Source organism: Strongylocentrotus purpuratus, unplaced genomic scaffold, assembly GCF_000002235.5.
Source record: "Strongylocentrotus purpuratus isolate Spur 01 unplaced genomic scaffold, Spur_5.0 spur5_scaffold_21, whole genome shotgun sequence".
Classification (NCBI taxonomy): Eukaryota; Metazoa; Echinodermata; class Echinoidea; order Camarodonta; family Strongylocentrotidae; genus Strongylocentrotus; species Strongylocentrotus purpuratus.
Genome location: NW_022145607.1, coordinates 9,188,843 through 9,435,104, shown reverse-complemented (window position 1 = coordinate 9,435,104; position 246,262 = coordinate 9,188,843). Strand labels below are relative to the sequence as shown.

The window sequence follows — 246,262 nt, the reverse complement described above, 5'->3', positions numbered from 1 at the left end:
CATCAGTGACAATTGACAGTCTTTGTTATAAGCTACTGAAATCCTTGCTTCTGATTGGTTATCAGCAGATTTGTCACTGAATCTTGTCATTTGTCATTGAAAAAAGGCTTTGAGAAACGAGGCCAGGGCTCTACGATTCTTAATGGCTCTCTGGTGCAATCAGCCATATTTTGAAGCATTTTCAAACCAAGTTTATGAATAATATTTCAGAAATAGTTTAGGTTGAGAATGAAACTTAAAGAGAAGGATTGAGTTCGGGGAAGAGGTGAAAAATAATTTGTGAGCGTTATCATTCGTATTATGCAAGTGTGGAAGAACATCAGATAACACATGTTCCCTGAAAAGCATGGCTCTTCAAATGCCTTCATATTCTAAATATGTCATGTAACATATAAAAATCTGGGGTAGGATTTTTACGCCACGTGTTCATGTAGTCCCATATGCATCTTTCTGTGTACAGTGTTTGTAACTTTTCCAAGACTTGGCCAAATTTCTTATCATTTTGATGATTCAAGAACCTTGCAATACACAAAAATTCTTATATGCTAGATGATCAACCTTTTCTGGCCGATTCCACACTTTCACAATGCAATCGCATGACCAGAACTCAACTTCATCTTTAAACTGAATTTCAAAACTGCAATTTCTCAATTCAAACCTGTCGATGTTGCACGTTAATACCCCTTTGTGTACCACTTAACCATCTTTCTGAAATGTATTTATTGACATGTAATATAAATAATGATATAACATCTTGTGTATGAGTAAAGTAATGCAAATTTATAACAAATATGTAATAAAGACAATGACAACATATTTTTGGTGGCATGGTTTATTTCTTTTAATGCATAAATGTTGTAATTCATGCTCGTTCATAACCATGTACATAAAGTTTATCTAGAAAAAATGTCACATTCTTTCTGTATAAAAAGTATTTTAAAAACAAAAAACATATGCCATATCATCACTTGTTGTTATTCTTAAAATATTGTTCCACTTGGTGACTTTGAGAAATGAAACACAGTCATCAAAATGAGGTCAAATAATCAGATTTTAATATCTGTTCAACTACCAGTACACAAAAAAGAAAGCAATCATTTTGGCAGTCCATAATGGTTTTTTTAAAGACATATTTACAAGTCAAATGAAAAAAATTCCTTTTAGTCTTCTACACATTCTCTATTAAACAACCAATCTATCTTAAAGAGAAGGTCGAGTTCTGACGAATGGTGAAAAATAATTTGTGAGTGTTTTCATTGGTTTTATGCAAGTGTGGAAGAACATCATCGAACAAATGTTCCCGGAAAAGCATGGCTCTTTAAATGCCTTCAAATTCTAAATATGACATGTAGCAGCTTAAATATACATATATATATATATATATATATATATATATACTGTGTACAGTGCTTGTTACTTTCACCAAGACTGGGCCAAATTTCTTATCATTTTGATGATTCCAGATCCTTGCAGTACACACCAATACTTATATGCTACATGATCAACTTTTTCTGATCGATTCCACAATGTTTCTTTCTCAATGCAATCGCATGAACAGAACTCAACTTTATCTTTAAGCTCCTTCAGTAATATTTAGAAAGTGATACACTAAAAATGAGTCAATATTGACTTTCAGTGCAAGCTAAAACTCAGTTTCGATTGTTTGAACCCTCACAAGATATCAGATCCCTTAATTAAACTTCTTATCACATGATACAACATACAGCTTGCCATTGTGGAGAAGAAATAAAATGTGACCACTTGTGATACACATACCTTATACCCTTTACCTTTAGAATCTTTTCTCTTGACAGTCTTGTATAAACTGATTTAAATAAATATAAAAACAAGAATATTCCTGCAGCCACCTCAAAATGTCGAAACAGAAGGTCCACTTGCCCCCCCCCCCCCCCCCCCCCCCCCCCCCCCTCCTGTAGGGAACTACTGGTCAACACTACACAAGTTTTTGAAAACTGTTAATTAAAACAAACTTACGTATTGATATTATTATTTTTTCTACAGAATGTTTTCTTGAAAAGGCAAGGCAAAACACTTGCAATTCATGTACCTTTAATAACCTTGACAAAAGTCCAAAGAGAAAAAAAAACGTAAGTATGAAACAGTACGAGAAATAAGAACTGAGTGGAGAATATGATCAGATCAGAATTTATATCAACATATTAACAGAAAGAAATGGAAGGCAACATGGAACATTACGTTTTGGGGGTTTTAAGTACATGATTTGCGTATGTATACTGGTAGCTATATTTTCCTTCTTCTTCAAATCCAGAGGTAGATTGATGAGAATGAATTTACTAATCATATCATTTGCACTTAAAATGAATATGCCATTGTTCACAGTGTGGCTTACAAACTGAAGGTCAAAGCTGAATAGCTCCCATTCAAACTTTCATCCAAACCTATGCTGAGCACTCTTGTGCCACTTTCAAGTCCATTTTAGACTTGACCAGGACAGCTTAGATTTGTACATGCCTGCTAGAGCTGCACCTATAGGAATTCTACAGAGAGAGAACAAGGCAAGCACACAGATACTCTGCAGAGCAGCCATCTGTACAGGCAATCTATGAATATCAATTCCCTCCAAAGCGATCCAATGACGTGTCCCATACAAAATATTCATCCATCTTTTACATTATCCTTATAATCCACAAGTGCATAATCGGTGGCATTACAGTGGACTGATGATTTTCTCTGGTATCACTGCATAATGAATCACTGCATAATAATATTGCATAAGGATCACTCAATAGTTTTGTATCAATCTTGTGTACCGGTATCAGGCAAGAAATGTCTTTTAAGTACGACACAGGCAGAATCGCCCTATAGCGTGTGTTCCGGTCATCAATGTGGTAGAAGTCCCATCTTCTGTAGGGCCACCGTTGCTGCCATGGCTTTGGCATCTTTAATAGCGTGTGTTCCAGTCATCAGTGTGGTAAAAGTCCCATCTTCTGTAGGGCAACCGTTGCTGCCATGGCTTTAGCATCTTAGCTGTGTTCCAGTCATCAATGTGGTAGAAGTCCCATCTTCTGTAGGGCAACCGTTGCTGCCATGGCTTTGGCATCTTTCTTGTTCCCTGAACAAACCGTCGGAATGTACTCATCATTACGTATACACACCTAGAACAAGGAAGAAGAAAAAAGGGCAATTATGAAAAGTATTGCTAAATTTCCATCAATCTTAACAAATCCATACACTTCAGACTTAAATGACTTTCAAAGAGTATTTTCATTAGTATACATTGAGAAGTTTAAGAAGACATACATGTAACATGAAAATAAAATAGATATCCATGCTCTGTATCAAATTTTCACAGTAACCTGAGTGAAAATGTTCAGCATTTTTTATCTTTTTTTACCGATCACTTTGCACAATATAAATGATACAAACGTGGATGTATGGTTTTATCATGTGCCCGACAGAAAGGCATGAATGCTTTCATAATTGGCAGATATACATTTCTCAAAACATAATATGTGGATTGCTAACAGTGATAGGTTATATCTCTTCAATATTACTCCTTCATTCTTTCATTACAAAATATTTTCAAAAAATGAAAAATTTGATGAAATTGTTTTCGTTTCAGCCTTTCGTCGAACCGCCTTCTTTGGAGTAGTTCAAGGTGGCTCTTGAAACAATTTAGTTCCCTTTTCAGGAACTGTACCGCATAGAGCTGTATATAACAACTCTATGTTTTACCCTCATCTAGATGCTGAACAGGCGTTGATGAGTATTACCTTAGAAGTAGAAGTAGAAGTAGAAGTTCAGGTTATTATCTATAATTGTACCTTGAAAACAAAGTTCTTCTTGTGCGGAGGACCATCCTCTCTCACAACCTCAAAGTTAGGTTTGCCCCATCTTCTCTTATTACAGAGTTCATTCAGTGCCATCACAGGGTGCTTGCCGGACAGGTCCTTCCGGATGACCTTTGACACATCCCCTTTCTTCTTAGGCTTCTCCTCTGCAGCTACCAGACCTGGAGGGTGATGCGAGTAGTAGAAGAAAAGAAATGAGCTACAGTAACAAATCAATCCTGACCTATATGTGGAATTGCTAAATATGACTTGAGGAATTCAATTACAGAAATGAAAAATCTTGACATAGGTGAAAGGGATAAATATGACTACCGCAGGGCTCGACTTTATCGGGAGCCCGGTGGCCATTGGCTCCCTGAAACCCCTGCGGGCTCCCTGAAAAAGTGCTTGAGGAGCCCGGCTGGCTCCCTAAGTTTTTCTAGTATCAGCCACGAAAAATGCTGTTTCTTACCAGCACTTTAATCTATGTTTTAATCCATCTAAAAACCCAAATTCCGCAGTCAAAATCATGAAATATGCGCTAGGCATTCCAAGGCACACTTGGCTCAACTCCAGCGCGAATAATGAGTTGCAAAAGAAAACACATCGAGATCAGTGCAGGAATGCCATGCATGATAACGTTATATCTCCGCACTCGTAACGAGTGCGCAATACATGCTGCATTGTATGTCGGTGCACTCAGAGAATGTACACACTAAGACAAACGCACGTGGTCGCTGCGTTGCCAGAGCTGAGTGTATGTTTACGTTGACTCGTGTTTGTGATACATGTGCGTTTGTGATCGTGAGTGCTTATTCTTCAGCGTGCGTACCTGGATGGACTTGATTATTGTTTGAACATAATTTTACGAACTACAAACTTCAAAGGCGTGTGTAAAAAGGGGTTGATTGTTGTTTTGTGAACATATGTACGAATTAGGGAGATTCGTGGCTAATCGTTAAAACGGCATGTATAAACGGTCAAAGGGACTGAAAAGAATAAAATATGGAATAAAAAAGTTTGACTTGAATGTCGTTGGACTAACTTAACGGCAATCAATAAATGAATTTATTATTTCTTTCACTGAACATATTGAAACAGACGGAGCGAGGAAGAGTGACTATATCTCATTCTGATAAAACCTAAAGTCCAATGTTAGACTGTTACTGTAGCCAAAGGGCTTCATAATAGTTGTAAGATTAATTCTTCAGTACAGTCAGTTAATCCTCATGGTCACATTTACACTTAATAATACACCCCTCCCTGGTCCCGGCGCTGATGATTATAAAAAAAGGTATCGTGACGGTGTGTTTTAATTTTTAATAGTTAATGACCATTATTATGACCACAAAAAAAACGTGATAAACTTGGGCTCCCTGAAAAAGTGCTTGAGGAGCCCGGCTGGCTCCCTAAAAAAAAAGTAAAGGTCAGGCCCTGTACCGGTATAGGAATCCAATTAAAAGGGCTCATTAGCTATGCGATATCATGAGGAAATTACTGTATCTAGCAAATGACTCTCAAAATACAATGGGGCTTAGGACAATATTGCCTCCTGGAACTTCAAAACTTTCTAACCATTATACAGTAGGCTTGCGGATGCAACATGTGAGAGAGAGGGAGGATTGAGGAGTCCTGAAAAGGACTCTCAGTAATCTTTCTTGAGGGTGTGTAGTCCTGAAAAGGACTGTTGGTGTAGTCTTGAAAAAGACTGTTGGTTATCTAAAAAAATACAAACTGAACTTACATGATAGCAGAGATGAAGAATTTTTTTTTTTTTTCTTTGCCTTCCCATAACTTAAGTCTTCCTGTTATATTAAACAAACCCCCCCCCCCCCAAAAAAAAAAGTAAACAAAATTCAAACTTTTTACCTTGCCGATCTGTCTTGATCTCCAACAACAATGGATTGAGGGCTCCCTCTTTGTTCTTGCCTAGTCCTTCTCCTTGCTTCCAGCCCATCTTATGCATGAGTGACCGTCCAATGTCCGTGTTGACCGGTGCAGCTGTCAGGAACATGTCCTGTGGAGGGGTCAGTCAGATCCAAGCACCAACGTTGACCCAAGATGAGCCAAGGTGACCCACGGTGAAATGGCCCACGAGCAGGACGAGAGAAGGCAACATCCCCCAAAATGTCAATATTTTGAGGGTATGATGATGAGGAGGGTATTTTTTTTAAGGATATGATTGGAAATGTGATGGTGGGAGATAAGTAAAAAATAAATAAGGAATAACATTAGAACCCTAGTTATGATTGTAAGTGGGCATTATCTTAAATATCATTCTGAAGTAATAGAGATGGATGATTTTCCTCAAATATTAGAACATTAGACATGGTAAATACTACTGCTCATATCAGGAATAGGAAGAGACTAAAGCTTCCAATTAAACTTCCTACTTTCCTTACAATTTTAAAACTTCAATTAGAAATGATTGATATCAAAGGACTATTTTGTTTCATAAATACATTTTGTAATGCTTACTACAACTGGAAAGAGCTGATATCACAGCCTACAATGTACATAGAGTACCGAAGATCCACACCATTACGGTACTTAGCATAAAATTGCTTTGAACCAGCGACCTTGACAACTTGGCTAATAAGACTTCACACTTCGTATGAGATGTACAATTTGTCTCAATATCCCAGGATGTGTATACTTACAACACCAGCCAGTTCTTTGGTACAGGGCAATGATATATAAACATAACAAAGAGCAAAAAGACACCACATGAAAATCCCTCATGACTTGAAAGGAGTGTTTGATTTAAGCACAAGGAATGGGCCCACACACATCAGTTTCTTCTTCTTCTTCAGTAGCAGTACAGGCCACCGTCAGGTGTATTGTCGTACTGTTGAGGTGCAGTGCAGTTTCTAAAGAATGAAGTTTGCTTTCATAAAATAACACTCCGAGTCCTCTGTTAAGGAATAGAAAGCTATGATCTACATATCTTTGATATTTTATCATGCTATGAACCGGCGCAGCTGAGTGTATTTTATATAAAAGCTGCGCTATATAAATTTATTATTATCATTATTATTATGCTATGGTAAGCCACTCAAAGTCATTTTGCCATTGTCTTTTAAAATAAATGATATAAACTAGTATATCTTAAATATATTTGTTCTTCAACTTTAGACATCATAAAACATCCTCAAGCTCAGAATCAAATAGATAGAAGTTATTTTCAGTTTGACACACACTTTAATGTCTTGCGATCATGTTTTTATTTAAAAAAATAGCATTTGGTCATCACAAATAAAAATACAAATGCAGAATCTGTGGGCCCATTTTCCTGCATTAGAGTGCTAAAATGAAACGCTCCTTACCCACCAACTCTACATCACGATGTCCGTTTCTTATTCAAGTTTCATCTGCAGCTCCACATTCTTCTCCTCGTGGCTATTACTGCGCCGTCGTATTGGTTTATAACCTGTAACAAGTTTCCAGTCTAGTCAGAGAAATGTATGCTGCCACCCCCATCTCTCCAATGGGACATGCCATGGCCAAAGAGGAGGCCATGTTGTCCCACTGGAGAGATGACAGAGAGTGGAAGACAACATTTCAACAAAAGGGGTGTGTAGCCATTTTTAAATGGCATGTTGAATACTAGTACTACCAGTATTAAACAGACATTTACATAAAAGTGGTCCTTACATTGTTGTCAGTATTGAAGAATTTATATCAATATTGGTGAAAAAGCAGATGTTGGGGTTTTATGAGCTCATAATACTCCACCTCCACTATCTCTTTCTCCAGAGCTTTTTGTTTCACTACCCTTACTTGTTAGGGTACAAACCCTGTTCCCAGATGAGTCTAAAGCTACTAAGGCAAAGCATTAATTTCTGTGGATTTTTGTGTGGAAATTTACACACCTGTTCTTACAGGCCACAGAAACATACACCCACATTTTCTAAAATGTGGGTGTCAACTTAACATGAATGTAGACTACCACTGGAAACATGTTACAGGTGACAAGGATATATGAGATCAATTGAGATATATCACCAAACTTCCGCGTGAGTGATGTCTCAAGATTCAAGAAAGTCTTGCTTCTTTTTCAATATGCAGAAGTTTGGTAATGCAACTCAATTACAACATTTAATAATAGTCAGATTTTCCTTTTAATTGTTTTACTACTTTAGATTTATGACAATGATGGTCTTATTCCTTGTATTACCTAGATTCCTGATTTCTACATGTAGTTTCTTGTAACAACTAATAATTGGGATCAGGAGGGGTAAGAGAATTTTGAAGTTAAGAGGAAAGTAAAACAGAAAAGAAAGATACAAGATAAGAGAAATCTTACACAAAGCCCATTCAATCTCTCACAGAAATGACCAGTCAATGCAAAATAGATGTGACTAGGTAAAAGAATTATTCAAGAAGTAAACACTGCCTATTGTTGATTCATTCCTAGCATGGTCAAATAGTCCCTAGATCAGTTTGAAGGTTTAAAACCTGGTTTCTTGGTGAATACGAACCTTCCTAATCCAAGCCTGGTTTTTGCGATTGGGATTACCAAGCTCTTCAGGTCGTAGGAAGGTAGCGTCTGTGCTACCCGTGAACAAACCAGGTTTCTTGCTGCTGTGTGCCCAGGTCTGAATCTAACAAACAGAAAACAACAAATGGTTAAAGATTATGTTATCTGTTTGCATTTCAAAAAACTCAATTTTTCACAATTTATATATTGTATTGTTGCATTAGATACAAGTTTAAGTGACAAAATTCAAGTTACTACTTTCCCACTTTTTACAATTGTAAAGTTTGGGTGATATACGGAACACCATCACCAATAATTACAAAACACATTTCTTAAGGCAAAAACGGAAGAAGTCATAGTTATACTTTAAAACCCTTCTTTGTGCACGATATGAGAGACTGTTTGAGCATAATTTCTTTTCTCTGTAATAATGCATAAACATCTATCAAGAACAAAATAAATAAATAGGGTTCTCAATCATTCCTCAGGGGATAAGTATGTCAGAACACCCTTCAAATTTGTCCCTACTCCACCTGTTTAACAGTAGCTTGAATTGAATGTTACTAAGTAGAAAGATTCTTTTCAACTGACCTGTTTTTGTGAGTGATGTAGAACAGTGAGTGCCTCCACGTTATTAGGATTGGACTGCAGAGCCCTAGCAGCCTTCAATCTAGCAGACACAATCTGGCCGATGTCGTAGGACTGCAGGGAAAAATGACAAAAGAAATAAACACATGTATTTCTAAATGAAATAGCCACAAAAACAAAAAATGCAAAAAATAGATGAAAGTGTGATAGGCAGAATGATAACCAATACAAAGACCTTTTCCCCCCAATTGATATTTGTAAAAAATAAATAGAAGTTATATAGATAGTGGTGGTTATTGTACCTGACAGCTGAGAAAGCAATAAATGCTTGTTTTAATAGTAAGCAACCAGAAGATCAACGGCTTTAGGTCCTCTCCGAGGGACCTGGTAATGAGGATTAATGCCTTACCAAAAGGCACTAGCGCATCAACTAGGTTTTGAACCCGGGTCACCGGATTACGAGACCACTACTCTACCGACTGAGGTATTGCGCCTCCTTCTCCATACAATACTTTCCACACATCGAGGCTGTCAAGATTTTTCAAGTGCATTTACTTTTGTTTTGGGTATAATCATGCTGTACGCAGTATAATCAAAAGATGTTGGTTATCAGGCAACAAGCCATTATTGCAATGTATTCTTCTGGTATGAATGATAAATTGATCTATCAGCCCTATGAAATAAAAGTATGTGTTTACTGGTAAGTTTGACTAACCTTGACAACCTACTTGCATGTTAAAGGGCAGTGTTTGTTTGCAATATAAGCATAAAATCTAACACTTAACACTCATAACTGTTGCATACATGTACACGTATGTTGCTGTATTATTATTGCGTAAGAAGACAGTTTTGAGACAATGTTTATTCTGTTTGTATGATTCACACTTGAAGAGCCTACATGTGAGATTACAATGGAAACTAAGAGCACTGCAGAATAAGAAGTACTCACGAATCCTGGTGAATCTTCAAAGACTTTATCTTTCTCTGGTACTGGCTGTGGTGGTTGGCTGTTGGTCAGCCCCGGAATGTGAGGGCCAGCTACCACAGGAGCAACAGTGGCAGCAACGGCAGGAGCCATGGCTGTTGCTGCTGGGGTGGTCTGAGTTGCTGGTGTGGCTGCTGGTGTTGCTGCTGCTGTGGTTGCTGGTGTTGCTGGTGTTGCTGGTGGTTGGGGAGTACTAGCTTTTGTGGTTGGTGCTGCCGCTGGTTTAGGCGTGGGTTTCTCCACAGTCTGTTAATCAAAATCATTAAGTCAAGCTAAGTAGTACAAAACTTAATCTAATTTCCTCACATTCATCAAAAGAATGTAAGTTCTACATCATAATGAAAATACTTTATCAGAGAAATACACAAGCACTTGACTTACATGTACAAGCAAATAAAGTCTGATTATTGCTTATTAAGCTTGAAATTCAATTCAATTCAATTCGTTTTATTCATTTCCATTTTCAATAAAAACAATACAAAGATATAAACAATGATAAGCATTTGCAATATATAAGAAAATGAAAATAGGGAACTAAAAAATCAAGCCAAATAGCCTTGTGGAGGCATAGTTCCCCGACCAGTTGAAAGTTGAACTTGAACTTGACCAAATAGAATTTGAAATTGAATTTAATTATGTCCACCCTCACATCATTCCAAAACACTACATGTACTTCAATATCACCTACAATTAGAAATAGTTGTCAGGGGGTGGCAGGAGGGTTTAAATAATGTATGTGGGTAATAGCTAGGGGTCATCAATGGATGAATGTATCTTCAAGCGAACCCACCACGCAGCAATCATACTCACTTTCCATTGGCCATAGGGATCGTTTGCATTGCCAATCACAATCTCCACTTCTTTCTTACGATGTTGAGAGCCACACGACACTGGGAACTGTACTCTCAGCTTGTCCTTACTGGCCACAGGAATCTGGATTGCATTCTGAAATTATAATAAGTGTTAGAAATCGTTAAAGCACACTATGAATCGGCTTGGAGGAAAGTGGGGTTTAGGAGATATTAGAAACATCTGCTCCTCATATTTCACTCTTTTCTTGTGACCTTTCCAACCTTCTCAACCCATTTACATTTACAACCCATTTATCATCTAAAGAAATGTTATGTGCTACGTGATATTCAAAGGACTTGTTATCCTCCCAACTATATTATTATAACTCAATTAAATTTTCAATGAAAGTAAATTGTCACAAAGCAATGTATCGACTATATTTACCATTCCAAACATTTAAGTGTTGAAATAGTTTTCAAAGCCGGTTTGATGTCTTCTTTTCATGGAAAAAAATTGTTCGGGGAGAATTTACTGTTAGAGGGTGTCGTACAGTGACGCCTTCAAAGAAAACCATAAATATCATTGTGGTTTGAGGTTTTTTTTCAGGATTTTTTTGCTAGAGGGTTAGTACAGTAGAAGGAATATAATAAGTAACATTTCATAGTAAAATTATGCAGTTTTTTCATCGACAATGTTACCGGTTCACTTGTAGATTTAACAGCATTTGTTATAAATGTAAGAGCAGTATGGAAAGGATCGAATGGTTTAATATTCATTTACCCTGATGTTCATCACGATGGGAGCAGCCTCTTTGACCTTGAAAGGATGTCTCACAAACGGTTTCTGAGCCTCGTTCCCATCTTCATCTTCGTCATCTGAGCCCACTGGTCTGTTGACCGGTGAGTCATCGTCAGAACTGCCTCCTTGAAGATTAGCCAATGCCTTGCATCGGTCAGTGAACTTCTGGATGGATTCGTTGACTTCAACTGTTTGATCAATGATAACAATTACAGGAGCATTAGCATCAATGCAAGTGATGGCTACAATAGCAGTTTAAAAATGGTTGCAATGAAAGTTTTGATACTTGAACAGCTCACAGAAAGATTGGGAAGATTTGCGTTAATTACTTGCACTGCCTCACATGTACCCCATTGTTGTTTCATCAACATTTTCAAGTTTATTTCATTAAATTGACTGGATTGTAATCTGAAAATGCTCACAAGAATGAGAAATAATCATTAGATCTGTGCAAGTCAATTAATAAATGTTTGCATCAGATCTTTGGCAAAATGTTGAACATTCTTTACAGGTACATGTATATTACAAATAATGGAAGACACAAGTATACATTGGTGAATCTGAACAAAAATTTTACTAGTACTTCAAAATATCTTACAACTTATTTGTTGCATTAATTTGAATACAAGTGTATGTTTTCAGGTCATAAATTGATATATATATATATATATATGAATAGAAGTCAACTTACATGAGTCGGCTGCTTTCTTCATGGATTCAGTAATAGGCAAGTTAGATGGCAGGTCTCCTGCTCTCATTCTCATTAAAGCGTTAGCCTTGGCAATCTCCAACAGTTTCTTCTTGTCAATATGAAACTTGGGGATCTTGACCTTGAACGCGACCTAGAATGTGACCTCGAATATGAACGTCCCCTTCTACGACTGTATCCATAGCGCGGATTCCTATCATCATGTCGGTCGTTGTAACGACCTCTACCACGACTGCTGCTCCCGCCACCAAGTCTGTCAAACACGCTTCTTCTGTCATGAGCAGGATGACGGATGTAGGTGTCTCCAATGTCATATGGTTCGTTTCCATCGCCAACTTCAGGAGATGGACTATCGTCTTCTTTAGGGACCATCCGAGTTACCCAGCAGCCTCGTGATTCACTGAAATAACTCTTTTCCACCATTTTTGTTGCTCCAATGCTTATATCGCTATCACCATCATCATCAGAACGTGATTTTGAGCGTGATCCTTTGTGTTTTTTGTGAGAACGGGAGTGAGAACGCGACTCTGAACGCGAATCAGAATGCCTCCTCTTGTGTTTATCTCTGGGATCACTTCTGTCTCGACCACTTTTGTCTCTCTCCGTTCGGTCTTTCTTATCCCTCTCACTTCTATCTTTCTTCTTATCCTTCTTCTTGCTTTTCTTGTGCTTTTTAGTAATTTCACCTTCTTCAATTTCACTGTCGATTGCTCCTTCCTCTTTGTCATCTGATTTGTCTTTTTTCCTCTTCTTTGAAGTTTTGTCACTTTCTTTCAGTACATCCTTGTTCTCCACTGCCTTTTCAATAGATTCTGCATTCTTGTTGGGTTTTTCTGTGGATGAAGTTGTACTAACAGCACCATCTTCTTTCTGCTCACAGATGGAGGAGTCTTCTGTGCCCTCCTTGTGTCCGGCACTTTCTGAACTTTTTGAGAGTTTAGCTTCTGTATTATCAATGACTTCTGAGTCCTCAACATCACCACTAGTCTCTATTCCCATCTTCGAAACAGTCTCCACTTTGGTGGCAGAACTCTCAAGCTGTTTAGCAGGTGTTGGCGAGTCCTTCACACTAATGAACTCTATCTGCCTAGAAGAAGCTGTGGTGGCACTATCTTTGACAGCAGTATCACTGGGGCATGACCGTTCATCTCGAGTCACTTCAGATTTTTCTGCACAAGATGAGTTCATTGAGGATTCACTCTCATTAGTTGCATTAGTTCCAGAGGTGACATCTGCTTGCTTTTCAGTATTATCTGCGGACCTATTTTCTTCTTCTAACTTCTCCTTTCCTTTGACAGAACTTTCTGCATGGGCATCATCCGATGGTGGCACAACCACTTTAATAGGATTGGCAAGAGCTGCCTGGATTTCAGAGGATTGGGTGTCATCTAAAGTTGACACCTCACTTTTCATATCATCCTTCTTTCCAGACTGGACCTTATCACCTGGATCCTCAGCATATTCTTCTGCAGATGGAAAGTCATGTTCAAGATGGTCTATCTTAACTTTGGTCGATACCTGATGCTTCTTGGAGTGGACCTGCTTTTTATCTTCCCTGTCTTTCTCTTTCCTTTTCTCCTTGTGTCTCTTTTCTCCTTTCCTACTTTCCTCATGTCGACTCTTCTCTTTTGTAGCATCCTTTTTCTCCTCCTCTCTTCTAAAGCTTTTCCTCATGTCTTCTTTTTGTATCTCCTCTTCCTTCATTTTTCTCTCATCATGATTATTCTTTTCACTTTTGTGACTTGAATCACTTTTGCTGCTTATGCGAGTCTTGACACTATCATCATTGGAAAACATTATTGTGAAACTTCCTCCTGCATGTGTAGGGTCTGTACTTTCTCTTATGGTCTTGCTTTCTTCCTTTGAATCAATCTTAAAAGGTTTTGCCTTCTCATCACTTCCCATAACACTTTTACTTTCTTCCTTTTGGTGTTCAGCTTGCTTTTCTTTCGTCCCACTAGTACTTCCTTCTAATTGTTTTGATAAAGGCACACATTTATCATCCTCTTCAAGTTTCTCAGGTTTTTCACAACTTTCATCATGGGACAGCTTCTCAATGCTCCTTGACCTTCTTTCATGCTTGTCATCGGTTTTCTTTTCTTCTTTATCCTTAACTTGATCCTTTCTTCTCTTATCGTCTTCTCTCGCATCCTTTGTATGACTCTTTTCTTTGCTGCAACTTCTACTTTCACTATGACTTCTAGATTTTTCCTTTCTTTCTTCATTTCTAGTCTTTTTGTCCTTCTTCACATCTTCTTTCAAGGGGTCCTCATCCCTTAGTCCCCTTGCTTCCCTCTCTTCACTAGTTTTTCTACTGGAACTTGAACTACTCTGCCTTTTTCTCTCTTCCAATTTTTCATCTTTTTGTCGCGATTCCTTCTGCTTTTCATCTTTGCTCCTTCTCCTGCTAGAGCTTGTTTTATCTCCTTCATGTTTAATGTCAATTATTTCATTTCCTGATGCTTTTGAATCATTCTCTTCTCTTGTCCCTTGTTCGGAAGTAGTCCCTCCTTCATTCTTCAAATCAGAAGCACTATCCTTTCGCTTTTTGTCTTTGTGCTTGTGCTTACTCTTTTTCTTTTTGCTTTTCTTATGTTTGTGCTTCTTGTGTTTGCTCTTGTGCTTGTGTTTGGAAGACTTTTTCTTATCTTCCCCCGTCTTTTCTAAGACTTCTTTCTCCTCTTCTATAGCCTTCTCCTCATTCCCACCTGTCTCCTTTACATCTCCTTCTTGCTTCTCCTCCTCTTCATGTGATGATTCGCTTAGCTCTCCATCTTCTAGAATGGTCCTCCATGGCAGCCCAGCAGCAACCTGATCATCATCACTATCATTACCATCATCATCACTACTGCTGTCAGAGTCAGAGTCCAAGCCATCTTTTGCCACCTTCTCTGGTTCTTGTTGCAGCTCTAACAATTTAGTTTGGATGTTTATCTTGATCATTTTCTTTTCACCTGACATTGGTACACTCTTCTTCTCTGCACCCACTTCAACATCAGACTCTTCTTTTTTGCCCAACTGTAAGCTCTTAAATTGAAGCTGATCCTTTGAGGACTCTTCTTTCATGAACTTTGTCGATCCAGAAAGTTTCTTGTTCTCTGTCCCATCCTGTTTTTTTATAAATGCTTCATTATTCGCAAGAAAATCTGTTCTCTTGGGTACAGATGGTACAGGTGGTGACTTGACAGATCCACTGCCTCCTTTCCCAGCTGCAGACGTCACTGCGATGGATGCATCTTCCTCATACAGCCTCATGAGTTTCTGTACTTTACTACTGTCTCCTGAAGTGGATTCATCAAGATGTCGCTTGGTGTTTTTTGTGGAATCCGACTTGACTGCCTGTGAATCTTCAGCTTTCTTTGATGATCCTGATATCATCTTGGAGGTAACCCTGTTGATTTTGATCTTCGTTGACTTCGGACTTTTACCATCACTATCGTCATCTTTTTTGCTCCTGAAAAAGAAAAGAGAAAAATACAGCTTATGAAGTTATGAAGAATATGCAGCACACAGGAATGCAGTACTTTCCAAAACAATACCCCAAGTTCCTCTTTAGTCTTGCACTTTGGATGGTGACTTTAAATGTTTTAAAAAGTTTGCAAGGTGTGTTATGTGCAGGAATGGGGGCTTACATCCAAATTGGAGGCTGTTCACACCGGCAGAGATAGCGCGCGCCAGACCGCGCTATCTTCGCGGTTTAGAAGGTACAACGTCGTTTCGGTCCGCCCAACAGCGAGCCACGGCGAGCCAACACTGGAGCACCTCTTGGGGGTGGTCCACGAGAGATAGCGCGGGCTAGCGCGCGCTAGAAAAAAAGGGGTGCTACGATAGACCGCGCTATCTTATTGCGGTGTGAACAGCCTCTTTGAGGTTTTGTTTACATGGATCTCCACAAAGCAGTGTGTCACAGGCGCAGGCCAATAGCATGCATGCCAATTAAACCAAAAGGCTTGGTGCTATCATCATTCAATTTCAGTTTTCATGCATCACCAAGCCTAACTTTACTTCGGCCTTACATGTGTGTATATTAATAAAGCCTTAAAGCATAATAAACCTAGACCAGAAGGAACGCGAGGGCTGGTCAGAGATTAAGTATCGTCTGCGTAAACGAGAGTCGTCTAAAGTTGTAAACGCGGACAGATGCATCCACAACTATAAGAATCGTCCGCATTTTCGCTGACAATTCTGATTTCTGATCCGCGCGTTGGCGTCCTCTTTTTTTGCATCGCCAACTTGGCAATGCAAAAAAAGAATTCCACGATGCATTTCACATTAAACTTTGTACAGAGACATTCAGGCTATGAGCGATAAATCCCCGGGAAGATGGACAACCCATAAAAGTAAGACGGTGAACTGGGGGGAACCCAAAACCTGCAGAGCAAACAAAAAAAAACATCAGCGAAAATACGGACAATCCATATATTTTAGGACGCTTTTCTGTTTTTGTCCGCGTTTACGAGGATATCCTCGTTTATGCGAACGATCCTCATTGTCAGACCAGCGCCCCTTCTGTAGACATTATCATGAAACAGAAAACCACCATTCGCTCCGCACAGTAGTGCTTCATTGCTTCACACTATCATCATTTGTCTCCTTTTTCCCACCCCATTAAAAAGGCATAGACCCTCTAGTATTCACAGTTTATCACACACAAGTAAGTGTGGGCGCAGACGAGAAAGTAGTTTCCAAAACCATTTCCTCACCTAACTTCCATAGCTCAGTCACAACACCAACATACAGATATCACATAGGACTTACAACAAGCTGGAGCGGATGCCCTGCGCAGCCACGCCAACACTAGAAGACCCGGCATAACTTGAGCCCTAGGGCTAGGCCCGTGTGCGTTATTTTTTTATGCGGCACAGATTGGGGCTTTTTTTTTAAAGGGGTCTTTATTTACAGACTAATAGTGTTCGTGTGCGTACCGTGTGCGTACTAGTAGTAGAGGTCTGTTTTTAATAGTGTGACATGTAATCCACTACCGTATGGAAAATCATTACATCAACAATTAAAATGAAATTGTAAATCTGAAGAGGAGGCAGTACGTCAATAAGGAGAACATCACAATAATTAGTCAATAAAACATAACTAACTTAAACGAAGAGAAATGTTATCTAAGCACATAGTTCGCGATGGATAAACAAACTTCTTCGCAGCGCTAATGCGCTAGCGAACATGACTAGTCTCACGTACGTGCAGACACTATTCAGAAGGGAAAGAACGTACTTCCCATAGGTTTAACACGCGCCATGCCCCAATCTGTGCCGCATAAAAAAATAACGCTGGCCGCTCAACGCGGGCCGCCAGCGCGCAGCGCTACAGTACAAACACAGCTACACAGCGACGAACAAAATATTTCGATAATAAAATGACGTTTAACCATTAGATCTTTAGTATGCATTGACAATCATTTAACACATCAAAAACTCATAGACTGCATGAATAGAGTAATATGGTAATGTTACTTTTGAGCTCTCTCCGTTTCAAGATCACGCATCTTTTGGAGGGCGAAATCGCGTAGAGCATCTCGCAGGTTCTCCGCCATCTTTATTTTTTTCCTTTTTTGTTTGTTTCCTTTTTCAATTTTGTGTGTTTTCTTTTTGCTCTCGACGCGACAGGGCAATTAATAATTGCAAAAGAAGAGACAAAAATAATACCCCAGCAACTACCCCGGGAGAAGTCAATTACCCCAAGAGCAATTTAAACCCAGGCCATTTACCCTAAGAACAATTTTAACGGGACAGGGGGCAGAGTGGCGCCACTTTTTCAAGTAGGGCCTACCCCCCCCCCCCGCCCCCACGAAATATCCTTATTTGTTTATGAAGAGTCTTTTTTTTTTATCTTTTTTTTAGATAACTGATAAGTGCCCCTTTTAGCTACGTTTCCATCGTCATTCCTATCTCAAAAGAAAGATAGCCTTGTTGTAGGCATAATGATAGATTCCGCTACAATAACTCAATAACTAAAGAAATGATAAAAATCCTTTGAACGAGCAGCAACCCTAATTCAAAGAAACTGAGGGTAATTTGTACTCAAATTTGTCCAAAGCTCGCTCGCTTATTTTGATGATATATAATTTATTTTAAATATCTCATAAAAATAATTATCGTAAGCTTCTATTGAGAAAAAGATTACCATCCATTTTTGTTTAGTTTCTTGAATAACATCTAATTGGTTGCAATTTTGTTTGCAATTTTTTTGTTTTTTTTAAATTATGCAGTATGAGGAAATGATAAGAAAGCTGCCAGCGGGATAGGTGTGTAGTAGGGGTGTAGGTGTGTTGGGGGGGGGGGGGGACACGTCCCCCTCGATTTTTTTTTAGGGGGGATCGTCCCCCCCCCCCCTCCCCCGGAAAATTTGAAAAAGTGAGAAAAAGTATGTATAGCAAATACTGACTAAAGACTGCAACAAACTTTAAGGCTCTGGAGGGCCCAAGAGTGCAGCGTTTAGACAAATAAAAATGCAAAAATCTTCTCGCTCGGTACCTATATGCTCCCTCGCCAAGTGTTCAAGTAAAAAATGGTAAATATTGTTTAAAAAAAAGGAAATTGCTGGTTTTTATAGTATAGTTTTGCTAAGGAAGTATTTTAATACAACAAAACTTCATAAACCAGTGAGAGGGTAGTCACTTACGTCACCTTTACCTCTCTCGTTTTCTATGCTCCCTCGCACTGGCGTAATGATTGGGGGGGGGCTTGAGACAGTTGCCCCCTAATAAATTCAAACGTAGTTTATTTCTAATACGGTACCAGTGATTTACAAATGTTGCTGAAATGGCATGTTTTAAAAAGTTTTAAGAATGTTTTAAAAGCCCTAAGGCGGGCCCCTAGTTGCTCATCTGACCGTAACTAAATGCCTACAAATCCTGAGGTTCCGGGGGATCCGCACCCGGGACCCCACCAGGACCTTAAGGCAGGCCCTAGATGCTCATCTGACCGTAATGAAATGCCTAAACCTGATTTTCCGGGGCTCTGCCCACTGGACCCCACCAAGGGTTCTAAAGCAGCCCCCGGATGCTCATCTGATCGTAATTTAATGTCTAAAACCTCTTACGTCCCCTTTACCCCACTCCAATTAGTGACCTGCATGCAAGTGCCATAAATAAGGTATCAAAATATGCTCATCCGACGTAATTAAATGCCTAAAACCACTGAGCTTCCGGGGGCGCCGCCCCCTTAACCGTACTAGATAGGACCCTAAGCCGGCCCCCTCGATGCTCATCTGATCGTAATTAAATGCCTAAAATCCCTGAGCTTCATTGGGCTATGCCCCTGGACCCCACGCCAATTTACGCTCCACTTGATTCGCGCTTTGCTCTGACCTGATCGTAAATACTTAGCCGCCCCCCCCCCCCACCCACTTTGAAAAATGTTCCGCGGGGCCTACAAGTAAAACATGTAAGAGTGGAGGTGATGCGGATTTTTTTTTCTGCCCTCCCCCCTCAAAAAAAAAAAAAAGTGACAATGAAAACAAACAAAAACGCCACTGCTCCCTGGTCCCTCGCATTTCGTCCCCCAGTCATGAAAAGAAATCGCCACCCCTGGTAATAAGGATAAATTATATAAAACCGCCCTAAAATGCATTTTCGGTATCATAATTTTTCGCTGAATATGATGCAAAACCCGTGACCATCATCATTAAAAGAAGAACAAAATATTCAGATCATTATACGCACAACTGCAAAGTAGTTGGTATATCGAACCATTATAATAGAAACTATAATGAAAACGATTATCCGTATTTGCTCATAAGTTTAATTTAATTCCCCTCTCCGGCCTCTTGGGCTGGTATCAGTAACTTCCTTATCATTTTAATGATGTGTCAAGATACAATTTACAAAATACAAGTTACAAAATATACGATTACGAAGAGACCACCTCACTGTCTGTAACTGCGATGGTGGCATGATCGAGTATAGTCATTTCAGAATTATCGGGGGATATGGGGCTTCAGACCCCCCCCCCCCTACGCCTCTGATACTCCTTGACAACTACTTCCGGAAATCCCGCCCCTTCCCTTCTTACTTTGACACAAAGAACTTCGTCTGGAAATGTTGGCATTGTGTATATAGTTCGAGGAGAGGCAACCTTATGCTCGTGCAGTTTGCTTTCAGAGCTCGTCTAATGATGAAATGTTGAAAATGCATCGTTTTTATTAATTACATAACAAATAATTCAATTTGCAATTCGACCGTCACGGTTTTAGAAATATATAGTATATACTGTGGTAAATAAAACAGCTGGATTGAAGATGTTTAGAGTTTCAACTTACTCTCACTGGTTTAATGTAAATTTCGTTAAATATTGAATTAAAAAATGCAAACAGAAAATATACAATATATTCATATTATATGCTATTATCTTTTTATCATTTTGAACCATTATGATATGATATTATTTTGAATTAGTCTTTGATTTTGAGTCATGCTGCAGTACTTGACCGAAAAGTATATACAAGGCAGTATACAGTGAATAAAATTAATAGCGAATGCTGGGGACATGTCTTCTGGTAAAATTAGAACACTGTGCTAATTGAACTTCTCCGTCACCAACAAATAATCAATTCCACTAACTCCTGTGTATAACGACTGGGTGTTACAAGGAGAAGGAGAATCGAGAGCCAGCAAACTAATAATGAACACGAGTGTGGGTATCTAAGGAAGATTATTGAAGAGAGGGAAACAGGCAGACAGAAACAGAGAGAGAGAGAGAGAAGGAAGAGGGGAAGGGGGAGGGGGAATAGAGGAGCGGGAGAGGGGCGGGAGAGGAGGAGACAATGAGAAAGATATAGTGAGATATAGAGGGAGAGAGAGAGAGAGAGAAGAGGGAAAACTAGTAGACAGAGAGAGAAAGAGATAGAAAGAGAGAGGGAGAGAGAGAGAGAGGGAGGAGAGAAGGGGGAGAAGGAGTGTAAAAGAGAGTTGGAGAAAGAAAAGGATAAAGACAGAAAGAAATTCAAAAGAGGCAGAGAGGGAAGAATATTTATTTTGTAATGGTAGATGTAGATTAAATGTGTTGCCAGTTAGAAAGAAATTAAACTAATGAGAAGGACAGTTAAGACACAATGTTTATTCAATATCTTATTCGAGCTAAAAGAAGAGTGACATCTTTTCTAACCTTTTAACACTCGATAATGGTTGTATATATTATAGTACATGATGATGTTACTGCTGATTACAAATACAGAATGTCGTGATATGCAAATCTATGCAGCCACTGTAATCACAGAGGGAAAACTTTATTGATTGTATTCCATTTCACAAACTAGATAGCTTGGCATCGTCCCATACAAATAGGACTAATTTGCGAGTTTGGTCTATTGGCATGTATACTGATTTCCATTATTGATCTGTGTAAAACCAGTACAGAGGTTTTGTTTATAATGCTGTCATCGTATTTATAGTATTTAGGCCTACACGTCACGGTGCAGCTTTGCATCTCTCTCCCTCGGGGTCACACGAACATTCGGGGACACCCTGACTTGAACTTCTGCTCAATAATCCAGGTTTTTTGGTATAGGAGGGAAACCTCGTCTCAAGTTTCTGCATTTCCCATCTTCTTCGCTCGACCTTTTCTTCCAAATACCATTAGAGACCAACCTGCAGACATTACATCAAGTTCGTGCCTCCGGTTAAGGCATTATTAATGCTCCCACGCAAGGCTGTGCAGGGCGCGAAAGGGGGATAGAGTACTTTTCAAGATTTCCAATATTTTTCTGGAGGAGGAGGAATTCGCTCGGAATACGGAATCGGGAATAACATTATGAGGGGAAGAAGTTGCTTAGATTAATACTATCTAATTAACAGGACTTCCTTTGGCGAGTCCCGTGCGAAACCATATAATGGGAGAGGAAGCCATATAATCATCGTCTGTCGATGACTCCACGACGGAAACCATTAATGTTACTGGATCCTGCACTTTGGACATTGGAGCCGTTCTTTGGAGCTACATAGTGGAGTATAATAATAGTATACGTCGTTGGTATATGAGGATATTCGGGTTACGATTGGTGAATAAAGGATTTCTAATATCTGGTGACTTGCAATAATATTTATAACGAGACTCAGCAAAGAGATTTTTCACGGATTTCATTGATAGTGCTTACAATAATTATCATCTTCAATACCACTGGACCACAAAGAAATTCCCATGCAGCTCTATAATAATGTTTTGGGGAAAGCGTTCGAGTGAGTTCTGCGACGTCATAATGTCTTCAAGACGGGTAATACCAGTTTGTTAATATATACCAGACATAATTTTATAAATAGAATTTCATCATTGAAAAGTTGTCACATTTCAGAACGTGCTATGCATGCAGGTCCACTTTGGAAGGCGAATACAGCATAGAGTCAATCCGCAAGAAGTGAGTTAATATCTCACCTAGATGACAGTGTGCAGGGTCCGTATAGATGCAGCTGGCGTCCAAACTTGAAACCAAGACTCGTCTAAAATAATACACGGAGATACTGTGACGTAAACGTGCTCAAATGAGGTATATTGGATTTCCTTGGTCTCTGTATATTGTTGGGATTTAGTGGTACACCGCTTGCAGTAATGGTGAAAACGCATTATGCAGTGCAATGGTGTGAGGAGTATTTCTGAATACCGAATAATGTAGGAGAGGATAACAAGATTAATCCTTTCAGGATATACCCTGACAAAAGATTGAAAGATTTTTTTTTTTAAAGGAATAAATGAATAGGGGTAACATTTTAATCAAAATTTGGCAATATAACAAAATAATTGCCTCCAAAGCAAACTACATCAGTGATTGTATCAATATTATAGAACACATGAGGCTGATCCAGCAGGGTGGGGGGGGGGGGGGCACAAGTTCGAAGAATCTCTGACATTAAAGGGCACATTTAGTTCTTAGGAATGCCAGAATGAATTTTAGCGGGACAGAGCCTGACCCCCTACCCCTACCTGGATCCTCCACTGATAATGGTCCAGTGATGCAAGAATATTATCGAATCGGACATTTTTTATCATCTGAAAACTCTATTTCCCTAATGATAGTTGAACATCCTTTCATAAAATTCGATGCTGTAATTAATACAATAGTTATTCATATTTCGCTTTTTCAATGTATATTCAGATATTGCGTAATAATTAACATTATTTTCTATGTATCTTTAATAACGAAAGTAATTCAGCCGGATGGTTGCTATATGTTCCATGCGTTTAATAACCATTCTGCCGATCGATCAATCAATAATTGTTTAGCACGTGAACGGAATATTCGTAATGGGTGTCAATTGTGTATAAAGTGCATACTATTCTATGAAATATGCAATATTGAACCGGGCTATTTTGACATTTCATCGGCATTATCTCTAATTTCTAGCACATTGGCATGTGTTCCCCTGAAAAAGGGGTATGCTAATTCATAATAATGGCTTGCAGGAGTTGGCACGTCATAACAGTCAATAAAAAGTGCACATTTTGTTGAACTGTTCTTCTGTATGCCTTTCAGAGGTAGATCGATGAGGGGGGGGGGGGGAGGCCCGACACGAATCGCTTTGTTTTTGTTGTTGGTTTTGTTTTGATCTGTTTTGTCAGATTTTTAAAAAACTTTCGTTTTTTTTCTTTTTCCTTTTGCTTTGTTTTTTTCTTCAATTTTATTATCCTTTCTTTCTCTTCCTTTCTTTTCTTGTTTTTGGGGTCTTTTGTATTGCTATGTTATGTCATTATAGATATCTTTTTGGTTTGGTTCGTTTTTTGTATACTTCCCCAGAATAGGCGTATATAAAAGGATGTGCGTGTACCACCCCCCCCCCCCCCCCCGCCTTATACACGGAAATCCTGGACCCGTCCGCTTCTTCACGGTCAAAAGGCGTGCAAAAATATTAAATGCGTAAGGCATTATATTTCCAAAGGTGCGACTTATGCATACTTTTTTAATGTGTTATCGCATGCTCATCCAAAGCGGCGAATCAACTCCATGCAGTCATTTTTTTCGGAGGGGGGGGGGGGGGGGTTGGTGAAACACCCCCACAAACGATTATACCCCGGTCGCTCCTTCAAGAAACATATTCAATTTGAGCGCAGTGGAAATTTATATCCCTGTAGTGATGCGGTTCAGTGGTCAAGTCTCCGGACTGTGAGCCATAATGGTTTGAATCCCTGCCTCCCACTAACGGTACTTTGACAAAGCCTTAATCTACATTGCTCGCCCCTGGTTTAGTAAATACTTGGTAGGATTTATTCCATGAATGTTATGAGCATTATAAATAGGTTACCGTAACTATACTGGGGGTAATGATGTAAAAAGGTTCATGGTAAAATTTCTTTATCAACTTTTGAGTATTTGCCATAATATTATTATAATTTATAGTTTATCATCCCTGTATATATTTCTTCATTATAATCATCATCATCATTATCATCAACAGCAGCAACATCGTCACCATCATCATCATCATCATCATCAACATCATCATCATTATCCATATGCTTTCAATTATTTGTCCATTCTGCTTAGAAGACAATGTTCATATATTTCATAAGATTTGTTTTGAGCTGTCATATTTTCAAGCAATTTACTTACAATGGCAGTCTTTCTTACGCAAAATAATATTGTTAACCACTTTATTATGATAATTTGAAAATTTATCTTCTTCTTCTTTTCCATAATAGTTGTCAGGCGCGGATCCAGGATTTCTTAGGGGGGGGGGGCCCAAATTTGAAATTATGCGAGCCAAAAATTGAAACGTAATGGTGACCAGCAGTGACGTAATGCGGGGGGGGGGGGTGGGTGCAGGGAGGGGCGAGTTTCCCCCTCCCTCCTCCTCGAAACGCGATAGCTTTGACGTTTCATTAAATTATTAGAGAAAGAAGACGATTCATAGTACCGTTCTCGTAAATAATCCTCTTCTGAATTCAGGTTCACCCCTCCCGCGCGAAGCGCGGAAACTTTTACGTTTCATTAAATAATTAGAGAAACAAGACGATTCGTTGTACAGTTCTCGACTCTTAATCCTCGTCTGAATACAGGTTCCCCTCTCCCGCGCGAAGCGCGGAAGCTTTTATGTTTCATTAAATCATTAGAGAAACAAGACGATTCGTTGTACATTTCTCGACTCTTAATCCTCGTCTGAATTCAGTTTTCCCCCTCCCGCGCGAAGCGCGGAAGGTTTTACGATTCATTAAATCATTAGAGAAACAAGACGATTCGTTGTACATTTCTCGACTCTTAATCCTCGTCTGAATTCAGTTTTCCCCCTCCCGCGCGAAGCGCGGAAGGTTTTACGATTCATTAAATCATTAGAGAAACAAGACGATTCGTTGTACATTTCTCGACTCTTAATCCTCGTCTGAATTCAGTTTTCCCCCTCCCGCGCGAAGCGCGAAATCTTTTACGATTCATTAAATCATTAGAGAAAGAAGACAATTCGTTGTACCGTTCTCGACTCTTAATCCTCGTCTGAATTCAGTCCCACCCCCCCCTCCTGCGCGAAGCGCGGAAGCTTTTACATTTCTTTAAATCTTTAGAGAAAGAAGACGATGCGTTGTACCGTTCTCTACACTAATCTTTGTCTGAATTTTAAAGATGTTCTTTGTCTGCTCCTTTTTCTTTCTACGTCCTCTTTCTTTTCTCTCCTCTTTTTTTTTAGGGGGGGGGGGCGGTTATTGTTTGGGTACCGCCCCCACCGCCCCCACCGCCCCCCTGGCTACGCGCCTGCGGTCAGATTAACACATTTTGATACCTTGTCCGACCCTGGAAGCTCAGACGTTTAAGGCAATAAATTACGGTCAGACAAGCATTCAGGGGCCCGCCTTAGGGCCCCTGGTGGGGTCGAGGCGGTGGAGCCCCCGGAAGCTCGGGGTTTTTAGGCGTTTAATTACGGTCAGATGAGCATTTTTTATAATCCTTATTATTTTGTCACACTGGCAGGACACTTAGGCGTGGGGTCAAGGGGACAAAGCCCCCCAAAATCAGGGGTTTTAGGCATTAAATTACCGTCAACTGAGCATCGAAGGGCCCGTCTTAGGGCCCAAGGTGGAATCCTGGGGGCAGAGCCCCGGAAGCTCAGGGGTTTTAGGCGTTTATTTACGGTCAGATGAGCATTTTGTTATAATCCTTATTATTTTGTGTCACTGGCAGGACACTATTTGGCGTGGGATCCAGGGGGCGGAGCCCCCCACAATCAGGGGTTTTAGGCATTAAATAACCGTCAGATGAGCATCGAAGGGCCCACCTTAGGGCCCTAGGTGGAATCCAGGGGGTAGATCCCCCGGAAGCTTAGGGGTTTTAGGCATTTAATCACGGTCAGATGATCATATTTTGATGCCTCTTTATTTGTTAACACTGGCAGTTAACTATTCTTTCTTTCTTGCTCTCTTTCTTTTTTTTTTTAATTTCTCTTTAATATACTTTTTTTGTTAAAGTGTGGGGGGGGGCTCGAGGCTCCCGATTCCCGCCGTTCCTCGGGCCCTGACATGTAGGAATCTCAAGAATCATATTTCTTGCCTGGCTGTAAATTTATCATTTGTCATTTTGTCATTTTCCAACAAACGCATAAAAAAGTATAATTTACTAAAAAGTGAGGAAAAATCTCGGAAATTATGTCATTTCAGCATTATTTGTAATCCACAATTATGGAATTAGAAATAAAACACGTTTGAATTTGATTTCCCCCAAGCCCCCCCCCCCCCTCTCTATCAGTACGCCAGTATCTCCTATTTTCCTTTTTTCTTTCCCTTTCCTTCCTTCTCTATTATTTTTTTGATTGGGGGGGGGGGGGCAACAGCCTGGAAGGCAAGGCCCTTTCGCCCCCCCCCCCGATCTCCTTCTTCTCCCTTTTCTTTTCTTCTTCCTCTTCTTTCTTTCCCTTTCTCTCCTCTTTCCCTTTCCCTTCTTTTCCTTTCTTCTCTCTTTTTTTTTTTTTTTTTTTTTTTTGCCGGGGGGGGGGGGGGGCCAAGGCCCGCTCGGCCCCCCCCCCCTGGATCCGCGCCTGATAGTTGTTATGTATATATCGATTAATTTATGAATAATTTTGAAAAAGTACTTCTTAGTATTTTATGTTTGTGTGATACCGAAATTTTTTTATATTAATTTTTAAATGGAAAGCAGAAGAAAATAATTAAAATAAAATCAATTCAAATAGAAAAATCCTTTGGAAGCGGATATAGACGTTATTTCTTAATGTGTTATCAATATGCAATATCGGCATATTTTAAAAACCTTTTTATGCATTTTGACTGATGTTATATGTCACAGAGCCGGGTGATAAGGGAATAAATCAAGAGCACGAGAAGATTTGAAGATGGATAAATCGAAGCAGGCTATGCAGTACACAGTGGAGGCTATGCAGTATCTCGTTGGAGGCAGAGCACGTCATCCAATCAGGTAATGGTCTACATATAAAATTGGATAAGTTAATCCCGTCCATCCGCCCCCAGGATCAGTGGCGCATCCAGACCTTGGCCGTATTAGGCATGAAACACTAAGATCTTAGTCTTTGTGAAACACCACCCCGTGTTTGGACTTAACTGACAGGCCTTTCATGCCACTGTTTACTCTCACCATTTACTGGCATTGGTATCTCAACGGACGTACAAATCATGGGCACAAATCTAGAGAATTTCGATTTTGTTGTTGTTGTTGTTGCTGATAATTCATTATTGAAGGAAAAAATACTATCTTAAGATCACATTATTGAGAGAATTGAAACACGTGGCATGAACAGCCTGCCATAGTTAAGTCATAGTTAAGTCCAACTTAAAGTCAATATTAGTCTTGTGAAACACTCCTGTGAATTTGAATGCATACTGTTCAGAACGGGGGTACCCCCCCCCCCCCCAAAAAAAAAACATAATAAAACGAATTCAAAATAGTACTCATTTACTACCGAGCAGTAGGTTTCTTTGTGTGAAAAATGTGTATAATAATCAAACTTACCAATGATTTGGGCCACCCGCCCCCCCCCCCCCCACCCCCTACCCCCTCCCCGGGATCGCCGCCCCGGAAAGGCATACACATCCCTACCAGTCGCTGATGTAATATGACAATTCAGTTTGGGGTGTATAAGTGGGGCAAACTACTTTAAAGTGTAAGTACACAAATTAATGGTTTTCTAATAAAAAGAACATAAACAATTCTTCAAAATTTTAGATTGGATGACTATCCTGCTGAAAAAAATATATTATGGAAATACTTGGAAGTTCATTTTTCTAGTAAAACCAGCGGTGGAAAGAAAAAGAGAGAAAGAGAAAGGAAGGGGGAAAACATTAAAAAATAAGACACCCAAGCCAACTGTACCGCATCCCATCACCCACGATTATACTCTCATTATAGACTGGAGTGCAGCCCCCCCCCCCCTTCATCGTCAAGTGCCCCTTAGAGTATAGACCGTATAGACCCACGCTACGCCACTGCTTATGTTTAAAAAAGGATAAACGAGTCTCATATATTATTTTATAAGACCTGAGTGCTTATATTCAGAAATTCCTGTATATTTCACACATATTTTTTGATCATTTTGAGGATTGTACATAAGTATACTGTAGTCAACTTGGAAATTTTCACTTCCTCTTTTCGCACATACGCGCGCAAGTCAATTCTGCGAATGCACGCCCTCTCATTGAAATTGAACGTTCATGGATATTGCGTACGTACGTGCGCGCGTACGTGTGCAATTACAAATTACACGTACAGTATATACTACATATTCTCTGATCTATGACAGGTGCCGTTTTCCCCGCTAGCATCGGCAAGACCAACCCACCTTTTCTGAGGACATTTTTGGATATAATTACTCTACACTACACACATCTAAACTCCAAGAGTGTTCTTGATTTGTTTTCACCTAGGACCTAATATTTAACTTGTTCTCTTCCAGCATGTCTGGACGACAAAGCGTTGTGGATCGCATGCAGGCGGCCCGTCATACGATATCGGGATCAGACCTGGCGAAGTCGGTATGCAAAGCCACGACCGAGGAGATGATGGGACCGAAGAAAAAACACTTGGATTGTGAGTATCTAGCATGTCTATTTGAAGCATAATTTAACCAATCAATTTCATTATGAATATGAGAGTAGCTACGTTGTAAAGTAGGTATCCAGTCGTTAATTTGTATGCAAGGATTGCTGAGACAAATGATTAATTAAAGTGCAGAGTCGAGTGACTGGGACTCAGTGAGTGGGAGTGAGAATGAGATGGTTTGCAAATTGCATCATTGTCATTGATTTCACTGATTGTGATTATGCTGTTAATTAATCACATTTATTAAACTAAAGTGTGGCAAACTTACAGAGAGCACACATCTGTTAATGTTGTAGTAGGAGTCAAATGAGTTTAAAAAAAAAAGAGTTTAAAACATTTAAAATTATTTTTCAAGCCATGGCATGGCATTGGCATTTGCTTTACATTTGTGTACAAATATATTTGCACATTGCATTGCTAGTCGACTTATTTTGTTTGTTTCCACAGAAGACCTGAAAACAGTGAAAAGTAACACAATCTTGACCCAGAATATAATTCACTGGAACTTTATATTGGCATGTTTTCTGCAGAAATGTATTATTTGAACATGGACTTACAACATGTGGCTGTATTACGAAATCTTATGTATAAGTTCATCCAGAGAGTGGATGTGTCTGAGAATGGTATTTTAAAGATGTTAGTGAACCCCTCATATAGTTGTCTTAGGTACACATCGGGCCTCTGGAGATTTTGGCTGAATAGCCTGCTGACACATGGCAATTGACCATTATGTTTCTGTTACCAAGGATTCCAGTATCCTTGTTGTTTTTTTAATTTTTATAATAGTTATTTATTATAAGTTTATCGTTCTGGTTAGTGAACAGAGACAGATTGTTACAAGATACAACTTCAATAGATTGTTATTGATTGTTATACATGTACTTATTTTAATCTTACAGTTACAGGTACAGCTTAGAGTTAGTTTATTATGTTTTTTTTTTTATTAACCTTGCAGGTTACATGTTACTTTTAGAGTTTAGATTGTTTGTACGTACTGTAGACCTAGTAGTTTAGTTATACTTTTTGTATAGTTTTGTTGTTATTATACTCATCATGTTTATACTCCCTATATATCTATGTAACATATGTTTTATGGACCTCTGCCTTGTGTAGTTGAGTCTGAAATAAAGTTCTGAATTGAAATTGAAAACATGTACATGTACTGTACATGTACACAGGTCGTAAACAATTGGTTACCATTAGATTCTAAATAATGGTAGATCTAACCGCAAATTATATTTATGACTTGTGTAAGTAGTAATCACAAATTAAATTGAGTATAATGACTTATGAAGTCTATGTTCTCCAGACATCTAATTTACAGTGTACTACAGTACATGAGATGTCTTGAAAAGGGGCATTGAGTGGGTGTGGCAGGGGGGGGGGGGCATTGAAAGAAACATTATCCATGTAGTCCTGGAAGCAGTGGAAAGCAGTGAGTGGAACAAAAAAATAAACAATATTTTGAAATCTTGTGGAAAGTGGAAACAGGTGGTGTTGTGAAATATGGATGGATTACGCTATGTACATCTATTCATCTTAATCATACATGTATATCTTTAATTGTGAATATTCAGGGGGCGTTGAATGAATGTGGGTACATGTAGATCCTATCCTCTTCCCATGCTGTGATGCTGAGTGATGTATCTGATGTAAAAAAAAAGTTTATTCATCTTTTCAAAACATGGGATTTTGTAAAATGTTTAAACATACAAACATACACCTTCTCCCTGATATTTACATTACACCTTACAACAACAATATAAATATGCGATGGGGGATTCCCCTTACCGGTACATGTATCATTTGCAATCTTGACATTCAAAATTAACTTTCTTATTTTCCTTATCCATTGACATTGTTTTTTCTTCACTTACCGGTATCCATTTTTTTTCTTTCTGCTCTTATCTAAGCCAATTGAATAGGAAGGTTTAATAGTTATGTGCTATTCTGATCATGCCTGTAACATGTGCAAGCAGCAGGGGGTGACTGTCATTGTTATAATTAATGACTGTTCAGGTCAGGGGTCGTACTTATCAGGATATCATGATTCTCATCCTGCAGAGAGAAGTAAATTGCTACTCTGCAGTATTCCAAGTATTCCCAGGATATTCACTCTTATAATTCACCTGATCTAGATTTCAAACGATATCCCGGAAGACAGAAGTTCAACTACAATCTACAAATGAACATGTACTCCCTTGACATCTGTGGTCTAGACATGGGTTCTTGATGGACACAACAAGAAGATCTTTTTTCATTCTACAACATACATGTATCTGAGTTCTTTGAAATGTGTCTGGGGTGTACATTTACACTATTTATTTGGAATTACATAAATTACATGTCCATATCTACATGTACATGTTGTACAATGTAAGTTAGTATGGATTCATTTGAGTGGTACTGATCAATCACGATGAGGGCACAGGTCAGTACCGCGTTTGTGGGAGGGGGTGGGGGTCTTCATCTTTCTTTTAAAGTGTGAGTTTTTTTTAATTTGCTTTTACCAGAGCTGTAAATTGATCTTTTCACTGCTAAATTCTCTCTGCTCCATGTAAGAGCATGTATGGATGTACAGTATATGTACAGTACATACCCAAGTAATGTACATGTACATACTGTACAAATCCACAGTAGTAATTCTTTATAATAATAGTGCTCAGTAAACTTTATTAATGGTGAGTCATTTTTAAATATTATTTTATGAATGATGACTTACATGTGGGTAGATGATTGAATCATTCCATTGGACTGCTATCGCTGACTGGAAGGATTTTGTTTATTCAACCGTCTTCATCCATTCAGAATTGAGTGCATTGAGCTGTAACATTCAGCATGTGTTCATGTGTGTGATTCATTTGTGAGTACAACAAGTGAATGGGAATTTAATGTGCACCAGAGTGGAGGTCAAAGCTTCTGTATTGGGCCACTTCAAACTCATCAAGTACCAGTGGCGGTATGTGAATCTTCCTAAATCCCATGTACATGTAATCAGTAAAAGATTCCAGCAAAAGGAGCATTGAGTGATTTGGTCCTAGAAAGTTCAAACAGAGCCACATGTACATGTACCTGTATGGAAAATGAATATCGATGAACTTGTACATTGTACATTGTACAATACCTTGGGTTTTTTTCTTTTCAAGAATTCAAGAAGAGGGTTGCTTGTCCTACATGTACGTGTACACTGTACAGTAAACATGTACATGTACATACATGTACATGTACATGTATTAAACCCACTGTTACATTTTAGCTACATGTACATACATGTAACACATGTACATGTACATGTTTCAAGTTACTGTTACTGTGTGTATTTCTAAAAAGTCAGAATACATGTATGAATTAGCAGTTCAGGGAAAAAAATACTCGGGGGGCTACTTTCAAGTTTGCTTGCATGAAAATAACACTCTTTATTTAGCAGTTGCTCTGTTTGACAAGCTTTTGGTCATAATAGTGTACTTGTAAAGTAATGGAAGAACTTTGGTGAGGAAAAGACCAATTAGTCGACAACCATTCACTCTTTTCAGCTGTCGCGTATATCAGAAGATACAATGTACATTATATACAGTACTTTATATTTTTAGGGTATAATTCTTTCCTTCGCCGATTTCCTTAAACTGAAAAGCGGGGAATGAAATTATTTTTGAATAGATGCACAAATTTTTACTGCATTTTTATGTACATTGTACATGTGCATTGACAATGTACTGTAGATATAGTCGATGTACAGTAGATATAGTCGATGTACAGTAGATATAGTTGATGTAGATATAGTAATTGTATATTGAGGTCTTGATTTCCATAGTAGTTAATTCACGCACCGCAATGTGACGTGCTTCCTATAGTGCTTACCCTATCATGTGACTCACCTGACTCTCGGAGTGACATCATCACACCCCCTTCCTCGAGACAGACGTCATGTCAGCAGCCGTGAGAGGAACTTGATCTTTAAGGGATTATCTGAGAAGACACCGTGTAATAACAGTAAACACAGGAAGCACCCATGCTCAAAACTGAACTGCACCCACACAAAAAACGAACAGCACTTAGTACATGTAAAAGTCCATGTACATGTACTGTACTGTACATGGACTACAGTATATGAACAATACTTTTGTTGGGCCTACGTACATGTACATGTATAGCGTGTACAGGCTTTGTTTCATTTAAAAAACACAAAAATAAACTAAACCAATCAAATTTCCCAATGCCAATCAATTGACATAAATAGAAATCATTGAAGATACATCCAGTGATCCAGGTTTCTAATACTTTTACTTGTTTGATTTCTTTCCCAATCACCTTGAAAGTGTTTTGGGGGTGATTTCAACCTTCACCTTGACCGTGAACGGACAAGGTGATTCGTGTGCTGTGTCTTCAAGAAGGCTTATGACCAAGGTTGGGTACCGGGTATTCTGTTTTCAACGGACTGACTTCTCTGCTGACTCAGTTGCTTTAAACCTGTCGAAGACAAACTACATGTACATGTACAGTTTGTACATAGTACATTTACTTAATAGTGAGAACTGACAGTGAATTAGCTACAGTGAATGTTGTCTGTAAAAATATTCTAATGTGCGTACAGTACTGTACACACAAGTTATTCAAAACCCAGGTACATTATGAACGATACACTGTACGTGAATATTGTAGTCATAGAGATGTGAGTTCTCCTTGTTAAATACAGTCGTGAATAATACATCCTTTTTATGCACACATTGAAAGCAGACAAACGAACATTGACTGCCCTCCATGTAATTTCCTCTTAGTCCCAGGTTTCCCCTGTCGCTATGACTCACTACTCCTGGCTGTGGGACTGTCAAACCCATTCCTACTTTTGGCACACATACTCAAGGATAGCATTCTATAGAAGGAGATAATGGGAGGATGAAGTCATCTCGTGATCACAGTAATCTAAAAACAGTGATCTCCTTTTTTCTTTTTTTGGTGATCGGTGAAAAAGAACATGGCAGGGTCACCGATAGACCTGATTGATTTAGCTCTCAAAAGCTCCGAAGTGCTCTGGTAAATTGAAAAAATGCTCCAGTAAAAAACAATCAAAAACTTAAATACCAGTGTGACATACTTATAATCGCACTTACATACTGTACACCAAATCCTAAGAGAGCCCAGGGTGCGAACAGAAAAGTCTTTTTTTTTTTACAATGACATACTGTACACTGTACACGGCAGGATGAGCGATAGGCCTGAGTGATTCAGCTCTCAAAAACTTAAATACCAGTGTGACATACTTATAATCGCACTTACATACTGTACACCAAATCCTAAGAGAGTCAGGTTTTTTTACACTGACATACATACACTGTACACGGCAGGATGAGCGTTAGGCCTGAGCGATTCAGCTCTCAAAAGCTCCAAAAGTGCTCTGGTAAGAAAACAATAAAAAAACTTAAATATCAGTGTGATGTACTTAAAATCGCACTTTACTGTATATTTATAATGTACACTGACATACATATTGTATTCATGTACTGTACATGCAGCATTGCAGCACAGTGCATGCATACTGCAGTACTTTTCAAACGACTGCCACTGCAAGCTCGATCATCCTGGCTAACCTGCATGATTCATACATTAAATCATTAAAAAAATGATGCCAAGAGGAAAGGAAACTTCCATCTGAGCACTTCAATACAGTGCAGAAGCTCGTCTGCTGTGGAAAAATTTGAATGAAATAACCAGCTGTCTGTGTGTCACAGCACGCACCCCCTCAAAGGTCACAATAGGGTCGATATTCGGAGCAAGGTGACCCCCATGGAAAGCTCATGAGTGGGTGTGTTTGGGGGTTCAAATCACCGCTGAACACGCCATGTGGCAGTTGCATTTTTGTCGGTAAAAATACCTTTCAGTAATAAAATTTTACCTAGAAATGGAACAAAAATGGAACATGAACAGTACCTGTGCATGTCAACAAAATGCACGCTGGAGATATCCACAAAATAATGCTCAATGTACATGTATCGGAGTAGGATTCCATTAAATGTGGTAGGCCCTCTATAATGTTATGATGTTATGTACAGTCATAACCAACCATGAATGCTTTGACATTTCAGTGTTTCCAAAAATACATTTATTGTCATGCTTTATGTACACAAGCCTTCATGTCTGTAGACATTTATCGCTGAAACTCTTGAATCATTGAATCTCAAATTTTCTGAAGTTATTTTCTGCAATACAGTGTACAAGGTTTTTTTTTTTTTTTTGGGGGGGGGGGCCTTCAAATTTACATACATGTACATACGTTAGGCCTACATGTACAGTAATTTAGGCCTGATTAAGTAGTGCACTAATTCCAGAAATTTAGGATTTTTATTGATTTTTAAAAACAAGCAAATGAATGGTCATCAATCACTCTTGCAATTTGTATATTTCTGGTTACTGGTGGCCTTTGGTATTAGGCATTATTCCTCATTGCTATTAGTCCCTCATTAAGTCTGAGTCATTACCAAGTCCCTCCCAGAGGACTTAAAGCTGCCGGTCCCCTGGTTGTTTTGTTTACAAGCTTTCTTATCAGTCTGGTAAAACAATAATGAACCAACCAACCAAATTTATTTCGACTTTCGTGCACCACACTTACATTGTACATGTACATGTAGACTGACACTCTACAGTTAGTGTCCCACGCACGTTTACATTTCAGATTTGAAGGAGACTTGTGGTGGCTAAACTGTACCTTTTATACGCTTTGTCTGTCTGTGTACTCATTGTCCACTACAGTGAAGGACATATTGAGAGTCAGTGACAGAAACAGGCATTTCCCTAAGGGGCGTGTGGTGGTATTTTGAAGCACTAATAGGCTCTACTGTGAGTTCAGTATTGTCTCTCTACATACTGTAGGCACATACTGTATATTATTTACATGCATTCCTTTAAAAATAAATATTTGTATGAATGCTAAAAACAATATAAAACCATATTTATTTTGTACTTAAGTACACATGTCGTACTATGAACACCAAGACAAAGACATGTTATGCCCATTGCCCAAACTGATGTTCATGATAATATAAAGGTAAACAACAGAAATACCAAGTCCTGTATTAACACAAAGAAGTTCGTTTTTATTGCTATTTTGCATGGGTCTCTAATCGCTATTATGACCAGTCAATCAAACATACAATCAACTGCTATGAAGCGTTGAGTTGTGGGCCCCAGGTTTTGCTAACCAGGTATTTACATGTATTCAAACATGAAAATTTACGCACATACGTGTACACTGTACTGTACTGTACATGTACATAATTTTTTATTACAGTTCACATGTTCCACTTCTTCGGGAGTATACATGAAGTTGTACATGTACTCACTTGGCTGTGTTGACAACAATTTAGCCAGGATTTGAAATACATGTAGAAGAATTTTGATTGTGATAATTCTTTATTCATACAGTTGTAATTAAAGTTAAATGTATTCAGTTCAACTCACTTTGAGATGGATCAGAATGACTATGGTATTAAACTCCCTGCTGCTGTTGCTTTGGAAGCTATTAATAAACCTGTTCACATTAAGGGATATTAACCGGTAGGCAACTTTCAGACTAGAACAAAAAAAAATCTTATCATACTGCATACGTTGTAACTACTGTACATGTACATGTACATGTACATGTATACAGATTTTTAGTAGTCTGAACTACATGTAGATGTTTAGTCAAAGAAGGATGTTTCTCATTGATAGTGAGATAGTGTAAACACCTTCTCAAACATGTGTTAATGCATCATCCTACAATGTAGCTACAAAGATCTGCATGCATAAAAGACAGGATGCCTAGCCAGGATATCCTCCCATAAATTATCACATACATGTACATTTACAATCCAGGCAATTCATCAAAAAGTAAACTTAAGTGAGACTGAGAAGTAGCAATATTGTAATCACATGATTTGAGGGGGCGTGTTAGAGTTGGTTGTGCAGGGACTGGGAATACGTACAGTACTTGTACAAAGCACAGTAGTAGGATTACTGTACAAGCTCTGATACAAGTAATATACATGTATTTACATGTACAGTTTAGGTACGTTAGTATCATTCAGTAAATTATGGAATCTGAGCAAATTTAGAGAGCACATTATAAAAAAATGACATCAATTGGTTGCATGGATTTTTTTCTACTTCAAATCAAGCAAACTCTCCAAAAGCTCCGGTTCACAAATTACCTCCTTTTTTTTATTGCACTTAATACACTAAAACATGTAGACATATTTTGTACTCGTGTACTGTAATGTACATGTACCTGTATAGTTGTAAGAATAATTGACACCCCTCACACATTCTAACTTTTAATGACAAGTACTCCATCTATCCATTTAAAAAAAAAAATGTTGGTATGAATGTTCAGTCTAATTTACACCATGTACAGGGTAGTGTAAGACTTACAAATGATCCAGCCTTTATCCAACCTGCATTATCTCATCACATTAAAAACAAAGAATAACCTTGTTCATGTTCTGCAGATGCGTGATAGTGAATTCCTACCTTGAAACATCCATACATCAATGTCAAGCATGCACTCTGATGCCATCGTTTATCAGCATCAAATGTGCCAGCCAGATGCTCATTACAGTCTACATGTGTTCTTACCATTATCATTATGGGAAGTTTTCTTTTATTTGGTGTACATTTTATCTGCGAAAAAGATTCTTACTAAAAAAAAAATTATATCTGATTTTAGCACTTCTAAATAAAGGATATTTATCATAAAAAGGAAGGCATCTTGTGCATTCGCTAAGTTTTGTATGATACTGTAGGTAAAGTCCAAAGTCCAAAACAGGAGTGGTCCTCATGTAGGGTAAAAATTTGGCCAAACGAAAGCCAAGACCTGTCAGTCCTCTGTTTGAAAAGATGCTTGTTGAATGAGATCAGACTAGCACCTGCTGGTTTTCACAGAAAGTGTCCCCAAATGACTGAATTTCCACTTATGAAAAGTTTCAATATCATTGATTGACCACCCAATGAACCCTATTGTGTGGACTGAGCCTGACCAGAGACATGTCCCCTGGTCCAACCTTCACAGGTTGAAGTAGTTTTCTTTTCTTTTTTTCTACAGGAAAATGCACAGCTTGCTATACAAGTACCGGTATTCTTTATTTTAAAAATAAAAGTATATAAAAAGGGTCAAAGCAACTACCACCATCCGTTTCTGATTTCCCTACAAATGTCACATCCTCAGTTCTGTGCTTTTAAATCTAACCTTGAAATAGTCAAGGGTGTTCAGAGAATGACAATTTTAGAATGTTCCAGCAATGATGAGTAAGTATAAGTATGATAAGTAGAAAAAGAAAAAAGAAGAGAAATAAAAACAATAAAAAAAATAGAAATTGCTGTGTATGGACCCCACATTTTTGTAGAAAATTCAAACAGAGCTTTTAATGTAAAGGATTATTTTTTCACTACTTTGAGGTCTGGTAATGTTTGTTCCCCCCCCCCCCCCCCTAGATATTTCACGAAATGTACATGAACAATGTATCGAAAGTCAGACGTCATGTGTCAGCATGATTCATAGGTTAGTCATAAAAATAGTTATTATTTGTAGGAGAATCCAAGAACGTGGGACATGAAAGGTCGAGGGAGAGTCTCACAGGTGTGCTATAGACTTGGTCTGGTGTTCCAGACTGTAAATGTATATATTGACAAGATGTTTTACAGGGATTGTTTTAACAAAAAACTGAGTCAATAAAAAATTAATAAATAAAATGAATAAAATAACTAATAACTCACCAGGGGATAATATGAAATTTTGCTGTTTTATTATTTTTTTCAAAGCTTTACTTGTACAGTGCACACTGGCATTTAAATTATAAGAAGGCCTATAGATATAATATCATTTTAACATTCATATTGCTGTTCCCTACTTGAACAAGATACCTACATGTACACTGTAGGAAGAAGCATGCATGAACCTTGATGCATTACGAAAATGTGCAATGAAATTCTTTGGAAAAAAGAACAAGATGTTTTAAGTTACATGTATTACACACAGAGTACATGTACAGGTAGAACTACAAATGTACTTCATGATAATGGTTTTGATGTACAGTACATTTACGGTATTAAAGTCTGCTGGTGAGACAAATTACTTGACCTCCAGCGAACTTTGGAAAAAGATGTGGGTAGAATGTGGAATACACAGACATTTTTGTATATATACTGTACATGAATAAAGATATGGAGACAAGAGAGAGATGGAGAAAGAAAAGAGGAGAGATGCATATAATATGAGGAAAAGAGATTTAAAAAAAAGTTTAACAGTAGACAGGTAATTGATGACCTCAATACATTGCACCAGTTTGGTTGAGTGTACAATGTATGAGGATTGTCAACAATTTAAAGTCTTGTTGAAAATCCAGGTTGTTAATGATTGTACATGTACATGATAATATTTTTAAACAGTTACAGCGAACATGTTCCTTTGTTCACATTAAACTTTTGTTACTTTACCGGTATGTTTGATTTTGCTCATTTTAAAATAAATGTACAGTATTTATTGCGAAAATATAAGGAATGACTAATCTTTAATACAGCAAAAGAGCTGCAAATTGAAAGATGTGAAAGTGAATTTGTAGTTTGGAACTACAAGTTCATCTCTAGATCCTAAAAAATTGTAAGGGATATAAATTTATCAGTATAAATAATAAAAGTGTCTGAAAGTGTAATTGTATAAAAAAAAAAAGCTAATCAGCTTTCCCATAATACCATCATCGCATTGTTTACAGCTTTAATAAATAGGACTCAAAGTCTGAACGTCACAATTCAAAAGTATGCACTGTTACACATGTACGCGTTAGTGCCACACCGTACTAATGCAATGTCATTACATCCAGCCACTGCATGCACAAGCTATCCCACCCTCATGCAGTGCTCTATCCGGGATCATTAACATATCGTCTGCAGTAGCCATGGCACTCGCTATTTACCGAAAATGTATTGCACCGGCAGCACCGCAGCTAGAAATGGATAGATGCGGGGTGTATCGGAGGGCCACATGTATGATGAGTGAATGCAAGTCCCTCAGAGAACAAACAGCAGTAATTGAAAAACGGAATTGTTACTTTCCCATTGATATTGTTCAAATATATATTCGTGCTGGTAATATTATTGGGTTGGGAAATGTAATAATGGATGGATGCCAAGTTATTGCTTGGTTTATTTCTCGTGTAATCAATCAATTACCTCACAAAAGTCAGCCTTGCCTTTTGTTGTAGTGTTGATTATGAAAAGTTAATGATTATGAGGTGGATGGTGGCAAGAAATTTCCATTAGTAAATTTCCAGCCTTTGAAATCCTGTGCTGGAAATTGATGTGTTTGTTGTACAAATGGAGCATCAGTGTTTAATGTGAATATGAAAACTATCAAATTGGCATTGTGTGTGTAGTCCATTGCAAAAAACTGAAAAAAAGAGTTTAATTTTGATGTATTTCCTGCAATATCTGGTGTAATTTCATTTTTTTTGTTGCATAATATATTTATACAAAAACATAACGGTTATTAAAAGAAAGAGACCTATACACGTACATGTATGTTCATGTAAGTTTTCTCAATTCAAAGAACGAACAAAAACAAACAAAAATATTCTAAAAATCCTTTCAGAAGTCTTGTCATCCTTGAGAAGGAAAATCCATGCAGTTCATTACATTTCATGTGAATGTACATTGTACATGTACATGTACATGTATTATAAGAAATTGTCACTCTCCTGAAGACGATCCAAGCTTTCTGATCGAAATGCCAAAAAGCAATTCTTATTCCTTTGACAAAATTATGCGGTGTATTAACCCAGAAAGCTTTATTTCAAACTAATAATGCTTAATGTTTTAATTTTCAATTTTTATTTCTTGTCTTATAGATCTACTGCAGTGCACTGCTGCAGAACATATCAGCATTCCAGACCTAGCAGACCAGATTGTACATAGATCAACCAATGGCAACTGGGTCGTCGTTTTCAAAACGTTAATAACAACACACCAACTCATGGTCTATGGCAATGATGTAAGTATGATCAATTGTTATGCTACTCCACAGATTGCTTAAACTGATAGGTGAAGTCTATCCTAATATTAATTTGGTTTTAAAAGATCAACTAGATCAAACTGGGGGAACTGGGACATCGTTTTCAAAACGTTAATAACAACACACCAACTCATGGTCTATGGCAATGATGTAAGTATGATCAATTGTTATGCTACTCCACAGATTGCTTAAACTGATAGGTGAAGTCTATCCTAATATTAATTTGGTTTTAAAAGATCAACTAGATCTAACTGGGGGAACTGGGACATCGTTTTCAAAACGTCAATAACAACACACCAACTCATGGTCTATGGCAATGATGTAAGTATGATCAATTGTTATGCTACTCCACATATTGCTTAAACTTATATAGGGGAAGTCTAATATTCAGTTGGTTTTAAAAGATCAACCAATGTGAACTGGGTCATCATTTTTAAAATGTTAATAACCACACACCTACTCATGGTGCATGGCAATGATGTACATGTAAGCATGGTCATTATCGATGCTACTCCATAGACTGCTCAGTGGTAGAGCAGTGGTCTCGTAACCGGGAGGTCCCTGGTTCAAAACCAAGTCAATGCCCTAGTGCCCTTTGGTAAGGCATTAATCCTCATTACCAAGTCTCTCAGAGGGGTCTTAAAGTCGTTGGGCCCCCTAGTTGCAATACTTACAAGCATACACACGCTTTTTTAGCAGTCAGGTTTGATAAACAGACAAAACAACCAAAATAAAAAAATAAAACAACAAAACAATAACAATAACAAATGCATTTAATTTAAACCTTCATTGTGAAATAGTCAGTGCATTACTTGTTGCGAAGGCATCATCTTTTGAGAGCTAAAAAGGATTAACTCACATCATATTTCATAGAGCAAACGCCCTTCTGCCTTTCAGCAGGCAACTTTATTGTCCTTGCCTTCAATTTGAGAGGCATTTTGTAAGGGTTGACAACAGGATCTCTGCCACTTGGACATTTGTTTATTTATTTATTTATACAATGTACATGGATTGCTTCTGATGGGTATTGGGGCTCTAGAACAGGACAAGGAAACCTGTGAGGCATTTGACATTTTGAAAGACATCTGTACTTTCTTCTTGTCCCTATCTTCCCATTTTTCCTTGAGACTCCCTCTCATCTCAGCCAATCGACCTGACCTTTGCTTTGTTTACAGGCCCAGAATCTGGTGGTTGCAATTAAGATTTTCCCCAACTCAAATACATACATTGTACATGAACTCCTTCACTACAGGAACTGAGAATATAAACAATGTTTTGTCTTTACTATAGACCGGTCACATGTACATTGCAGATGATTATTATGATAAATGGGTGGTCACATGTAGATGAGTATTATGATAAATGGGTAAACACTGTACAAAAAATGTTTTTATGATGATTTTGCTGATTCTTCTGACATAATTTATCATCCTTACCAAATGTTTGCTTCCTGTCATTTCTGCCCCATTTCTATGAGAATATACCCTGTACAAGTAGGAGAACTATATGTAGAACATTAAAGTACGTGTAGATAAATGCCTCGGTTCATAAATTTATCTTAAAATACTATAAGAATGTGACTGAAGGATTTAAAGAAAACAATCAGCGTTAAATGAGGGGAAATTGATCCTTGTCATAATATAGTTTAAACAAAATTGAGATCATGAGAGAAACAACTCCAAATTTGTAGATATCATCGCAACTAACTGAACAATGTGAAAGAAATTCCTTACCATTGTTCCTACTCAATAATCCTGCCTCACATATCCTTTTACTGAGACTGAATTTTCTTTGATTGAAGCGGTCTTCATATTGAGATTGTCGTTGTATTCTTTATGCTGGATTTTCCCTCTTTGTTATTCCTCTACAATAGATATTAATATTTAAAAAATTCAAATCAAATTTTTTTTCCCCTTCAATTTGAATTAAATTCGAAATTTGAAATTGAAATTGAAATTGAAATTGATATTAATATATTTTTGAATAAAGATAATCTTGAAATAAACCATCTTGTGTTTTATTGCTTGTGTTCTTGCAGCGCTTCATGTGGAATCTAGCAACGAGAGCCAGTGTTTTCAGTTTGGATGATTTCACAGACAAAACAAATGTGCAAGGTCAGTTCAACTTTTTTCCTTTTGTTTGATTTCTACAGAATTATACATCAAATATGATCTATTTACAAATAATTATCTTAATGATGATGATCATCATCATCATCAACTTCAGGTGGCGCTTTAAACCGCTGCTGTGGTCTTCACGAGAGCACGCTTTGCAACTCTTTCACCTGCCATTTGTGTTGCACCTTTCATTCTTTGTCCAGACACTTTCTTGATATCATCAACCTGTACATTTAAGGCTCCTAGCTTAAAAAAAAAGAATCCTTCCATGAAAGTTTGGAAGAATAAACCATAAATCAAGTCTTCTAGCATACACTGTACATATCTAAACTATCTTCTTTTTTCTCCTTTTTTTAATTACTTATTTCCAAATACATCATTGTCCGACAATTGGTCTGATTTTGGTCAATCTTCAAACAATATTCCCATTTGAGAATATCATACTTCTAATACTTGGGTACCAGTAAGCTAGGAGCCTTACATGTACATGTACATGTTGAAGAAAAGTTAGCTTTAGATAATAATAATAAATGTACACTGTAAATTACACTGTACATGTATATAGTGCCAAATCCACCCTGTGGAGTGCTCAAGGCGCATATCATGTTGTTACATCCTGGAATTATGGCAACCAGCAGGTTTTTCATCAAGGAAAACAAAAACATAGCTGTAATCAATATCTTGATGAATTTTTAAAAGAAGTTATCCCTGTCATGTTGTACATCCAGAAGATCTTGTTTGTGATCACATCTAATAGCAATGCATTTGAAAGGCGACATTGAACATTGGAAATTAGAGATTTATTTCCAAAAAAAAGAGGAAGATAAAGAAAAGCTCAATCATACTGTCATTCATCATGAAATCTATTTGTTGGTTGTTATTTAAATTTCTTTTAGAATTAAAGGGTAGTTTACAAATGAAAAGGGGTCTTTGGGCAGTTTGATTCATTTACATGTATTTATTCAGGTTTTGTCTGTTAATGCCATTTCCAATCATTTTGGGCATGGCTTTACATTCAGACTTACAGTACAGTGAAGTCTTCATGCTGGATTAGAGAAACTTACCTGTAAATCAGTAGCACCTTAATCTATCGTAATTAACGGTGTATTAACCCCACTTTTTTGCCGCCGAAGAAAATTCAAAGTCGGGGGTGCGTCTTATACTGTACATGGTACACCAAAAGAAAAAATGCCTGGCAATGTCTCCCAGCTCAGTAATCGGTGTGTTGACTCACCACTCGGAAACTAGAACAACACTCAAATTTGTCTGTCATCTTGGTTTGAAAGTAATCTTTCTGATAGATCTCATTACATTGTATGTAGTTTATAATAATAATTCCTCCAATTTTTCTTCTATTACATGGCATACCACAAGGTTCTATCCTACAGGGTGTAGGTCCTCTACTGTTTTTAAATTTACATTAATGATCTTACACATTTAACTGCACCTCGCAGTTAAATGAAAGGCCTTCCCGCGTGGGTTTTTTAACACGGACCTGGCTTGCAAAAAAAAAATATATATACATTTTTTTTTAAGGGTGAAAAAGAGGGGTGCGGTTAATACACGAGGGCGGTTTATACACTGTTAATTACGGTATGTTCATATAATGTGATATAAATTCCAATTCCTTCTAAAGGACAATCCAATTCTTGGTAGTAAGTTGTATTTAAGGAGGGCAAAAAATTGAACAGATTGGTGAACCTTAAAATGGAATCAGAAGGGTTAAAGTCTGTTATCAAACCCATATCATTTTAATTTTTGTTGTACATTGCATATATTTTGTATCTTTAAAAAAAAAAGAATGCTTTTGAAAGCGAGTAAATAAGTGAAATGTTTGAAATAAGAATCAAAAACTGAATCGCATTGTAAGAAGTTTCACCTCTGGACAAGTGAATGTTATGTCTGCAGTGTAAAGGAACTCATGCGATTGTATTAGCACACATGTACAGTACATGTAATTATTTACTGTCTGCATTATTATTGTACATACATGTATGATCCAGGCCTACTGAAAGACCTTGATCGGCTGATAACAGAATGCAGCAAAGTAGATTAACAAATAAGAATATGACCAACATTTATAAAAACTTCAGTGTCAATTGAGGGGAGTGCATGGGCGTACACACGTGTAGGTCTCTATGAAGCTGAAAGTACCGGTACTGAACTGTGCAAGTACTGTATTCAAAAGGTTAAAGCCTTCCCTGATATTAGAAGCAGTAGAATGAAAAGGAACAGGTCAGTGAAAGCTTGAGCAAAAGCCGACTAAAAATGAGAAAGGAATGAAGTTTTGAAGTTGTGATCAATCAAACACAAATTGCCAACACTTTGACGTATCTTGCAAGCTCCTCTCCAATTTGCACTGTACATAAAATTTCATAAACTTTCATCACCTTTGTTTTTGATGACAGAACAGATTTTTTTTTTCCATACTGGAGGTGTGAAGAAACGTATTTTGAAAAATTATAGTTAAGATGCATGAATGATTGAATTTTTTTAAAGGGAATAACAACTACTGATATTTTTAGTACAGAGCAAATGGGAGGGGACCTCGCTAGATACGTCACAGATTTGCATTTTGAATGATCTCTACTTCAAAAATTCATAACTTTCTTATTTTGAACAGGAATTTGCTCAATCTCTCACTGACCACCTCTTCCTCTCATACTTTGTGCTTCTATGAAAAACCAACTTAATACCAGGGACCAATGTGGACTACCCCTTTAATATCTGGTAGATTCTGCAAGAAGGAACAAATGATAGGAATCAAACCATTCACCCATATCAGTGAACGATGTGACCTTTTGATAGGTGAAATTGTATTCAAAATTAAATTCCTGCATATCTCCATTGATCACTCCTAGTACAATGGAAGTGGACTTTGGTTTGTGGGAGGTGACTTGCTGTAGAAATAGATAACTCAGCTTTTGTACTCTTTTGCAAGTTATTAACAAACTTTGAAATATATACCTAGATATTCATACTGGGCAAATTTGAGGCACTGCCCTAGACACATGTTAGTGCTACTGTATAATATTTATTTGGTACACTATTAAACCTATTCGACAAATAAAAACATAAGCAGAGTAATAAATGGGGGCGTGGAGGATGGAAGTTCTTAGTTTTATGAACAGGCTAAACAATAAGCATGATACATGTACAGTTGTAGATGTACTTGTGAATAACCTTACCATTTATTAGGAACTTTTAGTCCTACATTTTTTTGGAGACAAAATATATTGAAATATGAAAGAAATTTTGAAGATACTTGTAGGCCTACATGTTTCAAAGTGTGAATCTAATTTGATTTTTAAAAATATTAGCTTTACAGTTTATAAGGTCTTTTCATCTTGTAAGCCTGTATATTTCTCCATTTCAAGTCGAGATGTACGTGTAGTATTTGTCTAATACATATACACGTACATGTATACGGACAAGCAGACATCTGTTGTAATCATTACCACTACAGGTTTCATTGATCATTCTTTACATGTATGTGCGGAAGGAATCTTGCTTCCACCCAGGAATGGATACGCGTCCGGAATTAGAATCTTACCTGGGATATGGAACAGGAAGGGAGAAAGGGTCACTTGCGTGCTACATAGGCCTGTCCTCATCAGCTCAAGTTTGCCAAACAACCTGCTATTATCAGACTCGGGATATTATCCCGAAGCTCGAAATCGCGTCCTCACCAGACCGATACGCTCATCACAAACTACAGTAGCTGTAGCTCAGACTGACTCAAATTAGCCAGCTATTTCCCAAATAGCTAGATATTTTGGAAACAAGACCAAGATATTTTCTCGAACAAATATCGCGATAATTGCAACTGTGGGCTGATGAGGATGCAACTGAACTGGTTAATTTGTGATCGGTATAGTTGAAATAACAAGTTACTCGGCAATCTTGAGCTGATGAGGACAGTCATATTGTAACTCCAATGATGCATAGAACATCCGCACAAAACCTTCCCAAAAATGTCTTTTATACCTGCATCCTCTGTGGTTGGAGTGGTCACTGTAAAGGCTCGTCGTGGTAAACCACCACGAAAAACATTTAACGTTCATTTCATCAGGGAAGTTTACAACATGATTGCTTTTGAGAAGCCCCCGCCCCGCCCCCATTTGTAAATTTAGGGTGCGTTTAATCGACACTTTTTCACCCTAGAATCACGGTTTCTAAAGACGTTTAGTTTAAAACGCAATGCGTTCAAGCGATTTTTTCGTCGGTCGTAAAAATAAACGTGTTTGAAAACACAAACATGAAACGCTGAAAAAGATGCGTTTTGTATCATGATTCTGCAGAATCACGGTCGCTAAAATTCGATTGAACGGACGGAGTTTTCAATCATGATTGTATGACGGAGCCTGTTCTGGTTTGGACAAAAACCGCGCGCCTGCATTTCATGCAATTTGCGTTTACCATACCATGCTCTTTATCGTGGCCTGTTCCGTTATGTTATACCTTGTTTTCCTCTTTTTCTCTTTCTGTCTTTCCTTATGTTATTCTTTGTTTCTTCCTTCTATTCTTATGTTATTCTTTGTTTTTTCCTTCTATCACCTTCTCTTATGTTATTCTTTATTTTTATAATTCTATCACTTTCTCTTTTGTTATTCTTTGTTTCTTCCTTCTATTCTTATGTTAATCTTTGTTCTTTTCCTTCTATCAGCTTTTCTTATGTAATTCTTTGTTTTTTCCCTTCACTCACATTCTCTTATGTTCTTCTTTGTTTTAATCATTCTATCACTTTTTCTTTCTGTCTTTCCTTATGTTATTCTTTGTTTCTCCCTTTTATCACCTTCTCTTATGTTATCTTTGTTTTTATAATTCTATCACTTTCTCTTTTGTTATTCTTTGTTTTTCCTTCTATCACCTTCTCTTATGTTATTCTTTGTTTTTATAATTCTATCACTTTCTCTTTTGTTATTCTTTGTTTCTTCCTTCTATTCTTATGTTAATCTTTGTTTTTTTCCTTCTATCAGCTTTGTGTATGTAATTCTTTGTTTTAAGCATTCTATCACTTTCTCTTTCTGCCTTTCCTTATGTCATTCTTTGTTTCTTCCTTATATCACCTTCTCTTACGTTATTCTTTGTTTTAATAACTCTATCACTTTCTCTTTTTGTCTTTCCTTATATTATTTTTTGTTTCTTCCTTCCATCACCTTCTCATTCTTTGTTTTATTATTGCGATCTATGCTCAAAACAGCAGTCGACAGTCGGCCGTAAACAATTCCAAAAAGCGCGCGCCGAAGTTGACCTATACTTCATGGGTCAAACTGCGAGGGTGATGCGCAGTGGCTGGGCTCGAAATGAGCTAGAATCAGTGTTGATGAAAAATCGCTTGAACGCTAACCGCAATGACCTTGTTTTTTGTAACAGCGTTTTGATTTGTGATTCATGTTTGTGATTCTAGCTTCGAAAATTCGATTGAACGCACCCATAGACACATGATACATCGTTGCTCATTCAAAATGTTATATTTAGTAATACTCTGCCTTTGTCTTTCCCCGTGACCAATAATGGTGTGGGTCAAAGCCCACAGCTTCCTGTACTAGAGGGATATTGACTTTTACTAGGACTGATGAAACCTATATGAACGACTGAACGCTATTTAAGTATCTGCCACTTTGCTGCATGAATTCATTTTATTTTGATGAAAAAGACCTTCAATTTGTAGTGATGCGCAAAATTGGTCTTTCTGGTAGTGCAGTCAAATGTTTATATGGAAAGATTCATGCACACTTGTACATTTATGCACTGTCATAAAATCTAGGCTACGTGCATACACTGTACTAACTTAAACTCTAGGCTGACCAAGCTACATGTAGGCCCATTTACACAGCCCCGAAAACACTTTGAAAAACCATTGGGTCTTTTTTTACTGTCATTTACACTGCAGGACAAACCCATAAGAAACCATTGGAGTTTGATTCTCTTCTTTTTTTAAGAGTTGAGCGCATGCTTGAGTCATCGCTGCTCTCCATGCATTAGTACGGATGCAAGGCTAGCCACTTGACCAAAAACGGGAATGATTCACCAATGTTTGAGAGCGAGCATTTACACAAGATTTTTTTGTTGTGTTTATGGGTAGTTGCCTAGCAACTTCCGACGAAACACTGGAATGTGAGAAAAACAAAAACAAAATGTTTTTTTCGCTTGTAGTGTTAATGCAGCTATACATGTTCATGTAGCTTTAAGCTATACATGTAGTACATGTAATGCAATACCTTATATTTGCCCCACCCCAAGGCCCAATGCATGTTTATCATTGAGAGGAGTTGGGGAAAAGGCTGTGCATATTGCAGACTTTCTGGATGTACTGCCTACACACCTACATGTACTGTACACAGCACCATCTTATGCACATCATGTACATTGTATAGTGTACTACCCATTGATCCTAATCCTAGACAGTGCATACAAAAAGGGATCAATAGAGGACTAATAATTAACAGTGGGTTAAACGTGTGCGGCTGGCTGGCTGGCTGGCTGGCTGGCTGACGTGTGCAAATTACTCATCGACCCTCCTGGCTTGCTCGAGAGAGAATGAATGCCAGCTCTGCATATATATAAATCCACTATGTACTGTAGGCAATACCTGTGTAGACAGGATTTGTTTCATGAAACAATTTAGAGGATCAACTTTATAATCAAAGTAATTGAGATGTTCAGCTGGGAACAGAATGTTAATTGAATGATGTTGTTTTGAAATACATGTACTTTGTATTCTTAGGCATAGGCCTACATGTAGCCTACATAATTTTGAGACTGTCTGAATGTTTTTTTTTAAAGCAAATACAAAAAACCCAGCAGTTATTGAGACGATCAGCTGGGTACAAATATTCTTCTTTTTTATGTTTTTTTATAATTAATATGGCTTCTTTTTAATCGCCTGTATAAGTAAACAAAGAACAAACAAAACCAAAACAAACAAATGTGAAACCAAAGAGAACAAACAATAACAACCTCTTCCCTAATGGCTCAATAACTCCCTAAAATGATAACCATTTCCTGAAAACATTATTGCACTTGTTTGTATGGACAAATTATTACGTACCAGTACTATCTAAACCACCGTAAAATGATAGAGGCCGATGAACCACTTGCAAACATGTGCAGTCTACAGATCTATACAAAGCACTCGTACATGTATGTATATGCCTACAAGCCAATATGTAAATATTTGTGGGAGGTTTTATGGAATGTGCCTCTTGGTGACACAATTATTGTGACTTGCTGCTAAAGAATTTATTGCCCTATGAGGGCTCAAGGTTAAATGCTTATTCATACTCAACAATAATATTTATATACACTGAAGTCTGAAGGTTCAAGGTACTAGGAAAGTCATTTTTGTATTCACATTAGTAAATTACCATGTACTCTGCATGAGGTACAAATGCCACCTGGGCAATAAGATTTTTTTTTACAAGTACTGTACATGTAAGTAACAATGTTCAGCATTTTTAAAAGATACAAGTGGAACCCCAATATTTTACTCTGTACCCATGGAGGGGGGTGGGGGGGGGGGGGGGATAGTGGAGTGGAAGAAAAAAAACTGAAGCAAACCAAAACCCAAGTAAAACACTGAGTCAGGTAGTGTAGTTACACAAATATACATGTAGGCTATTCGCAAATCTTAATTAATTTCTACTTTTTAAAATTAAAAGTTACAGTGGTTCAAACAATCTGCATACAGAGGGCCCTATTACTTTGAGAACAGCCTTCTTTCCAAAAAGCAATTTTACTACGAGGTATTTCATGACAGTCTTTCCTTTTATTCTGCTGTGAAAGAGCTGAAACAGTAGCAGAAATTGTTTGTAAAAGAAGCTCATTAATACTAAGAGGAAACGTGATAGTTGCTGTGAAAGAGCTGAAACAGTAGCAGAAATTGTTTGTAAAAGAAGCTCATTAATACTAAGAGGAAACGCAATAGTTGCTGTGAAAGAGCTGAAACAGTAGCGGAAATTGTTTGTAAAAGAAGCTCATTAATAGAAAACATAATAGTTGCTGTGAAAGAGCTGAAACAGTAGCAGAAATTGTTCGTAAAAGAAGCTCATTAATAGAAAACATAATAGTTGCTGTGAAAGAGCTGAAACAGTAGCAGAAATTGTTTGTAAGAGAAGCTCATTAATTGGAAACATGATAGTAACTTGAAATGAACACTATTTTGTCTCAGATTTGTGTGTAATATGATGATATTGTTGATATGCAGTGACCATGTGTAATCATTGCTTCATATTTCACATTCCATTCAGCTCCTGTTTTGAGTTCATCGCCCAAGGTCAACTCAAGTCTAATTTAAAGGTACATGTACATGTACATGTACTTGTACATTGCTACGGTGATACTGAAACTTTAATGTACATGTACTGTACATGAATGTCTAGACCTCCATCCATAGATAACTCTGCAAAAATGATTGATGAAGACCATTTCAAGTGAACCTGTTTAAATGAATTCTTTGTATTTTTGGTTGTTGTTGTTTTTATAATTTTGATTAATTGAGTTGCACATGCTGTACATGTTCATTAATATATGGAACACAGACATAATTCTTGTGTAGCATCGTCTCTACAGATTAGAGTTTGTTGGATTTCTCTTTCAATATCTTTAGATCTTTACATTTTTTTCTTTACATAGAAAATCCCTTATTGTTCAAATAAATCTTTGAGTTGATATGAGGTTTCTTTGAAATTGTGGTGGATAATTTTTCATGTAAACTACTTTCCTGAACATCAATAATGAATAATTGGAATGCTACATTTACAATATATGCATGTATCTCATACTCTAAAGCTCCTTGGGTGAGATATTCATTTTAATCATTAAATGTAGTTACTCATACTTGAGCTTTTTTCCAGCACTCATGTTTTTAAACAGTCTCTACTGTCAGGTGTCCCAAACTCAGTGGGTGGTATTCTCGAAAGCGGCCTAAGTTAAATCAGTGGCCTAAACCTGGTTTAAACCATGGACTATCTTTTTTGCTATTCTCGAAGGTGGCCTAAAGATAAGCCAGGCTTAAATACGTCATAGTTCGGCCTAACTTTAGGCGGCTCAGAGGGCAGGTTTAAATACGTCATAGTTTGGCCTAACTTCGCGTGACGTCACTTTTTAGTTAAATCGACTGTCCGCGGAGAGTGAACGGTAAGTTTTGCATTTGAATTTCTATATTTGATAACAATTTACACTCTTTTGTATGGATAAGCGCTCATGAAAGTTACACCAGCTAATAAAGTATTTTTTTTACTTTCATGTTGCTGTACTGGTGATAATCTAAAATGCTTTTAACTGAATAAATTTGAAGGAAACTTGGTAAATGTTCACAGTGTTCGCAGAGCAGTCCCATACGTGCAAATAATTGTCGGTTAATATTTTCGTTTCCTAAGATTGAGCAATTTCTTACCGGGTAATTCTTTTTCTTGGCACTATTGTCCTTTCGTACGCATATACCACCTTAACACCACCTTAAAACTATCATTGCTAGACGTAGAAACTACTTTTATAGTGGATTTTCGAGACGATGTTGCCTAAAAGTGGACTAGCAGTCTCTTTCGTTCGTTAGCCTCTGATTTGGGTAGTGTCGGCTGTTGTAATTTGGGTTGGAAAGTAGGCTACTAACTATTAAGCTATTGTAAGTATAGAGACAAACAAAATGGAGCCTGCAGAAACACGTGTGGTTGCTTTGGTAGTTTAATCCAGACTCAATATCCATGTGCTTTTACATGTATAATGTAGTGATCGGAAGACCCTTGCATACACTTGCATTGTGTGTAGACTATGCATCTAATATGAATAACAATGAACTGTGCCTTAACAGCTGCAGTGCATTTCTAAGTGGCATGTTAATTTCAATTGCATGTTAGTTTCAATGAACCTGTTTCTAAACATAACATCGGCCCCTCTCTTTCAGCCGACCCTACCCAAATCAGAGGCTAACAAATGAAAGAGACAGAAATTTCGGTCTGGTATCACCTCTGCCTGAGCTGCAGTGCTGTGCTAGTTGTGGCTGTTGGTGTGATGATTTTCATAACCACCCACCCCTGCCCCCCCCCCCAAGATTTTTTTTTTTTAAAACAATATTAATAGACCTAGATCTAAATTTCATCAGAGTCTAGTCTAGACAGGTCTAATAGAAATTGAAAGGAAATGGACAAAAGCTTCCTTTTTTGACATACATTTGCTGATAATGTTACTGTAACAGTAGTTTAGTCTAATAATACTATTAGTTAGTAAACTACAGAGAAAGAGAAATTGTAATTTCTCAAATATTAACATATTTTTCTTCTTGATTTTCTGCTATTTCAGGTTCTTTTCAATTGATGCATGGGGATGAAAAAAGAAGGCCTCTCCCAAGCTATGGTGTCCCGCCTTGTGAAGTCCATCTCAATAGCCATTGCCAGGAGATGGGAGCAATACATCTCAATTCCTTCAACAAGAGAGGCAGTCCTGCAGAGTGCAGACCCAACATGAATGTTATAATTACTGCCATTTCCCTGGCGTTAATATGGTGCACCCACATAGGCATCTCCAAGCCAGTTGGCCCAACACCAGTTATTTCCTGAACAGGAAAAATAGATACTCCATTTTTCTTGGAAAGTCTGCTGGTGAGTAAAGCTGTAATTACGCCTAAATTTTGTAAACTAAATCATGTTTATACAATTTTTATTAAAAGATCTCCTGATTTTATGAATCTGCAGATGTGTCTACAGGTACATTATGAAGTGATTTAAAATTGTTTTGTCTGATGAATTTAGGTGCAATCTACACTCAAACTTTTATTCATTTTACATGGGCACGAGCTAATATTTTCAGCTCAATTGCCATGGCTACCAGTCACTCCTGACAGTGACAGCTTGGTCTAGACTTTTGGGAGGAACTATCTCTGAAAATAAGACACAAATAATCAACAGTTGATTAACTTCTTTAAAATTTGGGTCAGAAGAAAATTCAAACCTACCGCTAACAATTCTGGACCATATAAGACTTAGAGACCTACAGACTGCAGTACAGTGCAGTGCAGTAAATTTTCATTTTACTTTTTCCCCTTTCACGAAGCTCATTTTGGGAGATAACATAAACAAAGACAATCTTTGGTCTAATGTTAGATTGAACTAAAATGGAAAAGATGGGCTCTAACGATTAGGGCCTTGTAAAATCTCCATTCCAGGCTGCGTTTACATCTAGGTTAAGCCAACTGTCGGTTGGTTATCTAAGTAAGATGTAGACCTCTAGACTTGATTTTAGGAAAGGGACTAACTTAGCTATAGACTTTAACTACTTAGGGCTTTCTTAGGCCATGAAATGACAAGTACAACTTTGTGCAAGCACATTTATGAGATAGTACTGCAAGAATGTGTATGTTTGTTCTTGATTTTAAAAGAGATACCGGTAGTCATTCTGTAAATCAATGATTACTAGTAACTGAGTGGGGAGGGGTGCCTAGTCACTGCCTACATGAAAGGCGCCTTAAAAAAAAAAATTAAGTTAGAGTAGATTTTTGATATTTTAATGAGGTCTACCGTAAACCTTTTTATTTTTGTTTCAGGATGATGTTTTTCTTCAGTAAAATAAATGAAGGCAAATTCCCTGATAACTGAGACAAATTCAGAGAGAGGAAGGAGAACTACTGAGCTGCTGAATTTCTGACAGGTAGGCTGTACGAATAAGTTGTTGTTTGTATGCCCATGTACTTCAAGGATGGCATTTGTTCATTCACATTTTTCCATCAATACTTTCATGTAATTGATTATGCACTCCACTTTTACCACAATGTACATGGAAGACCTTTTTAATCTTTAACAGAAATAGGTTTCAATGTGCTTCCTTTCATTATTTTCTCTTTTCATTCAACAGACTTGCAAGGACTATGAAGTTCTACTTAGCCTCTTCAATGAACCAGACTCCATCTGCTGTAACTGTGACTGCGTGGGGATCAAAACCTTTGTATTATAATCCTCATAACATGAAGCTATGGTAACAAACAAGCAACCATTGATAAAAAGCCTGATATATCCTTGTTGTATGTGTGAACCACAAAGCAACCATCACTCATAAGGATGTTTTTATGTACATCAGATCTTCATTGTTTCACTGGAAAATTGTGATTTTGAATCATTTCAGAGATCATGTTTTGTAATGTGTTTTATAACATAGTGCAAGTCATGATATAACAGATTCCCTGCAAAAGAAACATGGCTCAAAAGTAGACTATGCTTTGTTTTAAAAAAATGGGAAAAAGTAATGTAACAAATGCATAACATTTAATTCTAATAGTTTCAAGTTGCAGATTATGTGGCTATTGCAGCTTAATATTTGACCTTCAATTTTATAATCGTATTCATCGTGAATTACAATCTTTTCTGTTTCAAGAAAAATAAATGAATTGAACATAATTGTTGATATGTTATATACAATATTCCTTTCATATCTTTTGATTTTAAGTGTGCATACTGTTGGGTTCATTGAATTATACATGAAAAAAGTCTTGTAATAGAACAGTGAGAGAACAGAGAGCGAGTGAGAGAGAGAGAGAGAGTAAAAGAGAAAGGGAACCAAATGAGAAAGAACAATTTAATGGTGAGAGAAATAAACAATGATGTGAGATAGTGTGTGTGTGTGAGAGAGAGAGAGAGAGAGATGGAGATAGGGAGAAAGAGTTGGGGGGGGGGGGGAGGGGGTACAGTGCCCCCTTTTTCAAATGCCCCTTTTTATATAGGAAAGTTCCCTTTTAACTTTGTAAGAAGTGCCCCTTTTTCCATAGGAAAAGTGCCCCTTCCCCTTTTCACCTCTGATAAGTGCCCCTTTAATTTTGACACGCGCCCCTTTTCCTTTGACAAGTTTTCATTTTTCTTTGCAATAAGTGCCCCTTTTCACTTTTGAGAAGTGCCCCTTCACCTCTGATAATTGCCCTATTTAAATTTGAGAGGTGCCCCTATTAACAAAATTATCGGTGTCCATTTTCTTTCAACAAATGCACATTTCCTTTATTATAAGTGCCTCTTTTTCATTCTCATAAGTGCCCTTTAAAAATATGTTAAATGCCCATTTTCAGGTGCGATATGTGATCCTTTTCACCTCTGATAATTTCCCTTTTAACAATGATACAATTCCAGCAAGTGCCCTTTTTGTTGGTGCTGCCCCCCGCTTTGGAAGTCGCTTCGCCGCCCCTGGACGTCATATTGCTCAAGTTGTCGTGGTGATGCATCCTCTCCACACTGCGCGCATCCATTGTCTTAGCCCATTGTTTTAGTGCATTGTGACGTCATATTGCTCAAGTTGTCGAGGTGATGCATCCTCTCCACACTGCGCGCATCCATTGTCTTAGTGCATTGTGACGTCGCAGCTTCGGTACTGAGCATGTGCAGAAACCGTAACCATGGTGAATAATCCATGGACTAAGTTAGGCCAGGTTTAAACCATGGATCAGTTAGGCCACCTTTCGAGAAATGAAAATGACTTAGGTCAGCGGCCTAAGTTAAGCCTGGCCTAACTAAACCACGGTTTAACTTAGGCCAGGTTTAACTTAGGCCGCTTTCGAGAATACCACCCATAGCTTTTACGAAAACCATTTACTTGCTACAACATGTACATGTAAGTGCTTCTCTGAGACAGATAAGTTGAGCATCATGAAACCATGTGATGGTGCTGGTTGCCATGGTAGCAGTTAGTAGGAAATGAAAGTTGTTTTGGGTCAAGTAGAATGATGGACTGTCTGCCGATTCAAGATCAAATTCTTATATCCTCTGGGGCTTCCGTTTCTGTCACGAAACATGCAGAGGAATATGAATTATGAGTATGGAGTATGGCTGACAAAATATGTTGAAGACACTCCTTGTAAGCCTGGTTGAATTACAATGGAATGTAATGTACTTTCCTTGCCAAGCAGAATAATTTCTAATCGGGTAGTACGTGAATAATAAGCTAATAAGCACTGAGCGGCTGACCTACAGTTAATGGTAAATGAAGCTATGGGCCTAGCGTTTAATAGAGACTTTGTAGTAAAGCGCTTTTTAAGCACCACTTTTTTTTTTTTTTAAATTTTTTTAAATCTACCGGTAGGCGAAATTGTCTAGACCTGGATAAACATATACTGTACATGTACATGTACATGTATATATCTATGTGTAGATATGGCTAACTGGCTATGCCCATGTAATAAAGTTTTTTTTGGGGGGGGGGAGGGGAGGGGGGAGGAAAAAAGAAAAATATCTATTAATTTGATGATCACATTGAGGGTATGAAAAGAAATGTTAACTTTCTGTTCTGCTAGGAGGAAGCAGGATGAGGATAAATGCAGGAGCATAATTCACAAGGACATGCCATACATAAACATTTACGTTGTATGTGAAAACATTTTGTATGGGGGATGTATCAAGTGAGACATTGTCATCTTTGTTTCCTAGTGATGTGCTCATAAAGGATACATGTAATTAAGTCATGTTGTAAACATGTTTTCCAAAAGGTGAAATTTAAGGAGAGTATGAATGAGAAAATAATTGCTTCTGCCTCTTCATGTTCTTTCACACTCACTGTACTACAATGTACATGAACATATTTCTGTATGCTCATTGTGATTAGCTACTTGTTGTGTTTCATGAATTTTAATGTCATTTTTCCATAGGGCCTAGAATAAAAACTAGTTGTATTGCCCTTTGCGACCGACCCAAAAATCTGAAAATCTACGGTCGGCAGTTAATTTTTATTTTTTTTTAAAACCTTTTTTTAATTTTGTTTATTATTAATGAATAAAAAAATATGTACTTTGTTTGTTTAAATGGGATTTAAATGCATAAAATCAAATTATTCCCAAATTCTCACTCGTCTTCTGCCCTAGTTTTAAAATCCTACTAGTGTAAACATGAACGTAGACCCAGGCCTCGTGTACATGTTTATACCATGCACTACACCAGCTAGAAACCAGGGAGACACATTTATAAAATTATACATATCAGCCAAAAGAGGGCTGGAAAAAAAAACATTCAAAACTGAAAAATATAGGCCTATAGAGGGCGAGAAAAAAAAGTTTAAAAAAAAAGTTTAAAAAAAAACTTTCTGACTGACCGACCCATGTTTTGGCACCTACATGTAAAGGGCAATACAACAAGTTTTTATTTTAGACCTAGTAAGAAGAATCATACCAATCGCCTCCCAAGATAACACAAACAAACATCAAATACTCTGCAACCTGTTAATTAGATATGCTTGAATTTATAGCTACAAGTAAACGTTGTATGTTTCTTTTTGCCTTTCTTACTCGTTTGTTTTCTCCACAAAATCAGGTGATACACCAAGTATATTTTGTTTTACCATTTGAATTTCAAGATAACCTAACATCAAATACATTGCAACCTTTACATTATACATGCTTGGATTCAAAGCTATAAATAACTAAGTTGTATGTTTCTTTCTCCTTCTGCTATGTTTTCCACAGGATATGACATGTCAACATACATCAGGCGGTACGCCAAGTACCTCAACTGCAAGGCTCTAGCATTCAGACAAATGGCATTTGATTTCTGTCGGGCTAAAAGAGGGTAAGAACTTTGTACTTGTATATCCAGGAGTAATCATTAGCCTCAGGGAAAAAAATACAAATTTTGGGGAGCTACTTTTCAAGCTTGCTTGCATGAAAATAACACCCTTTATTTTGTTTTGCCTTGAACTCTATGCAATTTTTTGGGGGCTCTTTTATGACTTTCGGGGGCTAATTCGCCCTGAGCCCCCGTATATTTTTTTCCATGATTAGCCTGTGATAAAATATGAAGTTCTCTTGTAGAAAGAAGCATCATGTCATATGTTGAAATTTGATTTAATTTTCATTTTGTAACTTCCATGTATACTGTACATTAATTATGCATTCAACATATAACTTCAGTTCTTACACTTCCTATGATATAGGAACTACAGTGTACCTATAATAATCAAATCAAATCAAAGACTAAGGTTTCATATGCCCAATTCAAGATACATGTACATACATGTATGAGATATTAATACATTATATTGCTCAATTTTGATTGAAATGTTTTTCTTTGTATTTATTTCATGCCAATAGGAAGGAAGAAGGAGTACTAAGAACAATGTGTGCAGAAAAAGTAAGTTTCATCTCCTTTGCTCATACAATTACCAGGTCTCGACACTAGCAGGTGCCCGTGACAAATGCCCACCTAAATTTAAGTCCGGAGCCCCCACTGTTAACATTTTGAAGATTTTACACAAGCTCATACGGGCCTAAAAAAAGAAGATGTTGTATTGCCCTTAAACACTGTAGCTGCCAAAACATGGGTCGGTCGGTCAGAAATCTTTAAAAAAATAAAAAATAATCCCTCTTTTGGCTGATATTTCTTAGTTTTGAAAGCTTTAATACCTTTTTCTAAAAATTAAACGGTCGCAAAGGGCAATACAACATCTTTTTTTTAGGCCTAATGTATACCAACTGTAAAAGTTCAATACGGACTCTCTTCTGAGAAAGATTGTTTGGAGTCTCACATTTACGATCCACTTAAGGGTCAACAGTTGATGTCATACTAATAAATTGGTGTTTCAGATCGAGCAAAACATTGGTATTGCAAATTAATCTTGTCAAGTTTCTAGTCAAATGAATCAAAACAAGAATAAAACGGTATCAACAAGTGGTTTCATCTCAACAACCTGTACTGTAGATTGGCTGCTCTTGCATTGAAGTGTGTGCAAGCATGAAGATGTTGTTTAAACATGTTTAAAGGGATTGGTTAATATTGTTGAATATCTTCACCTGTATTCTCATAGTTTTCTTATATAATGAATAATAATAATCATACCATCATCTATAATACGCTTACCCCTATATATCCACCCCAAACAATGTGATGCTGAACAACGAAAATAACGTCTGGCATTTTTCAAATGTTTGTGCCTTTGTTCGATTGACTACACATGTTTTACAATATCCTGAAAGTTTTATACATAGACATGTACATTTAAATGTAGATTGAGAATCAGATTATTCTATTAAATTTAACTAAAACTTTAAAAGTTTATGAGCTGGTCACCACAGAACAGACAGCATCCTAATGAAAATAGGCCTACATGCATTATATAGCTGTGCCAACACTTCCCGTAATGTTCTAAAAAGTAGATATTTCTAATGCTTGCCATTGTTTTTTTCTTTTCTTCACAGCTCCTGAAAACCCTTCCCCCTTTGCAAGACCTAATGGATGCCCTACTAGACTTTGAGGTAAGAGAGTGAAAAGATACGAAGTTATAATTCCCCTTTTTAATGTCCAGACATTGACTATAAGAGTACAATTGTCAGTAGATCATATTTCCTTTTGAATCTTAAATATGTGTATTTTTTTTTAATGTAATATTTCTAGAATTTTTTCCCATATCCATGAATCTATAGCGACCACCCAAGGGAAACACAAAAAGTGGCCTTTGTAGACAGGTGGTCTTTGTAGACAGGTTCCTTTAGCACATGATTCAATGTGAAACCATTTTCAAGGGAAACAACAAATGTGGCCTTTGTAGACAGGTGGTCTTTGTAGACAGGTGGTCACTAAAGCAGGTTTGACTGTACATAGAGTTACATAAAGCTTAAAGTGTTTCTCTGAGATACCCACGAGGCCGGGATGTGGGGTTTGAGATTGAATGTGATCCTTGGCATCCATGCAAATTATTATGCGAGTGTCTTGTTACAGCATGCCCTCACATCTTTGATATTCCCTTGATTAAATCATGGATAGGGTCCATGATTAGATAGAGGGATAGTAATGGGATTATGGGAAGGGTGAGTTCTGATTAAAGATAACAAATTATTTGAGACCTTTTTCATTTTTTGTAAATGAATTGGAAGAATATCATGAAATAAAGGAGGCGCGATAGCTCAGTCGGTAGAGCAGTGGTCTCGTAATCCGGTCACCCGAGTTCGAAACCAAGGAGATGCGCTAGTGTCCTTTGGTAAGGCATTAATCTTCATTACCAGCCGCCGGCTGTCTGGTTGCTTACAAGCATTTATGCTTTTTTAGCAGTCAGGTAAAATAACCACCACCATAAAATTATCTCCTGAATAGGCTTGCTCTTCAAAATTTTGAACTAAACTTTTATGCCACCTGTGTGTGTGTGTAGTCCCACTCACCCACTTTGTGTGCAGTGCATGTGATTTTCAGTAAGATAGCAAGAGTGTCGTTTATTTTGATTAGTCCCAAGCCTTACAGCATGCACATTAATTTCTAATGACTCCGTAATCAGACCTTTCCCAATGGCTTTGAGACAGTTTCTTGCACAATTTTTATCGTATTACCAGAAGTCAATTTCATCTTTCAAGGTTGGAAAACAAAATGAGATATTTTCCTTACGCATATTACCTTCAAGTTAATTTTGAGTTCTGGTTATGGAAATTCATTTCAAGAGAAAGAACCTCAAAGTAATCCTGAATTCTATATCATGCAGTTGATTGGTTGTTTTATTAAAACCAAAAGAACTGCAGAAACACGGGTTGTTTATTTACTCCGGCTTACTGACTCCGGCCCAGATTTTTTGGGACCCCGTTCATATTAAAACCAACATCGTTGCAGCACCAGTGTGTCTCTACAGCTGCAATGCTGGTGGTTTTAATATGAACAACTCATCAGAACAGAGTTGACTCTAATTCTTAAAGTATATTAATAGCTATTTTGACAGTACCATTGACAGTAAATCTCTTGATGTTTTACATGATAACTTTAAAAAAAATATGATGCCCTTAAAAATATGTGAAGGGTATGTGATATCAATATTAATACTTAACTGTAATCATATTTATTAACGTGGGGTGTAGATGTCAGGTATCTATGAGCTAAAGCATCTTTAGCCCAAGGCAACTCTCCCTCCTGATCAAATCCAGAATTCATTAAGTTGAAGAACCTGTAGCAAATCCAAATCAATTTCCAGAACAGAGCGTGCTGTGCTGAAACTAATGAAGTCACTTCATTGATAATGGATTCTTGTGACTGAGATGTAATCTGTATTAAGTAGAGGAAGGGAACTACAGATGAACTGTGTGTGATTATTTAGTCTTTGATGATTCCAGTATGCAATAAGTCGCTATGAAACCTAGACATAGCCACAGTTTGCAGTGTCAGTAATACAATTGTGTTTGTATGAATAATGAAATTTGTTGAATTGGCATCTATTCAGAATTTATCATTGTGTCCTCCAAATGATTCTATAGAAGAAGCACCTTTAAAGGTAATACAAAGTTTTGGGAAATTTTGAAAATTGGGTAGATAGTGAATCTTTACAATTTTGATATATTTGGATGCCCCTGTGGATGTATTATAAGTACTAAAAAAATTAACACCTAAAACACTTCTGTTTTCGAGAAATAGCGCCTACGGCCATACAATGGTAGCTGCGACCATGAAAATCTCAGAATATGTAGTTGTGATATATAATTTCCAAACAGGAGTAGCTAATCAGTTGATTTTAGTCAAGAAACATTGTTTCATAGCTAAATTGATATCTTGACCTTGAGAGGGAGCTATACAGCATAAAGAGTTTATCATTTGTAATTTCATAACTTTAGACTCGATTTCAACTGGGACAACGATCACTGAATATTGTAGGATTGCATATGCTTCCAATATGTTAATTTGAACCAAATTCATGACCCCATACCAAAACTTTGAGTTTTTAGAACCTTTTTTTCTGGTACTCTTTTGTCTGTGGTTTTATTATACTCTTTTAATCCAGGTATTAAAACTTAATTATATGATAAATACTGGAGGTAAAAGAAATCCTGAATAAGAAAACGATGTTGGTTAGGATATACATTTCATATGCGGACAGTTTACTTTAACATACTGCTCTGATGGTATTTTGTGCATGTGCAAAGACATCAGTATTTTCCCCCTTTTTTTTGCTTTGGGGAGAAAGAAAATTCATTATGTTTCCCCTCGTAGAATCTCGTCGGACGTAAATAGAGCATAGCGATTGGAAAGGGCACTCCTGCTTTATGAGGTGGAAAGCCTTACGTCTATATTAAACAACTATGGTTGACTGCATGCTTTGAAGTATGTTTTCGGATAACTTATGAGACAATGCAGCTCTTCTGTCTTTATATAAATGTGTATACTGCTTCTTGTCTTTCAAAATTTCTTCTGATAAGATTTCTTTTAAAAAATTCTTCTTACAAAGATAATTTTGTATTTTTTATTTAAATTGGTTCCCAATTTTTGTCTGATTTTTTCTTCTTCTTGATTTTCCCCCTTTTCCCCTGATTTTCCCTGATTTTTTCCCCTGAATCCTTTTTTTTAATCAGGGGACCGGGGGGGGGGGGGGGGGGGGCTCTCACTATTACCCCTGATTTATGAAATAGACTCTTGAAAGATGCTTCTCATGAAAACTTATGTAATGGACTCTAGTCCAAGAATTCAACATTTTATTAATCATTTTCTCTTTTTTCTCTTTTCTCTTCTTTCTGTACAGGTCACGTCCAATAATCTGTCCAATGGTGTAATAAATAGTGCATTCATGCTCCTGTTCAAAGACAGCATACGGCTGTTTGCATGCTACAACGATGGAATCATCAATCTCTTAGGTTAGTAGTCAAGGATAGTAAGATCTACCGTTTTTGACAATCCACCAATAGTGTCAAATTGTGCAACATTAAAACAAACAAAATATAAATTTATTAAACAAGTATAAGCATTGAGTTATATAACTTTTGAAAGCTCCACCAAAGTTTTTTAAAGCTAAATAAATGAGCTCTGTTAAAAGATTATAAACCAACAAAAAAGAAAATCGCAATAAAGTTGATTAAATTTCCTTTTTTTTGTTTTTTTTTTTTTTTGAACAATAGCCATCCTAATAGAGCATAAGTCAACAACACAATCAAAAGGGTTATTTTTTAAGCTGTTTAGAAACAGTGGTTGTCTAAAGATCTAAGAATATGAAAAAGAGCTTTTTATCCAAGTGTTCATACTTTCAGTCCATAGTAGTGAATTAGGTTGTATAGAAACTAGAGATAATACTTGATGTGCTGAAACTTAATCATGCCATTATAGTGTTACGAAAATACATTGTTTATGCTTCTGTATAGTTTCATCATGTTTCTAGAATGGTTACCAGAAGAGCCCTGCATCACATTATTACTAATCGCTATACCACATGTTTTAAGAATCAAAATTAATTAATTTGTGGTTTTCCTTCCATCAAACGATGTGGGTGTAGGGTGAGTCATTAATTATTTACAAGCTTTTACACATGTACAACTGTACCTGTACAGGGTAGATTGTGCCCTGCCAAATACTCCATCATGCGTAGCTGCGCCTTCTGAGTAATCCATCAATGGAATTCCAATTTGAAATTCCAATGAGAGATGAAGATTATTGGATATATGTCTGGGACTAATTATGAATTATTTATTCATTTCTAGTTACAGACTATAAAATGAGGCGTTTACGAGTGATAAGATGGATTTAAAGCCTAGAAATGCTCCCAAAATGAGTACAAAAATTGATTGTGTACAGTGTATTTGGATTTTTTGTGATAAGTCCAGAATTTTGAAACAATTATGTACCGAAAAATTGTTACGATTTAATAGACGGTATTGAAGCATTTTCTTTATAGATCTATAATTTAATGCAGTTAATGACTTGACAGGTTGATTCTTTTGTATTTATGTACATTTGTGTCTATAGTGTAGAAGATAATTGCAATGTGTCTTTATCATGGCATGATCTTTAAGGTTAGCACTGAAGAGTTGATTATGCTACTGAATCTAATCAACACCAAATCTAATGAAAATAACCTTCCTGTATGAGAGTTATAGCCTTGTAGCTGTTGCCAAACATCCATGTACAGTATATATATCTGTTGACATTTAATACCCTGGTAGTATGATATATATCTTCCCTGAGAATACAAAGCATGTGACATATCTTGTACATTGTACCTTGCTGTGTCACTACAGAGTACTGAGATCCTTATCATGTGTGTTTTGAGAATACATAGTACATTTTTCAGATGGTATACTGTAGATGGATAGATTTGGGTACTAAGGATGACTGGTAAAGAGAATTAATGAATTCAGTTTCTGTTATCATGTAGATCTAATTACCCTTGGTATTACTATAGCAAATTTTGACAGCCCTATTAAATTATAGAAAAACAACCACTGAATATCTTTTGCTATAAAGTATGTAAGGCCTACATTGCTGGCATCCTTTTCTGGCATCCTTTTCTTCAAAATATCAACTTCAGATATTACAATACCTCTTTGGAAGATACTATAAGTTTAGATACCAATATTCATAATGCCTATGAAATACATCAACAATTGTTTAAATTGTAAGCTCTGTCTGTTTGTGTTGAGCAGAGAAGTACTTTGACATGGGCAAGAAAGACTGCCGTACGGCACTGGACATCTACAAGAAATTCCTGATTCGCATGGAGAGGATAGGAGAGTTCCTCAAAGTAGCCGAGGTAAGTGCATGAATTTACTGTATTGTATTTTTAAGATTGTTTTTGGTTATGCCAAATCTGACACTGGATCAATGAATTAAACATTTAGTAACTCATCCTTTGCAGAAAATGTTCATAAAGTGCTTTTCATCTCAAAACTGAAAAAGCTGAATTTTATTTCCTAAAATTAAAATAAGTACATTTATTGCATAGATTATTCCAAAAGATGTGTTAGGCTTAATTTGACTATCAAATACAATAGTAAACCCTACATTCAACTCATGAAAGTTTATTTACAGGAAATACTTTGAAGTTAGTGGCACCGTAGGAGTTGAAGCCGAAATGTATTCAAACTGTTGAAATGTTTTATTCAGACGGCATACTCTGAGATTTTTACTCTAGAGAGCTCTTTAACTTTGACAAAAACAACATTCAGCATGCCATCAACCTCATTCTGACTTTGCGCTCAGTCTCAGTTGAACCATCTTTCAATAGCCTCAGTTATACCACAGTCACCACAAAACGTTAATATATCAATGTATACATATTATGTTGGATGGCTTTTAATAAGCTATCAAAATGTGATACCTGGGCCCCGTCTTACAAAGAGTTGATATTAATTAATCGCAACTTATTCACGATTGATATCAATCGCAAATATGTACAAATGGATAGGGGACTGCAAACTTGTGATTGATTAGAGGACTTACGATCGATTTGGATCAATCGCAACTCTTTATAAGACGGGCCCAGAGCTAGAATATAGGCAAAAGGATAGGTATTCCCCACAACTAGAAGCCAGCTAATACTATTATTTTCTTGATATTTATCATAGGAAAACTTTATCAGTAATACTACTATTCATAGTTTCTAGTTTTTACTCCTGTACATTATTGTTGTATCAGGCCCAATTCTATAAAACACAGATGAGTTGAATTTCTAGACTTTAAATCAAACATTTTGGTAGCTCATACATGCAGTGCATTAGCTTTTACGCATGATGAATAACAATCGTCAATATCCTGTGCGGCCATTTTGGCTAGGCTGTCAAATTTTCATGCATAAAGTTGGTATGAATTTCTGCCTCTTTGTTGTTCATTTGCCTGCAAATTGAAAGAGAAGAGCATTATCCATACTCTGTGGTCTTCTGGATCTAATACCCTTATGTTTTATTCAAAGTATGACGATATGAATACTGGCTTGAGGGATTTTCAATTCAAGGGTTAAGTGTAAATACATAGCCACCTTTATCTCCCCTGTCTGCAACGCAATATTGAAACAGCGTATCAAATTGAAAATGCATACTGGTATTCTTAATGCATCGAGAGTCCAACATTTCAAGTATTAGGCATTACCCTAGGCACAGGTATTTTTAATTAGAAAAGGTGTTTACCGGTAATGAAAATTCAGATGTACATGTACATTTTCAAAAACTGAATAATGGTTTCTTGATAGGGTAGTCCTAGATATAAATGAACCATGTGCCTATTGTTTGTTTATTTAAGGTATTTACAATATTCTAATAGTTCTTTTTTTTAAATGGTTGTTAATGTACGCCTGTACTTATATTTATTGATGTTGAACATAAATATACCTGACTTTCAGTTAAAACTCAGCTTTTTATATATAACAAATATTAATAAAGCCAAACATCTTTGTACATTGAAAAAATGGGGTACCGGTACATGTTGCAAATGCAAATGCAAATGCATACCATTTTTAGGTAATTCAAATTTTTTGCTGCAAAGCGATTTTTTTTGGGGGGAGGGGGGGGGGAGGTGGGGAGGGGGGTTATAACATATAAAGAGTAGACATGTTCCCTGTATAGATTAATTTCAGACAAAGTGGAAGAAATTATACAATGCTTTGAATGTGCTGATATAGGAGTAATATGATGACATCAAAGAAAAGCTGAGCAAGTAATAAATTTGATTCATCCTCTTCTCCCGGTCTTGCGACTGATCATTCAGCAACGTTTGTTTATACAGATGCAGCGAGGGTTTCAATTAAATGTGATTTATATGAGGGACTTGTCATCCTCTCCTGCCCCGCTCGTCCTGTTTTTAAAAGGATATCCCTTCAGGTGTTTACGCCTCATGCAAGGAACATTAATAATGTGCAAAGCTGCAAAAAAAAATTCATTTGCGTACCTGGGTTTCACTTTGTTGTGTAATGCCCTGAGAAATAATTACGGTCATGTGTGGTCCTACATGTAATATCAGTCATAACTTTGACATTTTTTTGTGTGGAGAATACATTGATTTAAATATATTGTCTGTTAGAAGGATGTTAACAGTGTAAATTGCTATCAATATATGCCTTTTTGGCTCTAAACAAACATTAAAATGGGAATAATGGGAAAATGTGTTTGGTTTTGGAATGATATATTTGTAACATAATAATAATAATAGTGTATACATCTAACGGGAGAGTATCAACTCTGTGTAAAATGATGTAAATTTTTGTCTGATCAGATATATTAACGTAGTCGGCAATAACATTTTGAGCTAGATATTTTATTTTATGTTCTGAATTCTGAATATATCGCGCAGATGATGCTATAATCCTGTACAAATTGGAAAAGATTTCATCACTCATGTTCATGAATAATTTATAACTATTTTCTCAACCATTTTTTTTTCTTTCATTATTACAGCAAGTGGGGATCGACAAGGGAGAAATTCCAGATTTAGCGAAGGTAAGTAGGCCAAACTTCTAGCTCACTAAATGTGTTATCTGTATCTGTCCTGTTTGGCATCATTTGTTCTATGGTCCTATGTTGTCTTGTGGCATGTATAGTTGAGGATCTTGGTAAATTTTTCACCAAACTTTTCCCCCCAAAAATATGTCAATCGTAGATGTGCAAAAGCATTGTTTCAGTTCAAAAGTCTGCCATGCAGTGTCGTTTGTTTAGTGTAAAATGTATACGATTGTGTTTATTTAGCAAGGTACAATATACATGTAACTCTGTATGACTTCAATGTATTTTTTACTTGTTTCTTGTGTTTACCTTTTGTTGAATCATTAATACTTTAGTAGGGATCATTTGATATTATTATTATTATTATTTTTTTTTTTTTTTTTTTTTTTTTTTTTTATTTATTTATTTATTTATTTATTTTTATTTATTTATTTATTTATTTATTTATTTATTTATTTATTTTTTATTGGGGGGGGGGGGATGGATTGGATTCAAAATAATTAAAACAAGTTTAATACTCTGTACATGTTTGTGTTCCTGTATATCAGCAAAGCCTTGTACTTTAAAGAATTTAAGAGCATGGAAGTTGTATGTGTCATATTTTACAAGAAATATATTGATAATATTGATATTGCAGATGATTTAAAAAGAGGAATGTGTAATAAGAAGAGATAACAACAACAAAAAGCTATATTTGAGAGATAGAGAGAGGGGGATAGAGAGATGGAATAAAAATAGAAATCATTTTTAATGTTGGCTGAAAGTAATACCAAAGATGCTCTAGAAGAGGGGGGGGGGAGTTAGAAATGCACAATTTGTTCAGCATGTTGGAATGGTATTGATTGACTGTGTAATTGTATATCTTTCTGAATGTTATCTTGCATGTAATTTACCTGCAGTTTGGTGATGTGCCACCTGAATATAAAACAGTGAGTTTCCTGAATGACCCCTTTTTTATTATTCCAGAAAATACCTATACAAGCATTCCAAAAGTTAAGTTTATACTATGCATTTAGCTCAGCCTATAATATAATAACAATTGTTGAATAGCAAAAATGGATGGTACAGTTGATGTGTTGACACAGATGAGTATACTGTCTTTCTGTCCTTATATAGAATGAAGAAAGGATGATAGTTGTGTATTACACATGCTTGCTTCAAAAAGAAAATTTTCAGTTCTGAACATTTAAGTCAGGTGTACCTGTGTACCTGCAAATATGGTTCGCTAAGAAATTATGAACAAATTCTACTTTGACATACATGTACATGTAGTTCCCCCTCCCCCAATGTTATGTAATGATCAGGACCAAAAAAAAATCATGTTTTTTTTCCAAAAGAGCAATGCTCTGGTCAAGATTTGATTGATTTCAGGTTTTAGGACAAACTATTTGCACAGTATAAACTATAAACTTTGCTTATTACATATTGTTTTTAATAAGAAGATCATGGATTGCAATAGGCCTGTTTTCATCAGCACGAATTTGCCAAATAACCAGCTATTTTAACTATCCCGATTGCAAATTATCCAGCTATCTAGCGGGATATTTGGTAGAGAAAATATCTGGAGAAATCTTGGTCTTGTTTCCAAAATATCCTGCTATTTGGGAAAATAGCGGGTTATTTGGCAAACTCAAGCTGATGAGGACAGGCCTAATGCCACTAACCCAACTATAATCTGGTATTCATAGTACAGCATAAGATGCACATTTACATCTTGTTGTTTGAGTTGCAGTGTCCTAATATGTTGTTTCCATGGAAACCACTGGATACGGGTAAGGTGAGGCAGTGTTTGGTTTTTAGCGCTGGCTGACTTTTGAACAGAAGCAATGCATGATACTGTTTTCATTTTGTTTTGATACAAGTACACATGTACATTACATTATAGTATTGTTTTGGCATGATCGACCAAGTATAATTTGAAATGAGAAGAGTTTATGAGTAGTGAAGTTTTCTTTCTTCTATTACATGAATTATTAACCCATACATGTACCTATGTTATCATTCACCATTTCATCATTTATTGTGATAACTATATGTATAACTCCTTCATTTAAGAACTCATTTGCTTTACACCACTTCACCACTTCATCCTGTGACAACCAGGGACCTGTTTCACAAAGCCTTCTTTCGATGACAAATGACAAAAATCAGAAACAAATCTGCTGATAACCAATCAGAAGCAAGGATATCAGTAGCTTATAACAAAAACTGTCATTTGCCACTGATGACAAGTTTTGTGAAATGGGGCCCAGGTCAGGAGATCGCACAATAACTTGAATTAGTTTAAACAAAGATTCATTCAAATATTCATTTTTTCCAAAAACACTTCCAAACTGGAACTCTTTACCACCATCCATAGTTAACATTCAAGATCCTTACGTATTCAAGGCTAACGTGCAGCAACATTTTCAAGTGGAGTGTGGCCTAAAAAACGATTAGACAGTGACAGAGTGTTTTGTTTGTTCCGGGAGAAGAATCTGCCATGAAGAAAAAAATGTCGCCTAGGGGGAAATCTTTTAAAGTTGCTGAAAAGGATACACAAGGCCTGTTAGTTTTTAATTCAGCTCTGTAATGTTTATAAAAGCTCATGGTTGTACACATAAATGTTTTGACCAGGCCCCCCCCCCCTCACTCAAGGCCATATTTTTGATTCAACTCAACTCCTAATTCATGTACTCTATATACTTCTTGCAAAGATTTGCTACCAAACATTTAACAGAAAGTACATGCGTTATGAATTTAAAAATAAATTTCACTGAAATAGCCAGTTATACATTTCTGTACTTGAATACATTTCAATCTTTACACCTGAAATTTACATCACATCACTGAAATATACCAATTTTTATCTTTTTGCATTTCGTGCTTCTCAATATCCATTTCTCAACTTGCTTATATGAGAGATGTAAGTCATGTATATATACATACATAGTCAATCAAACCGATTTAAATCTCTTTACGGTACCTCACCCTTTTATACAGCCCTTCTCACTTATGTAAATTAACATATGTATTTGCTTTGGAGCCATTCACATTTTTTTTTTTGCAGTTTGTTTTACAACAATTTTGCTGTTAATGACGCATTATTCCTAGCGATCACATTGTAATGTCAAAATGGAGTATAAAGTGGTACAACAACAAACAAAACAGTAACTGTTGTAGTTATAAAATGAATACCAATTACTTTTTAATAAACAATTTACCAGTTAATTGACCAAAGTGCTAACAGTATTAGTAGTACATGTACATCAATAGTTCAATACAGTTGTACTCATTTGAAAATGTTGCTATTGCTATGTGCTTTATTGAGCCAGAGAAGATGCCATGAAATATTTCAAAATGAAATATGTAACTTCTTACAGAAATCAAAATGCACTGACATCTGTCTCATCTTATCATGCCTAGAAGTAATTTTGTATTAAAGTTTATAATTTTTTACTGAAACATTTATTTTGCAGGCCCCAAGTAGTCTGTTAGAAGCCCTTGAGCAGCATCTGGCATCCATCGAAAGCAGCAAAAAGTCAAACTGGAACAAGTAAGTATGACGATGGTATAATGTAAAAATACATGTGGAACATAACAACATTTTGTGTGTTTGATGCTTTACTATTCTTAGTAAATAGTAATTGTATCCATTAGGATCTCCCAGAAATAATTGTTGTTATGCTGGTTGTGCAAGAAGAAAATCAGGGCATCTAGTTTATGAAAATAATTGCACCCAATGGAGCTAATTCCCACAGGAATATGAAGAGCCCTTTTTAGAAAAAGCTGTCCTTCTCCACTTTCTATGTTTTTGTAATTGTACCTAGAAATATCTTGAAATTCAGCTTCAATTTGTATTTGTGAGTTACTTGCCAATACATTCTAAACTCAATAAATTCATGTACAGTGTGATTTATAAAGCATTGTATTCATTGACAATTAACTCGTTGACAACTGAGTTCTCCCATTTCCATAGACTTAATACAGGGACGACCCAGTCCTGGCAAGCAATGGGTTCATAGATCTACAGAGAAGCATATGTGACCTGCATTTCGCTTGTATATTGCTATCCCTCAATACCAAAGAATATTGTCTCTTCACCTTGCACATACATGTAGGTATCATGATATATACTGTATAATCTAGATTATTCTTTCACTGTCATTCCTTCCTATTTTTCTCCTATTACGTACATGTATGCAGAGCCAATACAGTCCAGACAGTTTTAAACGCTTTCTCATCATCAGCAGCATCCATCGACGATAACGACAAGAAGAAGGCCCTCGAGGACGAGAAGGCAAGATTAGCAGCACTCAAGGCATGCATATTTTGTCAGTTTTTTTAGTGAAAGACCTTCCCTATCCCATCATATTTTCTCTCTTTTATTGCCCTCTTTCTACACCCACCTTCTGTCTTTACATCTTTGTTTTATCTCTCTTGATCTAGCCCTCTTTTTCTTTTCTCTTGATTTCTATCTTCTATCTCTCTCCCTCTCTCTCTCTCTCTCTCTCTCTCTCTTTCTTTTTCACTTTCTCTCTCTCTCTTTCTCTTTTTCTCTCTCTCTCTCTTTCTCTCTCTCTGCCTTTGTCTCTGTCTCACCCTCCCTCCCTCCCCTCTCTCTCTCTCTCTCTCTCTCTCTCTCTCTTTCTTTCACTTTCTCTCTCACTCTCTTTCTCTTTTTTTTTCCTCTCTCTCTTTCTCTCACCCTCCCTCCCTCCCCTCTCTCTCTCTCTCTCTCTCTCTCTCTCTTTCTGTGAATCTAGACTTTATATTCATCTCACAATCTTTTTCCTTCTTTCTTCTTATCTCTTTATTGGCCTATTTTCAATTTCTCTCTTTTAATATCCAGCTCATTTTCTCCTCTCTGTGTATTTTCCATCCTTTCCTCTTCTTGATTAACAATCCTTGTAATCAAACTTATTTTTACATTGTTGAATAGTATCCTTGAAAAGAGGAAGCTGAAGATAATATATAGAAATGTGTAGGCCTGGAAGGGAAGATTATTCTACTTACAATATACTTATAGATGAAGACAGTTCATTCAAGTGTGTCAGATGGATAGAGACTAAAAGCCTTATCCTTGAGCTTACTTTATTCAATCTGGGTTACATAATCATTGATACTTCTGTGAGTTGAATACCTTTACACCGACTTGAAAGCTAGCCAATCGTAGTGGCATTGAAAACTCAAAAGAAATACTGTGTTGCTTGATGTAACAATTCATGTCTTATGTAATACGGATTGGTGATTCCTAGAAAACTGGATACATCTCTCAAAGAGTTATATGCAAATGATATGGAACTGAAATGATACATATTGTATGTGAATGTTGATGTTCTCTCTTCTATACCAATTTCTGTATGGTTTATCAAGAAAATGATATATACTGAGCCAGCATATATTACTGTAGTACTACATGTACATGTATGTAATATATACATGTATGTGTATGGGCTTTTTAATTGTTATCCCTCCCACCCCACAGTTATGCATCTTTAGATTGTGGAATCGTTCCCCTGTTGTTTAGTTACTATTTATATTATATATTTATCTCTAACATCTAAAGTGCTCTGATCTGACTTACATGGGTTTTGTGTGTGTAAAGCCCAGTCCTTTGGTTTCTGAATTCATACATTTTTTCATCCTTTTCAGGTCCATTGATTTATTCAATGGATGTTTGAACAGTCACCAGATTCAATGTATTAGATCTAAGGGGGGGGGGGGGGGTCACAAAACTTGTAATCAGTGACAAACGACAGTTTTTGTTATAAGCTACTGAAATCCTTGCTTCTGATTGGTTATCAGCAGATTTGTCACTGATTTTTGTCATTTGTCATTGAAAAAAGGCTTTGTGAACGGGTCCCAGAACTTTTTATTGTAGGAGGCTTTATACTTAAAGATACGGTACACAAAGTATCTGTATGTTCTTGCGATTCAAACAAGGAATGGACATGTTAGGAGTGGAAAGATTTTATGAAGGATGTTTTCCTTGAAAATATTCCTTCTCGTTCCTTGCCTCAGATTACAACTCTTGATTACAACACGGTTAACTACTGTAATCCTAGAATGCCATCATTTTTAGCGTGATAGTGTGTGGCTAAGGCACCGGTATCTGAAATCTGGGCACTGTATTATAAAGAGTTGCAATCGATTGAAATCAATCACAACTTTAAATTGATTGCAACTGTGTAGAGATTGATTTTGTGTTTAATTTCAAGTTGCGATCAATGCAAGTCAATCAAACTCTTTATAAGACAAGGCCCTGAGTGAATGTGCTAGAATTCACCATCCCTATCAATCAAATCCAGTCGACAGGTTCTCCCAAATTCAGATATCACTGGGATTTCTTTTATTCCCCATTTTTAGCACCATACTTACTAACTCACTTTTTACGGTATTGCCATCTGCCACACCTGTCTCTGATAGTCTGTAACGAAACATGACATATTTGTACAGTCAAACCTGCTTTAGTGACCACCTGTCTACAAAGACCACATTTTTTTTGTTTCCCTTGAAAATGGTTTCTCATTGAAACATGCACTGAACGAACCTGTCTACAAAGACCACTTTTTGTGTTTTCCTTGGGCGGCCGCTATAGACAGGTTTGACTGTATCTCACTATCCATGTTGCCATCGAGGCAACTTGCCTCATTATGGTCGTGCACATTGACAACATCTAGCGGTGTTTATGTTTCTTGACTTCAGAGTTTTAGCCACACCTCTCAGAGTTTTAGCCACACCTCCCAGAGTTACAATGAAGTGGGAACAACCATCCTGTTTGACTTTAATGATCAGGTATCCCTTTGTCTTGGTGAACGCGGACACTCTCTCCTTCCTCAGGCATGCGTTCATCTTGCATCATCATTCGCATCGTCTTGCCTTTTCCCTCCACCAATTCTGATTTTAAATTTCATCCAAATCTTACATAAAAGTTCTTCCAAGTAGCAGATTTTTAATAATCTGTACCTTTTTATATGCTTAGAATCTCATTAAAAGATATTCCACATTGTAGACTGCACAAAATTGTTTCAGGCTTTCCCATCAAATTCCAAGTTTTTGTAGAGTAGCAGACAATATGATGGTATAATGTAAGAGATGGTCATACTCCTTATTAATCATGATCTACAAGGTGCATGTAACCAAGTAAACCATCAAACTTTCCATAATTTGAAATCTTAAGATTCTTCCTTTTGAAGACAAAGCCTGAAATATTCAAATTAAATCCACTGAAATTGCATGCTTAATAAAGATGTAACTGTCTTTAGTGAAAGTAATCCAAGAAATTAGATTTTAAACTTACTTTTTCAAGCTGTAGAATATTGTAGATTAGTTAAAGCTCATTTGATGCAAACACAATAGAAAACTCTGATAGCTGTTCTTCACTTTCTGAACAACCTAGTACACTGCAAATTATCACTTTTCCATCAAATTTTCATTGTAAAGTCTTTGAATAATTATAGAAATACAAGTAAGACCAGATGAAGTTAAATCAGTCTTTCTCTCGAACTTTTCCTGCATGTCTCATTACCAGCATGACGTTCTGCATTTTAAGCATATTGCTTGTTGCATATCTGGATTTTGAGTAAATTTGGAAGAAACTCATTCAAAATACCATATAATGCATACCGGTAATGCATATACTTTGGGGAGATTCCCTCAGTTCAGTTATCAAATCTACACTGTAGCTGACAAATAAGACATCTTTTATTTTAGTACCGTAGTTTGCATGTGTAGGGATCATCATAACAAGCAAATTGCATGCTTTTTAGGGTAACTCTAAGTGAAAGTATGCTACATTGTGCATCTTGTTGTTAGCAGAGTCTATACAGAAGTCTTTATTAACTTGTTTAGCTCATTAGCTTATACAACCATGATAGGACCAATATAAGACTTATCAACTGCTCCAGCAAAGAAAAAGCATCTCTTTCAACAAGGGCAGTGAGCTTGGGTTTTTAGATCCTTCTTAAATTTCCTCAAATGTTCATGGAATTGTCTTGAATAATCAAAAGTAGGATTGGAATGACTTTGTGTCCTATTGAACTATTAATGCACTGGCATCTTTTACATGGCATGTTTAGAAAGAATGGAAATCACTCTTGATTGAATGAAAACCAAACAATACATTTCTACATCCAGTATACCAACATGAGCCACCTTGTTATGATGCACCTGGAACTAATGTCTCATGTTATTTTTTTAAACATCCCCATGTAAATCAATCAAATATGGTTGATTACAATAGTAATGATGATGATGATGATAATAATGACAACAATAACAACTTTTACAATAACCTTAAAAAAAACAATCACAGCAGGTCAGCAGCAACAACAACTACCATAGCAACAACAAGAGCAACATCAACAAATCAAGAACAGTAGCAACAACAACAGCAATAAAAAAAAACATTTCTTTGAATGTTAGCATCGTGCTGGTCTTTATCCCAATATAATCTGCTGTAGCAGAGTGTATACAACATATACTTTTACCATTAACCAAATGCCTACTGGAAGGGTACAGTGGTAACAGTGGTTCCTACTATGGTTCTCATGTTAAGCTTATGAGAATGAAAGAATGCGATGGTCCAATGGGTTAATGAAGAAGAGCAATATTTAATCTGATCCCCTCTGGCCTTGTTGTACAGGAGCAAAGATTGAAAGAGACCCAGCAGTCGGAGCAGTCCATCACTTTCACGCCGGAGCCTGTAGTCCAGAGCACCCCACAGATGGCAGCAGCACCAGCAGCAGCTCCAGCTCAAACTTCAAACCCCTTCATCACCGCCCCAGCGCCAGCGGCACCCCAACCTGTCGCAGCATCAACATCCGGCCAGGATCTGTTTGCCGCCCCCGCAGGTTTGTCCAAAGAAAAGCCTCTCTATGTGGAGTGGTGTGTGCAATGTTTTGTAACCACAAGCAAAAGGCGCTATATCTTTTGATTGATTGATTGATTGATGTAGAAATCATAGATACAAGGGATATTACTTCAAATATGAATATGAAAACGTTGGGGTGACTAAAATTCTCCTATGATATGGGAACTGTCACAAAAAGACCTATAGCACAGTTGGTAGAGTAGTGGTCTCGTAAGCCGGCGACCTGGGTTCGAACCAAGGCAATGCGCTAGTGCCTTTTGGTAAGGCATTAATCCTCATTACCAGGTCCCTAGGAGAGGACCTTAAGTCGTCTATCCTCTGGTTGCTTACTAACAAACATTTAGGCTTTCATAACAGTCAGGTATAACCACCACCACTACTACTACTAGAGCCAATGATCAACTCACATTTTTTGCTTATCATGGAGGGATTGATTAGAGTTTGTTGGACGTCTGATGTGCAATTTGCATAACTTGTTTTGCCCCCCCCCCCCCCCACACAGTGAACAACAACAATCAACCAGGCATGAAGCCCTCACAGGACCTGATGTTCCTCCAGTCCAACCAGATGACCACCATTCTACATGCTCAGATGGCCACTCAGGCCATGACCTCCAACCAACCTCCGCAATGGGGGGGATCACCAAATGGTAAATACCTCCCTTCTATCATCCTCCTCCTCCGCTTTCCTTCTCTCTCTCTCCCTCTCTCTGTCTCTCTCTGTATATGTCTCTGTCTCTCCCTCCCCCCTCTCTCTCAATCACTCTCTCTTCCTCTATCTCAGTCTTCCTCTCTTAATCACTCCTCTCTCTCCCGCTTCTTTTTTCTTGCATACAGTTTTAAAAGCAGAAGTGTTACCTCATTAGAGCAAACAGTCGCTTGGGATTTAGCTTGGGATTTACAATGCAAGGATATTAACACATCTTGACCTGCGTAAGGAGAATGAGCTGAAAAGATTGTTTTTGTTGGCATACAAGATTCGTTACTGTGTGCTGTTAAATGGTTGTTGATAGGCCAACGAAGGAATGAAGCTCACAAAGAAAAATTTGCTGTTCTAAATGCTCATTTGATTTTCTTTATTTCACATTGTTATCCTTCTGTATATTCTTCCAGTGGAAAATCGTTTCACACTTTCATTTTTTACGCATTAAGGAAGATGTCTTTTATGAAATAAGTCCAGAAGTGAAATTGTGTTTTTTCATGTGGAACAAGTTTCCACAAAGTTGATGTAGAAATCTGTTATCTGGATTGTTCCCTCTATCTTGCACCTCCTGAGCAAACCATTGGTATACACACACTTTTTCATTCCTAGACTGCTCTCTGTTTAGAGATAATTCCATAGGTGTACACAACATAAGATGGAACGAAAGGGTAGAAGAATTGAGAAAATCCAACTTTTATGAATTCTTGTTCCTTTAGTAATTGATTTTGTCTTTCCAACCAAGTTTTGGAGTCATACCAAGGTGCATCTAGAATTTGAAATTGAAGGAAAAATTCCCTTTTCATCAGACATTCTGTTCGAGTTTGAACCAAGGTTTCTTTTCTTGATGTTCATATGATGTTGGATCTCTTTCGTCAATATTTCCTGAAAAGTTGGATGGAAAGATGAAGTCAATGACTACATGAACACAAACCTCAAGCACTCACACTCTTGTTGTGCATCTACAGTTTTTGTTTGTTTCAAGAGTTTGCCAAGGCATGAGCTGTGCCTACCTTTCAATTGCTTTCACCTCTTTTACCATGCCTTGTAGGATAACATGATATTGAAAGTTGACAAATTAATGTCCTTTTAAATGTCTCTAATCATTTCCACTTCACTTGGCTTTTCGGGAAGAAACTACTGTATAGGAAAAATAAGTTAACTTTATTCTTTACAATACGCCCTGTATCCGGTTCCTTCTCATGAAGTCTATACTCTATGCTTTTTACACGTATTGCTCTTGGGCAGCTGTCTCCCAGTCTGTTCCTATCGACATCCCTGGTCCGTCCATTGAGGCCAGTCGATCAGCTCCGGCCAGCTATGTGGACTCGCTGGGTCTGCTTGCTCCGTCTTCACTCCCAACCAGTACTGTATTATTATCTGTGCACTATGCTAGCTAGTTTAATATCAGTTATATGATTGTGGGACCTTGTATGCCTTTTGGTCTGGTAGCTTGTTTTGTGCGACCCCTGTCCACAGTGAAGAAGCGAAAATAGTTCAGTAGCATGGGAGATTCTAGGTTTTGTGGTTGTACCCTTTCGTCTTGTACTAGCCATCAGTTAATTTAGTCCTACACTCCCAAGCAGTACTGTATTATTATCTGTGCACTATGATAGCTAGTTATCAGTTGTATCATTGTGGGACCTTGTATGCCTTTTGGTCTGGGAGCTTGTATTGTGTGACCCCTTTCCACGGTGATGAAGCGAAAATAGTTTAATGGATAAAGCAGTGGCAGGGAATATGGAAGAATCTAGGTTTGAAACCAGTTTCATTGTGGTTGTACCCTTTCGTATTGTACTAGCCGTCGGCTGCTTCAGTCCTAGAGGCAAGAATTTAAGTTAGTACAGTACATCAAGTGCCCTTTACTATGCCATTAGCCCTCGGTTCTGTATTCCTGTGGGTAAGACCAAGTCAGTGTGGTAATATCCTACAGTCTGTTATTTAGCCCTCAGGTACTTAAGTCCTACTAGTCCTACAGGCTAGACTTGAAGTTAGTACAGTGCACGTAGTACCCTTTAAACGCATCGTTTAACAATGTAAATCTGAGATGCATGGCCCTACGTGTTATCAGTGTCTGTGATATGGTGTAATATTGATGCCCTAAAAAATTGTGATTCAAAATGATCAAGAAGTGCCTCAAAAAGTAAAAATCTTTGAGTGACCGGTTTTACCATACTCATTTCCCCAATAGACTGTAATGTTATAAAAGACGAAAAATGAAATTTCGATTTCCAATCATAAATATCTTGATAATCAGACAGGTGATTGGCTCGTAAAAGTCATGAGATTCCTGACTGACCTAAAGGTCCATAATTATGATTGCAGCATGAGCTAAATCCAGGATTTTGTTTCAGAATCTGAGGCAATGTTTCTGAGTACCCTTTAATGTGCCATTAGCCCTCGGTTCTGTATTCTTGTGGGTAAGACCAAGTCAGTGTGGTAATATCCTACAGTCTGTCATTTAGCCCTCGGTTTCATAGTCTCATGGGTAAGACTTTAAGCTGTACGTTCCCTTGAACTCATTACACGGAAATCTGTATCATGTGATCTGGATATTTCGTGCAAGCCAATTAGTTCTATGTCACCCAGTAATAAAGAATGTTGGTAGTAGGGGCCAGCTCCCCTATCTTCCAGTTTCAGCTGTACTAAGTGACTTATCCTCTGTCTTCCTCTGTTGTTGAAGTGACATTGTGTCATCGATTTTTCCTTAGTCCCTTCTATAGGCAACAGAGTAGGTGTGACTTGTAATGATTATTGGTACAGTGTAGTTATATGATACTTTGGGCTAGAAATTCCAAGTGACTAGGGCTTTTTCAAAATCATGATATTCCAGTACATGCAAAAGTTATGATATTGATTGCTTTAGGATTTTCTATCTATCTAACATCAGAACTTGTATTATTATAAATTTTAATGTTTGGATATCAAGAAGCAATGTAGTTACAGGGTAATGGGATTGGTGAATTAATTGTAATTTTCTTTCTTCTCTTTCCACCCCATACATGTACATTTAACCATGTAACATATCTATTTGTACTTAATGTACTTTTGTGATTTATACATGTACATCCCGTCGTGTTAACTTTAATGTACAATGGTATTCTATGGATATATCTTTCCGTTATGGTTATGATTGGTTATTATTGTGGGTATTACTCTGTGTAGACATGGCAGGATCCTTAGATCCTCCAAACCCCTTTACCTCAAGTAATCCCGCAACCCAAGCTAATGTCGATCAACCCCCATTCCTGGCTGATTTTGATGGTCAAGCCCCCGTCCTGGAGCACACTGACCAGTCTGTTGAGCCCGAGGAGGGTGCTAGTAGCACCAAACTTGATCCCTTTGCTGGCATTGAAGATGATTACATGAAGACTAAAAAGGGCGCTGACCCCCAGGGGGATCTCCTGGCCCCCTTAGCGCCTCAGACGTTTTCCATGAATCAGTTAGATCCTTTGTCTCCCAGTGTTGCTTCTGATGGTTCCCTCTTGACCACCCAAGCCCCCTCTCAGCCCGTGCAGGTGCCAAACTATTCCCTATCCTTTGATACAGCTACCCCTGGCTTCCTACCAACCAGTGACTCTGTTGCTCCCAAATCACCCGCTCGCAGTCCTATAACCCCAAATTATTCCCCTATGTTAGACCCTATCAGCCCCAATGCGTCATCAGCTATTGACCAAGCAGCCCCCAAGTCTCCGTTCGGTAGCCCTGCAGCCCCTAATTATTCAGTGTCGTTTGACCCGATGGGCCTTAGCCTGTCCCCAGCCAAGACTCCCAAGTCACCTGCCATGAACCCCAAGTACTCCCCTACCCATCACCCCACCCCCTTCCCATCCCCAAACCCATCCCCTCAGGTTCCTCTGCAGAATACCCTGGCTTCGTCGTCACCCTTTGTGACTAATCCTTCATCAGACTTTACCCCCATCACCACCGCTTCAGATGACACCCAGGGAGGAACCCACTCCTGGGACGTCGACAAGCCCTCTGAGATAGAGTCCATCTTTGGAGCTCGACCTCTCACCCCGTCTACTTCTGCTACTGTAGACCAGGGTGTCCTTGGACAATGCTTTGAAAGTAAATAGATCATCTGTTGTGGTTATTTAAATGTTGATGTCTTTATATGGGCCCTCAGTTATTCTCCATGTTCATATTTGATGGATATTATATCTCTTGTTTGTTTTCATGTGAAATTCTCAGCGGCAATGGTTACAGTATAATCACAACTTTATTGTTTGTTCCTTACCTCTATATATACATGTATACAGAACTTGAGCCTTTTGTTTTATCTTATTATACCTCATACTCCGAATAGTGCCTAATACAATATATCACACATTGTTTCTTTATATCTTCCTTTTCCCCAAATGAAAATCCAAATCAGAGATTTACTATTTCTGATTCATTCAATTGTGCATAAAGTCTATGGATCCTTTGAATGTCTAGATGTTTTGTGTTTATCGTCTCTTCAAAACCAGAAGGGCGTTAACTTGTATAATTTAACTCTGGGTTAAGGTCCTTCTGGCTCTGGACAGAGGACACGTTTATGTAGTTTTACATTAAATTGTATATTATAACAACATTTTAGTGATGTTTTGTTCAAAATCAAAAATGTGTTATGTCATTATTAATGATGACATTGTTTTATTTTAAAGTACAAGTAGTATTATTGGTCATTTTATCATTTTTAGATGTGTAGTAGTTTGAAAAGACAAATCACAAATGATTATTGCCCTTGAAAAGATGATTTCTTTTTCAGAATAAGTTTTGTAATAATATACCTATATTGGAAAATTTTTATTGATACAGCTTTCAAATTAACATTATGAATATCGGTCAGAAGACTTTAAATTTGCTCAAAAAATGTTTTTCCACAATCCAAAGTGGATAGACCTTTCCTGTCAGATCATTATGTGAAAAAGTGATGTAGAACAATTCACCCTTCCCCGTACTAAATGTACCTGTCATTATTAATAATAGCTTCTGAATGTACATTCTCATGAACCATAACTAATACTCATCTCTGTTAATCATCTCATGTCAGTTACTGTAAACATGGACATTGGACAATCTCAAACATTAATTATATTCTGTTCTGAGCTTCACAATAATAGAAAGAAAAAAACATTGCATTACAGAAGGCAATACATATAGGCAAGCACTGCTACAGAGTATGAATTGTCGTTTGCTTCCATGACGTCCAAAATGTTCCAAGTTTACAGTAACAAACTTATCACAAAATTCACTACCATTTGAGCGTATTCCCTTTGCTAAATTTCCCCATCCATGCAAATGTGCCATGAAGCTATATCACTGGAAATATTATGATATCATTGTTATTATCATGTGCAGTAAAAAAAAAAAAAATACTGATATTGTGTGTAAAGAGAATATCATCTGTTGAGAGCAAGAAGGCATAAGGTCAAAGGTTAAGATCCTGTTGACGAAGAAGCAGCTTTCATACCTATCTATTGCTTAGACATTAAAACAAAATATTGGATTTAGGAGTAAGAACTTGGTCAGGAAAACTTTATTTTTTTAGATGCTGAAAAATCAAAAAAGCAGTTGTAATGTATTCTAATGACACTAAAGGTACTCTACAGCTGTAGCAATAAAATACAGGTTTAAATCTGCAGATCTTGTGGGCCATCAGTCATGGTAGTTTTAGACCCCGCCCCCTATCATGTACTAACCATAATGCACCATTCAAGGCAAATCCCCTTGTAATGACTGTCCAGGGTGTGTCATTTCTGCCATCTTGAGTTGCCATTTCACTGTTTTCTTCAACATACCCTTGATTTACAAAAGCATTGGATGTTCACATTAAAACTAATGGATTTACGTATCATCTTCACAGGGTTCGGGCCAGTGCCATATGCACTTGGTAAAAATATCAAGCATAGGGATTTCAAACAGCAAGAAGAAGATGGGGAAAAAAGGCGTAAATCCTTCCAGACAAAGTTAACAATATATCTCTCTTCATTCTTTCAACCTTGAAAATGCTTTCAGTATTTCCCACCCATGCCTCCTGGGATGTGGCATGGCTGGTCTACTCGGTTTGGACCAAGTGTTAACAATGTTATCCTTAAAACCCTTTTGCAATGAGCCAATAAGATACAGTCAAACCTGTTTTAGTATCAACCACCTGTCTAAAAAGACCACATTTTCTGTTTCCCTTGAAAATGGTTTCCTATTGAAACATGTACTAAAGGAACCTGTCTACAAAGACCACTTGTGGTGTTTCCCTTGGGCGGTCGCTATAGACAGGTTTGACTGTACCTGTAAATCAACTTGTCCCTGGTACAAGACTCTTCAATAGATACTTTTATATTTGCACGCCGACATAGTGGACTGCTACGTGTGACTTCCTTTTAAGGCACTGACAGGACCTTAAAAGGACGTCACAGTGCCTTAAAAGGATGTCACACGTAGCAATCCACTGCATTGTGTGTCGGCGTGCAAATCTTAACTTCCCTAATGACACACTCTGGAGGGTTGTTCAGTTGGGGGGTTTCCCTATACTGACTGGTGCATGAACTCATCATCATCCTCATCAGCTTTCCTCCCTCCATGATAATCTTATGTAATCTCTCTCACAGAACATCCCCAGCCCATCCTCTCTTCCATGATTTCATCACCAGGTACCAAACTGGGCATGGTGTGACGCTACATCATTGTCATCAAATCACCCCTGTCCCACAGAAATGCTCATTTTTGCAATTCTCATTTGTCCGTATTCTACTAATTCAGTTAAACTCAATCCTGGGTTGATAAATCATGTTTAAGGAAGGAAAATCTAGATCTCAGACTAACTTCCTTTTTTAAACCTGATTTTGAACAAAAGCTGAAGCCTAGCTTTGGGTTAAATTTTTGTCCAATACGGCCCATTGCCTTTGCAATAAGCAAAGTGATATGTGCACTTCAAGTACTGTAAGTACTTGCTTATTTAAGCTTCTTACCCCAGTCGCACTGACAAAACTGGTACGAAACTGACAAGGGACCAAATAAAAACTACTGGTTTTATGAAATGACCAATATTTTGTTAATAATTTTGTTTGTTTGGAATCAGTAGGTGGGGTGTTTGGATCATCATCCTATATTAAACACATTGTGTAGAAAAGAGTGTGAATATTTAAATATGGTTTTAACGTGATATTCCCTGAAACTTGCACAAAACTCGAGAAAATAAATGAATTGCAAAACTGACCACTTCTACAATCCATCTTAATATGGTGTGAGCTAGCTTCAGAAAATCCCAGTGATTTACATGTATTCATCAAATAAAGGTTTGCTGGAGTTCAAAGACAAAATAATTTTTTTAATTTCTAATTCATTCTGAGCCCAAGAAAAAAATGCATGAGGAATGCAGAATAAAAATGGTAGCAAATATTGGTTGTGTTGCTATCATTTTCACATGATCATGTTTTTAGACCAATATCAGTTGAATGGAAATTTGACCAGAGTCTGTTTCTCATTGCATTGGGCCTGTGTATGCCTTTTGGGATTAAATCAAATTTTTCTCAGAAATGAACTGTTTTCTATGAATCGCATATATACGATCTACTTGTTATCAAAATTTCTTTCAAAATTTTTTAATTTAAAGATTGGATCATTAGCATCTATTGAATTCACATAACTATTTTGTCTGTCTTGATGAGATTCAGCAAACCCTGTTTGATGTAGTGATCATGTAGTAAATTTGTGCTATGTGAAATAATTGATTTCTAGTAAAAACAATTTTAATGTCATAGAATGGTTTGAGTAGCCCATTTTTAGTTGTCTTTGTAGTGTGCAATTGTTTTGATATACCTCTTTACCACACACAGGAAAGGAAAAATAATTTGATATAAAAACTGTAATTTTGCAAAAGAAAATTGGCACAAAAGCACAAAGAAATGTTTATCAACTTTTACTCTTCTGTTTGATGCACTAATTATTTGTTTATTATTATTTCTTCTTTTTATTTGTGTGTGATGTAGAGGTTGTCTTTTGGTATTGAAAAAAATAGTTAAGTATCTGTGATCAAGTGTGATATTTTAGGTTAAAATCAATCATTTTAAGTTTCTGTTTTATCGCTCAACATCTTATTTTGATATTCTAGAAAAAAGTAGTTTTCAGTCATGTTTAGATGTTGAAGAAAGTAGTGTTTTATGGTATAATGAATTCATGCCAAGGTTTATTCATTTTGTGAAAGGCATTGCATTGCCTCTGGAGAACAGGCTTCGATTTTTGATGTTGGTTGAATTGTCATTTTTTAATGATTTCCTTTTTCCCATCAGTTTTAGATCCTTTTGCTGTGTACACCCATTCATCATGTTTAATATTTTCTCTTTGATTTTTCAACATGTAGATGAATTAGCATCCTTGTGATATTACTAGATAGCGTGTCATATGATATGTACTGTGAGAAGAAATTCGCTTTATTATTGCCGAAAGTATTAGAGGAACAGATATTACTCTGATCTTCTATTTCATATGACTAATAAAGGAAAGAAAGTACACAAAAATTTTCTGCAGGTGAAGTAAAGAAAACAATATAGAAGTTAATCTTCAGTTGAAAAGAGAGGGCGGTTTATTTATTATTTTTGTGATAAATGAAACTGCGTGTCTGCAGTATGATAGAATTTCTCTGTTGTCCCCCAAGTCTTCAGTTTGAATGACCTCATTCGAATATCCAGATGCTCTGTATTTAGTAATTTGTTCATTGTATTCCATACCCCTTTCTCTGCTCTAGTGTATTGTTCATTTTAATAGTAGATTTTATTTATAGAAGTGAATTATTGTCTGTTTCCATGTGTGTCGTAGTATGCTTGACGTTCTTTCATGCCAATCCCTGTCTATGGTGTATACTGTATAGTGATTAGTCTCATTGTTGTGACTGTTAATATTCAAGTATTCATTCTCGCATCTGAAGTGTTTCTGTCATATTGTTAGTTTCACAATACAGTTGACAGTACATTGATTTTGTATTTTCTTTTGATTGTTCCGTTACATGTAGAAGTATATCGTATATTTATCTGATTTGTGTGCCAACTTTAAAACCATACTGTACTAGAAGCACTACCCCAAAATCTTGTCTAGCGCCATCTCAGGTCAGCTGTAGCAGTGTGGTCCAATAACTTGCTGCTTCCATAGATGCGCGGTTGGTTCTCGCATCAAGTCCTCTCTCTCTCTCTTAGAGGTTGGAATTAGTTATTGGGTACTGTTTGCAAGTTGACCATGAGATGGCGCTATACAATAAACAGTAGGCTCGGGCAGAAAGTTCATCAGTCCAGTATCGCTTTAACACATGTCAGATCTGTATCAGCAAACTTCTGCTTTTTGTTGTGTAAGATCTAGTCTAAAGCTCTGTGTAATTAGTATTTAGTGTACAAGTAGATATAGGTTTTTGATAACAAAAAAAATAAATATCAGCTTCAGCAAATATTTGCCAGTGAGCCGTGTGTTTTTATATACTGAATCATTTTATCATTAGAATCATTATCATTATCACTGCCATCATCATATTGCCAATTTGAAGAATACAGCATGCATATTTAGTAAAATAAGCCAGAGAGCCGCCAGCTAAGTTCTAGATACATGTACTGTATGAACATTGTGTGTTTGAATATTTGTGAATTTTTTATAAAAAACAATGCCATGGCAATACATATTTTCTCTCAGCTAATAATAACAGTTGAAAAAAAAATTTGATTTTGATTACTTTTTTTTAGCTCTCTGCAATTTACTTTCATTTTTCGTACTGTTTATCTATCTGTTGCTTTTTCACTCATGCAAATTCATGTGACATTTCAATGCAAATTTGAGTCAAAATGTGTCCTGTCATCACTGTTCCATTGAAGTACTTTGTTGAAGATGTTCGTTTTGAGTGTGATCCTTGGTGATAAAGCTTGATCTCACTTTATGTGCTTACTGTAATCATGTTCTGTGTGCAAGCATCTCTCTATTTCCATGCCATTTTCTTCTCTCATTCCCATCTCACAGGTTTTGCAAATAATAATGACATTGGGGCAAACTTTGACAAGGCATTCGGAAGCAGTGTACAGCCAGCAGGTAACTGTGCATGCAAAGTAGACAAAGTAGTCTCCTCTATAAAGTGTGTTTCTCCTTTGTTGCAGAGATAGACGCATGATTTTGAGCTTGAATTGGAAGGACATTCAGAGATTATAACCTTTTATGTTAGTTAAATCATAGTGTGGGCAAACAAAATTGGTCAATATTTGTTTTCATTAATTTTCCAATATTTTGTGTGAGCCAAAAGAGCTTGAATACATCCATTTCTAATTATAATTATAAATTCATGATATATTATATTAAGATTTAATGGTAAGTAATGTCATTTGTCTGTCATCAGGTTTCTTTCATATGAAAAGTCTGTTTTCTGCTTGTATTCCTCCCCACTTCAAAATGTCCATTCATCAGCAAATATAAAATTATTTCTTCATATGTTATTAAAATTGCAATTTCAAAAGTGACCACAGTCATTACAATTGAAGAGGATCATTTTTGCACCTTTACATGATAAAATAAAGCTTCATCTGATGATTATTGTCCTCAAAACATCAAGGTCATTTGCTGTGCTTGAAATGGATCAGAAATGTTTATTTTTTTTATCCACTTACCGTGTTGGGAAATCGATTTCTCCGGTGTTTAAATGTGCTATAAACATCTGTTTGTAGTTAACAATTTTCAGACTGTATTTGTATAGTGACACTTGTATATTTACCTGGGCATAGTTTCACAAAACCTTCAAAAGTATAAGTTTACTGACGTCCCATTCAAACACATGTTTATTACAATACATGGATTTCACTAGGATGTTGGTGAACTTGTACTTACGACGGTTTCGTGAAACACCCCCTGTACTTTTGCACCAATGAGGATGATGTATATAACCTGTTCTTGCTTCCCCCTTCCCCTTTCTCCTTCCTCCTCAGCCCAAACCACCGCACCCATCATGGGAGATGTCCTCCAGCCCATGAACCAACAATATGTACCCCCCTCACAGGCAGAGGTCATGGCCGCCAACGGGGGCAAGAATCTCGACACAACACTCGTCAAATTGGCAACAAATCTTGATATTAAAGGTGTAGCCTCTCCTAAAAAGTGAGTTTAAAATTTACCTTGCTTTTCTAGAGGAATATGTAGGCTTAGATATGTGGTGAAATTTTTCTTCCTGTAAAAGGGGTTGTATGGTTAAACTTTTAAAGCTCCCCACAAAAAAAGAAAGAAAAGAAAAGCAGCTTAGTTTATAGTTTAAAAAACTAACCCCATTTTTTTTTAAATGGCCAACTAATTTCTAGATTTTAAAAAGATTTACAAAGCTAAAATACTAGCGTTTGAAAATAATCTGTTGGAATTCATCTGTATCCATAAGAAGAAATTCAATGTGGGCCTTCTGCAGTGTAATGAGTGTGGATTTGCAGTGTTATAGTTGAAATTTTGCATTAAAATGGTCTGCCACTCGCAGTAACATTGGTTTTTTTTGCAGTGCAGTTTAATCTGATTTAAAATTTCACCAACCACCAACTAAACCAACTTTTTAGTAACATTTTGTCTTTGAAAGATTGCAGTCGCTTAATACATTTTATGCATGATATTTGAGAAATACTAGGAAACATTTTTTTCTCCATGAAATATGTCTGAAATGCTTTGGTTTTAATGGCTGTTATAGTGTAGTAACTAGTATCGTAGTAATTTTCATTAGTACATGCATTCCATGTATATATATACTTCATATTATGCTTTCATGTCATAATGTTAATTCACATTCAGTCACTCTCTTGTCTTGTGTTAATGTGTGTTGGTGATGTAATGTACATGTATCTACGTTAATGTGTGTCATTTTCATTCACTCTTTATATCTAGCATTAACTTTCTTCAAAAAATTACAATGCTCCCTCATTCTTCCTCATCATAACTCACAATTTGTTGAGTGTCTTTCTGTGTACACGTGTATTCTTTGGAATTCAATACCATTTTTCCTTCTCATACTTGTACCATACAGTGGCCACCTATATATATAAAGGCCGTCTTCTCTGCATATTTCTCTCTCCCCTTGTTACTTTTTGTTAACCTACTCTGAATTCTTGTTACTTTTATATTTTCTAAACTTAAAATCACACCTCTGGTTTAATTGCTATAATCCCTTTTACTTTACCAACATTAAAAAAAAAAAATTAATGCTAAAATAACTATTCTTTCAAGCCTGTACCATTTTTGCTCTCTTTCTCTCTCTCTCTCTCTCTCTCTCTCTCTCTCTGAGTTCTTGGTGTACTGTTTCGTGTTCTGTTACATGTATGTTATTAAGAGGATATATAATCAATGGCTCTGTTAGTTTACAATGCTTAATTCTCATTTTTTACACAATTTACATAAAATTGAATCACCCATTTAACCAATCCTCTTTTTTTCGGTTTGCTTTTCCTATTCGCACATCCACGTATCATTCTTCCCTTTCCATTCCCTTGTAAAATGTGTTCTTATATCCTTTCATTGCCTATCCATTATTCCTAAATACCATTCTTTTGTTGAACCCTCATGCCAATTCCCTTTTATTTTGTATGTTTTAATTTTGGTGAATTTGCTCATGATCATTCCATCATATCGATGTGACCCGCAACCATGCTATCAATCTCCAAATCTTTTCTAATCTTGCTCTCCTTTCTATTTCATTCTTAATGGTCTTTATAACACCCCCCCCCCCCCCTTTCATTGCCCCATCGTCCCTTCATATTTGTATTCTTATTTTTTTTTACATGAACATCTGTCCTATTCCTACCTTTTGCTGCACCTTTACTGCTTCCAAATAATCTAATTTGCCAATAACCTTCGCGCTCCTATTCATTTATCCACTTTGTTTTTATTTATTCCTAATTAATGTTTTTTCCCATCAATCCTGCATTCTCCATCATGAAACCCTTTTAATCTTCATCCTTCCATTCTCTTTGCTTACTGTCTTTTATTTTGGATGAACTGTTTCATCCTTTTCTCTTGTCATAAATCACCTTTCTTTTCCGTCTTCATTTTTCCTTATCCCTCTCCTTTCATCCTTTCAATTTTGTCACCCATCACTCCATCCTGTTTTCTCCATTCATCAATCCCGCTTCTTCATCTTCCTCAATCCCACATCTATTATTCTCTCTCCTTCCTCTCTTCCTGCCCTCATTCATCCTCACCACATAACCTTTTCAATTTTGCTCCCCCGATAAACCCCCGTCATCCTCCTCAACGCATCACTCCTGCCCATCCTCCACCGCCCACCCTCCATCCTCCACTCTCCCTACTTTCTCTGGGATGCGTGCGTTCCTCCTCCATCCGTTTGCTGTGCTGTCATGCCCTCCTCTCATCACACACTTACTAATGCAGAACTGCTGGAGCTGGGAGTGGAAGTGGTGCACTTGATTTTGATCTTCATGGAATGGGCCGTTTGAAGTAGGTGCTTGGTGGCAATGTCTCGTCATAGTTTTATTAACCCTATTAATAATCCACTGGTGGCTGGGCTTTCATTTGGGATGCATGCATCAAAAAGATTACATTCAAAGGGTTAATTGTCAAGCCTCTATAATAATATGTACGCTTCATGTTTAGTCAAAAACTCGGCATAGACCTCTAACCAGCAATGCACCAGACAAATAAGATGCAAAGTATATTCTAATCATACTTCATAATCCCTAACCAAAAAAAATAATGCTTCTAATGTAGTTAATTACCTGAGATTCAGTCTTTTTCTGATCTTATCTTAAGAAATATTACTATCTATCGCTCTTTGTTACATCTAGCCATCTCATGCAATTTACCTCAATTTATATTTCAGTGAGCCTGTGATTATATACATGCACCTCTATTATAATTCTACCTTTGTTGCACTACGAAACCCCCTATATTGTCTCTCCATGTTGTGAAGGTTCCATTTTAAAGTTACCGTAAATGCAAGTATTTTTCATATCTTGACCTGATTCTGAAAATGTGTGGTTCACTGGTCCTTTCCTTTTTTCTTTTTTACATGAGTTCCCTTTTTTAGATGTGTTACAATTTCTTTTCTTTTTTAAATGTGTTCATTTAAAAAAAAAGGAATACTATCTGTAACGATGCTACATTGATGTAGCATCTGATCAAAATTTTATGAAACCGCTTTTGATTTCATGCTGATTAGAGGTCTATGCCGTGGGAAGATTTTCAAAATTGCATTCCATTTCATGACATTCATTACCTGTATTTAAACATGCAAATGATTTGCCTTGAAAGTTGGGCTCAGTTCATATAGTTGCATGTCCATATGAGGCTGGATGGCTGCTAATCTAAGTGTATTTGCATGACATGAGTATTTGATATATTATTATTATTTTAATTACGCATACCAGGTACTAAAATCAGAGGCTGCAAATGGTCATTTTTATTTGTATGGATTGCTCATATTTAATATGGCAAGGGAGAATCAAGGTGGACTGTATGAAATGATATTAATGTTAAAATCAAGAGGAAATATAAATCTGAGATGTCATTAAAACCTGATGACTATAGAATACTCCAATTCCCGTAGGCTTAACACACAGAACACCTGATTCTCGTTGGCAGTGTGTTCGCTGACAATTTGTAAAGCTCCAAAGTGTTTGGATGTACATTAGATTGTGTATAATAGTCATTCCTGTGCGTTGTTCCCATCGTCCATTCAAATGAAAGAATCTTGGTAAATTGATTTTGGTCCCTAAACTTTGATTTCTTTTAGGACGGAACATCAGTGGACCAAGAACTCACCATCACAGAGGACCGGAGGGGCCGGTTGGTCACCCCAGAAGGGCCCCATCGGGTCATCGGCTGCCCCTGCATGGGGTGTTGCAGCAGCAGCCCCTATGGGAGGTTACATGGTGAGTAGATCAACAGGGATTTGAACCCTAAACTCTCAGGTCCAGAGCACTCAAGTATAGACCTTCTGACCAGCTCTTAGGGCAACATCCTAATCTAATATTCTTGAGGATTCTTGTTTTTTTCATGATGATTCAGAACGGCAATTTTGCTTCTGATCAACAAAATAACCATAAAAAAGCATTCTACAGCACATACTACTGGTGACAATTACTTCATGGTTAGTTTTCTACACCAACACAAATCCTAATTTCAACTCTTGATCAAATACTAACATTAGCCCTAACCCTGATCCTAACCCTAATCCTAACCATAACCCTAAAACTATGACAAATTAAACCCGACTGCAATCCCAAACCTATATCTTTGATGAAATAAAACAGCGAGCAAAAGTCACTCAAGCAAATGTCAGATCACCAGCAATATATATATATATATACATATTATTTTTTTTGGGGGGGGGGGGGGGGGGGGGGTTGGGATATAATTATGTGAAATGATGGAAGATGTATTTATAAGCTAGGATGTACAGTACAGCAAAATTTCATGAACAGTACTCTGAGAGAATACTCTTCTGATGATGTTAACGGTTAAAATATTCATGTTTATTACATTTCTCTGTCTCTAGAATCCAAACTAATTCACGCTTTCTGGTTTAAAAGTAGCATTATTTTCTACCTATTCTACATCTATTCATTTTACTTATTCATTTGGTTCAGATCATTATGTTGTATATTAGCTTTGAAGATGATACTTGCATGGTACATAGATTTTAAATGAAAATTTAATTTATTGGATGTGAGCCCAAAGTAAGAAAACACAAACAAGCAAATGTTGCTGACAATTTTTCAGCTTCAGAAAGCTGCGGTTGATATATGATGTGATAAATCTAAAAAAAACGTTTTACGGCACTCTGGATACAAAATTTATCTCTGTGAAAATTCCTGATAGAATAGTACATGTGTGATTTGCCACCTTTAGATTTTGTATAATGAACTACATGTAGGTGTTGAGAGGAAATAGTAGCATCATCTATTTGTATAATGTTTCATGGTTATAAAGTTGATATATGATGTGATAAATCTAAAAGAACGTTTTACGGCGCTCTGGATAAAAAATTGATCCCTGTGAGAATTCCTGATAGAATAGTAGATGTGTGATTTGCCCCCTTTAGATTTTGTATAATGAACTACCTGTAGGTGTTGAGAGGAAATAGTAGCATGATCTATTTGTATAATGTTTCATGGTTATAAAGTATACCGGTAGTACTTTTTTCATGTCTACAGTAATTTTAACCACTTTTATTTATATTTTAGTCTTGTAGTGTATTTGTACGAAGAAGGAAATTAAATTGGGGAAAGGTTATGAAAACAAAAGAATTTCTAAAGTAACTAGCCTTGTTCATTTTCGAAAGAGATACTATTAAACAGGATACTATTAAACAGATACAAATATTGGAAGTCAGAATTGAAAATTGATTTTAAAGCCCCACTGCACTACTTATAGCTACTTACATCGTCTATATAGCAAACAATGCATAATCGGTGTCTGTTGGTCCCCATCTTTTTCTTATGTTAACCGAGAGCTGATTTGATGAGATAACGACCTTTCAGTGATTATCTTGGATAGTTGTTTGAACTGTGTTTTTTTAATAGTTTGCTCTGTGTGTGAGTGTATGTTTTTTGTTTAATATAAATTTGTCCTTGTTTAATGAAAAGCTATATGTGGATGCAATTGTGGTGTGGGGTTTATTGTAATCAGTAAAGGTCTCTAGTCATATAGTAATTTTCCCTTATGAATATGAATAGTTAATTTTAATTATTTGTCATTTATGAGTAAATTATCCTCATCAAGCAGAATCATGAATTGTGATAACTGTATGATTGTGAACAAATTCAATTTGGTGTTTTATCATTTTACCATGCCTCTCTCATTCTGTCTTGCATGTTTTCTCAATTCATTTGTTTCATTTTAACAACATGTAATCTTTCTTTCATATATCATTTCATCTTATGTTTTACCATATTATACATTGTCTTAGTAATCCTCATTCTGTTTTGTAGCTTTATTTGAAACTAACACAGTTCGCTATTCTCTGATCCTGTCCTCATTCTAAACATAATGCTAATATTATCTTTCATTTCTGTTAACACCACTCTCACTTCATGCTTTCACAAAACGTTAAAATAATGATGTAAAGGAGCTTGAGTCTGCACCAACACCTCCACCACCAAATACTACCATGGTGAGTCTAACACCCCTGTTTGACTAATGGTATAGTCCATGAGCAGCAATCTGCTCCATTTGCTGGCAGTGCTGTATGTCTATCCATGTGGTATCATCCATTTTCTTGGAGGTGGATGTGGTGGGTTAGTTTTGAAATTCATGGAATTTCTTCATCTGAGGGCCAAGAAAATTTCTGGTGATGTTGCTGTTCTGCTGGGAAAAAGAGGGGCTAAGTTCCATATAAAGTGTATGTTTATATCTCATATTAGGACAAATTTTTGGATGAAAGTATTACTACATTGTACACAGTAATGCAGTATTAAATGTACTATTGTGCTTTAGAAAATACATGTTGAACATGTGGGCCAATATGTTACCCTTAATATGTATCATTGGCACAGTTATGCATTAAATGTATACATGTAGTTTTGTGCAATCTTGTATTGTTTTTTTTTATTCAATGCAGATTCAAAAAAGATAGATAAGCTGCACCACAATTTAAATGAGATAAGAAAAATGCGCTTCATATTTCTTAATCTGGTCACACATACATTCTGGATATGCAAGTAGACTGTCAGGTTACGAGCCAGACAACTCGTGAGACCACTCATGAGCTTGCTTACAACAGCTTTCTAGAAGGTTCGCTAAATCATGCGTGAAAACTCAAAAGGATCCCCCCCCCCCCCCTCAAGAAAAAAGAAAAGAAAATTGTCACTAGCCCTTCTCTTTCCTGCAATGATTTTTTAGGCAGTCTGCCTGCTATGTCTTATTGAATTTCTGTATTCGGGAAGTTTTTATGTTTGGGAAGCATTACTGATGGTGATTTTTGGTATATGTTTTGTTTCAGAGCGGTCAAACGGCCGATTGGAGGGGTCAAGCATTCTCAGGACAATTTGGTGCTCAACAAGCAGGGATGGCCCAACCTGGAATGGTAAGTTATTGTATGTTGCGTGAGTGATCAGAGAAATCTGTAGACAGAGTTTGGCCAACTTGGTGTCAGTTTGTCTCGACATGGTGTATATTCTTTTGTGCCTGTCCAACAAAGCACTATTGCAAAAATCTCCTCTAGCATCATCTTAGGTCAGCTGTAGCAGTATGTTCCCGTAACTCTGCTTCCTTAGCTGCACTGTTGGTTATGGCATCCGTGGGCATATTCAAATCAATTCAATTCAATTCTTTTTATTCATCCAAATTCACAAGAATACATGAAAATTTGTTTTGGTCACACATTGTGAAAAAAAGTAATATATATATATATATATATATATACATGAGAAACTATATTGTTGTGTTTATAATCATGGAATACATGAACAGGCTGTGTTTATTCTCTATTGCTTTTAATGTTACCATACCCTAATCATTTCTATGTTTCTCTTTCTATGTTTATCCTCTTGAAGGGCATGGGTGTAAGACCGATGGGCATGGCACCCGCGGGCATGTTTGGACAACCTGTTGGAGGTATGGGTCAACCTATGTATAATCAACCAACGAGACCACCTACACAAACCCAAGCACCCGCAGATCCATTCGTAAGTCCACCTTCCTCCGTACATATTACTGTAGAAACACACATTGTTTGTAAGGGACTCGTCGCCCCAAATAGATTTTAATTAACAGAGTCAATGACTTAAAGGTAAAGACCAGGTTTGGAAACGCCCCCCTCTCAAAAAATGAAATAGAAGCTCTTATTACCAATCATGTGAAAGAACATGTTTTGACTAATACATGATGATAACAATTTTGCCGGGAAACCGCCTACTAATTGATATATTTAGTAAATTAGTTTATCTATTGGGACCAAATAGATAATACGCACTTGTCGCGCATGTGTGCGTCGTCCCATATACATCTTTCTGTGTACAGTGCTTGTAACTTTACCAAGGCTGGGCCAAATTTCTTATCATTTTGATGATTCCAGAACCTTGCAGAACACACCAATACTTATAAGCTAGATGATCAACCTTTTCTGATCGATTCCACAACGTTTCTTTCACAGTGCAACCTCATGACCAGAACCGGTCTCTATCTTTAACAATTTGTTCTACAAATGGATCACAATCAGATTGTATTGTTTGCACTTGGCTCTAAAGAATGGTATTGCATAAGTCGTTGAATAATTGAATGAAAATTAATGTCTTTTCTTTTACATCTTTTCTTGAATGTTCACATCTTATGCCAGTGTGATTTCTTCTAAAATTGGATCCCAGTCGGATCATATTGTATGCATAGTTTGATGTATGAATGAAGGACAAATAAATGTCTTTCTTTTGTCTCAGTCTTCTCACATGCAATTTGCAGTGCAACCTCTGAAACTGCATGGCAGCTAGATTATGTAGTTTGCACCTGTTGTTTTGATATTAGAAACAAATATTGCATAACGAAAAAATGACTGTCACTTTTCTCTCTATTTTCTCCCCCAGGGTAATCTCATCTAGCTCCACAGATGTCAGTCATCTCCACAGAGATATATGGATATATGAATATATATATAAATAGATAAATATATAAATATATATATATTATGATATGAGTGCACATTTTCAAAGTGGAGAAAAGAAGCTGTTTGTGACCAATTATGTAGAAACCAGCCCCACGAATCAAGAATTTTTTTTCTCGATGGCGTCCACTCTCATACGTTATATTTTGTGATTGAGCGATTCCAGTTATCCATGTTTATGTTAGTGCAAGTGGGCTCAAACATCAAAGATACATATCTTTGTATTTTCAAAGTGTCATTTACATGGACTGATTCAATAGTGCTATACCCTGAAGATTTAACCCTTTGCCTTTGTCAATTTATTGTTCCTGTATTATGCATAGGAAATGAGATAACTTAGTAGTGAACAGGTTAAGTGAATTTTCATGTTGGATTTGTGAACTACTCTTGCACACAACCTACAAGTTCTTTGTCATGATGAATACATGTGTATGAAGTCCTATGTCCATAAACACAAACACAAAGGACAAAGTCTTTATCTTGAACTTCAGTATAAGTCATTGGTTTATGATGATGGAAGCAACAAAAAGGGCCTGTTTTTTAAGGCAAAGCGTGTTACGCTGTGAGACAAACAGTGTGCTTATATAGGTCAGTTATGGATGGTATGGCCAGTTCTAACATATGGAGCTTTCAGCTTTGTTAGACCACTAAACATCAGCTGTGTCTCTGCACCTCTTACAGACGCTGGGCAGTTCCAGGTATGATAAGATCCCAGAAGTACATCGTAGTATGTAGTTACATCTAAGGCTTGTCAACATAGGACATGGTACACTGCCACAACAAACCAAAGTTTCTGTGCTTAACTAAAAACACTCTGAATGCCTCGTTCAGATGTCATGCTGCAAAACTGTAGTGTTTTTAAAAAGTTTTGTTACGATGACGTACACAGAGCTTAGTGAACACGGGCAGGACCTTTATGGTGCCCAGTTACCATTCATTGACGTGTACAAAAAAACTGAGGCGGCTTTTTTGCGACGGTTTACTGTGTCATATCTAATCGAACCTTAATTGTTCTTACATTTGGTTTTGCTGCGGTAGTTTTGTGGTTGTTATTTAATGTGGGAGCCTTGCGTTATTGTGTAGGGCTGCTGAAAGATCTATACCATATCAATCTTGTGTGGGTTTTTACGTTAACTTAACTTCTAAACCCTAGGATACCTTAGGTTGAAACCCACTGAAAAAAAAGTATTTTCAAGCTAATATTGAGTTCTATTAATGAAATTTAATTTCAAGAGAAAGTTTGATTTATTATGATGCAATAGATGAGCTTCTGGGAAATAGATGGATGAAAAAATATGTGCTCTATATCACATTGAAATGCACACTTCAGATCATGTTCTGGTTTCTTAAGTGTACAAACCTATGATTATTCAAGAAATTTCTGCACCATTTGGAGCACACACACACAAAACAAAAATCATTCAATAATCACCAATCATTTTGTACATATGAATGATCATCTTTTTGTCAAATTAATATTTTATAATATGGAAAGCAATGTGTTAAACATGTAACATATTAGGAAGACATCCTTTTTCAATGTCTACCTTTTGATCTTTAATATATACTCTAATCATGACCCTACTGCCAACGAATATTAAGTAGCGTAAGGTTTGATGTAATGAACACCTTCATCATTGGAGCAGTGTTAATTGCTCACTTGAATGGAGACAATTTACATATATACTACCTTAAGAATAATAGGATATAGTAGGATAAGTGTAGGACCATGATTATGAAACTTCATCTTTGCGCGACTCAAATCTTGTACATCATCATCTACCTGAATTTTGGCGTTTCCATTTATAGATTTTACTTTTTCTTAAATATAATATTGATGTAAGAAATATGTCATGGATATTTCAAATACATGTATGAATTTATTAGGTGTGCATATGTATTTTTTGTACCCTCGCCTTGTATGGATATAGAAGGCATTATGAATTTTGGACCAGCATTAATAAGAAGTACTTTGTTTAGTGGATACTGTGCTCGACCATGTATATCTCCAATTGTCCAGAGCTGTGGTATTTAGGGAAAATGATAACTTAGAAATCATCATCTGAAAGCTGAAACCAAAATTTAAGTCAAATCTTAGATGAACTTTGATTCGGGAAATAGATGAAGTTCTACAACTTTGAGATTAGTTTATATTTTAATTGCCACAACACGCATCAAAATTGTTGTTTTTAAATTTATTTTGCAATGATGTTTGAGGGGTTATAATATGCACATGAAGATTGAGCATTTGTATGTCCCAAACTAAAATGGAAGTTGACTGTGTACAGATGATGATTTGGTTGGGAGTTGGTTACAATTTCATGTGTAACATGCATTTTGTGATGTGTAATTCAAGACATTTTTCTTAATCAATATGATTATGTTGAAAAGTTATTGGATTGCATAGAAGATTTATCACGGATTAGACATAGAATGTGTATATTTGTAGAAAATTACTTGTTTGATAAAAAGGGGGAAAGTTATGTTATTTCTTAATGTTTATTGTGTGTTGGGTGAGTGTCTGTGTGCATATTATATATTGGAAAAATGAATTGATGCAGGTATGTAAATCTGGATGTCAAATTGATTCAAAATAAAATGGAGTGTGTGTGTGAGGGATAGAGATATAAAAGAGAGAGAGAGAGAGAGAGAGAAAGAGAGAGAGAGAGAAAGAGAAAGAGAGAGAGAGAGAGAGAAAGAGAAAGAGAGAGAGAGGGAGAGAGAGAGAGAGAGATATATAATTGAATTGAGTGTGAGGCAGTGTTTGTAATTTTTGTTTTACGAATATGCTATTTTGGTCGGTGAATTAATAGCTACATACCATACATTGTAACACAACTGTTCAAGTGTGTTATAAATGTGCTGAATTATTACTCTGTCAGTTGTCATTTCCATGGATCAACATCTTAAAACCATTTTTTAGAATTTACATTGCCTGATGTTTCTGAGTTTGAGGGAAATATAATGAAGATGATAGTTATCTGCATTTCTACCCATGGTATGATTACAGGTTCCTGTTAGACGGTGAATAGAGACTTTAAGTGGACTTTGTATAATTTAAAAGTTTTGTTTATACCCCTCCCCTCCAGAAATGATTTAGACCCTCTTTATCCTTTTATTTATCATTTATCATGCTTTAAAGAAATGGAAAGGGTCTGCATCATTCAGGGGAAGGGGGGTGCAAAATGACATCAAAACCTTGTTATCCCTACTCACTCTGGGTCCTGTAACACAAAGCAAAGCAATTGAATGTACAATTGATTTTTGGCGATTGACTGCACATAGTGCTCAATGCAATCAATCCGGAGAATTCAATCGTGCGATCAATTGCTAAGCTTTGTGTTACGGGCCCTAGTGTCCCTGTTTCATATTGGGGCACATCACTGTTGAGTAAATGCCTTCAAATAAAATTATAGTGCATTTGCCAACTGATCATGCCAGTGACACTCTGGATGATTCAACACTCTATTAAAGTGAACCCTTCTCTGAACCAGGCAATATTACTGCGGAAACAGATCTTGATACTTTGCCAAGTTAAAATTCTAGAGTTGAAATGCCTCATCATTTGCTGTTCCAAATTGGTAATTAGTACAGCTGAAGCAAATATCTAGATCAAGTAATGTCAAAGCAAATAAAAACCACAGACTTATGTTTTGTGTTTTTATGGGTTAGAGTACAAATCTGCCCTGATGAAATAATTGTCATCGGGTGTTGTAAAAGCAATCTTTATTTTGCTTTAGCAGTGTTCCAAATGAATGTATGATGTTATGTATGCAAAACAAGAACAAGAGATGCATTCTTGTTTTACTACAGTGAAAGCAATATCAATTTTATTTCATATCTTATTTTGTTCAATCGTTTATTATTTTATTTTTATTTACTCTTTTGTATTTATGTTGATGGTTAGTAATGCTTTACTCCACGATGGATGTTATATATCATTAATGACACTGATGTGTGTTACATGTTATCTATCTGATACAACAAAGTCTACTAGATAAATGCTCATGTTGAATGCTAATGTCCAACTAATTACCCCAAAATCTTGATGGACCATGACGTAATAATTGATAAAGGGTATTTTCCGTGCTGTGATGTAAATTATTTGTACATTTACACCTCATCCAGTCTAAGAAAAGACTTTGTTCCATATTCTATCTATTGAGTGTATAAACGGGATTGTCCTCCGATCATTATTTTAATCGAAATGTGGTTTATGAAAAATAAATGGAAATTATGTCTATAATGAAAAAGAGAGCTTTAAACTACATGTACAAATTCTAGAAGAGTTTAAGAGCAGTTTGAAATCCTGTATTTAGACAACGTTTAATGTCTTTCCTCTTTTTGATATACTGTTTTCGATTCTCTATTAGTAAGATCCTTATTAGTCCCTTGCATCTTAATTTCTACTATGCAGTCAGTCTACCCGCAAGCTCCAGTTTCTATGAAATGAATATTGAGTGTTTTCAAGCTGTCATCTGTGAAACCTTTGTGGTCAGATTTGTCTTGTCTATTTTTACGAATGTGACAGAATTATGTATCAACCATTCGTTTGTAATTTTTTTCTCAGAGCCGTATCTACTTCTATCCGTAGAGAATGGAAATATGTTGGTCTCGTGACCCAATAAATGAAAATAAAGTGATGAAAAGAAACAATGTGAAGCAATCATCTGTTTTATTCTGCTGGATTTTTGTTACTCTCGAGGTTCACCGAAAAGAAAACAGACAACCCCCAACAAAAATTGGAGAAAGAGACAGTATAGAGACTTGTATGTATTGTTGACGTATAAAAAATTGTCGTGAGAGGAAGAGAAGGGGAAGGTTTTATTCAATTTAAATGTGTGTAGTGAAAAAGGGTGTTGATATTGTTCAAATAGATAAGTGTTGCACGTAGTGAGAATATGACAAAGAAGAAGAGAAGTATATATAGTCCTTTGACGTAGAAGTATGGTGAGATAGGGAGAAAGAGAAGTATATACTTATATTGTTCAATGAAAAGAGAGCACTTACAGTCAGAATTGGAGAAGAAGAAGAAAAAGAAAGTGTTAATAATTGTTTGACTAGAAGAGGGTCATATGAAGTAAGAAAATGTGAAAGGGATGAGGTTTGGATATTGTTTAAATGAAAGTGAGAATGAGAAGATTAAAGATGAAGTTGAGTTCTGGTCATGCGATTGCATTGTGAAAGAAACGGTGTGGAACCGACCCCTACTTACATTCGCCCTACTTTCACCGTACATTCATGTCTCCTGTATTTTTCCATCACGGCATTTATATCTTTAAAGTGGTGACCCCTCGTTTACTTTGAAGCTTGGTTGTACGAATTTATTATTCCCAGACTTTTTGGACTTAGCAATGTTTTATCAAATGTATTCATTCTGGATTTTGTATCGAATGTTTTTTTATGCTCTTGCATAAACACGTTTATTCGATGCATATTCATTAATGTCTATTTAATGGCAACTAAACAGCCGTTCGCATACCATGGTTGATTATCTAAAGAGTTTGTGTGTATTGCAAGGTTCTGGAATCATCAAAATGATAAGAAATGTGGCCAAGTCTTGGTAAAGTTACAAACACTTGCACAGAAAGATGTATATGGGACTACAGTAACACGAACACGTGGCGTAAAAAGCCGCCCCCCCCCCCGATTTTTACGATGTTACATGCATATATTTAGAATATGAAGGCATTTGAAGAGCCATGCTTTTCAGGGAACATGTCTTAACTGATGTTCTTCCACACTTGCATAATAAGAATGAGTAATGCTCACAATTTATTTTTCACCTCTTCCCAGAACTCAACCTTCTCTTTAGGAAGAAGTGCATCTATAGGGCCTATTCTAGAGTTCAATTGTAAGATAAATTTATAGTGAGAATGGGAAAAGTCAATGAATATATTCACAAATTGTACTAGGAAACGGAGAAGAAGTAAAGATATTCAAAATTAATGAGAGCATATGCATGCACATAGGCCTACATGCATTGGAAGTTAGTAAAAAAGAAGAATTTCATGTATACAAGAAATTTCCAATGTGTAAATTAAAACTGGAAAAAAAGTATTAATTATATTGTATTTAAAAATCATAAAATATCATAGTTTCTCTACATGATCCCAGTGGCGGATCCAGGGGGGGGGGGGTTGGGGGGGTTGCAACCCCCCCCCCTTGGGCGGCCCAAAAAAAAAAAAAAAAAAAAAAAAAAAAAAGGGAAAAAAAAGAAAAAAAGAAAGAAAAAAAGAAAGAAAAAAGAACGCACGCTGGAGAGAAACCCTTTCAAGTGCAAATATTGTGAGAAGATATTCAACTCATCTGGTAACTTAACCAAACACATGATAACTCTGGATATAACTATGTATTAAACTGTTACTTGATTTAAAAAGACGTTATCATGCACTGCTTTTTATGGTCTCCATTGTGTTAATAGATGCCAGGAAAACATCACTTACGGGGTTCAAATAAACACCCCCCAAAAAATCGGCTCGCCGCTTCGCGGCTCGTGGACGATGCTCCGCATCGTCATTATTTTGGTCAACCCCCCCCTTAGCAAAAAGCTAGATCCGCCCCTGGATCCGAGTGAAATACTAGTGGGAAAAAATGACTGTTTTGATGGCCCTCTCAAAGAACATGTCAACAAAAATATCTGGCTGCTATGCCACTATGGGGCCTCGGTCTATATCATCCCCCACCCCTTGAAAAAGAAAATCAAATTTCCTGCTAAAATTAAGTAGCAGATTGGGAGAGAAGGGATCGAAGGCAAACATGTGGCCAAAATTAATAATCAACATTAGCTTTCTCTTTTCTTTCCTTTCCAATTACAAAACAGAGATGTTAGAAATTGGCTGTGGAGCAAATTATTGCCCATTGAATCGAATTTGGAGTCGTATGACGACATAAGTTAAATTTAGGTTTGTCGTAAAAAATCACGCTGTTCAATTATTCATTCATAAATGATAGACTAAAAAATCTTAATTTGCAGAGTGAGATTACAATAATAAGGAAAATGGACAAGTTGAAAAAGGTATTGCGTGGAGAAGAAGAGCAGCAGGATGAGCAAAGCATAATAACCGACGTAAGTATTCGGTAGTTTGTTATATTTGGTTAAAATTCACGATGCACTTTCGCTGTACTTTTTTCACATTATACGAGTATTTAATGTGACGTAGACGGGACCCACGATCCTTGACTTCAGTCCCGCGCGTAGCTTTACGTGTTGGATACAATCTTTAGGCCTAGAATCTATATTATAATTTTTCAATTCCTATCAACACTCTTATAGGTCTACTCTTAATTGTTATCTTTTCTCTAGATTATAGAGATGTCAAATCAGGCTAGGTGATGGTGGTTGGGTGTCTGGACACTAAACAAACATATTAATGCCTTCTCTTATGCCGATTTTGAGTGAATTTTGTTGAGTTTTTGTCCAGCTGTGTTTGTGAGTTTTGTTTTGAAAAATCAACAGAGGGTGTCTTACTCTTGAGTCTTAACTCTTAACGTTTTTTTCCTACACACAAAGTATATATACCGTAATGCTGCTAATGACTATGAGGTTTGTGTTTCAGAATACTTAACTCAAATACAGCTGTCAATTCGCTTTTGATTCAATGAAAATATGCATCAAACACTAAATATTTGTCTGTCTTTAATAATAATATTCTACAAATAACGCACGACCCAGCGTTTGTTAGTGGTAAATGCAGTGCGAGGTTTCTTTAGATTGGTGACACCTCTGTGCACGAGCTTACAGTGTGCACCATCTGAAGATACCGAGCGTACACTGCATTTACATTACACACAATACCTTGAATACCTTGAATGCCAAAGCTTCTGGAAGAAGCCATCTCCAAGATTCCAGGTCTAACTTCAAGGGGGATGTCCCAGCTTCCGGGTCTTGCACCTTAGTCATTTTACATCTGTGTCTTGCTTGCTGGGTCATATCAGGAATGATAACAGTGTCAAGTGTGTTATTTGTTTTATAAAATAGCGACAAATGGAAATCAAAACAAACAAAAGATCTAGATCTAACGTAGGTCTATAGAGTCTAGGAGATTATGTTGGTACTAGAAAATGAAAAGATAAGACCTTGCACTTGCTCTACATGTACGCTGCGCTGGATATCGATCTTAGAGCGTGCAATGATACTCTTGACTGCGCTTTTTTTGGCGCGCGCTTTGATCGTGCATGCCCACAAAAAAGGTGCATGCACTATGAACATGACTGACAAACAAAGCGGACAAAATATACAGTTCGTCAGGTAGACAAGGAACATGACATCCCTTCACTGCTATTATGTAAAAATGTGTAGAACAGGTGTCACATGCATATTCACTTTTTACATAATAGCAGTGAAGGGATGTTCCTTTGTCTACCTGAGGAACTGTATATTTTGTCCGCTTTCTTTGTCAGTCATATTCATAGTGATGGTCATGTCATATTGTCATGTCATATTGTCATGTGACGCATTTTGACCAATCACGATGTTTAAAATACTAGAGCTACTTTATAATGTCAATTATTTTTGTCCAACACAAAGATCTATGACATTTTGCATGGAAGCTTCTTTGAACTACTGATCCATTTTGATTTGTCAATACCCCCACCTGAAAATTTCTGAACAACATAGTCCAGATCTCAATCTAGTAGTTTTTTTCCCATTCATATTCTTTTAAATCTATTTGATGAAACAAATCAGATTTGGCATTATTGCGCAAAGGAAATATATTTCTTACTGTAAGTGTAACATATATCCATGTGATGGAACTTTCTTGACACATGATCACACATCAAGGAAATGGCAGACCCCAAATATCACTGGGACTCGATCGTAAAAGATATCTTGAGTAATTCCCCCTCTCCTGTTTTGATGTGACATCATGTATTAAAGCTCAACAAATGGAGAAAAAAATAAATCTTTTTTTAGTGCATTTCTCTTTAGAGTTAATTCTCCTTTTTAAACAATTATATGTTTGTGGAATATTTTATTTTTCAGGTGTACAGTGCCTCTTCACTCAGCTGGTCAACCCGCATTAAAGGATTCATTGCCTGCTTTGTTATTGGTTGCTCACTATCTATATTGGTAAGTTTCAAGCATAATTATCTTCTCTAGTCATCAGCCATTTAAAAACTACTAAATATCCACTTGCATCTACATGTTTGTAGCTCCAGTGAAGGGTTCTGAATAAATATAATATATAAAAGGCTTGGCCTGCAATCATATCATTACCCCTGGCTTTCGCCAAGCTTCCATGAAAAGGCGCTCAAGCATTCGAGGAATTTCCTCCTACCCGATACCCATTAACCTCACCTGGGTGGAGTGTGGCAAATGTAGATTAATATCTTACACAAAGACATTAGTGATATCACTGGTATGTAGCTGGTGCTGCAAGACTACATAACCCACTCGTCTGATTTGTTCTTATTCTTTTTATGTGTGTAACCTTGCTTTTAGGTTAAAAAACAAAACCAAAACATTATTGTAATTCTATTATTGCAAAATTATGTCCTGAAGTATGTTAAACTTTAACTTACCGGTGTGTGTGTTTTACTTTCTTTCTTGAATCACTGGTTCGTCGTATGCCCACGATTATAATTATACAACTTTCGCACAACTGCGCCAGGAGTGTCATTATTGACAGACATGGCGCATTATGAATGTTCACTATTTATTTATTTATTTATTCTTTGTTTCCTACAGGGTTCCTTCCTCCTCTTCATTCCATCAAGTCATAACCTTCGTACGTTTGCCGTCCTGTATTGCTTCGGCACCGTAATCGCTCTTTCTGGGTAAGTGAAAGAAAGGCCCCCCCCCCCCACTCAGTGTTATTTAGGGTACGCATATGCGTGTTCCCAGCGACCCCCCCCCCCCCCCCCACTCAGTGTTATTTAGGGTACGCATATGCGTGTTCCCAGCGACCCCCCCCCCCCCCCCCCCCCCCCCCCGTTTTCAGCAAAAATCTTGTGTGTAAAGTCAATACGGGTCAACCTTTTTCTTATGTTACACAAACCTTTTTCAGCACACCCCCCCCCCCCCCCCCCTTTTCAACAAAAGTTTGGTGTGTAAAGTCAATACGGGTAGACCTTCTTCTTTTGTTACGAGCCAGAGAGTTTGGGAACACGCATGGTATCCCTCCGTTCACGGAGTGGGGGGGGGGGGCGGGAAGAAAGGGCAGGCAGATAAGAGTTTGAGCAGGGTATACAGGACAGTGAAGTTAATTTGGTAGAAATACACATCAGTAGGGATTTGAAGACAATTTTGATATTGTGTTCTAATTAATGTGAGCTGTTAATTCATTTAAAAGATGCTACAGATAAAAGCTTGATCCTGCAGTCCCCGTGAAGTTACTTCTCTTCTAGCATATGTATATAATTATGGACATAATTGTTAAATATATTGATCATTATGCAGTACTGCATTTGCTATTGCTGTGTGCTAACAAATGATATAGCATGACAAGTTCAATATATTTTATCATTTGGTGTCTTATCTGTTTAGGTTACTATTAGTATGGTACATCAGAAATATACTTTGCCTTTAAGCTTGGGTCTAATCCAAGCTTTGGTAGGGCTTGCAAATTAAAACAAACATCAAGGCCCCGTCTTAAAAACAATTGCAATTAATCGCAACTGTTTTGTGATTGATATCAATCGCAACTATGTCCATAAGAGATAGGAGACTACAAACTCGCGATTGAGTCAGATCAATCACAACTCTTGTATTATTAGACGGGGCCTAGATGTACCATAAACTTAAACGTTGGTGATGTATGGGATAAAATACCTGGCCAGCTCTACACATTTGTTTGACATTTGTATGACTGTCTTCTTTTTTTTCTCTAAAGGACCCTGTTTCTAATGGGACCCATCAACCAGCTGAAGAACATGTTTAAGGAGAAGAGGATTATTGCAACATTAATCATGATCGCCATGATTGCATTGACACTCATGTCTGCACTGTGGGTAAGTGAATTATAGTCTGTGGAAGTATGATGAATGAGGAGGAGGAGGAGGAGGAGGAGGAGGAGGAGGAGGAGGAGGAGGAGGAGGAGGAGGAGGAGAGGAGGAGGAGGAGGAGGAGGAGGAGGAGGGAGGGAGGGAGGGAGGGAGGGAGGGAGGGAGGGAGGGAGGGAGGGAGGGAGGGAGGGAGGGAGGGAGGGAGGAGGGAGGGAGGGAGGGACGGAGGGAGGGAGGGAGGGAGGGAGGAAGGAAGGAAGGAAGGAAGGAAGGAAGGAAGGAAGGAAGGAAGGCAGGCAGGCAGGCAATGATGATGATGATTACAAAGACATCAGCATTGTGGAAATGATTGTTATGGTGGTGGAGATAATGGTATTGGTGATTGTGATGATGATGATGATGATGATGATACTGATGACGATGATGATGATGATGAAGAAGAAAATGATGAAAGTGATGATGATGATGATGATACTGATGATGATGATGATGATGATGATGATGGTGATGATGATGATGAAACTGATGTTGATGTTGATGTTAATGCTGATATTACCACTACTAAATGATGAGTAATATTTTGATGGGAGTGTTTTTAAGTATGAAACAAATAAAATACCTATTTTTGGAGGAACAAGAAGATTTATGCATGATATGATGCCTATATCTGTGCTGAACCTGCATGGAACATAATCATGGTTAGAGACTGTTGTTGTGTCAGTAAAGGGCATGCCCAAGGTATTTTGGTAATTTGATTTCCTGTACGTCACAATGTATTGTAGAGTTGAACGTAATTATAGTGACATCAAAATGTGTCTTTTCATTCCATATTTGGCCTGTTAAAAGCTCCAATAGGGCTATTAACTACAGTTATCAGATACGGTAAACATGTATACTAACATGTAAGATGCGGTTTGTGATGTAAAGACAACAGCTCGGACTAGCCCTAAAGTTAACAAAATAAAATGGAATAAAGAAACTTTGAGGATTTTCGCTCTCTCTCTTTTTCTCTTTCTTACAGTGGGAAATCACCATTCTGGCAATCCTGTTCTGCTTTCTACAATTTCTTGCATCATTATGGTATGTATTAAAAAATTTCATCTCTTTTTCAGCATGATACACGTTCAAATTACATTATTCATTAAGCTATTTAAAAAGTATTTAAAGATATAAAAATAATAAAAAATTAAGGATTTCACAATATACTAAAACAGTTAGTATTTTGGGAAATGATAGTTGACATAGTTTTCTTCATATCATATGATATGGAAACTTACAACTTTCCTGTCTGATGTTTCTCAAACCTTTTTGATCTGTGTTTGTGTTTATTCTGCCAGTAATTAAAACTTTGAAAGCAAGTAATTTATTTTTAGTCAGATGCGAAATGCTGCAAGTTCACATATCCAAATTATTGCTATTATTTTCAGACATTTTTACCCATTGTATTTGACACCTAGGTATTCCATATCCTACATCCCGTACGCAAGAGATGGTGTGAAGAAATGCTGCGAGGGTTGCTTCGCATAGGTTCTGAGACGGAAGAGGGCTATGAGCCACAGTGTACAAAAGAAATCAACATAGACATGGCAAGAAGCTGCAATAGGTATCTGTCACTGCTCATATACCTGTAGGTAGGAGGGACAGAAAAATTTGTCATCGCTTTCACCATATGGGATACTTGTTTGCAATATATTTTCAATTTAATGTCCGTTTTCAGGACAAAAGTTTTCCTTGATAACGTGAAAGGCTCAACCAAGGAAGGTGCGACTTACCAGGCTGATACTTGCACGTACAAAATGTTGCTTGGACTGATTCATTCTTGTATTTGGAGAAGCTGAAAGAAACCATAAAACGTGCCACACCCCCTCCCCCCACCCCCCCCCCCCCCCCTCCTTCTAGTGATACCCCTGACTTCAGGCATATCCTCTGATATGCTTCGAGGTATTGCAAGATTCATACTTTATTACTACTATAATACTATTATAAAAAGAGGTTATTTAGCACAATATTCATAAAGGCTTGTTCAGATATGACATAGTGAAACACCACCAAAAAAAGCTGCTGCTCTTTCTTCACGGGTAAATGAAGGTCCTGTGCATATTCAGTGAGCTCTATGTAATAATAAACAGAAGCGTGAAGGGTTTGGTATCACAATATATATGTAAGCACAAAAAAAATGGCAATGGTTTTGCCGTGCTAATTGTAAACGAGGCTTTAGGAGGCGGTTCCAATTTCATGTGCTAAATGTAAACGAGGCTTAAGACAGCGGTTCCAATGATAGTACCAGATCGCATATCCGAACAGAGAACATACTGTAAAACCAGAAATGTTTGTGTGCATGAAACTTTCATGTATTTTGCGAGGAGTCCGGATTCGTAAAAGTTACGGGCGTGAAAGGTTTTGGTTATACAATGCATCGAATGCCAGTACAGTGCCTTAAAGCTTTGAGCTGCACAAGTAAATTGACTGGTTTGGGTGGATGTATAAAACTAGCGCACGATTATTCATGACCACAACTGCCTGTCTGAGTTTAATGAAAGTGTATTTCAGAGGCATGAACGTTTGGCTTAAATGACATTGATACAAGATTAGTTTTATAAAGTATTATAAAATATATGAGATATATATCTTTATATCTATTTTTTTCCACGTTCAGCCATTTATAAACCTTTCATGCTTTGTAAGAGACTCTTAGCTACAATTCGCGAAAGTTGCATGTAGCGAAAGTTTCTGTTCTACAGCACCATTGATAAAATATATATCAGAAGCTTTGGTGTAATTAATATTTGATTTTTTTTCTTTCCAAAGGCTATTTATCTGTACAGAAATGCACCTATGTAGAATAGAAACCTTTTGTTTTCAATCTTTCTACTTAATTTTCTATGATATTCAGAATTATGAAGTTCAATTTTTTGTTCTTTCTTTTGTTTATTTTTTTATAAAGGGAATTTATTTAATTTGCCTTACTCTATATTCTGTTGTCAGCATTTTAGTATCATCTTGATCAATATTTTTTTCCTTCTCAGCTTCATGATTAAGTGCCCTTATCTGATGAGGTAAAATTAGGTTTAATACAGCAGTAGTACTTAGATGTATTGATTTACTTTTAATTTATTGTCAATGATTTGAACATTGTGTTAAACTGAGTTGTAAAGGCGAGAATTAAGTTCAGTATATGAAGTCTACATTATTATTACATCAATTGCATATGAACTTGATTTGTATCAGTTTAGTCAAATTTGGAAATTTTGTAGTTGTAGGACTTGTAAAATCGAATTAGTCCTGCCAATTGATTGGAATGTGATCTATTTATAACTCACTGTTTCTGTGACATGAATCAATTTAATTCATGACGCATGCCAACTTTCTAGTGTCTTATGGTAAATCAAACTGCACCTGCCATGCCCTTCTGGCCTTACATGCATGTACATTGGGGAACCTCTGTCAAATTTATCGAGACCAAGAAAATGAACTTGTTTTATAGAATCCTTGTTTTCTCAGAAGTAATAAACAATAGAATACAAAGCAGTGGGGCTCTCAAAATTACCTTGCTATAATGAATGTTTGCAATTTTCTTCTGTAAAACGAGGTAACACTTAACATTTGCTCCAAGTAGTGTGTACAGTAATACATGTATTGGTTTCATGTTTCTGGTTAGAGTGTTTGTACTTGTACATGGTTACTGAATGTGTTTGACATTGAAAAGAAGTGCAATTTGGTTACTGAATACTGATGGCAGTTTCATTGTTGGATCGGGTTTCATATTCTGTGCATAGTATCGTTAAATAATCAGAAGAATCAAAGGGACCCCTGGATCCAGCAGTTTAATGTGTTAAATCTACCAAATATAATTGCTGGCACTACCTTGCCATTTCAAAATTAGAGTGTGTTCTTGTAAGAAAACGCTGCAAAAAATGTGGGCAACAATGTAACAAATCAATTGAAAACTGTGTCTGTAGTACAATTTTTTAGGAGAATCTGAAAGTTATGTTTTCAAGTTCATGAAATGACAATCTAAAATGATCTATGTGTGACATGTTTCCACATTTATTCAAATAATTTGCCAGCATCAAAATAATATTTGGGCCAATGGATCTCTTTATATACATTGAGTTAATTTAATTGAAATATGCATAGTAGTATTTATCAAATTCATCAAAATTGGTCTTTATGATATTGATGTTATTATTATTATTATTATTTATTTGACCAATCAGAAAACATACAGTGAGTATAACAATCAGGTAATACATAGACATTTCATAATACATTCAAACAGCTTTAGGAAAGTGGAGAGGAGATAGAGAGAAGGATACAATCTGCTGGTCAGGGGTGACAAAAGCAATTTAAATTGCTATTACTCGAAAGCATGTCACCCCCCCACAGTCTGCATCCTGGAAAATTAAGAGTAAAGAACAGGATAAAAATTCACAATATGACAAAATAAATAAATATATATATATATATATCAGGATAACAATAGTTGGAGCAATTATAAAATAATGTGACATGTTTTTATTGTTTAATGTAGTCCATTATGTGTTAATCAAGTGATCTTCCAAAGAAAAGAGTGTCTTTAGAAAGAAACCTTGAGAGTACTTTCCAAAAGTACTGAATCATATTTTATATCAAAATCTTGAAGAGTTAAAATCTGCCTTTTTGAAATGACTGTATAATGTGCTTTTTCATTATCGACACAAAATATATGATATTATATCAAAAGTGCCAATTACAGTTTTGGTTCATGTGAAATCATATTTATTTTTATCATAAAATCAGTAAAACTTTATCTATAATTTATGAAGATTGGGTCTCATATATTTTTGTGGTGTAATACTCTTTGTCGAGTTCTAAAATCATTTGTAAATTCATTTTCTGCAAGCGCTGTACTTTTTTTCAAGTTACCTTATTCTATGTAAGATTGTGAACATTGTCATAAAAGTGGCATGTCTTTGCATTTCTATATTTAAGTTTATGTGCATAATGTGAAACAAACATAGCAGTTTGTGTTGTACAGTGGATATATGCTGATCAAAACTATTGGCATTCGTCAAATGCATTAATTTTCAAAAAAAGGTTATTGAAATATGCGGTTTTCCAATAATGGATAATTCTCTACCAAGCACTGTAAACCTGGTGATTAACAAAAATGTTTCAAACTTTCATTTTTAGATGGTGTATGTAAAGTGATAGTAATTTTGCCTGTAAATATATATCAATATGGAAATACAAATATACTGTATTGTTGTCTCATTATATTGCATTGCTGTAAAACTGTACTTTATTGCCATGTATCTTAATAATGGCAACTGCCTATTCTTATTTTTTCTTAAACTTGTAATCTCCACACATAAGAATAGTTATGGTTTATGGGTTAACAAAGAAAGAAATATCAGTAGTAAAGATTACAATTTAAACAGGCTATAGAGATTTTGTCTGTCCTTTCCCTTTTCTCTAAGGATTCTTAAGAATATTCCTATCTTCTTTATCAATTTCTTCATACTCTTCTTTGTCCTATTCTACTTTCATCTGTTTCTCCCCACTTCTTTCTTTCTTTGATTTTCATGTCTTTTCCCTTCCCATATAGTGAGTTAATCATAAACATAAGGTGTACCTAAAGACTTTGTGTTAATGATTTGAAGGTTACATACGCATGATGCGTATGTAACCTTCAAATCATTAACACAAAGTCTTTAGGTACACCTTATAATAATAATAATAATATTTAGCTTTTATATAGCGCTTAATACAATGTCTCTAAGCGCTTTATAAATATACATTATTACTACGAGTAGCAATAATCCATCATGATAATGTTTATCTTGTGAATATATAGGCCAAGCTTTTAAAAAATGTAGACAAATAACAAAGAAACGAAATAGAAATCAACTATTTAGAATAAGGAGAGGGAATGAGAAATAAACGAACCCCAGTTGACGTAGATAATGACCCTGCATATACTTTATACCTCATTTCCCCCTCTTATTCGGGGTAGTACTGCAGAATTAGGGAAGGGGCACGACTGGCCCATGCCCCCGTTTTCAAACCAAATTGACAAAAAAAATATATGTCCTCTTACCCCCCCCCCCCCCTACTTATTCAGCGGCTGTCTGAGTCGTCGCGAAATTTTCGGCGCGATTTTAACATTTAACCCCCCCCCCCCCCCACCCCCTCCGAAAAAAATCCTGCGTACGCGCCTGTCTTGAACACTAATTGCTAAACTGCACCCGGCCCTCCACTCAGGGTACGCATATGCATGTTCTGTTTTGAAAGCACCCCCTAAGTCCGGTGTGTAAAGTCTTTTTTTGTGTACCTACTACGAGCTGGACTTTGGTGCGTGAAAAGTACCCCTTTACCAGGGAGGTGAGACTTTAAAGACTTTTATGACGTATCGGTATCGGATCGTTATACTGTTGAACGTGCTTACTTCCAACCACTCTGAGCGAGAAAAAGAATGAGAATGATAAACAGTGTTGGCATCATTAACTTTCGTGATTTTTGATTCCCAAATCTACTGGTCTACATACATTACAGACATACTGCATGAGAGTAAGTATGACATAAATATTGTGCCTGTATATCAATTAATGTTGTCGCATGCTGCCCATTAGCCCACCCAGTTTATGTTCATGCCCCCATGGAGAACAAATCAAAGTATTGAGTTATGTAATCGTAGTTATGGAAAGCAGGACAAGAACAGTATATGCTCGTTATCATACCCTTGTATTAGTTGGACATATATTGATTGGTTAGTTAGTTGATCGGTTTGTTGGTTAATTGATTGATTGGTTAATTATTTGATTAGTTAGTTGGTTTGTTTCTGTGTTGGTTGATCGATTGATTGGTTGGTTAGTTGGTTGGTTTGTTCGTTAATTGTTTTATTGTTAATAGTTGGATGGTAGATTGATTTATTGATTGGGTGATTGAATGTTTGATTGATGGATTGGTTGATTGGTTGGTTAGTTGGTAGATTTGTTGGTTGATTGTTTGATTGTTAATTGTTGGTTGGTAGATTGATTTATTGATTGGGTGATTGGTTGGTTAGTTGGTAAGTTTGTTGGTTGATTGATTGATTGGTTGATTGGTTGGTTAGTTGGTAGGTTTGTTGGTTGATTGTTTGATTGTTAATTGTTGGTTGGTAGATTGATTTATTAATTGGGTGATTAGTTGGTAAGTTAGTTGGTTTGGTTGATTGGTTTATTTTTTTTCTACAAAATTGAATGATTTATCGATCAGTTGATTGATCAGTTGACTGATTTATCTATTGATTCATTACTGTCGATTATATGAATAAGTGATTGATTAATCCATTATTGGCCAGTGTAATGATGATTGATTTGATTGATTCGATTTGATTTAATTTGATTTGATTAGATTTATTGATTTATGGATATACTTGCCCTAGCTGTTCGGAGTAGAATACAATGCCATTATGGTGTTTCATATTTACACGTCGTTTGACTAATGAGACCACTTTACTATGTATTCAATTGTACGCATACTGTGATAATGGTTGCTTTTGATGACAAACTTTGCCCGGGGCTTACCCGACATAACAAATTAAAAAGATATATAACTGAAGGAGTATACAAGAAGCTTTGATAGTGTATAACAAATTTAAATATATGTCTGTATCATGTGCATAGTTCATTTTTTGCTTGTTGTGCGAGTCAAACAGTCCTTGAGTAGATTTACAACATGTTTTTCGGCAGTGCCTGCGTGTTTTTCGTCCTCAGTGGAATTTCTATTGCGTAAGCCCAGGGCCACGCTCGTCTATAGAGTCTGCCCTTGTCTTACGTAACGGCAAGGACCAGGCGCGGATCCAGGATTTCTTCGGGAGGGGGGGGGGGGGCAAATTTGAAATTATGCGAGCCAAATATTAGTACGTAATGGTAAAATCGGCAGTGGCAAAAACGTTGGAGGGGGGGGGGGGTAGACAAAAAAAAAAATCCCCATCACCTCACTCTTACAGGCAGGCCCCGATGAACGTTTCTCGGGGGGGGGGGGGGGTCAAGGGGTGGAGCCCCCAAAAGCTCAGGGGTCTTACACATTAAATTACCGTCAGATGAGCATACTTTGATACCTTATTTGTAACACTGGCAGGACACAAATTGGTGTTTGGTCCAGGGGGTGGAGCCCCCGGAAGCTCAGGGGTTTGGGGCAATAAATTACGGTCAGATGAGCATATTTTGAAACCTTATTTGTGACACTGGCAGGACACACATTGGCGTGGGGTCCAGGGGGCGGACCCCCGGAAGCTCGGGGAGTTTTAGGCATTTTATAACGGTCAGACAAGTATTCAGGGGCCCGCCTTGGTGCACCTGGTGGGATCGAGGGGGCGGAGCCCCGGATTTTAGGCATTTAATTACGGTCAGATGAACATATTTTGATACCTTATTTGTGACTCTGGCATGACATTTATTGGCGTGAGGTCCATGGGGCCGAGACCTCAGAAGCTCAGCATGCTCAGGTGTTTTAAGCATTAAATTACTGTCAGATTAGCATACAGCCGTACGCCTTAGGGCTCGAGGTGGGGTCCAGGGGCAGAGCCACCGGAAGTCAAGGGGTTTTAATAATAATAATAATAATAGTGGGTTCTTGTATAGCGCTCATGTCAGTCAGATTTGACCCTCGTGGCGCTACCGCATTTAATTACGGTCAGATGAGGATATTTTGATACCTTATTTGTGGCACTGGTGAAATCCAGGGGGCAGAGCCCCCGGAAGCTCAGGGGTTCTAAGGCATTTAATCACGGTCAGATGTTCAAATTTTTTTTATTTTGGGGGGGGGGGGTTGGGGGCCGAAAATTGGAAAATTACGTCGTCAGATATTTCGTTCAGTGGCTTCGGGAGGGGGAAGGAAAAAAAAGGGAGGGGGCGGCCCCCCGGGCCCCCTGAATCCGCCACTGGCAAGGACAGACACTCGATGAATGAACCCAAGTGGGGGCCAGACTTTGTCCTGTTTAAGACAGACTCGAGGTCGGATCGTTTTCTTGCTGGAAGGTTGTCCGGCTAGAAAACAATATAGCTTCCTTTATAAAGCCAGGGAGATTTAAAATCGAGGGACTTCTCCTCAAGACTTCTTCTTGAGACTTCTCGTCGAGACTCCTTTCTGCCGCTTTCCAAATCTGCAAGCGTTCTGATAATACACTGTACATGACTGTATTTAGTGGCAGTTTAGAGAGCCTACCGAGCTGTCATTATTTAAAGTAATAAACGACGAATAGAACTGAAATTCACGATCGACCTACTCCATTTCTTCTGTGGCATTTGTTTTGTATACACGCATGACGCATGAATGAGAGAGATACTGAGCGAGAATTAAGAAGAGACAAGAGTTCGAGATCGAGAGCAGTCTGTATTAAACATTTGTAATAAATTTCGTTACAATATAAAGAAAATGTGAATTAAGTTGTTGCTCACCAAGATTTTCTGGGGGACACATTTAATTTATTAAGCTTCTTTTTAAAAGTTTTAAATGTCAAATTTTGCACAAATTATTTTTTAGAAATGGAGTCATCAAGAGGACAAGAGATATCAATTTTAAACTGGAAGTGGGGTTACGTCATCATACTATGCATGTTCGTGATAAACATGGGGTCTGGGATCACCAAGGCTTTCGGCGTTCTCCTCCCAGTGATGGTTGAAAGATTCAACATAAATTACGCCATAGTAGGCTTCATCTGCAGTTTACCCGGTACAATCATGCTCTTTTCAGGTGAATTATTTGATTCTTTAAAGGACAATAGACTGTAGATCTATATTTTCAAATGTATCCAAATTTGTAAGACGTATTCATAATGGCTTTCAATACCCGTCCCTCTATCGACACACACGTACACACATCCAAACACACACCCGGACACTCATGATTAATAATAAGAAACAATGACGCATAAACCGGCAACAGGGGTGGACTGTTCATGGGGGGGGGGGGGGGGGGGTTTGTAGAGATTTCTACACAAACCGCTTGTCATTACAACTTTCATGTCAACTTTCAATATATCGCCCTAACCCTTTTCAATGTGACACACTTTCATAAACTTATGTTTTGCTGTCTAGTCCTTCTGATTTTATGTACAGATTTGGATAGAGATGACGGGGTGGGGGACAAAAGACCGGAGGGTCATGGTGATTCAGTTCACCTTTTCTTGTCCCAGGCATCCCCGTCTGCTCTGTCAAAATCTCTTCATCTGTTTTATATCACGATCAGTCTATTGTTTTATTTGTTTTATTTGTTATATATACCTTTTTCTTCTGAAATGCCGAATAAATAGTTGGAAGGGTATTGGCATTGATTAGGTACATGATGAGGTTGGATCGTATACCCAAGCAAATGTAAAGAAATATGGATTTTACATTGAGTCCTTCCTTTGAGGTTCATATATTGGTGTATATTGGTACCCCCCCCCCCCCACTCTGAGCACAGTGTTTCGTTAAGTTCTATAATTCATTCGATGTACATGCAGGTCCTTTCGTTTCCTTGGTCCTCCAGAGAGTAGATCATCGAATCGTGGCCATGTTAGGAGGGGTAATAAGTGGAGTCTGTCTGGTAGCGTGCGGCTTCATCTCCAAAATTACCGGTCTTGGTTTCATGCTGGCACTCACAGGTATGTCATATTGGGTATGGGAGGGGTTTTAAATGGGGTGTGTGTGGTATCATGTGGTTTTATCTCGAACATTACCGGTCTTGGTATCATACTGGCACTCACAAGTATCTCGTATTAAGAGGGGTTATAAATTGGGTGTGTCTTGTATTATAGGTTTTATCTTCGACATTACCGGTCTTGGTATCACCCTGGCACTCACAGATATGTCATATTAGGAGGGGTAATAAGTGGGGTGTGTCTGATATTATGTGGTTTCATCTCCAACATAATATTACCGGTTTTGGTATCGATCACCCTGGCACTCACAGGTATGTCATATTAGGAGGGGTAATAAATAGGGTGTGAACTGGTATCTGGTTTCATCTCTAATATATATTACCTGTTTTGGTATCGTTCACCCTGGCACTTACAGGTATGTCATATTAGGAGGTAATGTATAGGGTGTGTCTGGTATCATGTGGCTTTATCTCCAACATTACCGGTTTCGGTCTGGCACTCACAGGCATGTCATATTAGGTACCTATACAAGCTGAGCTTTTCAATAGGTTCCTCACATTTCACCCTGTATAACCTATTATTCAATACAATTAATTTCGAAGTCTTCTCAAAGAATTGATTATAAAATGTGACATTTTTAGTATATTTCATATTATGTTCTAGTTTTTTCAATTATTTGAATTCTTTTTTGTGAAATATGAAACAAAATAAACTAGAAACTTGAAACTTGAAATCTGCAATATTTTTCACTTATGCTACTTTTTAACAACACTTTATTATCTCATTGACAGGAATTGGCCGATGTTGTGTCTACTTACCGATTTCTCTCCTGATGAACCAGTATTTCAAAGAGAACTTTGTTCTAATGGACACCGTAGCATCATATGGTTTAATAGCAGGTATAATGTTCCTACCCGTCATCACCGAGCGAGCTCTAGAAGCGTACGGTTACTCGGGAGCTTTCATGATTCTTGGAGCAATCATGTTTCATAAGGTTGCAGGGGGAGCGGCCATTCGGAAACCAGTCTTCATTGTGAAAGATAACACCACTGAACAAAGTGGTAGTGATCAAGATCCGTTGGAGGTGATCCGTTTTGAACCGTCGGATGATGACGGTGAGGTAGATGGTATAGTAGGAGGTGATCAAATGACAACATTGAAAGATGAATCAATAAATGATATGGTCCAAGGTCAAGCCCTGGCAGAAAGCCGTTTTCACTCCAAGGAAAACCTTGAAAATACGGAGACACTAAATGCTGCAATCGTAATAAATGATATAATAAGATACGAGGAGGATGAAGGGATTTTAAATGACGATGATAACCGTGAGGAACACGTTACTTTGCTAAATAGTGCATGCGATCGTCCTGGTAAAGTGGATGATCTTCCTAATGCTTCGAGATCTGGTCAAAATGATCATAGTGAGAAATATAATTTCTGCTCATCATTTATATCTCGCTGCAAACTGTTTATAACCAAGGAAGCTCTGTTCTTAATGTGCCTCCCAGCGACTTTCTTTCGTGCCTATTCGTTCGAAGCCTGGGTGTTGTACCTAGTGCCTCACGCAGAGCAGTTAGGAATTACCCCATCTCGAGCTGTCTTCTTGTCTTCAATTGGTGGAATCAGTGGGATTATTGGAAGAACCATTACTGTCATTCTCCTCATTAAGAAAGTACACATGTTCAAAATCTACATCACCGTTGGTTTTATTACCAGTTTGTCATTTTTCTTGGATTTCGTCGGTGAATCATTCATGATTCGTTCAGTTTGGGCATTTCTTCAGGGCCTCTGCTTCTTTGTGCTGGATACTGTAGACGCAACTTTTCTCAAATTGACGTTGGTAGATGAAAGCAACTTCAGTTTCGGCCTTGGACTGGTGATGTTAATAAACGGTTCTGGTAATATCTCGGCAGGGTTACTCACAGGTAGACCATTATCTTGACACTCTGAAATAATATTAAATTCAAGCTTTGTGTATATTAACACAAAGTTTATTAACACTAGAGAATGCCACTTTTTAATACAACTTTTTTTGTCAATTCAATTCTTAATTTATTTATCACCCAACATGTTAAAAATATACATGATAGTCATACATAAACTTGCAAAATGATAGACGAAAGAATATCTTTAATAAAGTACAAGGCTTGTAAAACAGAACGCCATGCAGTTCACTGTAAATTCATAGATGTTTCCTAGTATACAGTAACGATGGTTCAGTTGTTTAAAGGTGTCTCTAAAACGCACATCATCGTTTCCTCCTCCACCTTACTAGTGCGGGTTTTATGAACGGGCCACTCTGTTTCGAGATTTGTGAAAATCCATAATCAGTGGAAAGCAATGCAACGTGTCATTTCATTCTCAATTATCGAAACGAGGTGGTATTTTTACATTAATTATTTTATGTTGATATGCTTTATTTTCATTTTTTTAACATAATTTGTTAAACTTTTTTTTATACTAAAATCGAAATGGTAAGCCTGTCCTTTTTTAGAGCAAACTTAGTGATAAATATTTCGCCTAGGATTTTCCACACTATAAGGGGTTGAAAATTAAAACAATTAAGCTATTTCAGTTTTACTCTAAAATATTTCTGATATTTTCAAATAGAACATTTAAGCACTCAAAGATCTGGACGACTCATCGCCTATTATTTTGTGTTATCCAAGCTGGGAATTCTTTTCGATTGTTTCTTAATCCATTCTCCCATGCAGGAGCTTTGTTTGACGTCATCCAGTCTTATACCATCGTATTCATGATGACTGGAATCCCTGTTTTGATCTTCACCATCAACATCGTAGTCATATCGGTACTGTTAAACAGAAGAGTCAAGTCCAAACACGTTTAACGTCGCTACAGGCATGTTTGATTCAAAGGAATCCTCTCTTCATCCCGGAGCTTTGTTTGACGTCATCTAATCATCTTCAAAGTCTGTTAAGTCGCCTTGAACATAGGTTTTTTTTATATTTTATTTTTTTGCATTATTTCGCTTTGTTTTTCGTTTTGTAATATGTATTTTGTTAGTTTATGGGAGAGAGTCATGGAAACTGACGAATATTTGATGTCATACCTGTATCAGGTAATCTGAACATCTTTCATTGGAAAATGTATTTCCAGTAACCAATTAAGGAACATCTTACCCCCAGATTAATCAAAAAAGATTAAGAAATTACACTACTTTGCCGAACAGAGTGAAAAACAGCCCCATTCCTTCACTTATACACATTTACAGAGCAGAAAACGGATGTTTTTTTAATACTACTAATATTATAGCTATGATTGTGATTCCATAAGTGCAATACTTGAATGCAAACTATGGTTTCAATTACTCATACACACAATGTAAGGAAATCAAGTTTTTATGTAGATTATTTTATATATATATATATATATATATATATATATACCTCTTTTATATTTATACTGGGGTCTAATCTTATTAATAGAAACACTACATCTTCTATATCGAAGTTAAAAATCTGTGTTAACCATTTATTTGTATTTGTTTAACTGACTGAAATTATCTTCCATTGCCAATGTCACAGTTGTCTCCTCTTCCTCTACCACTTCTACTTTCCCACCTCCTTCTTCATCTCGCCCTTCTTCTTCCTTCTCAATCTTCTTGTCCCTCTTTCTTCTTCTTTTACTTTTACTTTTTCTAATAACTCCCCTTTTTAGAGTCTGGATAAAACATTATAACCTTTTACTTAAAGTAGCTATACCCTAGAGTAAATATTTAATTCGTACATTTTCTCATATAAGTATTTGTTTTCTACATAACTTCGTCTCTATTATTAGTAGTTTGTATAGTGGATATTGATATTGATACCTTATGATAATAATAATAATAATGGGTTCTTGTAGAGCGCTCATGTCACTCAGATTTGACCCTCCTGGCATCTATAACCTAGAGTAAATTTTTAATTCGTACAATTTCTCATATATTCTTATATTATACCACTATGTAAAAACGATTTATATCCGTGTTTCCATATGAATGTGTCATTGTACGTTTGCTACTGTGCATTATATTGTGTATATTATTGTCTATTGTATATTGTTCATGTGCTTTATGTAATAAATGCCAACAACTTAATTTCCAAATAGACCAATATAATTAATCTGAATGAATGAATCTGAATAAGTATTTGTTGTCTACATAACTTCGTCTCTATTTTTTGTAGTTTGTATAGTTTATAATGCTTGGATATTGATATCGATACCTAATATGATAGTGTTCCTAATCGCACTAACCTCTGTCTATCCTCTTTAAACGCCCACTGCACTACTTGTAGCTACTTGCGCCCTCTATATAACAAACAATGCCTAATCGGTGACCATTGGTCCCCCATGATTCTCTTTTTCTTATGTTAACTGAGAGCTGAGTTGATGAGATAACCACCTGCCAAGTGACCTTGCAGGGCGGTCTAATCCCTCCTGTAAACTACGGCAGATAAGCTTTAATACAAGGCTAACTTTTTTTGGTTGAGGTGTGGGAGGTGGTTCAGTCGTCTATTTTCTGTTTCTTAATGTTTGTCTTGTTTTCTTTTTAATGTGTTTGAACCACACGATGGAGGTTCATATGCCCCCCCCCCTCCTTCGAGGCTACGCCACCGTTGATTACTCATCTGATATAATAGTAACTGATTTCTGGCGTAGGAATATCGCTTTTTGGAATCCATTACATCAATCACAGGTGCAACAAACACACCTACAATCGACTTGTTGATTTGTTTTCCCAAGCAAATGACGCGAAATCGTCAAAAACCACATGATTTGAGCTAATTACCTTGCTTTATGGGTTCACCTTTGGACTACAGTGTATTTTCAAATATGAATAGGCACAATTTTAAATTTCCTTTTTGCTAATATAGCCATTATGTATTCAGCAATCTGATAGCATCGTCTACTATTAATATGCATACTAGTTTTGGCTGTGGGTCGTTGCGCCCACACATAGGAGCATCACTATCCTAGCTGTGTAGTAAAAGCTGTGCTTTTGATTCTCAGCATTTCAAACACCACTGTACAAAACTCAACTGATTTCACTAAAAATCGGTACTTTAGTGACAATTGATGACACCTAAACAGCAGTAAAATACATTTTTTCAACTTACTGATGTTAAAAAGAATAATTTAAAAATTAAAATTGTAAGTCTAGTGTCAAACTTTGCTTACAGCTGCATCGACATGATTGTGTACAGTCTATGCGATATTGTGTGGTGTGTATATTTGTGTATAGACTTCTAGGTCCCTGTCTCACAGCATGTATGCAGTGCTAGAGGTCAATACCCACTAGCATTGACTCTCTATGCTTTGCTGGAGTGGTTGCGCCTAGCTTACGGGTTCTTTGTCATGAATATGCGGAATTGATTAGCTTGTAGATAGTCCGTAACTTTAAGGTCAATTCTTTACATTATCGGACGTATGTACTGACCGTATCTGAGTATATATTACAGTGCAAGCCATAATAAGCTGGCGTCTGTATACGGAGTGTTCAGATGTGCTCGGTATATTTGGGATATTAAATATTCTCCACTAATATTTTGCTCACTTCCAACACTTCGGCCTTCTTGAAGACATCAAGAATTGCTACTTAATTGCAGAATTATTATAATATCACTCTTGACTATCAACGTGGTTAAAAGACGGGCAGCAATTATGGCATTATGGAATCTTGCCCCAGTTACAGTTTTGGTGTTATCCGTGCTTTTCAGCTTTCTTGGGTACAGATGTCTGCTCTGTATGATTGCAGTATGGACAGAAGTAAAGCGGATCGTTCACATTCGGCGCACTCTTCCAGGTGCTCCACCTCACTGGCTGTTCGGCAATGTCCTGCAAGAACCTGGACCCGTGACTCCTGGGTTCGAGTGGCATCGTAACATGCCTAAGTCCTATCGAAGACTTCATGTCTTTTGGGCTGGATGGAAACCCATTGTGGTACTGAATCATCCTGAATCTGTACGGAATGTACTCAATGGCAGTGTTGGAACGGTCAAAGTAAGTCATTTAAGATTTTTCTCTATTGGAAACCTTATCGTATTTGATTTTGCGAGCTTAAAACTTGTACAAGGCATTTCATGATGATTTGTAATATCCCGAAAAGAACGCCGTTGCCTGTTTCCTCAAGATTTAAGCAGACATGTATTTGAAGAAGAGTGCACATCACATTTAAGGCTGAATAAAGTATATACTCATCACGAAGCTCCGACGAGTTTTCTGCTCCTCTTATTTCAGTCACACGCTCACGCACACACACACGCCACACAATCCCACACTGGTATGTATCTCGTATAAGAGCGAGTCCAATATATTTTCTCTCATATAATACGTACCTCATCTTCTGATTTCTATTAGGTTTATAGCCCTCCTAGAGGTTTCATGAGAAGAACTGCATTATGTGCTTTTATAATTAGGTCAGAGAAATCAAAACCTTGATATCAATCCTTTTGAGACTGGGCATACGTAAAATCTTTTATTCTTGGCAGTTCCATGGCATGTTGTTACCGACATCATGCTATATTCGTTACCGACATACTTGGTATACTCGATGATTTGATCGAAATGTGGAGCTTGGACCAGAATAAATAACTTGAAAATGGCACTTCAGATGATAACTTTGTTTAGATTCCCCTACTATACTAGGAAGGCCTGGAACACCAAGTCAACTAATACATTTGACCCTAATATTTGTTTTGTTTTGTTTTGACAGAGTGAATTGTATCGACTATTTGATGAATGGCTAGGCCAACCTATGGCTACAACAGACGGTAATTTATGGAAGAGACATCGGAGGCTCATTACAAACTCTTTCCATTTCAACGTTCTCAAGAGTCATATCCCTAAAATGAATCAGGTATTATGACATTTTTTGTTTTTTATGAAAAATTATTGAAAACTTTATTTCTAAGCAATTTGGGTATAATATAAGGAACAAAGATAGGACCAGATACACGTTAAACGTTTAGTATTAAGACTATGTTTCTATTTCGATGATAGGTTACCCGTATGGCCTATATCATATGTCTAACCTTACAAGGCTAAAGCCAGGGTAATAATATCCAAACTTCTTAGGAAGCGCTTGTGAACGTTATATCATAATTTATTATTAAAGGAAGAGGGTTGCGTTATTTTTTCAGTTTAGAACTATTTTGTAATGTATATTCATGTTTTAAACAGATCTATGAATTACTATCGCTACCTTAATTTTTTTGAAACATAACTGATTTCTGTCTTTGTTAATTTTGCTTATGATTAGTATGTTATCCAACTCAGTGGCGTACGCAGGATTTTTTTCATGGGGGTGTTTTAAAATTGGATGGCATCATTAATGTGAACCCCGCGAGGTAGCGAAGCAACCGAACAGCAGAGGGTGTTGGAGGGGGTTATTCCATCGAACGTCGTGAATTTCGATATCCTAGCTTTCAAAAACCTGGGGGTTTTCCTGCATTTTAAGTTTTCACGTTTCTTTTTTTATTTCTCCACATTTTACAGTAAATAGAGAAAGACATTATGAAATAGAAATCATATATGTATATGGTATATAAGCATGAAATAATGATATTCAATTCATATGTCAGATTGAGTAAAATGTGAGGAACCTATTGAAAAGCGGTGCTTGCAGATTATAGGTTCCGCATTGCAAAAAGCTCTCGTTGAAAATATACCCCATCACTATAACACAGGAACCAATGTAATTCAATGTAACAAAGTTCTGTTTGTTTAAAGTAGTGCTTGCATTTCCATAATTTTATCAAACGAATTCGTTTTCACTGGCTGCCTGCAGTAGCAACAAGCAGAATTGACAAAAGACTTAACTCCGTTTCGTTGACAATCATGCATGCATGAAGTCTTTCGTCTACGGCTGATTGTCGAGGAAACAGAGTTAAGTCTTTTGTTAAATACCGTTTGTTGCTACGGAAAGCAGCCAGTGAAAACGAATTCGTGTAATGAAATTATGGAAATACAAGCACTATTTTAAACAAATGGAACTTTGTCATTCCTTGCTCATTTTTCCTAACTGTAGGCTTCATATGAAAGGGCAGAAACTCAACTTTCTAGAAATGTGATTTTCTCTTTGAAAAATTCAGATAGCGTCCGCCAAATGACTTTTCGGTTTCCTTTCTTCAAAATCATTTTAATCACTCATGCGTGAAATATGCATTATATGAGTTACATCACATGAAAGAAGAGGATCTAAGCTTTCCAAACATGTGTAATTTATTAATTATAAATGTGAATAAGTTATGATAAAACATCGATAATTCTCGGTTTCGTTTTTTCTGGGACGCACTGTATAGCAAATATTGGCTAAAGACTGCAACACAGTTTTAGGGTCTGGGGTAATAAAAATGAAAACAAACTTCTCGCTCGGTCGCTACGCTCCCTCACATAATATCCGTCAAAATGTACGAGTTAATATTGAAGAAAATTTGTATTCTGTTGGTATCACGTAAGCACAGTTTACACTGAATGTTTACACGATTAAGAGTTATATAAATAGATCTGTGCTACAAAAATGATTATGCAGCTTGCTCTTTTAAGAAGTCCCTTCCTGCCTACTTACTAAAATGTACCTAATAAATATTAGTATAAGTGAGAAAACAGTATATTGCTTGTTTTTATATTATAGTTGTGCTAAAGAATGTAATTTTGTAATACAACAAAACTTCAAAAACCAGTGAGGGGGTATTCCATCTACATTTGTATAGTTCGTAGTCCTCTCCAAAAATTCGTACAATGACCCAAATACAAAAACAGGCTGTACACGACTTATACTAATGATCATGATATTTTATATAGATTGCCGACACCCTGATTTCAGTGATCTCACAAAGAGGTGTGGCGGGAGAGCTCCTCGAACTCCACAAAACCACGAGTGCTTTTTCCAGTGACGTCATCTTACAATGTGCCTTTTCCTACGAGTCAGGCTGCCAGGAGGGTGTCTCAGAATACATGAAATCTGTATCGACCCTGGCTGGCATTGTCATGAAGAGGTACGAAACAGAAGCATATCTCTTTCTAGCATTCTTACTACATAGTACAATCATGCAAGACACAGTGGAATATATTATTTTCCCAAACGTTACCGACTGCATCTTCTTATGTAGTATTTCTGATTATGATATCAAAATGATAGCTCTGGAACAGCTTCGAATCCTTTGATTATTAGACCGTAGAGTTTCCATTATATTGTTCTTGATGAAGTATGGGACAACAAATGACCAATTACCCTAGAATTTCCCATACGAAAGACAAAATACCAAATAGATATTGAGTACTTGGTGATTGTGTTTGCCACATTAAGTTAAACGAGGAAGTAAAAAGGGATGAGCAAGCCTCCTTCTTGCCTTTGAAAGCTTCTTTGTACAGGGATGCATTTAGTTTTTACTATACTAATTGTAATTTATAGTAATAATGATGTTTATTATAATCTAGAGACAACTTGCTAGGTGATTATGGTATATCGTCTTTTGAACAAAAATCGTTTGTTTCGTTTTTCTGATAGGTAGTTATAATTGAGGTCCAGTGTTTTCGAGAACCGAATCGTAGGCTAACCTTTAATGAACTACTGCTTTTGAGAAAGAGAAAGGTGAAAAACATTGTCCTAGGATAGGATACCACGATAGAACTACATTGGATTATTCAGTACATGGTATTGGCTTATCAAGGTTTTGGGCCAGGTGCGTATAGAAGGGACCCAATGTTGGTTACGCCACTGCAGAGACAGGGTGTGGAGTCCTTCCAATGAAGGAGCTGTGGGATAATTTTCATGATTGATCTCAATAGCGACTGACCTGCAATGATTGATTGATTGATTTTTATTCGACAAGCTTCCAACATACAACAATATATAATAACTAGACATAATACTTGTTTGGAACAAGTATAGGTGGGCTGGTCAACTTAAATTTGAAAACAAAATAGAGCAAAATCAAGCGAGATACTGCTTGAAAATTCTTAAAAAACACTATCATGTAGATTCATTACGTGAACGAAATTCACCTTCTACATGTATAGTCATAACACGCAAATTATGAATTTTCTGACATGAGGCCTTTAACCAAAATTTTCACTCTGATGACGTCATCAAAATGAAAAAAGGGTTAAATTGAACTTGTAGAGAATTATCTTAGCTACAACATATTGAAATTTTGAAGAAAATCAATCAATATATACAGAGATACAATCAATTTTCCATAAATATGCTGACGTCATAATATGCAAATTCGTATTTTGAGTTCCAAGGCCATTATGATGATGTCACGATACACTTAATGGCCAAATGAGACATGAAATCATATTTCTGACTCATACTCTTTTCAAATATTAAAACAGAATTGGGGTCCAGGTGCATCCCAAAGAGCTATAATGGATTGTGTATAGGCATTTTTTTGCCCATGTATGTTATGTATTACAAGAGCTCGCGCGCACTGACATTTATCTTGAATTTACGCTCATCTTGTTAATAATGGTCATAAAGAGATAAACATGGTATCAAATTCCTTGAAAAAATATGAGAAATATCATGAAAGAAAAAAAAATGGCGATTCTATGTTTTGTAATGGTGTTACGCGCGAAAACGCGCGCGCATGCTCGTACGCGCGATTTTTTATAAAATGCTTAATATGACCTGAAACGTATGCAAAATAAATTTTAGACGATTTTGAGCATTTAAAAATTTTGCGCGCGCACTGACGCGCGGACGTACGCGCACGCGCGCGTTTTAGGACATGAAATTAACCGGACAAATATTGACCTTGATCATGATAAATATGAATGAGAAATGACTTTCCTTTATGAAGATATGATCATGAGTTAATTTTCACAAAATGGCGCCTAGATGACGTCATCAGTCAAGGTCAAGGTTGAAAAGGTTATTTTGATTTTGTTATATGCCTATACATATGTGTGCCAAATTTCAAAGCATTTGATTGAACCATTTCAAAGTTAACTTGCTAACAAAAAAGTGGGTCGAAATAAGAAAAATAAACTAGATTTGTAATACTTGTTTGGAACAAGTATAGGTGGGCTGGTCCAACTAAAATTTTAGACAAAATGAAGGGCACATTTGAGATAGCTAATTGTCTCAGCTACATCATACTCAAAGTTCAGCGTAAACGAAGCTAAAACGACGGAGATATTGCTCGCGAAAGACGGGAATGTAGAATCCAGTTTTGAGAAAAAGTCATGTCCCATAGAGAATACACGCAAAAAGTGAAAAATTGACATGCCTCCTTTAATCGCAAAAATACGCCATGATTCCTTTGTCAAAAATGAAAAATGTTTTGAACTACATTTGTAATGAATTGTCTCAGCTAGAACATATCGAAATTTGGAAGAAAATCGATCAATATTTACAGAGATGCAATCAATTTTTGAAAATATGCTGACATCATAATATGCAAATTGAAATTATGAGTTCGGAGGCCATTATGATGACGTCATGAGAAAAGTAAGGGTCAAATGAGACTTGAAATCATTTCTCCAATTCATATTCTATCACAATGAGAAGAAAAGAATTGGGGTCACCTTGCATCCTAAAGAGCTACAATGGATTTTGTATAGGCATCTTTTTGCCCATTTATGATATGTATTACAAGAGCTCGCGCGCACGGAAATTTATGTTAAACGGGTGATCATTCCGTTATTAATAGTCATAAAGAGATAAATATGGTATCAATTTGTTTGTAAAAATATGTGCAATATTATGAAAGAAAAAAAATGGCGATTCTATGTTGTGTAATAGTTTTACGCGCGAAAACGCGCGCGCATGCGCGCATGCGCGATTTTTTATAAAATGCTTAGAATGGCCTAAAACGTATGTTAAATGATTTTGAGACGATTTTGAGCATTTTAACATTTTGCGCGCTCACTGACGCGCGGACGTACGCGCACGTGCGCGTTATTTGACCTGAAATTAACCGGACGGATATTGACCTCGATCATGATAAATATGAATGAGAAATAGCTTTTGGTTATGAAGATATGATCATGAGTTGATTTTTACAAAATGGCGCCTAGATGACGTCATCAGTGAAGGTCAATGTTGAAAACGTTATTGTGCTTTGTACATATGCCTATACATGTGTGTGCCAAATTTCAAGGCATTTGATTGAGCCATTTTCAAGTTATCTTGCTAACAAAAAAGTGGTTAGAAATAAGAAAAATATTTAATAAACTAGATTTGTAATACTTGTTTGGAACAAGTATAGGTGGGCTGATCCAACAACAAATTGAGACAAAATAAAGGGTACATTTGAGATAGCTTTTTGTCTCAGCTACAACATACTCAAAGTTCAGCGTAAATGAAGCTAAAATGACGTAGATGTTGCCCGCGAAAGACGGGAATGTAGAATCGAGTTTTGAGAAAAAGTCATGTCCCATAGAGAATACACGCAAAATGTGAAAAATTGACATGCCTCCTTTAATCGCAAAAATACGCCATGATACCTTTGTCAAAATGAAGAATAGTACTAACTGTATTTGTAGAAATTTGTCTCAGCTAGAACATATTAAAATTTGAAAGAAAATTGATCAATATTTACAGAGATACAATCAATTTTCCATAAATATGCTGACGTCATAATATGCAAATTGGAATTTTGAGTTCGGAGGCCATTATGATGACGTCATGAGTTAATTGAGGGTCAAATGAGACATGAAACAATATTTCCGAATCATACTCTATTAAAATATGAAAACAAATTGGGGTCACCTTGCATCCTAAAGAGCTACAATGGATTTTGTATAGGCATGTTTTTGCCCATATTTGCTATGTATTACAAGAGCTCGCGCGCACGGAAATTTTTGTTAAACGGTCGATCAATCCGTTATTAATAGTCATAAAGAGACAAACGTGGTATCAATTTGTTTGTAAATATATGTGGTATATTATGAAAGAAAAAAAAAAGCAATTCAATGTTGTGGAAAAGTTTTACGCGCGAAAACGCGCGCGCATGCTCGTACGCGCGATTTTTTATAAAATGCTTAGAATGGCCTAAAACGTATGCAAAATGATTTTCAGACGATTTTGAGCATTTCAAAATTTTGCGCGCGCATTGACGCGCGGACGTACGCGCAGGCGCGCGTTTTTTGACCTGAAATTGACCGGACGGATATTGACCTTGATCATGATAAATATGAACGAGAAATACCTTTTGGTTATGAAGATATGATCATGAGTTGATTTTCGTAAAATTTTACAAAATGGCGCCTAGATGACGTCATCAGTGAAGGTCAATGTTGAAAACGTTATTGTGCTTTGTACATATGTCTATACATATGTGTGCCAAATTTCTAGGCATTTGATTGAGCCATTTCCAAGTTATCTTGTTCACAAAAAAGTGGTTAGAAATAAGAAAAATATATAAATAAAGGCAATTCTAACGAAATTATAAGGTGGTCTGTACGTTATACAGCCCACCTGATAAAGGCAATTCTAACGAAATTATAAGGTGGTCTGTACTATATACAGCCCACCTGAAAATAAAGAATAACTAGATTTGTAATACTTGTTTGGAACAAGTATAGGTGGGCTGATCCAACTAAAATTGAGACAACATCAAAGGCACATATAATATAACTTATTGTCTCAGCTACAACATACTCGAAGTTCAGCGTAAACGAATCTAAAACGACGGAGATATTGCTCGCGAAAGACGGAAATGTAGAACCCAGTTTTGAGAAAAAGTAATGTCCCGTAGAGATTACACGCAAAATGTGAAAAATTGACATGCCACCTTTAATCGCAAATATACCCCATGATGCCTTTGTCAAAATGAAAAATTGTGGCTATATTATTTGTTGAAAATTGTCTTAGCTAGAACATACCAACATTTGGAAGAAGATTGATTAATATTTACAGAGATACAATCAATTTCCCAAAAATATGCTGACGTCATAATATGCAAATTGGAATATTGAGTTCGGAGGCCATTATGATGACGTCATGAGTTAATTGAGGGTCAAATGAGACATGAAACAATATCTCCGAATCATACTCTATCAAAATATGAAAACAAATTGGGGTCACCTTGCATCCTGAAGAGCTACAATGGATTTTGTATGGGCATGTTTTTGCCCATATATGCTATGTAATACAAGAGCTCGCGCGCACGGAAATTTATGTTAAACGGTCGATTATTCCGTTATTAATAGTCATAAAGAGACAAACATGGCATCAATTTGTTTGTAAAAATATGTGAAATATTATGAAGGAAAAAAAATGGCGATTCTATGTTGTGTAATTGTTTTACGCGCGAAAACGCGCGCGCATGCGCGTGTGCGCGATTTTTTATAAAATGCTTAGAATGGCCTAAAACGTATGCAAAATGATTTTAAGACGATTTTGAGCATTTTAAAATTATGTGCGCGCATTGACGCGCGGACGTACGCGCACGCGCGCGTTCTTTGACCTGAAATTGACCGGACGGATATTGACCTTGATCATGATAAATATGAATGAGAAAGAGCTTTCGGTTATGAAGATATGATCATGAGTTGATTTTCGTAAAATTTTACAAAATGGCGCCTAGATGACGTCATCAGTAAAGGTCAATGTTGAAAACGTTATTGAGCTTCGTACATATGCCTATACATATGTGTGCCGAATTTCAAGGCATTTGATTGAGCCATTTTCGTGTTATTTTGTTCACAAAAAAGTGGTTAGAAATAAGAAAAATATTTAACTAGATTTGTAATACTTGTTTGGAAACAAGTATAGGTGGGCTGGTCCAACTAAAATTTGAGACAAAATGAAGGGCACATTTGCGATAGCTTATTGTCTCAGCTACAACATACTCGAAGTTCAGCGTAAACAAATCTAAAACGACGTAGATATTGCTCGCGAAAGACGGGAATGTAGAATCGAGTTTTGAGAAAAAGTCATGTCCCATAGAGAATACACGCAAAATGTGAAAACTTTACATGCCTCCTTTAATCGCAAAGATACGCCATGATGTCTCTGTCAAAATGAAAAATTGTGCGACTGCATTTGTAGAGAATTGTCTCAGCTAGAACATATCAAAAATTGGAAGACAATCGATCAATATTTACAGAGATACTATCAATTTTTCAAAAATATTCTGACGTCATAATATGCAAATTGAAATTTTGAGTTTGGAGGCCATTCTGATGACGTCATGAGTCAATTGAGAGTCAAATAAGACATGAAATCATATCTGCGAATCAAAATCTATCAAAATATGAAAACAAATTGGGGTTCACCTTGCATTCTAAAGAGCTACAATGGATTTTGTATAGGCATGTTTTTGCCCATATATGATATGTATTACAAGAGCTCGCGCGCACGGTAACTTATGTTAAACGGTCGATCATTCCGCTATTAATAGTCATAAAGAGACAAACATGGTATCAATTTGTTTGTAAAAATATGTGAAATATTATGAAAGAAAAAAAAATGGCGATTCTATGTTGTGTAATAGTTTTACGCGCGAAAACGCGCGCGCATGCTCGTGTGCGCGATTTTTTATAAAATGCTTAGAATGGCCTAAAACGTATGCAAAATGATTTTGAGACGATTTTGAGCATTTTAAAATTTTGCGCGCGCATTGACGCGCGGACGTACGCGCACGCGCGCGTTATTTGACCTGAAATTAACCGGACGGTTATTGAACTTGATCATGATAAATATGAATGAGAAATAGCTTTTGGTTATGAAGATATGATCATGAGTTGATTTTCGTAAAGTTTTACAAAATGGCGCCTAGATGACGTCATCAGTAAAGGTCAATGTTGAAAACGTTATTGTGCTTTTTACATATGCCTTTACATATGTGTGCCAAATTTCAAGGATTTTGATCGAGCCATTTTCGTGTTATCTTGTTCACAAAAAAGTGGTTAGAAATAAGAAAAATATTTAATAACTAGATTTGTAATACTTGTTTGGAACAAGTATAGGTGGGCTGATCCAACAAAAAATTGAGACAAAATAAAGGGTACATTTGAGATAGCTTTTTGTCTCATCTACAACATACTCGAAGTTCAGCGTAAACGAAGCTAAAACGACGTAGATATTGCTCGCGAAAGACGGGAATGTAGAATAGAGTTTTGAGAAAAAGTCATATCCCATAGAGAATACACGCAAAATGTAAAAAATTTACATGCCTCCTTTAATCGCAAAAATACGCCATGCCTTTGTCAAAATGAAAAATAATAGCAATTGCCTTTGTAGAGAATTGTCTCAGCTAAAACATATCAAAATTTGGAAGAAAATCAATCAATATTTACAGAGATACAATCAATTTTCCATAAATATGCTGACGTCATAATATGCAAATTGGAATTTTGAGTTCGGAGGCCATTGTGATGACGTCATGAGTTAATTGAGGGTCGAATGAGACATGAAACAATATCTCCGAATCATACTCTATTAAAATATGAAAACAAATTGGGGTCACCTTGCATCCTAAAGAGCTACAATGGATTTTGTATAGGCATGTTTTTGCCCATATTTGCTATGTATTACAAGAGCTCGCGCGCACGGAAATTTTTGTTAAACGGTCGATCAATCCGTTATTAATAGTCATAAAGAGACAAACGTGGTATCAATTTGTTTGTAAATATATGTGGTATATTATGAAAGAAAAAAAAAAGCAATTCAATGTTGTGCAAAAGTTTTACGCGCGAAAACGCGCGCGCATGCTCGTACGCGCGATTTTTTATAAAATGCTTAGAATGGCCTAAAACGTATGCAAAATGATTTTCAGACGATTTTGAGCATTTCAAAATTTTGCGCGCGCATTGACGCGCGGACGTACGCGCAGGCGCGCGTTTTTTGACCTGAAATTGACCGGACGGATATTGACCTTGATCATGATAAATATGAACGAGAAATACCTTTTGGTTATGAAGATATGATCATGAGTTGATTTTCGTAAAATTTTACAAAATGGCGCCTAGATGACGTCATCAGTGAAGGTCAATGTTGAAAACGTTATTGTGCTTTGTACATATGTCTATACATATGTGTGCCAAATTTCTAGGCATTTGATTGAGCCATTTCCAAGTTATCTTGTTCACAAAAAAGTGGTTAGAAATAAGAAAAATATATAATAAAGGCAATTCTAACGAAATTATAAGGTGGTCTGTACGTTATACAGCCCACCTTATAAATAAAGGCAATTCTAACGAAATTATAAGGTGGTCTGTACGATATACAGCCCACCTGATAATAATAAATAAAGGCAATTCTAACGAAATTATAAGGTGGTCTGTACTATATACAGCCCACCTGATAAATAAAGGCAATTCTAACGAAATTATAAGGTGGTCTGTACGATATACAGCCCACCTGATAAAGTAAAGAGGGGTGTTTATTACATTATTTGCGATTCTACGTGTTTTAATAATCAAAGGAGATGGTACAGTGAAAGGCCAAAAAAAAAAAATTCTTGGAGACGCCCGGACTCGAACCAGAAATCTCGAGGTAGGAAGTCAAATGCGTTATCGATATACCAAAACATTTCCCATAGCGATTACAAGTAAACGAAAAATGGAATTCTCAAATCCCACTTTGCAAGTGAAATATGAGCATGATCCCGGCATCTGATCGAAAAATAATGGGCACACTAATGATAGCTTATTGTCTCAGCTACAACATACTCAAAGCTCAGCAAAAACGAGTCCAAAACAACGGAGATATTGCTCGCGAAAGACGGGAATGTAGAATCCAGTTTTGAGAAAAAGTCATGTCCCATAGAGAATACACGCAAAATGTGAACAATTGACATGCCTCCTTTAATCGCTAAAATACAGCATGATGCCTTTGTCAAAATGAAAAATGATGATTATCGAGCTCGTAAAGAATTATTTTAGCTACAACATATCGAAATTTGGAAGAAAATCAATCAATATTTACAGAGATTTTTCCATTTTCCATAAATATGCTGACGTCATAATATGCAAATTCGTATTTTTAGTTCGAAGGCCGTTATGATGATGTCAAAATATTTTTAATGGCAAAATGAGACATGGAATCATATTTCCGACTCATACTCTATCTAAATATGAAAAAACATTGAAGGTCACGGTTCATTCCAAAGAGCTATAATGGATTTTGTATAGGCATGTTTTTGCCCATATATGCTATGTAATAAAAGACCTCGCGCGCACGGACATTTATCTTGAATTGACGCTCATCTTGTTATTAATGGTCATAAAGAGATAAACATGGTATCAAATTCCTCGAAAAAATATGAGAAATATCATGAAAGAAAAAAAAATGGCGATTCTATGTTGTGTAATGGTGTTACGCGCGAAAACGCGCGCGCATGCTCGTACGCGCGGTTTTTTATAAAATGCTTAAAATTACCTGAAACGTATGCAAAAAAAATTTGAGACGATTTTGAGCATTATAAAATTTTGCGCGCGTACTGACGCGCGGACATACGCGCACGCGCGCGTTTTTTTAATCTGAAATTGACCGGACTGATATTGACCTTGATCATGATAAATATGAATGAGAAATAACTTTTGGTTATGAAGATATGATCAAGAGTTTATTTTCAGAAAAATTCACAAAATGGCGCCTAGATGACGTCATCAGTCAAGGTCAAGTTTGAAAACCTTACTGTGTTATTTCCATATGTCTATACATATGTGTGCCAAATATCAAGGTATTTCATTCAACCATTTTCAAGTTATCTTGCTAACAAAAAAGGGGGTCGAAATAAGAAAAATAAACTAGACATATAATACTTGTTTGGAACAAGTATAGGTGGGCTGGTCAACTAACATTTGAGACAAAATAGAGCAAAAATAAGCGACATACTGCTTACAAATTCTTAAAAGACAATATCATGTAGATTCATAACGTGAACTAAATTCACCTTGTATAGGCATAACACGCAAATTATGAAGTTTTTGACATGAGGCCTTTAATCAAAATTTTCACTATGATGACGTCATCAAAATGAACAATGGTTATTACTGCGCTTGTAGAGAATTGTCTTAGCTACAACATATCGAAATTTTGAAAAACTTGATCAAAATTTACAGAGATACAATCAATTTTACATAAATATGCTGACGTCATAATATGCAAATTCGTATTTTGAGTTCCAAGGCCATTGTGATGATGTCACGATACACTTAATGGCCAAATGAGACATGGAATCATATTTCCGACTCATACTCTATCTTAACATGAAAAAAAATTGAGGATCCCGGTGCATTCCAAAGAGCTATAACGGATTTTGTATAGGCATGTTTTTGCCCATATATGCTATGTATTAAAAGACCTCGCGCGCACTGACATTTATCTTGAATTTACGCTCATCTTGTTAATAATGGTCATAAAGAGATAAACATGGAATCAAATTCCTTGAAAAAATATGAGAAATATCATGAAAGAAAAAAAAATGGCGATTCTATGTTTTTTAATGGTGTTACGCGCGAAAACGCGCGCGCATGCTCGTACGCGCGATTTTTTATAAAATGCTTTAAATGACCTGAAACGTATGCAAAATAAATTTGAGACGATTTTGAGCATTTAAAAATTTTGCGCGCGCATTGACGCGCGGACGTACGCACACGCGCGCGTTTTTTTACCTGAAATTGACTGGACTGATATTGACCTTGATCATAATAAATATGAATGAGAAATACCTTTTGGTTATGAAGATATGATCATGAGTTTTTTTTCAGAAAATTTCACAAAATGGCGCCTAGATGACGTCATCAGTCAAGGTCAAGGTTGAAAACCTTACTGTGTTTTGTCCATATGCCTATACATATGTGTGCCAAATTTCAAAGCATTTGATTGAATAATTTCAAAGATATCTTGCTAACAAAAAGTGGGTCGAAATAAGAAAAATAAATAATAAAGGCGATTTTAACAAAAATATAAGGTGGTCTGTATTAGATACAGCCCACCTGATAAATAAACTAGACATAATACTTGTTTGGAACAAGTATAGGTGGGCTGGTCAACTAAAATTTGAGACAAAATAGAGCAAAAATAAGCGAGATACTGCTAAAAAACAATGTCATGTAGATTAATGATGTGAACGAAATTCACGTTCCATAGGCATAACACGCAACTTAAGAAATTTCTGATATGTGCCTTTCATCGTAAATTTCACTATGATGTCGTGATCAAAATGAAACATGGTGATAACTGAGCTTGTAGAGAATTGTCTTTGCTACAACATATCGAAATTTGGAAGAAAATCGATCAATATTTACAGAGATGCAATCAATTTTCCATAAATATGCTGACGTCATTATATGCAAATTCGTATTTTTAGTTCCAAGGCCATTATGATGATGTCACGATACACTTAATGGTCAAATGAGACATGGAATCATTTCTCCGATTCATACTCTATCTAAATATGAAAACAAATTGAAGGTCACGGCTCATTCCAAAGAGCTATAATGGATTTTGTATAGACATGTTTTTGCCCATATATGCTATGTATTAAAAGAGCTCGCGCGCACAGACGTTTATCTTGAATTGACGCTCATCTTGTTATTAATGGTCATAAAGAGATAAACATGGTATCAAATTCCTCGAAAAAATATGAGAAATATCATGAAAGAAAAAAAAATGGCGATTCTATGTTTTGTAATGTTGTTACGCGCGAAAACGCGCGCGCATGCTCGTACGCGCGATTTTTTATAAAATGCTTAAAATGACCTGAAACGTATGCAAACAAAATTTGAGACGATTTTGAGCATTTTAAATTTTTGCGCGCGCACTGACGCGCGGACGTACGCGCACGCGCGCGTTTTTTGACATGAAATTGACCGGACTGATATTGACCTTGATCATGATAAATATGAATGAAAAATAAATTACCGTTATGAAAATATGATCATGAGTAAATTTTCAGAAAATTTCACAAAATGGCGCCTAGATGACGTCATCAGTCAAGGTCAAGGTTTAAAACCTTACCGTGTTTTCTCCATATGCCTATACATATGTGTGCCAAATTTCAAGTTATTTGATTTAGCCATTTTCAAGTTATTTTGCTAACAAAAAGTGGGTCGAAATAAGAAAAATAAACTAGATTTGTAATACTTGTTTGGAACAAGTATAGGTGGGCTGCTCGAACTAAAATTTGAGACAAAATAAAGGGTACATTTGAGATAGCTTATTGTCTCAGCTACAACATACTCGAAGTTCAGCGTAAACGAAGCTAAACGACAGAGATATTGCTCGCGAAAGAATCCAGTTTTGAGAAAAACTCATGTCCCTCAGAAAATACCCTCAAAATGTGAAAAATTGACTTGCCTTTTTTAATCGCGAAAATACGCCCTGATGCCTTTGTCAGAATGAAAAATTAGAGCCCATTTTATTTGTAGAGAATTGTCTCAGCTAAAACATGTCAACATTTTGAAGACAATCGATCAATATTTACAGAGAAACAATCAATTTTCCTTAAATATGCTGACGTCATAATATGCAAATTGAAATTTTGAGTTCGGAGGTCATTATGATGACGTCATGAGTTAATTGAGGGTCAAATGAAACATGAAATCATATCTCCAATTTATTTTCTATCAAAATATGAAAACAAAATTGGGGTCACCTTGCAGCCTAAAGAGCTACAATGGATTTTGTATAGGCATGTTTTTGCCCATATATGCTATGTATTACAAGAGCTCGCGCGCACGGAAATTTATGTTAAACGGTCGATCATTCCGTTATTAATAGTCATTAAGAGACAAACATGGTATCAATTTGTTTGTAAAAATATGTGAAATATTATGAAAGAAAAAAAATGGCGATTCTATGTTGTGTAAAAGTTTTACGCGCGAAAACGCGCGCGCATGCGCGTGTGAGCAATTTTTTTATGAAATGCTTAGAATGGCCTAAAACGTATGCAAAATGATTTTGAGACGATTTTGAGCATTTTAAAATTTTGCGCGCGCATTTACGCGCGGACGTACGCGCACGCGCGCGTTATTTGACCTGAAATTGACCGGACGGATATTGACCTTAATCATAATAAATATGAATGAGAAATACCTTTTGGTTATGAAGATATGATCATGAGTTGATTTTCGTAAAATTTTACAAAATGGCGCCTAGATGACGTCATCAGTGAAGGTCAATGTTGAAAACGTTATTGTGCTTTGTACATATGCCTATACATATGTGTGCCAAATTTCAAGGCATTTGATTGAGCCATTTCCAAGTTATCTTGCCAACAAAAAAGTGGTTAGAAATAAGAAAAATATATAATAATAAATAAATAAACTAGATTTGTAATACTTGTTTGGAACAAGTATAGGTGGGCTGATCCAACAAAAAATTGAGAGAAAATAAAGGGTTCATTTGAGATAGCTTTTCGTCTCAGCTACAACATACTCGAAGTTCAGCGAAAACGAAACTAAAACAACGTAGATATTGCTCGCGAAAGATGGGAATGTAGAATCAAGTTTTGAGAAAAAATCATGTCCCATAGAAAATACACGCAAAATGTGAAAAAGTGACTGATGCCTTTATCAAAATGATAAATAATTGAAACTGCATTTGTAGAAAATTGTCTCAGCTAGAACATATCAAAATTTGGAAGAAAATCGATCAATATTTACAGAGATACAATCAATTTTCCATAAATATGCTGACTTCATAATATGCAAATTCGTATTTTGAGTTCCAAGGCCAATATGATGATGTCACGATACACTTAATGGCCAAATGAGAAATGAAATCATATCTCCGACTTATAATTTATCAGGATATTAAAAACAAATTGGGGTCACCTTGCATCCTAAAGAGCCACAAAGGATTTTGTATAGGCATGTTTTTGCCCATATATGCTATGTATTACAAGAGCTCGCGCGCACAGAAATTTATGTTAAACGGTTGATCATTCCGTTATTAATAGTCATAAAGAAATAAACTTTGTATCAATTCGTTTGTAAAAATAGGTGCAATATTATTAAAGAAAAAAATGGCGATTCTATGTTGTGTAATAGTTTTACGCGCGAAAACGCGCGCGCATGCGCGCGTGCGCGATTTTTTATAAAATGCTTAGAATGGCCTGAAACGTATGCAAAATGATTTTGAGACGATTTTGAGCATTTCAAAATTTTGCGCGCGCATTGACGCGCGGACATACGCGCACGCGCGCGTTATTTGACCTCAAATTGACCGGACGGATATTGACCTTGATCATGATAAATATGAATGAGAAATGCCTTTTGGTTATGAAGATATGATCATGAGTTGATTTTCGTAAAATTTTACAAAATGGCGCCTAGATGACGTCATCAGTGAAGGTCAACGTTGAAAACGTTATTGTGCTTTGTACATATGCCTTTACATATGTGTGCCAAATTTCAAGGCATTTGATTGAGCCATTTCCAAGTTATCTTGCCAACAAAAAAGTGGTTAGAAATAAGAAAAATATATAATAACTAGATTTGTAATACTTGTTTGGAACAAGTATAGGTGGGCTGGTCCAACTAAAAGTTAAGACAAAATGAGGAGCACATTTGAGATAGCTAATCGTCTCAGCTACAACACACTCAAAGTTCAGCTCAAACGAAGCTAAAACAACGGAGATTTTGCTCGCGAAAGACGGAAATGTAGAATCGAGTTTTGAGAAAAAGTCATGTCCCGTAGAGAATACACGCAAAAAGTGAAAAATGACATTCTTCCTTTAATCGCAAAAAAGGCCATGATTCCTTTGTCAAAATGAAAAATCTTGTATACTGCATTTGTATTGAATTGTCTTAGCTAGAACATATCGAAAGTTGAAAGAAAATCGATCAATATTTACAGAGATACAATCAATTTTCCATAAATATGCTGACGTCATAATATGCAAATTGGAATTTTGAGTTCGGAGGCCATTGTGATGACGTCATGAGTTAATTGAGGGTCAAATGAGACATGAAACAATATCTCCGAATCATACTCTATTAAAATATGAAAACAAATTGGGGTCACCTTGCATCCTTAAGAGCTACAATGGATTTTGTATAGGCATGTTTTTGCCCATATTTGCTATGTATTACAAGAGCTCGCGCGCACGGAAATTTTTGTTAAACGGTCGATCATTCTGTTATTAATTGTCATAAAGAGACAAACATGGTATCAATTTGTTTGTAAATATATGTGGAATATTATGAAAGAAATAAAATGGCGATTCTATGTTGTGCAATAGTTTTACGCGCGAAAACGCGCACGTATGCGCGTGTGCGCGATTTTTTATAAAATGCTTAGAATGGCCTAAAACGTATGCAAAATGATTTTGAGACGATTTTGAGCTTTTCAAAATTTTGCGCGCGCATTGACGCGCGGACGTACGCGCATGCGCGCGTTATTTGACCTGAAATTGACCGGACGGATATTGACCTTGATCATGATAAATATGAATGAAAAATACCTTTTGGTTAAGAAGATATGATCATGAGTTGATTTTCGTAAAATTTTACAAAATGGCGCCTAGATGACGTCATCAGTAAAGGTCAATGTTGAAAACGTTATTGTGCTTTGTACATATGCCTATACATATGTGTGCTAAATTCCAAGGCATTTGATTGAGCCATTTCCAAGTTATCTTGCCAACAAAAAAGTGGTTAGAAATAAGAAAAATATATAATAATAAATAAATAAATAAATAAAGGCAATTCTAACGAAATTATAAGGTGGTCTGTACGTTATACAGCCCACCTGATAAATAAATAAATAAATAAATAATGGCAATTCTAACGAAATTATAAGGTGGTCTGTACGTTATACAGCCCACCTGATAAACAAAGGCAATTCTAACGAAATTATAAGGTGGTCTGTACGTTATACAGCCCACCTGATAAATAAATAAAGGCAATTCTAACGAAATTATAAGGTGGTCTGTACGTTATACAGCCCACCTGATAAATAATAATAATAAATAATAATAAAGGCAATTTTAACAAAATTATAAGGTGGTCTGTATTAGATACAGCCCACCTGATAACAGATCAAAAATAAGTCAGCTTGAACTGGATAACCCACGAAAGCTCGAGAGCTTATTTCCAGTGGGGTCCCTTACAGACATGTATACAATTAATAAGTTAAAATAGTAATATTTACAGACAGATAAGAAAATTAAAAGGACCCCAAAAGTAATGATGTGTCATTTCTTGCAATGGCATAGTTATAGGATTACACTTGGGGCAGATTCCCCTACATTGAGTAGTGAAAAAAGAGAGAAGGGGAGAACGGAAAGGGACGAAGAAATCATTTTGACCACTTCCCTCCCCCTCCCACTCCCCTGTGCCCCCTAATAAGTTGTACATTCACATTTAATTTCCGAGAAAAGACCGAGTCCCCGCTCACCAATCGGTGGGCTGTCACAACGTTACTGCTAACGTGTATGTTCTTGTTGAAGGTCTCTGAGCCCACACCTCACCTACGACTTCATCTTCCGACGATCTTCACTTTACAAGTCTTGGAGAAAAGAGATCGACGTCCTTCATAGACTTCAGGAGAAACTCATCTGTGATCGTAGGGAGCAACATGGACAGACCGGATGTACGGTAAGCAGGAACTAAGGAACAAAGGAACAAATGGTACAGACTTCGTGTTGCCTCATAAAAAGCAATGATCACAAATTTTGAGCCCGGCCCCCCCCCCCCCCCCCCCCCACTCAGGGGGCCGGGATTTTGAGCAGCAAAAGGAATAACAGTTACACCAACCTTTTCAATGTTGTTAATATGTGACAGCGCAAAGTTTTCAAAATCCGACACAAAGTTAATATCTCTATAAATATAGCAGGGTATAGTGTGGGTGTGGGAGGGCTGTGTGTGTGCGGGTGTCTGAAAATTCAACGTGTTAGGGGAGCGTGCATGTGTGTGAGTTTTTCCGTAAAGGAAGGTATGCGTCAAGGTGTGAGGGGCCGTGGTTTTGTTAGTGTTTGTGAGTTAATAAATGGGTGTTTGTGTGCGTGTGTGTGTGAGTGTTTGTATGAAATGCCTAAATATACTAATTTTTTATATAGGAATTTTCCAAAGGCATGGATTTCTTGGATACTCTTATGTTGGCAAAGGACGCAGACGGTAGACTAACGGATAGAGAAATGAGAGACGAGGTATGTATAATTATGAAAATTTGGAGTGCAACATTTGAGACACATCTATTTCCTTTTCATTTTTTTTTAAACGTAAAAAACATAACCCATCATATTTATGAAGTGATTACACCAGCAAGTACATAGACATTACTTTTTAACTAGGTTTGGTTGACCATACTCAACACTGTGGTCGTGAAAACTTTAGTAGACATCTTTTAATTTGACAACTCGATCAATCCAACTGAAGCCATGATTTGAAAACTTCCAGAATAAGGAAAAATCAAACATCGTATTTGTATCATTTTATATTGAAAAGATAAATAGTTTCGTCTTTGGCGGAATTGATACGACGTCTAGCGCCCTCACGTGGTTGTTGTACTTGTTGGCTACTCACCCAGAATACCAGACCAAGGTCCAGGAGGAAATTGATGTACTATTCCAAGATCGTGATCCTGAAGTTTGCAGGTAAAAAGTATTTTAAACGGTATCGACTATTGGTATGATGATATACAGATTTCCATATGGAAATCAGTAACTTGACCCCCCCCCCCCCCCAAAATGAGGTAGACTGAGAGCATGTAGATTTCCTGGTAAGCTGCATACAAAAAATTGTGAGCTATTCCATTCTTTTTATTTTAGTGTGGAAGAGTCTCACAGAGAAGACAGAATGGCTCTTCAAATGCCCTCAATCGAGTGGTAAACAAGAATTCAAAATATGACAAGTAGTACCTAAAGGTGGTGAACCACACTTTCATGCCACATGTCTGTTTAGTTCCTTGAAGACATTTCTATGTAGAGTGGTGCTTCTAGCAAGAATGGGTAAATTTCTTACCATTTTCATGTTTTCAAAAACATCAAAGTTTACACCAATACTTATTACCTAAAATAATCAACCTTTTCCACTCGCCTCCATGGAGTTTCTGTCACGATGCGGTAAAAAAAAGTCAAATAGTGCAAACATGTTTACAAACATCTTTGGCACATGCATTGATATTCTAACAGGCTATAGCGCAGATGAGAACACAGTCTCATTGACGCCTCGCGTGTAACATGGGTGTTAAAACTTGGAATTAATTACGAAGGCGTTGATATTTCAAACTATTGATACGATTTTCCCCTATGCAGTGAAGATCTTCATCGTACCCCATTTCTGATGAAATGTGTCAAGGAGAGTCAGCGCATGTACTCGTTCGTAACCCCAGGCCGCCTACTGACCGAACCCCTGGTCGTCGACGGTCTTACAGTCCCAGCAGGCACTGAGCTTACCCTCTTCACCTATCAGCTCCATCACAACCCCGACGTCTGGGGCGATGACCATATGACATTCAGACCAAATCGTTTCGACCGCCAGAACGTCGAAGGCCGGGATCCGTTCGCTTTCATTCCCTTTTCCGCAGGTGCTCGGAACTGCATCGCGCAACAGTTCGCGCTACAGGAGATACAGGTAGCAGCGATTCGGATTTTCGACAAGTTCGGCTTTACTTTGGTCCGTGACTCCACGCCAGTCTTACGGGTTGTTAGCGTACCAGAAGATGAAATACTGCTAGGTATTCATCCTCAGAGAGAAAAATAATTTGGTACATCCTTCGATTAATTATTACTGTCACCATTATATGTTTAGGTAACACTTTTTACAACGAAATATATTTTAATTTACTGCTAGTTCTTTTGCAACGGTGAGGTAGATTATGACTTGTCTTAATTAGCTCCAGGATGAAATGATTGCACACAGTATAACTGGATGTAGAAGTTTATTACTGATTAATTTCGAATGTGACCATTCTGCGAACGTTATACATTTGTATGAATCATTTGTTGGTGATTTACTGATTTATTATTTTTAATTTTTCCTCTGTTTATAGAGTAAAGTGCATTATATACTTTTATATTGGCCATTTATTATGCGTAATATACTTTCCGATGACCACTTATACCCCTTACTTGAATGGGGAAACTACTTATATCCCCGCCTGTTGATATTGCATTATATATTGATGAATTTATTTATATTTCCCTGTAAAAGCATGCCATATGCTTGTAGGAGATCTCACTTCGTTATTGTGCTGGGCCCCATTTCATAAAACTTGTCATCAGTGACAAATGACAGTTTTTGTTATAAGCTAGTGAAATCATTGTTTCTGATTGGTTATCAGCGGATTAGTTACTGAGTTTTGTCATTGAAAAAATGTATTGTGAAACGGGTCCCTGATTGCATTGCAATTGCTCTTGCGACAATTGCTCTGCGTCGATTGCTTACACTAACCGACTTTGTACCTTCAACCCGGGGGGCGTTTCATGAAACAATTAGTCGGTGGTTTTCACCGACAATATTTAGTCAGCGCTGACTAAATTTGACCAATCACAGTCCTTGAAAATAGTCGGTGACAAAGGAATTGTCGGTGAACATGATATTAGTCGGTGAAAACCACCGACTAATTGTTTCATGAAACGCCCCCAGGACTCAACGCTATACCTAACCCAACCATACACCTAAAATTAAACTGAATTGCAACCCTAACTGTGATCATATACATTTGACGAAATAAAGCCCGGAGCAGGTGTCTCAGGAGCAATATATGATTTGTATATAATATCCCTGTGCAGTTCCTAATTTCATCTTTATCTACTGGGAGCTTATTGTGAAGATTTGTCGTTTTTTATGATTGAAAATTTCTTCAGCAACAATCAGAAGCTGATGAACAGGTGATGGATATTTGGCTTCAACGTACATCTCTTGCATTAAAGAATGGAACAGTCTGCCTGATGATATAAAAAAAAATAGTACAACTCTTTCTAGCTTTAGAAGGTTATCTAAAACGTACCTACTTGAAAGACTGACATAGTTTTTCTTTGCATCTTAGTAATTTCTTATGCTTTTTGACCATTAAGGAACTACTCATTAGTTTGTTTGCTGTGTATGTGCGTGTGTGTGTGTGTGAGAGAGAGAGTATTTGTATGTTCTATATTCTGTAGCTTAGTATTTTCATCCATTGTATAATCATACGTAACCTTCTTTTTACGGTAAATGTATGTATTTTGTTGACTTTAGGGCCCGCTCACAAGCTTAGCTTCTTTAAAAGGGGTCCTAAAACCGTTCAGTTTATGATGTAATCAAGTTAGAATATGTTGATTGATGTACTATTACCAGTCTCTTTTTTATGTAACAGATTATATCATGCTTTGCGTGGTTTTGAATAAAATGAACTGAACTGAACTGAACTATTGCATTTATATATTCTCTGTGGAAAATAGGTATATTTTGAAAACTCCGGTATTTGTACTTCGTTTAAAAATAAATTGTTAAAGGGAGTCTGTATCACAAATTTTCGATGAACGATAGTTCTCTTTCATAGCTACATGTACTCTGGTGATAGATTGGTTTATTATTTACGTTGCAAAATATCATAGTGTTACAGTGTAATGTTTAATAAAGCTTTTATACTTTCTGATAAATGTATGTAATTCTATTTTGTAAATAGGTACTCCCTGTGCAGAAACAGACATTCAGAGTACTAATCTATAGTTTGTCCTCTTGGATTATATTTTTCGGATGGAATTTGTATGATTTTTATACGTATAAACAAATAAAAAGGACTTTGGAATATATATCTTTCTTTTACCTTTCCTTTTTTCGCTTTCCGGTTCTCATATCTCTCCGCGATGTCTTATGTTCATGGTTATAAGTTGCGTCTTTCCCCTGAACCATATTTAGCCTTATTAATAGCCCTGCATGGTAATTCGTATTCCACCCACTGAGTAAGACCGGTGTTCCCCCCCCCCCCCACACACACACACCTACCAGCTACCCCCCCCCCTCATTTTGCCAGTGCTCCCTTAACCCAATATCGGTACCGTGTCTCTTCTCAGTGGTGTTTTTGCATTTCTTTTGATTCATTTGATTTAGATTACATGATTATTTCAAAACATGACTTAAAAGTTTTGGCCGATCCAATATTGTTAATACGCTTTTTTTTCGGTTCTTAAACGGTGAGACGACATTTCGGCAAGACTCGGCATCCTCGACGAGCCAATTACGACTATGATCATTTTGCTAGTTAAAAAAACAGGTGACACCGTCAAAAATTTAAATGAAAATACAAGTAATTATCGCACAGTTATCTTCAGTTATAACAGTTGAACTCATCAATGACCTCTGGTTTGGTTCTGTTCCGGACGTCAGCGAGTTGACGAGGAGAGAGCAACCCGTCACCGTGGTGGTTGAAATAGAAACTGGACACCAAGTGACTATCAGCGGATCTCGGACTATGGTACTTTTAATATACCCTCTCACTGTAGCCAGATACAGATACTTAATGCAAAATGAAAATTCCAGTTCCTAATTGAAACTGATTTCTGGCTTTGGTTTTTGACTCTATAGTTCATACACAGCACAGTCAAAGTTCCGGCCGACAGCAGTTGCAGTGGCACACTGTACATGTATAGTACGTGTGTTGACTCACGGCAGCTTGCAACTGAACTGTCAGTCACGATGATTTTTCTCTGATTTTCTTGTGAAACTTTCCTTTAAAAACGATAATCAAAATTCAGTAAAAATGGCAAGAATAATCACAAAATAAGCTTTGATTTCATACCTCTTTTCACGAAAACTATATAAAAATCGCGGCAATCGTGATGGAAATATGTCTACCTCTAATCTCTAAGTTCGGACGTGGACGTGGACGGGAAGCCCAGAATCACAGACAGTTGCATATATGCATTCACGCACGTACACGCAGTGGCCTACAAAGCATATCCCATATAGCAAGATGCTTTACTCGGGGCAAGCTGACCCGTTGCATCGTGCATTTGCTACGCCTTATTAAAATACGTGATTTCTACTTCTGCCGTGTATCTCATTGATACGTATGTTGAATATGCATGTCGTATCTCTTCCATCACGCATATCATGCATTATGCATACCGCGTCTGTTTTCGCCCTATACGTCAACATGGAGGCGGACCTCGGGCGGAGTATAGCCAATTCCATAGTCAGAGTAGACTCTCCCGCGGACGATGGCACCCTGCACCGGTATCCCGAGGGGAGGGTTCAGGAGAAGATAGCTGCACCAACTTCGGTCACCGATCTCATTAAAAATCAATATAATACATGGGCTCGCGGCGACGTCATGCATATGGACACACGGTCTCGCTCCGCGGTCTACAACACGTGTGTGAAGAAATGCTCCTACAAGGAAAACAAACTCATATTGCCCCGGTTGTCTCATTTTCGCTCGCTGGACCATTGCCAGCACAAACGTAGTTAGTTCGACGTCACTACCAAACTAGAATGTTCCACTATGTTACAGGGTGTATATGCCATTGGGTATGATGTTTGAACCGGGTGTGCGGAAATGGTGTGTTGGGGAGGGGGAGTGAGAGTGTTCATGTGTGTGGTAATTGTGTCGACAATAAAATTAAAGACTAATAAATGACAGATGGCGTATCATAAATCTTCAATGACGAGTAAACTGTGTACATGACAGTCCACAGATAAATGTGCCTTGAACGTATATAGCAGATCAGACGACACTTGATAGTGATTTTGTATGTCAGATTGCTTTGCAATATACAAAATACAAGAACCTTTTCAATATCTTTAAACTATCATTGATATCTGATAATTAAACAGTTAGTAAAATAAACATACCAAACTACATAATGCAATGAAATACTTGACTGAAAGTAGGGGAGTTTGATGTGGTGCACAATTGCACCCCTTTGTAAATAATCGAGTAGTCCATGGCGGTCATGAATATTCATGTGTATGCTTACCTCGGCAAAATGTTTGCCTATAGTAAATGGAAAAATTACGGTGGGGGTTGGCTGAAATGGACATAATGAGCCAATCAGAACTGATCTATGATAATTCATGCTTGTTATCCTTCGTGTGCTTGACCTATAACCTTACAATCGCGCGGCAAATTGCGTCAAAGTTCGACTTGTTGCACATGTGTTATATAGGTAGTGGCGAGCTGGCGACCTATCAAATTACGGTGGATGAACTTTCAAAAGTCAATGGGACATGAGGGTTCCAATGAAAGAGCTAGTGTTAACGTACGTCGGGATGGATGTGCTTTTCGTTTAAACAAAAAATGAATTTTTAACGATTTGGGGGGGGGGGGGTAAAAGTCCATAGGCTAACATGCTAGGCCGCTGGACTCTGACGATAGGGACGTTGTCCAATGAGACTAAACGGAGATATATGCATCTTGGGTGAAAATCACATATTCAAATATTGTTCTTTCCACTGATACAAATTTCGAACTGATTTGTAGACTGTAAAATAGGACCTTTTCGTCTTCAAATATGGACAACAATCATTAAATTTGTGATTTCACTATGGAGGTCACAGGAAAATTCGCCTTTTTCACTGGGGGTTGTGTACTTCAAGGAGATAATGCTCGTAAGTATACTACTTGTTATTGGGGTCTCGGCCGCCAAAACAGAGAGTATATAAACCCCTGCCGCCTGATGTAACACATCATTTGATTGGTTGTCGAGAAAGAAGGGCCAATTTCAATCCCATGAAAAATAGCTTTTATAAAATTACGAATGACCTCTATAATTTATGCAAGTGCGTAATCGAAGTTTTTACACAGCGGACAATGATGCTTGAACACAGGGCTCGCAGCCATGCGTATATCGACCGCGAAATTAGACTCAGCTCCAGCGATGGAAAAGACGCATTTTAGTTCATAGTTCATTTTATTTCTTCTTTCACAAACATTTGTACATAGAATTTCACATAAAGAAACTGGAACAGCAGTTTATCAGTATAACGAACATAATTGGAAGCGCAATAGTAACGTTCAGCATACAACTCTTGTTATTAACTAAAGAAATTATATACAAAAGTTATTTATGTAAGATCATGTGCTGTACATGAAAGAAAGAGGAGACCTTATAGAAGCTGGGCTTGTTAGAGAAAGGTCCCCAAACAGAATATAGTTGACTGTTCGGCAATTTACAGAAGGGAATTTAGACATTATGGACGATATTTTACGAAAAAAGGTGTGTAGGGTTTAGATAATATCTCTCCCGAGACACGGGTTCTTTAGTTTTCCTGAAATTTAGCAAATTAATGGCACTCTAAACTCGCTGCATGAGCAGATCTAAATCCTCACGGATATATCTGTTTGTGAAGGAATCGCATATTCATATTGCAGGGTGATCCGGCTCATCTTAGACGGAAGGATGACAACGGTCTTATGCATTGTGATGTGCATCCGCATCTACTAGAATTAGATATATAATTTCCTTATTTTTTTTTGGGGGGGGGGGGGGAGAGGGGAGAGAGAGAGAGTTGACAAGTCACGCACGCACAGCGGTGTTGACATTCACACTCTCACCAATTTTCTACGATAAACCTATTTCATAAATATCCGGTACCTTGGTGTTACGCTCTAGTGCACTCAAACGTTCGCCGTTTGTGTGGGAGGTACGTACACTGATCTTTAGGCCGAATGTGGGTGAAATTTGTTCATATTACTTATATAGAAGATTATATAAGGCGGTGTCACACAGAAAAATCCCGACCTATCTTGAATAAACAAGATTTTAGAAATCTATTTTTTTTCATTTACGTCGGTGACAGACTGGTGACAGACAGGCTACGAATAATTTCCGGATAACTAAAATCCGGATGTTTGGCGTCTGTGTGACACCGCCTATAGACTTGTTTTTCCTGTGCGTGGATCGTTGCGCTTTAATGGTTTCTTTGTCTTGAATATGCGAATTGAAAATAAGCTCGTTTATTGTAGTCCGTACAAGTCTATTCCATTATATTATGAATATGAGTAATCTATAAATATGAGTATTAAGTTACAGTGCAAGCCAATGAGCTGGCGTCTGTATACGGCTGCTCAGATGTGCTCGCGGTATATAAGAAATTAGATATTCTCCACTTATCCATGCAATCGGCCTTCTTGAAGAATCATTGTGATATTACTCTTGACTATCAACGCGGTGAAAAGTGGTGCAGCAATTATGGCATTATGGAATCTTGCCCCAGTTTCAGTTTTGGTGTTATCCGTGCTTTTCAGCTTTCTCGGGTACAGATGTCTGCTCTGTATGATCGCAGTATGGACAGAAGTAAAGCGAATCGTTCACATTCGGCGCACTCTTCCAGGTGCTCCACCTCATTGGCTGTTCGGCAATATCCTGCAAGAACCTGGACCCGTGACTCCTGGGTTTGAGTGGCATCGTAACATGCCTAAGACCTATCGAAGACTTTGTGTCTTTTGGATAGGATGGAAACCCATTGTCATACTGAACCATCCTGAATCTGTACGGAATGTACTCAATGACCGTGTTGGCACGGTCAAAGTAAGACATATTAAGACTTACTTGTATTGGATACCTTATAACGTATTTCATTTTGCGACCTAAAAGGTACTATGTCCCATTTGCAGATCAAAAAAATGAAAAGGCTCAATTCCAACGGTATTTGAAAGACAATACTAATTTAGAACTTCCCCCCCCCCCAAAAAAAAGGGGGCTTGAAAATGTCTTTAAGTGGGAAAATAACGACTATTAGTAATTGTTGTCGAATCGACTAAGGAGCTAGAGAGCCAGTAAGTAATAGTCTGATTTTTCAGACCATTGTACCGAATGGTCGTATGTTTTATGCTGCGCAAAGATCTAATCAGTTTAATTTTGGCCATTACAAGAAGTGGGTTATTGATGTAGACAAATGCACATGTACCATTTACAGCTCATTTTTTGTATCTTATTACCAAAGATGAAAAAAGCCAGTCAGTCACTCAATAGTGTCTGACAGTGAAGTTTAGCAAGTAAACTGGTTTTCTTGCATAATTTGAATATTAGGACACTGCTCAAGTTTAAATTTCACAGATAGGACATACATAACATATTCATAATTCCTGCAAAGTTCTATAGAATTTGATGTTGGCTGCAAAAGGGACATCTTTAAAACTTGTACATTTCATGATAATATGTACCGAAAAGAACGCCATTGCCTGTTTCCACAAAATTTAAGAAGACATTATGTCTGAAGAAGATTGCACAATCACAATTAACAATCACAATCCGACGAGTTTTCAGGCAAACATTCCAGGGGGCTGACCTTCCAGGGTTAATGACGTAATGAGCAAAACGTTTGGAAGGGGGGGGGGGACGGAAGAAAAATCTGCATCACCACCACTCTTACACGTTACATGCAGGCCACGCGGAACGTTTTTCAAAGTAGAGTATTAACGATCAGGTGGAGCGTAAATTTGGCATGGGGTCCAGTGCCTGAGCCTCGGCAGGGGGTCAAGGGGCTGAACCCTCGGAGCTCAGGATTTTTAGCCATTAATTTACGGTCAGATAATTAAGCATATTTGGATACCTTATTTGTGACACTGGCAAGCCACTAATTGGCGGAGAGTCCAGGGAGCAGAGCCCCCGGAAGCTCAGTAATTTTAGGTATTTAATTACGGTTAGTTGAGCATCCAGGGCCCTCTTTAAGGCTATTGACGTGGTCCAGGGGGCAGAGCCCTCGGAAGCTCAGAGGTTTTAATATTTAACTACGGTCAGATGGGCATCCAGGGGCCGCCTTACGGCCCTTGGTGGGGTCAAGGGGGCAGAGCCCCCGGAAGCTCAGGGGATTTAGGTATTTAATTACGGTCAAATGAGCATCCAGGGGACCGCCTTTGGGCCCTCGGCGAGGTCCGGGGGCGGAGCTCCAGTAAACTCTGGGGTTTTAGGCATTTAATTACGGTCAGATGAGCATATTTTGATACCTCATTTGTGACATTGGCAGGCCACTTACTTTTTTTCTCTCTCTCTTTCTTTTTTTCTTCTCTGTAATATACTTTTTCAAAAAGTGAGAGGGGCTCGAGCCCCCGAGCCCAGCCGCTTTGCAGACCGTGACATAAAGGCTTCTAAATAAGCATATTTTTCGCCCGACTGTAAATTTGGGAATTTCTAATTTTCCAACAAACGCATAAAAAGGTATGACTTACAAAACAAATTGAGAAAAAATACCGGAAAATCATGTCATTTCAGCAACATTTGTAAATCACTGGTATCGAATAAGAAATACCCCCCCCCCATCAGTGTTTAGGGTCTCATGTCTTCTTACCCCTATAACAAAAAAACAGACACGCTTTCCCATTCTCTCACAATATGCCCACGATATGCGCCCATTGATAAATATAGGTGGCATGCGCAATGTTTAGGATATTAAATTCCTGTTAACTTTCCTTTTCTTTGAATGGAATTTTATATGTGATTTACTTCAGGTTTTTATTATTGTTATATTTTTTTTTTTTTGGGGGGGGGGTAAAAATACAAACCATCTTTACTCCTTTACTCCTTTTTTTTTGGGGGGGGGGAGGGGGTTTGGGGGGCAAAAATGCGTTTCCCCCACCACTTTTTTTTTTTTTTTGGGGGGGGGGGGGGCAACTGCCTCGGTTTCTCTGGCGAGCGAAGTGAGCCAGAATTTACGGACTCCGACTCCAACAGCGCTAGGGCCATCGACAAGAGGCTAGTGTTATACAGGTATAGGCAAAGATGGCGAGCTGGCGACCTATTTTGATCAAACTACGGTGGATGAACTTTCGAAAGTCAACGGGGCATGAGGGTTCCAGTGAAAGAGCTAGTGTCAACATACGTTGGGGTGGGTGTGATTTTCGTAGTAAACCAGGGAGGTGAAAGAAATGAGTGGTAACTCTTGTAATCTATTCAAACGCATTCGTGATTTCTAAAGCTTAACAATGGGATGTGTAACATTCGACTTGGCTTTGAAGTTCCATGCTCCGAACCGCTCTTCCACTGCGGGGAATTTCGGAGGCCATGCACCAGTTTCACATTTATTACAAAATGTCAAATTACCGGCAAAATTTCAGTGTAGATTATAAACTTTAGTACGGGGAATGTAATGGGAATAGTGCATCAAACAATTTTTCCAATTAGTACTCCGCCCTTTCTATAATTTGTGTGCCAGAGTTAGTAAAAGAAAAATTAGATCCTGATGAAAATTCAATATTTTAGGATAATGCGCTAATTTGTGCGTGTTTTAATGCCCGTTATTTAATCCATAATAAACAATCTTCGATAACTATAAGTTGGCTAATGCGAGTTTTCGCGTGTTTTCTGTATTTTTGCAGTTGGAAAATCGATGAAATTACACAATTTTGTGTTCGCTTGCTCTACTCATTACACATTTACTAATTGATGAGAAATCAATGAAGGGACAGCGAACAGTTTATGTGATACCATTTCTCATGTAGGAAATCTAAATCCTGAAATGTCATGCGCTCTTTTATTTCACCACCTGGTCAACAGTTGCAGATTAGCGCATATAACTTTTCGGCGGCTTGGAGCATGGGGTCAAAGTGAAATGATGGACCCACAGAAACCATTAGAAAATATCTATTGGACCAACACAAACCATTAGAAAATATCTCTTGGACCAACACAAACCCACAGAAAGAAATGCTGATGGACCAACAGAAAGCTTCTATTGGACCAGCATCCACCCATGTCTTTTATGGGTTTCTGTTGGTCCATTAGATATTTTCTTCTATGATGGGTTTCTGTTGGTCCATTAGATATTTTCTATGGGTTCCTGTTGGTCCATTAGAGATCTTTCTATGGGTTTCTAATGGTCCCATATTCTGAATTCCCTATTGAAACCAATAATCCAATGGCTTCTATTGGTAAATCAATAATGATAAATCAAAACCGACTTTAGCAACTGTCCACCAAAAAAAGTATATTCTAATCTCAATTGCATTAACTTCATCACATAGATCATTTGAAGTGAGTTTAAAAATATCTTTTATTTTAAATGAAGGCTTGTACTATTTTATATAATAAACATACATGAATTGTTTGTTGGTTAGTAATCATTATAATCAATATATCTATTGCTAAAACGTGAATGAAATTGTAACTTGATTAAACATATAGATCTAGATCTAATCGATTGGTCATTAGTTGCCGAAAGAAACTAAAAATCACAAAATTGATGTACATTGTCATAAGTTGCTTAACAAATTATGATAAATGTAATTTTCTTTGAACACGTATAAAGTAATCATGAATATGCATGAATAGATTTAGCTGTTGGTTTCTATTGGTTTCTATTTGTCCTATTGGGTTCTATTGGTCTCATTGGTTTTCTATTGGTCCTATCGGTCCTATTGGTCCTATTGGTCCTATTGGTCCTATCGGTTCTATTGGTTTCTATTGGTCTTATTGGTTTCTATTGGTCCTATTGGTTTCTATTGGTCCTATTGGTTTCTATTTCTATTGGTTTCTGTGGGTGCTATTGGTTTCTATTGGTTTCTGATGGTTTGAATGGTCTCTATTGGATTCAATTCTATGGGTCCAACAGAAACCAATAGACTCCAACAGAAACCATTAGAGACCAATAGAATTTTTCTAATGGTCTCTATTGGTCTCTATGGGATTTTCGACCTGGGATCGTTGTGCTTTAATGGTTTCTTTGTCATAAATATGCGAATTGAAAATAAGCTCGTTTATTGTAGTCCGTACAAGTCTATTCCATTATATTATGATATGATTGCATATAGCTAATATGCACTGATTGCATCTGAGTATTAAGTTACAGTGCAAGCCATGATGAGCTGGAGTCTGTACACGGCTGCTCAGATGTGCTCGCGGTATATTAGAGATTAGATATTCTCCACTTATCCATGCAATCGGCCTTCTTGAAGAATCATTGTGATTATTACTCTTGACTTTCAACGCGGTGAAAAGTGGGGCAGCAATTATGGCATTATGGAATCTTGCCCCAGTTTCAGTTTTGGTGTTATCCGTGCTTTTCAGCTTTCTCGGGTACAAATGTCTGCTCTGTATGATCGCAGTATGGACAGAAGTAAAGCGGATCGTTCACATTCGGCGCACTCTTCCAGGTGCTCCACCTCATTGGCTGTTCGGCAATATCCTGCAAGAACCTGGACCCGTGACTCCTGGGTTTGAGTGGCATCGTAACATGCCTAAGACCTATCGAAGACTTTGTGTCTTTTGGATAGGATGGAAACCCATTGTGGTACTGAACCATCCTGAATCTGTACGGAATGTACTCAATGACCGTGTTGGTACGGTCAAAGTAAGTTATATTTAGACTTTCTTGTATTAGATACCTTATAACGTATTTCATTTTGCGACCTTAAAGGTATACTATGTCCCATTTGCAGGTCCAAAAAAATGAAAAGGCTCAATTCCAACGGCATTTGAAAGACAATACTAATTTAGAACTTCCCTACAAAAAGGGGGCTTGAAAATGTCTTTAAGTGGGAAAATAACGACTATTAGTAATTGTTGTCGAATCGACTTAGGAGCTAGAGAGCCAGTAAGTAGTAGACTAATTTTTCAGACCATTGTACCGAATGGTCGAATGTTTTATGCTGCGCAAAGATCTAATCAGTTTAATTTTGGCCATTACAAGAAGTGGGTTATTGATGTAGACAAATGCACATGTACCATTTACAGCTCATTTTTTGTATCTTATTACCAAAGATGAAAAAAGCCAGTCAGTCACTCAATAGTGTCTGACAGTGAAGTTTAGCAAGTAAACTGGTTTTCTTGCATAATTTGAATATTAGGACACTGCTCAAGTTTAAATTTCACAGATAGGACATACATAACATATTCATAATTCCTGCAAAGTTCTATAGAATTTGATGTTGGCTGCAAAAGGGACATCTTTATCTTTAACTTGTACATTTCATGATAATATGTACCGAAAAGAACGCCGTTGCCTGTTTCCACAAAATTTAAGAAGACATTATGTCTGAAGAAGATTGCACAATCACAATTAACAATCACAATCCGACGAGTTTTCAGGCAAACATTCCAGGGGGCTAACCTTCCAGGGTTAATGACGTAATGAGCAAAACGTTTGGAAGGGGGGAGGGGACGGAAGAAAAATCTGCATCACCACCACTCTTACACGTTACATGCAGGCCACGCGGAACGTTTTTCAAAGTAGAGTATTAACGATCAGGTGGAGCGTAAATTTGGCGTGGGGTCCAGTGCCTGAGCCTCGGCAGGGGGTCAAGGGGCTGAACCCTCGGAGCTCAGGATTTTTAGCCATTAATTTACGGTCAGATAATTAAGCATATTTGGATACCTTATTTGTGACACTGGCAGGCCACTAATTGGCGGAGAGTCCAGGGAGCAGAGCCCCCGGAAGCTCAGTAATTTTAGGTATTTAATTACGGTTAGTTGAGCATCCAGGGCCCTCTTTAAGGCCATTGACGTGGTCCAGGGGGCAGAGCCCTCGGAAGCTCAGAGGTTTTAATATTTAACTACGGTCAGATGGGCATCCAGGGGCCGCCTTACGGCCCTTGGTGGGGTCAAGGGGGCAGAGCCCCGGAAGCTCAGGGGATTTAGGTATTTAATTACGGTCAAATGAGCATCCAGGGTCCTCCTCGGTGAGGTCCGGGGGCGGAGCCCCAGTAAACTCTGGGGTTGCCAAAACCTACTACTTCTTTAACTTAGGATAGATACAACAAAGGCCTCAAGATTATTTAACTGTTTTCAGTGCAAGATTAATCTTTTCCCGCGTTAAAAGGGTTGCTATGGCGCTATAATCGAGACAGAAAATGAGTAATTTTGGAAATCCATTTATTGCGCAAAGCGGTCCTTCCTTCAATTGGTGACTATTGTTTTGTGCCAAAATGCACATGTGGCAAACGAGCGATCGTGCAGAAAGATGAAGAAAGCAACAATCGGAGTGTGAACGTGAAATAAACGTAGAGCAATAAAAGGTCATTATGGTAAACAATCGGAGTGTGAACGTGAAATAAACGTAGAGCAATAAAAGGTCATTATGGTATAGATGAGGAAAAATACCTCGGAACATATCTTGGCCTTGTATAATTCAGATTCTGATTACTTTTATTGGTCCATTGTGAATTTTAGTTTGTCGACATTACATAAAGCATATGGAAACATGGATATAATTTTATCGTTTTTACATAGTGGAATATTATTAGAAAATAAATGGACTTATAACAATTGAAAATGTACGCTTGCGTAGAATTCGGAATATATTAATATTATTTTTATTATTATCATTTTTAGTATTATTATAATTATTATCATCATCATCATCATCATCATCATCATTATTATTATTATTATTATTATTAATGTTATCATCATTATTATTGTTGCTATTATTATTGATTATTGTCATCATCATCATCATCAATTTTTTTCTCGTAAATTAAACGGTATATAAATAAAACTTGGAATAACATATGATATCATAGGGTATTATTTATTTTCTTTGCTCGTGAGACTGGTACATTTGGTTGAAAGGAAGCGGTACAATGCAATTGATAAATAGCGAAGTGGCAAGATACAGGCCTATTCAATTGACCTATGCTAGCATGATTGGCTATTCTCTGCAATATCTTGAAATGATTGAAGTGATGGTGCTCATTCTGAAGAGCAGATGAAGAACTGCATCTTGTGCTTTTAGAATGAGGTCAGAGAAATCACAAACTTGATATCAATCCTATTGAGACTGCATGGACATACGTAAAATCTTTTATTTTGGGCAGTTCCATGGTATTTTGTCACTTTCGTTACCGGTATACTAGATGATTTGATCAAAATGTCATTCCTACTGGAACATGGTTGTCACAATATATAACGTGAAAAAATGGCACTTAATAATAACTTTGTTTAGATTCTCCCTACTAGGACTTCTATAGTGAGGCATTAAACACCAAGTCACCAAATACATTTGACCCTAATATTTGTTTTGTTTTGTTTTGTTCGTCTGACAGAGTGACGTGTATAGACTATTTGATGAATGGCTTGGCGACGGTTTGGTTACAACAGACGGCAAAGTATGGAAGAGACATCGGAGACTCATTACAAACTCTTTCCATTTCAACGTTCTCAAGAGTTATATCCATAAAATGAATCAGGTATTATGATAAATTTATTCAACATTATTGAGTTCTTTATATTTTTGTAGCAAGTTTGTGTTGGAACAATAATTATTGTCATATCAGATATCACCAGATACACGTTAAAGATTTATTATTAAGACTATGTTTGTATTCAACATAGTTCGTAACCTCGGCGTCACTGTTGATAATGTATTGAATATGAAACAACACATCAGGAATACTTGTCGGACGGCTGCCTTTGGTATATCCATGATTAGTAAACTTCGAAAATATTTGGACAGACAGTCTACAGAACGATTGATCCACGCTTTTGTGACTTCCCATTTAGATTATTGTAACAGATTGTACTTTGGCTTGCCAGATTCCACCACTTCTCCACTCCAACGTATTCAGAACATGGCAGCCCGTCTCATTACCAAAACCAGAAAATATGAACACGTAACTCCTATTCTCAGATCTCTTCATTGGCTACCTATTTTAACCCGCATTCAATTTAAGATTCTTTTGTAGTTTTTAGTTAGTACGGAGATCGTACTTTTGCCATTGCAGCCCCTAAATTATGGAACAGTTTACCTATTATTATTCGTCAATCCCCATCTGTAGAGTCTTTTAAGGCAAGTTTGAAGTATTATTTGTTTACCGGTAATAGTAATTTATAGGGCAGTTTAATTATCTGTAATGTTGTTATTAGAATTATGTATTATTATTGATGTATGTTTATTATACGTTGTACCTAATTACTTGTATGTTAAGCGCTTAGAAACATTGTACTAAGCGCTTTATAAATGTAATTTATTATTATTATTATTATTATTCAGATGATAGGTGACATAATTGGGTTCAGTCTTTGTTCATTTTGCTATATTCTGCATATTATTAGTATGTTATTCATCTGCATCATGATTTGTATAGATTGTAGTCCTCTCGAATCAGTGGCCCCAATACACCAACAGGCTGTACACGACTTATACTAATGCTCACGACTATATATATATATATATAAAATATAGATTGCGGACACCCTGATTTCAGTGATCTCACAAAGAGGTGCGGCGGGAGAGCTCCTCGAACTCCACAAAACCACGAGTGCTTTTTCCAGTGACGTCATCTTACAATGTGCCTTTTCTTACGAGTCAGGCTGCCAGGAGGGTGTCTCAGAATACATGAAATCTTTATCGACCCTGGGTACCATTTTCATGAAGAGGTACGACACAGAAACATAACTCTTGCTAGCAGGGGCGGCGATCCGGGGGGGGGGGCGAGGGTCGACAGTCTCCCCTTCAATTTTTTACGAAAAAGTGAGAAAAAATGTATTGCAAATACTGACTAAAGACTTCAACAAACTTTTAGGTTCTGGAGGGCCAAAGAGTGCGCGTTTAGACTAATACCAATGCACAATTCTTCGCGCTTCTAGTTACGCTTCCTCGCATAATATACTTTAAAATGTACGAGTAAACATTGTAGAAAAGTGAACCGTGAAAAAAAAATTGTTTTTATACAAAAGTTTTGGTATTAAAGGAATGTAATTTTTTAATACAACAAAACCTGTGAGTTGGTAAAGTCACTTCCGTCACCTTTACCCCTCTCGTTCACTATGCTCCCTCGCACTAGCGTACTGATATTGGGGAGGGGTAGTTGCCCCCCTCCTCCCCCGCAATAAAATTCAAACGTTGTTTATTTCTAATTTGATACCAGTGATTTACAAAAGTTGCTAAAATAGCATGATTTTTTTTTCCCTGAGCTTCCGAGGTCTCTGCCCCCCTGAACCCCACCAAGGACCCTTAGACAGGCCCCTGGTTGCCCATTCGACCGTAATTGATTGCCTTAATCCCCTGAGCATTCAGGGGCTCTGCCCCCTGGACCCCAACAAGGGCCCTTAGGCGGGCCCCTGTATGCACATTTGACCGTTATTAGATGACTAAACCCCCTGCGCTTATGGGGGCTCCACCCCTGGACCAAACTCCAATTAGTGACCTGTATTCCAGCGTCACAAATAAGGTATCAAAATGTCCTGATCTGACTGTAATTAAATGTCTAAAACCCTTGGGCTTCCGGGGGCTCTGCCCCGTGGAACCTGCCCCCAAATGTTGTTGCTCATTACGCCACTGCTCCCTCGTCCCTCGCATCCCCCCCCCCCGGTCATCAAAAGAAATCGCCGCCCCTGCTTGCTAGCATTCTGACTACATGCAAGACACAGTGGAAGATATTATTTTCCCAAACGTTAACGACTGGATCTTCTAATGTAGTATTTCTGCTTATGAAATCAAATTGATAGCTCTGCAACAGCTTCGAATCATTTGCTTACTAAACCTTAGAGTAAGAGAAATTGCATTTTCGCGGTCAACTGACGTTTGTTCCGTTTCCATTATATTGTTCCTGGTAAAGTACGGGACAGCAAATTACCAATTATCTTAGAATTGTCCATACGAAAGATAAAATTTCAAATGGATATTTATCATTTGGTGATTGTGTGTTGGCCACATAATGTGAAAGGAGGAAGTACACGAGGATGAACAAGCCTCATTTACGAAAGCTTGTTTTTACAGGGGTGTACTTAGTTTTTACTTGTTAGTATAATTGTTTTTTAAAGTAATAACGATGGTTACTTTAATCTATAGACCGCTTGCTCGGTGCTTGTAGTCTTTTATCTTTTTAAAGAAAATCACTTGTTTCGTTTTTCTGATAGGTAATAATTGAGGTCCAGTGCTTTCGAGAACCGAATCGTTACTTTGAAGGAACTATTGCTTAGGGTAGGATACCTAAATAGAACTACGTTGGATTATATGGTACATGGTAGTGGGCCAGGTGCGTAGAAGGACCCAATGTCAGTACCACCCAATGTTGGTTATGCCACTGCAGATACAGAGACTGTTCGATGACACTGGGGCGTGTGCCCCTCAATCGAGTGTTGAAACAAAAGGGAGAAAAGAGAAAAAGGGAAAGGGACGGGGGGAATTGGATCGCTTCCTTCCCCCTCCCCCTCCCTCCTCCCCTCCCCCTCCCCCTCCCGTCCCCTCCCCCTCCCCCTAATAAGTTGTACGTTCACAATTGATTTCCGAGAAAAGACCGAGTCCTCGCTCGATCACCAAAGGGTGGGCTCACGCAACGTAACTGCTGACTTATATGTTCTTGTTGAAGGTCTCTGAGCCCACCCCTTCTCTACGACTTCATCTTCCGACGATCTTCACTCTACAAGTCTTGGAGAAAAGAGATTGACGTCCTTCATAGACTTCAGGAGAAACTCATCTCTGATCGTAGGGAGCAACACAGACAGACCGGATGTACGGTAAGCAGGAACTAAGGTACAAATGGAACAGGGGAGCGATTTTTGTATAGTTTCACATTGCCAAATAATTAAAATGCGATGCTCACAAATGTGGTGCAGCGAAATGAACAGAAGTTACACCAACCTTCTCCATGTTGTTAACAAGTCATGTGACAGCGCAAAGTTTCCAACATTCGACACAAAGTTAATCTCGTTATAAACATAGCAGGGTATGGTGTGGGTATGGGAGGGATGTGTGTACGAGTGTATGTGTAAAATATTCAATAATAACATTCGTTTGCATTGTATGGCTTTATTGGGGGAGCGTGCGTGTGTGTGTGTGTGTGTATGAAATGCCTAAATAAATTCATTTTTTTATATAGGAATTTTCCAAAGGCATGGATTTCTTGGATACTCTCATGTTGGCAAAGGACGCAGAGGGCGGACTAACGGATAGAGAAATGAGAGACGAGGTAAGTATATGAATCTTTGGAGGCCAATAATTGAGACACATCTATTTCCCTTTCGTTTTGTTTAAAGTAGAAAACATAGTAGAACATATACAATGGTTACACCAGCAAATACAAACATTAAGTTTAATCCGCCATACTCAAGTCGTCATGAAAATTTAAGCAGACGTCTTTGATTTGTACTACTCAACAGGACATGATCAATACTACTGAACCCATAATTTAAAAACGTCCAGTTGGTTTTTACCAAGAATAAGGAAATAATCAAACACAGTATTTGTATCATTTTATCGTGGAAAGGTAAATACTTTCCTTCTCGGCGGGATTGATACAACGTCTAGCGCCCTCACGTGGTTGTTATACTTGTTGGCTACTCACCCAGAATACCAGACCAAGATCCAGGAGGAAGTTGATGAACTCTTCCAAGATCGTGAGATTCGTGAAGTTCGCCGGTAAACAAATATGCCTTATTTAGAACTAGGTCCTGTTCATTGGTTTGAATGATATACAGACAGTAACTTGACACCTGCACAATGAGGAACGTTAAGGAGAACAAAATTTGTGATCTTATCTATTCTTGTTATGTTAGTGTAGAAGAGCATCATATAAAAAGCGTCCCCTGAAAAGGATGGCTCTTTAAATGCCCTTATATTCTAAATATGACATGTTAAAGCTAGAGATTGTGAGCCATATTTTCATGCCACATGTCTGTGTAATCCCATGAATACATTTCTATGTATAGTGCATGGGGCTTTTAGCAAGACTGGGCCAATTTATATTATTAGCATTTTTATGTTTCCTTAAAACCTCACGGTATACACTAATTTTTTTCTCTCTTTGCCTCTTAGAGATGTTTATTCAATATTCAAACAGTAACATAATTTTGCTTACAATAATAGCAAATCAATGGAACATCAATAATACACGGTATACACTAATGACTGTGTGCTAAATCATCAAACCGTTTTCCACTTGCTTCCACAGAGTTTCTGTCACAATACAATGGCATGACTAGAACTCAATTCTATGTAAAGATTCAATATTTCGAAATATATATGTATGTCCTTAAAGATGAAGTTGAGTTCTGGTCATGCGATTTCATTGTAAAAGAAACGGTGTGGAACCGATCAGAAAAGGTTGATCATCTAGCATATAAGAATTTGTGTGTATTGCAAGGTTTTGGAATCAACAAAATGATAAGAAATTTGGTCAAGTCTTGGTAAAGTTACAAACACTGTACACAGAAAGATGTATATGGGACTACACGAACAAGTGGCGTAAAAAGCCGGGCCCCCCCCCCCGATTTTTACGATGTTACATGCATATTTAGAATATGAAGGCATTTGAAGAGCCATGCTTTTCAGGGAACATGTCTTATTTGATGTTCTTCCACACTTGGATAATAAGAATGAGTAACGCTCACAAATTGTTTTTCACCTCTTCCCAGAACTCAACCTTCTCTTTAAAAGGACTGTTCTTCTTCTTCCGGCAATAGTTCTAAAAAGAACTGTTAATATATAGTAGAGTTTTAACGTTTTGAAGAGTCTGCTCATCGTTGTCTCTATTGACGAAGAAAAATCTCAATTTGGCGCAACCTTTGACGCATCATACAGTACAAGTCAAACAGTGCAAACGTTTAAACTAATTATGGTTGGCACATGCACTTATATTCTAAAGTCAAGCTAATTGAAAAGCGCTGGTGAGAGAACAGTCTAAATGACACCTCGTGTGAAACAGGTATTAAAACTATACATAAAAAACTATAATATTTGTCCCTATGCAGTGAAGATCTCCATCGTACTCCATTTCTGATGAAATGTGTCAAGGAGAGTCAGCGCATGTACTCGTTCGTATCCTCAAGCCGCTTGCTGACCGAACCCCTGGTCGTCGACGGTCTAACAGTCCCAGCAGGCACCGATCTTGCCATCTACCCCTATCAGCTCCATCACAACCCTGACGTCTGGAGCGATGACCATATGACATTCAGACCAAGTCGTTTCGACCGCCAGAACGTCGAAGGCCGAGATCCGTTCGCTTTCATTCCCTTCTCCGCAGGTGCTCGGAACTGCATCGCGCAACAGTTCGCGCTACAGGAGATACAGGTAGCAGCGATTCGGATTTACGACAAGTTCGGCTTTACTTTGGTCCGTGACTCCACACCAGTCTTTCGGATTGTTAGCGTACCAGAAGATGAAATACTGCTAGGTATCCATCCTCGGAGAGAAACATAATTTGGTATACTTCCTTCGATTAATTATTACTGTCACCATTATACGTTTAAGTAACTGTTTTTCCACGAAATAAATTTTTAGTTTACTGCTAGTTCTTTTGCAATGGTGAGGTAGAGTATGACTTAATTAGCTCCAAGATGAAATGACTGCACACAGTTTAACTGGATGTAGAAGTTTATTACTGATTAAATTCGGATGGGATCATTCTGTGAACGTTATACATTTTTATGAATAATTTGTTGGTGATTTACTGATTTATTCTTTCTCAATTTTCCTCTCGATGTTTAAAGAGCAAATTAAGTGCTTTAGATATTTTTATATTGACCATTTAGTATAGTTACTACGATGGTAAAACTATCCCCGCCTAGCTAGCTGTTGATATTGCATTATATATTGATGATTTGATTTATATTCCACCGTAAAAGCATGCCATAGATAGAGTAGAAATATATATGTAGGAAATCTCACTTCATTATTACTGCATGTGCAGATTGTATTGCTATTGCTCTTGCGACAACTGCTCTGCGTCGATTTCTTTCACTAACCGAATTCGCACCTTCAACCCAGGAGCCAACGCTATACCTAACCCAACCATAATCCTAAAATAAGAATGAATTACAACCCTAAATGTGATCACATACATTTGATGAAATCAAGCCCGGAGCAGATGTCTCACGAGCAAATATAATTATGATTTGTACATAATATCCGGGTGCTGTTCCTAATTTCATCTTTTTATTTGTAGCTTCTTTCGAAGATTTTTCGTTTTTTATGATTGAAATTTCCTACAGCAACAATCTTAATTTTTTAGTGTTTAAGGATCTTTGTTTTAAAATAGAAGCTGATGGAACAGGTGATGGAAAATTGGCTTCAACGTACTGTATTATTGCATTTATATATTCCCTGTGGGAAATAGGAATATTTTGAAATTTCAGGTATTTGTACTTCGTTTAAAAATAAATTGTTAAAGGGAGTCTGTATCACAATTTTTTGATGAACGATAGTTCTGCTTTCATAGCTACATGTACTCTGGTGATAGATTGGTTTATTATTTACATTGCAAAATATCATAGTGTTACAGTGTAATGTTTAATAAAGCTTTCATAGTTTCTCATAAATGTATGTAATTCTATTTTGTAAATAGGCACTCTCTGTGCAGAAACAGACGTACAGATTCTCATCTATAATTTTTCCTCTTGAATTATATTTATCGGATGGCATTTGTATGATTTGTATACGTAAATACTTTAATATAAGATAAAATAAGATGGACTTTAAAATATATATCTTTCTCTTACCTTTCCTTTTTCGCTTTCCGATTCTCATATCTCTCCGCGATGTCTTATGTTCATGGTTATAGGTTGCGTCTTTCCCCTGAACCATAATTAGCCTCATTAGTAGCCATGCATGGTAATTCGTATTCCACCCACTGAGTGAGACCGGTGTCTCCCCCCACTCCCCTACACACACACACACACACACACACACCTACAAGCTACCCCCCCCCCCCTCTTCATGATGCCAGCGCTCCCTCAAAGGTACTATGTCCCTTTTGCAGGCCCAAAAAATGAAAAGGTTAAATTCCAATGGCATTTGAAAGATAATACTAATTTAGAACTCCTCTTTAAAAAAAGGGGGCTTGAAAATGTCTTTAAGTGGAAAAATAACGACTATTAGTTGTCAAATCGACTTAGGAGCTGTAGAGCCAATAAGTAATAGTCTTGATTTTCAGACCATTGTACCGCATGGTCGTACGTTTTATGCTGCGCAAAGATCAATCAGTTTAATTTTGACCATTATAAGAAGTGGGTTATTGATGTAGAAAAATCCTTTACAGCTCATTTTATGTATGTTATTACCAAAGAAGAAGAAAAAGCCAGTCAGTCACTCAATACTGACAATAGTGTCTGACAGTGAAGTCTAGCAAGTAAACGGGTTTCCTTGCATAATTTAAATATAAGGACACTGCTAACGTTTTAATTTCACAGATATGACATACATGACATATTCATAATTCCTGTAAAGTTCTACAGAATTTGAGGTTGGCTGCACAAGGGACATAGTATCTTTAACCCAATATCAGTGTAGTGTCTCCTCTCAGTGGTGTTTTAGCATTACCTTTTGATTCAGAATATTATAAATTCCAGTGCCAGTACGTCACTGTTTGAAAGCTACAGTTTCAGGAGGAGAGTTCTTGACTTCTAACAAAAAATAATTTAACAATTGATATTTTGTAACAGGATTTTATTCCAACCTCATACTTAAAAATAGAATGTATCATTACGATTTGATGTTTTTTTTTTTATAGTAAACATAATACGTTAAAGATTTGGTTTTCAATTAATGCATAACCTATTAACTAACAATATGAATTGATTCATTTCAATGAATGGTCATTTCAGTGAAAATACAACTGGGGCTGGTACAGAAATCTAAAATCACAACGTATTTGCAAAGTTTTCTCTTTCTTCTTTCAGCTCTCCTGCATCATAAATACCGTTTTACAACTTGGAAGCCGGCATGACTTTGTGTAGATGATTTTAAAATGTTGTCTCCTGGTACCAAAAAGATTGATTTTACGACATCAATGATCTCGGCTTTGATCTCTCGACATCCCGTCCCCATGGAAGTCCAAATAATGAGATCCACTATCCTGTCTTTTGTACTCGTCTTCTGATGCTAAGGGCAAGTCGACATTACGACATCTCGCAATCTCGTCGGTCTAGATGGTGAGCTTTGCTCTTCATCTAACCATCACAGATAAGTCAAATTGACTTGCCTCAGATCACCGGTGACGTTTACTCGTCTTCTTGTCCCCAACAGGTTGGGTTGAAGAGATGGTGCATAGGAAGATCCTTTCAGTCTTCTTTCTGTCTTATATCTGTCTCCTGAATACTTCTCCGATAGACTGTCATCTCCTTAGAGATCTCCATGGTGGTCCTATGAGTCATGACCGATCATGGTTCTCCACTATGTTCTGTCTTGAGCCATACGGTTGGCTAAGGCGAGTGATAAACCTTTTACCTGTCTTATTCCATCTGCCAACCAAGCTTCTGCCTGCCTCGTCTCCTTTGGCCTTCACTGCGTCCTTGCATAATTATCTTTTCAATCATATCATCCTTCCGTCTACAAATGTGGCCAAAGAGGCTTACTTCGTATCATCGGGTCATCGCGTCGAGTCAGTTGGTCGCGTTACCCGACCTTTGGCGAAAACATGCCCCTTTGTTCACCAAATATCGGGGGTAATGTTTGTGACATAAACCTCACTCATCTACAAATGGTCTGATCTAATTTACCTGACAATTGACGTAAAAATCCTTCGTTTAAAAAAAGGTGTAACGCGACCACCCGACCGAACGCGACGACCCACTGATTCGAAGTAAGCCGGCCAACGTGATTCCATTTGCTACAATCAATCTTTTGACATAATAGCACATAGTATTTTCCGATCCAATCTCCATCATAATTCTATTCATATTTTTGACAAGTCCTTACATTGCTCATTGTCCCTAGCCCACCTTCTTCATCGTCATCTCACATCACTGTCTCTCAGATGCAACTCGTCCAGTAGCATGTCGAATCTTGATTTTGCATACTCGTAGAATTCATATTCTAGTTTCAGCTTCTTTGTCATATATGCCTTGACTTTAGGAGAGGGTGGGACATACCGGTGAGCGTGGGCTTTAACCTGGAAATCTAGAAATCGAACGAGGGAGATAGAGGGGGAGAGGGAGAGAGAGAGAAAAAAAAGAGAGAAAGAGAGAGAGAGAGGATGCGAGAGAATGAGAGAGAGAGAGAGAGAGAGAGAGAGAAAGGAAAGAGAGAGAGCAAAGGAAAGAGAGAGAGAGAAAAGGAAAGAGAGAGAAAAGGAAGAGAAGAACTATTAGTCATTGTCAAGTGTGGTCTTTTTCAGAATAGGATGCTGAAATAGCTTTATATTATGAACGTTAATGTAGGTTTCTATTCGAAAACACATCAAGACGATATTGGAGGGACTTTTAACTTTCTCTGGATTTTGATTTTACTTTGAAACAAATAACCAACAAGGAAAAAATAAATAAATCATAATTTGAAGACAAATGCTGCATAATACATGTATAACTGGGTCTTGGGACGGATGAAATTAAAATTAATAGGTCCAAAGGGTAAGGTAGGTGTTGTTTTGTATCCTTTTCAACTTCCTTTCCCTTTTACATGTACCTTCTTATTCTTCTTTTTTTTCTTGCTATAAGGTATGCGTCCCCATGCCCTCTGTACCTAGTTCGCCCACACTCTTTCTCTCCCCATAAAGCCTTTTAAAAAAGCTGTTGTATTGCCCTTTAGGTGCCAAAACATGGGTCGGTCGGTCGGTCGGGATTTTCTTTTTTAAACTTTTTTTCTTCTTTTTTCTTCCTCTTTGGGCTGATATTTTTTCTGAAAGCTTTAATATTATTTTTCTCAAAAAAACGGTAATTAAAAAAAAAAAAATTTAAAGCCGACCGTACATTTCATGATTTTGGGGTCGGTCGCAAAGGGCAATACATTTTTTTTAAAGGCCTAATCCATTCTTCTTCTATATGCCATCTACATGCATTCAGCTATATTGGGCCTATACATGTATGTCAACACTTTTTCACTTACCTGTGTCTCTACTCAGACGAGTGTATCTCTTCACTAAACCTGTAAACATCGATGGAAAAAGAAACTCCAGTACCCTCATAGATGAGTTATACTCCTCTACGATACCGACTGCAGTGTAGTAATCGAGGTTCCGCTTTGCCTCGTCTAAAGTCCACTGTGTTGCTTTCCTTTAATATTGATATTGATAATATATTTATGAAGAAATACCAATAACAACAACAACAACAATAAAATGATTTTTGTTATGTTAATAATGATGATGGTGACGACGCTGATGATGTTGATAATGATGATAATAATCATAATAACAGTAATAATAACGACAAAATACAAGAAAACAAATAATAGCACTTCAGAGGCAAGCTTTAAAGTAAGATTTGTAAAGCTCTAAAAAGCTTTACACCTTGCATTACTAATATGGCCTAAACGCGTTTTGGGGGATACAATGATACAAGAGTTTTCCAGTAGTATCGTTCTTCATTTAAAACAATTAATTGAGACTTCAACAATTTTCAAATTTTCCCTCAAAATGTTCAATCTGTTTTGTTTTTTTGTGAGTGCGCTTCTTAATTGAAATCAGCGGGCTGTCAATCAAAATATTTAACACCACATCACGAGTACTATAACACAATAATAATCTTTCTTATTGAGGTTAACTAAATATGGAAAAAGAAAAGACAATTCTTTACCTGCACCTAGGATGGAACCCACAGAAGAATCCGATCACGTAGCTTAAGACTTGAGGTCCTGTGCATGATAACCTTTCATGACTGACGCATTCATCAAAGGTCTACATAAAACATAAGAGTTAAGGCTTGGTCAGATATAAACGAGGTAACGGTACATGATAACCTTTCATGACTGACGCATTCTTCAAAGGTCTACATAAGGTATACTTGACAATATGGACAAAGGTCTGGTCACTGGAGCCATTTTTCTTGACCTGAAAAAGGCGTTCGACGTTATACCACACCCATTGATTATTAAGAAAATGTTATTGTATGGTATTGGGGGAGTTGAACTTGAGTGGTTCGAATCCTATCTATCTAATAGGCAACAATGTGTATTCTTGCAAGGGACTAAGAGTAATTTTCTAACTGTGAAATCAGGAATTCCACAAGGATCAATACTGGGGCCATTAATTTTCTGCCTCTATGTGAATGATATTTGTAACCTGCAACTCCATTCTAAGACAAAGATTTCCTTATATGCAGATGACACGGCAGTATTTCATCATGGAAAGGATTATAAAGTTTGTGAATACAATCTCCAAAAAGATTTTACCCGTATCTTGAAATGGCTAAAATACAATGGACTGTTTTTAAATGCAAATAAAACCAAAACAATACTATTTGGTTCCAAAAGAAAAATTCAAAATAATAATATTTGTATTCGTTACAGTGACAATGTACTCGACTCAGTCGAAAGTATGAAATATCTAGGTGTAACACTAGACAAAAGCTTAACATGGTCGTTACATGTAAAAGAAGTTGTTAAGAAAGTATCGGGTACGATTGCCTGCATTAGACGTATACGCAATTATATTTCCCGTAAGAATCTTATTACATTATACTATTCTCTTATCCTACCGCATTTAAACTACTGTAATTCAGTATGGGGGAATACTTCGAAACAAAATCGTGATAACCTTTCATGACTGACGCATTCATCAAAGGTCTACATAAAACATAAGAGTTAAGGCTTGGTCAGATATAAACGAGGTAACGGTACATGATAACCTTTCATGACTGACGCATTCATCAAAAGTCTACATAAAACATAAGAGTAAAGGCTTGGTCAGATATAAACGAGGTAACGGTACATGATAACCTTTCATGACTGACGCATTCATCAAAGGTCTACATAAAACATTAGAGTTAAGGCTTGGTCAGATAAAACGAGGTAACGGTGCGTGATAACCTTTCATGACTGACGCATTCATCAAAGGTCTACATAAAACATAAGAGTTAAGGCTTGGTCAGATAACTATAGCGAGGTAAACCGCCGTTTTTGTTACTTGTAAATAAATGGCAAATGTGTGTATTTACTGAGCTTTCTGGTATATCTGAAATAGAAATGTGAAGCGTATTAGACTTTATGTCTTTATGATATTAAAAAACGCCGCTGTTTTAAGCTATGGTCACAACTCAGAGCGGCGACCGACCGATTAGTAGCCTGCTCGGTCGCCGCTGGAATTTAGGCATCGCCCAACGATTTTTGGAGAAGTCGTGCAGGCTGTAGAGCCTCAGCGATCCCGGCAATGACCGACTGATGACCCACCGATTCCCGAGCGGTCTCCCACCAGCTGATTTTAAAGAAATTGCCCGGCGGCTGGCCGGTGATCGGCGGGGCTCTAAAATGCGCTCGGTGCCCGGGCGTTTTCCGCACGGGCACCGACCTAAGTGAGCGTTCGCTGATATCGCAAAAATTGATGACTTTCATTATTTAGAGTTAGATTACACTATTAATGATATTTTTGCATATTTTAAAACATGGTTTTAAGTTTTGGCTGATCCAATATCGTGTACACGCTGTTTTCAGTTCTTAAAAAGTGAGACGACATTTCGGCAAAGAATCGGCATCCCCCTTTCCAACATGGCAATTACGACTAGGATCAGTTCGCTAGTTTTGAAAAGGGTGACACCGTTAAAAATGTACATGGAAATACCAAAGAGATACTACAAATCTTTGGAAATATTAGTAATTATCGCACAGTTCTCTTCTTCTACGTAACCGCAGGTGATTGACCTCAACTGACCTCATCAATGACCTCTGGCTTGGTTCTGTTCCGGACGTCAGCGAGTTGTCGAGGAGAGAGCAACCCGTCACCGTGGCGGTTGAAATAGAAACTGGACACCAAGCGATTCAGCGGATCTCGGATCATGTTGATGTAATGCACCCTCTCACTGCAGCGAAATACAATACATAAAGAAAAATGAAAAATTCAGTTCATAAAAGCGATGTTTGTAGCATATAGGTTGTCACTCTGCGCATTTAGCGTGTTCCGAATATGACAGAAGCGTGTACGCCGACGATTCGGTACTTTCGCAGGATAAATCGGCCTACCATTACACCACTGAATTGTGTTAGTGTGAATTTGTGTTAAATGGTATTTCATCATATTGTGTACATTGAATAAGGCCTAACCTAATTTATCAGAGTTAATGAAAACACTTCTCACATGACATCGGAGGAAATATTTTGAGTCCCCAGGCTAATAACCCTTCAAAAATATCACTTGACTATTAATATTTATTTATTTATTTCTTTTTATTTCAACAGTGTAGCCCCATCAGTAGTTAAAATACTCATGTTTTCTTCAAGAATCGATGATTTGTTTTGACTAAAATTAAATCTCTGACTGATAAGATTTAAGTAAATAGCTATGAGAGAAGATAAATACACTGTATGACTAAACCTCTTTTACATTGCAATACCATAATATTGCCTTAGTAAACAATGATACAAAATTAACCCTTCAATACAATGTATTTTCAAGACTACCCGAGACATTTTACAAGTCAATGTTCAAAACTTCTTTAACATAAAACTCTGAAAAATAAATGGAATCGACGGACTTACTCTTGAAAGTGATTGAATCGGACATGGCCTTCGAGGAACGCCCTCCTTTGTGACCTAATCCCTTCAACTGTGCGTGTCAAGAGAGCCAGTTCAGCCTAATGGTAGTGATAAAGGAAAAGATATTGAAGTGGTCAGTTGTTGCTGTTTGGGCGTTGGACGTTCATTCATTAAGAATATTTATGCCTTAATAATTTTATTAATTTTAACATACAAAATATAATAAATTGTGTACGATAAACATTTGTGGTTCATGCATTTCGAATGGTCGGTAGGTACCTTTGGGTGGGTGATTGGTTAATAGTTAACAGTTGATAGTTAAGTGGTTACAGGTTGATAAGACTTTTTGTTGGATGGGCGGCTGGTCGTTCGATTTTAGGGTTGGTTCATTGGATTATGATTGGTATGTAGGTTGGGGTTGATTGCATAGTTAATTGGATAATGAGTGAATTATTTCTTGGATATCTTATCGATCGTGAGTCAGCTGTTGGTTTGCTGGTTGGTTGGTTAAATGGCTACTTGGTTAGTAAATGCTCGCAATACGGTTTGATGATTGAATTTTCGTTGATCGTGGTAATTGGATGGTTCAGGGTACATGTGATGGTTTGTTAGTTGATGGGATTGCTATTGGGTTTGTTGGTTGATGTATTAATTACTAGATGGAATTCGCTGATTTGTCCAGATTCCGTAACTATATCATTCGCCATGAACACTTTTCTAATCTCATGTCATGTTCTTTTGGGTTCAACTACAGGAATAAAATCACATCACTAAAAGTTGTCACATCCCGCTGATCGCAAACCTATCTGTCAACCTATCTCACCATGTTCCAATATCATTCTCAACATCAATCGTAATTCAATTTAGATTTAACCGCTGATATACATGTGTGTGAAGTTAGTGGCGTATTTACAAGAAGGCACAGGGGACACGCCCCATAAGAATGGTCAAAAATTAAAACATGAGAAAAGAGGAAAGAAACAGTAGACAAAGGCGAGAAAAGAAGACGGGACCATTCCAACAACCACCTCAACCATCAGTAGCCTTGTGAATTCCCATTTCATTTCATAGAATAACCAGTCCCCCTTCATGTCAGTGCCCCCCTCAATTGTTGGACTGACTCTACGCCCTCTGTGCTGTTTTTGGTTTGTTGATCTGAACCATGCAACTCGATATGGAAAATATCCTAGCATCAGATCTTGAGTTCATGACTCGGTTCCTTTTTTGTTATCTTCTCAGACGACTGCAGTGGCGTACGCAGGATTTTTTCAAGGGGGGGGGGGGGGGGGGGGGTTTAAAATCGGGTCCAAAATTTCGCAACGACTCAGGAAAATTTGAAAATCGCGCCGGCCAAAAAGTCGCTGAGTGGGGGGGGGGGGGGGGGGGGGGGTAAGCGGACACTTTTTTTTTTTTTTTTTTGGTCCCAAAAAAATCGCAACGACTCAACCGACCGCTGAATAAGCGGGGGGGGGGGGGTTAAGAGGGCACTTTTTTTTTTTGGGGGGGGTCTCGAAATTTGAAAAATTGACATTTTGCTCCGTTGGGGGGGGGATAAGGTCACCTTTCTTAGGTCAGCCATGGGGGTAATTTTTTTATTTTTTTATTTTTTTTAATAATAATAAAAAAAAAACAACAAACAAACAAAGGGGGGGGGGGTTTAGGTTTTTTTTAGGGGGGTTTACACACATAATAATACCAAAGGGGGGGTTTAACCCCCAAACATCCCCCCCCCCCCCCTGCGTACGCGCCTGGACGACTGACTAAAACTGCTTGTCAGTCAAAAAGCACCTATCGCAGTTAACGGCCGGGATCCGACGTTTATATACAACCATTTTCTTCACCCAAATCAACTCAATAATGAAAGAAAAAATATTCATTAAAAGGTACTATCCTTTTCAATGTTTGATGGGGGTGACAAAATAATAATAATAATGGAACAGAAGCGACCTGTTAGGCCTTGGCAATGTATTCACACATTACTTAGCAAAACCGAAGCATGGAGTTCACACACCAAGGTTCAACATCATAAACTAGGCATGTTACGATTCGAAACCATTACCCGACTTTTGTTGGTATGTACATGTATGTGGGCGAATTCAAGTTGGCTCAAAAGTCGAAACTGTTCTATCTATAGAAAATAAATGAAGGCGAATGAAACCAGTGCAGAGGCGGATACAGATGGTGATAAATTGGGGGGGGGGGGGGGCAATGCACTTAAATAACCCCTCTCGATGTGGACCCATTGCAAGATTTTTTTAAAGGGCTCTTTTCTTTTTCTTCTTCTATTTCTTTTTCTTCTTCTTCTTCTTCTTAGTTTACCTCTACTACTTCTTCTGCTACCTCTTCGTTTACTTCTACTTCTTTTTATTCTACATGTTCTTGTTCTTCTTGTTCATCTTGTTCTTCTTCTTCCTCATCTTCACCGAGAGGGGTTGAGGCTTGCTTCACCCTAAGCTGGATACACCACCACAATGAAAAATTAATTGATAACACCGACCTTGAACCCTCACCTTGAATGTCGGGGGTACCATGGGTATAGGACCACGAATTTGGTTTTTCTTCACCAAGCTCTTGACACACTGAAGGAGCGCTCTACTGCCACACTTCGGGACTCGGTTGTAGACTACAGTGATGTCCTTCGGGTTCGAAGACGGTACATGGTCAGAAAAGAGTCATAGTGAAAAGGGATATATTTCCGAGAAGTCATCAACATTTTCAAGTTCAAGTTCAACGCGATTAGAAAGACTTACAAGAAATCAACTCAATAGCAATTTCAATTCCATGTTGTATTACCTATTATAGAAATCACGTTCGTATTACTTGATACAATTATTATAGGTGCAGGGGCGGATCACCCCCCCCCCCCTTGGGCTGGCCAAAAAAACAAATGTCGGGGGTAAAATGTTTTTGTTTTTTTTAGCCCCCCCCCCGAAATATTGGTCTGCACTTTTTTTTCAAATTGGGGGGGGGGGGGGCAAAATGAAATGAAAAAAATTAAGTGCGAACTACCCCCCCCCCCCCCCAATAATTATGACGCCCCTGGATACGTTGAAATATTTTACGCATTTCTTTGGTGGGGATATGTGTGCGTGTGCAAACTATTGAAAACAAAATAATTGAATTAAATTCAATCATCTCCCCAAATTTGAAGCTAAAATTATTATTACTCTTATAAATGGCGTCCTTCATTCTGAATACTATTTCAAAAATACTTTACAAAACTTACGTCTTTTAGAACCGCTTTCCCATAGCGTGATCCGCATTGCTTTACTACAGTCAGTGCCTGCGATTCGTTGGGCTTGTTATAAGCCAGATTGGGTTCATTGTCAGTGCTCATCCTGGCTCCTGAAGCACATGGGCATTTTTCACGTGACACGGAGTTATGGATTTCAGGAAATACATCTGGAAGGGAGAAGATGCACATATGATATGATACCTCAGAGATATTTGTCTATTCATTTGTACATAGGCCTACAGCTTTCGAACGTACTATTTAATGAAAATGGTCCATTGTGAAATAGTAGGCGTGGCATATATCGGTTCTCCTGATAAATTTGCATTTATTTGTCTCAACAATGTTATATAAATTTAATATTGCATGAAGCTTACTATTGATGGTTAGTTTACCACGATATTAACTAAAATGGCAACATTACATTTCCTGGTTTAAAAAATACCCCTTTTTCGGCTCTGACAATATGTATAGCCAATATTGGTTGCCCTTCAACATCGGAACAGAAATAATCTCACCAAATAACAGGGAACATTGTCCACTATCGGATTTTACTTGTCAGGGATATTTTTTCATATCTTTGCTTTTTAGCTGTTGGCGGAGTTGCTATCTTATTTTGATTTGTTTGTTTGTATGTTTTGGTTTTTTTATTGTTTGATTCAAAATGATTTTATTTCTCATGCAAAACATAATACAAGAATAATTATATCACAAAAAAAAAATGCAATGAAACGACAAAGATATTGGAAATAGCACGAGAAAAGAGGAACTAACTGGAAGCAGAGCTTGTTGAAATGTTAGTTCCTCAGATGCTGTTTTACAATATAACATGAACAAAGTATGCTTAGAAATCAATAAATAGAAAAATATGTAACTAAGAAATTCTTTAAAAAATTGGGAAAAATAATAATAAAAGAGGAAAAAATGGAGGAAAATAGGAGAAGGCAAAAAGAACGAAAGATACAAAAAGGGAAAATGAATGATTGCAAAAGCTCTAAAAAAAAGGGTGAGAGAGATTGAGTCGAGAGTCAAACAAACCAAGAATCGATCATGTATGTGTTAAAAGTTTAATCTTTATCTTCTTTTAAATGTGTATAGACTGGTACTTTGTTTAAGAGATGGATCTATGTTATTCCAAAATACTGGACCGGTGTAAATAATTGTTTTTGTGCGAAAGCTGTTCTCATACGAAGAGTGTGGAAGTGGTTCGACTGTTGTGTGGGGTATGAATGTATCTCGTTATTTTTGTATGGAGGAAATGGAGGAAATCGGGAGAGGAAACTCGTTATTGTTCAGTTAGAACATAAAGATACCGAGGTACCAAGAATACGATTTATTAAGTTTAAGAATTTTGTCTTGTAAAAATAAGCGGTTAGTGTGGGAACGAAAGTAGACATTATGGATTATTCTTAATGCACGCTTCTGCAAAATTAATATTCGGTGAATTAAAGTCTTAGAAGGAGAGACTCCTGACTCTGACGACGGATAGTCAACCTGTTCGAAACGTCGAGCCACTCCTGCCACTCATCCGCTCCAAGCACTATAATTCTCCTTAGAACTATAAGCTAAGAAAGATAACCAACAGTCTTTTTTAAGACTTCACCAACAGTCCTTTTCAGGACTACACACCCTCAAGAAAGATTACCGAGAGTCCTTTTCAGGACTCCTCAATCATCCCTGTCTCTCACATGGTGCACCCGCAAGACTACTGTATAATACAATCTCTGTCATAAACAAAAAGTTGATTTCTTTGGAACTTGCTAACCTGGCAAATGTATGGAAGAGAATTTGGCAACAAAATGATAATTATACAAATACAGTAGAGTATAACATAACCTTACATGACCTTGTCTCTTGTTAGTCGATTAGATCTTAAAACATAGGGAACACCTGATCCATCACGCCACTCCGGCAATCAGCACTTTTAGAGACATTTTAGAGACACTTTTAGCTAATAAGCATTTTTAGAGACATGTATCCCCTTTTACATACAAAGTTGAGATGTTCACAATGTACGATCCTCCTGCGATCCGATTTTCAAAGAAATTGCGATATTATTAGCCATGGAAGTTTAATAATAAGAATGCAAACAGCCGAAATTTTAGTGCATTTAACTCTTCTAGTCAGAGTAAACTGGATAAAAAGCCGAATCGGTTTCTAATCCTAGACAATGATTATCGTAGTACTACTGGTCCGACGTTACTACGATTTTGAGCCGATTTATACCTTTTCTCTTCTAGGGTAGCATGAAATCCCTGGAGTTTTTATTTTATTTATCATATGACTGACTATTCAGACCTTTGATATGTTCATGTTTGAACGTTCGTATCAAATGCTTTTGCAAATGCTTTTAAAATCAGAGCGTATATATATATATATATATATATATATATATATATATATATATATAATATATATAAGATCAATTAACAACTGGAACGAGCTATACAGTCCAAGCGCCATCTATTAACAGCTTCAAATCTGAACTAGAAAGCATTGGCATCACCATCCTCTCAAATATAACCCTTATCAACGTAATAATGCTGTGATTGTAATGATGGGCTCATAAGCTGATGCTTCAAGCCTCAACAAACAAGTATAACAAGTAAGTAAGTAAGTATATATAGTTAGATTGTATAGTGTGCAGTGGGCTTAAAGATAAAGTTGAGTTCTGGTCATGCAATTGTATTGTGAAAGAAACGGTGTGGAATCGATCAGAAAAGGTTGATCATCTAGCATAAAAGTATTGGTATGTACTGCAAGGTTCTGGAATCATCAAAATTATAAGAAATTTTGCCAAGTATATGTAAATTTAAAATACTGCACACAGAAAGATGTATGGGGTTACACGAGCATGTGGCACAAAAATCCGTCCCGATTTGAAAGCATTTTGAAGAGTCATGCTTTTTAGGGAACATTGTTTATCTGATGTTCTTCCACACTTGCATAATAACAATGAAAACGCTCATAAAAGTATTGTTCACCTCTTCCCAGAACGTGACCTTTTCTTTAAACGGACTGTTGAGACTGTATCTCGGTTGTCATCATAGTCCCCTCAATATATTCCACTTAATATATTATTTCTCTGCATCTGCATCTGTCATCCCGTTCCCGTCGTCTGTTTCTCGTATCACATAAAGTCTAAACGGAAACGTGTACTTGTAATTGTATTATGTTAACTACAATTTCATCAGCATGTGTGGTTCGACTTGGCTACGTCACAAGGTTTATAGCAGACGGTTAAAGGTGTCAAAGAAGTCGGGTAAACCCTAACATAATTCGTGAAATGTTTTTCTGATTTGTAGTGGATATAAGAAATACTGAAGCGGATGCAAAGTTTGCAGTTTTTTAAATAGCGAGGTGAGGAAGGAATGAGATATAATCCCAAGTAGGGGTCTAATTTAACTTTGCTTGATATTGCTTTTCTTCGCTTTTGTACTCCCTATCAAAATGGGTATGCCCTTTAAAATAAAGTAGGTCACTGCTCTCAAACAGGAAACCAAACGGATGAATTTGATGTGATTGACATACATTCTGTCAGTAAAGGTCATGTAAGGTCAACAGGTCAAGTTCATATGATCAAAGGTTATCTTAAGGACATGTAATCTTATTTTCAAGGGATCCCCCGTATGGTCATGTGCATGCAGACACGGGTAGAGAATTACAATCAAGTGCCTCTGTCGATGGGTTACTATAAATAAATACAAGAGGTTAACCGAGCAGCGAAAATTCAGCCTGTTTTTAAGGGGGAGCAATAAATAATGCGAGAACGTGCTTAAAAGGGGGAACAGAATGGTAGTACCCACCCTCCCCCTTTCTGTCCTAAAATGGGCAACTTATTATTGCATTGAGGCTTGACTTTCAAAAGACTATGATTACTCAGTAATTTTGCAGCACAATAACCAATTGATGTCTTACCTTGTTTAGAATGCGTGAGATATAACCAAGAAAGTGCCACAGACGATATGATAATAACGCTCAGCCATGAGCAACGTGTCCTATTAATGAACCTCATAGTCCAGACAGATGGAAACCTCAAATCTTCTTTTTCCTCGCTGGAAATCCAAATGTACTTGGGTCCGATGATTGTGGTCAAGCTTTCTGGAACTGAAGTAACATTGTATATAACATCAAGTCGGTTCAATGTTGGACTATACGGTGTGGATGTTTTGAGATCATCCTATGTTTATTGTGCGATGTACTGAAGCAAACAGATGTACCCTTCTCTGTATATATATCTCCCAGTAGATCCTCGGAACTATGATCCTGAATATCTTTCGTAGAACGGTAATCGTTCGGAAATGTTAGCTCCATTAATATTGTGTCACCTCAATCGCTACACCAAGCATTACTAAACATGCATAAATGTATGATTATGAATCTCAACGCAGACCATGCATGGACACGCACAACTCGTCAGCTCGCTGTTCCAGTCGTTTGGTAAAGATGGGGGTCTATGCTATGGGTTCCCCACTGCACACGTCCGCATTTAGGCGGTCTAGTGCAGACAATGTCGAGACGATGACCTCGTTCATTCTTCGAACTTGACCCTTGCTGACCGACAGTGTATTAAGCCGAAATAGTGCACACACTACCATGCAAGGCAAGGTTATGCGGAGCTTCTTTCACTACCGCCTGAACCAGACGGAGAAAAGTAGTATGTCTGCAAAAGGGCAAAAACAAGTACATCCCTGATAAACAATGAATCATAAATCCTGCTGACGTCATGTATCCCGAAATATAACTCCAAGTGAATAAGGAAGAAAGTGGAAGTGCTGGTAGAGCCGAGCCTGCTTGCTGTTGACGCCCATCTCCTTTAAATAACATGTGATGGCTATCTTAAAGAGAATATCGGCATTGCTTACTAAAATGGTATCAATAAAGCCGAAATTCCCTACAAAATATGCTCTACGTATATTATCAATCATTGTCAATCTTTTTAAACAAGTCGAATTGGCCTACATGTATATACTGGATGTCATGAATAGGACTAGGTCAATAAAAGATCAAGCACTGTACAATGAAAAATCTTTCTATAGGATTTTGCCTCCCTGCTGACATAAAAGTATATTTATATTTATGGTACTCATAGAACTAATATAGCTCTTTGATTGTACTATAATAGCGCCATCACCGATACAAATCTGAATTTTTTTTCCCCCTTCAAAAGGAAAAAAATAAAATAAAATTGGCAAGAGTGTTTATTCCTCGATAATAGGTTTTCTCGGTCAAATCAATCATTTATTCACTCAAATTTATTTTTCTTGCATTCGTCTTAGAGCACATGTCAGCCTTGAGAATTCATCTCTACGTATAGGCAGTCAACTTGCCATTCGGGCACGTCCTTTTCCCGTTATTTTCCAGTAAAATACAATATCCATTAAATTAACAGCTCGAATTATCAACTTTGTCACCTACAAATGAAAGTGAATACCAGAAAGAAGTTCACTAAATCACTGTGTTAACTTGAATGCGCGGGTCTTGACCTTGAGCTAATTTCTCATAAGTATATGTGCGATCGTTTTGACGATGAAATAAAGATGTAAAATAAGAGGAAGCGGCAGGAAGTCATGAGTGTGTAAAGAAGAACCCCCCCCCCCCAAAAAAAAAAAAACACACACACACACACACACCCTCCCTTCGATAACAAACTACATCTTGAAGGCTATTTGCCGTCTACTGAGCTAAATCAGTCATTGAACAACATCAAGCTGCATGACCATCGAACACGTGGCCTAAGTCATTGATTGTATCGCGCCATATGCTCTCCTGGTTCTAACTTGTATACGTTTACAACCGAATCCGGACACCTACACCCTGGACATCTACCCCCGGATAACCACCCCCAGTCAATAACCCTCTGTAGGACATCTACCCCTAGGACACTTACCCCCTAGGGCAACCACCCTCTAGGACGACTACCCCCTGGACAACTACATCCGGACAACTACCCCAAGGACAACTACCCCTTTAGGACAACTATCACCAGACAACCAAACCGGACAACTACCCCCGGACAAATAGCCCTAGGATAGTCGTCCGGGGGAGGTAGGTGTCCTAGAGGATGGTTGTCGTAGGGGGTAGTTGTCGTAGGGGGGAGTTGTCCCAGGGGTAGTCGTCCTAGAGGGTGGTTGCCCTAGGGGGTAGGTGTCCTAGGGGGTAGTTGTCCTAGGGGGTAGCTGACTGGGGTGGTTATCCGGGGGATGGATGTCCAGGGGGTAGTTGTCCTAGAACCGTTTACGACAGTGTTATCCAATATCAGTACGGTGTATAAAAACATCAGTTTGGAAATAAATTCTCTGATATTGCATCGTTCTTCTTTATGTATATTTCGTCACCTCTCGTGTATAAAGTACGGATTTGGAAGTGCCTAATGTGCTTCACTACTTCATGATTATTATCCTAGTGAAATTGTGAATCGTATTAGGTTTAATCATAACTTTCACCCCCCCCCCCCCCCCTTCCCCCTCCCCCTCCCCTTCTCTCCCCCCTCCCCTTCTTTACCCCTTTGATCTTTTTCCGGAGGATGCGTCTCCCAAAGGAGGTTCAGCACATATTCCCCATTTTACAATTTGAACTGATCATGCTAGTTACAAAATTCATTTTTCTCATGTAATAAGACATTCTTCATTGATATGATTTGTGTACTTTAGATTCTGAATCTACTCATACTATGTGTCAAAGTGCATACATTATCTCCCCCTTCCATTGACTCAAGAGCCATTGTACCGCAGATTGTGTGTAGTATGATGAAGTTTGTTTAAAGGTCAAATCAAGACAAAAGAATTATCACGTATGCCAAGTAAATCCATTAATTTACATGACGTCAATGTCATTAACCGATTCTAGCTTCGAAATCCAGTGAGGGCACTGATTAGAAATGTACATTTAGCGCCACAATCCTCGGTTCGTGTCTGACTAATAACACTCCATTACTCATGTTAGCAAATGTTCTTTATTTATGGTGTGCGTGTATGTGTTGCAATTCTTTAAAAAAAAAAGAACTATCTACATCACTAACTCATGTATCATTTCGAGATACATGATGGCAAAGATGATGAAATCAAAGTAAAATACATTAAATGCAAAAAATAATACAATGATAGAATGGGGCGAAGAGTAAAAAGCTTTTAGCGGTGTGGTGGAGTATGCCGTGTCTGTGGTGATATTGGTAGTTATTACGACTATATGAGAGGGCGAGGGGAACGGTAGTACTTGATGTTGATTATGACGACGACGTCGATGAGGATTATGATGATATGATGATGATGATGATAATGATGATGATGATAATAATGTGGTTGATGATGATGAGAAGGATGATGAAGATGACAATGATAATGCCAATGATGATGATGGTGATGATGACGATGGTGATACCATTTATTAAAAAGTACATGTTTGTTGTCGAATATTATGATGTCTCCATCTACGCTGAATTGTTTCTCAGATACCTGATTATGATAAGGCGAGTTCATGATCTCATCTATCAATCATGTTGATTAACACAAGACAATAACTTTTGTTATTAGGAACGGGTGGCAAAATTTTAAAGGCTATCATTGCCCGATTCTAATATTCAACGATCAAACTTTGCATCTAGTAGGCTGTAGATAAGGTGCCATTATTCTGACTTCACAAACCATTAACCCAGAGAAACAAGATGTTAAAGGTAAAGACCAGTTATGGTCATGCGATTGCATTGTGAAAGAAACGTTGTGGAATCGATCAGAAAAGGTTGATCATCTAGCATCTAGCATCTGCAAGGTTCTGGAATCATCAAAATGATAAGAAATTTGGCCCATTCTTCGTAAAGTTACAAGCACTATACACAGAAAGATGTATATGGGACTACCCTATATCTCTCACAGACCATGAGAGAAACAAATTTACCAAATATATGAATTAGTAGGCGGTTTCCCGGCAAATTTTTTATCATCATGTATTAGTCAAAACATATTCTTTCACATGATTGGTAATGAGAGTTCCATTTCATTTTTTGAAATTGGGGCGTTTCCAATACTGGTCTTTACCTTTAATGGAATAAAGTGGAAAGGAAACAGGGTTCGTGGCGTGAAATATATTGAGTATAGCAGTGCTATATGAAGTGATATAAAGCGCTCTCAATCTTGGCGACAGAAACTCTACCAGACGACCAGCTTCAAAGAACAACAGGTGGTCGCTAGGCAACGGCGCGATGTGTTAGCCAATCAGAATCAATTAGTCATGACGAGAAGGATTCTTTTACAGTCTTGTAAAATATTGTGTGCGTCATCATCTACTTATATGATATGTTTATATATCATTTACTGACAGATCTTTTTAGTGGGCTCCTTTTACACTTGAAAACTAATTTGTAGATTTTCCCCCGCTTATCCAATTAAATCACTTTGTTTGCACATTGTCAGAACTTGTGCAAGAAACTGGAATAAAAATAATCCATTTCAGATTTATCAAACTGTGCATTGGTCTTTATCATGCTCTGCTATTAGTAGTGGAAGATCTTTCACACAATTGTGTCGAACAAGAGCATCCATTCTAAGGAGGGTGACGCCCCCATGACTGCAGGGTGGCAACAAGTGCACTAACATCATCACGAAGGCGGGTCGATTTAAAGATTGATTTTAAAAGTATTAGGCGAATTGGCAATAATAAACTTTCTATAATTACCTTGTGTTCTTAGACTTTTTTCTGACTTTTACCTTACTATGAAATTTAGAACGAGTATTTATTCAAAATTGTAGAAAAATAATTTAACAATTCTACACAAACAGTTTACTGATGCATTGAGTACATATAATGTTACGCTTTTCTTCAAAACAGTTGTTCTTAAGGCGTCGCGACGGCATTAAGTTTGCCTGAGGTTTACCTGCCATATTGATTTATTTTATTTTGCAACGTGTCGTTGCGGTTGTGGGAGCTAGGATACACATACTTGAATTGATGTGGTACCACCATGACCATGCTTGTACAAGAGATTAGTAGGTAGTGCCCATCAATGAATACATTAGCGACATTAATGTTTGTGAACAGTATCGTGTCCCAAGCTGCAGATACATTAATCCTACCAGCAAGGATCTAAATCCCTCTCCAAACATTAACAAACTGAGAAAATCAGGTGAACCAACGTTTCAAAGAAAAGCAGTTTCTTGTAGTAGAGACTCCAGGTTCAATTAGTTGACAAGAAATTGAGTAAGATATGAAATTCAAAGTTAAGAAGTAGGTTTTTGAAGTATTCCTAGAATCTCTCACTAGCGTTCACTTCAATATCAAGCAAATTTGCTATAATACGTTCAGATTTTTATGTATAACTATTTGGAAACTTGGGTGAAGTATCAGCGCTACTTTTTGGGGACATTGTTATTTTATTCTTATGTCTGTATAGATAGTTTTGTCGGTGTATGTAAAGTTATGATGGCATATATATATCAACCCAAATTCTTGCTCAACTTTGCCGAAACATTTGCATTGGTTTCTTTACTCCCGATTTTAAAAAGTGATCGCGTCACGATTTAATGCAATATGAAATTTGGGTATATAAATTAAGAACACTTACCTTTAGAAGGGGGTATATCACTATACGTGATGTGTTTATTTCATTTCAAGTGGGAGTACTTTCCGAGATGAACATAGATTGAAAGAAACCGAAGGAGAATTGAAAATTTCAGAAACAATGTGGAACCAACAAAATTACATTTTCAATTTGTGCGACATAATATTTATGAAAATGAACATATAGTTCTTACGTCAAGTTTTGACAAATTAATGAAATTCTAATTCCTTCGTATTCTGTTTAGTAATACAAGCAAAATGTGTAATTGATAACATCATTTTTAAGAAAAAAAAAATTATGGAATAAGTTGATTGGTCACCTTTATAAAGGCTAGAAGTGTGTTCTGAACATCAGATTATGGTGCATAAAGTTTGCAGCATTTGAGAATATAGATGCTTTTCATATTGTGTCATTGTTGCGTTTAATATGGGTCTTACAGATAAATATTCGCAACACTTATAGCTCCGTGAGATTTCACTTTTACCTGTAAACATCGTGATTTTAAAAAGAATAAAAGAACAAAAAGGCGTTTGATAAGTTTACAAAGAAACGTTATCATGATGATGAACTTTAGTTGAATGCGTAGAATCGTGGGAGCACCAACTATTGTCCTGATTGTGCTTCGCTAAGAAGGGTGATATAAACGAGGAAAATACTATTATACAAACAGCTTTAGAGCTTAGTAAAATCGTTAGCTTTTTTCTTTACATGTTACAAAGATAACCTACTTCTGCTGGTAGCACATTTCCGCATAAACACCTGACCAGCAAAGTGATTGGAGTATACTCTGTATCATTTTTTCTTTTATGACCGTATACTTCAAACAAAAGGTCCTTGCATCAACCAATTTTGAAATCTGCCACGACCATTATTCGTTGCCTGGCCGTTTCACTGGGAGTTACTATGTTCACGCCTTGTTCCTAGGTAACACGTCGTAGCGAGCAGACGACAGCGCGTGCCGATATAAAAGACCCGATAGCGCCGATCGCACTATCATTTGGTCTCACCATAACTCCTTGATTGTTTGGTTGTGAGAGCTCTCTCAACAATTTTCAAAATCTACTCTTTTTTAACTGTGATTGAAAAGTCGATAAATCGAGGAAAACAAGAATTACCTCAAAAAAAGAAAAGGTGTGTACGTTCGTCTAGGAGTGACTGAATTTTCGGAGGAATACAAGAGGTTTGGTTACACTGCCTTGTCGTCGATTCGACCATTGCTTCTTAGATTAGAAACTTTCTTCCAAAGGACAGAATGGTAAGTTTTGATTATTCTTGATGAATTACTGGTTGAATAAACAAAAATATCAGAAGCCAAGTTTTTTCTTGCTTTAAAGTACTGTGTATTTCATTACTGAGTTTACTCTCCCTGCCAAGGTCAAAATTAATAATAAATTTATAATTATTTGATTAGACCAGTATCTATTCTGCCGAAAGGTCTTTTAGAATTGATATTTTCCTTTTGAAGTTGACTCACTGATGAGTTGTGCAAAAATCGCTTTATCGAAAACATTGTTGATATTTTTTTTTAAAACATGATAATTATGAAACTTGCGAACATATATTTGCATCCGTTTGTTGCAACTATGGAGAGTTTGCAATTTTGAGATTGTTGTAAATGCAAATATGACTAACACAAACGGAACTGGGGATCGATGAAAATGCAAAGTTCGCTCAGAAAATGTTTAAGATCGGGCTTTTGTGAATTTGACGAAAATCGTTGTCATGAGTTTCTCTGATATGTGAAAGCATTCACCTTGGTCGTGGGAAAACGTGAATCAATGGAATTTGCCAGCCCAACAATCTGTCCGTTATCATTGCAAGATTGATTTTTTGTAAAGCACCTATTCACTATAGATTTTCATCACATTCATCGATTTTCATCACATCATTTGATTCCACACTTCACACGCTAATTCTTCAGGTAGTATTCACGTGGTAGCGAAGTATACCGAAGTATGGTTATTGTAAGCTAGGTTGTATAGTATCACCATGACAACGACGTGCAGACAATAATCATTTAAGTTTTTGGAAGTGAACTTCGATTTTTTAAATCGCGTCTCCTGCCCCCGTCATGTTTGCATTTTTGTGATTTTTCGCGATAACATGACGGTTGATATCTTTTGATAGACCTTGAGCTGTGATTATGGATTCAGTCTAATTGTGAATGAGATTTAAAGGCGCTAGTTATTCACAAACACCAAACACTATGGTATAAGCCCAAATTATAGAAAATGAAATATGCAGTATGAATTTGATTTAATAAATCAACACAAAATGAATAATTTCAACTATAGAAATGAACAAATATTCACAATTATCGCTTCGCTTTTACAGAATAAGAATGTGTGTGTCAAACGGAAAGATCCAAATGAATGTAATGAAACTTTTTTTTTAGACAAGATGAATGACAATCACTATGTTTAAGGTTTTCTAGCAAAACACATATTATATTTTTGTCATTGCTCTTCTATTTTTTCTCTGGATAGTGATTCATTCGAGAATAGAAATGAAGTTTATAGATATTTGCAAGCATCGCACTACTTTTATAACTAAGCATTTGATGAATGAAATAGATTACTATCTTTTGCAACACACAATCATTTCGTCTCAAACTTAAAAGAAGAAAACTTTTAAAAATATGAAATTATCACATCTGTGCACTTATTCTCTCTCTCTCTCTCTCTCTCTCTCGCTCTCTATTTTTTTTTATATTTTAGCGTGAATGCCTCTCACTACATCTCGGCCAGGCCGGTGTCCAAATGGGCAATGCTTGTTGGGAGTTGTTCTGTTTGGAGCACGGCATCCAACCCGATGGACAGATGCCCTCAGACAAGACCATCGGAGGTGGTGACGACTCCTTCAACACCTTCTTCAGTGAGACTGGAGCTGGAAAGCACATACCAAGAGCTGTTTATGTTGATCTAGAACCAACCGTTATTGGTAAGGAATAGTCTCTTTGGCATGACGATTATCCTTTTTTTATGGGTTTCCCCCTTTTTTTCTTTATGCCTGTGTTTTCACCATCTCACTGATCAGCTGATTGTACCATTATACTCCTATCATTTTGCTCATCTTTCTGTTTCTATTAACCGCATTCTTCTACCTCCTCTATTTCTCTCTCTCTCTCTCTCTCTCTCTCTCTCTCTCTCCTCTTCCCCTTCTCTATCTCTCTTCATCTTCTTTTACTTTTATACATGTTCTATATATTATTACACATTCATTTGATTTGACATTACAAATATTCTGAGCTTCAAAATCTAAAAAAATGCATACAAATATTCATTTGACCCTGAAGGCCTGAACCAATGCTCACTTTTTTAAATGACTAAACAACGATTCTCTTCTGCATCATGATATTGGCCGTGTAAAGAATGCTCAATCTCATAGCCAAAACGGCGGTCGATATAGCATGTGTTTTCGAAATAAAGCCTCCTGCCATGTTCGAAAAGAGAAGTTTAAAAAAAAGCGATATGCGATGACCAGTGACAAAAATGCGAGTGGAAGCGTAAATCTAGTCCAGTTTATAGTGCAAAAGGCAGCTGTAAATAACGGAAATGCCCCGCTGGTAATAGCTGAATTTGGCTTATGATGACCAGAGTGTACATGAGTAATTGCATAGGTTGGTGGTATTATGATTTTGATATGAAATGGGGGGGGGGGGGGGAGGGGCGGTGTCCTTTAAAGATAAATTTTAATTTTGCATATTCATTCCATTCATCCATTCATCTTTGAGAGACATTGACAATCTCATGTAGTCCTTTAGCATAATTTTCACCCTACTCTTCCAAAAGGAAATATTGTTAATAGCTTTTGTAAATGATTACAAACAGAAAAGGGGCATCCTATTTGTAGACGGCAATTAAAAAAAAAAATGTTTTAGCAAGACGTAATGCTACAGGTAGTATAAGTTGTGTGAAGCAAATTCACATTACGCTGAATTTTGTCAAAACCTAATCTTTCTTCGATCCGGTTTTAAAAATGTGGACCCAGATTTTGAGAAATGTAGACTCGCCTTGACCTAACATTCTTATCTCAACATTAATATTACTTAATTATTATTATCTGCAAGATTCTGTGTGTATGTATAATATGTATATACCTGTACGAATGATTTCCTCCCTTTTCATTTCCCGTCTCCATAATTTAATTGTAGTTTTTTTTTAATTATCAATTCCGAAGTGCCCCCCCCCCCTCCTCCCTCCACCCCTGCCATATTGTGACAAGTTAAAACATCCCTTTACCTCCGTGTCTTTCTGACTTGAAGTGGCTAACGGCCAATTTTCACAAGGGCTTGTTGACAACACAAAGCAGAGATATGAACAACCTTGTAAATTGTCCATAAAACACGGGAGCTTCATCCGTTACAAGAGTCTCTTTTATCTCATTTATTGATATCAAGTCGGCGCTAAAAGTCAACTCTTTCATTCATTTCGAGGTTGTTTGCAGAAAGAAGTTGCGAGTGGTCCCTTGAGTCCATTTGAGGACAATGGCTTAGCTAATCCCTTAATCCACCGGTACATACAGCGATCCCTCCCCTGTTTATCTAGTTAATCCACCCGTAAATAAGAGGGCACTTTGCGACACCGAGATCGATTCGTACTGATCCCCCTTGTGTACTCACGTTATTCTTACATGTAACAAATGTTTGTCGAGATAATGATGATGAGCAGGATTGTACTTCAAATAAGTACAATAACATCGTATTCATGCTGTCATGGTGATTCCTCTTTGCAAAAGCGTTCTGAAAAAAAAGAAATGATCCAGAATTTCTACTTTGTATTCATTTTCATTTCTTCTTCTTTCTTTTTCTGTATTCTTCTTTCCTCCTTCTTCTTCCTCTTTCTATTCTTCTTCGTCTGTCTTCTCCCTCTCCATCTCCTTCACCTATACCCGTCTCCTCCTTCTTCTCCTTCCCTTCCTTTTCCTTCTCCTTCTTCTTCTTTTTTTCTTCTTTCTTCTTCTCCTTCTTCTTCTTCTTTTTCTTCTTCTTCTCCTTCTTCTTCTTCTCCTTCTTCTTCTTCTTCTTCTTTCTCTTCTTCTTCTTCCTTTTCTTCTTCTTCTCCTTCTTCCCATCCTTCTTCCTCTCCACCTTCCTCTTCTCCTCTTTTTTAAAAAATTTAATGTATGTATTTTGAAAGACAAAAGGCATTCAAAGTCTTCCCATCCTCCTTTTACCTTCTCCTTCTTCTTCTTCTTCTTCTTCTTCTTCTTCTTCTTCTTCTTCTTCTTCTTCTTCTCTTCTTCTTCTTCTTTTTCTTCTTCTTCTTCTTCTTCTTTTTCTTCTTCCTTCTTCCCCTCCTTCTTCTTCTCCTTCTCCTCCTCCTTCTTCTTCTTCCTTTCCCCCTTTTCTTCTTCTTCTCCTTCTTCCCATCCTACTTCCTCTCCACCTTCCTTTTCTCCTCTTTTTTTATTTAATGTATGTATTTTGGAAGACAAAGGGCATTCAAAGTCAACTTGGATCGTGGTTTCTTTTCCTGCCATATTTAAACGACTCTATATTTCATGAAAATTACTCGAAATTTGAAGAAAAAAAGCCCCAGGAGATTATGGTATGAAATGGTGTAAGTAGATCGAGTTGACAGGAAAGTATAGGTATAGATCATGGAGTTACTCGCCTGGTAACGCATGCTGGTACATGTACATTATATTTTAGAACGTTTGATGAGTCATTCTCTTTGTTCTCTCTCTTTCACCTTCTAACGTTGGTGTTATCATCATTTTCTCTCTCTCTCTCTTTGTCCATGGCTTTCCTATCTTTTCCGATTCATTTCATGACGTTTCTTTTTTCTTTTCTTCTTGTTTAAAAATCACGCCATCGTTAATGTTTTATTTGATTGTTTGTGCTTCTAAAGGGGTGATACCTCTTCTTAAGTTTAATTGTTGTCTTTCTTATGTTCCTTTTGTTATTGCTTTTATAAAAAGCCACCCTCTGTATATACCCCTTTCTCTCTCCCTCCTTTTCTCCCTTTCGTTCTATTCAAAGTATAGTACGTAGGCACTTAATTTTTGTCAACGTTCTAAATTATTTAGAATTACGTGAGAAATTATGCCGTTATCGTCTGATATCTCCAAGTCGTGTCGTCTTCTAGATTAAAATCCTTTTATTTGCGACTATCACCTTTCATTAGGGTATTAAAATCGTGTAGTACACGCAATTTTCCAGCACATCTGTTACCGGTTCCCATGGAAACGAGAAATCATAACTTTGGTAGCATGCGCAAAAGCATGACAACAACAATGGAACGAAAAAACGATATATGATATAGTTCCTTCCAAACTATAAATACAGTGTAACAACAAATAATTTGTCTACTTGTTCTTTTCTTCCCACAAAGATGTCATAATCACAATGATAATTATTCATAGACTAATTAAAACACGTCGAATAAAATATACATGTATATAATATATACGATCCGGCTGCTTCGCTGGTTTATTTTTTTTAGCTTTGCACCAATGAATTACAAAGAGTTGATACATTCTCATTCTCTGTATACCTCTCTCCAATACACCTCTTCTCCTCTATTGCTTCTTCCTCATCTATACCCACTCCCTTTCTCTCCTTCACATAATACTTATCTCCTTCTCCTCTCCATTCCCTTTCCTGCAATATATTAAGTCTCACTTAAAAAAAACTACTAAAGAATAGTTTCAAGTTTCAAGTTGATTTATTTCCACTTTTATCGAAGATAACATTATTGAACATAATGAACATGGTAATAATTAGAACAAAACATACACTATAGAAACATAATGTACATGATAATAGTTATAACATAAGATACAATCATAAGTATGATAAATACATCGCAAAAAGCTTAATAAAGTGGGGGATCTACTAAAGAGCAACGCTTGTGTTATGTAGGTCCCAGTTAATAGTTTTGTATATAAATTAGGCTTTAACAAAATGTAATTTGAGCTTTCATATAGTTATCGTCCGTTAATTTACCAGTACACAGGTCATAACAAATCCTATATACACAGCTACCGTTTATACCTATAGTGTTTACTTTGGAGTAATTTAACTTTTAGCCGTTCGTTATAAATTAGTATGTTTGATTCGAAGAATAATGTTGGCTAAATGAAATCGATTTCTAGTTTCCCGTCCCCTCCTCGTTCCCTTTCTCGACCGCCTTTATTTTTTGTTACTGGTGGTGGTGAATGGTGGTGGTTATTTTACCTGACTGCTAAGAAAGCATAAATACTTTTAAGTAAGCAACCAGACGGCCGACGGCTTTAGGTCCTCTTCGAGGGACCTGGTAATAAGGCTTATTGATTAATGCCTTACCAAAGGACACTAGCGCATCGCCTTGGTTTCGAACTCGGGTGACCTGATTACGAGACCACTGCTCTCTATACCAAATGAGCTATCGCGCCTCCTCGTATCTTTATTTTGAAATAAAAATTGATAACAATCTGAAGACATCTAGACAATGAAATAACAGAATTTCACATTGTTTTGAGCCTCTTAAGTGTATTTACAAATGAAATATGGTTAGGGAAATTTGTGTTGAAATATATTCAGAAATATATACATAAAATATCATGGAACCCCCCCCCCCCCCCCGCTCGTCATATTCGAAACTCTGGGCGAGAAACTGGGAATCGGTTTTACGTGGCCTCAATAGCACTTGAGACAGGCCTTGTCTAAGTACCCAACAGTATACAATATCACAACTATGTCAATAACATTTAGATTTTAAACTTCACAGAGAGCTACTGTGATACAGGACCTAGGTCATACATAATGTAATCTAGAAATCCCAGTCCGTTATCATATAAATATACTGTATATGGTACAGGCCTATGGTGTCAAAACCAATATCACTCATCTATAATATCAGCAAAGCCGATATGCAAAGAATATATCATACAAGAGACAAGTCTTGTAAGACAAGTCTCTGTTGCCCGTAAAGTTGGAATACATTCTCTTGACTTCTTTTCATGAAGTAATTATTACAATGTGATGTAATCTTGATAGATTGGAGGCAACCAAAGAGTTGATACGGCCTACAGTGTGTACCTCAAATTACAACATAATAGAGGGAGTGCATGGGGGGGGGGGGGAGGGGGGGGGGGCTTGATGGAAATTGGCTGCCTGAGGAGCCGTAACATATACATTTTTAATCTGAGGCTGCGCCCCTACTTGGCGAAAGTCGCTTGACCAAGTAGCTTGTGAGCTGCTGTAATGCACTCACTGACCCCCCCCCCCTTTTTTTTTTTTTTAGTGGGGGCGCAGGGCTCGAATCCCACTCCTGACACCAATTGTCGTGGTCTAGCCAATGGGGGGGGGGGCGGGCGGGCGCTTTGTCAGGACGCAGGACATCAATCAGACCATACACATAGAAGTAGGGTGAGTAGAGTTTATTATATACAGGAAGACAACTTTTTTTTTGGGGGGGGGGGTAGGGGAGGGGGTTATTATTTTGTTTAGTTTTGCGCCACATGAGATTTGTGAAGAATATCACATTTGATTTCCTCGAACAGTGATTTATTACAAACATGAAAAATAGAACAAAGCACCCTAGACAGTATAGAAAACAATTTATAGACTCCATGGCAATATTGATGTAAGTAAATATTAATGCAATGTATACCTACATACATACTCTATGGAGCTCATTTGATATCTTCCTGTATTAAACAAGGTTATACGGGAAGAAATATAACGAGAGAGTTGTGAAATTTTATGTATCTCGCAATATTAATGCCAAAACCCTCGGACTTTTGTTTTCCCGCCATTTATGATCGATAGCAGGATAATGGTAGCGATCAAAATATCACCTGCTTGTGTATCATAAAGGACTACATACATTCCATAACATGACATTGCTTAATTTAGTATTACGCGAGAAAAATTATAGGACCGAAGGCGATGGATGTCTATGCGTGTGTTTTCATTGTAAAGTTCCTGTTTATGCATCAGTGAAAGTAATCAAATATATACTATACACCTCGTAAAATACACCTGTGAATAGCTTTACTCTCGCTTTAATGTGCTGTTATGATATCTAATATCAATATGGCAGGCGCGGATCCAGGGGGGGGCCGAGCGGGCCTTGGCCCCCCCCCCCCCCGCAAAAAAAAAAAAAAAAAAAAAAAAAAAAGAGAGAAGAAGGAAAAGAAGGGAGAAAGGGAAAAAAGAGAAAAAGGGAAAGAAAGAAGAGGAAGAAGAAAAGTAAAGGGGGAAGAAGGAGATGGGGGGGGCGAAAGGGCCTTGCCTCCCAGGCTGTAAACCCCCCCCCCCCCAATAAAAAAAAATAAGAGAGAAGGAAGGAAAGGGAAAGAAAAAAAGGAAAAGAGGAGATACTGGCGTACTGATAGAGGGGGGGGGGGGGGCTTGGGGGAAATCAAATTCAAACGTGGTTTATTTCTGATTCCACAACGGTGTATTACAAATGATGCTGAAATGACATAATTTCCGAAATTTTTCCTCACTTTTTAGTAAATTATACGTTTGTATGTGTTTGTTGGAAAATAAAAAAATTCCTAAATTTACAACCAGGCAAAAAATATGATTCTTGAGATTCCTAAATGTCAGGGCCCGAGGTACGACGGGGATCGAGATCCTCGAGGCATCAAAATATGCTCATCTGACCAAGATTAAATGCCTAAAACCCCTAAGCTTCCGGGGGCTTTGCCCCCTGGATTCCATCTAGGGCCCTACGGCGGGCCCTTAGATGATCATCTGACGGTAATGTAATGCCTAAAACCCCTGATTTTTTGGGGCTCCGCCCCCTGGACCCCACGCCAAATAGTGATTTGCCAGTGTCACAAAATAATAAGGTATACACAAAAATATGCTCATCTGACCTTAATTAAACGCCTAAAGCCCCTGAGCTTCCGGGGCCGGCTCCGCCGCCTCGACCCCACCAGGGGCCCTAAGGCGGGCCCCTGAATGCTTATCTGACCGTAATTTATTGCCTTAAAGGTAAAGACCAGTATTGGAAACGCCCCAATTTCAAAAAAATTAAATGGAAGCTCTCATTACCTATCATGACTTGTGAAAGAATATGTTTTGACTAATACATGATGATAACAAATTTGCCGGGAAACCGCCTACTAATTCATATATTTGGTAAATTTGTTTCTCTCATGGTCTGTGAGAGATATAGGGTAGTCCCATATACATCTTTCTGTGTATAGTGCTTGTAACTTTACGAAGAATGGGCCAAATTTCTTATCATTTTGATGATTCCAGAACCTTGCAGATGCTATAGATGCTAGATGATCAACCTTTTCTGATCGATTCCACAACGTTTCTTTCACAATGCAATCGCATGACCATAACTGGTCTTTACCTTTAAACCCCTGAGCTCGCGGGGTCGGACAAGGTATCAAGATGTGTTTATCTGACCGCAGGCGCGTAGCCAGGGGGGGGGGGGTCCCCTCCCCCAATCGGAAGAGGACGTAGGAAGAAAAAGGAGCAGACAAAGAACATCTTTGAAATTCAGACAATGATTAGAGAGTATAGAGAACGGTACAACGCATCGATTTCTTTCTCTAATAATAAAACGTCAACGCCTCGCGCAGGAGGAGAGGAGGGGGGGGGGGATTGAATTGAGACGAGGATTCAGAGGCGAGAACGGTAATACGAATATTTAATTATTTAATGAAACGTAAAAGCTTATGCGCTTCGCGCGGGATGGAGGGGGAACTAAATTCCGATGAGGATTATTTTCGAGAACGGTACAATGAATCGTCTTCTTGTCTAATGATTAAATGAAGATTAAGAGCTTCCGCGCTTTGCGCGGGAGGGGGGAACCTGAATTCAGACGAGGATTAAGAGTCGAGAACTGTACAACGAATCGTCTTCTTTCTCTAATGATTTAATGAAACGTAGAAGCTTCCGCGCTTCGCGCGGGATGGAGGGGGAACTGAATTCCGATGAGGATTATTTTCGAGAACGGTACAATGAATCGTCTTCTTCTCTAATGATTAAATGAAGATTAAGAGCTTCCGCGCTTTGCGCGGGAGGGGGGAACCTGAATTCAGACGAGGATTAAGAGTCGAGAACTGTACAACGAATCGTCTTCTTTCTCTAATGATTTAATGAAACGTAGAAGCTTCCGCGCTTGGCGCAAGAGGGGGAGGGGGAACTGAATTTAGACAAGGATTAAGAGTCGAGAACTGTACAACGAATCGTCTTCTTCTCTAATGATTAAATGAAGATTAAAAGCTTCCGCGCCTCGCGCGGGAGGGGGGAACCTGAATTCAGACGAGGATTAAGAGTCGAGAACTGTAAAACGAATCGTCTTCTTTCTCTAATGATTTAATGAAACGCAGAAGCTTCCGCGCTTGGCGCAAGAGGGGGAGGGGGAACTGATTTTAGACAAGGATTAAGAGTCGAGAACTGTACAACAAATCGTTTTCTTCCTCTAATGATTTGATGAAACGTAAAATCTTCTGCGCTTCGCGCGGGAGGGGGGGGGGAACTGAAATCAGACGAGGATAAAGGGCCGAGAACAGTACAACGAATCGTCTTCTTTCTTTAATAGTTTAATAAAACGTCAAAGCTTCCGCGCTTCGCGCAGGAGGGGGAGGGGGAGGAACTGAATTTAGACAAGGATTAAGAGTCGAGAACTGTACAACGAATCGTTTTCTTTCTCTAATGATTTAATGAAATGTAAAAGCTTCCGCGCTTCGCGCGGGAGGGGGGGGGGGGAACTGAAATCAGACGAGGATAAAGGGTCGAGAACAGTACAACGAATCGTCTTCTTTCTTAAATAGTTTAATAAAACGTCAAAGCTTCCGCGCTTCGCGCAGGAGGGGAGGGGGGCTGAATTTAGACAAGGATTAAGAGTCGAGAACAGTACAACGAATCGTCTTCTTTATCTAATGATTTAATAAATCGTAAAATTTTCCGCGCTTTGCGCGGGAGGAGAAAAACTAAATTCAGACGAGAATTATTTTCGAGAACGGTACAAAGGATCGTTTTCTTTCTCTAATAATATAATGAAACGTCAAAGCCTGGGAGGGGGAAACTCACCCTCCACCCGCATTACGTCACTGTTAGTCACCATAACGTACCAATATTTGGCTCGCATAATTTCAAATTTGGGCCCCCCCCCCCTAAGAAATCCTGGATCCGCGCCTGCAATATGGTTGTGACAATAATACTTTCGCCTTTAGTATTGTAATGTGGGTTTATCTTATTAACTTAATGCTGAATTAGAGTTTACATTAAGATACGGTATTTCCTTTTTCTTTCCACATTTCTTTTACTTTCTAATTCATCCGTCGTCAATTAACCCTCCTTCCCCTTAAAACATTATTTCATCTCCATCAGATTTGATTCTATATCTCTCTCTCTCTCTCTCTCTCTCTCTCTTTCTCTCTCTATATATATATACATATCTCTCACTCTCCCTCCCTCTTCTTCCCCTCCCCTCTCTCTCTCTCTCTTAATTTATCAACCTACCTATATGTATCTCTCTCTCTTTTACACATTTCCATATCCACACATCCCTCCTTCGTCACCTAGTAAATGAATTAATCATAACCCTCTTTCATCCTTTTTCTCTCATTCCAGATGAGGTTCGAACCGGTACTTACCGTCAGCTTTTTGGTCCTGAGCAGTTGATTACCGGCAAGGAGGATGCTGCCAACAACTATGCCCGTGGTCACTACACCGTCGGCAAGGAGATCATCGATATCGTCCTCGATAGAGTCAGGAAGCTGGTAAGAATCCATTAGAGCTGGTGTTATATCACTGTTATGGATGAAAATGATCGGGACCTGGTTTGTGCATTATCTGGGTTTATGGGACCGATGGAGGTCTCCCCTCCCCCCCCCCCCCACATGACCGAGTTACCGATCAGACGCAGCTACAAACATGTCCCTTCCTCTTCTCCACTTCCTACAGTCTCCTTCTCCTTCTCTTCCTTCACCATCACAACCGCTTCCTCCTCCTCATCCTTTAGCTCCCATTTCCCTTCTCCTTTTCTCCTAATCTTTATCTCCTTTCTCAACCTCAACTTCCTTCTCCTCATACCTCCTAATTTTCAATTTGCTCCTATGAACGCTTTATCTCCTCCTTCATCTCCTCCTCAACCGTCCTCCTATTCGTCATCCCTTTCCACATCCTCCTACGCTTCCACCTCGTCTTTTGCAATCTCCACCATCCCCTACTCTCCCACCATTTTCCTTACTCTTCATCATCCTCCATCTTCTCTTCCTCACCTTTTCTTCTCTTTCCTATTTTCCTCCTCTTCTTATTTTTCTCTTCCTTTCAATGTAGCCCATCTGCTCATGTTTTCTTCGTAATAAATTCCTTCGTCTACTTGTATTTTGATTCAAACTGACGTCACCGTTGTCATGAACATAAAGTTCTTTAGACCCACCCAAAACAAGGTTGACTGATTAAAATCACTTAATATTTTCAGGCTGATCTGTGTTCAGGACTTCAAGGTTTCTTGGTGTTTCACAGTTTCGGCGGTGGCACCGGCTCAGGTTTCACCTCCCTGCTCATGGAGCGTCTGTCCATTGACTACGGCAAGAAATGCAAGCTCGAGTTCGCAATCTACCCCGCTCCTCAGATCTCAACTGCCGTGGTCGAGCCTTACAACTCCATCCTGACAACCCACACCACCCTCGAGCACTCCGACTGCGCCTTCATGGTCGACAACGAAGCCATCTACGATATCTGTCGTCGAAACCTAGACATCGAGCGTCCGACGTACACCAACCTCAACCGTCTGATCGGACAGATTGTTTCGTCAATCACTGCATCATTACGCTTCGATGGTTCTCTGAACGTCGATCTGACAGAGTTCCAGACTAATCTCGTACCCTACCCTCGTATCCACTTCCCCCAAGTCATCTACGCTCCAGTCATCTCGGCTGAGAAGGCCTACCATGAGCAGTTGAGTGTTTCTGAGATCACCAACTCCTGCTTCGAGCCCGCCAACCAGATGGTGAAGTGCGATCCCCGTCACGGCAAGTACATGGCCTGCTGTCTCCTGTACCGTGGTGATGTCGTCCCCAAGGATGTCAACGCCGCCATCGCTACCATCAAGACCAAGCGTACCATCCAGTTCGTTGACTGGTGTCCAACTGGTTTCAAGGTCGGTATCAACTACCAGCCACCCACCGTCGTCCCTGGTGGTGATCTTGCTAAAGTCCAACGTGCCGTCTGCATGCTAAGCAATAACACCGCCATCGCTGAGGCCTGGGCTCGTCTTGACCATAAGTTCGATCTGATGTACGCCAAGCGTGCTTTTGTCCATTGGTACGTCGGAGAGGGTATGGAGGAAGGAGAGTTCTCCGAGGCTCGTGAGGATTTGGCTGCTCTAGAGAAGGACTACGAAGAAGTCGGCATGGACTCGGTCGATGGCGAGGAGGAGGCCGAAGATGATGATGAATATTAGACAAAAAAAGAATTCTTTCTCTCTGTAGATGTATGCATGCAATATTAATTTATTAATGTTTGAATAAGTGAGGCGGCGCAATGATGCTACGTTTCTTTCTTCTGATTTCCTAGTGCCTTAAACCGTTTACTCTTTAATCTGAATATTCACAATATTCAAAATCAAATCACTTCAAATCAAAGACAATAAACACATTTTCGATTTCCTTTGCGTCTGTAGGTTATAATTTTGTATCGCTTATTAAATATTGCGCATGTAAATGTCTTACGACCGTGCAAATCTTCAGGAAAGTGTTTAAATAACCATGTTCGCGCAATCGTATGCGAGCTGCCGTCAGCTCAAATTTAGGCTTGGAGGTGTGTTTCTTTAAAAAAAAAAAAAGTTTTATATTTGTATATTAAAGACAACATGACTTTGTCGCTGTCAATCTGTCATTACAAATTGTCTTGTTTTTTTTTTACTCGCTTAGCTTAGCTCGCTCGGAAAGGTGTAACTGGAAATGATATTCGGGCAAGATACGTTACCCCCCCCCCCCCCTCCCCCACTGCCAAAGGTGTGTCCTAATTGTTGTTGACGAAATAAGCTTTTTCCTATTTATGTTTTAGCCAGCTTCTCAGCCATCTCTATGTTCCTGTTTTTGATAAACTGCGTCTCAGAACGCGTTTTCTTAGTTTTATATGAGTATTAGATCATGCACGATGAGAAAATCTGATGTTTTATTACTTTTTTCTCTCACTATTTTGTACATTCAAACAATGCGTTTGTAAGCAATAACATTTCCCTTGACTAATCTAAACTTATATTATAAGAGAACATAGACAGTAGATAAGAAATAAAGAATATTATGTTTTTTAATGATTTCATTTAGTGCAATGTTTCAGAACATTCCATGAACATACATATTATTTTAGTGCATCTAATGCATGAGTTTTTATGTTACATTGCGATTAAGGAACGCCCTCTGATTGTACATTTATTAAAATAAACATGGAGGACTTTGGGATGGTTCTGTATATATAATGTTAAACATAATAGTTTGTCTTGTGTGACATATTTTATGTACTCATTTCAAGGCATGTCAATGCCAGGCTGTTACTTTAAAAACGAATATCATAAGAGATAGAGAAGGGACTACTAATAAACTGACTGCATAAAAACATAATAACATGAATTTTAAGCTTCTGTCAAGCTTTCGTCCACTCCTGCGGACTTTCTCAATCCAATAAATTATCCAAGCACTATATTGCTGTCTCGAGATCAAAGACAGCAAGAAACCGTGTGAATAATAACTTGGCTTGAGAAAGTCCACAGTAATAGACGAAAGCTTGCCTACATAATTTAAAGGTTGGTAGAAGCTTGAACTAAATGTTATGATTACCCTAACCAATGAAAGTTTCTGTATCATACGGTCTTTGATTCTTCAGAAGTAGGTTATTTTATTAGTTCATGTAGCCTATTCTTTACTGCATAATAAAACAACGGCTATATTATTTTCCACTTCATGCTCTCATTTTCTCATGTTTTTAGTATATTTATTGTCAAGATTATGCATATAATTTATATTTGAAATATCTCTCGGCTATTTTAGATTTTCGTTTTAACCAATGCGTAGGTATGGTTTTTTTTGCGGATGAAAGTTTAAAAAAACTTAACGTTTCTTTTTAAATTGTGCATGAATAATATCTTTTCATTAGTTCTTTACAACTCACGAGAACCTCTTTTCAGTCGTTGTGTATGTTTTTGATAATAAACTGTCCAGATTTCATCATGAATACATTTACACATATTTTCATATTGTCTCATTTTTTCGCCTAAATGTTGTCGTGCGTGAGATGCTCCGTACATGTTGCAGTTTATTGAATATTATAAAAACACAAACACAAAATTAATACAAAAGGAGATATTAGTAAAAGAAAATATATATGAGAGTAATTTTCTTCACGTCTCTCCTCCTTTTGTTTTGTATAGTAACCCATCTTGCTTTCTATCTGATCTAGACTAAACGGTCTGTCTGTCTGTCTGTCTCGTTCTCTCCCTCTCTCTCTCTCTTCATCAGATCTCTCTTATTGTTTTATAACTCTTCTTTGCCATGCACTGTAGTCTTAAAGGAAGAACATAATGTTCATTCTATTTGTAAACATGTGTATCAATGATAATCAACTTTATTCTCAATAATTACAATGTAACCGACAGTGCAAAAATATACAATACAACATTTTTAATAGATTGACTCGATCACAATCCACGATATGAACTATATTTTTTCATACATTAACAGATTTGAGTTGAAAAGTGTAGCAATTTTGATTCAGGACAAAACTTCATATCTTTGGACTGCTTAACACTACAAGTAATGAATACAAAAAATTCTGAAAAGACACTCAGAATATTTTACCAGTCAAGTAAAAGACACATTGAAGATTAAATAATAAGAGAATTAAAAAAATGCTTTATACAGAAAATATATCCACAGACCGATGGGGGATTTAACCTTTTTATCATCAAGAACTTTTGGCAAGATCAAATTAATTTTTGGGTAAAATAACAATTTTAGTAAAGCAACAATTCAGATCTGATAAAGTGACTGTCATCAATTGCATTATATCATCTTACATGTATATCGACAACACAAATCCTGAAAAATAGTAACTGATACATAATTTTTACCTGATCATAATATATTACTTGTTTAAATCACTTGCTGATATTCTCAAAGTTAATCTTGGCTTAATCCACTCATTTACTTAATCAAATACCTTTAAATTTCAACATTTACTTTAAAAAAATAAAAATTATACATTTACAGGTTTTCAATCAAAGGAAAAATTATAAATAATTTACCAATACCAATTAATTTGGCAATGCCAGATGCTTAACCAGGCAAAAAGTGTTGGTCTGTTAAATGTGCAGAAAGTTGTCTAGCCAATTAACCACTCCGAGTACCACTAATTTAAAAGCAATCTTTCAGCAAAATTCCCCAAAAATGCATAGCATTAGCAGGCATATGCAATGTGCCTACATAGATGGCAAAAGTACATTCAATTCATTGTTTGTTATTCATATCATAGTCAAACAACATCATAAACATTTGCATACAAGTTTTTAAATCGAGACCAAGTGAAAACTTGTGAAGGCCTCTAATGTCTTGATCTCAAGTAAATTCTCTACCCTGTACAATGCACATTTTATTTTTCTAAATGCTCTGCAGAGAGTGAAGATAGTGCACACATTGTTAATGCTCTTTAGGAATGTAATGGCTGGCTTTATAATACTATACAGTGCATCCATCTGTCATACAATGGGCAGTACCGTGCACGTCACAAATCTATAATATATGAAAAAGGCACAAGAATTTACAATATCAATAAGATACAAGATACAAGATATTTTATTTGGTCTTTGTAAACAAGTTACATAGATATTTGGTTTCCAATGGTGTTACAGTAATATTCAAGAAAATACATATATCACATTTATAGAAATAGATAGACATAAGACTCTCCTCTTTGGGTATCATTGGACATAAATCATTGTCCTTTATGACTGAGGAATGAAAACCTACCCTACACGTAATAAAATTACATGTACCCTTTAAAATATGGAGGTGGGAGGGGGGTTAAGGGGAGGACCCACACCAAATAACTCTCCCCTCCACAAAAATAAACAGCAACAACATATAAAAACAAGAAGATGAAATGATAAACCTCTCTCTACGAGAACAGAACACTTGATTTTATCTTTGTCAATTCCATTTGGCTCATCTCCAATTTGTCTAAACCATACTCATAAACCCTATATCATTATGTTTACATGGCTTCACATACATATATACTCGGTCCTTGTTTTAGATTCAGATATGAAGTGAAGAAATAATCTGAAGACCCAATAAACTTTGGGCAGCTACTGAGTTGTTTAATACCATAATAAAGGCCAGAGATCTATCAGAAATTACAAATTATTCATCATCAGAGACAGTAGGCCATCCCAGCATTAAAGACTAACATAGTAGAGGTATTGTGGTCGAGTGGATATGTCACCGGACTGTGGATCACAAGGTCCGCGGTTCAAGTCCCACCGCGGCACTAATGTCCTGTGGCAAGACATTGATCTACGTTTGCCACTCTCCACCCAGGTGTTAGTTGTGTACCCAGTACGATGCGAAAGCTAATATGGTTCGAGAGCAAGTGTGCTCTTGTAAAAATGACACCTGGCTGGAATGCTCCCCAGGGAGTGGAGAATGTGCATACGTTGTCTTGCGGGTAAGCCTAAATCCAATGACTGGGGTAATTATATACATCTGTAGAGTGCTTTGAGAGGGACTTTGGTCCTGAAAAGCGCTATATAAAAAACAAACTATTATTATTATTAGTAACTTAAAAAGTACTGAGTTGCATAGCAGCAGACACTACCTTCAAAAGCAGCAATGACTACAAATTGGCACATGCTACAACACCTGAATCGGTTATACTTCTTCATAATTTAACAAACAGCAACTTAAAATATGTTTAAACTATATCAAAGGTATCTATCAGTATGTTATCCAGGCCAAATACAAAATAACAGGTAAACAATACAACTCAGAAACAAGTTCTGGACAGGGGGCAATTGCTAGTAAAATCCTTCCCGTGATTTGTCATTATATGCATAATGATCAGCTGCTCTTTAATAACAAAATTGCACATCAGGGCTAGCTTTAACAGATATCAGAAAAGAACTTTCATTTTCTCATATATTGTCTCAAGCGGCATACATGCTATGTGACCCAACTAACTTGTATACCGGTAATAAACATGTACAATATAATAATAATATTTTAAAGTCCACTCCAAATTTTATTGAGTTAAACCGAAAAATGGAAATTCTTTTTGCCCAATTGATCGTGAGCTCAGCCGCTGAGCAGCGACAGATCGACGTTGCTCTATCCTTTATTGCTAACGCCAAACAAGGTAGCAGCAACTCCCGTCTTTTGACATCTTTTGGTATGACCAGGTTGGGGTACGAAGCCACGACCTCCTGGTTGTGAGGCGGACGCTCTACTGACTGAGCCAACACACCGATATATAGCATTAAATTTGATGCACTTAAAAAAAACTTGGGCTTTTTTCCTTCACTCAGTTCAGGTATTAATATATATCTGTAAAGAGCTTTGAGAGGGCCTGCGGTCCTGAAAAGTGCTATATAAGAACGAGCTATCATTATTAGTATGTATTATAGAAATCCAATTATTATTAGTAGTACTAGTGTATGTATTAGTACCTGTTAGACCAAATTGAGGCTTTATATTAAATTCATTGATGAGCCATCTCATGGAAGATGATGCTATATGAATATGAAGAAGAACTTTTTATACACTGACAAACCTACTACAGCTGTCCAAACTCCAGATAGACATGATGAAGCAATCTGACACCTATCAAATTCAAAATCTCAATATGGTAATCACGTTGTCTTTAGGAATCATGTTCTGATTACTTCATGTTATTCTAATACAGTCAAACCTGCTTTAGTGACCACCTGTCTACAAAGACCACCTGTCTACAAGGACCACATTTTTTGTTTCCCTTGAAAATGGTTTCTCATTGAAACATGTACTTAAAGGTACTATGTCCCATTTGCAGGCCAAAAAAATTAAAAAGTTAAATTCCAACTGCATTTGAAAGATAATACTAATTTAGAACTTCCCTAAAAAAAGGTGGGGCTTGAAAATGTCTTCAAGTGGGAAAATAACGACTATTAGTAGTCAAATCGGCTTTAGGGCTATAGAGCCCAAAAGTAATAGTCTTGATTTTCAGACAATTGTACCGAATGGTCATACGTTTTAGGCTGCGCAAAGATTCAATCAGTTTAATCTTGGCCATCACAAGAAGTGGGTTATTGATGTAGACAAATGCTCATGTACCCTTTACAACTCTTTTCATGTATGTTATTACCAAAGAAGAAAAAAAGCCAGTCAGTCACTCAATAGTGTCTGACAGTGAAGTCTAGCAAGTAAACGGGTTTCTTTGCATAATTTGAATATGAGGACACTGCTAATGTTTAAATTTCACAGATAGGACATACATGACATATTCATAATTCCTGCAACAAGAATTCTACAGAATTTGAGGTTGGCTGCAAAAGGGACATAGTACCTTTAAAGAACCTGTCTACAAAGACCACTTTTTGTGTTTCCCTTGGGCGGTCGCTATAGACAGGTTTGACTGTATTTGCAATGCAAACTTTGCATAAATAAATCAAAAGATGTTGGGCAAGGCTATTGAAAACGCCTGCAGTTGATTTCTCAAGTTTCTTGCGATCATGATTGCTCCTAACATAGAAATAATAATCACATCATGGCCGCGTATTATAAAGAGTCATGATTGATCTCAAGTTTGATCAATACTTGATGAGCCATAGATTTACGCTCAATATTAACTTTATGATCAATCAAAAGGCTTTGTAAAAAAGGTTTGTATAATACTTGTATGATTGAGTTGCACTGTAGGTCAAGTCAGATTTCTAAGGTGAAGCACTAGCACCCTCTGTTGTTTGTGTTTGTTGAGTCTTGGGATTGACATATTGTTTCTTCCTGACGATGAAGCCTTTATCTATGCAGGTGTAAGCCATGTCTATCAGCGATTCCTTGGGCTCGTATGGTTTGATGCCAAGTACTTCAGTCAACTGATTAAAAGAAGAAGAAATTTCACAGAATGAATTTCCTTTTTGTTGATTGAAGATGACATAATAATGCAAAGCTTGTCTTGTCTTTTTGTTTAAATAACAAACTGTAGGTACAGAAAATGAGACACAGAGAGATGCTGGTAAAATGATTTTACATACAGATACATGAATTAGAGAACATGAAATATTTCAAGATAAAATAAAGCATTTACATGAACAGATACATGAAGAAAAAAAATGTATCTCCAGTTATTTAAATGTTCTGAAGATTCTGCTGCTCTGAAAGAGCTTCTAGATTTTTAAACTAATCTGATCATGCCACTTTAAATAAAACATCTACAAATTTGCACGATTAATTGCAACTTTGTATGTATTTGGACTACATTTATTATATACAATTTACAACAACAACAAAAAAACACAGAAAGTGTCAACTTGATAATATATTTGGAAGGTAAGATTTCATGTCCTTAAGGTACGAAAAAGATATCCTAAAATCAATAAAATCAGAAGGATTCATGATGGAGTAAACTATGATGCAGCAAGAAAGTAGAATATTAATCTTTTTCAATTGCACAATAAGCCATTTTGGTAATGTAATCATATTTAATGCACAAATCTTTAAGTGACTTGTTACAAATTGTTTTATGCACATGTTATAAATAACTGTATTTCAAAAGTCAGTATGCGAATTGCATACATTATATGCTTATAGGTAGGACAAGCCAAAATGTGTGTCCTACCTAGCAACAATTAATGAATGCAATTTGAATCTGACTCCTGAAATACAATTCATAAGAGGTGAATGAAATATTTCGTAACATGGCACTAATAACAAAGATGTATGCATTCAATTTGATTAAATTATGAAAATGGTCTATTAGGAGTGAATTCAACTACATTTTGTTCCCCCATTGAACCCCCACCTCCCCCCCCCCCCATTAGAAATGCCCCTGGGTATAAATAATGGTAGATATTTACCCTGTGATTAGACAATGTGGTTTTATGTCCCTGGAGTGGTAGTATATACTTGACAGTGGAATCAAACCAGCTGACCATCTTGAGAAGCAGAGGTGGAGCCATCATACTCGGGGGCTTGTAACCTATACAGGAATCAAAAACAATTAAAGGCATTGTTTAACAATGTTAAATCTGAGATGCATGGCCCTACGTGTTATCACTGTCTGTGATATGGTGTGATATTGAAGCCCTAAAAAAATTGCGCTTCAAAATGATCATAGAGTGCCTAAAAAAAGTAAAAATCTTTGAGTGACTGGTTTTACCATACTCATTTCCCCCAATAGACTGTAGGGTTATGAAAAACGTTTTTTATCTGTAATTTTTAAATTTCGAATTCCAATCATAAATATCTTGATAATCAGACAGGCGATCGGCTTGTAAAAGTCATGGGGTTCCTGACTGATCTTAAGGATTATAATTATCATTGCAGCATGAGCTAAATCGGTAGTATATATACCCATACTACTTTGATCACGCCACTTTACACCAAAACTTGTCATTCAGGTATAAGAAAGATTACATCACATAATGTTATACAAAAATATCAGCAAGTATATACTTTTGGTGTTCCAGCAGGGAGATGTGCCTCCCTAGTTCATGTTACACTATGCATGCTACAACTCTGATTAGCTTCTGCACAATAAATTATTATATATGTTTTATGAATTGTACCAGTTGGATAATCTCTTAGTACCGTATCTCTGAAAATATGCTTTAGGAATGGCCAAGGTTTCTTTCACCATGAAATGAAATAAAATGATACTCGCCTTTGTCTCTAAACTCCTCCCTGAGAACATCGGCCATTTCTCGAAACCACATGTTGTGTGGAGAAACGATATGACGATGACCTGAAAGATGAAAAAAATTAGAAAACATTTCAAAAGAAGATTCAGACACTGGTCCATCTACCGATAGATTGCAGCCATTAAGTATGTACAAGAAATAATAACTTTCCAACTAGTTGTCAGACTTTTCACAAACGTTTATATTTTTTGTTGTGTGTGCTTAAATATGTTTTAAATTTGAAGGTAAGACAATTTATCCATCTACAGTGAAAAATGTGAATGTACCATTGGTTATCTGAAATGTGTAAAAAATTAACAGGAAAACATCTGACAACAGAACTGTTAGTAGTTCAGACTTAAGAGAATTAATATCTGTTCATATTTACAATGTATGAAGCATTTATGTGTTTGGAAAAGTTACTTTGTATTCTAATAAAAACACAGTGTGAAATTTGAGCAAAATAACAGTTGCTTTGTTTAGTCAGTAGGACAAACGTGTCGCAAAAGGTCATTTGTTAAAGGACCAGTTCTGGACATGCGATTGCATTGTGAAAGAAACGTTGTGGAATCGATTAGAAAAGGTCGATCATCTCGCATATAAGTATTGGTGTGTACTGCATACTAGTTCTGGAATTATCAAAATGATAACAAATTCGGCCCAGTCTTGGTAAAGTTACAAGTACTGTTCACAGAAAGATGTATATGGGACTACACGATATATCTATCCAGTCTGGATAGATACAATAATTTACCAAATATATCAATTAGTAGGCGGTTTCCTGGCAAAATTTGTATCATCACGTATTACTCAAAACATATTCTTTCACATGATTGGTAAGAAGAGCTTCCATTTGGCGCGATAGCTTCCATTTGTTAAAATAATCACCTTTTCATTTTTTTGAGAGGGGGCGGGGGCCTTTCCAAAACTGGTCTATACCTTTAAGACAGGTTCAACTGCATTTTGAATTTAAACTTGGTAGTGACTTTGATACCTGGTGCATCAGGGTGTGTCATAGCGACGACATGAGCCTTAGCAACATCCCTGACATCACATACAGGGAAGTTCAGCTTGGGAATGGCAGGCGGGTCTCGTTCTAGGATACGTCGGATCACCTCTACACTGGTTCCTGGAACTCCGCAGATGACAGGACCAAGAACCATGGATGGGTTGATGACAGCCAACTCAAATTTGGATTCAGCTGAACAGGTATGAGAGAGCGTGCAAGAATGGTGTGCAAGATTGGTATAGACAGAGTCTGAAAACTTTCTTTCACAGGATCATTTGCATTGATTATCTTCTCTTTTTCTTTATTTTGTACTTTGAATATGAAGACCCATATTAAACTTTGGCATACTCCACCACCTGTCATGCACCAATACAGATACTTTTGTTTTGTACGACATAGTAACACATTGATTTAAAGATAAGCCAAAATCATAATCAATCCTACAGATAGGATATGCAAAGGTCAATATTTGAGGTTGTACCACATATATGGTTATTTACACCATGCGTATATCAATCTCCTTCTTTTAAAAAGAGAGGAAATTTGAACTCCATGGGAATCTCCAGAAACAAAATACTTTGACTTATAAATAACTAAATCGGTACAATCGTACACGGCAACAGTACTGACTTCAGAAACTTGAATGATTTGACAATCCAAAGAAATGTTTGTTTATACTTTTATATCCTTACTAAACTGTTCATTTCCTGGTAGGATATATCGAGGGTTCAGTGAAACAAAGACGTAACTCCATATTTGCCAAAATGAGTATTTGATATCAAAATGTTCAGAAAAATGTGGGCTTTCCAGGAAACACAAAGACTTAACTCTACCTAACACCCCATTGAAGTCAATGGCTAGTGAAACATAGGCTTAACTCCTCAAGGCCCAAGTGCTCAGTGACACATAAACCACTTTTTCTCAAAGTAGCCAAAATGGGGTTACGTCTTTGTGTCACTGACCCCTCGATTATGTCTCCTGCAAGTCAGAATGGAATCAACTTATATGCTTTAACACAGACTTCACACCCTTCTGGCTCAAAACAGATGATGTAAGACTATCTGCATATGTACCTGGTAGTTTCTCTACAAAGTCCCATGCCGCTTTCTCTGCTAATGCCTTGCTTTTCCCATAAGCATCTTCCATAGGGCTGTTCATATTCCTCCATGTTTCTTCTGTAATGGGTTCTGTGTTAGTTTCTGTTAAATCTAAAAAGGAACAAGAAAATCATTACATCTTAAATGAGCCTGTGTTTGGGTAAGAATGAAGTATTTGAAGAAAAAAACAATAATAAGCTTTCATAAAAGGATGAGCAATTGTAATAACAATCATTATTACCTGTATCAGACATCTGAGCAGTGGTTTTACAAAATCATATTACACTTCTTGTAATCCTAAAAGAGCTAATCAGTAAATATAAGACCATATTACCCTCTCATGAAAAAGCCTATGGACTTCACGTGTTAAAAAAGGAGGAAATAAAGTCTCATATTCACTGCGCCGTATTTTGTCATTTTCATTGCGCATCTATTATGCGTACAAGTACCTGCACATTTTGCGCGTACTCTATTGTGACGTAATAATCACACCAAAGGCACACTGGTTGCAGTGTTATAATAATATCAATAGGCATTTCTATAGTGCCATCTACCTAGAAATTCTATTTCGAGGCGCAATTAATATCGAAAATTTTGTCAAGCACTGGATGCACGGTGCTGGTTTGACAAAGTTTCTTCAGATCTTTGAGATTGTCATGGTTGATTTATGTATTTGCTCTAGATGTCTGATTTGGCTAACAATAACAATATTGACAGGCTTAACTTTCGGGAAATACCTCATATATTGCCCTCACAAGACCCATATTGCCCTCGTCTTTGACTCGGGGGCAACATGAGTCTAGTTTGGGAAATATATGTTGTATCTCCCTCAAGGCCAGTCCATATTATATAATAAATAGTCCTGCTTGCCTGGTAAAATAAAAAAAAAAAGCTTAACAGTACAAATGGATGACTTGATGCAAATACAGATATACATGTACATGTAAACATTATTAAAAACAAGAAGGACAAAATAATAAAAAGAAGAAAAAGAAGAGGAAGAGGAAGTAAAATAAGATGAAGAAGAAGACGAATAACAACAACAAAAATACCAATGGGAATATGAAGAAAGGAAAAATACAAAAAGGACAAGAGAAGTAGGCAGAAGAAATAAAGAGTAGAAGATGATGATGGTGAACAACAAGATGAAGAAAATAAAATAAAATACGAGAAATCAAAGAAACGAGAGAAGAAGCAGATTACTACTTTTATTTGGTGATATCACTTACCACTGATTGCAGCGACAGAGCTGGTCAATACCACTCTCTTGACCCCGCCCACATCCACACACGCTTGGAGAACGTTGGTAGTACCCTCGACAGCAGGTTTGATGACTATGTTCTCATCCTTAGGGCTCTTGTCTGGGAAAGGGCTGGCTGTGTGGATCACATGACTACACCCCTGGACAGCACTGCCATAGAGCAAACAGATTTTGATCATCATATCTTTATTAATAATAACAATAATAATAGGCATTTCTATAGCGCCGTCTTTATAGAAATTCTATGCCAAGGCGCATTTATTATTACCCCGGCTTTAGACTATAGCTGCTATTACAGCGCTCCAGCATTTCAAGGAACTAAGGTACCCATTTACCTCACCTGGGTTGAGTGTGGCAAATGTAGATCAATGTCTTGCCATCATCACTTCTTTATTGCAACCAAAACTTTGAGGTTTGATTTCAAATAAAAAATAAAAATACAGATAGATAATGGTAGAAATAATGTACACAAGGTCGAAAGAAACTGTAGAGTCTGATGCATAAATATATGAATAACAATGTGCTCCAACCAAATCATTACACATTATCAAATAAATTCATGTAAGCTCATGAGTACACTATTCCATGATTGTATTTAACATTGAAAGGATTTAGGTACACTGTAGGTACTTCTATAACTTGAGCTGTTTATAATGAAATTGATATTAATATTGGATAGAAAATTAAAAAACTGGTCACAAACATCACATATTTGTGAGGGATATTTCATCATTGTCTGTTTTCCTTATCTTACTGTCCAAAACACTTTGAACAGTGTCATGTCTTCAAATTAAACTGCCAAGTCTCACTCTTTCCAGCATGCCTCGTTGGTAAGGTCGGCTTCAACCAGCTCCAGTTCGTGAGCTGCGTTAGGACAGAGTTCCTTGAGGGGTCCAACTTTCTTGGGATTGGTCAGACTCCTGACAGTCCCTCTGACCTTGTACCCTGCTTGTTGGAGTTGTTGCACGATGTGAGTGGCTATGTACCCTGAAGCACCTGTTACTAGCACCTCTGCATGGGGACAGACAGACAGATAGACAGACATACTTAGAAGGTGAATTGCCATTTGGCCTATATTACCAGGTTGTCTACTTCCCAATTAGTCTATTCCCATATGGTCTACTCCCAGTCCGTCTACTATCTACAGTACATGGTCTAATAATCATTTTGTCTACTTATCATTTGGTCTAATGACCATTTAAGATAATAGCCATGTGGTCTAATTTCCATTTGGTCTTATCTCGACATCCAATAAGTCTACGACTCTACGTACTATTGGTGTACTGCTCATTTAGTCTAATTTCCCATCGGTCTCATTCCAAGTTTGTCTAATGTCCATTTTTATCTACTATTCATAAGGACTGATAATCATTTGATTATTTGGAGGTGCCAGTTGACATAGACAGCTGGCCAATCATCAGTGCACGCTCACAATACCCGATGCCCAGTTATACCATATTTGGACGATATGACCTTCAGACTAGAGCATGACCTTGGTATTATGCATGACCTTGATAGTATGCATGACCTTGATAGTATGCATGACCTTCATATTATGCACGAACACAATTTCATGAGTGTGGAGAGGTATGATTGTATTGAATGATGGATGAAAATATACTCTATTTTAAGCTAGAAAGGTATTAACCCTGTGTAGAATAATGAGTTAATGCCCATCTTGCTCTAAACAGACAGTACATGAACATTTTAATGAAGGTCACACACAGTATTGAGTCTCAAATAATGATAGCAATATCATATCTATCTTAGGGGTAGGGAACAGTTGGACAAAAAAAAATTACTTTCAAATCCAGAAAATCCACAGAAAATTGAGGGGGAATATATATCATAACTAGAAAACCAACAAGAAATTTAGATCATGACAAAGATGTACGAATCCTTTGTTAAAGTATACAAATTAAATCTCCCTACTTTTACAACAAATGTGTACATTGATAGGGGGGGGGGTGTCTCACAGATATAAATTACATCTATACTTCTAGTTGGAGAGCTGGAGGCATTTTGAATTCAGAATTAACTGAAGAATGATACAGGAGAAAATCATCCCATGGGCCTGGGAGCAAGACTACATTTTTTCATTAAAACCAAATAAGTCAGAGGAAATTACAAGGTAGGCCTACAATCTAGCTATCCAATGGACAATAGAGCTATGCCACAGTGAAGCTGACACTAACGTGATGAATGAAACCATGGTTACTTTGATAAACGTGTCCTCTTTCCTCATGCAAGAATCTTCAGTATTGAAAGAGGCAGATTATCTTGAAGAAGAAGGAGGACAACAATCACGTTCTTGATTACGAACTGCCTCATGCTGTCTTGCACAATGGACACAAAAGCAGATCAAGGACACAAAAGCAGAACCAGCCTGATGCCCCAGTTTATCATACATTTAAGAAGCTATACAGTAGATGAGTATAGGCTTACGGTTGCATCATGCAAGCCCATACTATAAGCAGCATATAAGAATCTGTAATTATATATTATATATTTATTTTTTTAAAGAAATTGGACCGTTGTCATATTGTGTAGCTTTCCCATGGTGTGTAAAGCCAGAGCTAGTGTAGCAAACTAATTGCATGATGATAGATTTACAGTTTGCTGATGAGGGGTCCAACTTTCTTGGGATTGGTCAGACTCCTGACAGTCCCTCTGACCTTGTACCCTGCTTGTTGGAGTTGTTGCACGATGTGAGTGGCTATGTACCCTGAAGCACCTGTTACTAGCACCTCTGCATGGGGACAGACAGACAGATAGACAGACATACTTAGAAGGTGAATTGCCATTTGGCCTATATTACCAGGTTGTCTACTTCCCAATTAGTCTATTCCCATATGGTCTACTCCCAGTCCGTCTACTATCTACAGTACATGGTCTAATAATCATTTTGTCTACTTATCATTTGGTCTAATGACCATTTAAGATAATAGCCATGTGGTCTAATTTCCATTTGGTCTTATCTCGACATCCAATAAGTCTACGACTCTACGTACTATTGGTGTACTGCTCATTTAGTCTAATTTCCCATCGGTCTCATTCCAAGTTTGTCTAATGTCCATTTTTATCTACTATTCATAAGGACTGATAATCATTTGATTATTTGGAGGTGCCAGTTGACATAGACGGCTGGCCAATCATCAGAGCACGCCACGTCCCCCCCCCCCCCCCCCCTTCGGGAACGGAGGGACCGCATGCATGATCCCAAAATCTCCAGCTCGTAATAAAGAAAAAGATCTGCCCATATTGACTTTACACACCGGACTTAGGCTAAAAAAGGGGGGGGGGTGCTGGGAACACGCATATGCGTACCCTAAATAACACTAAATGGGGGGGGGGGGGTGCACGCTCACAATAAATGATGCCCAGTTATACCGGACGATATGACCTTCAGACTAGGTATGACCTTGATATTATGCATGAACACAATTTCATGTGTGGAAAGGTATGGTTGTATTGAATGAGGGATAAAAATATACTCTTTTTGAGCTAGAAAGGTATTAACCCTGTGTAAAATAATGAGTTAATGCCCATCTTGCTCTAAACAGACAGTACATGAACATTTTAATGAAGGTCACACACAGTATTGAGTCTCAAATAATGATAGCAATATCATATCTATCTTAGGGGTAGGGAACAGTTGGACAAAAAATTCTCTTACTTTCAAATCCAGAAAATCCACAGAAAATTGAGGGGGAATATATATCATAACTAGAAAACCAACAAGAAATTTAGATCATGACAAAGATGTACGAATCCTTTGTTAAAGTATACAAATTAAATCTCCCTACTTTTACAACAAATGTGTACATTGATAGGGGAGGACGAGGGGGGGGGGGTGTCTCACTGTTATAAATTACATCTATACTTCTAGTTGGAGGGCTGGAGGCATTTTGAATTCAGAATTAACTGAAGAATGATACAGGAGAAAATCATCCCATGGGCCTGGGAGCAAGACTACATTTTTTCATTAAAACCAAATAAGTCAGAGGAAATTACAAGGTAGGCCTACAATCTATCCAATCTATCCAATGGACAATAGAGCTACGCCACAGTGAAGCTGACACTAACGTGATGAACGAAACCATGGTTACTTTGATAAACGTGTCCTCTTTCCTCATGCAAGAATCTTCAGTATTGAAAGAGGCAGATTATCTTGAAGAAGAAGGAGGACAACAATCACGTACTTGATTACGAACTGCCTCATGCTGTCTTTGCACAATGGACACAAAAGCAGATCAAGGACACATAAGCAGAACCAGCCTGATGCCCCAGTTTATCATACATTTAAGAAGCTATACAGTAGATGAGTATAGGCTTACGGTTGCATCATGCAAGCCGATACTTATAAGCAGCATATAAGAATCTGTAATTGTATATTATATATTCATTTTTTTAAAGAAATTGGACTGTTGTCATATTGTGTAGCTTTCCCATGGTGTGTAAAGCCATAGTGTAGCAAACTAATTACATGCTAGATTTACAGTTTGCTGATGACAGTACTCCAGAACAATATAATTACATGTACAAACACAACTAACAGCTCATAGAAGTGTTTAATTGTATATATAAAATATCATCAGCAACAAACATTTTTTGAAATATTTCACCTTTACAAAAGCATTTCTATGCCCATATAGATCTGTGTACGATATTTGTTTTCTTCATTATTTAAATATCATCAAGATCTGCTGGGGTCCATGCCGTATCTAATTACCAACAAACATGGACTTAGTCTTAATCTACAATGTATTAATATGCCTTTAAAGGTACTATGTCCCTTTTGCAGCCAACCTCAAATTCTGTAGAACTTTGCAGGAGTTATGAATATGTCATGTATGTCCTATCTGTGAAATTTAAACATTAGCAGTGTCCTCATATTCAAATTATGCAAGGAAACCCGTTTACTTACTAGACTTCACTGTCAGACACTATTGAGTGACTGACTGCCTTTTTTCTTCTTTGGTAATAACATACATGAAAAGAGTAACCCACTTCTTGTGATGGCCAAGATTAAACTGATTGAATCTTTGCGCAGCATAAAATGTATGACCATTCGGTACAATTGTCTGAAAATCAAGACTATTACTTTTGGGCTCTATAGCCCTAAAGTCGATTTGACAACTAATAGTCATTATTTTCCAACTTGAAGACATTTTCAAGCCCCACCTTTTTTAGGGAAGTTCTAAATAAGTATTATCTTTCAAATGCAGTTGAAATTTAACTTTTTCATTTTTTAGGCCTGCAAATGGGACATAGTACCTTTAACCTTTTGAACAGTTTATTTAAAAAAAATATCAAATTTGAATGTAAAACAAGTATATACACAGGCACACACAGAGAAATGGAAAGGTTTGTAATTATCACTATCAGGCCTATCACTATCAATCTAATTCTGTGAGAAAATGATTTCAATCAGTGTTTGTTTTTTGGTTATCTTATTTGATGCATCAGAAGACTTTGAACTGACTTTGTGTTTTGTCAGTTCAAGTGCCATATAGGCCATTCAGGCCATCAACAAGGCAAATATTAATAAAAATTAAAAAATTGCCTACCACTATCAGAAGCTGTATTTACACAGTAGGCCTACAAGCAAGCATGGTGATTGGTATTGATTTATTTTTATTGCATGGCCAAGCTTCCAACATACAATTCAATAACAGATCAAAATTAAGTCAGCTTGAACAGGATATACCCGCGAAAGCTCAAGAGCTTATTGGTATTGGTAGGAAAAAGTCCAACATTTACTCTCCGACCAGCAACTATAAAGCAAAAGCACACAAGATGAGTAGAACGACAAAGACATACATGTACTACTATGAAGTCATGTAGTCTTAGATCTACATTAGATTTTGATTACACTACAAAAAGAGACTGACTATTGGAACAACTTACACACAAAACACATGTTCAAAACAAAGTCTATGCTTGCAGACGACGAGGCTGTGCCGCCTACTGAAATACATACAAAGGGCAGAAAAGTAAAACCTACTGTATCTTTGCCTGCATGCATGGCCTGCTAGTTATAGCGCTCCAATACATAATGATCAGAGTTGTCATTAACTCCGGGAAGCTCCAACACCGGCGCCGGTGTTGGAGCTTCCCGCGCCGGTGTTGGAGCTTCCCGGAGTTAAGTTGTCATCTGCTAGTGCACTCAAGATTGCATGCCCACAAACACAATTATTGTACTCCTTATAATAGTTATTCTAAACACACGCATATCTAGTTCGTCAATAATTTTAAAATACATACTCTCTACTCCCGGTTCCGTAGACATGGCGAGATGTAAGTCTTCCCTTCAAATCAAATCAACACAAAATATGAGATTTACGTGCTCCTGAGCTGGGACTGCACTTATTCCACACGTACATGAAACTATTAAGGTCGACCAACTATTAATGGCTGCAATTACCGTAGTATGTAGAATCTATATACAGTGTATGCGATCGAGCGAGCGCAATCTCGCTATATAAGGGATCCGGGTAGTCTGGACTTTCGAAGTCACAATGTTTTGTATTGTGACAGTAAGCTTGTAATGTGTGGTAGCAATGGACATTCTTATCCTGTTTGATATCAAATTAAAAATTCCCAATATTTATACATCAAGAAGATATAAACAAAAATTATTGAGTCAAATCGAGAATATTATATACACGAATCCAATGGCATGGCCGACCAAAATCTGAGTGTTTCAACATTTTATTTGCTAAGTCATCTTCCTGGGAAGAACAATACTCGATAAGACGGAGCTAAATCAATGAATTCAGTCAATAAATCCCTCGCCTATGGGCTATACCTGAAAGCCAAAGTGATGTGACCCCCCCCCCCCCTCCCCCTCCTCCCCCCCCCCCCCCGCACGGCCCCTCTTCTATTCCCTGTTTGAAAAAGAAGAACAAAACATCATTATGCTACTCAGACATACGAGTTCTGCATTTTTCAGGTTAATTTCGACTTTTCTAAGTTTTTGTAAAAATTCAAAATTGCGTATGCACTGGCAGACTAGTATCTCTTGGGTCAAGTTTGGTGACGTCACATGCTGCGCGCAAACTTTCATCCAATCCGATTACAGATCGTAAATCATGCCCATTGAAATCTCGCCACGCCTGAGTCGTCGTAGCCACTTCGGAGAAAGTATTTTGGCAAAAATTCTTAAAACCGTCGAGACGAATGTTGTTCCTGAATGTTATGTAATCATTACTCAATTATGCACAGAGGGTACATTCTTCTTTAGTTGGGGGGGGGGGGGGGGTCCCTTTTAACATGGGCTATATACAAAATACAAAATAAAATAAGGGTAAATGAGAAACTGGGAACCGAACCCATATCTTTGCATTGTGAAGCGATCAGTCTTATCCACAAGACCACTCTGTCTCACTGTTTTTTCTTTATCTAGTTCCCTTCTTTTTGTTAAAGGTAGGCCTACTATGTCCCATTTGCAGGCCAAAGATAATATTAATTTAGAACTTCCCTCAAAACGAAAGGGCTTGAAAATGTCTTTAAGTGGGAAAATAACGACAATCAGTTGTCGAATCGACTTGAGTGGTTGCAATCACTAAAGTAATGTACCGAATGGTCGTATGTTTTGTGATGCGCAAAGATTCAATCAGGTTTATTTTGGCCATTACAAGAATTGGGTTATTGATGTAGACAAATGCTCATGTATACCCTTTACAGATCATTTCATGTATGTTATTACACCAACAACAACAAAAAAGTTAGTCACTCAAAACTGTCTGACAGTGAAATCTAGAAAGTAAACGGGTTTCCTATCATGAATTAAAAAGTACACTCGAACGTTTACATTTTACAGATAGGACATACGATAAATGGACATGTTCATAACTCCTGCAAACTTCTACAGAATTTGATGTTGGCTGCAAATGGGACACTGTACCTTTAATACCTTCTGATGATGAGTGATTTTACGCTTTCGGGATATATGATGATTATTTAATTTATAGTCCAACGTTGTCAAGATTATCCGTAATTTTTTTTCTTTCAGTAACCGATATGAGTTTTCATATTATTATCATTTATTTTAACTGCCTACGCGAGTGTAGTGTTATGTCAATAGATCACTGCGTAGCTCCCTGACAAAGCATAATGAATGTGATGCTGGGGGCCAGGCGCGTACGCAGGATTTTTTCAAGGAAAGGGGGGGGGGGGGGGTTAACATTTATAAATCGGGCCGAAAATTTCGCAACGACTCAGCCAGCCGCTGAATAAGCGGGGGAGGTGGGGGGGGGGGGGGGGTGAGAGGACACTTTTTTTCTTCTTTTTTTTTGGTCCCAAAAAAATCGCAACGACTCAGCCAGTCGCTGAAAAAAAAACGGGGGGGGGGGGGCAAGAGGATACTTTTTCTTTTTTGGGGGGTCTCGAAATTTGAAAATTTCACATTTGGCTCCTTTGGGGGTGGGGGGGGGGGGTAAGGTCACCTTTTTAAGTCAGCCATGGGAATTTTTTTTTTTTTTTTTAATTTTTTCCAAAAAAAATCCAAAGGGGGGGGGGGGTTTTAGGGGGGTGATGGGGGGGGGGGGTTAACACACATACAAATACCAAAGGCCCCCCCCCCCTGTGTACGCGCCTGCTGGGGGCGTTTCACAAAGATAAGATCGACTTTAAGTTGTACTTAACTGTGGCAGGCCATTGGACTTGCCACTGGCTGCTCTCACCATTAGTCTCTCAATTATGACTTTGGGTGTGGTTAATTTATACATTCGTGTTACATTACTTTTATAATCACGTGGGCCTTGTATACTTACTCTAAGGGCAACGTAGTCCCTTGATTAACGTGATAGACGTGGAGCCGGTGGAGGTATGTCAGGCAAGGCCCTGATGGGCATTTGTATAACCGACATTCGTCCACTTAAATTAAAGACCGTCAACACTACTGGGCCAGAAGGGATTAGACCACACAGCGAGGTCACTGACAGGTGGCTATCTCATTAACTCAGCTCTCAACTAACATAAGAAAAAGAGGATCATGGGGACCAACAGGCACCGATTGGGGAAGTTTTCTATATAGAGGGAGCAAGTAGCTACAAGTAGGACAGTGAGGCTTTAAACGAAGCCGGTAGTTTCACCATGGTCGTACCTATGTCATTCAAGCTGTCAAGGTAGCCTGTATAATTTTGTTACAGTTTATACACAGGTATGTAGAGATAATTGAACATGATATTGATTTTTACTTTGCTATCAGTGCAACTATAGGAATAGTGATGTTATACGATAGTTATCTCATTACATGAAAGCTTTGTTTTAAAACTTGACCTGATTTGTGTTGCGTCTATACAGACGGCTTTTTTGGGGGGAGGGGGCGTGGCATTGATTAAAGATAAACTCCAGTACTGGTAAAAAAAAAAAATTAATTCTCACAGAATCAAACGAAACTTACACTGAATGTTCAAGATTACAAATAAATGACATGTGCCAAACAATTTTGGAAGAAAATGTATACTGGCTGAGTAATGAGCATAGAAAGACAAGGAAACCAAGGTAGTACCATCCCCGACACCATGCGTGTTGTCCCATATATAGCTTTCTATGTGAGTGTTTGTTACTTTACCAAGACTCGGTCAAATTTATTATGATTTTGATGACTCCAGAACCTTGCAGTGCACACCAATACTTACATGCTACATGATCAACTGTTTCTGATCCTTTCACACCTTTTCTTTCACAATGCAATCGCATTACCAGTACTAAAGTTTAGCTTTAAGTCACATTACATAATATTATACGACTTTCGGAGCTTGGTATAGATATTCAGAGTACATAATTACCGCTATATAATAACACGGAATTTGTTCCATATTTTATCCAGCATGTTGTTGGTGATATTTAATCACCTAGAATGAGAAATGTTGTGTATATGATGTCGTAATGTACGAGGCGGTTCAATAATTGTATATTATATAATGAGATGTTTTATTCACCGTACGGTGGAACGTACGGAGGCATTTTAAATATATTCTTTTGTTGAGATTTGGGGGGATTGATGAGTATTCTATAAGTATCAGACTCAGTTTATGTATAAAGGGGATTTTACAACTATATTGATTTAGATGATAAAATTCATAGTTGATAATTGATGTATTTATTTTGTCTACTGAGCCGCTGAGGCATGATGTACATCTTTACGAGGTGCAAACCTTATAGGTTCAACCAAAATTGCAAAGTTGTTTCTTTCCCGTTACTTGTTCTAGGGTGAGTTACGTATGATAATGCTATGTATGCAATTAAAGTTTGACATCGATACCGGTATTTCTTATTTCCAGGAATTATTCATAATAATTGAAATACTATGTATTCATTTTTGTTTTTTTATTCATTGCATATCTGTATAATTTAAAAAAAAACGAACTTATGAACAGTGCATTTGTCTATTACAGAAATCTGATAACCAATGATACGATGATTTTTGTACCGTGATCATTGTACTCGTGTTTTAATTTTTTTTTTTAATTTAATTTTTTTAATTTTTGTATTTTTGTATTTTCTTGACCATGCGGGTTTCAGTTTCCCATTTATTCACCGCGTAAACTATTTGAACCCCGGGATCTGAACCACACTGATGACACCAACGACTCTTTATTCACGCTTAGTTATTATTTAGAAGGGTGGAGTATGAGCCCCACGATCTTTATATAATATTTTCCCCTTCAATAATGGACTATCAAATTATGTAAATTCTGTTAATATGTGACCATGATTTGTACGTCCCTTGAGAGACGGATGCCAGTACAGAATGAGAGAACAGCGGCATGAACGGCTTGCTATGGAGTTATGCATTAAAGTTGAATACATTACAAAAACATGTCTATTAGGGGGAAACACATATTTATAATATCTGGCTTTCACGCCAAAATATTAGAAATAATTATAAATATATTGATTGGGTTTCTCATCATTCTTGACATTTGTTTTATGGGTTGTATTGTCCTCTTCGCTCATCTTTTTCTGGCTCTCCTTCTCCTTCTCTCTCTCTCTCTCTCTCTCTCTCTCTCTGTATATATATATATATATATCTCCGAATCTCTCCATGACTCTCACTTCCCCCTCCTCTCCTTCTCTCTATCTGACTCTCACTATCCCCTCCCCTCCCCCCCTCTCTCTATCGCTTTCTAAGATTTAAATTATACAGGTCAGTATTATTTTATTTCTAAAAAATAATTTAAAAAATACAAATCAATCCCACCAACAAAACAACACGTATTACCCCCCCCCCCCCCCGTTTAAAAATAGATTGGTACCCCCAGGGAAGTGGGAATAGGGTAAATATTGTAAATATCTCGTAAATTTTATGTGTATTGTTATGTTAATCTGCAAAATTAGAGGCAGGTTCTCTAATAATAATAATAATCCGCTTTTATAATGATATTCCGCTTCATATAATCGGGCTTAATATATCGGTGGTGTCTGTAAGCGTTAGCTTTCATCTGATTCAGGCTAGCCTGCCCGCACAAAATGTATGCACATTCTCCACTCCCTGGGGAGCACTCCAGGTGCCCTTTTACAGACGCTCACTTTGAAGCTGAGCCTCGTGCATCCTACCCGGTACCCATTTAACGCCTGGATGGAGAGTTGCAAATGTAGATTAACGTCTTGCCAATTATACGTTGGTGTCGGGGGATTTGAACCTTGTGATCTGCAGTCGGGTGACTTTTCCAAGAGACCACAACACCTCGATCTAACTGAACTATATAGAAGGCCCGTAATTAAGGGGGCGCTACATGAGGTCCACTAGAAAAAAAAACTGTCGCGAATTGATCGGAATTGATGGGCCAAGTCAGGCAACCTATAAAAGAAATACCTTTTATGCCGCCAGCTCCATAGAACAGTTGATATTAAATATTGTAAATAACTCCATGCAGATCTATGTCATTTTTTAAATAATATGTTCCTCTCTTATTCTTGTTCATTGTTTGTATATACATGTAAATATGTTATATGGACCTCTCTGTTTAGTTCTTGCAGCTGAGTCTGGAATAAAGTCTTGAATTTAATTGAATTGAATTAAATCATAATAATATTTATCTCATCATCTCGTTTTGCCCTTTTGGCGTACCATAAACAGTCTGTCGCTGATTTGTTTGTTGTGTGAAACGAATGGCTTGTGGGTCAGTAGTTGAAAGATGCCGTTAGAATTTGATTCAAGACACTTCATTCCAGAGCAAGTGAAGCAGTGCAAGAAAAAGTTAAGGGTAAACATTTGGAAATATTTGATTTTTTCTTCAACATTTGCGTTTACCCATACATGTATGATGTATGTGAGATCAGAGATGTGAAATTGGCTCAGCGAAGCCTCATCTGTTCCAGCGCCTTCCCACGCCCGTGCCAACGGCATGCTGCAACGCCTGCCGCTCCCATGGGCTGAGGCCTAGCGCGCGCTATGAGGCGACGCTGCCGCTGGTTCCATCTCTGATCTAGCTCAAGTCCACCCATTTTCGACCTGCCTTAAAAGGGTCTATAATTTCCGCATAATTTCCGCAAATTTCCGACCACGTTTCTATTAACTAATTTTATAATTGTGGAAAGGTAAAAAGCATGCAGTGCTCAGAGTGGTGTAGTAGTGTAGAGTCTTAAAATAACAATCTTTCACCTGTGACTGTGTTACTGTTGTTAGTGTTCTTGACTCATGTCATCTTCTTCTTCTTCTTCTTCTTCTTCTTCTTCTTCTTCTCCCTCCGCTTTTGTCGGAGATCAGCAACAGGATGTTGCAAGTAGATGTGTCTATAGGCAGGCCAATTCATAATTATTGAGAGGAAAGAGATGAGGTACGGTTTACATGAATCTTGTAGATAAAAATTAGATCTAGTGTTGCAGTATTTAGATCATCACATAATTGAGAAGGGAGGAGAAGAGAGCTGGGTAACAGTGTGACTTTGTTTTTAATTTAATTTTAGACAAAATCATGTTTGTATATTTTCACATGTGCATTGTTTTCTCTTTTTCATGCATTTATATGATTGAATCATTTCAAATATTCAAAGTAATTACTTAAGTTCTAGGCCTATGCCTGGATAGTTATGGAAACTTCTGAAGGCCGGCTTTAATATTAAATAAGCCTCTATATTCAGTTCCATCATGACAGGATGGGACTAGCCTGGAAGATGCCCTAGAAGAGAAAATGTTGGGACTCATTCCGTGCTTTATAGACGCCCTGTTAAATATTAAGTTGTAGTCTAGGGGTTCAAAGTTAGAATCTGGGGGACTTATGTGAACTTGGGGCCTGTTTACCCTTCTGCGACAATTATTCCAGGTCTTCCAGACTAGGTAGGACAGCATGCAAATAATACTTGACAGGTTCACTTTTCCAGTACCGGTACTTGCATACCAAGACCATTTTCAAAACTGTAGGCACTGGATGCATTGGCAAAGTTGGGCATCAGTATTGACATTCTGTTTTATTTCCCCATGTTTTCAGGAGAAAGAGGAGAGGATTGTATCTCTTGAAACTGAAAATGCAATTCTTCATCTCAAACTCGCTCAGGTAAGGAAAGATTTTTGTTTTTTGAGAGGAATCTAGGGTAAATTGAAAGCATTTCTACATCTTTTTTCCTTCTACTGGAGTAGTGCTATATATGTACACTAACTAATCAATTTAACTAACTTTCAATTAACGTAACATTTTAAGTTTCTAACTGCGGTTTTCTGAATGTAATTAACTAAAGTTTTAGGCAAATATTAAATAGACAAGGCTGCATATAGCAGCTGTCACTAAGTCTACCTATAAACAGAAATGAATATAAATGTTTCTTGTTTCATGCTTTCCTACTTTCATCAAACCATTTATTTTGAAAAGTTATAAATGATGAAGAATTCATGAACTATTTTGGCTGCATAATTCAGTATGAATCTTTTCTGTGTAGATTCATTTATTTCTCATAATTCTAGTTGATATTTGTGTGAAAATTTAAACTAATTTTAGTTATTGGTTAAAGCTACAAAGTGATAAAGCGTCTATTTGAACATACACAAAACAATGTCTAATAATTTTGTCTAAAGATAAGATTATACATTACATGTATGAGGAACATATTCCATTTTATCAAACCTTTATTGAATATACATTAAATTTGTACGCCTAGTCACCTACTAAAGCAAGTAGGCTACACTGTATGTGTATTGTGTACATGTAAAGCCAGTGACAGTTTTGATTACATGGAAAAAAACAAGTAATTCAGTTTAAATCAATTTTTATAGTTAATCTATGATTATGCCAACTTTCAATTGGCAATCAAATAGTTAAAATAATAATTTTTTGAGGTCCAATAATTAATGTATGATTTATAAATATATGTAAGACATTTTGACTTGTTGGATCTAGCTCAATGGATTAAATACTGTCACCTGTTGGTCTTAAAAATATATATATATTTTCAGCTTCAGACAGAGATTGAGAAGGAAAGGAATTATTCATCATGCATGGAAGCATCACTTAGCACTGCAAAGCAGAGAGATAGTATGAAATCAGATGATCTAGGAGGAATTCTTAAACAAATCAAGGTATCTTTGCCTCCATATCAAATTTCATGTTCAGTACAGCATCAGTATTTATGTAATTGGCATACTCTATGGAATGATAAGAGACAAATGTTTTTGTAGACGGCCAATTAGTACATATGTGATATGTTTACAATTTTCCAAATTACTTTTGAATTTAACTGTTGGACATGATTTGATTTTGGTATAATATATATTTTCCATAAACTCCAGCTTGAGGTAATGTGGCATTTGAATTCAGCAAGCTATGTGAACTTTAAACTCAAACTGGAAAGTAACACAATCATTAGCCATTCAGATTTTAGATCCATTAGGTGAAAGGTCATAGTAATCTACATGTATCATATATTTTGTAGGATTTTAAGTTTTTGTATCAACTATACCTCAAGAACTCTAAGGAATTTTTTTTTTGGTTATTTGGTCATTTCTTTTAAAGCCCCACTGCAATACTTATAGCTACTTGCGGCCTCTTTATAGCAAACAATTCCTAATCGGTGCCTGTTGGCCCCCTAAGATACTTTTTTTCTTATGTTAATTGAGAGCTGATTTGATGAGATAACAACCTGTCAGTGACCTTGCAGGGAGGTCTACTCCCCCCTGGCCAAACTAGTGCAGACAGGCTTAGGGAGAAGAAAAAAAGAATAGTGAAAAATTAAATTATATGTTTCCCACATCATGCCTAGCCTATGTATGATATCTTCTTTACAGGAAAACAATGACTCAGAATTTCATTTACTGACAATTTTTTAATTACAAAATATATTTCAATCACCAGGAAGCCAAAGATGACCTAAGGTCGTTGAGGTCTGCAATGGTTACCATGCCAACGAGAGTAACTCAGAGTGTTGAAGACTGGGCTTTATCAGAAGCTGAGAGATTGAAGCAATCGTTGTATACTGAAAGTGTTGATTTCAACTGTAAGTTTTGAAGAAGCCTTTTGAAATTATTGTTATACAATAAAAATTACATGATGTTGAATTACATGTGTTATTGGCAGCAATGTAAAATAAAAAGCAAAAACATATTTAAATGTTTTTCGCCACGTCAAAATGATTTTTGTGGCAAACATTTCACTGTGGTTTCCTCATGCATTTCCGAAAAGCTGTAGAAAACATAGAGAGATGGCAGACTCATCTGTACATTAATTTTTCTTTTAAATATTGATAGTTTTAATGATTTCCCTTGAAATTCATATTGTTTTTCTTTTGTGTTCATAACTTACCTATCTGTGTTCATGGTCTGTCTGCCCTTTGTAGACGTAATAATAATATAATATTTGATATTTACATAAATATCCACCGAGTAAGGTGCTTAAGGCACTCCAACAGTACCCCATGTCTGCTCACAGCATTCAAGGAACTCCTTCCTACTGGTGCCCATTTAACACCTGGGTAGAGATTGGAAAATGTAGATGAATGTCTTGCCAAAGAACATTTAATAGTGCACACTTGTACACGCTTGTATATCTTCTATTTTTCAGTGTTACAGCGTAGAGTGTGCACCTTTCAGAGTGAGCTGACATCAGCCCAAGATAAATACATGAGAGAGAAACGCAGAAGGAGAGAGCTTCATAATACTCTAGTGGTAGGTGATCAATCAGTATCAACATGGCTAATGATTTTTTTTTTTTGGGGGGGGGGGTGGTAGAGGTGTTTTGATTTTGTAAAACCCAAGTTGTTTTTTTATAGTTTTTTGTTAATAATTTTTTTTTTTTGCTTTGGCTAAAGCTACTTTCAGTTTTTTTTTTTTTTTAAATAAAAAATGAGCAGGTAATTTTCGAGTAAAAAGATAACTGATTTAAATGAGTTGCAAAAATTATAAATGTGTATGAATGGGAGGAAATGATCTTAACAAAGATCAATTGATCAATGCAAAATGTAATCTCCACAGCTACTGAATATTAATACTCTCTTTGTGCGCATTTGACAGGCATGAAACGGCAAAGGAAGACTGAGTCACATGTCATGGTGTTTCTTCTAATACAAAGAAACTGTTTAACAAGTTTGAAGAAGGGGTCAAATGTTGTTGTGTGTGCTCTTAATTTTAATCTGCTGAATACTGAATTCATTGATTGTCATAGGGTTAATACAGGGGCCACTTGGTTCCAGTAGTCAGTAGGTTAACTTTGAAATGTTGTTGTGTGTAAACCACTCCCATCCATGCTTAAAATCAGGTTACCTAACAATTTATTTTTTCCACATTTTCCTGCATGAATTTAGGAGCTGCGTGGAAACATTAGAGTTCACTGTCGGGTGCGACCAGTTCTTGAGTATGATTACAGTGGTACTCAGACAGCTTCTAGCAGGTAATGATCAATTCAGGACTCGTTGCCAGGCCTGATAAAAACCTGATATAAATGGGTTTCCCAATTTTTTTGATTTTTTCCAGATTTTTTCCCCGATTTTTTTTCTTCTTCTCGATTTAAAAAAAAAAAAAAAATCCAGATTTTAAAAAAAAAAAAAAATTTTTTTTTTACCAGATTTTTTTTTTCTCCCTATTTTATCCTGATTTTCCTGATTTCCCCCGTATTATCCCTATTCTTCCCTATTTTGCCCTATTTTTTCCCAATTTTTCTTACTCGAAAGGGGGAAATGTTGTTAGATGCCATTTTTTTACCCGCGAATCCTCTTCTTCTTTTTTTTACTCAAGGGGGGCGTGCCAGAGGAAAACAAAAAACCTATTTTTTTTTTTAGTGCTCACTATCACCCCTGCTCGTTGCATACTGTGTTTTACAATATAGTTTTTCACTACGGTACTTTGATATGTGGTGTATCATTTTCATTCCCTCTCTTTATCTGACAAAAAAAAAATTGAATAATGTCTTTGAGTAAGAAGTGGTAAGAGGTTTTGTTTACATGGTAACTAGAATATTTCTGATTTCAATAAATAGATATTATACTTATGATTGAATTTTGTAGGTTTTATATTATGTAGTGATATTGATTACGCATGCTCAAATTGGATGCAAATTAAAGAAAATTTCACTTCACTGTTCAAGATTCCAGAGTTAGCATGCTGTTTGTAGTTGAACTTCATGATCTCCAGAGGTATTGGTTTTTCCACTTTGTTGTGTTTGATGTTGATAAAATAGCAATGAATTCTTCATCCTGAGAAGGTAGTAAATCAATCGATTTCAATATTTGACTTCTGTTTTCATTTCTTTTAGACATCTTGACAGCCCTGAAGAAGTGGTTCATGTTGATGATGATGTAAGCCATTCTCTTTGTTGTCTTAATTTAAAGGATTGATACGTGTATCAAACCGACACCATTATTATTATCATTATAAGTTTTGTATGATGTTTTGTGTAAAATGATGACATTCAGTCATGGGTAATATTCACTGTATATTGTATTTGTTCCCTTTGATATGATTCATGCATTATAATCTTTCTCATACTGAAGTATATGAATTATATTTTGAAGTATATAACAAAACTGAAGTTTTGTATTAGAAAGGCCAGAACATTTCATGTATTCACAGGGTTTTTTTTGTCCTGTTTAATGTAGAACATGGGCTTTGGTAATAGAACATTTTCTTTGCATTAATATATTCTTTAAATTGAATTCTTTTGCAGGAAACTGTAAATGTGAATTGTAACAGACCAGGCCATTCTCAAACCAGTCGTCAGTTTGAATTTGAAAGGTAAGAACACAGTCATATAGACTCAACAATACAAGCACAAAGCACATATCTCATAGCTTGTATGTAGTTGTGATCGTGCATTGTCAGAATTATTGCAAGTAAATAGACCAGTGAGAGGCATATTACAGTCAAAGTCGTACACGACAGTTGTGATTATAAAGATTGTATTTGGCCAAATTCTATGAAGTATTTCAAAATATTACCAGAAGTAGTTTAATGAATTGTCTTTTAACAAGTTCAGGAAGTTGACACTATCATGGCAAGACAATTTGAATTCTACATGATAACCATATCATGGTCTACTCTGTACTTGAGAATATCTCTTTCATATTTTCTTCTGAAAAGGTTTGAGTGGGTAGCTGTCAATTTGGATTGAGTTCAGACTCAACCCTCTTCAGCAGTGAAACTGAAAATGGTTATGTGTCCTCTGTACATGTATGTGAAGTATAAGAAGTTTTCCATGTTATATAATATGTTGTAAAACAATGAAGTATCTTTTATTTCATTTCATTTATTTATTTTCCATGTTCCAGTTAAAAACATGAAAGTATAAAATGATTAACATGATAAAATACAAAGAAATACATCCATATAGAGATAAACATACAGAGAAAAAAGAAGTAAAGTTGTGTCAGGGCTTATCCCCAGAATAATTCTATCACATTTTATTGCAGAGTGTACAACCAGAGTGAATCTCAAGATGAAGTATTCAATGAAGTCAAGCCACTCCTCACATCTCTTCTAGATGGGTAAGAATATCATTACTAAAGACCATGTTGAAAGTGAAAAATTATAGATGAATTGTGTATCAACATAAGTCATAGATAACATTAATATCAATAATATGCCGTTTTAGAAAGCCATTAGCATCTACAGTATCAAAATATTTTGTAAAATTTGTTTTAAAAGGCTTAAAATGTTGATTCAAATCATTTATATTTTCTATTATCAAGGAGATTTTGTGTTCTTGATGTGGAATTTATTTAAGGCTACAAATGGCTCTCCGTAATATTTAAGTCCTACTTTGAGTTAAGTTTGACTTGGGATCTTTGTGAAACACCCCCCAGGTATAATGTGTGCATCATGGCCTATGGTCAGACGGGTAGCGGGAAGACGCACACTATGCTGGGAGGGCGCTATACTCAAGGACTGACTCAGACGAGAACCATTCTGGATGAGAGTGAGGAAGATGGAGTAGTACCGAGGGCTGCCAGGGAATTATTCAGGTTAGCGTTTGGAGAAACATTTTTTTCTTTCAGTTATAATTCAAGGAATACCAGGCTTTATCATTATCAAAATAATAATATTAATATTTAATTTTTATATAGCGCTTGATACAAATGAATGCAAGCACAAAGTATTTTGATATAACATAGGCCTTCAAAGTATAACTTAAGTTACAACACAACACATCTAAGACTTAGAAACAGTTGCTGATAATCAAAGCTGTTGATTTGCACCTTTGGAAGATGTGCCAATCGGTTTATTTTAGATAAATGTAGAAGAGAGATACAAGTGTGTTAGATTCATTGTCACATTGTACAGCAAATATTTGTGCGTATATAAGCAAGTTCTAAGACTTTATATATAATGACTTTATATTGATTACTGTCTCTCACATGTTGGCAATCACTGTGTAGGGCATTGGTGTTTGGTGTTTGCCATTGGTGCCAAGCTTGATCAAGATTATGAACCCATTGACTACTGGATTCATTCATTCCCATAGTTTTAATACAGTTGCCACCAGGTTCCTATAGTCAACCGGTTAACTCTGTGCATAGTGTGTTAAACTGAGAATGCATAGTCACTCATGATTTGTTGATTTCTTTTTAAGTAAAAGGTTCATATTCTGTAAACTACTTCATGTTACAACTTTAAAGTCAAGCCTTTACAGAATGAGAATTTCTTTTGTGTGTGTTTTGATAGGTTGCTGAGAGAAAAGCCCAACACACACACCGTGGAAGTGTCTGTTGTTGAAGTCTACAATAATGAGATCCGTGACCTTTTGACCTTGAATCCAGCCACATCTCGTCATGACATCTTCACAGGGGATGACGGGTCAATGGAGGTCACTTCTTTAACTCAGAGGTCAGTCTTCACAGCCATGATTTAGATCTTATCGAGGGACAGAAGTAGCACCAAAAAAAAAGATATCATAGTCCAAATCACTTATTTATGCTAATGACCCTTCATCACTTAATTCCTTTGATCCAATATAATTTGCAGGGCTCTCTGGGAGAGCAGGTCCAGAAATGGACTTGAAATGAGACCACCCTGTTGAAATGAAACTATAATAAATAAATAAATTAATAAAACATTGGACATTGTTCATTATCATTATCGTTATCCTTGCTTTCTGACCAGCCTTTACAAGCTAGATACATGTAAATGTTCCATTTTTAAAGGAATAGTGGCTGGCAGTCACTCTCTTGTCTAAAACTTTTAGGAGGTCAAGAGTTAAATCTTATAATACATGTACAACGACTCAGGAAAGGTTTGTAGGATATCGAATGATACTAGACATGAAAGTCAAATTCATGATTTTAAGCATGATTTCAAAATAATCTGGTACTTTGGCTGACTTACACTACAATTTGTAGTTTCCTTAACCTTATTTTGAAGCTGTGAATGGAATGAATTATTTTCTAAATCACTCAAAACTGCATCTGAAGTTGACTCAATTCTATCATTCCTTGGTTCTTTCTTTTTTTTCTTGTAGAGCTGTAACGACCGCTGTAGAGATCGTTGACCTTGTCCGCCATGGAATGACCTATCGCCATGAGGATGCGACCCAGGTTCACGCCCACTCCAGTCGTTCACATCTCGTTGTTACCTTGACTGTCACTCTCATCCAGTCTCCATCTCACAAGTAATTCTGTAGACATGTATTTATATGCCTATAGAGTACCGAAGCTGTGACGCCATAAAAATATATTTTTAGAATTTTTCAATTTAAACTTCCATTTTCTGAAAGAGCATCAAAAATACTTTCCAAATGTCAAAAACCAATTGAACATTGATTTCCTATTGAAACCTATTTATTAGGATGGTCATATCTCAGCCAATACTGAACATATTCAATTGTTTTTTTTCAACATTTGGACATTATTTTTTTTGCTCTTTCGAAAAATGAAGTTCAAATTTGGAAACTCTAAAAAAAGTTTTTGATGACGTCACACTCAACCACTCTATAGGCATGATATTAACAAAATGAAAGAATTTATGTTAACAATTAAAAAAAAAAAAAAAAATTGTACAGCCTATCCAAAGGAGTATATATTCTGATGAGTAGCAGGGAGAAATGATGTTAAATAAATGTAAGGATTTATGGTAGAAAAGGTTTTAAAAGAGAGAGATGGTGCGGTTTGCAGGTTGATGGTGGAAACGGGCAAAGTGTCACTTCTGGGCCCTTTTTCACAAAAGTTGTCATCAGTGAAAAATGACAGTTTTTGTTATAAGCTAGTTAAATCCTTGCTTCCGATCGGTTATCAGCAGATTTGCCACTGATTTTGTCATATGTCATTGGCTTTGTGAATGGGTCCTAATCCTCTAGCACAGTGTTTGTGAGAAGTGATGAAATTATACAGTAAACAACTGAATTATTCATACCCCTTGTAAATTTGATGGTTTTTGTGTTCTTCGTTCCTTAAGAATGAAAGATGGACTAGTTGAATTAGGGTTTCTGTTGAATACTTTTAGATGTAAGCTCCAATCAAAATTTCACATACCTCAACATTAAAAAATGTTGTAAGGGTATGAATAATTTAGTTTAGTTGTTAACTGTATCTCTTTGCACATAAACATTGATGAGATCTGAGAAGTGGAGTTATCTGTAGACGTGTTTAAAGAGAAAACTTGTTCAATTGTTTATTAGTTTGTTTGATATCCCACATTAAAAAAATTCCAGTGCAACTATTGGCCACGGATGGCTCACATGACATTGAATACTTTCACCATGAAGGGAAAAAAATGTAAATACTGTTTCCTAGCTGTAATAAATTGTTTCACAAATTTCTAAAAGTTTGCTGCATGTATAAAAACATAAGTTTCCATCTTCTCCATTTCATATTGGCAGAGTGTATGCTTGGCATTCTACTCTCCACATAACCTGCTTGTGGTTTTATTCTTATCCTCATTGTTGTCTTCTGTTTCCCTGCAGGCCTTCAACCAGGGCTAGAAGTCAATCTCCGTCTCGTTCATCGTCTTTGAGAGATGAGCACGAGGTTATCAGAACTAAGCTACAGCTGGTCGACCTAGCTGGCAGTGAATGTGTTGGTAAGGATCTGTACAAATCTCCATATCTTGATGCGATTTTATTTAAGAATTTGTCCACATTTTAATTTTCTTATTCATGGCAAAGGAAACACATTCAGAATTAATAGCTAGTAGATCTAGCTAACAGTGAATGTGGAAGGATCTACAGGAATTACCATGATTTAATCTGAAGTGTCAATCCCTTTTGGACAGTTTACTTCAAAGTTCATGAACCAATCACCAAAATTATGATCTCTCAATTTCTCTTTACATATATTCGAAGTTGATATTTTGAATAAAACAATGGCATGGATCCCAGACAAACAGAAAATAATTTTTAGTGATTTCTCCCCTTTAAAATGCATTTGCATTGGATCTTCTCCAATTTAATTCGTGACTTAATATTGAAAGTGGTAGACCGTAGACGCTATCCTGCATGTCTACTGCATCTCTTGCAGGTATGTCTGGTGTGACAGGGTCAGCACTGCGAGAAACATCTCACATCAACAGAAGCTTGTCTGCGTTGGCTGATGTCTTAGGAGCTTTGGCCGAGGGCAGAGGTCATGTGCCTTACAGGAACTCAAGACTCACACACCTTATGAAAGACTCTATAGGTATGTTCAACAAATGAAGAGCTTATTTCCAAAAAGAGCTAAATCCACCTTCGATGAAAAGTGACTTATTGATATCAGAACATTGCTCACTTTATAAGGACCTATCTTTCAACAAAATTATTTATCTAAATTTTTGGAGCAATTTTGAAAAAATGCCCCTTCTAATATTACTTTTCCATAGAGGCCTGTACAAATATGGTAAACAATTTCTTTTTTCTCAGAATTTACATAAATGGATTTAGCTCCTTTTGGTATTAAGCATACCTTTTGAAAGCATACCTGCCAACCTCCGGAATAATCCGGAATATCCCGTTTTTCTGGATTTTTAGGACCTCAAAATGCGGAATATCCCGGATTTTCAAAATGTTGATTTTTTTTTTTTTTTTTTTTTTGTATTGCTTAAGCCAAATTAAGCTTGTTTTATCATATGCCGCGATGTGAGAGTTCACGTATTGCGTGCATTGAAGGGCTGCATGATTGAGCAGCGAATTTTTATTCGCTTTTTTGCACAGATTTACCGCGTATTGCCAGTTACACTGCCGCTGCATGTGCGAACATGTTAAGGGTACAGATTTCTTATTTTCGAAGACATACCATGCTAAAAATTCTTAATTCTCATTTTCAAATGTTGGCAGGAATGTTAAAGTCTTTAAATGCTGTTAGCCAGGTGCAAACAATGCCATTGTCCCTTGGCTTGCATTTCCAGTATTAAGTTTGAAAACTGAGCGACTGCAGCCTTAATAGCGATTCCCTTGTTAAGAGAGCATTATGCTGTCCAGGGTACTTGTTGGTCAGGAGATTTTTGGAAAAAATCAAAGAAATTAATGTTGCATGTAGAGATATATTTTATAAAGTAAGGTAATTGTCATTATTCATGTGATTTTACAAGTATATGCTGTAGTACCTGGAGAGAAAGCTAATTAGTCTCCTCTGCCCCCTCCCCAAATAAAATAAAGAGAGAGAAAGAGAGCTGTGGTGATAACCTACCAGAAACTGTATGATCTTAAAGAATGACAATAAAGGATTCAGTCGATTCAGACGTTGACAATCATATCTGATTGATACATGCCTGTAAAAATCCAATTACACACATGACCGTATAGTTCCAAGACCCCTACCATTTCCACTATGCCATTATCCGCTCATACAGGTGGAGATGCCAAGCACCTTGAATTATGCTCTGTGTGTCTGACCAACGATCTGTTACTTCTAAGACCCCTACCCTAGATTACCAACCCATGATCTTGTGGTTTGAAGTCTACTACCCTATTAACCACTAAGCCATTATTCACTCATACAGGTGGAGATGCTAAGCTCCTGGTGGTATGCTGTGTATCTCCAACCCATCGTTTCCTAACAGAGACTCTGCAGTGCTTGGGCTTTGGATCTAGAGCTAGACAGATCCAGAGAGGACCAATCAAAAAGAGACATGTGGCAACTCATGCAGGTAAGTGAAGAAGGCATTTGAGTGAAATGAGCAGTTTAATTTTGATAAACTTGTCGCACCAAAATGACAATCACTATGAACATGACTGACAAAGAAAGCGGACAAAATATACAGTTCCTCAGGTACACAAAGGAATATACAGTTCCTCAGGTACACAAAGGAACATCCCTTCACTGCTATTATGTAAAAATGTGTAGAACAGGTGTCACATGCATATTCACCTTTTTACATAATAGCAGTGAAGGGATGTTCCTTTGTCTACCTGAGGAACTGTATATTTTGTCCGTCGTATTCATAGTGAATAGACCAAACTAAAAAAGTGCAATCAATTGGATGGGCAACCCCAAATGGCCTACAACCTTGTAGCTATCGAAGGCCGCTAGAGTGGGTTTGGAAGTGTGACTGAGGTATGAGTTTGACAGATCCACAGAGGGCCCGTTTGTTAGTTTGTTTATATTGTGCTGGTCTAAACAGTCCACTTTTGAAGAATAGATAATTCAGAAGCACTTTGAGCAAATTTTTCTCAGAGTGAAGTTATATGTATATCACTTGAAGTACTCAAGATTTCCTTTACCTTTATTTTTCTTTTTTGTGTATAGGTGCGGGAGACCAATCCCCTGCCATAGGAGCCAGAGGAAGACAAGGACAGAGGCATAGCATACCAGGTGAGATGGCATTCCAACTGTGATACTTATTTTATCTGAAACTCAAGAAGTTTTAATTTTACATGATGAAAATAGAGATATTTATGGTTTTGAAAGATTGTCAAGACTCCTCTTTCATTGTGAATGAATTGAATGAATTTGAATTGAGGAGCAAAATAATAATGATAACATTTATGCCAAAGACATCCTGTATATATGTACATGTATGGTTCATGAAAGACTTGACTACATATGGAACAGAATACCTGATGTTGTTAAGGAGGCAATCACAGTTGACCAATTCTAAAACAGACTGAAAAGTCATCTGTTCATGAGCAGTTTTCATTAAGTTTAAATTTAGTTGGTATCAGATTTGAATATTTTTATGCCTCCGTTACGAAGTAGCCGGAGGCATTATGTTTTCGGGTTGTCCGTCCGTCCGTCCGTACGTCCCGTTCTCGTGATCGCGTTATCTGAAGAACCGATTGATGGATTCCTGCCAAACTTTGGTCATGTATGTATCTTGCAGAGCCGATGAACTGATTAGATTTTGGGGTCACGAGGTCAAAGGTCAAAGGTCACAGGGCTCATTATGTATGCAAAAACAGCTCGTGATCGCGTTATCTCAAGAACCAATTGATGGATTCCCGCCAAACTTTGGTCATGTATGTATCTTGCAGAGCCGATGAACTGATTAGATTTTGGGGTCACGAGGTCAAAGGTCAAAGGTCACAGGGCTCATTATGTATGCAAAAACAGCTCGTGATCGCGTTATCTCAAGAACCGATTGATGGATTTCTGCCAAACTTTGGTCATGTATGTATCTTGCAGAGCCGATGAACTGAATAGATTTTGGGGTCACGAGGTCAAAGGTCACAGGGCTCATTATGTATGCAAAAACAGCTTGTAATCGCATTCTCATTAGAACTGACAGCTGGATTACTCTTTAACTCAGGACATCTTGCAGAGCCAATGAACTGAGTAGATTTTAGGGCCATGAGGTCAAAGATCAAAGGGTCATATATGTATATGAGAAATTGCTTGTAATAACAATATTCTGAGAACCTGTTAATGGATTTCAATGAAACTTGATTTGAAAAAAAAAATCTGTTTTGGTTTGTAAACTTGCTCTATGACGGAGGCATCATTTTCGACTGCGCGCAGTCAAAGTTCCATCTAGTTTTTTAATGGGCTAGTTTCCCCACAATAATGTACATACATGCCATTAGATGGATCCTGACCCCCATATCCCTTTGAAAGGGGTGTAGGGGCAAATATTGTAAAAGTTTGAATTATCACAACTTTCGGGCCGAAATTGTAAGGGCCGGGGTGGTTCAGGATTTTGGAGGAAAATATATTTTTTTTTAATAGGCTAGTTTCCCCACAATGAATGTACCTACATGCAATTAAATGGATTCTGACCCCCATATCCCTTTGAAAGGGGCGTAGTGGCAAATATTGTACAAATTTGAATTATCACAACTTTCGGGCCGAAATTGTAAGGGCCGGGGTGGTTCAGAATTTTGGAGGAAAATATTTTTTTTTTTTAATAGGTTAGTTTCCCCACAATGAATGTCCATACATGCCATTAGATGGATCCTGACCCCCATATCCCTTTGAAAGGGGCGTAGGGGCAAATATTGTGATAATTTGAATAAACACCAATTTCAGGCCGAAATGGTAAGGGCCGGGGTGGTTCAGGATTTTGGAGGAAAATATATTTTTTTTTAATAGGCTAGTTTCCCCACAATGAATGTACCTACATGCAATTAAATGGATTCTGACCCCCATATCCCTTTGAAAGGGGCGTAGTGGCAAATATTGTAAAAATTTGAATTATCACAACTTTCGGGCCGAAATTGTAAGGGCCGAGGTGGTTCAGCATTTTGAAGGAAATTTTTTTTTTTTTTTAATAGGCTAGTTTCCCCACAATGAATGTACATACATGCCATTAGATGGATCCTGACCCCCATATCCCTTTGAAAGGGGCGTAGGGACAAATATTGTAAAAATTTGAATTATCACAACTTTCGTGCCGAAATTGTAAGGGCCGGGGTGGTTCAGCATTTTGGAGGAAAATATTAATTTTTTTTAATAGGCTAGTTTCCCCACAATGAATGTACCTACATGCAATTAAATGAATTCTGACCCCCATATCCCTTTGAAAGGGGCGTAGGGGCAAATATTGTGATAATTTGAATAAACACCAATTTCAGGGCGAAATGGTAAGGGTAAGGGTGGTTCAGCATTTTTGAGGAAAATATTAATTTTTTTGAATAGGCTAGTTTCCCCACAATGAATGTACATACATGCCATTAGATGGATCTTAACCCCCATATCCCTTTGAAAGGGGCGAAGGGGCAAATATTGTGATAATTTTAATAAACACCGATTTCAGGCCGAAATGGTAAGGGCCGGGGTGGTTCAGGATTTTGGAGGAAAATATATATTTTTTTTAATAGGCTAGTTTCCCCACAATGAATGTACCTACATGCAATTAAATGGATTCTGACCCCCATATCCCTTTGAAAGGGGCGTAGTGGCAAATATTGTAAAAATTTGAATTATCACAACTTTCGGGCCGAAATTGTAAGGGCCGGGGTGGTTCAGCATTTTTGAGGAAAATATTAATTTTTTTGAATAGGCTAGTTTCCCCACAATGAATGTACATACATGCCATTAGATGGATCCTGACCCCCATATCCCTTTGAAAGGGGTGTAGGGGCAAATATTGTAAAAGTTTGAATTATCACAACTTTCGGGCCGAAATTGTAAGGGCCGGGGTGGTTCAGAATTTTGGAGGAAAATATTTTTTTTTTTAATAGGTTAGTTTCCCCACAATGAATGTCCATACATGCCATTTGATGGATCCTGACCCCCATATCCCTTTGAAAGGGGCGTAGTGCAAATATTGTGATAATTTGAATAAACACAAATTTCAGGGCGAAATGGTAAGGGTAAGGGTGGTTCAGCATTTTTGAGGAAAATATTAATTTTTTTGAATAGGCTAGTTTCCCCACAATGAATGTACATACATGCCATTAGATGGATCTTACCCCCATATCCCTTTGAAAGGGGCGTAGGGGCAAATATTGTGATAATTTTAATAAACACCAATTTCAGGCCGAAATGGTAAGGGCCGGGGTGGTTCAGGATTTTGGAGGAAAATATATATTTTTTTTAATAGGCTAGTTTCCCCACAATGAATGTACCTACATGCAATTAAATGGATTCTGACCCCCATATCCCTTTGAAAGGGGCGTAGTGGCAAATATGGTAAAAATTTGAATTATCTCAACTTTCGGGCCGAAATTGTAAGGGCCGGGGTGGTTCAGCATTTTTGAGGAAAATATTAATTTTTTTGAATAGGCTAGTTTCCCCACAATGAATGTACATACATGCCATTAGATGGATCCTGACCCCCATATCCCTTTGAAAGGGGTGTAGGGGCAAATATTGTAAAATTTGAATTATCACAACTTTCGGGCCGAAATTGTAAGGGCCGGGGTGGTTCAGAATTTTGGAGGAAAATATTTTTTTTTTTTAATAGGTTAGTTTCCCCACAATGAATGTCCATACATGCCATTTGATGGATCCTGACCCCCATATCCCTTTGAAAGGGGCGTAGGGGCAAATATTGTGATAATTTGAATAAACACCAATTTCAGGCCGAAATGGTAAGGGCCGGGGTGGTTCAGGATTTTGGAGGAAAATATATTTTTTTTTAATAGGCTAGTTTCCCCACAATGAATGTACCTACATGCAATTAAATGGATTCTGACCCCCATATCCCTTTGAAAGGGGCGTAGTGGCAAATATTGTAAAAATTTGAATTATCACAACTTTCGGGCCGAAATTGTAAGGGCCGGGGTGGTTCAGCATTTTGAAGGAAAAAATTATATTTTTTGAATAGGCTAGTTTCCCCACAATGAATGTACATACATGCCATTAGATGGATCCTGACCCCCATATCCCTTTGAAAGGGGCGTAGGGACAAATATTGTAAAAATTTGAATAATCACAACTTTCGTGCCGAAATTGTAAGGGCCGGGGTGTTCAGCATTTTGGAGGAAAATATTTTTTTTTTTAATAGGCTAGTTTCCCCACAATGAATGTACCTACATGCAATTAAATGAATTCTGACCCCCATATCCCTTTGAAAGGGGCGTAGGGGCAAATATTGTGATAATTTGAATAAACACCAATTTCAGGCCGAAATGGTAAGGGCCGGGGTGGTTCAGCATTTTTGAGGAAAATATTAATTTTTTTGAATAGGCTAGTTTCCCCACAATGAATGTACATACATGCCATTAGATGGATCTTAACCCCCATATCCCTTTGAAAGGGGCGTAGGGGCAAATATTGTGATAATTTTAATAAACACCAATTTCAGGCCGAAATGGTAAGGGCCGGGGTGGTTCAGGATTTTGGAGGAAAATATTTTTTTTTTTTTATTAGGCTAGTTTTCCCACAATGAATGTACCTACATGCAATTTAATGGATTCTGACCCCCATATCCCTTTGAAAGGGGCGTAGTGGCAAATATTGTAAAAATTAGAATTATCACAACTATCGGGCCGAAATTGTAAGGGCCAGGGTGGTTCAGCATTTTGAAGGAAATTTTTTTTTTTTTTTAATAGGTTAGTTTCCCCACAATGAATGTACATACATGCCATTAGATGGATCCTGTACCCCATATCCCTTTGAAAGGGGCAAATATTGTGATAATTTGAATGAACACCAATTTCAGGCCGAAATGGTAAGGGCCGGGGTGGTTCAGCCTTTTTGAGGAAAATATTATATTTTTTTGAATAGGCTAGTTTCCCCACAATGAATGTACATACATGCCATTAGATGGATCCTGACCCCCATATCCCTTTGAAAGGGGCGTAGGGGCAAATATTGTGATAATTTGAATAAACACCAATTTCAGGCCGAAATGGTAAGGGCCGGGGTGGTTCAGGATTTTGGAGGAAAATATATATTTTTTTTAATAGGCTAGTTTCCCCACAATGAATGTACATACATGCCATTAGATGGATCCTGACCCCCATATCCCTTTGAAAGGGGCGTAGGGGCAAATATTGTGATAATTTGAATTAACACCAATTTCAGGCCGAAATGGTAAGGGCCGGGGTGGTTCAGGATTTTGGAGGAAAATATATATTTTTTTTAATAGGCTAGTTTCCCCACAATGAATGTACCTACATGCAATTAATGGATTCTGACCCCCATATCCCTTTGAAAGGGGCGTAGTGGCAAATATTGTAAAAATTTGAATTATCACAACTTTCGGGCCGAAATTGTAAGGGCCGGGGTGGTTCAGCATTTTGGAGGAAAATATATATTTTTTTAATAGGTTAGTTTCCCCACAATGAATGTCCATACATGCCATTAGATGGATCCTGACCCCCATATCCCTTTGAAAGGGGCGTAGGGGCAAATATTGTGATAATTTGAATAAACACCAATTTCAGGCCGAAATGGTAAGGGCAGGGGTGGTTCAGGATTTTGGAGGAAAATATATTTTTTTTTAATAGGCTAGTTTCCCCACAATGAATGTACCTACATGCAATTAAATGGATTCTGACCCCCATATCCCTTTGAAAGGGGCGTAGTGGCAAATATTGTAAAAATTTGAATTATCACAACTTTCGGGCCGAAATTGTAAGGGCCGGGGTGGTTCAGCATTTTGAAGGAAATTTTTTTTTTTTTTAATAGGCTAGTTTCCCCACAATGAATGTACATACATGCCATTAGATGGATCCTGACCCCCATATCCCTTTGAAAGGGGCGTAGGGACAAATATTGTAAAAATTTGAATTATCACAACTTTCGTGCCGAAATTGTAAGGGCCGGGGTGGTTCAGCATTTTGGAGGAAAATATATATTTTTTTTATTAGGCTAGTTTCCCCACAATGAATGTACCTACATGCAATTTAATGGATTCTGACCCCCATATCCCTTTGAAAGGGGCGTAGTGGCAAATATTGTAAAAATTTGAATTATCACAACTTTCGGGCCGAAATTGTAAGGGCCGGGGTGGTTCAGCATTTTGAAGGAAATTTTTTTTTTTTTTAATAGGTTTGTTTCCTCACAATGAATGTACATACATGCCATTAGATGGATCCTGACCCCCATATCCCTTTGAAAGGGGCGTAGGGGCAAATATTGTGATAATTTGAATAAACACCAATTTCAGGCCGAAATGGTAAGGGCCGGGGTGGTTCAGGATTTTGGAGGAAAATATATATTTTTTTTAATAGGCTAGTTTCCCCACAATGAATGTACCTACATGCAATTTAATGGATTCTGACCCCCATATCCCTTTGAAAGGGGCGTAGTGGCAAATATTGTAAAAATTTGAATTATCACAACTATCGGGCCGAAATTGTAAGGGCCGGGGTGGTTCAGCATTTTGGAGGAAAATATTAATTTTTTTGAATAGGCTAGTTTCCCCACAATGAATGTACATACATGCCATTAGATGGATCCTGACCCCCATATCCCTTTGAAAGGGGTGTAGGGGCAAATATTGTAAAAATTTGAATTATCACAACTTTCGTGCCGAAATTGTAAGGGCCGGGGTGGTTCAGCATTTTGGAGGAAAATATATATTTTTTTTATTAGGCTAGTTTCCCCACAATGAATGTACCTACATGCAATTAATGGATTCTGACCCCCATATCCCTTTGAAAGGGGCGTAGTGGCAAATATTGTAAAAATTTGAATTATCACAACTTTCGGGCCGAAATTGTAAGGGCCGGGGTGGTTCAGCATTTTGAAGGAAATTTTTTTTTTTTTTAATAGGTTAGTTTCCTCACAATGAATGTACATACATGCCATTAGATGGATCCTGACCCCCATATCCCTTTGAAAGGGGCGTAGGGGCAAATATTGTGATAATTTGAATAAACACCAATTTCAGGCCGAAAT

General features: G+C 37.3%; 10 protein-coding genes and 1 long non-coding RNA gene across 17 annotated transcripts; 8 read left to right on the top strand and 3 right to left on the bottom strand.

The window, feature by feature from the left end:
- Positions 1-2,972: 2,972 nt before the first annotated feature.
- Positions 2,973-17,709, bottom strand: LOC592681 (protein SON). The gene is made up of 11 exons (XM_030994122.1): positions 17,630-17,709; positions 12,429-15,618; positions 12,147-12,297; positions 11,438-11,643; positions 10,676-10,810; positions 9,830-10,111; positions 8,884-8,994; positions 8,294-8,416; positions 5,682-5,829; positions 3,807-3,994; positions 2,973-3,137 (listed from the first exon to the last, which is right to left on the bottom strand). The coding sequence occupies exons 1-11, from the start codon at positions 17,707-17,709 to the stop codon at positions 3,024-3,026; spliced, it is 4,728 nt and encodes a 1,575-aa protein (XP_030849982.1). The 3' UTR covers positions 2,973-3,023.
- Positions 17,710-22,141: 4,432 nt separating this feature from the next.
- Positions 22,142-100,133, top strand: LOC592380 (phosphatidylinositol-binding clathrin assembly protein LAP). 6 transcript variants are annotated; one of them, XM_030994891.1, is made up of 26 exons: positions 22,142-22,655; positions 27,387-27,515; positions 29,008-29,141; positions 41,024-41,166; positions 43,226-43,301; positions 58,732-58,834; positions 59,356-59,395; positions 60,460-60,516; positions 63,747-63,858; positions 65,638-65,744; positions 68,380-68,421; positions 69,324-69,353; positions 70,157-70,201; positions 71,883-71,959; positions 72,610-72,724; positions 75,112-75,201; positions 77,051-77,258; positions 77,781-77,927; positions 87,956-88,024; positions 88,909-89,077; positions 91,340-91,405; positions 92,700-92,838; positions 95,037-95,081; positions 95,910-95,993; positions 96,463-96,594; positions 97,486-100,133. In XM_030994891.1, the coding sequence occupies exons 2-26, from the start codon at positions 27,433-27,435 to the stop codon at positions 97,498-97,500; spliced, it is 2,328 nt and encodes a 775-aa protein (XP_030850751.1). In that variant the 5' UTR covers positions 22,142-22,655; positions 27,387-27,432; the 3' UTR covers positions 97,501-100,133. The 6 variants fall into 6 exon arrangements, with proteins under 6 accessions (XP_030850751.1, XP_030850752.1, XP_030850753.1 ...); XM_030994892.1 differs by lacking the exon at positions 69,324-69,353 and having other exon boundaries at positions 22,143-22,655; XM_030994893.1 differs by lacking the exon at positions 70,157-70,201 and having other exon boundaries at positions 22,143-22,655.
- On the top strand, positions 52,207-55,415 carry LOC115928126. The gene is made up of 4 exons (XR_004065904.1): positions 52,207-52,445; positions 53,607-53,905; positions 54,847-54,950; positions 55,155-55,415. It is a non-coding gene; the product is annotated as an uncharacterized LOC115928126 (long non-coding RNA).
- A 4,342-nt stretch (positions 100,134-104,475) lies between the features above and the next one.
- On the top strand, positions 104,476-112,055 carry LOC115928198 (vesicle transport protein SFT2B-like). Its single transcript, XM_030995125.1, has 6 exons — positions 104,476-104,631; positions 106,549-106,635; positions 107,254-107,342; positions 108,398-108,515; positions 109,531-109,589; positions 109,967-112,055. Exons 1-6 carry the CDS (start codon positions 104,563-104,565, stop codon positions 110,034-110,036), a joined length of 492 nt encoding a protein of 163 aa, XP_030850985.1. The 5' UTR covers positions 104,476-104,562; the 3' UTR covers positions 110,037-112,055.
- A 7,915-nt stretch (positions 112,056-119,970) lies between these two features.
- On the top strand, positions 119,971-123,445 carry LOC115927846. Its single transcript, XM_030994092.1, has 2 exons — positions 119,971-121,040; positions 121,830-123,445. The coding sequence occupies exons 1-2, from the start codon at positions 119,981-119,983 to the stop codon at positions 121,961-121,963; spliced, it is 1,194 nt and encodes a 397-aa protein (XP_030849952.1). The 5' UTR covers positions 119,971-119,980; the 3' UTR covers positions 121,964-123,445.
- Positions 123,446-124,300: 855 nt separating this feature from the next.
- On the top strand, positions 124,301-146,855 carry LOC591685 (cytochrome P450 4F6-like). Its single transcript, XM_030995414.1, has 7 exons — positions 124,301-125,115; positions 125,828-125,971; positions 127,918-128,111; positions 144,471-144,618; positions 145,080-145,169; positions 145,468-145,616; positions 146,277-146,855. Exons 1-7 carry the CDS (start codon positions 124,777-124,779, stop codon positions 146,722-146,724), a joined length of 1,512 nt encoding a protein of 503 aa, XP_030851274.1. The 5' UTR covers positions 124,301-124,776; the 3' UTR covers positions 146,725-146,855.
- Positions 146,856-157,893: 11,038 nt separating this feature from the next.
- On the top strand, positions 157,894-168,158 carry LOC100891253 (cytochrome P450 4F6). Its single transcript, XM_030994121.1, has 7 exons — positions 157,894-158,232; positions 160,925-161,068; positions 162,064-162,257; positions 164,192-164,339; positions 164,702-164,791; positions 165,089-165,240; positions 166,572-168,158. The coding sequence occupies exons 1-7, from the start codon at positions 157,894-157,896 to the stop codon at positions 167,017-167,019; spliced, it is 1,515 nt and encodes a 504-aa protein (XP_030849981.1). The 3' UTR covers positions 167,020-168,158.
- Positions 168,159-169,246: 1,088 nt separating this feature from the next.
- Positions 169,247-183,020, bottom strand: LOC115928226 (uronyl 2-sulfotransferase-like). Of its 2 annotated transcripts, XM_030995209.1 has the most exons (9): positions 182,369-183,020; positions 178,445-178,620; positions 177,729-177,854; positions 175,222-175,316; positions 174,398-174,545; positions 173,288-173,316; positions 172,329-172,400; positions 171,640-171,806; positions 169,247-170,715 (listed from the first exon to the last, which is right to left on the bottom strand). In XM_030995209.1, the coding sequence occupies exons 1-9, from the start codon at positions 182,463-182,465 to the stop codon at positions 170,549-170,551; spliced, it is 1,077 nt and encodes a 358-aa protein (XP_030851069.1). In that variant the 5' UTR covers positions 182,466-183,020; the 3' UTR covers positions 169,247-170,548. The 2 variants fall into 2 exon arrangements, with proteins under 2 accessions (XP_030851069.1, XP_030851068.1); XM_030995208.1 differs by lacking the exon at positions 173,288-173,316 and having other exon boundaries at positions 172,329-172,429.
- Positions 183,021-189,112: 6,092 nt separating this feature from the next.
- On the top strand, positions 189,113-202,734 carry LOC115918931 (tubulin alpha-1D chain-like). Its single transcript, XM_030994925.1, has 4 exons — positions 189,113-189,258; positions 190,721-190,943; positions 200,536-200,684; positions 201,389-202,734. The coding sequence occupies exons 1-4, from the start codon at positions 189,256-189,258 to the stop codon at positions 202,370-202,372; spliced, it is 1,359 nt and encodes a 452-aa protein (XP_030850785.1). The 5' UTR covers positions 189,113-189,255; the 3' UTR covers positions 202,373-202,734.
- Positions 202,735-208,528: 5,794 nt separating this feature from the next.
- LOC585152 (dihydroflavonol 4-reductase) lies at positions 208,529-220,639 on the bottom strand. Its single transcript, XM_030994120.1, has 9 exons — positions 220,470-220,639; positions 216,816-216,951; positions 215,012-215,293; positions 214,171-214,352; positions 212,918-213,052; positions 211,830-212,036; positions 210,820-210,900; positions 210,014-210,135; positions 208,529-209,032 (listed from the first exon to the last, which is right to left on the bottom strand). Exons 1-9 carry the CDS (start codon positions 220,492-220,494, stop codon positions 208,871-208,873), a joined length of 1,332 nt encoding a protein of 443 aa, XP_030849980.1. The 5' UTR covers positions 220,495-220,639; the 3' UTR covers positions 208,529-208,870.
- Positions 220,640-226,333: 5,694 nt separating this feature from the next.
- Positions 226,334-239,370, top strand: LOC581588 (kinesin-like protein KIF25). Its single transcript, XM_030994119.1, has 16 exons — positions 226,334-226,420; positions 227,644-227,709; positions 228,603-228,725; positions 229,498-229,639; positions 230,203-230,306; positions 230,942-231,027; positions 231,889-231,931; positions 232,300-232,367; positions 233,042-233,116; positions 233,435-233,593; positions 234,294-234,455; positions 235,087-235,236; positions 236,527-236,642; positions 237,080-237,235; positions 238,536-238,682; positions 239,282-239,370. The coding sequence occupies exons 1-16, from the start codon at positions 226,352-226,354 to the stop codon at positions 239,368-239,370; spliced, it is 1,755 nt and encodes a 584-aa protein (XP_030849979.1). The 5' UTR covers positions 226,334-226,351.
- The last annotated feature ends 6,892 nt before the right edge of the window (positions 239,371-246,262 follow it).

Excerpts from the sequence above, each read along its gene's own strand:
- LOC115928226 (XM_030995209.1), bottom strand. The coding sequence starts at position 182,465 with ATGAGGTTCATTAATAGGACACGTTGCTCATGGCTGAGCGTTATTATC. Across the intron at positions 175,317-177,728 it reads TGGTACCCCCGACATTCAAG|GCTGAACTGGCTCTCTTGAC; the intron begins GTGAGGGTTCAA and ends CACTACCATTAG. Across the intron at positions 171,807-172,328 it reads GGGTTCCATCCTAGGTGCAG|GAAAGCAACACAGTGGACTT; the intron begins GTAAAGAATTGT and ends TCAATATTAAAG.
- LOC115928198 (XM_030995125.1), top strand. The coding sequence starts at position 104,563 with ATGGACAAGTTGAAAAAGGTATTGCGTGGAGAAGAAGAGCAGCAGGAT. Across the intron at positions 104,632-106,548 it reads AGCAAAGCATAATAACCGAC|GTGTACAGTGCCTCTTCACT; the intron begins GTAAGTATTCGG and ends TTTATTTTTCAG. Across the intron at positions 107,343-108,397 it reads ACCGTAATCGCTCTTTCTGG|GACCCTGTTTCTAATGGGAC; the intron begins GTAAGTGAAAGA and ends TTTTCTCTAAAG.
- LOC592681 (XM_030994122.1), bottom strand. The coding sequence starts at position 17,709 with ATGGCGGAGAACCTGCGAGATGCTCTACGCGATTTCGCCCTCCAAAAG. Across the intron at positions 15,619-17,629 it reads GAAACGGAGAGAGCTCAAAA|GAGCAAAAAAGATGACGATA; the intron begins GTAACATTACCA and ends TTTCTTTTTCAG. Across the intron at positions 10,112-10,675 it reads ATCCCTATGGCCAATGGAAA|ACTGTGGAGAAACCCACGCC; the intron begins GTGAGTATGATT and ends TTTGATTAACAG.
- LOC585152 (XM_030994120.1), bottom strand. The coding sequence starts at position 220,494 with ATGTCTACGGAACCGGGAGTAGAGA. Across the intron at positions 216,952-220,469 it reads TACGGAACCGGGAGTAGAGA|AGGTGCTAGTAACAGGTGCT; the intron begins GTATGTATTTTA and ends GTCCCCATGCAG. Across the intron at positions 209,033-210,013 it reads CCACATTGTCTAATCACAGG|TTGACTGAAGTACTTGGCAT; the intron begins GTAAATATCTAC and ends TCTTTTAATCAG.
- LOC592380 (XM_030994891.1), top strand. The coding sequence starts at position 27,433 with ATGGATAAATCGAAGCAGGCTATGCAGTACACAGTGGAGGCTATGCAG. Across the intron at positions 60,517-63,746 it reads ATGCCCTACTAGACTTTGAG|GTCACGTCCAATAATCTGTC; the intron begins GTAAGAGAGTGA and ends CTTTCTGTACAG. Across the intron at positions 63,859-65,637 it reads TGGAATCATCAATCTCTTAG|AGAAGTACTTTGACATGGGC; the intron begins GTTAGTAGTCAA and ends TGTGTTGAGCAG.
- LOC115927846 (XM_030994092.1), top strand. The coding sequence starts at position 119,981 with ATGGACACCGTAGCATCATATGGTTTAATAGCAGGTATAATGTTCCTA. Across the intron at positions 121,041-121,829 it reads CTCGGCAGGGTTACTCACAG|GAGCTTTGTTTGACGTCATC; the intron begins GTAGACCATTAT and ends TCTCCCATGCAG.
- LOC100891253 (XM_030994121.1), top strand. The coding sequence starts at position 157,894 with ATGGCATTATGGAATCTTGCCCCAGTTTCAGTTTTGGTGTTATCCGTG. Across the intron at positions 158,233-160,924 it reads ACCGTGTTGGTACGGTCAAA|AGTGACGTGTATAGACTATT; the intron begins GTAAGTTATATT and ends TTCGTCTGACAG. Across the intron at positions 164,340-164,701 it reads ACAGACAGACCGGATGTACG|GAATTTTCCAAAGGCATGGA; the intron begins GTAAGCAGGAAC and ends TTTTTTATATAG.
- LOC591685 (XM_030995414.1), top strand. The coding sequence starts at position 124,777 with ATGGCATTATGGAATCTTGCCCCAGTTACAGTTTTGGTGTTATCCGTG. Across the intron at positions 144,619-145,079 it reads ATGGACAGACCGGATGTACG|GAATTTTCCAAAGGCATGGA; the intron begins GTAAGCAGGAAC and ends TTTTTTATATAG. Across the intron at positions 145,617-146,276 it reads CGTGATCCTGAAGTTTGCAG|TGAAGATCTTCATCGTACCC; the intron begins GTAAAAAGTATT and ends TCCCCTATGCAG.
- LOC581588 (XM_030994119.1), top strand. The coding sequence starts at position 226,352 with ATGCCGTTAGAATTTGATTCAAGACACTTCATTCCAGAGCAAGTGAAG. Across the intron at positions 228,726-229,497 it reads GAATTCTTAAACAAATCAAG|GAAGCCAAAGATGACCTAAG; the intron begins GTATCTTTGCCT and ends TTCAATCACCAG. Across the intron at positions 234,456-235,086 it reads GTCACTTCTTTAACTCAGAG|AGCTGTAACGACCGCTGTAG; the intron begins GTCAGTCTTCAC and ends TTTTTCTTGTAG.
- LOC115918931 (XM_030994925.1), top strand. Across the intron at positions 190,944-200,535 it reads TCTAGAACCAACCGTTATTG|ATGAGGTTCGAACCGGTACT; the intron begins GTAAGGAATAGT and ends CTCTCATTCCAG. Across the intron at positions 200,685-201,388 it reads TCGATAGAGTCAGGAAGCTG|GCTGATCTGTGTTCAGGACT; the intron begins GTAAGAATCCAT and ends TAATATTTTCAG.